The sequence below is a fragment of the Bufo gargarizans genome, chromosome 5 (genome assembly GCF_014858855.1).
Source record: "Bufo gargarizans isolate SCDJY-AF-19 chromosome 5, ASM1485885v1, whole genome shotgun sequence".
NCBI lineage: Eukaryota > Metazoa > Chordata > Amphibia > Anura > Bufonidae > Bufo > Bufo gargarizans.
In genome coordinates this window covers 196,767,183-197,028,210 of record NC_058084.1, presented here as the reverse complement: position 1 = coordinate 197,028,210, position 261,028 = coordinate 196,767,183, and the positions used below count along the sequence as shown (strand labels likewise).

The 261,028-nt window shown below is 46.0% G+C and overlaps 1 protein-coding gene across 2 annotated transcripts; it reads left to right on the top strand.

Annotated features, from left to right (window-relative positions):
* The first annotated feature begins 32,856 nt into the window (after nucleotides 1-32,856).
* On the top strand, nucleotides 32,857-216,721 carry TRANK1 (tetratricopeptide repeat and ankyrin repeat containing 1). Of its 2 annotated transcripts, XM_044292743.1 has the most exons (25): nucleotides 32,882-32,970; nucleotides 35,054-35,080; nucleotides 62,941-63,072; nucleotides 68,675-68,801; nucleotides 81,741-81,891; nucleotides 95,832-95,947; nucleotides 98,728-98,811; nucleotides 99,819-99,957; nucleotides 114,476-114,616; nucleotides 115,433-115,612; nucleotides 119,545-119,694; nucleotides 128,207-128,458; nucleotides 135,355-135,531; nucleotides 138,085-140,853; nucleotides 145,479-145,678; nucleotides 153,488-153,625; nucleotides 154,535-154,678; nucleotides 165,912-166,068; nucleotides 166,682-166,770; nucleotides 183,502-183,605; nucleotides 183,951-184,083; nucleotides 195,839-195,984; nucleotides 196,087-199,001; nucleotides 212,665-212,766; nucleotides 216,232-216,721. In XM_044292743.1, exons 3-25 carry the CDS (start codon nucleotides 62,942-62,944, stop codon nucleotides 216,324-216,326), a joined length of 8,640 nt encoding a protein of 2,879 aa, XP_044148678.1. In that variant the 5' UTR covers nucleotides 32,882-32,970; nucleotides 35,054-35,080; nucleotide 62,941; the 3' UTR covers nucleotides 216,327-216,721. The 2 variants fall into 2 exon arrangements, with proteins under 2 accessions (XP_044148677.1, XP_044148678.1); XM_044292742.1 differs by lacking the exon at nucleotides 35,054-35,080 and having other exon boundaries at nucleotides 32,857-32,970.
* The last annotated feature ends 44,307 nt before the right edge of the window (nucleotides 216,722-261,028 follow it).

Genomic DNA, 261,028 nt, shown 5'->3' with positions numbered 1-261,028 from the left:
TCCCAAGCCGAGTCTACACAATGGGCTGCTGCTGGGGGGCGGTACCCAGGTCGAGACCAATTTGACCTGGTGTTGTTGTCCATGGGGCAATTCTGCTTGTAGTGACCCAGCTGTTTGCACCGGAAGCAGCGTTGTTCATTGCCCTCCTGGCGTGGATAGCGAGGGCTAGATGTCACCGGTCTGTTAGGAGGTTGGTATCTAGCGGCGGGTGGGTATGAGGGCACCGTTGGTCGTGGAGGTTGTACCCGTGGTGTGACCGGGTTCGTCTTGCGAGTATCCGCATATTCATCCGCCAACTTAGCGGCCTCTGGTAGAGTCATGGGCCGGCGATCTCTCACCCAGTCTTTGACATCCGTCTGGATGTGCTCGTAAAATTGTTCCAGGAGCATTAGTTGCAAAATGTCCTCTGCGGTGGTGGCCTGGCTGCTGTTGACCCAGTTAGAGGCCGACAGGGATAACTGGCATGCCCATTCCACGTAAGAGTCTTTCGTGGTTTTGCGTGAGTCCCTGAACTTTTGTCGGTAGGACTCCGGGGTTACTGCATAACGAGCCAGGAGCACTTCTTTAACCCTGGCGTAGCTATGGATCTCCTGCTCTGGCACGGTCCGGAAAGCATCAGAAGCTTTGCCTGACAGTTTGCCTGACAATATTGAGACCCACTCTCCTCTATCTATTCGGTGCAGGTTACATTGTCGCTCAAAATCTGCCAGGTAATTATCAATTTCACTGTCTTTTTCATCAAAAGCTTTAAAAGCGCTAAACGGAATCTTCCTTGTGTCTGCTGTACTGTACTCACTGTTTGGAGAATGTGCGGCTGCTTGTTGGACTGCTGCCAGTTTTAACTGTAGCTCTGCGTCTCTTATTTGTTTAGCCTCCTCCGCTAACAGGTTCATCACTTTCAGCACCACATCCGCCGTTGGGTTCGGACCGAACCATGCTAGCTTCTCTCTCATTGCCTTGTTGGCTGGTGATTCCTCCTCCTGAATCACTGGTGTCCCCATCTCTTGTACTGCTGGCGTTGCTGCAACCAAGTTCTCCTGGTCTAGCTCCATTAATTCTGCTATAATGACCCGCTTGGTTTTGTTGCTAGCAATCCTTCCACGGACTTCCAGTAGTTCTTTCAGTGTATTTCTTTTAAGCAGGGTGTACCAGCCTTCCATTCACTGTTCCCAGTGTCTGCTTGGAATCCTGGTGTAAAGGAAAGTAGAAGGGAAAATCCCGCTGCTGCCAACCAGTTGTGACGGTAGTAGAAAATATCCCCGTCAAGCATTCCCTTCTTCCCATGAAAGAAAGTCACCCAATATTCCACGAGTAGGAATATTCCTGGAATCGCCGAGTAATCCACACATGAGTCAACTTAATGCTGGAAACACGAGACTACTTTACTGGCGCACAGAACTCACAATTTATGCAGCATAAAACTCCTCCTCTGGGCCCGGCTAGATAATTGAGTTTTAACAATACACACGGCTCAATTGTCTGCTGGCCAGAACATTTACAACTTTTAACACTTTCAGAATACACACAGCTCAATTGTCTGCTGGCCAGAACATTTACAACTTTTAACACTTTCAGAAAAGTACTTTCCATCCCACATACAAACATAATTTCAGCCTCCCTGTTCGGTACACGAATACATTCATTCTTGACATTTGGAACCAAACAATATAGACCTTAAAATAGCAGGGAGAGAATTAAACTGAAGCATATAGGCAATTGCATCAAAGTCCTTCACAAACTGGTCTGGTGATCTTACCTCAAAAAATAAATTATGTGCAATTCCATTTTCAGGATCATATGTGTTTGGCCCTAGCCTGGACAAAATTCTTGAAAAAGCCTCAGATAAAAAGATAGGGTTTCCTGAAACAAAAACTAGGAAGACACATTTTTTTCGGAAAAAATTCCAGCCAAAAAACCAAACGTATAAAGATAAGGGAAAGTCACGAAGATGGTCCTATCCTAAAGGGGGTAAGGGCAGAGGATTTCTGCTTAACCCCAACATTTCCCAAGACAAACAATGACGCCAGGCCAGTCGGGGGGAGATTAAGATCCTTTCTCCCAGCATGGAGCCAAATAACTCAGAACCCTTGGGTGCTCCAAATTATTAAAGAGGGATACCAGATAGAATTTATGTCTGTTCCGCAACACAAATTTGTGCTGACAGGGTACGGAGGAGGTACACCTCAGGAAAATCTTTTAAAGGACGTCACAAAATTAAAGAATCTAGGCGCAGTGACTCGCGTCCCTGCGGGTCAGGAAGGCAGGGGCTTCTATTCAAGGTTATTCCTGGTCAAAAAGCCAGATGGTTCATTCAGAACTATAATCAACTTAAAGCCCCTAAACGTCTTCATAAAGTACCATCGTTTCAAGATGGAATCGATAAGATCGACAACACCCCTCATTTCTCAGGGAGCGGTAATGTGCACCTTGGACTTAAAAGATGCATATTACCATGTACCAATACATCCGGACCACCAAAAATTCCTAAGGTTCGCGGTAAGGGAAGCAGGGAAAGTAAACCATTATCAGTTTCAGTGCCTGCCCTTTGGGATATCAACAGCCCCCCGGGTGTTTGCAAAGTTAGTAATAGAGATAGTGGCCTTCCTCAGATTGAAGGGAATAAAGATTGTACCTTATCTAGACGATCTTCTCCTAACCGCAGACTCTGCACCAGTTCTAGCGGCACAAACACAGACAACAATATCCCTCTTACAGGATCTCGGCTGGATCATAAATTGGGAAAAGTCGGACCTAGTACCAGAGACCAGAAAGATCTTCCTGGGAACGCTGCTAGATTCGAACCTACAGAGGTCTTTCCTTCCACCTCAAAAACAGCAGAACCTTGTCAGGAAATTGAAAGCGTTTCAAGGAAAATCTGTGTGCACCATCCGAAACGCCATGAGCATTCTGGGCCTGATGACTTCTTGCATATTTACGGTACCGTGGAGTCACCATCACACGAGGATCCTACAGAAGATGATTCTATCGGTCTGGGACGGGGACCACCGATCCATAGACCGGAAAATCCTTGTAAAGGAGAATGCTCGGAGATCCCTGGATTGGTGGCAGACATCAAGCAACCTATCAAAAGGCGTCTCCTGGAATCTAAATCCATACGTCGTAGTAACTACAGATGCCAGCCAACAGAGTTGGGGTGCAAAGGTTGGAATCTACTACTTCCAAGGAACCTGGAGTCAGACCATAAAAAACAGGTCTTCAAACTTCAGAGAACTTCAGGCCGTTTGGGAGACTCTCAAACAGAGTCAAGATCTTCTGAGCGGACAGAACATACGAATCCTATCAGACAACATGACGGCGGTCTCTTTCCTCAAACATCAGGGAGGTACAAGATACCCTCTTCTCCAGAGTCTAACAAACAAAATTTTTTCCTGGGCAGAGGAGAATGTGCTATCAATCTCAGCAGTACACCTACAGGGTTCAAGAAACCAGTTGGCAGATTTCCTCAGCAGACACCAGAGTCCACTCGTTTGGATCTATAAGAACAGACAGGTGTTTCTAGAATTGACAGCTTCATGGGGGTACCCAGAAATCGACCTCTTTGCTTTAAGAGAGAATGCTCAAACAACCGCCTTCTTCTCCCGGAACCCTGCCGATCACCCCACAGCAGTAGACGCTTTATCCCAGTCCTGGGACATGAAGCTAGCGTATGCGTTTCCTCCTTTCCCCATGATTTCAGTAGCCCTAAGGAAGATAAGCAGGGAATCGTCCAAAGTGATCTTCATAGCTCCCTTTTGGCCGAAACAAGCCTGGTTCCCGGTCCTGTCCTCTCTGAGTCAAGAAGAACCGATACCCCTCCCTCTCAGACCAGACCTGTTGCATCAGGGTCCAATCTGGAATCCGGAAATAAACAAGCTGAAGTTAACAGCGTGGCTTCTGAAAGGGACTTGTTAAAATTACATGGGTTCTCGGACGAAGTAATAGCCACTATTCAGAGAGGCCATAAGCAGGTGACATCGGCGATTTATAATAAGATCTGGAAGAAATTCTGCTTCTGGATGACGCTGAGAGGGAAGAATCCCCTACTCCCGAGTCTGGGAGATATTCTTGATTTCCTCCAAGAAGGATTCAACATGGGTCTTAGGCCCAGTACCCTTAAGGTGCAAACTGCAGCCTTAAGTTGGTTTCTAAATTACTCTCTGTCAAAAAATCGATGGGTAAGCAGGTTCTTAAAGGCAACCACGCAGATTAGACCAACACTAAGGTCTCCGGTCCCACCTTGGGATCTGTCGCTAGTACTTAATGCCTTAACAAAACCACCTTTTGAACCCCTACACGAGAGTAGCTTAAGAAACCTAATCTTAAAAATGATGTTTTTAGTAGCTATCACATCAGCCCGTAGGCTAGGAGAGATCCAGGCCCTCACCATCCGTGAGCCGTACCTTAGAATCTGTGAAGATAGTCATGTTAAGGCTAGACCCGTCCTTTATACCTAAGGTAGTTTTTTCCTTTCATCGGAACCAGGAAATAGTACTACCAACCTTCTACACAGATCCAAAGACCGAAAGGGAGAAGAAGTTCCACCTTCTAGACGTCAGACGTTCTCTCTTTTCCTACTTAGACGTTACCAGTACCTTTAGATTGGACTCAAATCTGTTTATTCAATTTTCAGGCCGCAATAAGGGCAAGAAAGCTTCTAAAGCAACATTAGCAAGATGGATTAAAATAGTCATTAAAGAGGCCTATCAGAGCCAGGAGCTCCCCTGTCCCCAAGAGATTAGGGCTCATTCTACGAGAGCAGTCTCGGCTTCATGGGATATGTAAGGCGGCCACCTGGGCAAGCTCCCAAACCTTTTGCAAGCATTACAGATTAAATGTGTCAGGGAATATTGACCAGTCTTTTGGACGGAAAGTTCTTCAGTACGGCATACATATTAGGACATCGTCAGACATCATCCACAACTCCATCCTCCGTCAGGCAAAACTCCATCAGCCCTCAGACATCAGACAAAACTCCGTCCTCCGTCAGGCAAAACTCCATCAGACATCAGACAAAACTCCGTCCTCCATCAGACAAAACTCCATCAGCCCTCAGACATCAGACAAAACTCCGTTCTCCGTCACCCAAAACTCCATCAGACCTCAGACATCAGACAAAACTCTGTCCTCCATCAGGCAAAACTCCATCAGACCTCAGACATCAGACAAAACTCCGTCCTCCGTCACCCAAAACTCAATCAGACCTCAGACATCAGACAAAACTCTGTCCTCCGTCACCCTAAACTCCATCAGACCTCAGACATCAGACAAAACTCCGTCCTCCATCAGGCAAAACTCCATCAGACCTCAGACATCAGACAAAACTCTGTCCTCCGTCACCCAAAACTCCATCAGACCTCAGACATCAGACAAAACTCCGTCCTCCATCAGGCAAAACTCCATCAGACCTCAGACATCAGACAAAACTCCGTTCTCCGTCAGGCAAAACTCCATCAGACCTCAGACATCAGACAAAACTCCATCCTCCGTCAGGCAAAACTCCATCAGACCTCAGACATCAGACAAAACTCCGTCCTCCGTCAGGCAAAACTCCATCAGACCTCAGACATCAGACAAAACTCCGTCCTCCGTCAGGCAAAACTCCATCAGACCTCAGACATCAGACAAAACTCCATCCTCCGTCAGGCAAAACTCCATCAGACCTCAGACATCAGCTAAAACTCCGTCAGACCTCAGACATCAGCCAAAACTCCATCCTCCCTAACTCAAAATACGCCCTACTACACACACTCTTCACCTGACGGAGCTGCTAGCTGCTGGAGAGGCAAAGGACCTGTGATGACGTCATGACCATGTGACGAGTCACGTGTGTGGGAGGGGTCAGATGTGCACAGCAGCTGGTAGAGTGTACAGAACAGTAGCCATCAAATAGAGCTCTGTACTAGAGATGTGTGTGTAACCTGCATGTAGCAGAGCTGTGTACTGTGTTACAGAGATGTATGTGTAACCTGCATGTAGCAGAGCTGTGTACTGTGTTACAGAGATGTACGTGTAACCTGCAGGTAGCAGAGCTGTGTACTGTGTAGCAGATCTGTATGTGTAACCTGCATGTAGCAGAGCTGTGTACTGTGTAGCAGAGCTGTATGTGTAACCTGCATGTAGCAGAGCTGTGAACTGTGTAGCAGAGCTGTATGTGTAACCTGCATGTAGCAGTGCTGTGTACTGTGTAGCAGAGCTGTATGTGTAAGCTGCATGTAGCAGAGCTGTGTACTGTGTTACAGAGATGTATGTGCAACCTGCAGGTAGCAGAGCTGTGTACTGTGTAGCAGATCTGTATGTGTAACCTGCATGTAGCAGAGCTGTGTACTGTGTTACAGGGATGTATGTGCAACCTGCAGGTAGCAGTGTTGTGTACTGTGTAGCAGAGATGTGTACTGTGTTACAAAGATGTGTGTGTAGCCTGCATGTAGCAGAGCTGTTTACTGTGTATATAGAGCAGTGTGTGTAACAGCATGTAGCAGAGCTGTGTACTGTGTTACAGAGATGTGTGTGTAACCTGCATGTAGAAGTGCTGTGTACTGTGTAGCAGAGCTGTATGTGTAACCTGCATGTAGCAGAGCTGTGTACTGTGTTACAGAGATGTATGTGTAACCTGCATGTAGCAGGCTGTGTACTGTGTTACAGGGATGTATGTGCAACCTGCAGGTAGCAGAGCTGTGTACTGTGTATATAGAGCAGTTTGTCTAACCGCATGTAGCAGAGCTGTGTACTGTGTTACAGAGATGTGTGTGTAACCTGGGAACTATAAAAAAGTGTAAAAAAAAAACATAAATATTCAGATCACCCCCCTTTTCCCAAAATTAAAATAAAAGACACATCATGGGTTTCGCAATGTGTAAAAACGCCCATTGTATAAAAATATATTCCCCATACGGCAAACAGCAAAACAGAAAAAAAAAAGAGTCCAAATGTCCGATTCGCCGTTTTTGGTCACTTCATTTGCTACAAAAATGTAAATAAAAAGTGATCAAAAAGTCTTAAACACCCCAGAATGGTATCAGTAAAAAGTTTAGATTGCCCCGCAAAAAATGAGCCCCCATCCAGCTCTGTACACATAAGTACAAAAAAGTTATGGGGCTCAAAATATGGCGACAAAAAAAATCGGATATTTCTTTTTTTTATCACTATTAAAACGCAAGAAAAACTATACATATAAGGTATTGCCGGATTTGATCTGACCTGTAGAATAAAAGTACCAGTCAGTTTTATCGCACATCGAATGTCGTAAATAAAAATCACGTAAAACTGTGGTGGAATTGCTTTTTTTTTTCAACAGGAAGAATGGGCAGTTTTACCATCTGAGAAAATAAAGAGCCTCATCCATAACTACCACAAAAGACTTCAAGCTGTCATTGATGTTAAAGGGGGCAATACATGGTATTAATAACTGGGGTGTGTAAACTTCTGACCAGGGTCATTTGGGGAGTTTGTGTTGTGATTATGATTTATAAAGAGTAAACACCGTTGTTTGACATAAATGGCTTCAGCCGACCACTAACCATGAGCGAGAGAAAAGTGTCTGTGGTATCAATCATATTCTTTGAACAATGGTTAAAGGGTATTCTCATCTTAATGATCACTGTTACATCTGTTAATGATTTGACAGTGATAATTTTTCTAAATACATTTTTTTACCCAATTCCCATCCCTTTTTAGAAAATAAGTCCCCTCTTACCTGATGTTGTCTTTGGTCTCCCCTGGTCACGGCCACCTCTCCTGTCGAATCCAGCCGGGCCACGCTTGCGCAGAAGACGGAAAATTCTCTCCCGGCTGGGCCGCGCAATGTCCTGAACGCGCATGCCGCTGCGCATGCACCATGATGACTTCTTCCTGGCCAGTATAGTACAGAGCCGCGAATGCGCACGCCGACTCTGTACTATACAGGCCAGGAATAAGTCACCATGGCACATGTGCGGCGCTGTGCGCGTTCAGGACATTGCGCGGCCCGGCCGGGAGAGAATCTTCAGTCTTCTGCGCAAGCGCGGCCCGGCCGGGAGAAGAATACAGGAAGTGAACGTCACGCTCAAGGAAGGTAAGTATGAAAAAGGGAAGATGAGAATACCCCTTTAAGAAATCATAAATTCTGCAAGGGTATGTAAACTTATCAGCACAACTGTAAGTAGCTGTGTGATATAAATCTGTGGAATATGGGAAGCACAAGAGGATGTGCACCTTAAATCCCATCTTTGTAAGGCCTCTTGCACATGGTCGCTGTGTGCCTGTGGTCGAATTGTGGACCACATACGGCGGTTCCGCAATACACAGGGCACCAGCCGTGTGCATCCCGCATCCGTGATGTCGACCCATTCACTTGAACGGAACAGAAACACGGATCGGATCCCCACAGAAGCACTACAGAGTGCTTCCGTGGTGTTTCTGGCCATGCCTCCGCACAGCAAAAAAGTAGAACATATTCACGGACCCATTCAATGTTGAATGGGTCTGGATCTGTCCCGGCTGCTGCACGCACGTTGCCCGTGCATTGGGGACTGCAAATTGCTGTCCCCAATTCACGGAATGGACCAACAACGTTCATGTCCAAGAGGCCTAACACTTGTGATCTGTGTGAAGCGGCATATATGCATTCATGTTGCATGTATTTATTAATTAGGGCTACCAATTCTGAGTAACTCGGAGTGACAGGAGAGTTACAGAATCAGATTTTTTTTTTTTGTCGTCATATTTTGAGCTCTATAACTTTTTTGTAATTATGTGTACGGAGCTGGGTGGGGGCTCATTTTTTGCGGGGCAATCTGAACTTTTCACTGATACCATTCTGGGGTGTTTAAGATTTCTTTTTGATCACTTTTTATTTACATTTTTGTAGCAAATGAAGCGACCAAAAACGGCGAATCGGACATTTGGACTCTTTTTTTTTCTTCTGTTTTGCCGTTTGCCGTATGGGGAATATATTTTTATACAATGGGTGTTTTTACACATTGCGACACCCATGATGTGTATTTTTTAGTTCTTTTATTTTCATTTTGGGAAAAGGGGGGTGATCTGAATTTTTATGTTTTATTTTACACTTTTTTATAGGTCCCAGTTTACACACACATCTCTGTTACACAGTAAAAAGCTCTGCTACATGCGGTTACACACACATCTCTGTAACACAGTACACAGCACTGCTACATGCAGGTTGCACATACATCCCTGTAACACAGTACACAGCCTGCTACATGCAGGTTACACATACAGCTCTGCTACACAGCACACAGCTCTGATACATGCAGATTACACATACAGCTCTGCTACACAGTACACAGCTCTGCTACATTCAGGTTACAAATACAGCTCTGCTACACAGTACACAGCACTGCTACATGCAGGTTACACATACAGCTCTGCTACACAGTACACAGCTCTGCTACATGCAGGTTACACATACAGCTCTGCTACACAGTACACAGCTCTGCTACATGCAGGTTACACATACAGCACTGCTACACAGTACACAGCTGTGCTACATGCAGGTTACACATACAGCTCTGCTACACAGTACACAGCTCTGCTACATGCAGGTTACACATACAGATCTGCTACACAGTACACAGCTCTGCTACCTGCAGGTTACACATACATCTCTGTAACACAGTACACAGCTCTGCTACATGCAGGTTACACATACAGATCTGCTACACAGTACACAGCTCTGCTACCTGCAGGTTACACATACAGATCTGCTACACAGTACACAGCTCTGCTACCTGCAGGTTACACATACATCTCTGTAACACAGTACACAGCTCTGCTACATGCAGGTTACACATACAGATCTACTACACTGTACACAGCTCTGCTACCTGCAGGTTACACATACAGATCTGCTACACAGTACACAGCTCTGCTACCTGCAGGTTACACATACATACAGGTCTGCTACCTGCAGGTTACACATACATCTCTGTAACACAGTACACAGCTCTGCTACATGCAGGTTACACATACATCTCTGTAACACAGTACACAGCTCTGCTACCTGCAGGTTACACATACAGATCTGCTACACAGTACACAGCTCTGCTACATGCAGGTTACACATACAGATCTGCTACCTGCAGGTTACACATACATCTCTGTAACACAGTACACAGCTCTGCTACATGCATGTTACACATACATCTCTGTAACACAGTACACAGCTCTGCTACATGCAGGTTACACACACATCTCTAGTACAGAGCTCTATTTGATGGCTACTGTTCTGTACACTCTACCAGCTGCTGTGCACATCTGACCCCTCCCACACACGTGACTCGTCACATGGTCATGACGTCATCACAGGTCCTTTGCCTCTCCAGCAGCTAGCAGCTCCGTCAGGTGAAGAGTGTGTGTAGTAGGGCGTATTTTGAGTTAGGGAGGACGGAGTTTTGGCTGATGTCTGAGGTCTGATGGAGTTTTACCTGACGGAGGACAGAGTTTTGTCTGATGTCTGAGGTCTGATGGAGTTTTGGGTGACGGAGGACGGAGTTTTGTCTGATGTCTGAGGTCTGATGGAGTTTTGCCTGATGGAGGACGGAGTTTTGTCTGATGTCTGAGGTCTGATGGAGTTTTGGGTGATGGAGGACGGAGTTTTGTCTGATGTCTGAGGGCTGATGGAGTTTTGTCTGACGGAGGACGGAGTTTTGTCTGATGTCTGAGGTCTGATGGAGTTTTGGGTGACGGAGGACAGAGTTTTGTCTGATGTCTGAGGTCTGATGGAGTTTTGCCTGACGGAGGACGGAGTTTTGTCTGATGTCTGAGGTCTGATGGAGTTTTACCTGACGGAGGACAGAGTTTTGTCTGATGTCTGAGGTCTGATGGAGTTTTGGGTGACGGAGGACGGAGTTTTGTCTGATGTCTGAGGTCTGATGGAGTTTTGCCTGATGGAGGACGGAGTTTTGTCTGATGTCTGAGGTCTGATGGAGTTTTGGGTGATGGAGGACGGAGTTTTGTCTGATGTCTGAGGGCTGATGGAGTTTTGTCTGACGGAGGACGGAGTTTTGTCTGATGTCTGAGGTCTGATGGAGTTTTGGGTGACGGAGGACAGAGTTTTGTCTGATGTCTGAGGGCTGATGGAGTTTTGTCTGACGGAGGATGGAGTTGTGGATGATGTCTGATGGAGTTTTGCCGGACGGAGGATGGAGTTGTGGATGATGTCTGACGATGTCCTAATATGTATGCCGTACTTCAGGCTGCGGTCCCTCCCTAGTTATTGGATTAATTTGGTATTCCTACTCCATGTAGTGCTGTCATGGAGGACGTCCTGGAAAGTAAGAATTAGTCTTACCGGTAATGATGTTTCCAGGAGTCCGACATGACAGCACTGGTAGTTCCCTCCCTAATGGTTAGAGTATTTTTTTTATTTTGTACAATGATACCCATTATTGTGTGATAATCTATAAAACACTGGTGGAGGTGGGTGGGGGGGGGGAGCTTTTAACCTCTCTGTTTCCTGTCCCAATAGTGGGCGGGGGAGACAACCTCCATGTAGTGCTGTCATGTCGGACTCCTGGAAACATCATTACCGGTAAGACTAATTCTTACTTTTACGTTAAAAAACACTTTAAATATTTTTCCATGTCATTATATTTAATAAAAAATGTAATCTTGAAATGTCCTCTTCATAACTTCGGCAAATCCACCGCCACATATAGGGGTTATTAAGATTGGCGTCTAAAATGCCGGTCTTTATTAATGACCCCTAGACTTGCCATTTAAAACAAGAGGAAGTAGTAGAGTGGCCTGGCAATTAGCAGTAATCTGCATGTCGATCCTGTAGCTTCGCCTCACCATGTATGGGCACCCTTTAGGCTGTTACTTATCACTCTTGATGCACTTTCTGCGGTAAGTACATAAGTCCACATTTACAAATGTGAGTACACCTAGGTTTAGAGAAATTATCTTTTTCCATATGCCTCCCCAACGGCACTAGCAAGAGGTTACCATGCCTCCCAGGGACAGCAAACAACGTGAACACCTGTCTAGGGCTGAAACGATTATTCGAATAACTCGATTAAATCGAGTCAAAAAATTCATCGTGCAGTTTCCCTGCATCGAGGAATCGTTTAGATCACGGAGCGGGAGTGAAATTAAGCGTCTCACTCACCGCTTCCGTGTCCTCCGGAGGCCAGAGAGGCAGGACTGAGCCGGCCGGCACAGCTGAGGAGGAGGAGGGAGTCTCTCCCTCCCCACTGTGCACGGCTGCCGCTGAAGACCAAGTAGGAGGAGGAGGGGAGGGACTGAGGAGGAGGAGGGGAGGGACTGTGGCCACTGCGCCACCAATGAATGTGCCGGCCATATCCCACAGTGAGCAGAGAGCAGCGCATTATACTCACGTGCGCTGTGGCCGGCGGTCGCTCCTTCTCATAGGTCTGTGCGGCGCATTGCTAATGCTGTAAGCATTAGCAATCCGCCGCACAGACAGAAGAAGGAGCGACCGGCGGCCACAGCGCACGTGAGTATAATGCTGCTCACTAACATACCATGGCGTCCTGGCTGCCATGGTAACCGATCGGAGCCCCAGCATTACACTGCTGGGGCTCCCATCGGAACTGACACTGCCACCAATGATGGGGGGAGGAGGGGGACCCTGTGGCCACTGCCACCAATGATTAATACTGGGGAGGGGGGGGGGGTTGCGTTACCAGAGGGGGCAGGCAGATCAGAGGCTGGGGGGAGGGGGGCAGGCAGATCAGAGGCTGGGGGGGGGAGGCAGATCAGAGGCTGGGGGGGGGGAGGCAGATCAGAGGCTGGGGGGGAGGCAGATCAGAGGCTGGGGGGGGGGAGGCAGATCAGAGGCTGGGGGGGGGGAGGCAGATCAGAGGCTGGGGGGGAGGCAGATCAGAGGCTGGGGGGGAGGCAGATCAGAGGCTGGGGGGGAGGCAGATCAGAGGCTGGGGGGGGGCAGATCAGAGGCTGGGGGGGGGAGGCAGATCAGAGGCTGGGGGGGGGGAGGCAGATCAGAGGCTGGGGGGGAGGCAGATCAGAGGCTGGGGGGGAGGCAGATCAGAGGCTGGGGGGGGAGGCAGATCAGAGGCTGGGGGGGAGGCAGATCAGAGGCTGGGGGGGGAGGCAGATCAGAGGCTGGGGGGGAGGCAGATTAGAGGCTGGGGGGAGGCAGATCAGAGGCTGGGGGGAGGCAGATCAGAGGCTGGGAGGAGGCAGATCAGAGGCTGGGGGGGAGGCAGATCAGAGGCTAGGGGAGGGAGGCAGATCAGAGGCTGGGGGGGAGGCAGATCAGAGGCTGGGGGCAAGCAGATCAGAGGCTGGGGGCAAGCAGATCAGAAGCGAGGGGGAGGCAGATGGAGAGAGAGTGGTTAATGGAGGCTGCAAGCACCACCTTGGCATGTATAAAGTTATTGGTTTAGAGAGGGGTTAATGAAGGCACCTCCAAGGTGCTTTCATTAACCTCTTCAAACCAATAACTTTATACATGCCTAATGCCAAGGTGCTTCCATTAACCCCTCCAAACCCAATGGGCATGTATAAAGTTATTGGTTTGGAGGGGTTAATGGAAGCACCTTGGCATTAGGCATGTATAAAGTTATTAACCCCTTCAAACCAATAACTTTATACATACCTAATTACGTACGTTATTTTAAGTAGCTTTTTCTTATTAGATTACTCGATGAATCGAGAAATATAATCAATAGAATACTCGATTACAAAAATATTCGTTTACTGAAGCTCTACACCTGTCGCTTGGGATGAAGTGGAGATACACGCTGGCAGGTAGAAGAGATGCATTTTTTACTGCACAGCCTTTTGGTTTGTTCTCCCTGACGGTGTTCAGGAGGGCTGCTGTAGAGCATCGGGTTCCGAGACAGTGGGCGTTCCTTCCAATCCCTTAGGATTAAGTCCTGTGGATGTGAGCGGCACCAGGCTTCTCTACAACTCCAGCGGGAGTTTTTCGGTAGGAGGATAGCATCATGGTGCAGCAGGAATCCCTAGTACCAGGATTCCAGCAAGAAAGGACGATACTTCTGGGGTCACATGGCGTACATCCGGAAGTCATGTGGACCCAGAACTACCCATAGCAGAGAGGAGATGGAAAGCACTGTGGCATTTGCTCCAGCTTACATTACTTTTCATCAAGCTCTAGTTCTTCTAAGGCCCTCAGCCTGGTAAGCCTCCTTTATTGAAATGTGTGTACCTGGAGTCTGCACCTATACATGGATAGGGTTCTGTGCTCATGAGATTCCCTGTTGGAGGTTCCCTAACTGGTTCCTATCACTTGAACTAAAGTATTTTTTTATTTTTATTATCTTGTCGGTCAGAGATGCCAGTAAGAGAGGGGAACCTTCACTAAGGAATGAGAAATGTGCCATGTGCAAGAAATAGCTGGCAACAGCTCTGTCCAAAGTGTATAGACCAAGTGATGACTGAGTAATTCCTGTTGCAAATTGACAACTTAAAATCTTATATAAAAGAGAAAGTCAGCTCTGCTATATGCTAATCGATCAATTATGCCCCAGGAACCATCTACATCCAGGGCACAACACCCAGTCCAGGTTTATATAGAGACTGACCAAGACGAGGGAGAAATTTCATCCGACTCAAGAGTCTGTATCTTCAAGCAATGATTCAGGACGCCCGCTCTGTTCTATAGAAGAGACTGAGTTGCTTCTAAAAACTATTAGAGCAACAATTAATATTAAAAGAGTAACTAAATTTTTATGCTAACGTTTAATATGTTGTCCCTAACCCCCTAAAAATTATTTTTCTAATATACTTTTATTAATTCTAATTCTATTTTTACCATACTTTTTCACCCCTAAAGCTCACCATTCACGCGCTAAACCTCAGTTCTCCCTACACCGCTAAGCTGTCAGCTGTGTACAGAGTATTCATTTTTTTTAATGGGGCTGCAGCAGCGCAGGGAGTACGGGCAGGAGTGCTCCTGCCCATGCTCCCTGGACTATTACTAACTGCTGGCATAGCACATGGGTACCATGTACCTATTGTACTATGCCAGGCTAAGCTAAGAGAGCTGACATGCAGGAGCCTGCTCCACACAGCACATCCTGCCAGCAGTTAGTAATAGTCCAGGGAGCACGGCAGGAGCAGCAATATGCACTCCTGCCCGTACTCCCTGCGATGCTGCAGCCCCATTCATAAAATGTGTACTCTGTACACCTCTGACAGCTCAGCGGTGTAGGGAGAACTGAGTTTTAGCGCACCAGTGAATGGTGCGCTTTGGGGGTGAAAAAGTATGGTAAAAATGAGAAAACGAATAAGTAAAGTATATTAGAAAAATATATTTTAGGGGGTTTGGGACAACATATTAAAAGTTTGTATAAAAGTTTAGTTACAGGATCAGATGTTTCAGGGCATGGGAGATAAAGAAAAAAAAAGACCAGTTTTTCCAATGCACCAACATATTAAGAGATTAATATCTAGTGAGTGGAAAGAACCAGAAAAAAAGATCATGGGTGTCAAAAAGTGGTCTCCACCCATAGGTATAAGCCCCCAAAGACTCCATAGCATCGCAGCAACATACACAGCCAGGGCATTTTCTCTTTGGTTGTCTCAGTTAGAAAAACATTTGGTCTCAGGCACACCAAGAGAGAATATTTTGTCCTCCATTCCAGTATTAAAACATGCATCAAATTTCATTGTGGATGCTTCGGCAGACCTAGTGAAGCTGAGACCCTGGTCAGGGGACACAACATAAAAAACACAGGTAGTGTAGGATTCCCTATGAAGGCAATAGATTTTTTGGATCCCTTTTAAATGACATTCTTGACAAAGCTTTGGATAGAAAAAAATTGATTTTCAACTGATTTGCATTATTTTCACCAATGCTGCTCCTTTCGGACCCAGAGACATGCCAGAAGAAGAGAGAAAATCCCTCCAGCTAGCAGTCCACAAAAGGGAAAGGAAGAGCCTTCCTCTTTGACTCGGATAAGTCAGCCACACAATCCAACCAATGATTTCAGATGTTATGTAGGGGAAGACTAAAGAGACTAAAAAGATTCATATCAGCGTGGGAAAGCATATCCACCTCCCCTTGGATCCTGGATGTACTTCAACAAGTATTCAGACTAGAACTCGCGTCTCCCTCTACAATAAGGATTGCAGAGAAACATTCAGCACCTTTTAGAGTCCCAGATCCTCTTACTCATTTAAAAAGAGTTTCTAATCCATATTCTAGAAGGCCAAATTTAAAATCCCTAAACAAGCACATATCCAACAAAAAGTATAAAATAGAGACAGATAAACTATCAATTTACTAAGCAAAATTGCTACATGGTGACCCTAGATCTGGTAGGTGTCCCAATACATAGGGACCATCAAAATATTTGAGAATTGTTTTGATCATAGACAATTGCCTCTTTCACCTACACTTTCAGGTATTACTGTTCACACGACTCCTCTGTGCCAAGGATATTTCTGTATCAGTTTTCATTCACTACCTGGACAAAAGATCTCAGAAACAATCTACAGATAGAGAAATGCTACAATCCTTGGGCTGGATGATAAATTTGGAAAAATCTGATCTCGTTCCAAGAAATCTAAATGTTTTTCTGGGAATAAAATTGGATTCTCATCTCACAACATCTTTTTTTCTAGAACAGAAGAAACAAAACCTAATCAAAAGCATATCTGCCTTTCGTCAACATCAGAAAGCAGCAATCATAGAGATAATGATTTTTATTGACCTCCACTATAGTGGAAGTAAAATGGGTACAAGCACAAATCTATTTTTTTTTTTTTTTTTTTATAGGTATGGGATAAAATCAAATTTGAAAAAATTCAAGAGATCCACTCACCTCTGTTACCCTCAGGGTAGGAGCACCAAACAAAATTTGAGATCACCCCTCAAAAAGTGGTTAAATTGTAGATTGTATATGAATGGGCACTCATATAAGGAGGTATAGGACACAATTTAATAATAAAAATAATAAAAATACAGTTTATACATAAAAATGTTCTATTAAATAACGGACAGTCCTGACTTGTAACTGAGGCTGGCGGTCCAATTGCCCACGTTGTGATAACTGATAGTTAATCCTGATTGCAGAAAAAAGGGGTTATTGGAACAGCCAGCTTCCGTCAAGTCAGGCAGTTTATTTTGCAACAGAATACATATATAAAATGCTTAACACATTTGGCTAAACATGGGATAAAATCAGTTCTCCCTGAACAAAAAAATGGTGAAAATGCCTTTCCATGTGAAAAGATCAAAAACATGTAAATCAAGGGGGTACAGTGGTGCCAGTTGAACTGGATTGTCATCACAACAGATGCAAGTGGTATAGGATGGGAAGCCCATTGCGCCCAACAGATGGTATAGGGAACCAGATCTGCTCTGAGATCCTCCAATGTAAAAGAGCTAACAGCAGTACAGTTGGCCCTCAGAGCTTTTCTTTCAAAAGATCCAGTCTCAAAATGTGAACATCCTCTCGGACAACAGAGCTACGTTGGCCTATATCAACAAACTGGGGGGAACAAGGAGCAGAAGACTTACCCAGATTGCAGCCTTGATGTTCTCTTGGGCAGAAAAACACCTGAACTCAATACCAACAGTTCATTTAAAAGGGGAAGACAACCTCCTAGCCGACCTCCTGAGCAGACAGAACCCGAGTGAGGGGGAATGGAGTCTAAACCGAGAATCTTCTCTCAGATTTTCAGAAAATGGGGTGGGCAGGTTCTAAACCTCTTTGCTTCAGAAGCCAGCAAAATGGTGGATCAATTTTGTTCCCTTTCTTACCAGGACAATCCAGTCTTAGTGGATTAATTTTCAAGTTGTGGATAGAAGGCATGTCCCACAGTCTGTGGCTCTCCATAATTCATTTGCAGCACTTTCAGAGTACAAGAGCAACATGGAGGATGGCTCAAACACAGTGGGTGAGAAACAATCATCTCCCATGCCTAAAGTATGTAAGACTGCAGCCAAAGACAAAAAGGAGAAGGTGAGGATTGTTAGTAAGCAGCTGTTGGTGGGCGATTCCATCATAAGAGGATGTGAAGTTTGAGGAGAATGGTGTTGTGAGATGTCTCCCTGGTGCTACTGCTAGCAGGGATAGACGATGGATCCTTAATATTGTTAGGCAAGCAAAGCAGGAAAGGGAAGTGGATGTTATTCTCCATCTTGGGACAAATGATTTGGCTTGCAATGAGGTTTCAAAGGTGAAATAAGCTTTTCACACACTTGGAAAGGATATACGGGAGGTTGCATCAACTGTTTCATTCTTTGCAGTTTTGCCTGTGCATAACCTTCAGCATGACAGGAAGATGCGCATTAAGGAATTCAATGTATGGCTTGGTGAATGGTGTCTGAACCAAGGGTTTGGCTTTGTGTCTCATGTTAGCTCTTGTTGGAATGGAAAAGAACTGTACAAGAAAGATGGTTTGCATCTTTCTCTCAAGGGAACGAATGTCCTCAGTGAACAGTTCCAAGTATTTGCTAAGAAGCATTTAAACTAGGAAAGGGGGGTCAAAAGAGTGATAATCCAGCAGTCCAACTGCCCCCCAGAACAATGCCAGAAGAGGCCAGTAGTACAAAGGTTAAGAAATGACAAGCTCAGAGTCTTGTCTACAAATGATTGAAGTCTAGGGAATAAGATCAATGAACTTGAGGCTATAATGGCATCTGAGAATATAGATGTAGTGGCTGTTACTGAGACGTGGTTCAAGGGGAGTAATGACTGGGATATATCAATACCAGGGTTCTCTCTATACAGGAAAGACAGAGAAGGCAAGAAGGGGAGAATGGTGGCCCTGTATGTGAAAGATAGCATAAAATCTAATTTGATACAAGTTAGCGAGAACATTTTAGAGTCAGTTTGGGTTACCTTGCAGCTTGATAATCATAAGGTAACTCGTGTAGGTGTGATATATAGACCACCTAGCCAAGTCAAATAATTAGATGATCTACTAGTTGAGGAAATAGCTAAAATGACATTGAAGGGGGAAGTTATCATTATGGGAGACTTCAATCTTCCAGATGTAAACTGGAAAACCAAAATAGCTAGTTCTGCCAGGAGTACAGATATTCTAAATTCCCTACTGGGATTATCTCTACAGCAAGTAGTGGAGGAGCCAACCCGGAAGGAGGCCATTTTAGATTTAGTATTCACAAATGGGAATTTGGTATCTGATATTACTGTAGGGGAAAGCTTGGGATCTAGTGATCACCAGTCAGTGTGGTTTACTATAAGTACAGTGACTGAGTCACACTCCACAAAAACAAAAGTTTTAGATTTTAGAAAAACAGACTTCTAAAATTAGATTAGTGGTATACGAGTTCCTATCAGACTAAAACAGTTTCATTGGAGTCCAGGAGAAATGGGACTACTTAAAAGTGGCACTATTGAAGGCAACAGAAAATTGCATTAGGCTTGTCAGTAAAAGCAAAAAAAGGAAGAGACCACTGTGGTACTCAGCAGAAGTGGCCAAAATCATTAAAAACAAAAAGATAGCATTTAGGAATTATAAAAAAAAACAAAAAAACATGAGGATGACAGACAAATTTATAAGATTAGGCAGAGAGAGGCCAAACAAGTTATAAGAGCTTCTAAAGCACAGGCAGAAGAGAAATTAGCTCAGTCAGTGAAAAAAGGTGATAAGTGGATAAGGCATTCTTCAGATACATAAATGAAAAAAGGAAACTAAAACAAGGAATTACCAAATTAAAAACAAAAGAAGGAAGGTATACGGAAGAAGATAAAGAACTAGCTGACTGCCTCAATGAATACTTCTGTTCAGTTTTTACAAAGGAAAATGAAGGACCTCAGTTAGGAAAGAAGACTAATGAATCTTTTGATGCATGTGTCTTTACAGAGGAAGAGGTCAACTGTCTAAAATTAATACAAATAAGTCACAGGGGCCTGATGGGATACACCCAAAGCTATTAAAAGAGCTCAGCGGTGAACTAGCAAAACCATTAACAGATTTATTTAACCAATCACTGGCAACAGGAGTCGTCCCAGAAGATTGGAAATTAGCAAATATTGTGCCCATTCACAAGAAAGGTAGTAGGGAGGAATCGGGCCAGTAAGCCTGACATCAATAGTGGGGAAATTAATGGAAACCATACTTAAGGAGAGGATTGTGGAACATCTAAAATCCCATGGATTGAAAGATGAAAAACAGCATGGGTTTACTTCAGGGAGATCATCTCAAACTAATATTATTGGTTTTTTGATTGTGTGACTAAAATAATTGATGGAGGAGGTGCAGTAGACATTGCTTATCTAGATTTTAGTAAGGCTTTTGATACTGTCCCACATAGAAGGCTTATCAATAAAGTGCAGTCTTTGGGATTGGACTCCCATATTGTTGAATGGATTAGGCAGTGGCTGAGGAACAGGCAACAGAGGGTTGTAGTCAATGGAGTATATTCAGACCAAGGTCTTGTTACCAGTGGGGTACATCAGGGATCTGTTCTGGGACCCATATTGTTTAATATCTTTATCAGTGAAATTGCAGAAGGCCTCAATGGTAAGGTGTGTCTTTTTGCTGATGACACAAAGATTTGTAACAGGGTTGATGTTCCTGGAGGGATACATCAAATGGAAAAGGACTTAGGAAATCTAGAGGAATGGTCAAAAATCTGGCAACTAAAATTTAATGTTGATAAGTGCAAGATAATGCACCTGGGGCGTAAAAACCCAAGAGCAGAATATAAAATCAGTGATACAGTCCTAACCCCAGTATCTGAGGAAAGGGATTTAGGGGGTTATTATTTCAGAAGACTTAAAGGTAGACAGACAATGTCATAGAGCAGCAGGAAATGCTAGAAAAATGCTTGGGTGTATAGGGAGAGGAATTACCAGTAGAAAGAGGGAGGTGCTCATGCCGCTCTACAGAGCACTAGTGAGACCTCATTTGGAGTATTGTGCGCAGTACTGGAGACCATATCTCCAGAAGGATATTGATACTTTGGAGAGAGTTCAGAGAAGAGCTACTAAACTGGTACATGGATTGCAGGATAAAACTTACCAGGAAAGATTAAAGGACCTTAACATGTATAGCTTGGAAGAAAGACGAGACAGAGGGGATATGATAGAAACTTTTAAATACATAAAGGGAATCAACAAGGTAAAAGAGGAGAGAATATTTAAAAGAAGAAAAACTGCTACAAGAGGACATAGTTTTAAATTATCATCAAGGTCCGATTTCAGGGTAAGAGATCGGAGTAGGGACCTGCGCAGATCTAGATACCTATATGGGTTAGAGGTGATTGATGTATGTATTAGAGAAGCGTCACTGTGAGTGGTGTTCCAAGTGATTACCTGCTTCAAATAGTGATCTATGTATTGAGGAAACGTTACTATGAATAAAATTCCAAGTAATTACCTGCTTCAAATAGCGATCTGTCCAGATATGTTTTTCCTGTTGTTAGATCGGGGTAGGTTCAGGTTCAACCTCGAGTGTGGGTGGCGCTCCGGCCGGTAGCTAATCACTCACACGAGGGAACCCCAGTTGAAGTCCGGGAACTTCGGCGTGTGACGTCACCGCACTGTGTATGGAAGCCTTCAGGGGACACAATCCGACGCGTTTCCGAGCCAGTCGGGCTCCTTCGTCAGGGAGCGCCACCCACACTCGAGGTTGAACCTGAACCTACCCCGATCTAACAACAGGAAAAAACATTTCTGGACAGATCGCTATTTGAAGCAGGTAATTACTTGGAACTTTATTCATAGTAACGTTTCCTCAATACATAGATCGCTATTTGAAGCAGGTAATCACTTGGAACACCACTCACAGTGACGCTTCTCTAATACATACATCAATCACCTCTAACCCATATAGGTATCTAGATCTGCGCAGGTCCCTACTCCGATCTCTTACCCTGAAATCGGACCTTGATGATATTGTAAATTTAACAGTCACAGCAGCAGACTGTGGCAGGGATCCTAGCTGCGATCATCCGACGGATACCGAGTCCTGAGAGTGCCTGGGAGCGCGGGTGGGCTAATATATATATATATATATATATATATATATATATATATATATATTATAGTTTTAAATTAGAGGGGCAAAGGTTTAAAAGTAATATCAGGAAGTATTACTTTACTGAGAGAGTAGTGGATGCATGGAATAGCCTTCCTGCAGAAGTGGTAGCTGCAAATACAGTGGAGGAGTTTAAGCATGCATGGGATAGGCATAAGGCCATCCTTCATATAAGATAGGGCCAGGGGCTATCCATAGTATTTAGTATATTGGGCAGACTAGATCGGCCAAATGGTTCTTATCTGCCGACACATTCTATGTTTGTATGTAAGCCCATGGCTAAAAGGTTTGTTATAGGCCTTCCATCTATTCTCCTTGATACCAAAAACTGTGACAAAGGCGGACAAGAAAGAGCCATCTAATATTAATACCTCTATACTGGCCAAGGAGAGCATGGTTTCTTTTTCAGAATTTTGGCTGCTTCCTCAGATTCCAGACCTACATCAGGGGTTGCCCCGGCATCCAAACGTACTGTATGTATTCAGAATGGACCATTTTGAAATATAAAGGTCTGATCAGATGTGGTTATATCCACAAATAAAAAGCCTATAACATCAAAAATTTACTGCAGATCTTGGAAGGATTTTCTTCAATTCTTGGCTGACTCATGGGATCCCTCCTTGGCTCCAGATGTTAAAAGGGATTATCTAACCCCTGTAATGACACCCTGACCCTCCCCCCTCCATGCCCAGGCCCCTCATATGGATTATACTTACCAGCTCCGTGTCACTCCAGATCCCTGTACGTCCACCACTGCATCTCCTAGCATTGTGTGTGACGCTGGGGAGGCTCGGCCGTACAGAGATTCGGAGCGATGTGGATGCCAGTGAGCAGCTGCGGCCGTATAAGGGAACGAGGGGCCGGATCATTATAGGAGCTGGATAACCCCTTTAAGGTAATACTGTTGTTAGCACCAAATTGCGATCCTCAGTGTCTTTATGGATATGAAGCTGGCAGATTTTGATTTAGATGATTCATTAAAAGGGCAAGTAGAATGCGTCTATCCTAACGCTCCCCTGTTGTCACCACCAGACATCTGAGAAGCTCTGACAGACGTTCTTCAGAACCTCCTCCTTGAGGTTCCTTTTGTTTTGCTTTCGTTTTCTCATCTCGTTAGCCTCTCTCAGCTGTCATGTAGTTGCACATATTGCATCCCTTTAAATCCCTTCCCATACTGCATCACTTTGCGGTTTATACAACTTCCTGGAGTGTGTGCATGCTGGATGCTACTACTGAGTCTTCTACAGATAAGTTTTGTTCATTCTTTTGTGTTTTCCTGTTTGCTGGATCCCAGGTGACCCTGACTCCCTCCGTATCAAGTGTAGGGAGCCGGTGGTCGTGCCCCCTCACTATTATAGGGTGTTCAGGTGTTATACAGTCGAGAAACGCGGATATGCGATCATCTACCATTGAGATTTTTGCATAGGCTGAGCAGTTAGGGAGAGAGCCAGGTCTGTTGCAGGGCTCTCCCTTTGGTTCCTTAGTTTTGGATCCAGTCAGTCGGATCTTCATTTTGTGTCTTCTAGTCTTCTGTACACCTTCCGTGACAACTGTGCCACCATGGGACCTAAATCTTGTTTTGTCTGTACTCATGGAACATCCATTTGAACCAATCTGGGAAATATTTCTCTAGCTGCTTTCTCTGAGAAATGCTTTCTTGAGAAGAATTAGAAGATCAGATCATATGCTGGTCCAATACTTTGGACAAAATAAGGAGCAAGCAGCAAGTAAAGAAACCATATCCTGTTGGATCAAAATGACTATCATCCTTGTGTACAATGCAAGGAGCGTATTTCCTCCATTAGATTTAAAAGTGCATTCAACCAGGGCAATGCCAGCTTCATGGGCCAAGGGAGCTTTAGCATCTTTGGACCAGATTTTGCTCTGCAGTCCTTCTGCCTTCTTCAAGCGCTACAATCTAGATGCCTTGTCTAATAGGGAACAAAGGAAAATACAGACGAACAAGGGAAGAGAAAGAAAATGAGGAGTAGTAGAAAAGAAAAAAAACTAAAGACAATAGACACAACCTAACCGGATCAAATAGATCCAAAGAGACAGTCGCTAGGGATCAACTGACCCCCAGAGGGTGTCTCAAACTATACGGGGGAAGTGACAACCAGAAAAAAGCGAGCCAGCTGCAAACCCTGGCTTGCAACAAGAATAATAATAACCAAGCCTGCTATCAGGAGGGCATGTGAGGGTTAGTTGCGCAATGGCGCCTCACCAGTAATAGAACCGGAGACTTCTCACACGGTCCATCTCAGGAGCCCACATCCACAGGGGACGTAGATCCACCATCATGGGTTGGGGAGCGACGCTGTCCCCGTCTAGGAGGGGCGACTGGGCCGTCCGCGGTGACCCGGTGCGACCAGAGTGTGGCGGGCGGCTCCGTTGTGGAGGTACAGGTTGGAGGATAGAAGGCCAAGGTCCCAGATAAACCTTCGGAAGGTCCAGGAGGCGAAGAAGCTCTGGAAGGTCTGAAGGCTTGCGTAGTATCACAGCACGTCCTTTGGGTCCCGCGTGGAGAGCAAAGGGATAGCCCCACCTGTTGGGGATACTACGCTCCCTGAGAACATCCAAGAGGGGTCGCAGGGCAGCTCTTTGGGCTAATGTATAGCGAGAAAGGTGCTGTAAAAGTTGAAGAGCAGAGCCATCAAATTATAAGGGTGAAGACTGTCGGGCCCTGTTCAGGATTTGTTCCTTGATTATATAGAAATGGATCCGGCAGATGACATCCCTCGGGTTAGAGCCATCCGGGTTGGGGGGTCGAAGGGCCCTGTGCGCTCTATCAATTTCAATGTGGGAGCCCGGTGGGCGACCTAGGATTTTGTTAAACAATCCAGTTATGGTGCAGATTAGTTCAGGGCCCGACACCGATTCTGGAAGGCCCCGGATCCGAATATTGTTGCGACGATTGCGATTCTCGATATCGTCCAGGTTTTGATGCAAAGCGTTAAGCTGGGCCTTGTGAGACTGGACCGTGTCCTGCAGGGCTGAGACCGCGGCCGTGAAAGATGCTTGGTCTTGAACTACAGAGTCAATCACAGCCATCTCAGAGCGGACTTGAGAGAATTCACGTTTGCACTCCTGCAGTATGTTAGTAGCAAAATCAGATAAATCCATTTTAGTGGGCAGAGAGCAAATAAGAGTGCGCAAATCCGCCATCGTGGGTGGCCTGGTGTCATCATCAAACAGGACAACTGAGGCTGAGGGGGCCCCTGCGATGGGAGAAGTGGATGATCGGACCAGATGGGGTCTGGTGGGGTCCACCCCAGGAGGAACCTGAGGACCAGCGCGGTGAGGCCGCCAACGAAGGCCCAGGTGAGAGAGAGGGAGGATGGGAGTAGTCCTGCACAACAGCAGCTCCCCCAGGTTGGGGGGTCTCCCCTAGGGAATGCCGTGCGTCTGCAGGGCTGAGTGCGGGGTCCCCATGGATGGAGGGATCGTCGTCCATATTAGCCAACGTCCCATCAGGCCAGAAAGGGAGGGCATGAGGCTGCAGGGCTGAAGTATGGGCGACAGTGGGGTCCCCAGTCCCTGAACCTGTAGCTGGAGAGCTCTGTGGGGTGCCCCCATGACTAACCTGCAGGCCAACCGCCGCTGGGGAGATCACTGCTGGAGCGGTACATGTCGGCCGGGCCTGAGCACTAGCAGACGCCAGAGGAGAAGAGAGCAGCGGTGAGCGCTGATCTGAGGCAGCCGAAGGGATCCTGTCCCAGACTTGCAGATCCATCGCCGCTGCTGGGGTGGAGGGTCGGGGAGGCAGAGAGGACGATCTGTGCCGGATAGTCGGCACTTCAGCACAGCCGGAGGCATCAGCCGGGATCAGAGGCGGGCGCGTGTCTCCAGCGCCGGCGCCATCTTGGGGAGCCGCATGGGGACCCAACGAACCGAAGCCCGGAGAAGACAGCTGCCGTGCGAAAAGCCAGGGTAAGTGGCCTTGTGAGGGCGCCAGGGGAGCTGGTATTCGGGCTCTACCCTTCCTTGTCGTTTTGCCCATCGTTTGTGGCAGGATGAAGCTGGATAGTGCCAGGGCCGCAGAGGAGCTCAGGGAGAGCATGTCCTCACTCTTCCATGGCTGGCCACCCCCCATGTCTACTTTTTTTTAATACGCTTTAACATAAAAAAGCATTTTTGGAACAAAAAATATCCCGTTTTAGTCTGAGAGCCATGGTTTATTTTATTTTTTTGTTTTTTGGGCCATTGTCTCATGTAGTGGATGAGGTGACTGTTTGGTACTATTTTGGCGTACCTACAACTTTTTTTATCACTTTTATTACCCTTTTTGGGAAGTAAGGTTGGTAAAATTTCAATTTCATCATAGTTTTTTTTATGGCGTTTACCGTGCGGGGAAAGTAACATGACTGTTTTATAGATCGGGTCGTTACGGACGCGGTGATTTCAAACGTGTAGGGAATTTTTTTTATTTATTTTTTTAATCGGTGATAAATGTGTTTTTTAAATTTTTACTTTCACTTTTTTTAAACATTTTTTTCACCCAGACCCACTTGGTTCTTGAAGATCCAGTGGGTCTGATGTCTGTATAATACAATACAGTACACTATATACAGGGAGTGCAGAATTATTAGGCAAGTTGTATTTTTGAGGATTAATTTTATTATTGAACAACAACCATGTTCTCAATGAACCCAAAAAACTCATTAATATCAAAGCTGAATATTTTTGGAAGTAGTTTTTAGTTTGTTTTTAGTTTTAGCTATTTTAGGGGGATATCTGTGTGTGCAGGTGACTATTACTGTACATAATTATTAGGCAACTTAACAAAAAACAAATATATACCCATTTCAATTATTTATTTTTACCAGTGAAACCAATATAACATCTCAACATTCACAAATATACTTTTCTGACATTCAAAAACAAAACAAAAACAAATCAGTGACCAATATAGCCACCTTTATTTGCAAGGACACTCAAAAGCCTGCCATCCATGGATTCTGTCAGTGTTTTGATCTGTTCACCATCAACATTGCGTGCAGCAGCAACCACAGCCTCCCAGACACTGTTCAGAGAGGTGTACTGTTTTCCCTCCTTGTAAATCTCACATTTGATGATGGACCACAGGTTCTCAATGGGGTTCAGATCAGGTGAACAAGGAGGCCATGTCATTAGATTTTCTTCTTTTATACCCTTTCTTGCCAGCCACGTTGTGGAGTACTTGGACGCGTGTGATGGAGCATTGTCCTGCATGAAAATCATGTTTTTCTTACTTTGCAGACTTCTTCCTGTACCACTGCTTGAAGAAGGTGTCTTCCAGAAACTGGCAGTAGGACTGGGAGTTGAGCTTGACTCCATCCTCAACCCGAAAAGGCCCCACAAGCTCATCTTTGATGATACCAGCCCAAACCAGTACTCCACCTCCACCTTGCTGGCGTCTGAGTCGGACTGGAGCTCTCTGCCCTTTACCAATCCAGCCATCTGGCCCATCAAGACTCACTCTCATTTCATCAGTCCATAAAACCTTAGAAAAATCAGTCTTGAGATATTTCTTGGCCCAGTCTTGACGTTTCAGCTTGTGTGTCTTGTTCAGTGGTGGTCGTCTTTCAGCCTTTCTTACCTTGGCCATGTCTCTGAGTATTGCACACCTTGTGCTTTTGGGCACTCCAGTGATGTTGCAGCTCTGAAATATGGCCAAACTGGTGGCAAGTGGCATCTTGGCAGCTGCACGCTTGACTTTTTTCAGTTCATGGGCAGTTATTTTGCGCCTTGGTTTTTCCACACGCTTCTTGCGACCCTGTTGACTATTTTGAATGAAACGCTTGATTGTTCGATGATCACGCTTCAGAAGCTTTGCAATTTTAAGAGTGCTGCATCCCTCTGCAAGATATCTCACTATTTTTGACTTTTCTGAGCCTGTCAAGTCCTTCTTTTGACCCATTTTGCCAAAGGAAAGGAAGTTGCCTAATAATTATGCACACCTGATATAGGGTGTTGATGTCATTAGACCACACCCCTTCTCATTACAGAGATGCACATCACCTAATATGCTTAATTGGTAGTAGGCTTTCGAGCCTATACAGCTTGGAGTAAGGCAACATGCATAAAGAGGATGATGTGGTCAAAATACTCATTTGCCTAATAATTCTGCACGTAGTGTAGTGTACTGTACTGTATTTTCACTTTACTTAGTCTGATCAGACTTCTGCCTTTAGTAGAAGTCTAATCAGCACCATGGACAGCCAGCACCCTGTGAAGGCGCCTGGTTGCCATGGTAACCATCACTCGCTGCCACACCAGAGCAGTGGGTGATGGGGAGGGAGGGGGGGCCTAAATATAATGCAGACGGATCCGATCTGAACGGATACCATAGTTTGCATTTTTGGAGCGGATCCGTCTGTGCAGATACTAGACTGATCCGCTCCGAACGCAAGTGTGAAAGTAGCCTTACTCTCCCCTAATCTCCTGGGAGGAAAGGACTTTTACAAACAAATGTTAAGTATTAGAACTTTCTTTGTTTTGTCCTTTTTATTTTACAATTGTTTGCCATTTATGTATGTCTCTTGTTAATCATTTTTTGTAACCAAGTACTGTCTATTTTTATATATTAAACCAGGGCTTGACAAATTTCCTTGGAATCTAGGAGCCAGCTAAAAAAGTTAGGAGCCAGACGGAGCCGCTCATAAAGCCCCCAGTAGATGCCCCCATAGTGTCCCCCCCCACTTCTCCATAGAGCCCCCCAATAATGCATGCCAGTACATAGGGCCCCCAGTAGATGCCCCCATAGTGCTCCCCCCTACTTCTCCATAGAGCCCCCCAATAATGCACGCCAGTACATAGGGCCACCAGTAGATGGCCCCATAGTGCTCCCCCCTACTTCTCCATAGAGCCCCCCAATAATGCATGCCAGTACGTAGGGCCCCCAGTAGATGCCCCCATAGTGCTCCTTCCCCATAGTGCCCCCTTAATGTGCCAGTATATAGGGCCACCATAGTGCCCCCCATAATGTGCCAGGATATAGGGCCCCCATAGTGCTTCCCCTCTTCTCCATAGTGACGTCATCGCGCCGCCTGCACCGCCCTCTGATGGGCTACAGGCGCTTCCCCCCTCAGCCCATCTTCTTACTTCTTCTCTCGCCGAGATCCTGCGCCTGCGAGCTGAGTCCGTTGGACGGCGCATGCGCACTACGATGTCCATTCCTGGTAATACATCACGGTAATTAATGGGCATGCGTCGGCTAACGCCGAGTTAGCCGGTGCATGTGCATTAATTACTTTGATGCCGTACCAGGAACGGACATCGCAGTGCGCATTGCGCCGGCCGACGGACTCAGCGTGCAGGTGCGGGATCTCGGCGATAGAAGAAGTGAAAGGATGGGCGGGCCGAGAGAAAGACTGGGCGGGGGAAGCGCCTATAAGGAAGAGCTGCCTGGGGACCTACGAGGTTGACGTCGCCCCTGGGCACTTGCGAGCCCTCATTTGCATATCCTACTAAGATGAATTTTGGCAGTTTTATAAGTCCACGATTGCTTATAAAGGTAACGTTTTTATCAACTGTAATGCTGCTAGAAAGCTATGGGAAGGGTTAAAAAGGTGAAACTGATGACAGACTCCCTTTAAGTCTAAAGTCTTGAGTTAATATAAACAAATGACATTTGTCAATGACTTTGTTTGCAAGTGACTCATGAAAGAAACCAGCAATAAAGATAACAGTTGTTTTTTATAAGTTTTGTTTCCTCATCTTTGTTTTCTTGCCACAATGAGTCCTTCTAATGCTAAGTTCACATCTGCATCAAAGGTTCCCTGGACATATCTGTCATGTGACAAATCCATATAGTTGTTTGGGTTTTGTTTCTGTGCTGGAACAGAAAACTGGAGATGTTTGGCACAGATTCGAGTCTAGCCCAACATGTCCTCTAAGTTTCGTTTCTCACATGTGCCATGATTGCAAGTAGGAGTCACTTCCCAGTTTCTGTTTCAAAGAGTGACGTCCAATAACAAACACTTCTGCTTTTGCCTGCTTATGCCACGTAATTCTTTTCTAGTAGATCCAGTGTGGATCAAAGCTAGGAGTGGATCCTAAAGTGTCTAAAGGCATATATAAAAGGCTTTATATTCACTCTTTGTTTTGGTTAAAAAAAATAAAAATAAATGCATAACAAACTACTGTGTGAATCTGGCCATAAAAGGGCAGGAAACAGCCCATGCGAGCCAAAAAGGCAGACTGAAACTAATTTTGTATTGGCATATATGCATCTAACAGAAAACGTAACTCATATAAATAAAAGCACTCCATACCAATAAAAGACAAGTTGGTAACTAATTAAATGATAGTAGAAACAACTGTACACCAAGGGATGACATATCACTAGTATCAAACTATAACAAAGTGCAAATGCTAATAGGATACATAAAGTAATGAATCCATCGTGGAGCAAAGAGTAATGGCAAACTGGTTCAGTACATAGTGTAAGCGTTATACGTGAAAGAGTTTGTCAGCCAAAATTACCCTTGCAGAACTTTAACACCATTGTAGACATAGTTGACATGAAGTCACGTCTCAACATAGCTATGTTGCCATTCATAGCAGTAGCATAACCAAAAAAGCTGATATAATTCATTTTTCAAGTATGAATATTAGCTGGTTCCCTCGTTCGGAAGTGTCATGTCTGTTTGTCACCAATGCCCTCATTATACGTTCAACCTGATTGATGGCTTTGGGCTCATTAACACGAATTTTACATCCGGATGCTGTTCTGGTGTAGAGTGTTCAGCACCTGGACAAAACTGACCCATTAAGTCTCTTTCACACAAGTGATGCAGATTGCATCAGGATCTGTTCAGAAATCAGCGACAAGCATCGCATCTGGATGGAAAACTCATTGGTGTGAAAGAGGCTTTAGGGCTCTTTCACACGAGCGGATGCCATGCGTGTAATCCACTGCATGAAAGATTGCTAAGGCCTCTTTCACACTTGCGTTGTCCGGATCCGTCGTGTACTCCATTTGCTGGAATTACACGCCGGATCAGTAAAAACGCAAGTGAACTGAAAGCATTTGAAGACGGATCGTCTTCAAAATGCGTTCAGTGTTACTATGGCAGCCAGGACGCTATTAAAGTCCTTGTTGCCATAGTAGTAGTGCGGAGCGGGGGAGCAGTATACTTACCGTCCATGCGGCTCCCGGGGCGCTCCAGAATGACGTCAGAGCGCCCCATGCGCATGGATGACGTGTCCATGCGATCACGTCATCCATACGCATGAGGTGCCCTGACGTCACTCTGGAGCGCCCCGGGAGCCGCACGGACGGTAAATATGCTGCTCCCCTGCTCCCCACTACACTTTACCATGGCTGCCAGGACTTTAGCGTCCTGGCAGCCATGGTAACCATTCAGAAAAAGCTAAACGACGGATCCGGTAATGCGCCGAAACAACGTTTAGCTTAAGGCCAGATCCGGATTAATGCCTTTCAATGGGCATTAATTCCGGATCTGGCCTTGCGGCAAGTGTTCCGGATTTTTGGCCGGAGCAAAAAGCGCAGCATGCTGCGGTATTTTCTCCGGCCAAAAAACTTTCCGGTCCGGAACTGAAGACATCCTGATGCATCCTGAACGGATTTCTCTCCATTCAGAATGCATGGGGATAATCCTGATCAGGATTCTTCCGGCATAGAGCCCCGACGACGGAACTCTATGCCGGAACAAAAGAACGCAATGTGATCTTTTACCACAAAATCAAGGTGACAACTTTATCTCACTTTGATTTTGTAGTAAAAAGGTCACAGAGAGGCACGGAGCATTATCAATCATGTTACTGCTCCACGTCTCTGCTGTCCAGGACGGAGCATGGTAATCTTTCATGTGGCGAATTCGATGCATGGCATCCGCTCGTGTGAAAGAGCCCTAAGCCCTCTTTCACACCAATGAGTTTTCCATCCAGATGCGATGCGTGTCGCTGATTTCTGAATAGACCCTGATGCAATCCGCATCACTTGTGTGAAAGAGACTTCATTAAATCCTTAGTGTTCAACAAAACACATTGGTGCACATTTAGTAAGACTGGCTTTTTACACCGGTCTTCGTTTCCCCCTCTGCGCTGCCACTAGATATGTCTAATATATGAGAGGCGTGTGCCTCCTCATAAATTAGGTGCATCTGTGGCAGTCTGTGCACCAGGAGTAAAAAGTTTTTAGCTAACACTTGCACCTGTTTCCAGGCGCAAATGTAAGTTAATTTGCCCAACTGGTGTACAGGACCCAAAAAAACAAATGGACTTGCAACACACTTAGACCTAAAAAGTGTCGTAAGTCCCCTTTTCTGTCCGCCCGTGCGACACAATTTTACATCTAATAGTGTCAGAAATCCATTAGTAAATTAACTTAAGGAAATGGGTGCATAGGAAAATAGATGGCACACTGATGCCATCTGTGTGTGGTGTGTTTATAAACTCTTCCACATTTACCATCTGGAGAGCGAGTTTGCTAGCATTCATCTGAAATCCTTAGCGTTCCCTCAGTTCACCTTCCTTCTGCATGTATTTCACACCATCGCCATAGTAGAGAGCAACGCAGGCGTCCGATCCGGAATACTCGGCACAGAGACAGATTTCTACTCATGACGTGGTCAATTGCCCTGGCAACACCCCCCCAGATTAATATATATGTGTAAAAATATATAAATTTAAATGAAAAGCCTGCACCGACAGCTGTTGGGCGAATGGACTCAAGTGCGCCTGAAACTGCTGCTTTTTACAAATAGTAGTTGAATAGGTATATTTAATATATTCAGTGAACTGAAGGGGTCAGGCATGGGTTAAATGGTGTAATGTTTCTGTTACTCAGGGCGTGTGTGTTGTCAGCTGAGCAGTGGCATTTGTGAGAAATGAAACTGAAAGGTTGTTGTGAATTCCCTGCTCTGACACCAGGAGGCGGACGCTGAAGACCAGGAGTTCTAGGAGTATGCAAACACAGAACTTGTAGTGACTGCTTTGTTGCCGGAAGGAACAGATCGGCTGCTCTTATTCTAGCAGACTCCTTAGTCTCAGGAAAAGGTAATATCCTGCACCTCAAATTAGACAGAAAAGATTGTGATCAGATCCATGCATGTTGTTTTTCACTGCACACATTATTCTAACATTTTTTTAATCTTTTTTTTTTTTTTTTATCAAAATGACAAGAAATTAAATTATATGCAAATGTTTTTTCGCAATGTCTGACACTGATCAAAAATCAGACATTACATGTAGCAATACTACTATGCGCAAACATTGAAAACATGGAGTATTCTGCGATGTGTTATGGCTTTACTTGCGGTACATGAAAATATGCGGCTGTTTTCACGTACAGTATGTGATGCAGTAATGCACTTCTGTATCCACGTCTCCAATATTTGCATGTCTGCGCATAAAGCAGGGTGTTGCTACATGCTGTGTTTGCTTGCTTTTCCATGTCAGCCATGGCAGTATGCACCTGTAAATTAATTTGGTGTTTTTTGGGGGTCCTGCTCTAACCTTTTTTGCATGACGCAGGAATCTGTAATTTCTCGGCTTGTTGTATATGGCAATCCTTTTCTCTTTAACCCCTTCAGGACTCTGCCATTTTTCACCTTAAAGGGGTTTTCCCATCTTAGACAATGAGGGCATATCGCTAGGATATGCCCCCATTGTCAGATAGGTGCGGGGCCCACCACTGGGACCCGCAGCTACAATTAGAACGGAGCCGGGAAATGAACGGAGGGCGCACTATGCATTCGCTTCTATGGGAGCAGCGCTTGGTGGTGGACGGACCGGGTCCCTCAGCCACAGCGCTCCCCGCTTTGTTCACGTTGTAGGTGCTGGTCCCAGCCGCGGAACCCGCACCTATCCGACAATGGGGGCATATCCTAGCGATATGCCCTCATTGTCTGAGATGGGAATACCCCTTTAAGGACCAGGCCATTTTTTTTTGTGGTGATAGCTTTAAAACTCTTTTACTTATCCAGGCCATTCTGAGATTTTCTTGTCACATATTGTACTTCAAGACAGTGGTAAATTTGAGTCAAAATATAACATTTTTATTTATAAAAAAAAATTACCAAATTTACAAAATATTTCGAAAAATTAGCAATTTTCAAAATTCCAATTTCTCTGCTCTTAAAACAGATAGTGATACCTCCTAAAATAGTTATTACTTTATATTCCCCATATGCGTACTTCATGTTTGGATCATTTTGTAATGTACATTTTCTTTTTTGTGACATTTAAAGGGCTTAGAAATTTACCCTAAGTTCACACCTGAGCGTTTTACAGCGCGTTCCCTACGGGAATGGTTCTCACCTGGGCGTTTTACAGCGCGTACGATCGCGCTGTAAAACACCCGACGCTCAAACAAGTTCTTGAGCTTTTTGGGGGCGTTTTGTCGCGCGTTCCCGTACATAGATATTCTGGAACGCGCGACAATGTGTGTTCACCTGTCTCTGTATGCGCGATTGTAAACGCCGGTACAATCGCGCATACAGAGCTCTCCTTTCAGAACGCTCAGGTGTGAACCCAGGGTTAGAAGCAAATCTTGAAATTTTTCAGGAAATTTCCAAAACCCACTTTTAACGACCAGTTCAGGTCTGAAGTCACTTTGTGAGGCTTACATAAAAGAAACCACCCACAAATGACCCCATTTTAGAAACTACACCCCTCAACGTGTTCAAAATTGATTTTACAAACTTTCTTAACTTCTTTTTTCCAGTAACAAAGCAAGGGTTAACAGCCAAACAAAATGTAATATTTATTCTAGTATAGTTAGGCACACCTACATCTGAACACACCATGGATTCAGTAATATTAGTAAAACTTGATTATATTTATTAATATTGTATATTAAAATATCTCCCCAAAAAACTTCATTAAAACATCCTAAAATACACACTAATAACCAATTGTTGATAGCCCACAATGATATAAATAGTAGCGTCTAATGACACAAAATTAAGTTAGCTATGGTTTGCACCTTTATAAATGTGACTCAATGATCTGTATAACATACGGTACAAACCTGCAGACTATAATATCAGCTCATCAATATAGGCAAATAAAAGTTATTGGATGTCACAATTATATATCTTGTGTCGATATTGCTAATTAATATTCATTGGTCTTTCAGCAAAAACACTATTCTGCCACAGAACAGGTAAATATATAACAAGTCTCTTTAGGGGTTTTCACTGAAGCCCGTATATATTGTAATATTATTTCAGAGGACATCAGTCCATGTACTGTTATACTGATCCTGCTGATTATTAGAGGTCACGGTATTGATTGGGTGAATTATCATATATTGCGCAATGAAATTTATTTATTCTCTATATGCTGTACTGGAAATGGTAATTTCAACAATATTGCTTATGGAGATGTTGCCGTTAATAATTCAAGTCTTATAGTTGTGTATATGTATGTGTGTATATATATATATATATATATATATATATATATATATATATATATATATTTGAGCTGTTTTGGATCGCCAATTACTGTTCGCTGGGTTTGGGTTGGGTCCCGTATCTGGCTCGTATTGCGTTCTGGGAAACCCTTACCTCCACCTTCTTTCTTTCGTGAGTATTGTTGCGCTGTGCTTCCTAGTTGTATGGCCGCAGTATCAAGAGAAGCGATGAAAAAAGTGGCTGTATTGGAAATACATTTTAATAGTACAGGCGTTTTCAGATGCATTAATTACCATGATCTTTATATTTTTTATTTATGAATTAAATTTTTTATTGTAAGTAAAGTAGGGTGATTAAAATTTTTATATTTTTTTTATATTTATTATTTTACTTTTTTAATGTTTTTGTAGCCAGTGTAGGAGACTAGAACACTCAATATTTTCATTTATTTTTAAAATATATATATTTTTTATTTAATATATACCATGGTAATATCTGAATCTCTAATTTCTCTTCAGAGAGACCCAGCGTATTAAAGTCAATTGCCGGCATCCCCATTGGCCATACGGGGATACCTGTATTCTGGGTTTTTCAAAGTTTAGATGCCATGATCACACTTGATCACAGCATCTAAAGGCTTTTATCACCACTAGAGATGAGCGACTTTCAGGTTATGAAATTCGTTCACGCTTCATTTACTGGTAAAAAGTGAATTGCATAGTACCTAGTACATAAGGCCGAAAAAAGACATATGTCCATCCAGTTTGACCTGTCATCCTGCAAGTTGCGTTATGTATTCTGTTGCCACGGACCATAATGCAATTCTATGATGAAATGCACAACAAAATGCCTTTAGAGGCATTCTGTTATTCATTCTGTCAGAATAGAAGTCTATGGGCTGCAAAACGGATCCGTCCCGTTTCCGTTATGCAGGAGAGGACTCCCCTGCATAACGGAAACGGAACGGATCCGTTTTGCAGTCCATAGGCTTCTCTTATGACGGAATGAATAACAGAATGCCTTCCGTCATAGAATTGCGTTATGGTCCGTGGTAATTGAATCCATAACGCAATTCACCTTTTACCATTAAATGAAGCATGAACTAGGGCTGCAACAAATTATTGATGTAATCGATGCAAAAAAATCCTCAATGCAGTTTCCCTGCATCGAGAATTTGTTTAAATCACGTGACCACAGAGCATGAGTGAAGTAAAGCCTTTCAATCACTGCTCTGTGTCCTCACGTCAGCACCGCGCTGCAGGGCCTTGCGTGCACACACCGTCAGTGCGTGCTGGCTGACATTGTGTGTGACCTCAGGTCCCTCTCAGTGCATGCTGGGAAGAAGACGCGGTCCGTCTCCTGCGCACTCCATGTCAGCGCACTGCCAGGAAAAGTAAGTATAAAGTTAGCACTAGCAGGGGCCCGAATATGCTGGGGGTGATCTTAGTGATTTGAAGGGGCTGATGGCGCTGGGGGGAGATGGATGGCAATAGTATGGAGGGGCAGATGCTATCTGATGTCCCCCACTCCTCCAGTGTCATGACATGGAGGGGCTTATATCTAATGGGAGTGGGGGCCATGGCATGATCGGATGACACTGGGGGAGTGGGGGCCATGGCAGGAAGGGTCTGATTAAATCTAATGGCACTGAGGGACATGGATGGCAATGGCATGGAGGGGCTGATGATATTTGATGACAGTGGGGGACATGGCATGGAGGGGCTGACGATATCTGATGGCACTGGGGGAGTGGGGGACATGGTATGGAGGGGCTGAGAATATCTGGCACTGGGGGAGTGGGGGACATGGCATGATCTGATGGCAGTGGGGGACATGGAAGGGCTGTTATCTGATGGCACTGGGGGAATGGGGGACATGGCATGACGTATGATATCGGATGGCACTGGGGGAGTAGGGGACATGGCATGGAGGGGCTGATGATATCTGATGGCACTGGGGGACATGGAAGTATCTGATGGCACTGGGGCAGTGGGGGACATGGCATGGAGGGGCTGATCTGATGGCACTGGGGGAGTGGGGGACATGGCATGGAGGGGCTGATCTGATGGCACTGTGGGAGTGGGGAACATGGCATGGAGGGGCTGATCTGATGGCACTGGAGGACATCACATGGCAATGAATGGCAAGGAGGCACCTGGGGAGTGGAGACATGGCAATGGGGGGGGGGGGGGGGGGGGGGTCTGGCTCTGATTGCAGCAAGTGAGGGTCTCATGGTGGCAGCCTGGGGGTCTGATTGTTTTTGTAAAGCAATACGTTATTTTAAGAAGGTTTTTCTTATTATAGTACTCGATTAATTGTTGAAATAATCAATAGATTACTTGATTACTAAAATTATCATTTGCTGCAGCCCTAGCGTGAACGAATTTAAAAATATGAAATTCGCTCATCTCTAATCACCGCGATCGGCATTATGCTGGTCGCAGTCATTAAAGGGATTCTCCCACCATTAAATAGTTTATTTTCTGTTAGCTCATACAGTATTTAAAATTTTCAATTGAGATTATTGAACAAAAATGCTCCCATATTCAGATATTGCTGTTACATACTTATCATGCAGCCCTTATGTTCATTTAATTCCCTTTTGAGAATGTCTTCAGGGTTTATCCCATGACTAATGTAAAAAAATGAAAATCATACAGGACATGACAACCTCTTTCTAATAAAGCTAGAACCAGCCCTGTACCTCACATGGATCCAGAGATCTCCCCATTCTTTGCTCTGCTAGATTTATAAGGGTACTTTCACACTAGTGGTTTTCTTTTCTGGCATAGAGTTCTATACTAGGGGCTCTATACCGGAAAAGAACTGATCAGGCATATCCCCATGCATTCTGAATGGAGAGCAATCCATTCAGGATGCATCAGGATGTCTTCAGTTCAGTCTTTTTGACTGATCAGGACGGAGATAATACAGCAGCATGCTTCGATTTTATCTCCGGCCCAAAAAAAAAACGGAACACTTGCTGGAATGCCGTCCCCGGCATTTTTTTCCATAGGAATGTATTAGTGCCGGATCCGGCATTAAAAATACCAGAATGCCGGATCCGGCATTAAAAATACCAGAATGCCGGATCCGTCCTTAACCACTTCAGCCCCGCTAGGTGAAACCCCCTTCATGACCAGGCCACTTTTTACACTTCGGCACTACACTACTTTCACCGTTTATCGCTCGGTCATGCAACTTACCACCCAAATGAATTTTACCTCCTTTTCTTCTCACTAATGGAGCTTTCATTTGGTGGTATTTTATTGCTGCTGACATTTTTACTTTTTTTGTTATTAATCAAAATGTAACGATTTTTTTGCAAAAAAATGACATTTTTCACTTTCAGCTGTGAAATTTTGCAAAAAAAACGACATCCATATATAAATTTTTCGCTAAATTTATAGTTCTACATGTCTTTGATAAAAAAAAAATGTTTGGGCAAAAAAAAAATGGTTTGGGTAAAAGTTATAGCATTTACAAACTATGGTACAAAAATGTGAATTTCCGCTTTTTGAAACGGCTCTGATTTTCTGAGCACCTGTCATGTTTCCTGAGGTTCTACAATGCCCAAACAGTAGAAAAACCCCACAAATGACCCCATTTCGGAAAGTAGACACCCTAAGGTATTCGCTGATGGGCATAGTGAGTTCATAGAACTTTTTATTTTTTGTCACAAGTTAGCGGAAAATGATGATGATTTTTTATTTTTTTTTTTTCTTACAAAGTCTCATATTCCACTAACTTGCGACAAAAAAAAAAAAATTCTAGGAACTCACCATGCCCCTCACAGAATACCTTGGGGTGTCTTCTTTCCAAAATGGGGTCACTTGTGGGGTAGTTATACTGCCCTGGCAATTTAGGGGCCCAAATGTGTGAGAAGAACTTTGCAATCAAAATGTGTAAGAAATGACCGGTGAAATCCGAAAGGTGCACTTTGGAATATGCGCCCCTTTGCCCACCTTGGCAGCAAAAAAGTGTCACACATGTGGTATCGCCGTACTCAGGAGAAGTTGGGGAATGTGTTTTGGGGTGTCATTTTACATATACCCATGCTGGGTGAGAGAAATATCTTGGCAAAAGACAACTTTTCCCATTTTTTTATACAAAGTTGGCATTTGACCAAGATATTTTTCTCACCCAGCATGGGTATATGTAAAATGACACCCCAAAACACATTGCCCAACTTCTCCTGAGTACGGCGATACCAGATGTGTCACACTTTTTTGCTGCCAAGGTGGGCAAAGGGGCACATATTCCAAAGTGCACCTTTCGGATTTTGCAGGCCATTTTTTACACATTTTGATTGCAAGGTACTTCTCACACATTTGGGCCCCTAAATTGCCAGGGCAGTATAACTACGCCACAAGTGACCCCATTTTGGAAAGAAGACACCCTAAGGTATTCCGTGAGGGGCACTGCGAGTTCCTAGAATTTTTTATTTTTTGTCACAAGTTAGCGGAAAATGATGATTTTTTTTTTTTCTCTTTTTTCCTTACAAAGTCTCATATTCCACTAACTTGCGACAAAAAATAAAAAATTCTAGGAACTCGCCATGCCCCTCACGGAATACCATGGGGTGTCTTCTTTCCAAAATGGGGTCACTTGTGGCGTAGTTATACTGCCCTGGCAATTTAGGGGCCCAAATGTGTGAGAAGTACTTTGCAATCAAAATGTGTAAAAAATGACCGGTGAAATCCGAAAGGTGCACTTTGGAATATGTGCCCCTTTGCCCACCTTGGCATCAAAAAAGTGTCACACATCTGGTATCGCCGTACTCAGGAGAAGTTGGGGAATGTGTTTTGGGCTGTCATTTTACATATACCCATGCTGGGTGAGAGAAATATCTTGGCAAAAGACAACTTTTCCAATTTTTTTATACAAAGTTGGCATTTGACCAAGATATTTTTCTCACCCAGCATGGGTATATGTAAAATGACACCCCAAAACACATTGCCCAACTTCTCCTGAGTACGGCGATACCAGATGTGTCACACTTTTTTGCTGCCAAGGTGGGCAAAGGGGCACATATTCCAAAGTGCACCTTTCGGATTTTGCAGGGCATTTTTTACACATTTTGATTGCAAAGTTCTTCTCACACATTAGGGCCCCTAAATTGCCAGGGCAGTATAACTACGCCACAAGTGACCCCATTTTGGAAAGAAGACACCCCAAGGTATTCCGTGAGGGGCATGGCGAGTTCCTAGAATTTTTTATTTTTTGTCGCAAGTTAGTGGAATATGAGACTTTGTAAGGAAAAAAGAAAAAAAAAAAGAAAAATCATCATTTTCCGCTAAATTGTGACAAAAAATAAAAAATTCTAGGAACTCGCCGTGCCCCCCACGGAATACCTTGGGGTGTCTTCTTTCCAAAATGGGGTCACTTGTGGCGTAGTTATACTGCCCTGGCAATTTAGGGGCCCAAATGTGTAAGAAGTACCTTGAAATCAAAATGTGTAAAAAATGGCCTGCGAAATCTGAAAGGTGCCCCTTTGCCCACCTTGGCTGCAAAAAAGTGTCACACATCTGGTATCGCCAGTACTCAGGAGAAGTTGGGGAATGTGTTTTGGGGTGTCATTTTACATATACCCATGCTGGGTGAGAGAAATATCTTGGCAAAAGACAACTTTTCCCATTTTTTTTATACAAAGTTGGCATTTGACCAAGATATTTCTCTCACCCAGCATGGGTATATGTAAAATGACACCCCAAAACACATTGCCCAACTTCTCCTGAGTACGGCGATACCAGATGTGTGACACTTTTTTGCAGCCTAGATGCGCAAAGGGGCCCAAATTCCTTTTAGGAGGGCATTTTTAGACATTTGGATCCCAGACTTCTTCTCACACTTTCGGGCCCCTAAAAAGCCAGGGCAGTATAAATACCCCACATGTGACCCCACTTTGGAAAGAAGACACCCCGAGGTATTCAATGAGGGGCATGGCGAGTTCCTAGAATTTTTTTTTTTTTGCATAAGTTAGCGGATATTGATTTTTTTTGTTTTTTTTCTCACAAAGTCTCACTTTCCGCTAACTTAGGACAAAAATTTCAATCTTTCATGGACTCAATATGCCCCTCACGGAATACCTTGGGGTGTCTTCTTTCCGAAATGGGGTCACATGTGGGGTATTTATACTGCCCTGGCTTTTTAGGGGCCCTAAAGCGTGAGAAGAAGTCTGGAATATAAATGTCTAAAAATGTTTACGCATTTGGATTCCGTGAGGGGTATGGTGCGTCCATGTGAGATTTTATTTTTTGACACAAGTTAGTGGAATATGAGACTTTGTAAGAAAAAACGAAAACAAAAACAAACAAAAAATTTCCGCTAACTTGTGCCAAAAAAAATGGCTGAATGGAGCCTTACCAGGGGGGGAGTGATCAATGACAGGGGGGTGATCACCCATATAGACTCCCTGATCACCCCCCTGTCATTGATCACCCCCCCTGTAAGGCTCCATTCAGACATCCGCATGATTTTTTACGGATCCATGGATACATGGATCGGATCCACAGAACGCATGCGGACGTCTGAATGGAGCCTTACAGGGGGGTTATCAATGACAGGGGGTGATCAGGGTAATCACCCCCCTGTCACTGATCACCCCCCCTGTAAGGCTCCATTCAGACGTCCGCATGATTTTTACGGATCCATGGATACATGGATCGGATCCACAGAACGCATGCGGACGTCTGAATGGAGCCTTACAGGGGGGTTATCAATGACAGGGGGTGATCAGGGTAATCAGGGTGATCACCCCCCTGTCACTGATCACCCCCCCTGTAAGGCTCCATTCAGACAGTCCGCATGATTTTTTACGGATCCATGGATACATGGATCGGATCCACAGAACGCATGCGGACGTCTGAATGGAGCCTTACAGGGGGGTTATCAATGACAGGGGGTGATCAGGGTAATCAGGGTGATCACCCCCCTGTCACTGATCACCCCCCCTGTAAGGCTCCATTCAGACATCCGCATGATTTTTTACGGATCCATGGATACATGGATCGGATCCACAAAACGCATGCGGACGTCTGAATGGAGCCTTACAGGGGGGTTATCAATGACAGGGGGTGATCAGGGTAATCAGGGTGATCACCCCCCTGTCACTGATCACCCCCCCTGTAAGGCTCCATTCAGACATCCGCATGATTTTTTACGGATCCATGGATACATGGATCGGATCCACAAAACGCATGCGGACGTCTGAATGGAGCCTTACAGGGGGGTTATCAATGACAGGGGGTGATCAGGGTAATCACCCCCCTGTCACTGATCACCCCCCCTGTAAGGCTCCATTCAGACGTCCGCATGATTTTTACGGATCCATGGATACATGGATCGGATCCACAGAACGCATGCGGACGTCTGAATGGAGCCTTACAGGGGGGTTATCAATGACAGGGGGTGATCAGGGTAATCAGGGTGATCACCCCCCTGTCACTGATCACCCCCCCTGTAAGGCTCCATTCAGACATCCGCATGATTTTTTACGGATCCATGGATACATGGATCGGATCCACAAAACGCATGCGGACGTCTGAATGGAGCCTTACAGGGGGGTTATCAATGACAGGGGGTGATCAGGGTAATCACCCCCCTGTCACTGATCACCCCCCCTGTAAGGCTCCATTCAGACGTCCGCATGATTTTTACGGATCCATGGATACATGGATCGGATCCACAGAACGCATGCAGACGTCTGAATGGAGCCTTACAGGGGGGTTATCAATGACAGGGGGTGATCAGGGTAATCAGGGTGATCACCCCCCTGTCACTGATCACCCCCCCTGTAAGGCTCCATTCAGACATCCGCATGATTTTTTACGGATCCATGGATACATGGATCGGATCCACAAAACGCATGCGGACGTCTGAATGGAGCCTTACAGGGGGGTTATCAATGACAGGGGGTGATCAGGGTGATCACCCCCCTGTCACTGATCACCCCCCTGTAAGGCTCCATTCAGACGTCCGCATGATTTTTTACGGATCCATGGATACATGGATCGGATCCACAGAACGCATGCGGACGTCTGAATGGAGCCTTACAGGGGGGTTATCAATGACAGGGGGTGATCAGGGTAATCACCCCCCCTGTAAGGCTCCATTCAGACGTCCGCATGATTTTTTACGGATCCATGGATACATGGATCGGATCCACAGAACGCATGCGGACGTCTGAATGGAGCCTTACAGGGGGGTTATCAATGACAGGGGGTGATCAGGGTAATCAGGGTGATCACCCCCCTGTCACTGATCACCCCCCCTGTAAGGCTCCATTCAGACGTCCGCATGATTTTTACGGATCCATGGATACATGGATCGGATCCGTAAAAATCATGCGGACGTCTGAACGGAGCCTGACAGGGGGGTGATCAATGACAGGGCGGTGATCAATGACAGGGGGGTGATCAGGGAGTTTATATGGGGTGATCAGGGGTTTATAAGGGGTTAATAAGTGACCGGGGGGGGGGGGTGTAGTGTAGTGTAGTGTGGTGTGGTGTTTGGTGGGACTGTACTGACCTACCTGAGTCCTCTGGTGGTCGATCCTAACAAAAGGGACCACCAGAGGACCAGGTAGGAGGTATATTAGACGCTGTTATGAAAACAGCGTCTAATATACCTGTTAGGGGTTAAAAAATTCGGATCTCCAGCCTGCCAGCGAGCGATCGCCGCTGGCAGGCTGGAGATCCACTCGCTTACCTTCCGTTCCTGTGAGCGCGCGCGCCTGTGTGCGCGCGTTCACAGGAAATCTCGCGTCTCGCGAGATGACGCGCCGATGCGTCCAGGAGGAGAAAAGCAACCACCTTCCGGACGCATCGGCGCGTTAGGCGGTCCGGAGGTGGTTAATGCATGCGCAGACCAAAAAAGGTGAAAAAAAAAAAAAGCCGGATCCGTTTTTCCTAACGACACCGGAAAGACTGATCCGGCATTTCAGTGCATTTTTCAGACTGATCAGGATCCTGATTAGTCTTACAAATGCCATCATTTGGCATACGTTTTGCCGGATCACTCACCCGCAAGTGTGAAAGTAGCTCAACGGGAGTGTCTCTTCTGCTGCAGCTAAGGGGGCGTGTCTAGGGTCTCCCTATCCCAGCTCAGGAGCCAGTTGAAGGATGAAAAGGAACAAGCAGCAGGTGGCGCTATACAGATACATTTTATTGGATAACTCAGTGGCTATGCCCAATTTTTATTTACATGCAATTATAAAAGTATTCAGGCTCTGGTTTGAAAACTGTAGAATATTTTTCCTGGGACAACCCCTTTAAGTGCCAGGGAGGAGAAACCTCTTCTGATTGGCTTGCCTGCATAATAGCAGGAAGTACTCCGTCATTCATGTACAAGAGGATTCAACGGGTGGGACTGTGCAACTAATCGTTCTTGACCTATTAGATGGATGGTCTTGATTAACCTTTTCACACATTTGGACGTAACTGTACGTCCAAATTGCAAGTAATTTACTGCATTTGGACGTACAGTCATGTCCAAGTTTCAACCTGTCACTGCCTTGTCAGCCATGGTGACAGGGACAGGATTGCAACTGTCTTTGACAGCTGCCCGGCATAGCACTCTGGCACAGGACCAATCACAGCGCTCCCATGCCGGCGATCGTTGTGATTGGCCAGTCAGTGCAGACTGACCAATCATAGCGTTGAATGCTGTAGTTGCCAGCACTCCAGCTCTGACAAGCTCTGTTCTGTCAAGGAGCTTGTCAGAGAAGGAGATCGCGAGAGCAGAGATTAAGAAGAAGTAAAAAAATTATCTAAAACCCCTCCGTTCTACCCACCCACCACCCTACAAGTCAGCCGTACATCCACCCACCCACCTCCGTGACACTGAGCTCGTCAGAAAGGAGATAAGAGGAGAGCGCAACTGAGGAGCCTTGAAGAGGCTCTGGGCATAAAAGCTGTAAAAAAAAAGTCACCCCCCCTCTGTTCTGCCCATCCCCACCAGTCCTCCACACATCCAGTGACCAACCTTTGTGATGCTTATTGTTGAGATCAGAGGAGATCGCAGCTGCAGAGCCTGTGAAGAAGCTCTGTGTAAGAATAAAAGTTGAAAAATGAATACTGATCACACACTGGGATCTCTGATATAAATCCTCTGATCTGCCCACACACCACCCACCTATACACAAAGTTCTGTGACGCCACAGTCTGACGCTATTATGGCCAGAAGGCATTTTACAGCTGAGGAGGCATACGCAATACTATGCTCTGATACGGACACTGCCCCGCCAGAGAAGATGAAGCACAGTTTTCGTTTTGATCTTCGTCGGAGTCCAGCAACGCTGAATCTTCCCCCCTGCCCCGTCTACACAGTAGAGTTGTAGGTCCTGCTCTGCCTGAGCTGACTTGGGTAGCAGCAGACAATTACAACCCCCAACTGCCTGATTTTAGTTCCACCCCAGGTCTTAAATTTGACACCACAGGATTCGAGGCCATCAACTTTTTTTTACCTTTTTTTTATTTTTTATTTTCCCTAATAAATGCAATGGTAGAGCAGACAAACCTTTATGCTGCTCAGTTTATTGGCCAGAATCCCCGCTCTTTCTATGCTAAAGGCCAACATTGGACCCCCACAAATGCAGCAGAACTTTTGGGGCATATTTCTTAGTTTTGGCATCATAAAAAAGCCAAGTATTTTCAGTTATTGGTTCCCAGAAGGGCTGCAGTAAACTATTATTTTAGAAATCGAGTATTCTATTGATAATTTTTTACGATTAATCGAGTAATCTAATAAGAAAAAATTAATTAATAGACCTTTTTCCTTCAAAAAAACTCATCAGACCCCCCTGTGTCATCAGCTCCACTATCCCCCCGTGCCATCAGCTCCCCCTGTGCCATCAGTTCCGTTCCCCCAGTGCCTTCAGGTCTCCCCCACCCCAGTGCCTTTAGCTCCACTACCCGATTGCCATCAGCTCTCCCCACCCCATTGCCGTCAGCTCTCCCCCACCCCATTGCCATCAGCTCTTCCCCCACCCCATTGCCATCAGCTCTCCCCCCACCCCATTGCCATCAGCTCTCCCCCCACCCCATTGCCATCAGCTCTCCCCCCACCCCATTGCCATCAGCTCTCCCCCCACCCCATTGCCATCAGCTCTCCCCCCACCCCATTGCCATCAGCTCTCCCCCCACCCCATTGCCATCAGCTCTTCCCCCACCCCATGGCCATCAGCGCGTCCCCCACCCCATTGCCATCGCTCTTCCCCCACCCCATTGCCATCTGCTCTTTCCCCCACCCCATTGCCATCAGCGTCTTCCCCCACCGCATTGCCATCAGCTCTTCCCCCACCCCATTGCCATCAGCTCTTCCCCACCCCATTGCCATCAGCTCTTCCCCCACCCCATTGCCATCAGCTCTTCCCCCACCCCATTTGCCATCAGCTCTTCCCCCCCCCCATTGCCATCAGCTCTTCCCCCACCCCCATGGCCTCAGCTTCTTCCCCACCCCATTGCCATCAGCTCTTCCCCACCCCATTGCCATCAGCTCTTCCCCCACCCCATTGCCATCAGCTCTTCCCCCACCCCATTGCCATCAGCTCTTCCCCCACCCAGTGCCATCAGCTCTTGCCCCCCACCCACGTGCCATCAGCTCTTTCCCCCCCCCCCCACCCAGTGCCATAGCTCTTACCCCCCCCCCCCACCCAGTGCCATCAGCTCTTCCCCTCCCCCCCCACCCAGTGCCATTCTCTCCCCCCTCTCCCCCCCCCCCCACCCAGTGCCATCAGCTCTCCCCCCCCCCCCCACCCAGTGCCATCAGCTCTCCCCCCCCCCCACCCAGTGCCATCAGCTCTCCCCCCCCCACCCAGTGCCATCAGCTCTCCCCCCCCCCCCCCCAGTGCCATCAGCTCCCCCCCCCCCCCCCCCCCCCCCCCCCAGTGCCATCAGCTCCCCCCCCCCCACCCCAGTGCCATTAGTGTGTTTTATAGGACTGGGTCCTTATGGGGTCACAAGGAGAAGGCAGAGAACAATTATAAACACTGGCTGTGCTGCTTTAACACTCGCTGTCCTGGTTTGCATAGCACTGCCGGGGTCTCATAGCATTATATTGATTTATGATGCTATGTAACCCTTAGAGGTCTGGAATGTACTGGATAACACTGACCTATTGCGGTCAGTGTTATCCAATACATTCCTGAACTGTAAGGGTTACATAGCATCATAAATCAATATAATGCTATGCGACCCGGCAGTACAGAGCTCCTGCAGACAGACTCCGGTGTGAAACCAGCTGTCAGGAAGCAGGGGGTGTTACCCCTACTCTGGGACCACGGGCACGGCGCAGGGCACGGGTTCCCCTTCAGCTCGGTAGAACACCTGGTGCCCGAGGTGCGGGTGCACGGCGTGTGCGCAGTACACAGGCTGCTCGCACATTTCCGGGTGCATAGAGTTCCTGCATTATCCGGCTGTCAGGTGTGAGCCTTGCTGAGGGAGATTCCCAGTACACACCTTCCACCTTCCTCGCCTGCCATTGGTTCCTGGGGAGGGTGGTTCCTACCTTCCCTGGCTATAAAGACCTGGCCTGAGCTCTGGTTCATTGCTGAGTTATTCCACCTTATGGTGAACACCTAGCCTCCCTGCAGATCCTTCTATTGCCTGTTGTTTCTTTGTATCCTTCCCGGCTACTGACCCCTGGACTGTCTTCCGCCTTGAACCTTCGCTGCCTGCCTCGACCCGGATTGGACATTGACTACCCCTCTTGGATTATCCCTAAACTTGTACCGCATTCTGGGCTGTCAGCTGCTTACTGCTAGTGGGTTCCTCATCCCACTACTGGCTCCCTGGGAGGTTCTGACATAATAACTCAGCCTTCACCATGGAACCCGCAAAAGCAGTGGATCCCATGACGGCCATGACCCAGCAACTTAACCTCATGACGCAGGCCTTTCAGGAGATGCGAGTCATGAGCACCTGCTGCAGAGGGTTGCCACACAGGAGCAGCGCATCGCAGAGCGCACCGCGCTACCACCCTCGCCTCCCCCTACGCCGGCGCGCACCCTGGAAGTGGTCTCTAGCGAGCCGTCAGTCAGCCTCCCTGAGCGGTTTTCAGGAGATCGGAGGAAGTACCGCTCCTTCATCATCTCCTGCGAGCTGTTGTTTTCCCTGAAGCCACGTACATATGCCACGGACTTCGTCAAGGTACGCACGGCAATTTCCTTGCTCTCAGGGCCTCCCCAGACCTGGGCGCACCAACTCCTACTAGCCGATGACCCAGTGCTGGCATCTTGGAAGTCCTTTGCCGCAGCTATGCAAAGACTTTATGATGACCCCCTGCGTTCTTCAACCGCCAGGGGTACCTTGCGCACCCTCCGCCAGGGCAGACGTCCAGTGGAGGATTACATCATGGAATTCCGTGAGGTAGCCCCGGATACGGGCTTGAACGAGGTGGCCTTGATTGACCAATTCCGCATCAGTTTGTCCGAGCAGCTCAAGGATGAGCTCGCCCGCATTGGGGTGCCGGGCTCCTTGGGGGGCCTGATGGACTCAGTAACCCACCTGGATCGCCGCTTCCGGGAAAGACGACAGGAGCGACAACAGACCCCGCCTCTAACGGAGCGCCGGTCGGAACCCTTAAGGCTTCCTGTTCCTGTGGCAGCAGACGGTAACCAGGAGGAGCCGATGCAGATCGGGGCTGTTCGGGGTCCCCTGTCCACAGTGGAGAGAACCAGGAGAAGAACCTTGCATCTGTGTTTATATTGCGCAAAACCGGGCCATTTCCTGAAGGACTGTCCCATCAAACCTCCCGAAGGTAGGCCGGAGACACCCACGGTATGCATTAACCTACCTATGTATAACAACTCGTCTCATCTCACCATCCCTGTTTCCCTGCAGCTGGGCAACAACAATATTGATCTCTCTGCCATCATTGATTCGGGCACAAGCAACTGTTTTATGGACAAGGATCTGGTGTGGGACATCGTGCCTTCCCCCTTGTTTCCAGTCATTTAAGGCATCCCCTGGCTTAGGAGACACAACCCCACGATTAACTGGACCTCTGGCTCCATCACCTTCACGCCCCCCTCCGGTTCTCCTGTTCACGCGTCTCCGGCTCCAAGCCCTCCTGCGGTTCTGGGCACCGTTGAACACAGACTACCTGACAAATATCGGGACTATGCAGACGTTTTTGAAAAAAAAGGAGCAGACGCCTTGCCGCCACACAGGCCTTATGATTGCCCCATTGACCTGCTCCCTGGAGCCCCACTGCCGTACGGGCGCTTGTACAATCTGTCCGAACCCGAGACCAGGGCCCTGAAGGACTACATAGAGGAGAGCCTAGCGAAGGGGTTCATCCGTCCCTCGACCTCTCCAGTTGGGGCCGGCATCTTCTTTGTGGGGAAAAAATATGGGGGTCTCCGGCCCTGTGTCGATTACCGGGCCCTGAACGACATCACCAAGAAAAACCGGTACCCACTCCCTCTCATTCCCGACTTGCTGGACAGAGTCAAGGATGCCCGTTTCTTCACCAAGATCGACCTTCGTGGGGCCTACAATCTGATTCGTGTCAGGGAGGGGGATGAGTGGAAGACAGCATTCCGCTCACGGTTTGGGCACTACGAGTACCTTGTCATGCCCTTCGGGCTCTGTAACGCCCCTGCCACATTTCAGTGCTTCATCAATGACGTCTTCCGTGACCTGTTGGATACCCATGTTGTGGTATATCTGGACGATATCCTTGTCTTCTCCAGATCACTGCCACAACACGAACGGCATGTCAAATCGGTGCTCCAGCGTCTGCGGACCCACAGTCTCTATGGCAAGCTTGAAAAAAGCACCTTCGAAGTTTCGTCCATTGAGTTCCTGGGCTACATCCTATCCCCAGGTCGAGTGGAGATGGACCCCAGGAAGATCCAGGCTGTCCAGAATTGGCCTGTCCCCCGCAATCGGCGGATGGTGCAGCAGTTCATTGGTTTTGCCAATTTTTACCGCCGATTCATTCGGAACTTTTCAGCGATCTGCGCTCCCATCACTGCTCTGACCAGGAGCAACACCCTGTTTGAATGGACCCCGAAGGTCCAACAGGCATTACAGCACCTTAAGAGGCTGTTCACACAGGCACCTATACTAGTACAACCGGACGCCTCTTGCCCGTTTTTTCTGGAGACCGATGCCTCCGAGGGGGCTATCGGGGCTGTTCTCTCCCAGGTCCAAGGGGAGAAGCAGCTTCTCCATCCCGTTGCCTTTTATTCCCGCAAACTCACCGGGGCCGAACGCAACTATGATGTGGGTGAGAGGGAGCTGCTCGCTATCAAGGACGCCCTGGAGGAATGGAGACATTTGCTGGAAGGAGCCGAAAACCCTGTGGTGGTGTACACCGACCATCGCAACCTCGAATATCTCCGCAGTGCCAAGCGACTGCGTCCTCGACAAGCCAGGTGGGCTCTCTTTTTCTCCCATTTTCGCCTCCAGATTACCTATCGACCGGGATCCAAGAACGGCAAGGCTGATGCCTTGTCCCGTATGTGCTCCTCCGAGGCCGATCCTGCACCTCCGGAACCGATCCTGCCAGCCGCATACTTTCTAGCCACCCAACACTCCTTGATCGAGAGGATCCCACGGGCCAGCATGCCAGCTCCAGAGGAGGCAGCCCATCTGCCAATGAAGCAGGGGCTTTGTTACCACCAACAGTGGATCTACGTCCCAGTCTCCCAGCGACTGCCTGTACTACAGCATCACCATGACCACCCCACAGCAGGCCACCGAGGTAGGCGCAACACCATGGAATGCATCCTACGTCAGTTTTGGTGGCCCTCTTTGGCAGCCGACGTACGCTCCTTCATAGAGTCTTGTTCCGTGTGTGCACTCTACAAACGTCCCACCTCAAAACCTGTTGGGTTATTACAGCCTCTGCCAGTGCCAACCCTTCCATGGCGCAACATAGCCATGGATTTCATTGTGGACTTACCGCCTTCACAAGCCTGTACCACCATCATGGTGGTGGTGGACAGATGTACCAAGATGTCCCACTTCATTCCGACCTCCAGTCTCCCGACGGCCCAAAAAACCTCAGAGTTGTTCCTCCAACACGTGTTCCGGTTGCACGGGCTCCCTGATTCCATCGTCTCAGACCGGGGCTCACAATTCACCTCCCGCTTTTGGACCCAGTTTTGCCGTAGCCTTCATATCACTCGCAGCCTGTCTTCTGCCTATCACCCCCAGTCCAATGGGCAGACCGAAAGGACCAACCAAACTCTCGAACAGTTCCTTCGCTGTTACACATCCCATCTACAAGACGACTGGGTGAGCCATCTCCCCTTCGCGGAATTTTCCTTCAACAATCAGCTTCATTCCTCCACCGGGCTCTCACCATTCTATGCCAACTATGGCTATCATCCCGCAACTCTCCCGGATCTCCCCCTTGTCCCAGTGCCTGAAGTGGCTCAACGGCTCCGGCTCCTACGAGAACTGAGGCGGACCCTAACGCAACAACTCCAGGCCGCTCAGCAGCGGCACAAGATGCAGGCAGACCGTAGATGCACAGAATTCCCCAGGTACAAAGACGGGGACAAGGTGTGGCTTTCCACACAGCACCTCAAGCTGTCCTGTCCCTCCCGAAAACTGGGACCCCGTTACATTGGTCCCTTTGAGATCGTGAGTATGGTCAACAACGTTGCAGCCAAGCTCCAGTTGCCTACTTCCCTGGGAATCCACCCGGTATTCCACGTGTCCTTGTTGAAACTACACCGTGCCAACCCATTCCCGGACCGGGCACCTGCTCCACCACCTCCCATCCAGGTGAATAACGATGATGAGTATGAAGTCCAGGAGATCCTGGACTCCCGCCGCCGGCGTGGGGTCCTGGAGTATCTCATCCACTGGAAGGGGTACGGTCCCGAGGAGCGTTCCTGGGAGCCCTTGGGGAATGTCCATGCGGCCGCCAAGGTGCGGGCGTTCCATCGGGCTCACCCCGAGAGGCCTTCCCAGGGTCGCGTCCGGAGGCCGCTCCTTGGTGGGGGGCTCTGTCAGGAAGCAGGGGGTGTTACCCCTACTCTGGGACCACGGGCACGGCGCAGGGCACGGGTTCCCCTTCAGCTCGGTAGAACACCTGGTGCCCGAGGTGCGGGTGCACGGCGTGTGCGCAGTACACAGGCTGCTCGCACATTTCCGGGTGCATAGAGTTCCTGCATTATCCGGCTGTCAGGTGTGAGCCTTGCTGAGGGAGATTCCCAGTACACACCTTCCACCTTCCTCGCCTGCCATTGGTTCCTGGGGAGGGTGGTTCCTACCTTCCCTGGCTATAAAGACCTGGCCTGAGCTCTGGTTCATTGCTGAGTTATTCCACCTTATGGTGAACACCTAGCCTCCCTGCAGATCCTTCTATTGCCTGTTGTTTCTTTGTATCCTTCCCGGCTACTGACCCCTGGACTGTCTTCCGCCTTGAACCTTCGCTGCCTGCCTCGACCCGGATTGGACATTGACTACCCCTCTTGGATTATCCCTAAACTTGTACCGCATTCTGGGCTGTCAGCTGCTTACTGCCAGTGGGTTCCTCATCCCACTACTGGCTCCCTGGGAGGTTCTGACACCAGCGCAATCCTATCAATGCACAGACTAGTAACCATTTCTGATCATAAATCATATAATCTATTCCTCTTATTTCACAAGACCAGTATTCACTTCCACATAGGGAATAGCAATCGGATGTCAACCTTCCCACCAGTCCGTGTTACTGCTGGCAGAATGATGAAACAATGGGCTCCCCAGGCCTAGGGGTTCGCTCAGCAGTCCCAAGGCACACAGATTGACAAGGAGAGATTCCCGCCTATACTGCGCACATTCTAGAAAAGTTCCCGCCTATACTGCGCACGATCTAGAAAAGGACGGCGATGTCCGTGCACGGCTCCTTACTGACACGGGGGTGATGGGCAGAGAGCCCTTAACTGCTCCTTTCTGTGCCAAAGACGTGGTAGAGTTAAAAAGAGGGAAAATGGCACTCAAGCAGCCTATAAGGTGTTAAGCACAGGCTAGTTCAGCTGCCAGAGGAGGTCCCCTAGCTTTCCTACATCTCTGCTTGCTGGCAGTGAATGGAAACCTTTTAAGGTTGACATTCACAGACTGAATGTCCATGTCCAGCCACAGTTACACAGTGAGCAGCACTAGAATATGGGCAATTTTTCCTCAAGAAACAACAGCAAACAAGAGGTTTTCATTCACTGACCGGCAAGCAGAGGGGTTGAGAATAAAGAGTAAAGCTTGTGAAGTATTATATTTTTATATGTTATATTTTTTCTTAATGTAAACAAAAAAAAACAAAAAACTGCCCCACCCCCACTGTAATGCTGGTCCCGTCAACACGTGATGTCCGCTGATGTGGTCACTGGTTGCAGTGGCGACTCTCAAGTGATTGTCTTTTAAGGAGTGCAGTGGGGATGTCACATATAGAATAATACTGGTTTGAAACCCCTTAAAGAAAAATATAAAAATTACTCCTTAAAGGTAGAGTTGAGCGAACACCTTGATGTTCGGGTTCGAGAAGTTCGGCCGAACTTCCCGGAAATGTTCGGGATCCGAACCCGACCCGAACTTCGTCCCGAACCCCATTGAAGTCAATGGGGACCAGAACTTTTCGGCACTAAAAAGGCTGTAAAGCAGCCCAGGAAAGGGCTAGAGGGCTGCAAAAGGCAGCAAAATGTAGTTAAATCCCATGCAAACAAATGTGGATAGGGAAATGAATAAAAATATAAATAAAATAAATAGAAATTAACCAATATCAATTGGAGAGAGGTCCCATAGCAGAGAATCAGTCTTCATGTCATAGCAGAGAATCAGGCTTCACGTCACCCAACACTGGAACAGTCCATTGTCATATATTTAGGCCCCGGCACCCAGACAGAGGAGAGAGGCCGCATAACAGAGATTCGGGGTTCATGTCAGCAGAGAATCAGGCTTCACGTCACCCAACATTGGAACAGTCCATTGTCATATATTTAGGCACCGGCACCCAGACAGGATTGAATGAGGAAGTGCCCTGGAGTACAATAATATATGGTTAAGGGGAGGTAGTTAATGTCTAATCTGCACAAGGGATGGACAGGTCCTGTGGGATCCATGCCTGGTTATGAACGTCAGCTTCTCCACATTGGCTGTAGACAGGCGGCTGCATTTGTCTGTAATGACGCCCCCTGCCGTGCTGAATACAGAAGTTCAGTCAAAACGCCAGCACCTCCAAGGCATAAAAGGCTAGCTCTGGCCACGTGGACAATTTAGAGACCCAGAAGTTGAATGGGTCCGAACCATCAGTCAGTACGTGGAGGGGTGTGCACACGTACTGTTCCACCATGTTAGTGAAATGTTGCCTCCTGCTAACACGTTCCGTATCAGGTGGTGGTGCACTTAGCTGTGGCGTGTTGACAAAACTTTTCCACATCTCTGCCACGCTAACCCTGCCCTCAGAGGAGCTGGCCGTGACACAGCTGCGTTGGTGACCTCTTGCTCCTCCTCTGCCTTCGCCTTGGGCTTCCACTTGTTCCCCTGTGACATTTGGGAATGCTCTCAGTAGCGCGTCTACCAACGTGTGCTTGTACTCGCGCATCTTCCTATCACGCTCCAGTGCAGGAAGTAAGGTGGGCACATTGTGTTTGTACCGTGGATCCAGCAGGGTGGCAACCCAGTAGTCCGCACACGTTAAAATGAGGGCAACTCTGCTGTCGTTGCGCAGGCACTGCAGCATGTAGTCGCTCATGTATGCTAGGCTGCCCAGAGGTAAGGACAAGCTGTCCTCTGTGGGAGGTGTATTGTCATCGTCCTGCGTTTTCCCCCAGCCACGCACCAGTGATGGGCCCGAGCTGCATTGGGTGCCACCCCGCTGTGACCATGCTTCATCCTCGTCCTCCAGTAGTGGGCCCTGGCTGGCCACATTTGTACCTGTCCTCTGCTGTTGCAAAAAAACTCCCTCTGAGTCACTTCTAAGAGACTGGCCTGAAAGTGCTAAAAATGACCCCTCTTCCTCCTCCTCCTCCTCCTCCTCCTGGGCCACCTCCTCTTCCATCATCGCCCTAAGTGTTTTCTCAAGGAGACATAGAAGTGGTATTGTAACGCTGATAACGGCGTCATCGCCACTGGCCATGTTGGTGGAGTACTCGAAACAGCGCACACAGATCTCGCATGGAGGCCCAGTCATTGGTGGTGAAGTGGTGCTGTTCCGCAGTGCGACTGACCCGTGCGTGCTGCAGCTGAAACTCCACTATGGCCTGCTGCTGCTCGCACAGTCTGTCCAGCATGTGCAAGGTGGAGTTCCACCTGGTGGGCACGTCGCATATGAGGCGGTGAGCGGGAAGGCCGAAGTTATGCTGTAGCGCAGACAGACGAGCAGCGGCAAGATGTGAACGCTGAAAGCGCGAACAGACGGCCCGCACTTTATGCAGCAGCTCTGACATGTCGGGGTAGTTGTGAATAAACTTCTGCACCACCAAATTCAGCACATGCGCCAGGCAAGGGATATGCGTCAAACCGGCTAGTCCCAGAGCTGCAACAAGATTTCGCCCTTTATCGTACACCACCAGGCCGGGCTTCAGGCTCACCGGCAGCAACCACTCGTCGGTCTGTTGTTCTATACTCTGCCACAACTCCTGTGCGATGTGGGGCCTGTCCCCCAAACATATGAGTTTCAGAATGGCCTGCTGACGTTTACCCCGGGCTGTGCTGAAGTTAGTGATGAAGGTGTGTGGCTGACTGGATGAGCAGGTGGAAGAAGAGGAGGAGGAAGCCGAGTAGGAGGAGGAGGCAAAGAATGTTGCCCTGCGATCCTTGGCGGCGGAAGGACGTGCGCCAAACAGCTCTCCACCTGGGGCCCAGCCGCCACTACATTTACCCAGTGTGCAGTTAGGGAGATATAGCGTCCCTGGCCGTGCTTACTGGTCCACGTATCTGTGATTAGGTGGACCTTGCCACAGATGGCGTTGCGCAGTGCACACTTGATTTTATCGGATACTTGGTTGTGCAGGGAAGGCACGGCTCTCTTGGAGAAGTAGTGCCGGCTGGGAACAACATACTGTGGGACAGCAAGCGACATGAGCTGTTTGAAGCTGTCTGTGTCCACCAGCCTAAATGACAGCATTTCATAGGCCAGTAGTTTAGAAATGCTGGCATTCAGAGCCAGGGATCAAGGATGGCTAGGTGGGAATTTACGCTTTCTCTCAAATGTTTGTGAGATGGAGAGCTGAACGCTGCCGTGTGACATGGTTGAGATGCTTGGTGACGGAGGTGGTGGTGTTAGTGGTACATCCCCTGTTTGCTGGGCGGCAGGTGCCAACGTTCCTCCAGAGGCGGAGGAAGAGGCCAAGGCGGCAGCAGCAGAAGAGGCCGAGGCGGCAGCAGCAGAAGAGGTAGCAGGGGGAGCCTGAGTGACTTCCTTGGTTTTAAGGTGTTTACTCCACTGCAGTTCATGCTTTGCATGCAGGTGCCTGGTCATGCAGGTTGTGCTAAGGTTCAGAACGTTAATGCCTCGCTTCAGGCTCTGATGGCACAGCGTGCAAACCACTCGGGTCTTGTCGTCAGCACATTGTTTGAAGAAGTGCCATGCCAGGGAACTCCTTGAAGCTGCCTTTGGGGTGCTTGGTCCCAGATGGCGGCGGTCAGTAGCAGGCGGAGTCTCTTGGCGGCGGGTGTTCTGCTTTTGCCCACTGCTCCCTCTTTTGCTACGCTGTTGGCTCGGTCTCACCACTGCCTCTTCCTCCGAACTGTGAAAGTCAGTGGCACGACCTTCATTCCATGTGGGGTCTAGGACCTCATCGTCCCCTGCATCGTCTTCCACCTAGTCTTGATCCCTGACCTCCTGTTCAGTCTGCACACTGCAGAAAGACGCAGCAGTTGGCACCTGTGTTTCGTCATCATCAGAGACGTGCTGAGGTGGTATTCCCATGTCCTCATCATCAGGAAACATAAGTGGTTGTGTGTCAGTGCATTCTATGTCTTCAACCGCTGGGGAAGGGCTAGGTGGATGCCCTTGGGAAACCCTGCCAGCAGAGTCTTCAAACATCATAAGAGATTGCTGCATAACTTGAGGCTCAGACAGTTTCCTTGGTATGCATGGGGGTGATGTGACAGACTGATGGGCTTGGTTTACAGACGCCATCTGTGTGCTTTCTGCAGAAGACTGGGTTGGAGATAATGTGAACGTGCTGGATCCACTGTCGGCCACCCAATTGACTAATGCCTGTACCTGCTCAGGCCTTACCATCCTTTGAACGGCATTGGGCCCCACCAAGTATTGCTGTAAATTCTGGCGGCTACTGGGACCTGAGGTAGTTGGTACACTAGGACGTGTGGCTGTGGCAGAACGGCCACGTCCTCTCCCAGCACCAGAGGGTCCACTAACACCACCACGACCATGTCCGCGTCTCTTACTAGACGTTTTCCTTATTGTTACCGTTCACCACAATAACAAAAATATTATTTGGCCCAATGTATTGAATTCAAATTCAGGCCTTTTTTTTACAGACACCTAACACTATCTGGTTATCTATTTTGATTGACTTTATAAAATAAGGCCACTTTATTCTAGTACCTTTTCCCAATTTTATATGCCTGAGCAAAATATTGCTGTAGTTGAATCCCTTGTTTATTTTAAGGGAAGGATCAAATTTAGGCAACATCTCCCAAATAAAAGGGCCCGGGATTGTATTAAAATCTATAAGATCTGTGAGAGTGCCAACGGGTATACCTACCGTTTCCGAATCTATGAGGGAAAAGCCACTAAACTTGACCCCCCCAGAATGACCCCCATCGCTAGGCGTTAGTGGCAAGATCATATGGGATCTTACACATCCTCTACTAGACAAAGGATATCATTTATATAAAGATAACTTCTATAACAGTGTCACTTTGCTGAAAGCCCTTTTGTCTATATGAAGGGAGAAGAGCTCAACTGCATCATGTGATTGAATTTTAAGGGTATAAGTATTGCACCTTATTCACTTTGTACACTGCTTGAAATGGACCACACTGGTCGAAACGTTGCTGAGAATTGGTGATTAAATGTAGAGTGCCGTGGTATAGCTTCAATACTTAATTTACTTTTTGTCTAGAGCCTCTGCATTCTGTGGCACAATTCGTAAGAATCAGAGGGGTCTCCCCAAAACTTTCTTGGGACTATCAATTAGCGTGGGAGAGAACAGGGCCATCTGCAACGAAAATATGCTGCTTGTGAAATATAGGGATAAGAGAGACGTCCTGATTTTAATCACAATCCATGGTTGCAGCAGTACCCTTGTCCCTGTATGTGGGTCCACCCCTCAAGCCAACAAACCTGTTTGCGTACAGGAGTATAATAATTCATGGGCGGATGTGGACCTTTCAGATCAGGTCATCAAGCCATACAACGTCATGCGCGAAACAAAAATATGGTACAAGAAGTTGGCTCTATCGAACCAAAGTTGCTCTGAACAATGCCTTTGTGCTCTACAGATATGCTGGCAATACAGATACCTTCCTGCAATTTCAGGAAACATTTATCAAATTGCTGATGTTTACTGATCAGGAGGCAGGTCACAGTGCACCAGGTAGTGATGTCTGCGGGATAATTCCTGACCAGCATTTCCCAACAGATATTCCCCCCCCCCCACTGAAAAAAAGGAGGCCCCAAAAAAAAGATGTTGTGTGTGTGCACAAACCGTGGGATTAGAAAGGACATCATCCACCAATGTGAAACATGCCCCCACAAAACCAGGTTTAAAGGATAACTGTCACACTTAGACCCTAATTTCAATTTTCACATATGTAGTTACTAATAACATGATATTCCAGAATCGGTTACTATTAGACTAACTTACCCCATATTTAATAAGATTCAGCCCATAGCAACCGGTCTGCATCAAACTGCAATTTCACTATTCAGTTAAGATGGCCGCCACTGCCCTTACCCTGAGGCTAATCCCGCCTGCCCTCACTAGCCAGTAACAATAGCCCTCCCCCTAAAGGGTTAATCTCCTGCAGCACAAAGGGGTCCTCTTACCACATGTTGCTTTCATTTATACACTGAGCAGATGGCAGATCTCCCTTCCCTGTTGTGCGCTGCTTCAACTCTGCATTCTCCAGTTCTGCTTAGTGAGGGAGCGTCTGCCAAGCGCAGGGACAGGGAGAAGTGCACGCAGCCCTGGCACTGTTATCAGCTGCTGGGGAGGACCTGGCTTTAATCATTTACTTACAGTCCCTGGCTGTCAGTAATCTGACCTTGCACGCAGCCTGCTTCTGCGTCCTCCATCCTTCAACAGATAGACCGATCATGCCTAGCAACCCTATTTTAAGCACAGGTAAAAGTAGGCAGTACAGGGAACAAAACTGTGGAATTTAGGGGTAATTGAATACATAGTGAAAAGTTGAAATAGGGCCACCAAGGAGATATTAATCATCACAATTCAATACTCCCCCAAAAAATATATACGACAGTTATACTTTAAGGAGTGCTTTAAAATTCATCATACTTCCTTGGATTTTTTATTTTTTTATATACTCTATATCTTCCTCTTATGCCACTCATAATGGCCATTTTTTTTTTATTTAACTGACCAGCAGCATAGCAAACAAATTATAATAATATTGCAACCCCAAAAGGAAACCCACAGATATTCCCACAATACTCAGTATACTGTCGGCAACTGTAAAAGTACTAGAGGGAGGGTCTCTTTCACCTTGCTTGCATAGCTGGGTGAGAGTAATGGATATAGTAGAGTTGATTTGCCTCAGCATTTTTTTACGAGGTTTTGATTAGTTTTTTTGGGGCCTTTATTTTATGGAATGGTGGGTAGGTTGGTAGTGGGTCCTGCTATTCCCCCTCCTCCCCCAGTGCGGGATTTCCAGCTTTCCCTCAGTCACCTTACTTTAAAGGGATTCTGTCATCAGAAATTAGCCTTATAAGCTAAACATATGGCGATGTCCCTTGTAAAACACAGAATCCTAAAGTGAGTTTATCTAATGCCCCTGTGGCTCTATATTCATAAAAAAGCGATTTATATCACCGGTCAATCACTTCAAAATGTGTCCAAGGGGACGTCTCCTGGCTGCAGCCATGTCGTTTAGGTGCCCAGCGCCGCCTTCTGTAGTGAAATCGCCGCCCTCCCTTTCATGTGATCCGCCTACCTCACATCATCACTGCTTCTCTAACCACCGCTCGCTTCATCCAGATCCCGCGCGTGCGCACTAGGTTGGATGGCTGTAATGGGCTGTAATAGGGCAGTCAGTGGAGGTTCAAGCGAAGTGCATGCGCACTTCGCTATACGAGGCCTCTGCCAGTAGTCTGCATGGGAGCATCAGTATATAACTAGTGCGCACGCGCGGGATCTGGATGAAGTGAGCGGAGGTTACAGAGGCGGCCACGAACTGAAGTAGGTGGATATAATAAAAGGGAGGGCGGAGATTTCACTTGAGGAGGTGGCGCTGGGCACATAAACGACATGGCTGCAGCTGGGCACCTTTCAGCATGAGACGTCCCCTTGGACACATTTTGAAGTGATTGGCAGGTGATATAAACGTCTTTTTTATGATTATAGAGCCACAGGGGCATTAGATAAACTCACTTTCGGATTCTGTGTTTTACAAGGGACATCGCCATATGTTTAGCTTATAGGGCTCATTTCTGATGACAGAATCCCTTTAAATTCTCACAAGACCCCTAGATTAATATCAAGAAGGATGTCACCTCAGAAACCAAAAATTCTCACTATACCCCTAGACGAATACCATGAGGGGTGTCACTTTCCATAAACTAAAAGTTATTGCTATACCCCTAGATGAATTCCTTCAGGGTGTAGTCTCCAAAATGGGGTCACTTCAGGCTGTTTTTTTTTTTTTTTGGGTTCACCTCAAAGCGTCTGCATTTGTCCAGCAAAATATGCCCTCCAAAATCCTAATAGCTCTCCTTCCCTGCCAAGCCTTGTTGTGTGCCCATAAAGCAGTTTATGACCACATATAGGGTATTGCTGTATTCAGGAGAAAATGTGTTAAACTATTGGGTGCATTGTGTCTTTGAATTCCTTGTGAAACAGCAAAATGTGTGGCTTAAGCTATATTTCGTTGCAAAAAATGTATTGTTTTTAATTTTATTGCTCAATGTTGACAATTTCTGTGAAACACCTGTGGGGCCAAGACAGTCACTGCACCCCTAAATAAATTCCTTGAGGGGTGTAGTTTTGAAAATGGGGTCACTTTTTTGGGGAAGGGGGTTTCACTGTTCAGGTACCTCTGGGTCTCTGCAAATGTGACATGGTGTCCCAAAAGCATTCCATCAAAATCTGCCCTCCAAAATCCTAATAACCCTACTTCCTTTCCAAGCCTTGTTGTGTGCTTATACAGCAATTAATGACCACATATGGGGTATGGCTGAATTCATGAGAAAATGTGTAACAAACCACGCGTTGCTTTGCTTTAAATTCCTTGTGAAACAGCAAATTATGGGGCTAAAGCTACATTTCATTGCAAAAAAATGTAATTTTAAAATTTTATGGCTCAGTGTAGATAAATTCTCTGAAACACCTGTAGGGCCAAAACAATAACTGCACGCCTAAATACATCCTTTGAGGGGTGTCGTTTCCAAAATAGGGTCACTTTTTTTTTTTTCCCACTGTTCAGGTACCTCTGGGTTTCTGCAAATACGACATGGTGTCCCAAAATCATGCCAGCAAAGTCTGCCCTCCAAAAACCACTTGGCGCTCCTTTCATTCTGAGCCCTACCGTGTTCCCATGAAGAGATTTATGACCATATACGAGGTGTTTCTGTAAATTAGGTTAAATTGGAAAATCTGCACAAAAAAGTGAAACTTTAAAATTTCCCATCCATTTTGCTTAAATTCCTGTGGAACACCTAAAGGGTTTACAAAATTTTTAAAACCAGTTTTGAATAATTTGAGGGGTATACTTTCTAAAATGGGGTAATTTATGGGTGGCTTCTACTATGTAAGCCCCACAAAGTGACTTCATAACTGAACTTTCTTAAAAATGTAAACATTTGCTTCTAAAATTCTAAGCCCCAAAAATAAAATGACATTTACAAAATGATGCCAACATAAAGTAAACATATAGTTATGAAGTATCACTATCCATCTTAAAAGCAGAGAAATTCTGCTTTTGAAAATAGTGAATATTTTGACATTTTCTGCAAGTTTTGGATTTGTTTATACATAAAGGTAAAACATATCAACTCAAATTCACCACTAACCTAAAGTACGATGTGTCACGAAAAAATATTCTCAGAATGGCTTTGATAAGTAAAAGCGTTCCAAAATGATTACCACATCAGGTGACACATTTCAGATTTGAAAAATGGGGCTCCAGCATTTGGTCCAAACAGACTGGTCGCTTGCATGAGCCCTTATGCTATAAGTCTCCACATTCAGGTCTGCCATCCAAGGACCGGAGTCTTCTGTCCCCGATAAAGTGATCTATCAGAGATCATCTGGACAGATATTTTTCTTCTGAGAAATCCGAGTCTCACTTCCTTCTGGGATTCGCGTCCCCACCTATCCCTTGGTTAAACTTGATGGACTTATGTCTTTTTTTTTTTAACCGTATTAACTATGTAATTTTAAGTAACCATGCACAGCACAAAAGTAAACTGTATAAAAATGCATGACGACCTTTCAAATATTTTTTTATTTTTTTATTAACAGGATGGATAATTTAGACTATTCATACTGGTTAAAAAATGCTGGAAATGAGCTGTACAAAGCTGGGCATTATATAAAAGCTCTTGAGAAATATCAGAATGCCATAGGTGTTTTAGCTAAAATGTTCTACTTTGGGTAAGTGCAGAATTGAGTATGTGTATGTATTTACTGATCAAGGTGTTTTTTGAATGGACCTACTTATCATATTCTTTCCCTTCTTCATTGAAGATCCCTCAGAAAATATTAACCAAAATACTTATTAATTTACACATAATACTGTGAAGCTCATTGTACAGGTAATGATATTTTCTCGCCCATATTCATTGGTGGCACACAGGAACCGTGGGTATAGCTATGTCCTCTAGCAGGCGTTGACACTAGTAAAAGCTGTTAGCTCCTCCCCTGGCAGCTATACCCCCTCCAACCTGGAGAGAGAGCTCCAGTTTTTTCTAGTGTCATTTGGAGGCAAGACCTGTAGCTCCTGAAGATTTTGTATTTTAGTTAGTTTTTTTTTTCTCTTCTTTTAGATGGGAAACAGTGGTCGCCTCACCTACCTGTTCTCCTGGGGGCAACACGCCAGCGTTGGTTCGCCACGCTGCCTCCTACCCCTACAAGAAGACAAGGTGGACCAGGGCAGCCTCGCTTCCTGCCACTACGGTTCCAGTAGCTGAAGGGGTGACCCTGCTGGAACAAGGGGTAGGGTGAAGATGGCGGCTGGACAGATAAGTAGATGCCATCGATAAACCCCAGCTCGCCTAGCTTAACCTCTTGGCTCAAAAACGACCTGCAAGGATTAATCCATAACAGCAGCAGCAGTTTATTCTCAGTAAAATCAAGCAGGGCCACACAGTGTCTCTCTGGGAAACGATTCACTTAGCGCTGGGGCACAGACATGGGCCGCAATTGGGTGGCGGAGCCTATACTGCGAAGTTCGGGGAAGTTCGTGGGAGATTCACTGCTGTGGCTTGCGGCGATCCTCCTCCCACAACGATCGGGCGGCCGCCTGATGTATGGTGCTGTCTGGGCAGATGGAACAAGGGGTCACAGCGTGGAGCGACCCTAGCCATGCTTGGGTTAGTGGACACGCGTGCATCGCAGCGGCTCTCTGGAGGGATGCAGGACATGAGGGGGCGGGGCTTATTCTTTCCCACCTCAGTGCTCAGCCAGCTCTATCCGGACCTCATTGGTAGGAGCTGTTTCCCTCCTCAGGTCACTGATTTCCCCATGTCTGATCCCTCTGGGTTTCTTCCGCGGCCAATAGGTATTCATTATGCCTGCTCTATATGTGAGGCTAAATTCCCTTGTGGGCAACAGAATTCTGTCTGCACCGCTTGTCAGATGCTCAGGCAGGGTCCCCCCCCCCTTTCAGCCGCTGCTCCCCTGGCCAAAACGCTCTCTCAGGCGGTGGAAAACCTTGCTCAAATCTCCCAATCCACCCTATCTATTGTGGGTCGCTTGGTTGAGCGCAGACTGCACCTCCCCTTATATGCACCCTCCAGACCTTCTAGCTCGTGCGTTACTCTGAAGCATTTCCCTCTCCACCACGTGTGTGCGGTCTCTCTCAGGTTTTTCCTCTCCTGGAGACGTGCCGTCCGACGGTGAGGTTGAGAATCTGGATTTGGATGTGGAGCAGTCTTCTAGGTTGGCCTCCACTGTTAATAGCCTTATTGCTGCCATCCGCGACACCTTCCAGGTGCAGGACGATTCCCCCCCCCTTCCACTGACCAGCAGGGTGTATCTTTCTTCCGTCCAAAACAGGCCTCACAGGTGTTTCCTCGCTATAATGATTTTCTGCCCCCAAAAAACTGAACATCCTATATCCTTTTCCAGCAGACTGCGTTTCCACGTGGACATCCACTCCTAAGGTGGACCCACCAGTAGCACGGCTGGCCAAAAGTACGGCTATTCCCATAGCCGATGGATCCTCCCTTCAGTCCGCTGAAGATCGTTGGATGGAATCCTTGACGAAGTCCCGCTTTGCAGCCACGTGGTCAGCATTTAGGCCCGTGTTCGCTTCCGCGTGGGTGGCTAAAGCAATCTCTGAGTGGGGCAGCCAGCTGGACCAGGACTTGGCATCCGAGGTCCCTGCTCAGGACCTCCAATTCTTGGCGCAGTTGATCATTCAGGCAGGGAAGTTCCTGTGCGAGGCGTCCCTGGACGTTGGCGCCCTCATTGTGCGCTCTTAAGCGCTTGCAGTCACCTTACGCCGCGAGCTTTGGCTGAAGATGTGGGCTGCGGACGCGACTTCCAAGTGTTCTTTAGTCGGTCTCCCCTTTGTCGATGCCAGTCTCTTTGGTTCTCGGCTGGACGAAATTATTTCTGAGGCCACGGGTTGCAAGAGCACCCATCTCCCACAGCCTAGGGCCAAGGTGGCCTCTCACATTAGGTCAGGTTTCTCGCATGGCAGACTTTTTAGTCGATTCGCTAGTTCCCGCCCTTTATCGAGTTCCTCCGCTGGGGGAGACTGCTTTCCTTCCCAGGATCGGCGCAAAAAAAAAAGTCCTTACGGGCACAGCCCTCCTGGCGTCCTAGACCCAGGCCGCTCGACCCCCTGCGGCTAAGCAGGCCTCGGCCTGAAGGTGCCTCCTCCTCTTCCAGGACGTCTGGCGGGTCCACGTGTTCGACGCTTGGGTGCTCGAGATTGTATCCTCGGGATACCTGATCGAGTTTCTATCTCTTCCCCCAGGCAGGTTTTTCAATCCCGTCTTCCACGGGACCCCGAGCGGGCAGCTACCTTCTCCGAGCCCGGGGAGTCATCTCTCCTGTTTCCCCAGCAGAAAGGTTCTAGGGGTTCTATTCAAACCTTTTTTTTGGTCCCCAAAAAGGAGGGCTCTGTGCGTCCCATCCTGGACCTCAAACTGCTAAACACGTTCCTTCGCTTTCAGCTGTTTCGGATGGAATCCCTTTGTTCCGTAATTGCTTCTCTGGAGCAGGGGGAATTCCTTTAGGCCATAGATATTTTAGGATGCATACCTCCATGTCCCCATCGCGCGGAGTCACCAGCGCTTCCTGAGGTTCGTGATAGGAGACTGTCATTACTAGTTTGTCGCCCTCACGTTCGGGCTGGCAACTGCACCTCGGGTCTTCACAAAGATTCTGGCCGACCTCGTTCTTCTTCTGGGAGACGTTCCTTGGTCACTGCCGCTCAGAGACGACCTGCTTTCGCAGGGACCGGTCTTCCATCAGCAATTAAGGTCTCTTCGTTTGACGGCGTGGCCATTGATACCGCTATTCTAAAGCGAACAGGTTTTTCAGTGGAGGTTATCCGCACTATGCTTCAGGCTAGGAAGCCTGCTTCTTCTAGGATCTATTACATGACCTGGAGGTCCTTCCTGGGTTTCTGTAAAAACCGAACCATTCCTCCTCTTCGTTTGTCTCTCCACACGATCCTGTCCTTTCTTCATTCAGGTTTGGACCTTGGTTTCAGCCTTAGCTCTTTGAAGGGTCAGGTCTCGCCGCTTTCTATTTTTTTTTCAGCGCCCTCTGGCCCCCCTCGGGCCTCTAAGGACTTTTCTTCAGGGAGTGGCACATACGGTTCCTCCGTACCGTCCTACGTTGCCGCTTTGCGATCAGAATTTAGTCCTCCTAGCGCTCTAGGCTTCCCCCTTTGAGCCTCTACTGGAGATTTCTCTTCGACTCCTGTCCTGGAAGGTGGTTTTCCTTGTGGCTAACACGTCAATCAGACGGGTGTCTGAGTTGGCGGCCTTTTCTTGTAGAGAACCCTTCCTGGTTCTTCATAAGGATAAAGCTGTTCTCCGGCCACTTCCTTCCTTCCTTTCTTCTGAAGGTGGTCTCCGACTTCGATATCAACGAGGAAATTGTCCTTCCCTCTGTGTTTTCCTCTCCTTCACACCCTAAGGAAAGGGAGTTGCATCACTTGGATGTTGTCAGAGCGCTAAGGATCTATTTAGCATCCTCTGCTCCCTTCCGCCATACAGACTCCCTTTTTGTCATTCTTGGCTACTTGGTCCTCCTTACGTACTTTCAAAAAATTTTACCAGGTGCATACTTATGTATCGGCGGACGCTGCCTTGGCTCGCTTGGTCTTGCAGATGGCAGTTTCCTAGATGCCTGCAGGGACTATGTTTCCACGGGACTGTGGTTTTTCCCTCCCTGTGGACTGCTTGTGGACGTCCCACGGTTCCTGTGTCACAGGACACAGCACCCACCCAGTATTGTTGTTCAACCACAGCTGTGGCTGTTTCTGGTTAGAACCCCATTGGCTTTTTGGCATGGTTGGTGTTCCATATTTTTTTCTTAGTTGGCTTGCTTCTACTACTGCTTGTGCACAAACTGAAGCTCTCTCTCCAGGCTGGAGGGGGTATAGCTGCCAGGGGAGGAACTAACAGCTTTTACTAGTGTCAACGCCTCCTAGAGGACATAGCTATACCTGTGTCCCCCAATGAAGAGCGAGAGAGAGATTTTACTGGTAAGTTATACAAAAATCTCCTTTTCAATGGTATATAATCAGTAATACTGGCTACAACTGAAAATGGGCACATCTTACTGCTTATCGCTGCTATCTATGTCAAAGCAGCGGTGAGCAGGAAGAGAAGACGGGAGACAGTACATTTTTATGGACCCAATTTGAATAAAGAATCCTGGAGGACATGCTGCAGTCTATTCTGCTTGGGACTGTTCTGATGATAGGTCATTAATATTAAAAGCCCAGAGAACCCCTTTAAGCTCAAGCAGCGGGGAGCTGGAATTATGACCATATATATGGTGTAGAAGTAGCAGTTGTTACCAGACCTGCTGCCCCTCTACCACATATAGCTCCACCAACATTAAAATAAAAAGACACATTGTAGGTGGGGAGTCCTGTTACAGATTTTGTGTCAAGGCCCAGGAGCTTCAACTTATTGCTTGATATTTTTTGTGCCCTAATACTTTTTAGCATATATTCTTGTGACTCTGATTATTGATTTGATATGCTTCGGATCCGATGTGAAAGAAAACTTTCATAGATCCATAATGTATCACATTCTTCCTCTTATTGCTTCATGGAAATGTGTGATATTGATGCATTTCAACATTGAGAGACCATTCTGGTAGGTAGAGTTAAATTTCCTGACGGATTTTATCTACTGTGAACATCACATCTCACTTCTTTATTTGTGGTTTCTTTACCCTTTCATTTGTTCACAAGATTTTTTTTGTTTTCCTTTGAGATAATGATCTGTGGGGGAGATTCATCAAGACTGGTGCAAAAGAAAACCAGTCAGATTGGTCCTTTCATTTTCCAAAGAAGCTGTGGAAAATGAAATGTAGACTCTGATTACACAAGCCGGTTTTCCTTTGCACTAGTCTTGATAAATCTCTTGTATGTTTGTACTATGCTAGGGATGGTTAAAAGTGATGCCTGAACATTTTCTAATGAGGCTGATCGTTTCTTCTGGTTATATTGCCTGTACCGTAGTGTAATATTTTTTACCAGAAGACACTGAGATGACATGAGTTCTCTACCAGAACCTTGAGCTTTACAATGTCTGACAGAAGGGCCTTGATTACTTGAGTGACCATAAACTTGAGTTAAAATGAAACAAAATGTATATGTCTTCCAAAGTCTGCTCCAAAGTCTGTTTGGTTGATCCCTTGTATAAAGTGGATGCCATATGTAGAGCATTCTGGACCAGCATTGGGAACTGGCCTGTCTAACTGAATCCTGTACTCTTGTTTGGGTTTAGGAACCAGGACTCGCAATCTTGTAAATTATAATTATTTTTTTTCCGTTCAGAAATTATACAAGAGAAATGGCTGTGCTTTGGAACAACCGTGCAAATGCCCTGTTCAAGCTTCAAAGATGGTCAGAGGCTTTGTATTCCGCAGAGCAAAGTGTACAACTGGATCCATCTTTTGTTAAGGTAAGCTGTACCATGTTGCCTACTGTTTTTGTACTGAACTTTCAAAACACCAAAGTGACTTGTAAAATAATGTGGACGTTAAAGGGATTCTGTCACCTCCCCTAACCCAAAAAACGATTTTAAAGCAGCCATGAAGCACAGCTTACCTTGATTAGGCTGTGCTCTTTTATCTTGTAATCCGTCCAGCAGTTTCTGCAAAAAACGACTTTTATTGATATGCAAATGTGTCCTGAATGTGCCCAGAGGGGCGTTTTGTTCCTCTTAGAGAGCCCAGTACCGCCCCTCTTACCGTGCCCAGCCCGCCTTCCTTGCACTGTCTAACCGTCCCCAGCCTGCCACAGCCTCTCCTCCCCCTCCCTCACGCCGAACGAACTCTCGCACAGGCGCAGTACCCACTGAGGGCTGCGCCTGTGCGATCAGCAGGAGACTGAGGGCAGGAGCTTCATCCTCGTCACTGGGCATGCGCCGAGCCCAGTGACGTCCGATGCTCGCTCTTCCCTCAGTCAGCAGGGAAGAGCGAGCATCGGACGTCACTGGGCTCGGCGCATGCCCAGTGACGAGGATGAAGCTCCTGCCCTCAGTCTCCTGCAGATCGCACAGGCGCAGCCCTCAGTGGGTACTGCGCCTGTGCGAGAGTTCGTTCGGCGAGAGGGAGGAGAGGCTGTGGCAGGCTGGGGGCGGTTAGACAGTGCAAGGAAGGCGGGCTGGGCAAGGTAAGAGGGGCGGTACTGGGCTCTCTAAGAGGAACAAAACGCCCCTCTGGGCACATTCAGGACACATTTGCATATCAATAAAAGTCGTTTTTTGCAGAAACTGCTGGACGGATTACAAGATAAAAGAGCACAGCCTAATCAAGGTAAGCTGTGCTTCATGGCTGCTTTAAAATCGTTTTTTGGGTTAGGGGAGGTGACAGAATCCCTTTAAAGTGTTTGTGTCACTTGGGCAAATAGCATTTATTATGTAGAGAAAGTTAATACAGTCCTGATAAAAAGTTTAAGACTACTTGAAAAATGGCAAAAAATTACATGATTTTCCTAGTTTATGACGTAAAGTCATGATTTTATAAACGACACGGAGGCGAGTATTGCATTACTCAATCTTTACTGAATCCATAGCAGCAAAGAGAAAAAAAAAAAACACATCAAATCCAGTAAACCATCCCACAAGGATAACCCCTCCCATAGTCCAGTCTATAAGTAGAACCTCCCACCGGAAATCTTCCTCTTTCTTTGTCATGAAGAACTCCCAAACAGAATAACCAGATCGGAAACAACCTTCAACTCAGGACCAACGGAAAATTCAACCGAGCCGGGCAGGAACGAAACAGGATCCATCCGGAACACCGCCATAACGAACAATCCTTGGAGGCCGCAGAAAAAACCGCCAGAGGACAAACACTTGACCACAGCACGGTAGGACTTCAACCTAAAAGAGAGAAATAGAAGGGCACATGGTAATCTGCCAGAAACCAAAAGGACACCAGTAGCATAGAATGACCGTAATAAATAAACAAACAATCAATGAGCAAACGTACGGAACATACTTATCAGAGTACGGAACAGAAACCAGAACAAAGCTAAAACATAAAAAGCAACAAACAATAACAATAATAATAATAATAAAAATAATAACCAGCAAACACCAGGGAGGGAACAAAAACTTTATTAATGGAAGTAATAATAATAAAGAGAAGCCAAATCGGGAGGGGCAATACTCGCCTCCGTGTCGTTTATAAAATCATGACTTTACGTCATAAACTAGGAAAATCATGTAATTTTATGTCACGACACGGAGGCTCCTATTGCAAGTTTAAAGCGTAGAAATAATCGACTCAAAAGCGTGAGGAGTTGGATGAAAATAAAACTCCCGGAATGTGGAAGATCTAGACCAGTCCCCCAACCTCATGATATCCTCTAAGCGAGCCCCCGCCATCGCCATAGAAGTAGCAGAGGCCCCTCGAACGGAATGGGCAGAAAACACAGAAGTGTCCACCCCGGATGAGGTAAGGATCCATTTCACCCAACGAGACAGGGTGACACTAGTTACCGGGCGGAACGGTCTACGAAAAGAAATGAATAATTGCGGAGAAGAAGAAGACCGGAGGAAGAAGTGCGAGACAAGTATTCCTTCAGGCAACCCACCGGGCAAAGGGCCGGAGAGTTAGGGAACTCCCGATAAGAGACTGATTTTATGTTAGTTTTCGTACGGCGGGAAATGTTGAAGGAAACTCCATGTGGGGAAAAAGAGAGAGCATTAAAGTCTAGAGCCCTGACGTCCGAAACTCTCTTGCAAGAAACAAGACAGAGCAACGACACAAGCTTGGCAGATAGCTGTCTGAGCGAAAGATCCGCATTGGCAGGCCACTGTGAAAAGAAATCCAGAACCAAACGGACATCCCAAGAAGAGGAGAAACGGGGTTGAGGGGGACGGGAGAGGCGAGAGCCCTTAAGGAGACGACAAACCAGGGGAGTTGGGAATTCCATCGCGACGCGAAGAGGTCTAGGGTAAACGGGCCCCAAAGAGAAGCGATAGAGGCAAACACCGTCGGATCCAACTTCCAATCGCTGAAATCTGAGGTGTACCGAGAACTCCAATCCGCGAAGGTATTGTGGAGACCCGGGATATATTCCGCGACCACCTTGAATCCATTGTCCAGGCAATATGTCCAGAACTCTTTCGCCAGCTGAGTCAGGACTGCCGAGTGAGTACCCCCCATGGCGTTGACGTATCGGACCGCCGATACGTTGTCCATCCGGAGCTTGATGCAAGCCGAGATCCTGTTGCTGGTAAAACTGCGAATGGCGAACGACCCCGCCAAGAGTTCCAGAGCATTTATGTGAAGAAAGGATTCTTCCGTCGCCCACGGACCCCCCGTGGAGACTCCCTCGCAGTGGGCACCCCAGCCGAGAAGGCTGGCATTCGCCTCTATGATGAGATCTGGTTGAGGGCCCACGATGGCTCTGCCGTTCCATGCATCGAGGTTGGAAATCCACCACACCAGCTCGTCTCTGGTCTCCTGATCCAGGGTCACCAAGTCCGCATACGCTGCTCCTGACTGAAGGTGAGCGATCTTCAGCCGCTGAAGGGCCCGATAGTGTAACGGAGCCGGGAGGCTGACAAAAGGCCGATAATTCGAGCCATATGCCAGAGCGAGACTTGGGGAAGTCGCAAAGTATGACGCAACTCCTTGCGGATAGACCTGACTTTGGAACCCGGAAGACAGAGACTCTGGGTGGACGAATCCACCACAAACCCCAAAAATTCCAAGGACCTGGAAGGCTGAAAGGACGACTTCTCGTTGTTGATGATAAATCCCAGGTCCGTGAGCAAGGATACTGCCATCCGCAAGTGAGATCGAAGGATGTCGGGGGATTGGGCCAGAATCAGGCTGTCGTCCAAGTAAATTATTAGACGACCCCCTGGAGGCGGAGCCAAGCTACCACCGGTCCCATCAGCTTGGTGAAGCACCAAGGAGCCGATGACAGACCAAAAGGAAGGCAGGTGAACCGCCAAATCTGACCGTCCCACAGGAAGCGAAGGAGGTCCCTGGAAGTTGGAGCAATGGGGACCGTCAGGTACGCGTCCTTCAAGTCCAACTTCACCATCCAATCGTCCGGAATCAGAAGGTCTCTGAGCAGATGAATACCCTCCATTTTAAAATGGCGGTATCGTACAAAGTGGTTGAGACGTTTGAGGTTTATGACAGGTCGAAACTGTCCTCCTTTCTTCTGCACTAAGAAAACGTCGCTGACGATTCCTCCACCTGGAAGAGGGGCACGCTCTATCGCCCCCTTCAAATGGAGAGACCACAACTCCGTGTCCAGACAATTTAGGGATTGACTGGAAAGCACCCTCGGCCGTGGATAGGGAAGGAATAGAGGGGAAACGGTCAGTTCGATGTGAAACCCCTGGATCGTGGATAGGACCCAAGGGTCGGCCGTGATGCGAGACCAAGCAGCCAAAAAATGCTGGCGTCTGCCCCCTATGCAATGGTCGGAAAAAGACATTAGGTTCAGATGACTTACCGAGGGGACGTCTTGTTCCTGAGAACCCTCTGAAGGATCGGGACCTAACGGAGGAACCTCTGGAAGGGAAGAAGGAGGATTGTGGTCTCTGGTCCTGGAACACCTGCCGCTGGTTGAAGGAGCCTCGACCGCCACGGGTCTGGAAGTGAGCACGGCCGGACAGACGGCCCCTGAAACTGCCGGCCCTGGAAGAGACTCGTCCGTGAAAGACCTTCCGCATGGAGCTTTGAGCCTTATCCAATGCGGTGAAGGCCCCTACAAACTTGCCCAGATCCTTGATGAAAGTATCACCAAATAAGAGGCCCTGAGCCTCTTTGCCCGATTCTGTAAGAGCCATGTTGGACAACTTCGGCTCAATTTTGATGAGGATAGCTTTCCTCCGTTCCATGGAAAGTGAAGCATTCACATTTCCTACCATACAGATGGCGCGCTGAGCTCATCTGAGTCAATGGGGGTGCCGTCAGATCTGGCTGACTCCGCTAATTCGAAAATTTTGGTTAGTGGGCCTAAGCTATCCAATAATTTATCTTGGCAGGCACGAAGCGCTGAGTCAAGTCCTCTACGAGGATTAAAGCCAGTCTTGGCCAAGAATTGGATCATTTTCGGATCCACATTGGGGGTTTCGCAAACCTTATTAGGGACTAAGGGGCGCGGGCACTCAGCTTTTTGCTTACTGCGCGGCTCCTTGGAGAGGGGCTTCCTAACCCTGTCCTCCAAATACTGGGCCACATGTGGTGAGGGCAACCACTCAGCAGACCGCGGATGGTGTAACGTATCCGGGTCGAACAATGGTTCGCCGAGAGGGTCCGTAAGGGCTGTGGATGACCCTAGGGCCTCAGGGGCAGAACTAGTTGATGGACGTGACAAAGGAATCTCCGGATCAAAGTCCTCATCCTCAACCAGTACCTCCTCTAGGTCTGGGTCAGAAGCACAATGGCCGTGACTATACACCTCCTCCTCGGACTCCAACTCTGAGTCTGAACTAGGGACAGGCTGAGCCCGTGCTGATTTCCAGGGGCGCGCTTTTTCTGCCTGGCGCGTGCAGGCTCGTTTGCGTGAACCAAGCACGTGATCCTGTGATAGAACTAAGCTATCAGATTCAATAATTCTGGAGGCAGTAGCAGCAGAGGGAGTAGGGGCAGGGTTCTGAGCCTTTAGTGCCTGAGCAATGGACTGAGATATCACAGAGGACATAGAGCCCATAGCATTATTAATGGCTTCTGTGATGGACTGTTGCAAACTAGCCTGAGGTAAGGCAGGTGAGGGGCATGGTGGTGCAACAGAAGGAGCAGCAGCAGGCAATATGGGGGGGGGGGGGGGTAGGGGTATCAGAAGGTGGCTGCTGAGGCATGGACATGGACGCAAACCTGTGGGGTAAAATGAAGCTGGCTGGCGGCGGTGACCGGAACAAGAAACAAACTCCGCCCCCCAATCGCGCGCGAGAATATCAGACCCGCCTCCGATCCGGCCTAATAGTGAAGCCGGCCGGAGGGAGGCGTAAGATGGCGCCCGCGAATCTCGGGGATAGCCGGGTGCGCAGAGGACGCCGAGATCTCGGGAGCCGAGAGAGGGGGAGCGCACAGCCCGGAGAAAATGGCGCTGGCGCGAAACGAGGTACAGGGGAAGAGGGGGGGGGGGAGGGGTTGGAGAAGGAGGGCTGCAGCTGACCGCAGGAATTAACGGCGCACAGCCTAGGCAAAACGGAGAGAAAAACCACAAGAAGGGGAACACAGTGAACCAAAAAACCTAGGGACAAAACTCAGGATTAAAACAATAACCCCCAAAAAACGGCAGCAGCCGAATAAATGTATATACAGAAAAAACCAACCAACGAAATACAAGGGAAGAAAATATCCAAAAACCTAAATTATGAAAAAACGAATATCAGTCACAAAGAATCACACTTATCTTGCCATGGAAGCAGCAAAGAAAGAGGAAGATTTCCGGTGGGAGGTTCTACTTATGGACTGGACTATGGGAGGAGTTATCCTTGTGGGATGGTTTACTGGATTTGATGTGTTTTTTTTTTTTGTCTTTGCTACTATGGATTCAGTAAAGATTGAGTAATGCAATAGGAGCCTCCGTGTCGTGACATAAAATCATATTTAGCATGGCTGGATCTTAAAAAGGTTCCAAGTAGAGCTTCAACATGCGACAAAACATTTTTTTAACATTCAATTTAATGAAAACAACGAATAAACTGAAACAGGCTGTTTTTCAGCTGATCAAAAGTTTAGGACCACACCTCCAAAAAAAAAAACTAAACTAAATCCAACTTCCAAACATGAACTCAGTAATGAGTAGCTCCGCCGTTATAGGTTATCACTTCCAAAATTCGTTTTGGCATGCTTGATGCAAGCGTTTCCATGAGGTGTGTGGGAACATTTCTCCAAGTGGTGAAGACGGCAGCACGAAGGCAATCTACTGTCTGGAACTGTTGTCTATTTTTGTAAACTTCCCTTGCCATCCATCCCCACAGGTTCTCAATTGGATTTAGATCAGGGAAACACGCAGGATGGGCCAAAAGAGTGATGTTATTCTCCTGGAAGAAGTCCCTTGTCCTGCGGGCATTGTATACTGTAGCGTTATCCTGTTGAAAAACCCAGTTGTTACCACACAGACGAGGGCCCTCATTCATGAGGCATGCTCTCTGCAACATCTGGACATAGCCAGCGGCCATTTGACGCCCCTGCACTTCCTGAAGCTCCATTGTTCCACTGAAGGAAAAAGCATCGCAGACCATTATGGCGCCCCCTCCATTGTGGCGCGTAGAAAACATCTCAGGTGGGATCTGCTTGTCATGCCAGTAACGTTGGAAACCATCAGGACCATCAAGGTAAAAAGAAATTCTCATCAGAGAATAAAACTTTCTTCCACCTTTTGAATGTCCCATGTTTGGTTCTCTCTTGCAAAGTCTAAACAAGCAGTTCTGTGGCGTTAAAGGAAACAAGGTCTTTGAAGACGTTGTTTTTTTTTTTGAAGCTCTTCAGTCTCAGATGCAGTCTGATGGTTATGGGGCTACAGTCAGCACCAGTAAGGGCCTTAATTTGGGTCGAGGATCGTCCAGTGTCTTGATGGACAGCCAATTGGATCCTCCAGCTCAGTGCTGATGAAATTCTTTTGGGTCTTCCACTTGACTTTTTTCCCCATAACCCTCAGGATCATTTAAGAAATTCCAAAGGACTGTCTTACTGCGTCCCACCTCAGCAGCGATGGCGCGCTGTGAGAAACCCTGCTTATGCAGTTCAACAACCCGACCACGTTCAAAAAGGGAGAGTTTTTTTGCCTTTGCCATCACAATGTGTGACTACCTGACAGAAAATGATAATGAATCCACATCTTTGCACAGAGTTGGCCTTTTAAAGGCATGTGGTCCTAAAATTTGCTTCAGCTGAAAAACAGCCGGTTTCAGTTTATTTATTTCCAATTAATTGAATGTTAAAAAAAAGTTTCTCACTCTTATTTCTTCTTGTTGCATGTTGAAGCTAAAATATGATTTTTTGCCATTTTTCAAGTGGTCTTAAACTTTTGATCAGGACTGTACAAGGCACTTCATAATGTATTGTGATTGTCCATATTGCCTCGTTTGCTGGCTACATGAATTTTTCCATCACATTAAACATTGCTCGTTTCCTTGGTTACGACCACCGTGCAATCCATCAGGAGTGGAAAAAGCAGCGTCCTGTGCACGTCCCTGTGAGGAATATGGATTATCATTTATTGGCAGCCCTGATTGTCATTTGATTCAGCTTTTGTCATGTACACAGTCAGTGTACATGCTAAATAAGTTCTTGCCCCCCCAACCATCTGATATCGGCTAGCAAGGGGGGATGCCCCAGGGGTCCAGGCTTCAAGGATAAAGTCACACCTCAACCAGCCAGGTTGGAGGCAAGCTAATCCTGCAGGAAACCCCCTAGCAGGAGGTCTCAGCCCTTGCCCAGGATCAATGATACCTCCCAGACATGTTGGCACCTACATTTCATAAGGAATTAGGAATCGTCCGTCCATCCCAGGCATAATTTGGTTGTCTTTTTCCGATCCTGGGGCAAAGCCGAACATCCACGTGGACCTGACTTGATGCTAGCTTGCCCCGGAGGGGAGATATGGTCCTTCTAAAAAAATTAGCATATTGTGGTAAAGTTCATTATTTTCTGTAATGTACTGATAAACATTAGACTTTCATATATTTTAGATTCATTACACACAACTGAAGTAGTTCAAGCCTTTTATTGTTTTTATATTGATGATTTTGGCATACAGCTCATGAAAACCCAAAATTCCTATCTAAAAAAATTAGCATATCATGATAAGGTTCTCTAAACAAGCTATTAACCTAATCATCTGAATCAACTAATTAACTCTAAACACCTGCAAAAGATTCCTGAGGCTTTTAAAAACTCCCAGCCTGGTTCATTACTCAAAACCGCAATCATGGGTAAGACTGCCGACCTGACTGCTGTCCAGAAGGCCATCATTGACACCCTCAAGCAAGAGGGTAAGACACAGAAAGAAATTTCTGAACGAATAGGCTGTTCCCAGAGTGCTGTATCAAGGCACCTCAGTGGGAAGTCTGTGGGAAGGAAAAAGTGTGGCAGAAAACGCTGCACAACGAGAAGAGGTGACCGGACCCTGAGGAAGATTGTGGAGAAGGACCGATTCCAGACCTTGGGGGAACTGCGGAAACAGTGGACTGAGTCTGGAGTAGAAACATCCAGAGCCACCGTGTACAGGCGTGTGCAGGAAATGGGCTACATGTGCCGCATTCCCCAGGTCAAGCCACTTTTGAACCAGAAACAGCGGCAGAAGCGCCTGACCTGGGCTACAGAGAAGCAGCACTGGACTGTTGCTCAGTGGTCCAAAGTACTTTTTTCGGATGAAAGCAAATTTTGCATGTCATTCGGAAATCAAGGTGCCAGAGTCTGGAGGAAGACTGGGGAGAGGGAAATGCCAAAATGCCTGAAGTCCAGTGTCAAGTACCCACAGTCAGTGATGGTCTGGGGTGCCATGTCAGCTGCTGGTGTTGGTCCACTGTGTTTTATCAAGGGCAGGAGATTTTGGAGCACTTCATGCTTCCATCTGCTGAAAAGCTTTATGGAGATGAAGATTTCATTTTTCAGCACGACCTGGCACCTGCTCACAGTGCCAAAACCACTGGTAAATGGTTTACTGACCATGGTATTACTGTGCTCAATTGGCCTGCCAACTCTCCTGACCTGAACCCCATAGAGAATCTGTGGGATATTGGGAAGAGAAAGTTGAGAGACGCAAGACCCAACACTCTGAATGAGCTTAAGGCCGCTATCGAAGCATCCTGGGCCTCCATAACACCTCAGCAGTGCCACAGGCTGACTGCTTCAATGCGGCGTGGCATGGAGGCAGTCATTTCTGCAAAAGGATTCCCAACCAAGTATTGAGTGCATAACTGAACATAATTATTTGAAGGTTGACTTTTTTTGTATTAAAAACACTTTTCTTTTATTGGTTGGATGAAATATGCTATTTTTTTTACATAGGAATTTTGGGTTTTCATGAGCTGTTTGCCAAAATCATCAATATTAAAACAATAAAAGGCTTGAACTACTTCAGTTGTGTGTAATGAATCTAAAATATATGAAAGTCTAATGTTTATCAGTACATTACAGAAAATAATGAACTTTATCACAATATGCTAATTTTTTTAGAAGGACCTGTACATATCTCCCCACAGAAACCAAATAACGGTACCATGCTTGGACTCTAATTGTAGCCGGAACCCAGGTGGATCAATTGTGCCCGGAACCATCTTCCTGCGACGTTCTGGTCTGGAGCTATGAGCCCTAAGGGGTTTTATAGGACATTTGCTGACAGCACCAGAGAAGGAGGAGTGGACCCTTCCCAGAGGCGAGATGCTGAGCGGCCAGCTACAGGTCATAAGCCCATGCAAGCCAGCGGGCGGTGTCTTTTCTGAAGGGGGTCACATCGTGCCAATGTGTTTGGAGAGACCGGGAAACAGCTGACATTACTTCCCCCACGTGACTGCAGCCAAGGACTATTCAACCATTATCCCCTTAAGGAACTTTCATCTACCCGGTAACTGACTTTTGCTCGGCTTAACCCTGTTGTACCTACATTATTATTATTTATTATTAAAGCGCCATTCATTCCATAGCGCTGTACATATGAGAAGAGGTGCACATACACAATACAAACAATTGCACTAATCATAAACAAGATGAGTTACAAACTGGTACAGGAGAGAGGGCCCTGCCCATGAGGGCTTACAATCTACATGGTATAGGAGAAGGACACAGTAGGTGTGGCTGAGGTTGGTCATGGCGGTATAGAGGCAGCAGGGTCACTGGTTGTAAGCTTGTCTGAAGAGGTGGGTTTTCAAGTTTCTTTTTAAGGATTCCACTGTAGGTGAGAGTCTGATATGCTGGGGTAGCGAGTTCCAGAGTATGGGGGATGCACGGGAGAAATCCCCTGTATCTGTAGCCTCAGACCACTGTAAATATTATCTGTGTATATTGTGTCATCTAGTGTGCCCTTAAGGCAATGAAATATATAATTTAATCTTGTGCTATCTTGTATCTCGATCTCGAATCCCCACGTTTGTGTTTCGGCCTAGTTATAAGCTACCGCGGGTTGGTTTCTCACCCTATATAATCCTGGTAGTGGAACGGGCTTATATCAAACGAGAAGCTGGTGGCAGATTATCCGAGCTGAGCAAGCGCTGTTTTATTGTGGCAGTGAAAAAGGCTCTCTCAGCTGGTTGCCTCTCTGTACCCGCGTGGACAGGTGGTGTCTGTGTAAACTGTACCAAGCTGACCTTACCTGCTCCTCTGGAGGGCATAGCGTCACGCGTTGGTAACAAGTCACCATACTGCATCTCGTGAGCTTGGCGTAGGTGACTTCAAGTGGGCACGAGGCGTGGTATTCGTCACAGCTCCCATGGTCCTGGGCACCAGAGAGGCTGGCACTTTTTCCTATAGTGTGCAAGCACGGCCATTGCTGCTGGATTGCAGGGGTGGTTGTAGCCATGGAAACCAGCAGTGTATAATGGAATGGAAAGATGAATCCAGCAAGCAAAGGAGGCAATATCGGCAATCCCCATTAGAGATGAGCTATGATACTGCACAGTGATTTGTTTCCATACAGTATTATAATGTATGGGCTCTGATGAGCCGAAGGCCTTTATTCATAAAGTCTCACGCGACTTTGTGAATAACTTACTTGAGCTCATCGGAGCCCATACATTATAATACTGTACAGTATTATTTATTTATTTTATGCACATATATAGCGCTACTCTATTCCGCAGCGCTTTACAGACATTAGCATCCAACTGTCCCCAATGGGGCTCACAATCTAAGGTCCCTATCAGTATGTCTTTGGAGTGTGGGAGGAAACCCATGCAAACACGGGGAGAACTTACAAACTATATAAAAAAAATTAGCAAAGTGGTTTCGGATGTAGCATCCGAAGCTCACTTCGCTCATCTCTAATCACAATACATTAGTGAGTGCCTTGTATAAACTTTCTCTACAAGATAAATTCCACTTTCTGAATTGACACAACCCCTTTAATGGTGTTGAATATGCACCATGTCTCAAATTACTATGGAGAGCAAAGGGAGAGATACCTGCTTCCCACCGCTCCAGTCCTCCGCACTACCCCTGCTGCCTCAATCTTCCGGTCCCTTACACCTGGCAGTGCACGGGCATAGTCACATACACTGCTCCAGTCAATAACTGACTTCCGCGTTGAAATGCTGCTTGTGACCACATCACTGCTGAAGCCAGTCATTGGCTGGAGAGGTGCCAGATGTAAACCTCACGGGGACCGTAAGATCGAGGCAGCGGGGGCAGTTCGGCGGACCAGGTAAGTATGAATCTTCTATTTCAGGGGCCATGCTGCAGAAACTTGTTAAAAAATATTTTTTACTGGGAAATCCCTGTTACACTGCACGATATTCAGTGACAACTACTGGGAAGAAGCGTTCATAGGAACGCTTATATCTGGCCGGTATAATTGTGCCGCCGATCAGCTGATAAACAAGAAATCACTAGTTTGCATATTCTATCAGGACAGATTAACGATTAGGCTACTTTCACACTAGCGTTCGATCGGATCCGTTCTGAACGGATCCGATCATATTAATGCAGACGGAGGCTCCGTTCAGAACGGATCCGTCTGCATTAAAATGGCAAAAAAAAGCTAAGTGTGAAAATAGCCTCGGACGGATCCGTCCAGACTTTCAATGTAAAGTCAATGGGGGATGGATCTGCTTGAAGATTGAGCCATATTGTGGCATCTTCAAACGGATCCGTCCCCATTGACTTACATTGTAAGTCTGGACGGATCCGCACGGCCAGGCGGACACCCGAACGCTGCAAGCAGCGTTCAGCTGTCCGCCTGTCCGTGCGGAGGCGAGCGGAGCGGAGGCTGAACGCCGCCAGACTGATGCAGTCTGAGCGGATCTGCTCCATTCAGACTGCATCAGGGCTGGACGGAGGCGTTCGGGTCCGCTCGTGAGCCCCTTCAAACGGAGCTCACGAGCGGACAGCCGAACGCTAGTGTGAAAGCAGCCTTATCACCAGCACATCTCTCTGTGTATTCAGGGATGGGCTACCAATAATCAATAGAATTGAATAAAAGAAGGGATGGCTGTGGTAGTGATGAATACTCCCCAGTCACTTTACATTGGCTTGTCCAATAGGCTGAAGCAAATGAGCGCCAATTGTTTTTTTTTTTCTGCGGCCTCTTGAAATGGAGCGATGTAACAATGCGGCTCTATGACTAAGAAAGGTTAATTTTAAGGGGCTGGCCCATCTGGGACAATGATTATTAGTGATTTATCTGTTTCTCATGCCTTTCAAGCTGCTTGAATTCACAGAGTTTGAACCTCTTGTTATCTTCACTTTGTGTCTTCCAGGCTTACTACCGTTGTGGTGTTTCAGCTCTGAAGTTACATGACATACCTACTGCTTTGAGTATATTTGAAGAAGGCCTTCAAATTCTTAATCCACAAGTGGAAAGCAAAGAAGTAGTAGAATTTCTACATGGAATCTTTATGAGCTTTGAAGGTAATTTCAGAACAGAACAGAACTACTTCACCAGGGTCTACAAATTCAACTCACATCTTCCAAAGTCAGAATCTGTTCTAAAGTACTGTACATTCTATAATAAATCTGTCAACTTATCCTCCTCTCAGTTATAAAGTGATATTTATTAGAGAGAGAACCATAATGATTTCTAGTGTCCAGAGTCCAGTCATCCTGGCCCAGCCTATGTGAAGGAAATGTTCTCTTCCATCAAGGTCTTACCATGTTATTTCCATCTGATGGAACTTTCCCATATACATTGCACCTACCTGCTGGAATTTACATCTGCAGACCAGGTAAAGGTAGAATTAATATTTCAAACCAGGAGAAGGCAGAATAATATCTTAAAATATCCTTTCACTATATTATTGCTACAAGCCATTCTGACGCCTGTTTCTTTTTCTTTTTTCTTTTTTCGTGCTTTCTATACTTGACAAAATTTGTTTAGGGAAAGTAATACACTACACAAATCATTGAAAAAATGCACCAAAATGATACGCCACTGACGATACTAGCTTATTCCTCAAGCCGATGTTAAAAGCTGAGAACTTTGCCAATATCTTCCAGTCAGGAACATATCGGAGCCCCTCATGCACCATGTCACGGTGTCTCAGCACGCATGGGGTCCTACCACTAAACTACCCGTGGTGTGTGAACAGGACCTGAACAGTGCTAGAAACCAACTCACAAACCACTTTATTTTGTTGGTAACATTCTTCTGTGTCACATGGTCTGTGGTGGGTGCGGCTCACCGCTTTATCCTACCTCACAATGCATTGGTGATACCACTATAGAGGAATGTGAGAGTCTGGCTCTGAGTTGGTTCAGACCCTGTTCACACACCACGGGCAGTTGAGTGGTAGGACCCCATGCGTGCTGAGACACCGTGACGTGGTGCATGAGGGGCTGCGATATGTTCCTGACTGGAAGATATGGGCAAATTTCTCAGTTTTTAACATCGGCTTGAGGAATTAGCTAGTATTGTGAGTAGCGTATCATTTTGGTGCATTTTTTGCAGCGATTTGTGTATGTATATATTTTTTCATCTGCACAATGTATCATTTTGTGTAAGATGTCCTTGTGGTGCATGCGGTCTACCCCGGCATCCTCCATTGTATGCATTTTTTGCCGGAGATTGCCGTTATCTAGGGACCTGCCTGCAGAGGAATTGCTCCCCCCATTATAGACACGCTACAGTGTCTGGGTTTGGCGCATTTCCACCCGTTTATTCCTTGAGTTTTAAAGTAATACACTAGACTAATCTATACTAGGACCGGTCAGCTCTGTTTTAGTAACTTCTTGTGTAATAACAATTCTGAAGAATCTTATCTGTATGTTGTGACTTTCTTTTATTATTCCTGCAAATAAATTTATGAATAAATTGCTAAGTGGGTGTTACCATTCCTGCGGTAAAGCGGCATGTTCCTGCAAAGTCTGCCACTGATAGCGTCAGACTGTATAGAGACCCCCCCCCCAATGGTACCACCCAATTGTTAGTTTATTGTATGAACTTTTATTTGGATTAACAGAGGAACAATACAACATACAATCATAAGACAATTACCTACTAAAGCAGACTTGTCAGAAGCGGTTACCAGGTCCTCCTTAAAGAGATTTTCCGAGAGTTTCTTTTTCCAGGACGTCCCTCAATGACAGCACCACTTGAGGATGTCCTATTTATCTTTGTAGGGACAAGAAGCGAGAGAGATTAAAAGACCCACTCCTTGACCCCAATCTCCAGTGTTCTTCCTGTCCGTACAGGGATGTGGAAGCAGAGAGGTCCCTGCTTAAGGATGAAGAAGGAAGCCACCCCTATTGAGGGAAAGGAAAGGGCCGGGGCTGACTTGGGGGTTCGGGCCTCTCCTCTCTCCTCTGGTGGCCCGAGCTATGGGTCCCCTATCTCTCCCCGATACCTGTAGGGTGGTAGGTCATCTGTGAAGCCGTGGTATCGGGGAAGCTGATGCCGCTTCTCCTGAAGGAGCTCTGGGCTCTACTGCGGCTCCTCTAAGCGTGCGTCGGCACGTGTGTCGCTATGGCCGGCCGTATTACGTGGTCCGGAAGTGCGGGGCGGGCATCGGAAGAACATGGTGGCACCCGTCGTTTCAATGCTGGAAGCCTTGGTTTGGCGAGGCCTTGCATTGGGGGTCGACTCTTCCTTTTGCAATTGAGTCCCCCAGCAAGAGGAGGAGGAGGGGCGGTGCGGCAGCAGGGGGCTGACCCATGGGTAAGTCCATTTATATTTTACAGGTGTAGTGTTACATTACCCTACTTCGTGAGATTTCCCTACCTCCTGACTTCCCGTCGCACTGCTAATGACGTGAGGAGGCGTTCCTGAGTTTTGACGATCTGTGCATGCGCAAACCGACAGTTTATGGAAAATCTCAGCGGAGTTCAGCTTCACACCGGGACACTGCACATGCGCCGGCCGGAGTTAGCCACGCTTGCGCACTGGGCCGTAATATTTCCCTACTGAGGCTCTCCTGCGCATGCGCAGTGTCCAGGTGTAAAGCTGAACTCCGCTGAGATGTTCCATAAACTGTCGGTTTGTGCATGCGCAGATCGTCAAAACTCAGGAACGCCTCCTCACGTCATTAGCAGTGCGACAGGAAGTTAGGAGGTAGGGAAATCTCACGAGGTAGGGTAGTATAACGCTACAGTGGCATCAGTGTGGACAACTTGAATTCATCATGGAGGTTCAGACATCTGGGGAGCTAGAAGCTATTACAGACCCCCCTCATTTAAAGGGGACATACAACACTACAGCAGATTTTTCTGAGCCGACACAAGTTCAACCCAGGGGAGTGGATGCTCAACAGGTGGGGCATCCCACAAGTGGATCTATTTGCATCAAGAGAGAATTCTCAGACAGATTATTTCTTCTCTCTAAACCCAAGAGACATTCAGACGGGAGTAGACGCTCTCTCCCAGGAATAGAAAATGGACATGGAGTATGCTTTCCCTCCCTTTCCACTAGTCCCGGCGGTGTTAAGGAAATTAAGAATAAGTTTAGCACCTCTAATCTTAATAGCTCCGGCATGGTCCAAAAGGTGGTGTTCCCAATTCTGAATGACTTGTCTATTGCAGAACCAATGTCCCTACCAAAGAGACAGGATCTCCTTCTACAGGGTCCGCTAAAACACCAAGACCTCGACAGACTGAAGCTGACATGGTGGATCCTGAGAAGCAGACGTTAAAAAGACAAGGTCTCTCAGACAAAGTAATATCGACTTTACAGAACAGTCGTAAGCCAGTAACTTCAGCCATATACAGTAACATATAAAAGAAGTTTCTCATGAAATCTCTTCCCCTTTAATAGGCCAGATTCTGGATTTTCCGCAGATGGGATTTGATATGGGTTTAAAACCTAGTACCCTAAAAGTTCAAATTTCGACATTATCCTTTTGTCTAGATACTCCATTGGCAGAGCATAAGTGGATATGATGAGACCTACTTTGAGACAATCTGTGCCAGCTTGGGATTTAAACCTAGTCCTAAATGCTCTTTGTAATCCACCATTTGAACCGGTAGAGCAGATATGAGAAAAAATGTTGTCCTTCAAAGCCACGTTTCTGGTTGCTATAACTACGGCCCATAGAATAGGAGAGATTCAAGCCTTATCAATTTCTGAACCATACTTGAAGATCTTAGATGACCGTATAATACTTAGACTGTATCCATTTTTTTTTAACCAAAAGTGGTCTCTCCTTTTCATAGGAAGCAGGAAATAATTATATAATAATTTTGTGCCTCCTTCAAAAAGGTTCAGGAGGAGCATTTCCATTGCCTGGACGTCAGAAAAATAAGACTGGAATATCTTCAGAGAACAGAGTCTTCGAGGAATTCTTCTAATCTTTTTGTTCAGTTTGGCAGAAGGAACATAGGCAACAAGGCCTTGAAACAGACCTTGGCTAGATGGATAAAAGAGACAATCAAGGAAGCCTACAGACTTCAGGATGTAGTCTGCTCTTTGACTGTGAGAGACCATTCAACCAGAGTCATGGCTGCTTCATGGGCAGAGAAAGCTGATGCCTCTGGATCAGTCCAACCATTTTTCGTCTGAGGGCCGCACTAGACTTGGTATAAATTTAGCGGGCCGGAACCAGGTAGCTTTGCCAGAAAGAAATGCAAATGCTGTGAGGGGGGCACGTATGAGCATTATTACTGTGAAGAGGGCACATATCTGGGCATAACTACTGTGAGGGGGCACATATCTGGGCATAATTACTGTAAGGGGGCACATATCAGGGCATAACTACTGTGAGGGGGCACATAAGGGCATAACTACTGTGAGGGGGCACATATCTGGGCATAACTACTGTGAGGGGGCACATATCTGGGCATAACTACTGTGAGGGGGCACATATCAGGGCATAACTACTGTGAGGAGGGCACATATAAGGGCATAACTACTGTGAAGAGGGCACATATCTGGGCATAACTACTGTGAGGGGGCACATATCTGGGCATAACTACTGTGAGGTGGCATGTGCGAGCATTACATCTGTGAAGAGGGCACATATTTTGGCATAACTACTGTGAGGGGGGCACATATCAGGGTATAACTACTGCTGAGGGCGGCACATAGGGCATAACTATTGTGAAGAGGGCACATATCAGGGCATAACCACTGTGAGGGGGCACGAGTGATCATTACTACTGTGAAGAGGGCACATATCTGGGCATTATTACTGTGAGGGGGCATGTTTGAGCATTACATCTGTGAAGAGGGCACATAACTTGGCATTATTACTGTGAGGGGGCATGTGATGTATACATGTGTGTAATGTATGTAGTGCAGTATGTGATGATCACACACTGCACTACATACATTACACACATGTATACATCACATACTGCGCTGTCACCTTCTTCTGCAGGTCTACCTTGATGTCTGGTCTTTAGGCTTCAGTCCTATCCTCCACCGCCATACTTGCGGCGTGTGCCCGACACCACCAGGAGCTGGCCCCTCCTCCTTTCATCTCCCGCCGGCTTCTCCTACAGCAGGGCCCTCTATCGCTCCAGTGCCCGCCTAATCTTTCCAATCAGGGGCGTAGCTAAAAATGACTGGGCCCCATAGCAAAAAAAATGACTGACCCCCCCCTCCCACCCCCACATACCTATCGGATCTCCCACCCCTTCCAGAGCTCCCACCCCAACATCCCCACACCCCTCCCTAGAACCCCCTCCCCCCAGTGTCATCCACAGATCCCCCCTCAGTGTCATCCACAGATATCCCCCCCCCACCAGAGCTGCTTCCTAGCTAATTTATTCACTGCACTTGCCTCTTTGAAATTGAAGAGAAGCGCCGTAATTTCACAGAGGCAAGTGCAGTGAATAAATTAGCTAGGAGGCAGCGCTGGGCGGGGAGATTGCAGGCACAGGCAGCATCGCTTTGCTGCCTGTGCCGTTCCCAGCGCGCACTGCGCTGATAAAGTCCGGTCAGTGCGCGGGGCCGCATTTGGCTGGCGGGCCGTAGGTTGGGCATCACTGCTCTAGATCAAATCTGCAAGGCAGTTACGTAGTCAAGCTTTCACACATTTTCCAGACATTATAGGCTATATGTATTACCCAACCAAGACCTGGCATTTGGACAGAAAGTCCTCCAGGCAGTGGTCCCTCCCTAGTTCTGTATAATTTGATAGTTCTCCAGTGGTGCTGTCATGGAGGGACGTCCTGGAAACTAGGATTTAGTCTTACCGGTAAATGGTTTTCCAGGAGTCCGACATGACAGCACCTGGTATTTTACTCTATTTGTGAATGTGATGTTAAACATAGTGAGTACATAATACATAAGTGGCATCAATCCGGTGTAGTAATTTGGAAGACACTGGAGATTGGGGCGGGGAGGGGCCTTTTAATCTGTTTCACTTTCTGTCCCTACCGAGATGATTAGGACATCCTCCAGTGGTGCTGTCATGTCTGACTCCTGGAAAACCATTTACCAGTAAGACTAAATGCTAGTTTTTTTTACTGATTACCTATCTTCTGGGTAGGTCATCAGTATCTAATTACTGGTGGTTCAACACCCGGGACCCCCCATGATCAGCTGTTTAAGAAGGTACCTGTGCCATGGCCTCCTCTCAGCTTACCAAGCACAGCATTGTAGGGGTGCATTCACACGACCGTGTGTAATGCTTTCCGTTTATAGCGGTCCGCATTTTACTTTCGTTAGTGATCCGTATGTCTTCCGTTTTTTACGTTTGGCAAAAAACGGAAGGGAAAAAAAGGGAGAGTGAGAAAAAAATAAATGAATTATTAAGGCCTTTAATAATGCGGAAATGGATCGGCAAAAAAACAGATGACATACTGAAACCGTTTGGTATGTCATCCGCAATTTTCGGATCCATTGACTTGAATGGAGCTGCGGACCAATCTGTGCGAACAATAGTAGTACAAGCTTTATATTTTTGCAGACTAGAAGTGTGGAAACACGGATGAGGAGAACATACTGAACGTTTTCCGCACATTTTATTCACCCATAGGAATGAATGGATCCGCATCTATTCTGCAAACCGCGGAACGGATGTAGATGTAGATCGGACGCGGATAAAATAATGCGGTCGTGTGAATGTACCCTTAGTTGTATAGCGGCTGTGATTAGTATTGCAGCTAAGCCCCATTCACTTCAATGAGCTGCACCTAGGCTACGTGACCAATGAACGTACTGGCACTGGCAAACCTGGAGAAGGCCACAGCGCAGCTGATGGGGAGGGGGGTCCTGCGTGTTGGGTTCCCAATGATCAGATACTCATCAGTTAAAAAGGGAGGGATACTGAGCGCTAAACTGAAGAAGAAATAATTTATTAGGTTAAAAGATCAAACTATGGAACAGTGTAACATGTTTCAAGGAGGACTGGTCTTCCCTCTTCATCAGACCCAGTAAAAAAAAAGAATAGAGCAAAATGTAAAGTTCCGACCTGCATTTCTCTTAGGCACAAGCATTTCAGTGCCCAGGGAGAGTGAGTGGCAGGACAAAATTATATGGAACGCATGTATAGGGTGCTAGATGATACAGTACTTCCTTAATATTGCTAGGGATCACAATTTTCTGCTGAACAGACATCCCAAAAGACACAAATATAAATGTAAGAAGAGCAGCTGCAGTAGCCAGTAACCTTTGCCTTACACTTTATACAACTGTTTTGCTAAATTTTCTTTAATAAAGGGTTTCTACCACTTAGGTGTCACATATTTAGCTGTCAGACACTAGCGATCCGCTAGTGTCTGCTCTGGCCAACCATCCTAATATAATTGCTTTTGGGGTGGTGGTTTGGCTAAAAAAAACTACTTTTATTAATATGCTAATGAGCCTCTAGGTGCTATGGGGGCGTCATTAGCACCTAGAGGCTCCGTCTACCTTCAGAAACTGCCGCCGCCCAGCGCGTCCCTCCAGCCCGCCCATCTCCTCCTGAATGCGATCGTATGTATTCTGCGCATGCGCAGTGAATGTCTGACCGCTTCCTTGCTCAGACATCTCCACTGCGCCTGCGCGATGACGCCATAGTGCTCCGAGGAACAGGCGCAGTGGAGATGTCTGAGCAGGGAAGCTGTCAGACATTTACTGCGCATGCGCCGAATACAGGCGCTCACAAGGAGGATCGCATTCAGGAGGAGATGGGCGGGCTGGAGGGACGCGCTGGGCGGCGGCAGTTTCTGAAGGTAGACGGAGCCTCTAGGTGCTAATGACGCCCCCATAGCACCTAGAGGCTCATTAGCATATTAATAAAAGTAGTTTTTTTAGCCAAACCACCACCCCAAAAGCAATTATATTAGGATGGTTGGCCAGAGCAGACACTAGCGGATCGCTAGTGTCTGACAGCTAAATATGTGACACCTAAGTGGTAGAAACCCTTTAAGCACTTTTTTATCCTGAAAAAATATGCGGATTACACTAGGTAGAACTTGGCATAGTTCATCAGCTGTGTTCATAAGAACTCTTCAATAATGTGCAAGGTCTTGAAATTGTTTTATGCACATTTCTCGTACATTCCATTGGGGGACACAGACCATGGGTATAGCTTAGAGGTATTACTAGGAGGGACACTATGCAAAAACGAAGCTCCTCCTCCTCGGGCTATACCCCCAGACACCTCCAGGAGGACTTCAGTCTTTGCTTAGTGTCTGTCCAAGGAGGTGACGCTTATTCTTCTCCTGTTTGTTACTTTTTTCTGTTTTCAGATGGGGACGCAGGTCAGCATTGCGCTTTCCTGGCCCCCATGGAGTGTCTGCCACAGTCTTTCGACGTGTCCTGACTACCTCCCATCCCCCCACAGAAGAAAAGTGGATCCAGGCTCAACATGTCAGCTCTGGCATCCCACCAGCTGCTGGGACGCCTGCTGCCTACCCTCCTCCAGAGCACTGTTCTCCTGGATTGGAGTCAGAAGTCTGAAGAGGTGCATCCCTGCTGGTCTGGACATCGAGGGAGCATGCTGAGCAGATAAGTATTGCCCAGTCCCTCCCCCTCCCTCTGTGTCTGTTTGTCTGTGGCTACCTGGGTGAGCTTGAAGAAGGATCCTGATGGGGCACTTTCTTCATTTTGGCACTGGAGTACTGGCATCTCTTCCCCCTTAAACTGTGGGCTTCAGCGCTTTCGGGCCTTGGCTGCTGCGCTCTCACAGCGCCCGCCGGCAGGCCTCTCCTTCATGGCCTTGTTAACCCCTGCTGCGCCGCGTGAGGGGAGTCGGGGTGTTTGTTCAAATCGCGCGCGCGCTTATTTTCGTGCGCTTTTTTCTCGCCATGATGACGCGTTCGGGGGTGCGGAGCCTCGGCATGCCGCTCTGACTCTCCTTACACCGGAGACTCTGTTTGCTCACGGCCGTGCAGCTCCTCATCTCTCTACACCGGAGACTTCTGCTAGCGTTGCCTGGGTGGTAGGAGAACAGCTTGCTCTGCTCCTGATCTTTGCAGCAACTGGTAGGAGATCTTTTACTGTGGGGTTCCATCATGCCAAAGCCTGGGGCACTTAAATCTGCCAAGGCCTCCTCTCAGGCTCTTTTGGGGTCATGCAAGGTGTGCCTTCTGCCTTTTTCTGCCTCTGGCACCTGTGACTCGTGCCCTGCTCCTGGACAGGATCAGCCTCCTTCTCTTGCTCAGCCCAGTCCTCCCTCTGCCCCTGCGGAACCGGCGGTACCCGCCTGGGCTTCCGCCATGTCTAGTGCGGCAGCGGATCTGGCCCTAGTTGCCAAGGCAGCCATGTCCTTCATGGAGCGTATGGCAGCTACTACTCCAGTAGCGTCCACCGCTCCATCTCCTCTCAGTGACTCTCACAGGGGGCATCTGACGTCTAAGAGGCAGCGTGAGCGGCAGCATTCCTCGTCGGATGACTCCGCTTCTCCCCCACGCCTTGAGGCATGCCCGGTTGACTCTCCCTCTCGTGGGGAGCGCAAATCCGAAGGGGAATTGTCCGGATCGGACGAGACCACGGAGCGGGAACCCCTGCCTAAGCTTTCCACCATGGTATCCGAATTGGTGGAGGCTGTCCGTGACACTTTTAATATCCAAGGAGATTCCACTCCCTCCACTAGTCGGGAGTTCTCCCTCTTTCCGCCCAAAAGGCCTGAATCTGCGGTGTTTCCCGTTCATGAGGAATTCACAGCGGTCATATCAAAGGCTTGGGATCGACCCAATCAGAAATTTTCGGCCACCAAGCGCATGGATACGCTTTACCCTTTCCCCTCTGACTCGGTGGAAAAGTGGACTTCTTCCCCTAAGGTAGATCCTCCGGTGGCCAGGTTGGCCAAGAACACGGCCTTTCCTGTCCTAGACGGTTCCTCCCTGCAGGATGCGGTGGACAGACGCCTGGATTCACTTTCCAAGTCCATCTTCTCTCTGGCGGGCGCTTCCCTTCGACCGGCTTTTGCGTCAGCTTGCGTCAGAGCCCTTACGGCGTGGTTGCGGCGCCACCACCAGGATCTGACGGAACAGGGCGCCCCTGCAGACACTTTGGAATTTATTCTCCAAATGTCTCAGGCTTCTAATTATCTCTGTGAACCTTCAATGGATATCGGTTCCCTATTTGCCCGTATTTCGGCCCTCTCGGTCATTCAGCGTAGAGAGGTTTGGTTGAAGGTGTGGGATGCTGATGCTTCTTCCAAGCGTTCCCTCGCTAACCTTCCCTTTGAAGGATCTAGACTCTTTGGACCCCAGTTGGACGAATTCATTTCTGCCGCAACGGGGGGCAAGAGTACTCATCTGCCTCAACCCAGATCCAAACGGCCCTTTCGATCTCGGGCTTCAGGGTTCCGGGTCCAGTCCTTTCGTCACTTCTCCACGGCCAGGACGTCTTCGTCCTCGTCGGCTGGGGGATCCCAGGAATCCCGCAAGAAGCCTTTCTTCAAACCCCAGCCCTCTTGGCGACCATGGGCACAGTCAACCCGTCCCCCTGCTCCCAAGCAGCCCTCCGCATGAAGGGGTGCCCCCACTCCTCGTGGTGGGGGGCCGTTTGCTCTCCTTTCAGCAGGTCTGGAGGGCTCACGTTCAGGACGCCTGGGCTCTGGAGATTGTGACGTCCGGTTACAATTTGGAGTTCGCATCCAGCCCGCCTGAACGCTTTTTCCCGTCTCGCGTTCCGGGGGATCCAGCCAGGACCTCGGACCTCCTTTTGGCGGTCTCCTCTCTTCTGGACCGGGGTGTCATTTTTCCCGTTCCCCCGGAGGAACAGGGAACAGGTTTTTACTCAAACCTGTTCGTCGTTCCGAAGAAGGAGGGGTCGGTGCGCCCGATACTGGATCTGAATACTGGATTCTCGCGTCTGTGGACATTCAAGACGCCTACTTACATGTCCCGATTGCGAAGTCTCACCATCGCTTTCTGCGTTTTGCCATCTGGGGTCGTCATTACCAGTTCGTCGCCCTGCCTTTTGGGTTGGCGACCGCCCCTCGCGTTTTCACCAAGGTTTTGGCGCCTCTCATGGCGCTTCTTCGCACCAGGGGCATCTCGTTGTTGCCCTACCTGGACGACATCTTGATAAAAGCCCCGTGTTTTCCACAGGCCGAGGACAGCGTCCGAATCACCATTCAATCTCTAGAACGGTTCGGGTGGCTGATCAATCTACCCAAATCCTCTCTGCACCTTCCCAGAGACTCTCCTTCCTGGGGATGGTTTTGGACACCTCGAGTTCTCGGGTGTTTCTTCCGGATTCCAAGTCCTCTCAGATTCGGAGGGCGGTGTCGCTCCTTCTACAAGCTCCTTGTCCCACCATTCGGGAGTGCATGCGGGTTCTGGGCCTTATGGTCGCCTCCTTCGAGGCGATTCCGTATGCCCAGTTCCACACTCGTCCGTTACAACAGTGGATTCTTGCCCTCTGGGACAAGACCTCTCGGGGTCTGGACGCTCCCGTCCGCCTGTCCCGGCAAGTTCGGTTGTCTCTCCCTTGGTGGCAGGCCTCCCCGAATCTCTCATCAGGGAGGTCCTTCCTTCCGTTCTCCTGGACGATAGTCACCACCGATGCCAGCCTCATCGGTTGGGGAGGCGTTCTCCGGAACCTCACAGTTCAGGGGGTCTGGTCGACGGAGGAATCCCGTCTTCCGATAAACGCTTTGGAACTAAGGGCGATCTTCAACTCCCTCTCCCACTGGACTTCCCTCCTTGCGGCTCGGCCGGTGCGTGTTCAGTCGGACAATGCCACGGCTGTGGCCTACGTCAATCATCAGGGTGGAACGCGCAGTCGGGCAGTGATGCAGGAGGTGGCGAGGATCCTCCTATGGGCGGAGTCTCATGTTCCAGTGTTGTCGGCGGTGTACATTCCGGGCGTCGACAACTGGACGGCGGATTTTCTGAGCCGCACCAAGGTGGATCCGGGAGAGTGGTCCCTACATCCGGAGGTGTTCGAGGACATCTGCCGCCGATGGGGCCGTCCGGACGTGGATTTAATGGCGTCCCGGCTAAACCACAAGGTGCCGGTGTTCCTGGCCCGCGCTCGAGACCCAAGGGCGTGCGGAGTGGACGCGCTGGTGTCTCCTTGGCAGCGATTCGGCCTCCTCTATGTCTTCCCTCCACTTCCTCTGTTGCCGAAGGTGCTGTGCAAGATCGAGGCGGAGGGGATACCGGCCATTCTTATCGCTCCGGATTGGCCTCGCCGTGCCTGGTTCTCCAACGTCGTCCGAATGCTAGCGGACGTTCCGTGGCCATTTCCCGACAGAGGGGATCTTCTATCTCAGGGACCGCTCTTCCACCAGAATTCACGTCAGTTGCGTTTAACGGCGTGGCTATTGAGACCTACATCCTGAGGAAGAGAGGCTTCTCTGATGCAGTGGTGAGAACCATGATCAGAGCTCGAAAGCCGGCTTCTTCGCGGATCTATTATTGCACCTGGAGGGCCTATCTAGCCTTTTGTGAGAAGTCGGGTTTTCCGCCACTTCGTTTCTTTGTTCCGGTGGTGCTGGCCTTTCTACAGTCCGGCCTTGAGGTGGGGCTGTCGCTCAGTTCTTTGAAGGGTCAGGTTTCGGCCTTGGCGGTCTTTTTTCAAAGGTCTATTGCCTTTTTAGGGCCTGTGAGAACCTTCCTGCAAGGGGTGGCGCATTCGGTTCCTCCGTATGTTCCTCCCTTACCCCCCTGGGATCTTAACTTGGTCCTGCGCGCCCTTCAGGAGGCGCCCTTTGAGCCTCTGAGGGAGGTCTCCCTAGTCTTCCTCACCTGGAAGGTGGTTTTTCTGGTGGCCATTACCTCCATCAGGAGGGTTTCGGAGCTGGCCGCGCTTTTCAGGAGCCTTTTCTGGTCTTCCACCAGGATAAGGTGGTGCTACGGACGGTTCCTTCTTTTTTGCCCAAGGTGGTTTCTCCGTTCCACCTTAACGAGGATCTTGTCCTGCCCTCTTTTTGTCCTTCTCCGGCGAACCCCAAGGAACGTGCTCTCCACTCCCTGGACGTCGTCAGGGCCCTGAAGGTGTATCTGGGGGCCACCGCCTCCTTTCGTCGTTCGGACTCCCTCTTTGTGATTCCCGAGGGGTCTCGTAAGGGTCTGGCGGCTTCCAAGGTTACTGTGGCGCGGTGGATCCGTTCCGCTATTGCTGCGGCCTATCGCGCTCGTGGTCAGGTTCCCCCGTCGCGGATTACAGCTCACTCCACAAGGGCAGTGGGAGCTTCCTGGGCCAGACGCAATCGCGCCTCCGCCTCCCAGTTGTGTAAGGCGGCCACTTGGTCATCTTTGCATACGTTCACAAAGTTTTATCAGTTGCACTCGCTGGCCTCGGCTGATGCTGTCCTCGGACGCAGGGTATTGCAGGCCGTGGTGCCCGATTGACGGCTGGACGTTTCTTTTCCTGGCGGTGTTGGATTTTTCCCACCCCATGGACTGCTTTTGGACGTCCCATGGTCTGTCCCCCCCAATGGAATGTACGAGAAAAGGAGATTTTTGTGAAACTCACCTGTAAAATCTTTTTCTCGTCTTTTCCATTGGGGGACACAGCTCCCGTCCGCTTTTTTTGTTTAGTTGGTGTGGTGGTTTCCATTGTGGTTTTTTCAGTTCTCCTTCTCCTACTGCTTTTGAAACGACTGAAGTCCTCCTGGAGATGTCTGGGGGTATAGCCCGAGGAGGAGGAGCTTCGTTTTTGCATAGTGTCCCTCCTAGTAATACCTCTAAGCTATACCCATGGTCTGTGTCCCCCAATGGAAAAGACGAGAAAAAGATTTTACAGGTGAGTTTCACAAAAATCTCATTTTTTTTTTACCAGAGTTGGCTATTGTCAAAATCCTAAACTGCATCCAGAGAGTTCAGTAGAGAGTGGTAGGAATACAGGACTTGTGAAGTCTACTGCCCGTGTACTGTATGGAGAACCATTTCTCAGAAAGCATGTTCCAGACTAAGAGTTTATGACCATACATCATAGGTTCCTGAGAGGCTCCTTATGGATTGTGTTCAGCTCTTTAGTAAAGAGAAACGAATAGGCCAACAAAATACTTCAGTTTTTTTATTTTCATAAACAGTTGCTGGAAGTACCCCCACTTTCGGAAGAATTTTTGAAAGTGTCTGGAGAGAGAGATACACAAAGGCTATCTGGCAGCCACTCATCGTGAAGCTGATGAAAGAAAAGATGTACAAGGTAATATGAGCTTAAACCATAAAAAAGTGAGAATCTTTGAGATCTTATGGCCGATTCTAATTGTCGAGAATGAACTTTAGTACGAATGTTCATTCCCAATAATCGGCCTTTGTATATGTGCTGCCGATTACTGTCCATCTGTGAAATTACCTTTCGTACAACACATTAAATCATCGTCTCTCGGCAGCAGGTTGTGCTGTGTAAAGGCCCCTTTACATTTCTCAATTGAGCAGATGATTGTCGGTGGAGATGACCTCTGAAATTACATGCAGCCATCTCCTCCACAGTGTGAGGAGAAGAGATCACTAATGCCGTCGCTTGTCCCCATACACAATCCTTATTTGCTGGCAGAAAAGTGCTGTGTAGACATTATGATCTGCTGCCGGCAAACAATGATTTAGGTGTCAGCATGACAGGTCCAATTGCCCAATTAAGGCTACTTTCACACTGGCGTTTTTGCTTTCCGTTTGTGAGATCCGTTCAGGGCTCTCCCAAGCGGTCCAAAACGGATCAGTTTTGCCCTAATGCATTCTGAATAGAAAACGATCCGCTCAGAATACATCAGTTTGCCTCCGATCAGTCTCCATTCCGCTCTGGATGCGAACACCAAAGCGCTACCTGCAGCGTTTTGCTGTCCACCTGGCGAAGAAGAGCCAAACGGATCTGTCCTGACACACAATGTAAGTCAACGTGGACGAATCCGTTTTTTCTGGCACAATAGAAAACGGATCCGTCCCCCATTGACTTTCAATGGTGTTTAAGACGGGTCCGTCATGGCTATAGAAGACATAATACAACCGGATCCATTCATGATGGATGCATGCGGTTGTATTATTCCTTTTTTTTTTTTTTTTAAACATTATTTTTATTGTTTTCAGAAGAAAAAGAACAGATAAGTGTTACATACAGAGTACAAAATGTATGTTTTGTCTGTAGTATTGACAATCATTATAAATCTTATTATATACTCTGCATGGTGTCATCATTTTCAACATAGTAATTAACAGAGCAGGTTATATAAACATTACTATAAGTAATATTGGGAGAATAAAGGGAAGGAAATAGAGATAAAGGAGGAGTAAGGAGGGGGGAGGGTAAGTGACAAGGAGTGTTAAGTACATCTGAGCCTTACCTATCTGTTAGGACGTGTTAAATTTGGAGTGAAGTTTATGGCGGAGAGATTGGACTCACCACTGACCCCTTTACTAAATAAATGGGAATCAACATTAAGCTTGAATATTTCCTTAGAACAATGGGAAATTGCATTCTCTATTATACTGGTTTCTTCTAAATGTATAAATCATCTTGAAAACGCCAGGAAAATCCTTTATAGATGGTACTATACACCCTACAGATTATCCAAGATGTACCCTCTATCATGCCATGTTTGCTGGAGATGTTCTGCAGCTAAAGCCGATATGGATCACATATGGTGGGAATGCAGAGATCTCAAACCGGTCTGGAACTCAATTAATCTAATTCTTACTCAAATATGTAATATCCCAATATCACTATCTATAGCTCAGGCCTTACTCTCTGCTGATTTAGACTTATTTCCTCCAACTATTAGTTGTAGTAGTTGTCACTCACGTAATAGTGGCTACTAGAATGAAAATTGCCTCCTATTGGAATAATCCAAACCCTCCTCCACTGACGGAAATTATAAATGCTGTCAACAACAACTGTCTGTATGAAATGTTCAATGCTTCCATATCCAGCAAGTGGTTGTATTATTCTAACGGAAGCGTTTTTGCAGATCCATGACGGATCCGCAAAAAACGCTAGTATGAAAGTAGCCCAACAAGCATTTTGCTCAGTCATCGGTTAACCAGTGGCACCTTTACATTGGATCTGCCCAAAGTACATGGAGTGTAAAGGCCCCTTATACTGCACTCTACTGGCCAGAAACATTGAATCTGTATTATGACTCTTCACCTCCACCTAAGAGGTGATTATTGGATAGGAACACTCCCTTCCCAATAATTGCTCAGACAGTATAAATCCACCTTTAGACTGGTTGGTTGGTTCAGTTGTTAAAATGGTGAAAATATGAAAAACTCTCCTGAGACATTTATAAAGTGTATGGACAGTATGTACGCTGGATTTTTTCCACTGATCAGTGCAATGCTATATTTGTCAGTGGCTCTAATTTTGGGCAGAATTGAAACGCTCTGATATTTTAATGCATAAATTAGACTCCCTGTGTCGTGGCCTTGCAACTCGGTACAAGTGTATCTTCTTTGAGTGTTTTTTTAATACTCCCAGGAATTTACATATGAGAAGACAAGGTTTCACCCAGCTAGCTGCAGTGCACAGGCCTCTCTACTCCGATTCAGGAACAGAGATATGTATGTACCGGCAGACTCTTCAGATGATGGCTACTGAGGGTGCCTGATGGACTCCATTGATAATAGTAGGATTCATTGAGTTTCTGTTACGCATTGGTCAGCAGGCTGCAATGGCGTAGAATGATGTAATATTTTACAGCCATTTGACAGAATCTGCAGAGGCTTTTGACACAACCTCCAACCCAGGTGTTCATTGCCTTAGCTCTTCCAAAATGACAGGGTACCATTGTTACAGATGATGCAGTACTTCCGGTGTACTCATTCTTCATCTCCAGTAGGCTGTCTGTTAGATTTCAGGCTGTTCTACGTGCTTTTTATGATAAGTTTGTCCATCGATTGATTTAAAGCTATAAAGTTTTAATAACTATAGTTATGTTAAGCAGATTTTAATATTTGAGATAAAATTAATATTAAATGTAATTTTTTCCCTAGTCCTGCATTTATTTAATGACACACCGAAGCACCCTGCCATCAGACATTAATGACTTGAAAGTGCCATTGGGGGGCATCTTTGAGGTAAAATGTGTTTGTAATCCTGTATGTAGAAAGTTGAGGGGTGGGCTACAAAGCAAAATGTTACGTATGATTAGGGGAACATTTTTTATTGATCTAGAGCTGGCATGTTCTTGCCCTGCCATTCACTAACATGCCTTTATCAATGCTATTCATACTGTATTCTGTGTAATGTGGTTTATGTGTTTACTTATTGTAAAAAAAAATCTGTTGTTTAAAGCATTTGTAAAAGATTTTTCATTTGTAAAAGAGGAATCACTGAACCCATAATTTGCAGCACAATAATGTACAGCTAGAAAGCTAACCATTTATAAATATGGCAGAAAAAAACATATATGTGAAAATAACCAATATAAAACCCAGTTCTCAATGTACTCATACATTTCTGTGAGGAATAACACTATTCAGAATTTTAAATGAAGATGTTCCACTGTTATTTCATGGGGAATACTAGAATTAGCTAAAACTGAAATATTTGGAGAGCCAAATCTTGTGACAGAAGGAAGAAACCAAAAGGGAATTTATAATTTGATTTGCACAGATTTTCTGCCTTTAAAGGGATCGTCTCATCACAGACAATTGGGGCATATCGCTAGGCTATGCCCCCATTGTCTTATAGGTGCGGGTCCCACAGCTGGGACCCGCACCTATATCGAGAACGGAGCCCCGATAGTGCTGGAGGGCCCACTGTGCATGCGCTGCCGAAAATAGCTGAGCACTGGCTCGGTCTCCGTCGGGCCTATAGAAGGTTTAGAGAGTGGGACTTAGTGGGAGTATCTGAGCTGCTCATGGATCTAACAATTTGCTATAATTTACGCATGAAACTCAAATAAATTAAAGCGCAAATGTATGCCATGGTTTTTTTTATGTTGGAGGACCAGAGACGCACCTCATTTATTAAGAGGTCTGTGCCTGCATCTGAACTGGCATATGAAACAGCAGTCTTTCCCACCTAATCTTCAAATATCACTTATGTTTCTTTAAATGCCGTCCACTATATTGTTTTTCAGAGCTTCATGCGTCCTGCCCCATGCAAAGATATGAAATTTATCAATGGGCTTGTGATTTGGCTTGTAACCATGGGTGCTGATGTGGAAACTATTGGAGAACTTCCTCTCCATGCTGTTATACAACTCTGCATGATGTCAGGTATAAATAAAACTTGTGAAACACCAGTTCGTGTAGTTCACAGCTTAGGCTACTTTCACACTAGCGTTTTGGCTTTCCGTTTGTGAGATCCGTTCAGGGCTCTCACAAGCGGTCCAAAACGGATCAGTTTTGCGCTAATGCATTCTGTATGGATAAGGATCCGCTCAGAATGTATCAGTTTGGCTCTGTTCTGTCTCCATTCCGCTCTGGAGGCGGACATTAAAACTCTGCCTGTAGCGTTTTTCTGTCCGCTTGACGAAACTGAGCCAAACGGATCCGTCCTGGCACACAATGTAAGTCAATAGGGGACAGATCAGTTTTCTCTGACAATCTGGCACAATAGAAAACGGATCAGTCTCCCATTTACTTTCAGTGGAGTTCATGACGGATCTGTCTTGGCTATGTTACAGATAATACAAACGGATCCGTTCACGACGGATGCGTGCGGTTGTATTATTGTTTTTGCAGATACATGACTGATCCGCAAAAAACGCTAGTGTGAAAGTAGCCTTAGTGTTAGAATCTGCAACTTTTGTGTGTATTTTGTGTTTAATTGGAAATAGTTTTACTTTTTAATTTCATGATTTAATTAAATTCAAAGAGAGTGATTAAGATGTACAGTACAGACCAAAAGTTTGGACACACCTTCTCATTCAAAGAGTTTTCTTTATTTTCATGACTATGAAAATTTTAGATTCACACTGAAGGCATCAAAACTATGAATTAACACATGTGGAATTATATACATAACAAAAAAGTGTGAAACAACTGAAAATATGTCATATTCTAGGTTCTTCAAAGTAGCCACCTTTTGCTTTGATTACTGCTTTGCACACTCTTGACATTCTCTTGACATTCTCTTGATGAGCTTCAAGAGGTAGTCACCTGAAATAGTTTACACTTCACAGGTGTGCCCTGTCAGGTTTAATAAGTGGGATTTCCTGCCTTATAAATGGGGTTGGGACCATTAGTTGCGTTGTGGAGAAGTCAGGTGGATACACAGCTGATAGTCCTACTGAATAGACTGTTAGAATTTGTATTATGGCAAGAAAAAAGCAGCTAAGTAAAGAAAAACGAGGGCCATCATTACATTAAGAGATAAAGGTCAGTCAGTCCGAAAAATTGGGAAAACTTTGAAAGTGTCCCCAAGTGCAGTCACAAAAACCATCAAGCGCTACAAAGAAACTGTCTCACATGCAGGCTGCCCCAGGAAAGGAAGACCAAGAGTCCCCTCTGCTGCGTTAGATAAGTTCATCCGAGTCACCAGCCTTATGAAAACGCAGGTTAACAGCAGCTCAGATTAGAGACCAGGTCAATGCCACACATAGTTCTAGCAGCAGACACATCTCTAGAACAACTGTTAAGAGGAGACTGTGTGAATCAGGCCTTCATGGTAAAATATCTGCTAGGAAACCACTGCTAAGGACAGGCAACAAGCAGAAGAGACTTGTTTGGGCTAAAGAACACAAGGAATGGACATTAGACCAGTGGAAATCCTGTGCTTTGGTCTGATGAGTCCAAATTTGAGATCTTTGGTTCCAACCACCGTGTCTTTGTGCGACACAGAAAAGGTGAACGGATGGACTCTACATGCCTGGTTCCCACCGTGAAGCATGGAGGAGGAGGTGTGATGGTGTGGGGGTGCTTTGCTGGTGACACTGTTGGGGATTTATTCAAAATTGAAGGCATACTGAACCAGCATGGCTACCACAGCATCTTGCAGCGGCATGCTATTCCATCCGGTTTGCTTTTAGTTGGACCATCATTTATTTTTCAACAGGACAATGACCCCAAACACACCTCCAGGCTGTGTAAGGGCTATTTGACCATGAAGGAGAGTGATGGGGTGCTGCGCCAGATGACTTGGCCTCCACAGTCACCGGACCTGAACCCAATCGAGATGGTTTGGGGTGAGCTGGACCGCAGAGTGAAGGCAAAAGGGCCAACAAGTGGTAAGCATCTCTGGGAACTCCTTCAAGACTGTTAGAAGACCATTTCAGGTGACTACTTCTTGAAGCTCATCAAGAGAATGCCAAGAGTGTGCAAAGCAGTAATCAAAGCAAAATGTGGCTACTTTGAAGAACCTAGAATATGACATATTTCCAGTTGTTTCACACTTTTTTGTTATGTATATAATTCCACATGTGTTAATTCAGAGTTTTGATGCCTTCAGTGTGAATCTACAATTTTCATAGTTATGAAAAAATAGAAAACTCTTTGAATGAGAAGGTGTCCAAACTTTTGGTCTGTACTGTAATTTTATGCTGACTCCTATACACTAATCCTACTATTGACCTCTGACGTAAAACTACTAACTAAGCGTTTGGTCAATAAATTGATAAAGATGGTTTCTCAGGTGATCCTTGAGGATCTATCTGGATTCATGCCCAATAAATTTACTTCTCAAAATCTGAGAACGCCATATGTCAATCTGCAGATGGGAGGGGTGTCATCTGGTTATAGGACCATCATCTCATTTTACACTGCCAAGGCCTCTGACTGCATCAGGTGGAGATATTTGTGGGCGTTGATGTGCAGGTTGAGGTTTTGTCCCAAGTTTGTGGCATGGGTTCATCTATTATATACACAGTCGGGGCCCCAAATAAGATCTAATGGTGGTTTGTCTCTGAAGTTCCAGTTGGGGAGCACAAATAGACAGTGTTGCCTTCTCCCCAATTGAACACCTTCCATGTTTAACCCCTAAAGGACCACGTACGCCGGCTTTGTTTACTATATAAATAAACAAAAAAGAGGCGCACCATAGGGTGAAAAACGTACATACATGGTTCCAAATAATACCCCAATTGGAGGCTCACCTTAGGATGTTGTGCAAAACTAGGCACAACTTTATTGTAGCCGTGTCGGGAATAGCTTTACGTTCCCCGGAAGCGGTCGGTATGCTGCCACATATGTGAATATCCTCAAGTGGGGTTGCCTGAAGTCTCACGGAGGATTGTTATGCAGATACCAAAAAGATCATCCCTCGGTGCAAATACGGACCGGCCAGTTGTAATTAATAGCAATCTTCCAGGTTTATTGGTTATAAAACACTTTTTACAACGCAGGAAACAACTCCCCTTCTTCAGGTGAAAAACGTGTTATGAAGTGTCTTATAACCAATAAACCTGGAAGATTGCTATTAATTCCAACTAACCCCTAAAGGACGACAGCCGTACATAGACAGTGGAAGTCCAGAGTTTAAACAATGTACCCACTCAGAAGCTGAGAGGCTGCCATAGCTGCCAGGAGCCTGCTGTTTTAAACAGTAGACACCCAGAGGCAATGTTTATTATTGGTGGTATCGCCTATCATTGATATTTAACCCTCAGATTCTGTGGTTGATTGTGACCACAGCACCTGAGTGGTGAAACCCAGGGAGTGTTGCACACCAGCCTAACAACAGCCTAGCTTGCCGTGCTATGCTATTTGAGTGGCTTCCCTCCACTTCAGTGGGACCCAGGGAAACGGCAGAGTGCCTGCTTGCTTGACTATTTCTGTTGGCCTGGCGTTTAGTCCCATCTTACAGTAAAACTCTTTAAGACATTATTCCCAGAAGTGAGTATGGTACAAAGCTTAGAATTGAGTCAATCCATCGCCCACAGATAGCTTCAGATTTTAAAACACACATGTTTCAGGTATACCTCTGTTGAAATGGCAAGAAGAGACAAAGTCTTTCAAAGGGTTTTCTGAGACTTGTATACTGATGACCTATCCTCAGGATAGGTCATCAGTACCTGATCGGTAAGGGTCCAACACCCAGGACCTCCACTGATTAGCTGCTTGAGAAGGACATTGTATAGTGGCTGTGCTTGGTATCGCAGCTCAGCCCCATACATTTCAATGTGGCTGATCTGTACCTAGGCCATGTGACCAATGAACGTGACGTCACTTGGCCTAGGGAAAGCTGAGAGAAGACTACAACGCTACTGTGAGTGCTGATGCCTTCTCAAACAGCTCCTCTGTGTCGGACCCTCACTTAATCAAATACTGATGACTAGAGTTGAGCGAACACCTGGATGTTCGGGTTCGAGAAGTTCGGCCGAACATCCCGGAAATGTTCGGGTTCGGGATCCGAACCCGATCCGAACTTCGTCCCGAACCCGAACCCCATTGAAGTCAATGGGGACCCGAACTTTTCGGCACTAAAACGGCTGTAAAACAGCCCAGGAAAGGGCTAGAGGGCTGCAAAAGGCAGCAACATGTAGGTAAATCCCCTGCAAACAAATGTGGATAGGGAAATTAATTAAAATAAAAATTAAATAAATAAAAATTAACCAAAATCAATTGGAGAGAGGTTCCATAGCAGAGAATCTGGCTTCCCGTCACCCACCACTGGAACAGTCCATTCTCAGATATTTAGGCCCCGGCACCCAGGCAGAGGAGAGAGGTCCCGTAACAGACAATCTGGCTTCATGTCAGCAGAGAATCAGTCTTCATGTCATAGCAGAGAATCAGGCTTCACGTCACCCACCACTGTAAGAGTCCATTTTCATAAATTTAGGCCCAGCACCCAGGCAGAGGAGAGAGGTCCCGTAACAGACAATCTGGCTTCATGTCAGCAGAGAATCAGTCTTCATATCATAGCAGAGAATCTGGCTTCCCGTTACCCACCACTGGAACAGTCCATTCTCAGATATTTAGGCCCCGGCACCCAGGCAGAGGAGAGAGGTCCCGTAACAGACAATCTGGCTTCATGTCAGCAGAGAATCAGTCTTCATATCATAGCAGAGAATCAGGCTTCACGTCAGCCACCACTGCAACAGTCCATTGTCATAAATTCAGGCCCAGCACCCAGGCAGAGGAGAGAGGTCCCGTAACAGACAATCTGGCTTCATGTCAGCAGAGAATCAGTCTGCATGTCATAGCAGAGAATCAGGCTTCACGTCAGCCACCACTGCAACAGTCCATTGTCATAAATTTAGGCCCAGCACCCAGGCAGAGGAGAGAGGTCCCGTAACAGACAATCTGGCTTCATGTCAGCAGAGAATTAGTCTGCATGTCATAGCAGAGAATCAGGCTTCACGTCAGCCACCACTGCAACAATCCATTGGCATATATTTAGGCCTAGCACACAGGCAGAGGAGAGAGGTCCCGTAACAGACAATCTGGCTTCATGTCAGCAGAGAATCAGTCTTCATATCATAGCAGAGAATCAGGCTTCACGTCAGCCACCAATGCAACAGTCCATTGTCAGATATTTAGGCCCAGCACCCAGGCAGAGGAGAGAGGTCCCGTAACAGACAATCTGGCTTCATGTCAGCAGAGAATCAGTCTGCATGTCATAGCAGAGAATGAGGCTTCACGTCACCCACCACTGCAACAGTCCATTTTCATAAATTTAGGCCCAGCACCCAGGCAGAGGAGAGAGGTCCCGCAACAGAGGATCTGGCTTCATGTCAGCAGAGAATCAGTCTGCATGTCATAGCAGAGAATCAGGCTTCACGTCAGCCACCACTGCAACAGTCCATTGTCATAAATTCAGGCCCAGCACCCAGGCAGAGGAGAGAGGTCCCGTAACAGACAATCTGGCTTCATGTCACCAGAGAATCAGTCTGCATGTCATAGCAGAGAATGAGGCTTCACGTCAGCCACCACTGCAACAATCCATTGGCATATATTTAGGCCTAGCACACAGGCAGAGGAGAGGTTCATTCAACTTTGGGTAGCCTTGCAATATAATGGTAAAATGAAAATAAAAATAGGATTGAATGAGGAAGTGCCCTGGAGTCCAATAATATATGGTTATGGGGAGGTAGTTAATGTCTAATCTGGACAAGGGACGGACAGGTCCTGTGGGATCCATGCCTGGTTCATTTTTATGAACGTCAGCTTGTCCACATTGGCTGTAGACAGGCGGCTGCGTTTGTCTGTAATGACGCCCCCTGCCGTGCTGAATACACGTTCAGACAAAACGCTGGCTGCCGGGCAGGCCAGCACCTCCAAGGCATAAAAGGCTAGCTCTGGCCACGTGGACAATTTAGAGACCCAGAAGTTGAATGGGGCCGAACCATCAGTCAGTACGTGGAGGGGTGTGCACACGTACTGTTCCACCATGTTAGTGAAATGTTGCCTCCTGCTAACACGTTGCGTATCAGGTGGTGGTGCAGTTAGCTGTGGCGTGTTGACAAAAGTTTTCCACATCTCTGCCATGCTAACCCTGCCCTCAGAGGAGCTGGCCGTGACACAGCTGCCTTGGCGACCTCTTGCTCCTCCTCTGCCTTGGCCTTGGGCTTCCACTTGTTCCCCTGTGACATTTGGGAATGCTCTCAGTAGCGCGTCTACCAACGTGCGCTTGTACTCGCGCATCTTCCTATCACGCTCCAGTGCAGGAAGTAAGGTGGGCACATTGTCTTTGTAGCGTGGATCCAGCAGGGTGGCAACCCAGTAGTCCGCACAGGTTAAAATGTGGGCAACTCTGCTGTCGTTGCGCAGGCACTGCAGCATGTAGTCGCTCATGTGTGCCAGGCTGCCCAGGGGTAAGGACAAGCTGTCCTCTGTGGGAGGCGTATCGTCATCGTCCTGCCTTTCCCCCCAGCCACGCACCAGTGATGGACCCGAGCTGCGTTGGGTGCCACCCCGCTGTGACCATGCTTCATCCTCATCCTCCTCCACCTCCTCCTCATCCTCGTCCTCCTCGTCCTCCAGTAGTGGGCCCTGGCTGGCCACATTTGTACCTGGCCTCTGCTGTTGCCAAAAACCTCCCTCTGAGTCACTTCGAAGAGACTGGCCTGAAAGTGCTAAAAATGACCCCTCTTCCTCCTCCTCCTCCTCCTCCTCCTGGGCCACCTCCTCTTCCATCATCGCCCTAAGTGTTTTCTCAAGGAGACATAGAAGTGGTATTGTAACGCTGATAACGGTGTCATCGCCACTGGCCATGTTGGTGGAGTACTCGAAACAGCGCAACAGGGCACACAGGTCTCGCATGGAGGCCCAGTCATTGGTGGTGAAGTGGTGCTGTTCTGTAGTGCGACTGACCCGTGCGTGCTGCAGCTGAAACTCCACTATGGCCTGCTGCTGCTCGCACAGTCTGTCCAGCATGTGCAAGGTGGAGTTCCACCTGGTGGGCACGTCGCATATGAGGCGGTGAGCGGGAAGGCCGAAGTTACGCTGTAGCGCAGACAGGCGAGCAGCGGCAGGATGTGAACGCCGGAAGCGCGAACAGACGGCCCGCACTTTATGCAGCAGCTCTGACATGTCGGGGTAGTTGTGAATGAACTTCTGCACCACCAAATTCAGCACATGCGCCAAGCAAGGGATGTGCGTCAAATTGGCTAGTCCCAGAGCTGCAACGAGATTTCGCCCATTATCACACACCACCAGGCCGGGCTTGAGGCTCACCGGCAGCAACCACTCGTCGGTCTGTTGTTCAATACCCCGCCACAACTCCTGTGCGGTGTGGGGCCTGTCCCCCAAACATATGAGTTTCAGAATGGCCTGCTGACGTTTACCCCGGGCTGTGCTGAAGTTGGTGGTGAAGGTGTGTGGCTGACTGGATGAGCAGGTGGAAGAAGAGGAGGAGGAAGCCGAGAAGGAGGAGGTGGCAACAGGAGGCAAAGAATGTTGCCCTGCGATCCTTGGCGGCGGAAGGACGTGCGCCAAACAGCTCTCCGCCTGGGGCCCAGCTGCCACTACATTTACCCAGTGTGCAGTTAGGGAGATATAGCGTCCCTGGCCGTGCTTACTGGTCCACGTATCTGTGGTTAGGTGGACCTTGCTACAGATGGCGTTGCGCAGTGCACACTTGATTTTATCGGATACTTGGTTGTGCAGGGAAGGCACGGCTCTCTTGGAGAAGTAGTGCCGGCTGGGAACAACATACTGTGGGACAGCAAGCGACATGAGCTGTTTGAAGCTGTCTGTGTCCACCAGCCTAAATGACAGCATTTCATAGGCCAGTAGTTTAGAAATGCTGGCATTCAGGGCCAGGGATCGAGGGTGGCTAGGTGGGAATTTACGCTTTCTATCAAATGTTTGTGAGATGGAGAGCTGAACGCTGGCGTGTGACATGGTTGAGACGCTTGGTGACGGAGGTGGTGGTGGTGGTGTTGGTGGTACATCCCCTGTTTGCTGGGCGGCAGGTGCCAACGTTCCTCCAGAGGCGGAGGAAGAGGCCGAGGCGGCAGCAGCAGAATAGGCCGAGGCGGCAGCAGCAGAAGAGGTAGCAGGGGGAGCCTGAGTGACTTCCTTGGTTTTAAGGTGTTTACTCCACTGCAGTTCATGCTTTGCATGCAGGTGCCTGGTCATGCAGGTTGTGCTCAGGTTCAGAACGTTAATGCCTCGCTTCAGGCTCTGATGGCACAGCGTGCAAACCACTCGGGTCTTGTCGTCAGCACATTGTTTGAAGAAGTGCCATGCCAGGGAACTCCTTGAAGCTGCCTTTGGGGTGCTCGGTCCCAGATGGCGGCGGTCAGTAGCAGGCGGAGTCTCTTGGCGGCGGGTGTTCTGCTTTTGCCCACTGCTCCCTCTTTTGCTACGCTGTTGGCTCGGTCTCACCACTGCCTCTTCCTCCGAACTGTGAAAGTCAGTGGCACGACCTTCATTCCATGTGGGGTCTAGGACCTCATCGTCCCCTGCATCGTCTTCCACCCAGTCTTGATCCCTGACCTCCTGTTCAGTCTGCACACTGCAGAAAGACGCAGCAGTTGGCACCTGTGTTTCGTCATCATCAGAGACATGCTGAGGTGGTATTCCCATGTCCTCATCATCAGGAAACATAAGTGGTTGTGCGTCAGTGCATTCTATGTCTTTCACCGCTGGGGAAGGGCTAGGTGGATGCCCTTGGGAAACCCTGCCAGCGGAGTCTTCAAACAGCATAAGAGACTGCTGCATAACTTGAGGCTGAGACAGTTTCCCTGGTATGCATGGGGGTGATGTGACAGACTGATGGGGTTGGTTTTCAGGCGCCATCTGTGCGCTTTCTGCAGAAGACTGGGTGGGAGATAATGTGAACGTGCTGGATCCACTGTCGGCCACCCAATTGACTAATGCCTGTACCTGCTCAGGCCTTACCATCCTTAGAACGGCATTGGGCCCCACCATATATCGCTGTAAATTCTGGCGGCTACTGGGACCTGAGGTAGTTGGTACACTAGGACGTGTGGATGTGGCAGAACGGCCACGTCCTCTCCCAGCACCAGAGGGTCCACTAACACCACCACGACCATGTCCACGTCCGCGTCCCTTACTAGATGTTTTTCTCATTGTTATGGTTCACCACAACAACAAATATATTATTTGGCCCAATGTATTGTATTCAAATTCAGCGGGATATAAATTTGAGGCCTAGTATTTAGGCGCTGGGTGACCGGTATGGATTTAGTGACAGAATTAGACTTGGAAATGCACAGAAGCGTGTGTGTGAAGTTATTCTGAATGACCCTATGTGCACCTTGAATATTATATACCCTTTTTGGGATAGATTTCAAATAGCTCTGATATAGCAGGAACCACTAAATTATGAAATTGCTAAATTGGGAATTGTATTTCAACCCAGAACAAAAAATGTGCTTTGACGGACACTAAATATCTTGCCCAGCAACAACAGTACAGCGGTAACGAGAGATTTAGCAGGATATAAATTTGAGGCCTAGTATTTAGGCGCTGGGTGACAGGTATGGGTTTAGTGACAGAATTAGACTTGGAAATACACAGTAGCGGGTGTGTGTGAAGTTATTCTGAATGACCCAATGTGCACCTTGAATATTATATACCCTTTTAGGGATAGATTTCAAATAGCTCTGATATAGCAGAAACCACTAAATTATGAAATTGCTAAATTGGGAATTGTATTTCAACCCAGAACAAAAAATGTGCTTTGACGGACACTAAATATCTTGCCCAGCAACAACAGTACAGCGGTAACGAGAGATTTAGCAGGATATAAATTTGAGGCCTAGTATTTAGGCGCTGGGTGACAGGTATGGGTTTAGTGACAGAATTAGACTTGGAAATACACAGTAGCGGGTGTGTGTGAAGTTATTCTGAATGACCCAATGTGCACCTTGAATATTATATACCCTTTTAGGGATAGATTTCAAATAGCTCTGATATAGCAGAAACCACTAAATTATGAAATTGCTAAATTGGGAATTGTACTTCAACCCAGAACAAAAAATGTGCTTTGACGGACACTAAATAACTTTCCCAGCTACAACAGGACAGCGGTAACGAGAGATTTAGCGGGATATAAATTTGAGGCCTAGTATTTAGGCGCTGGGTGACAGGTATGGGTTTAGTGACAGAATTAGACTTGGAAATACACAGTAGCGGGTGTGTGTGAAGTTATTCTGAATGACCCTATGTGCACCTTCAATATGATCTACCCTTTTAGGGATAGATTTCAAATAGCTCTGATATAGCAGAAACCACTAAATTATGAAATTGCTAAATTGGGAATTGTATTTCAACCCAGAACAAAAATGTGCTTTGACGGACACTAAATAACTTTCCCAGCTACAACAGGACAGCGGTAACGAGAGATTTAGCAGGATATAAATTTGAGGCCTAGTATTTAGGCGCTGGGTGACAGGTATGGGTTTAGTGACAGAATTAGACTTGAAAATACACAGTAGCGGGTGTGTGTGAAGTTATTCTGAATGACCCAATGTGCACCTTGAATATTATATACCCTTTTAGGGATAGATTTCAAATAGCTCTGATATAGCAGAAACCACTAAATTATGAAATTGCTAAATTGGGAATTGTACTTCAACCCAGAACAAAAAATGTGCTTTGACGGACACTAAATAACTTTCCCAGCTACAACAGGACAGCGGTAACGAGAGATTTAGCAGGATATAAATTTGAGGCCTAGTATTTAGGCGCTGGGTGACAGGTATGGGTTTAGTGACAGAATTAGACTTGAAAATACACAGTAGCGGGTGTGTGTGAAGTTATTCTGAATGACCCAATGTGCACCTTGAATATTATATACCCTTTTAGGGATAGATTTCAAATAGCTCTGATATAGCAGAAACCACTAAATTATGAAATTGCTAAATTGGGAATTGTACTTCAACCCAGAACAAAAAATGTGCTTTGACGGACACTAAATAACTTTCCCAGCTACAACAGGACAGCGGTAACGAGAGATTTAGCGGGATATAAATTTGAGGCCTAGTATTTAGGCGCTGGGTGACAGGTATGGGTTTAGTGACAGAATTAGACTTGAAAATACACAGTAGCGGGTGTGTGTGAAGTTATTCTGAATGACCCAATGTGCACCTTGAATATTATATACCCTTTTAGGGATAGATTTCAAATAGCTCTGATATAGCAGAAACCACTAAATTATGAAATTGCTAAATTGGGAATTGTACTTCAACCCAGAACAAAAAATGTGCTTTGACGGACACTAAATAACTTTCCCAGCTACAACAGGACAGCGGTAACGAGAGATTTAGCGGGATATAAATTTGAGGCCTAGTATTTAGGCGCTGGGTGACCGGTATGGATTTAGTGACAGAATTAGACTGGGATATGGCCAAAAAATAACCACACTATTGCTGGTTAAATGCACTTGGTGACGGGCGCAGCTTGCCCCTGATGTAGTATATGGCCAAAAAATGAACAGACTATTGCTGGTTAAATGCACTTGGTGTCACAGCTTGACCAACCACACTACTGAGGGTTAAATGCACTTGGTGACGGGCGCAGCTTGCCCCTGATGTAGTATATGGCCAAAAAATAAACAGACTATTGCTGGTTAAATGCACTTGGTGTGACAGCTTCACCCTGATGTAAGCTTTAGCCAGAAAACAACCACACCATTGAGGGTTAAATGCACTTGGTGACAGGCGCAGCTTGCCCCTGATTTTGTATATGGCCAAAAAATGAACAGACTATTGCTGGTTAAATGCACTTGGTGTGACAGCTTCACCCTGATGTAGGCTTTAGCCAAAAAACAACCACACCATTGAGGGTTAAATGCACTTGGTGACAGGCGCAGCTTGCCCCTGATTTTGTATATGGCCAAAAAATGAACAGACTATTGCTGGTTAAATGCACTTGGTGTGACAGCTTCACCCTGATGTAGGCTTTAGCCAAAAAACAACCACACCATTGAGGGTTAAATGCACTTGGTGACAGGCGCAGCTTGCCCCTGATTTTGTATATGGCCAAAAAATGAACAGACTATTGCTGGTTAAATGCACTTGGTGTGACAGCTTCACCCTGATGTAGGCTTTAGCCAAAAAACAACCACACCATTGAGGGTTAAATGCACTTGGTGACAGGCGCAGCTTGCCCCTGATTTTGTATATGGCCAAAAAATGAACAGACTATTGCTGGTTAAATGCACTTGGTGTGACAGCTTCACCCTGATGTAGGCTTTAGCCAAAAAACAACCACACCATTGAGGGTTAAATGCACTTGGTCGCAGCTTGTGCTGGCGCACCACAAGACACAAAATGGCCGCCGATCACCCCAGAAAAATGTGACTGACAAACGGTCTGGGCAGCCTAAAAACAGTGAGCAATTGAGGATCAGCAGCTCAATGATCCACAGCTGCAGATCGATCAGTTAATCAAGTCCTTTGGAGGAGTTAATCTGCCTAATCTCGCCCTACTGTCGCAGCCGCAACCTCTCCCTACGCTAATCAGAGCAGAGTGACGGGCGGCGCTATGTGACTCCAGCTTAAATAGAGGCTGGGTCACATGGTGCTCTGGCCAATCACAGCCATGCCAATAGTAGGCATGGCTGTGATGGCCTCTTGGGGCAAGTAGTATGACGCTTGTTGATTGGCTGCTTTGCAGCCTTTCAAAAAGCGCCAAGAAAGCGTCACAAAAGCGCCAAGAAAGCGACGAACACCGAACCCGAACCCGGACTTTTACGAAAATGTCCGGGTTCGGGTCCGTGTCACGGACACCCCAAAATTCGGTACGAACCCGAACTATACAGTTCGAGTTCGCTCATCTCTACTGATGACCTATCCAGAGTTCTTATTCCCATATGGGTTGCTAGAATTTACTACTAGAATTGCTAATCTGTTTAGATGCTTGATATAACACGGATTGTTATAAAAAAAATGGATCTGTATCCTAGGGGTGGGGTTTAAGCCTCCCCCTATACAAACAGCTGATGGCAGGTGATATAGGAGTTGGACCACCAGCGATCAGATATTGATCCCCTAACCCTGAAAACACCTTTAATGAAGAGTGCAGCTTTCAGAGACTAAAGCCTTTATTATCCTGGCCGATTCTCGGCCAAATTATTGTTAACAAGCGTTCACAGGAATGCTCATTAGCAATGATCTGGTAGTCTAATACTGCCCACGATTACCCAATGAATGAGCGAACGCTTGTTTTTAAGCATGCTTAAAAATCATTATTTGCCAGTGGCAAATCGTGCTGCCTAATCATGATCTGCTGCCGGCAAACAACTAGACAACTAGCGATGGCATAACGCTCAATCCTACCCATGCTGTAGAGGAGATTGCTGCATATAATAGCGACGGTCTTCTCCGGTAGCGAGCAGGCGATTGCCGGGAAGGAGTGATTGCCTAATCTTGCTGTCTAATGTGGCCTTAATACACATTCCAAGAAGTGATTTTATAGTACAACTTTATCAGAACTGGTAGCGACATAGACCTTTAGCAGTACAATAGGGCGGCCATCTATAATGAAAGGAATTCTTCAAATTAAGGCAGCAACTGATGATAATGCATATACTGCCCTTATATCCACAGCAACTCCCAACAGTAATGGTCTCTGTTTAACTTGCTGCATTGGTTTAAAAAATAGGACCTGTCATACATTTTACAAATTAAATATAGTCATTGGGGGCAGCATCAGACCAGCCATGCTTATCACTAAGGGGATTGTTCTACCTTGATGTCGCTCTGCAGTTGCATGTCTATGCTATCTTCTTCACCTCTCCCCAACAATGCTTCCACTTAGTCTTTGGTCCTTGCTCTTTATTGTATGAAATGTATTAGATCTTGCAAAATCATGCTGAACTAGGCTGGCGTGATTCTCGCTGGGTAGAGTGCGCTAGCACAAACGAGCCAGCGGGATGGCGAATGAAGCAGACCAGAAGCTGTAGCACTACATCAATGTAAGTACTGTAGATAAAGCCCTTCAGTGATGCATGACCGGTCTGATGCTGTTCAATGATTGGACAGCATCAAGGTGATTATGCAGGCTGCACCTTGGGAGAATTGCAGTGGTTGTCGCCCTGTTGGTAGTACGCAGTGAATGACGAAAAAAGGGGATACACATCTCAGGAACAGAAGGTCTAATCTGAATTAAAAGAAAGAAAGACTACCCAAGGGTAGGGCAGAAATTAAATAAGTCATAAATATTTCATTTGTAAAACTGATCACTAATCTTTTTAAATCTACGGAGCAAAGCTGCAGGAAATGTCAATTTTGTGTGCTTTAATGGCTAATGTGACATCTGAAACATTTTATATTTTTATGGATTTTCACATTTTAAAAAACATTTATAAAAAAACATGATTTCAAGAGTATATCTTTATAGTATTCTGATGATACAATAAAACTCTTTTGTGGTTTTAATAGCCGACAACAACCTTTTCCAACTAATTATAAAGATGAAGCCGGAAATGAAGGAAAACATCAATAAACAAGACAGAGACGGTAACACAGTTCTGCACCTGGTAGCCTGTTTTTCAGCTAATTCACATGGCTATACTCTCATGAGTAAGTAACTGGTTTTGAAAAATGTGTTTGTAACATGGAATTAGATATATCCTATGGATGTTAATGTATGAAACTTACTTCAGTGAATGGTTTAACCCCTTTTTTCTGCCAAGGACATATTTTATGCGTCCTTGCAGGGTGACACTTCAGTAGCCAAGGACATATATCATACATCCTTGCTACTGATAGCTGGATTTCTGGCTGCTGGAAATGGTCCATGTGAGAGCTGCTCATACGGACTCCCTTCCATTCCAAAAGCTATATTTCCTCATGAAGAGCATCTACACCGGAATCTTGGGTTTTGTTTCAAAGCTTAGACTGTCAGACTTTAAACGGAGTTTGTCACCACATTTGGACATTATAGACCGCTTACATAGCATTCTGGCATACCTTTAGATGAATCAAATGGTACCTTTGTTGCGTTCTTCTGCGGTTCACCTGCGGCAAAAACAGGCTTTTATTCATATGTAAATGAGGGCTCGCAAGAGCCCAGGGGCAGCCTCTGCCTGTACTTCTCTTCCCTAGCATACTCCTCCTCTCTTAGCGAAATCCTGCGCTCTGCCTCGCTTGGCCGGGGCATGCACACTGCGATGCCCTTCTCTTCTCCTGTGCGACTGTGTTCCGCCTCCTTGCAGCTGGGTTCGCGCCGTTGGCCAGAGCATGCGCAGTAGCTACAGCGATGCTGTGCCCACAGTGGACATGATCTCAGGATCATGTGGTCATAGAGCTGAAATAGACTAAATGTACTAACCTTCTCTACTTAACACCATCCAAAACAACAATTTCTTGTAAATTTTTTATATATATGTCTCATAGGTCAAGCACAAGATGTAAAGATGCTTCTGGATTTAGGAGTGGACCCATGCATCAGTAACCAGCAGGGCAAGGATGCTGCAACTATACTCAAACGGAATAAAAACTTCAAAGCAGAGGACATCATTAAAAAGCATTTGGCAAGCCAAGTTTCCGCTGCAGCTCCAAAATCCAGCTCAACAAGTAATTGTTCATTTACACTCCTTGCTATGTCAACCTCAATTAGTGTGTGAGTTACAGCTGCTCACATAGTACGAGCATCCGTTTTTCCCTGATTCTGTAGACTGTTCTTCGTACAGCTCACTGAAATCCATCAGAGCTGCTCTGTTGGGTTGATGTTTAGCTCATATCTGCATTTTCCTGACAGCTTATTAACACACATTCAAGCAGATTTCTTATTTGTTTAATAAGAATATAGCTTGAAAGGTGTTATCCCATGATCAGTGTAAAAGATAAAAATCGGACATCATATAGTATATAACAGATGACAGTCTGTTTCTAACAAAGCTAGAACCAGGCCTGTACCGTACATAGATCCAGGAATATTCCTATTCACTGCTCTGCTAGAAGCTGGGGAGTGTCTTTCCTGCTGCAGCTAAGGGTGTGTGTCTAGGGTCTCCCTATCCCAGCTCAGGAGGCAGTTGAAGGATGAAACGGAGCATGTGTGGCCATCTCAGTAGTGAGCAGGTCAAAGAACTAAGAAAAAGAACGAACAGCAGGTGGCGCTATACAGATACATTTTATTGAATAACTCAGTAGCTATGCTAAATTTTTAATTACATGCAATTACAAAAGTATTCAGATACAGGTGCTGGTTTGAAAACGGTAGAATATTTTTATAGGACAACCCCCTTAACACGTTGCCAGTCCTAACTGGCCGGTACTTAACGCACTAGGACGAGCATTCTCGTCCTAGGGTTAACCGGCTACCCCACACGAGCTGCCGCAATCAGCAGCAGGGGTCCAGCTGATACTGACAGCCGAAACTCTGCTGTATCTGCTAGCATCGGTAAAAACACACATGCTGGCTGTTTAACCCACTGTATGCTGCGGTCACGCTGACCGTGGCATACAAGGGGTTTGTGGCAGCTTGTACATCCGCATTGGGCCCCCATGCTGCGGTGACAGGGTCCCTATAGTTGCTATGGCAGCTCAGATGCTCTGAACAGGCAACGGGCTTGCCAGCTACGGAAGCTCAGGAGATCTAGCCCCAGGGCTGGGTCTCCTAGGCAACTGTTAGTGTCTTACAGTGTAAGACACTGACCGCTCAATACAGCACAATACAAATGTATTGTGCTGTATTGAAACAGGGATCAGAGACCCTGAAATGTTGAAGTCCCATAGTGGGACAAAAAAAATAAAGTTAAAAAAAATTAAATTTTCCCAAAATAAAAAAAAAGTTAAAAATAGGGGAAAAAAAAGACAAGTAGACATAATGTATTAGGTATCGCCACGTCCGTATCGATCAGCTCTATAAAAATCTCACATGACCTAACCCCTCAGGTGAACACCGTTAAAAAAATAAAATAAAAACTGTGCTAAGAAAAATATTTCACCTTACATCACTAAAAGTGCAATACCAAGTGATCAAAAAGTCATACGCACCCCAAAATAGTGCCAATCAAACCATCATCTCATCCAGCAAAAACGATCCCCTACCTAAGACAGTTGCCCAAAAAATAAAAAAACGATGGCTCTCAGACTATGGAGACGCTAAAACGACCTGCTCTATAAAAATATCACATGACCTAACCACTCAGGTGAACACCGTAAAAAAAAAAAAAAAAGTCTGCCATTTTTTGTCACTTTACATCACAAAAAGTGTAATAGCAAGCGATCAAAAAGTCATATGCACCTTAAAATATTACCAATCAAACCGTCATCTCATACCAAAAAAAATTAGCCCCTACATAAGTTGCCCAAAAAATTAAAAACTATGGCTTTCATAATATGAAGACACAAAAAAATTATTTTTTTTTCAAAAATGCTTTATTATGTCAAATATTTGGTATTGTCGCGTCCGTAACAACTTGCTCTATAGAAATAGCACATGAACTAACCTGTCAGATGAACATTGTAAATAACAAAAAATAAAACGGTACAAAAAAAACTGCTATTTTTTGGGCACCTTGCCTCACAAAAAGTGTAATCTAGAGCAACCAAAAATCATATGTACCCTAAAATAGTACCAATAAAACTGCCACCTTATCCCGTAGTTTCCAAAATGGGGTAATTTTGGGGGAGTTTCTACTCTAGTGGTGCATGTGGGTCTTCAAATGTGACATGGCAGCTTAAAATTATCCCAGTGAAATCTGCCTTCCAAAAACCATTTGGCGTTCCTTCCCTTCTGCGCCCTGCCGTGTGCCCATACAGCAGTTTACAACCACATATGGGGTGTTTTTGTAAACTACAGAATCAGGGCAATAAATATTGAGTTTTGTTTGGCTGTTAACCCTTGCTTTGTTAGTGGGAAAAAATGGATTAAAATGGAAAATCTGCCAAAAAAGTTAAATTCAGAAATTTCATCTGCATTTCCTTTAATTCTCGTGGAACACCTAAAGGGTTATCAAAGTTTGTAAAAATCAGTTTTGAATAACTTCAGGGGTGTAGTTTCTAAAATGGGGTTATTTTTGGGTGGTTTCTATTATGTATGCCTCACAAAGGGACTTCAGACCTGAACTGGTCCTTACAAAGTGGGTTTTGGAAATTTTCTGAAAATTGTCAAGATTTGCTTCCAAACTTCTCAGCCTTTTCAAAAAATAAAATGCCATTCACAAAATGATCCAAACATGAAGTAGACATATGGGGAATGTAAAGTAATAACTATTTTTAGTTATTACTATCTATTATAAAAGTTGAGAAATTGAAATTTGGAAATGTTGCAAATTTTTCCAAATTTTGGGTAAATTTGGTATTTTTTTATAAATAAAAATGAAATTTTTGGACTCAATTTTACCACTGTTATGAAGTACAATATGTGACGAGAAAACTATCTCAGAATGGCCTGGATAAGTAAAATCATTTTAAAAATATCACCACATGAATTGACACATGTCTGATTTGCTAAAAATTGCCTGGTCCTTAAGGTGAAAAATGGCATTGTCCTTAAGGTGTTAGGGTCCATTCACATGTCCATAGTGTATTGCGGATCCGCAATACACCCGGCCGGCACCCCCATAGAACTGCCTTTTCTTGTCTGCAACTGCAGACAAGAATAGGACATGTTCTATTATTTTCCGGAATCGTGGACCGGAAGATTGGGGGCGTGCTCTGGAAAGGCGGATGCGGACTGCACACTGTGTGCTGTCCTGCCCCATAGAGAATAAATGGGTCCGCAAATTGCGGAACGAATACGGACGTGTGAATGGACCCTAAATTAAGTGTTTGTGAGCTGTCAGGAAACTAGAGATCAGTAGACAGCAGAAACAACTGTCAGAAGAATCAGTGACAACCTGAAGGGTGCAAGCTATTAAACATTCTTTTTAATGCAGACCAAAATTGAGAAATTCTTTTAGCCCACAATATGCACAATGCAATAATAAAGAAAAAATGCCCGAAAGTGTCCATAGGCTTTAAAGAGGTAGCTGTAATTTTGTAATGTATATTTTGTATCACTTCTATCTTCTACTCAGGGCTGCAGTCACATTACAATGTGCATGCAGTTATTTCTTAGTTACTGTGATATCATGTCCATGGACATGTCAAATCAGCAACTGGGACAGTGATAGGGGAGTGTCTATATAACTCGCTAGGAGGGAGGAGCTATAAACTAGTTTGGCGTTGTTAGGGGAGGTGCTGGAGCTGTGGCAGAGAAAGGAGCAGTGCATCATGGGATTGGTTGGATCAGACACAGGAAATGCTACATACATTTTCAGTAACATAAGCACAGTACAGACAGATAAAGGGATGGGTTGCATACATGTTTTTTGGGCTTGTTCTCTGCTAGTCAGGAACATTCACAGTACCTGGAGATGACTGTCTGGCATGTACAAGTCATCTTGTATGATTATAGTTGCAATTAATATTACATTCAGGATTCTTTCTGAAAGATTGATGTTTGTGCATTTCTATATGTACTAACTAAACAAACTCTTGTTTTCTGGCTTTGTGTGTAGAGGTTTGCAGTTTTGCTGAAAACAAGACAATTTCACTTTCTTCTGCACTGGACCAGTTCATAGGCTTCTGCAATCAAGCAGGTCAAGTGAATAAACTTTGCAGGCACAAAACTGTCCAGAATTTTCTGCGTATTCTGTCATCACTGAAAGGTAAACTGTTTACTCTTAAGGATCTAGATCAGGGGTGCACAACCTGCGGCCCAGGGGCCACATGCGGCCCTCGATACCATTCTGTGCGGCCCCCAACCATCTGGTAACAATATGTATTTCTATGTTTTGTGGCTGCTCACATGTATCTTTCATGTATTCTCCCATTAGATGGGAGTACTAGAAGTGTAACTAGACATTTATGATATATACTCTATGTTCAATATGCCAAAAATATAGTATTTCCGTTGGTAGTACCTCTAAGTTTTATTTTCATCCCTTGGAATTTGTTTAGGCTGACTATGTGGCCCCCAACCAGAAAAGGTTGTGCACCCCTGATCTAGATTGTCTAAGCATGTAACAATTTTTACAACAAAAGGTTTATTTGCAATAACTGAACTTTGCACAGCTATATTTCTAGAACTAATTTTCAAACACATGAATATGGCTAATTATATGGAACTTGTAGGCATGCACAGGCCATCTTTTGGGGTGTGCCTCAAAGAGCAGGAGGTAAACGGGAAGTAAACCAAGTGCTACTAGTTTTCCAGGCTTTGCCTCTCCTCTAGCCATGTATCTGAATCCATAAATACAGTAATATCAGCTCTAAGCAGTAGTACTAGCTAATTCCCAGAACCAATAATTGCACCACTACTGCTATGTTTAGTTCCAGAGGAACAGTACCCCTTTTCTCTTGATCGCCAGGGGTCCCAGTGGTCAGACCTCCACCAGCCTAATACTTTGGGGTCATTTAATTAAAAAGACATATGTCTATATTAGTCCTAAAATAGGTCTCAGCATGTTGTAGCTTTGATATTCAGGTGTTTTTCTATCTCCTTCTCTTTGGGGGAAAATAGCCCGAGAAGAAAATTGCCACCCACATATTATATTTGACAAAAATGTTTGCAGCATGGATGAAGATGCATGTGTTTTTAAGCTGTTTTATTTAGTTAGCACAAATGCTGTGCGCCTTTAATGTGCAAGTTTTTTACCCAACAATTGTGGCGTATAGGGCTTGATAAATGTCCCCCAGTTTGTGTTTTCAGAAGCCTTTACTGTAGCAACCTGTGTCAGGCAGCTGCTGCCAAGGCTAATAAGATCATGGAGTATTGTGTACAATTTTGGTCACCAGTGCATGAAAAGTCATGATAGAGCTTGAGCAGGTTTAAAGTCAAGCAACCGTTATAAATGGTATGGTTGAGAGCCTCTGGCGTGTCTACTCAGAACTACGACACTAATAGATGGCTTTAAGAGGGGAGGTATGGAGGAGCATATCTCGTTATATGCAGTTGATATGTTGCTGTATGTGGGGGATTTGGCCTCATCAATAGACCCTATCATATTTCTGATTTTGGCAAGCAATCTGGGTTGCTTATTAAATGGAGTAAGTCATTAATACTACTATTGTCCCCACTTCCACAGTCTGTCTTCTTCATACCAACCTCAAAGTTGTGTCATCCTTTAAATATTTGGGCGTTGAGGTATCTACTAATCCACAAAGGTACATACAAGAAAATGTATTACAACTGCTGGCTAATTTTAAGCTTAAAGCTGCTTCCTGGCATAAGTTGCCAGTGTCTCTAATAGGCAGGGGAAAGCGGATCAAAATGGTGTTAATGCCGCAGCACCTACAAACCGGATTCCAAAAAAGTTGGGACACTAAACAAATTGTGAATAAAAACTGAATGCAATGATGTGGAGATGGCAAATGTCAATATTTTATTTGTAATACAACGTAGATGACAGATCAAACGTTTAATCCGAGTAAATGTATCATTTTAAAGGAAAAATACGTTGATTCAAATTTTCACGGTGTCAACAAATCCCCAAAAAGTTGGGACAAGTAGCAATAAGAGGCTGGAAAAAGTAAATTTGAGCATAACGAAGAGCTGGAAGACCAATTAACACTAATTAGGTCAATTGGCAACATAATTGGGTATAAAAGGAGCTTCTCGGAGTGGCAGTGTCTCTCAGAAGCCAAGATGGGTAGAGGATCACCAATTCCCACAATGTTGCGCAGAAAGATAGTGGAGCAATATCAGAAAGGTGTTACCCAGCGAAAAATTGCAAAGACTTTGCATCTATCCTCATCAACTGTGCATAACATCACCCGAAGATTCAGAGAATCTGGAACAATCTCTGTGCGTAAGGGTCAAGGCCGTAAAACCATACTGGATGCCCGTGATCTCCGGGCCCTTAAACGACACTGCACCACAAACAGGAATGCTACTGTAAAGGAAATCGCAGAATGGGCTCAGGAATACTTCCAGAAACCAAAAAGAAGGCCCAAGACGATTGAACAGTTAGAGGCCTGTATTAGACGAGAATGGGAGAGCATTCCTATTTCTAAACTTGAGAAACTGGTCTCCTCGGTCCCCAGACGTCTGTTGAGTGTTGTAAGAAGAAGGGGAGATGCCACACAATGGTGAAAATGGCCTTGTCCTAACTTTTTTGGGATTTGTTGACACCATGAAATTCTGATTCAACATATTTTTCCCTTAAAATGGTACATTTTCTCAGTTTGAACTTTTATTCCGTGATTTATGTTCTGTTCTGAATAAAATATTAGAAGTTGGCACCTCCACATCATTGCATTCAGTTTTTATTCACGATTTGTATAGTGTCCCAACTTTTTGGGAATCCGGTTTGTACATTGCAAAAGTATTCAAATTAAATTTTTTTTTTTTTGTATTTTGTTACATTACAGCCTTAAGTTCAATGTTTTGTTAATCTGAATTTTATGTGATGGATTACATCACAATAGTCTAAGTTGGTGAAGTTAAATGGGAAAAATGTATAAACAAAAGTGTGGTTTAGAACTAGAAAACAGAAAATTCCTATGTTAGGAAGCCCATAAATGGCTTACCTTCAGAAGTCGCATAATTAGTAAAATGATGTCACCTGTGTGCAATCTAAGTGTCACATGATCTGTCATGACATATACACACCTTTTTTGAAAGACCCCAGAGGCTGCAACACCTAAGCAAGAGGCATCACTAATCAAACACTGCCATGAAGACCAAGGAACTCTCCAAACAAGTAAGGGACAATGTTGTTGAGAAGTACAAGTCAGGGTTAGGTTATAAAAAAATATCCAAATCTTTGATGATCCCCAGGAGCACCATCAAATCTATCATAACCAAATTGAAAGAACATGGTACAACAGCAAACCTGCCAAGAGACGGCCGCCCACCAAAACTCATGGACCGGGCAAGGAGGGCATTAATCAGAGAGGAAGCACAGAGACCTAAGGTAACCCTGGAGGAGCTACACAGTTCCACAGCAGAGACTGGATTACCTGTACATAGGACGACAATAAGCCGTACGCTCCATAGAGCTGGGCTTTATGGCAGAGTGGCCAGAAGAAAGCAAATACTTTCAGCTAAAAACAAAAAGGCACGTTGTGAGTTTGCAAAAAGGCATGTGGGAGACTCCCAAAATGTATGGAGGAAGGTGCTCTGGTGTGATGAGACAAAAATGTCACTTTTTGGCCATCAAAGAAAACGCTATGTCTGGCGCAAACCAAACACATCACATCAACCAAAGAACGCCATCCCCACAGTGAAACATGGTGGTGGCAGCATCATGCTGTGAAGATGGGACTGGGAAACTGGTCAGAGTTGAGGGAAGGATGGATGGTGGTGAATACAGGGATATTCTTGAGCAAAACCTGTACCACTCTGTGAGTGATTTGAGGCTAGGACGAAGGTTCACCTTCCAGAAGGACAATGACCCCAAACACAGGGCCGATCCTACACGGGGTGCAGTGGGTGCCCCGCACCCCAGCGCTGTCACCCGAAAGGCGCCGAGCGCAGGGCCGGACTGGCCTGCCGGGATAGCGGGAAATTTCCCGGTGGGCCGGCAAGCCTAAGTGCCGCAAGGCCGCGGTCCTGGTGACAAGTGGGGGCGGCCGCGGCCGGCGGCAGGGCAAAGCAGGAGATGAGCGCCTCCATTGCGGAAGCGCTCATCTCCATAGTCATCTGTATTGCCGTCCTCAGGACGGCAATACAGATGCCTGTGCTGTGGCAGAGGAGGGAGAGGTGTGTCCCCTCCTGTTCCTCTGATAGGCTGCCGGCTTAGTGCTGGCAGCCTATCAGAGCTCAGGCCGGTGCAGGCGGCGCGATGACGTCATCGCGTCGCCTGAGCCGTATAGCGAGGGACACAGACGGAAGAGGCGGCCTGCATCGCATCGCATTGCTGGAGGTAAGTATAAGTGTATTATTTTTTTATATTTTTTTATATAGGTACAATACTGGGCTGGCACATGATAAGGGGGGCTACTGGGCTGGCACATAAGGGGGGCTACTGGGCTGGCACATAAGGGGGGACTACTGGGCTGGGCTGGCACATGATAAGGGGGGCTACTGGGTTGGCACATGATAAGGGGGGACTACTGGGCTGGCACATAAGGGGGGACTACTGGGCTGGCACATGATAAGGGGGGCTACTGGCACATGATATGGGGGCACTCTGGCTACTGGCACATGATAATGGGGGGGATCTGGCTACTGGCACATGATATGGGGGGGGGCTCTGGCTACTGGCACATGATAAGGGGGGGGCTCTGGCTACTGGCACATGATATGGGGGGCTACTGGCACATGATAAGGGGGGCTACTGGCACATGATAAGGGGGCTACTGGCACATGATAATGGGGCTACTGGCACATGATAAGGGGGGCTACGGGCACATGATAAGGAGGGCTACTGGCACATAGGGGGGCTACTGGCACATAAGGGGGGCTACTGGCACATGATATGGGGGGGCTCTGGCTACTGGCATATGATATGGGGGGCTCTGGCTACTGGCACATGATGGTGGGGGGGCTCTGGCTACTGGCACATGATTGGGGGCACTCTGGCTACTGGCACATGATATGGGGGGCTCTGGCTACTGACACATGATATGGGGGGGGCTCTGGCTACTGACATGATATGGGGGGGCTCTGGCTACTGGCACATGATGGTGGGGGGGCTCTTATTACTGGCACATGATTGGGGGCATCTATGGGGGCACATCTTACTGCAGATTATTGGGGGGCACTATAGGGGCATCTACTGAGGCTAAAAAAGAAGATATTTTATATGGGGGCTCTGTATAGGGGCATTTTATACTGGGACACATTATGGTGGGTACTATGGGGAAGGGGGGGGGCACTATGGGGGTCATCTACGGGGGCACTGAGAAGGGGTATTTTATATTGGCACATTATGGGAACATTAGCTCAACTGGGGGCATTACAAATGTTTTGCATATTATAAGGAGAATTATTACTACTGGGGGGGCATTATGGTGGGCTTTATTACTCCCCCATGGTATGACCCCCTAGTAGCAGCACCAGCCTCTCCCTGCTCTGCTATCCCTCTGCCCCTTCTCCAAATCCTTATTATGAAATCTTTCTCATTAGGTTAAAGCACAACATCAGCTCCGCCGAGCCCCCGGCCAAAGTGTTGAAGTGGCGTCCGAGATCCCCAAGGGCCAAGTCAAGTAACTGTAAGTTTTTATGGGGGTTCTACAAAAGAGCTATCATGGGGCAAAGTTGATATTCGTGTTTACACACGTGTTTTAAAATGAATGCTTTCTCCTATTATAAACAAGTAAATAATGACGCAATGCTGTGGGGCTGGTGTGCAACTTTTTCCAGGGCTGGTTTTTATCCCCAGTCCGGCCCTGGCCGAGCGAGCCGCCGGGACTTTTTTTTTTTTGACATTTTTTTTTTTGACTTTTTTTTTTTTTTAAGCCGAGCCGCCCATTCGTGGGGGCTGAAGTTGTTGCCATAGAAACATTGTAAAGGGGAGGAGTTAGTAAGATAACCACGCCCATGTGGGGGTGCCAGAAATATTTCTGCACCCAGGCGCCTGTGACCCTAGGATCGGCCCTGCCCAAACACACTGCTAAAGCAACACTTGAGTGGTTAGTGTAAATGTGTTGGAATGGCCTAGTCAAAGCCCAGATCTGAATCCAGTAGAAAATATGTGGTCAGACTAAGGGTCCATTCACACGACTGTAATTTGGATCCGCATTAGTTCCGCAATTTGTGGACCCATTCACATTCAGTTGGGGCTGGAACACATGCAAATCCGCATTTTCGGGATCCGTTTTTTCGGGATCCGCAATTCCACTTTCTAAAAAAAATAGAACATGTCCTATTCTTCTCCTCAATTGCGGACCAGAAAAGGCATTTTCTATTATAGTGTCTGTGATGTGCGGTCCACAAATTGCGGATCGCACATTGCAGGTGTCTGTGTTTTGCTGATCCGCAAAACACTTACGGACGTGTGAATGGACCGTTAAAGATTGCTGTTCACAAGCGCAAACCTTTCAACTTGAAGGAGCTGGATCAGTTTTGCAAGGAGGAATGAGCAAAAATCCCAGTGGTAAGATGTGGCAAGGTCATAGAGACTTTTCCAAAGCGACTTGGAGCTGTGATTGCCTCAAAAGGTGGCTATACAAAGTATTGACTTTAGGGGGGTGAATAGTTATGTACATTGACTTTTTCTGTTATTTTGTCCTATTTGTTTGCTCCACAATAAAAATTAAATAAAAAAACATCTTCAAAGTTGTGGGCATGTTCTGTAAATGAAATTATGCAAATCCTCAAACAATCCATGTTAATTCCAGGTTGTGAGGAACCAAAATACGAAAAAAGTCAAGGGGGGTGAATACTTTTGTAATGCACTGTATACTTCATATCTCACCAGTATGGATCCCCCTGCATTATTTTTATAAAAACCCAACAAGTTTTTCATTTTTTGCTGTGGAAGAATAAAGGTGGTAGAATTAGATATGAAACCCTACAAAGAAACAAGGAATAGGGAGGTCTTGCAATGCCCGACCCATTATTATACCTTATATCTGCTCAGCTGCAGCATCTTAATGGATGGAAAACAGCTGGAGGAACGGGAGATGTGGCAGATTAATTGAATGGGCATCGGGACGCTCTCTGCCCCTGGCAGCCTTGGAGGGGGGAATGGATAAAAAATTTTGATCTGCCCCAGCTCTGGTGCTTATGAGGAAGGTGTGGGCCAAGGCTAAAATGCTTCTTGGGGTCTCTGGACTTATTAATATGTTTCCCTTATGGAAAAATCCTGTTGTATCATAACTTTACTAACTGAAGGTATTTTCCCTATGGGAACGAAAGGGGATTTGGAACATCAGGCAGTTGTACTCCCAGGGTCTTCTGAAACTATTTCAGCAATTGTGTTCTGAGATAGATTTACCTTCCAGTCATTTACATAAATACCTACAGTTAAGACATGCATTAGATGCCCAATCTAAAGCAATATTGTTGCAGTATACATCCAATCAGACGCTTGACTTTGTGTGGCGTTGGGGTCTGCGAGCGGAGCTATTTCGAGAATTTACAAATGTTTGCATGGTGAATTTTTGAAGGCCTTCCCTCTCAGTGTAAAAGCACAACGAGAAAAGGATGTTGGGATTATTACGGATTCTCAATGGAAGGAGACTTTGTCACTGAACCCGAGCCTATACCTGAGTGAAGCTGCTAGATTATAGAAAACCCAGTTATTCCTCTTTACAATTGGATATAGGGGAGGCTCCTGTTGCCCAAAATATGGCGAGTGGGTGGTTGACCTGATTAATATGCTGTGGAACTGCTATGCAATAAGGGAATATTGGAGTAAGGTGATTCTGCTAATTTATAAACTGTATAGTGCAAGTTTCCCCCTCAATCCTAAAGATACTTGGGCATCTTTGACTCTGACCAACTGCAGACGCCTATTATCATAGGAATAGGATGGATTCAACCACTGTCTCCTGTTATAGCAGAATATATAGCGCAACTGAATGTTATTAGACTAGATAGGGGGTGTATCTAAAGCGAAACTGTATCTCTAACTTTGAGGCTATATAGGGCCCCTGGATTAACCAATGCGGAGTCTGCAGTCCGTGGTTGCTACTTACAAGGGGACTAATACTTTGATAACTTAGGGTTATTCTGACTATAGGGAGCCTGAAGCTATGAAATTGCTGTACTCACTTGGGACCAGCTAATGGTGTGTGTCGCTGGTTGAGCCTTGCTACAACCCTGAGAGTGGCTTCTTCAGGGAGTGAACTCTGAATTTGTATTTCTCCTCCTCTTTGATTTTTGGTAGCCCAACTGTTACTGTGATTGTCTTGTGGTGGTGGGGGGGGGGGGGGGGAGAGTTAGCGTCGGACTAGAAACCGATCAACACTTATGAGTGTTTTAGACACTGTGAACTTGATGTGCGTTTTGTTTATGGACAAAAATTAATAAAAAGATATCTGATTAATAAATTGTATGGCTGGAGCACTGTGCCCGGAAAGATGATCATAATTAGGGCTTTTTAGTTTAGGAAAAGGATGGCTGTATAAATATAACGAAGGTGAATACAAATATCTCTCATAGTCTCTTTATTTCAAAGACTGGTATATAAGGAAGGTTTCTACATCAGGGGATCACCCTGTGCACATTATGGTCAATTTTGTGTATAATGATTTTTCATTGTATTATGTTATTTCTCTCTTTGTTAGAGATCCCACCCGACTTAAAATGTGACATCCCTGACTCTTTTGCTGAACTCCTCATCACACAGTTAATACAGATGCAAAGGTGGCAAGAGGTTTTACTGCTACTGACGAGAGATGCTGATGGGGAATCTACTCAAGCAGGACTGATTCAACGATGTCCGCTTCCTGATATCAATATTTTCCATTTAATAAACAATCTTAGTCCAAAAATCAAGTTTCGTTTGCCACTAATCAAGTTACTTTTAGAACAAGGAGGTAAATATTTATTTTTATGTCTGTTGTTTGCTTTCCTGTTCGTTGATAACTTTTTTTTTTTCAGAATGTTCATTCCTTGACTGTTCTCCCTGCCGCCTAGGTGGGCAGTGGTGGGCTGCCTTCACTTCAGTGGGCCTGTGCAGCAATCCCCTGCAAATACACAGCCATAAATATACTTCCTAAACTAATGAAAATAGTGAATGGTGAGCTTAAAACTCAATTCTCTGTACATTGCTGACAGCTGTGCGGAGTACGGGCTGTGAAATTTATGATTAGGTTTACAGCGCTGTGACTTCGGGCAGGAGCACACATTGCTGCTCCTGCCCGCTCCTGCCGGAGGATTAATAGTTCCTGGCATAGCACATGGGTGCTCCTGGCCATGCCCTCCAGAGAATTACTAACTCCTGGCATAGCGCATGGGTACCCTGTACCCATGTGCTATGCCAGGATTAACTGAGCGGAGCGTGCTCCTACTTCTGCCTGCTTCGCTAAGCTAAGAGAACAGCATGATGAAAAACAAATCCGGCACAATGGATACTTTGCAGTAAAATCTTCTGTTAGAATAATACAACCACATGCATCCTCTCAGAAGCATCCGCATGCTTCTGAGAGCCCTGAACGGATCTCACAAACGGAAAGCCAAAACGCGAGCGTGAAAGTAGCCTTAGCCAACCGCCTACGTTCAGGGCTTTCAGCCACATTGTGGCCACAGCTCAGTGGTATGGTGCCTGAGCGATGGCTACTACATGGTGTACCATCCCAGTGAGCAGCACTTAGCTCTGGGGAAGCTGCCAGTGGCAATGCACATGAGACCTGCATTCTCGTTTTGGTCCAGGCTCCTTTCTTTTTCTATTGAAAGGATCCATATGAAAGATCATACAGTACGTGTATGTGTAGGTTGAATTATGTTGTACATGATTGTTTGTTTCTCGTACTTTTTTCCATTGGGGGACACAGACCATGGGTATAGCTTAGAGGTATTAGTAGGAGGGACACTATGCAAATGAAAGAGCTCCTCCTCCTCAGGCTATACCCCCCGACTCCACCAGGAGGAACTCAGTCTTTGCTTAGTGTCTGGTGAAGGAGGTTGACGCTCTCTGATTCTACTCCTTTTTGTTATTTTTATTCTAGATGGGGACACAGGTCGGCATGGCGCCTTCCTGGTCCCCCGTGGAGTGCCCGCCGCCGTCTTTGGGACGTTGCCTGGCTGCCTCCATTTCCCCCCAAGAAGATAAGTGGATCCGGGCTCGACCTGTTAGCTCCGGCATCCCACCAGCTGCTGGGACGCCTGCTGCCTACCCTCCTCCAGAGCACTGTTCTCCTGGATTGGAGTCAGAAGTCTGAAGAGGCGCATCCCTGCTGGTCTGGACATCGAGGGAGCATGCTGAGCAGATAAGTATTGCCCAGTCCCTCCCCCTCCCTCTGTGTCTGTTTGTCTGTGGCTACCTGGGTGAGCTTGAAGATGGATCCTGATGGGGCACTTTCTTCATTTTGGCACTGGAGTACTGGCATCTCTTCCCCCTTAAACTGTGGGCTTCAGCGCTTCTCTCGTCAGGCCTTGGCTGCTGCGCTCTCTCAGCGCCCGCCGGCAGGCCGCTCCTCCACGTGGTGTTTGTTCGCGCGTGCGCTTATTTTCGCGCGCGTGCGCTTATTCGCGCGTGCGCTTATTTTCGCGCATATTTTCGCGCGTGCGCTTATTTTCGCGCATATTTTCGCGCGTGCGCTTATTTTCGCGCATATTTTCGCGCGCTTATTTTCGCGCATATTTTTCGCGCGCTTATTTCGCACGCTTTTTTCGCGCCATAATGACGCTTTCGGGGGGGCGGAGCCTCGGCATGCCGCTCTGACTCTCCTTACACCGGAGACTCTGTTTGCTCACGGCCATGCAGCTCCTCATCACTCTACTCCGTTTTGTGCCAGGCAAGCCGGTAGCTCAGTGGTAATGCTGCTGCTGCCCCATGTCCAGGCTTTCTGAGTTCAAAGCCCCTTTCAGCCTTCAATAATTGTTTACATTATTCTAGATGGGGACACAGGTCGGCATGGCGCCTTCCTGGTCCCCCGTGGAATGCCCGCCGCCGTCCTTGGACGCTGCCTGGCTGCCTCCATTGCCCCCCAAAGAAGACAAGTGGATCCGGGCTCGACCTGCAGCTCCGGTATCCCACCAGCTACTGGGTCTCCTGCTGCCACCCTCCACCAGAACACTGCACTCCTGGACAAGGAGTCAGAAGCCTGAAGAGGTGCATCCCTGCTGGTCCTGGAGTAGAGGGAGAAGATCTGCAGGAGCAGATAAGTATTACCTGCATCCCTGCCTTACCCCCCTCCTCCACCCCTCCTCCACGTCCATGGGAGCCTGCGGTCCCCGCTTGGGCATCTGCCATGTCCAGCGCGGCCGCTAAATTGGTCTTAGTCGCCAAGGCAACCATGTCCTTTAATCCTGTGGCGCTAACAACTCCATCTCTCTGTGGTCCCCACAGTGGGTGACTGACTACGAAGAGGCAGCGTGAGTGGCAGCATCCCACCTCGGATATCTCCGTCTCTCCACCCCCCTCACCTCGCCGGTGGCGCTTGCGGACTGCTCTTCCCCCTCCCTAGGGAGAGTAATCCGAAGGGGAATTATCCGGCTCGGACGAGCCAGGTCCTTTTTGGACTATAGGGCATTTTCAAATCCTGTGACGCCAACCACCTCTCTAAGTGGTTTTCCACAGAAGACGCCCGACTACTAACAGGGAGTGTGAGCAGCAGCATCCCTCCTCGGATGGCTCCGGCTCTCCCCCCCCCCCCCCTCGTCTAGAGGCGCGTTCGGGCGACTCTCCCCTCCCTTAGGGAGCGCAAGTCTAAAGGAGAATTTCCGGCTCTGATTAGGTCATGGAGCGGGACCCCTCGCCTAAGCTCTCCACCAGGGTGGCTGACTTAGTGGCGGCTGTCCGAGACGCCTTTATTCTCCAAGGGGATTCTCCTCCTTCCACTGGTCAGGAGTTCCCCCTTTTTCCGTCCAGGCAGTCGGAGACTACCATGTTCCCGGTCCATGAGGGATTTTTCCGCGGTCATGTCCAGGGCCTGGGGTAGTCTTAATAAGGTTCTCGACCACCCAGCGCATGAATATACTTTCCTTTCCCTGCTGACGGCGAGGAGAGGTGTCTCCTCCCCCTAAGGTGGATCCTCCGGTGGCCGGATTAGCCAATTATATGGCCCTTCCTGTCTTAGTCAGTTCCTCTTTCCAGGATGCTGTAGACAGACGCATAGACTCTCTTCCAGGTCCTTTTTTCGCTGGCAGCGCGTCCCTGTGACCTACCTTTCACTCAGCAGGAGTAGCCAGTGCTCTCTCGGTGTGGTTACAGCACCACCACCAGGAACTGGCGGTACGAGATGCGGCTACTAACACACTGGAGTTGGTTCTCCAGATGTCTCAGGCTTCTAAGATTCTTTGCGAAGCTTCTAGGGACATTGTTTCCCTCTTTGCCCGCAGGTTGGCCATCTCTGTCACTCAGCGCGAAGAGATCTGATTGAAGGTGTGGGACGCTGATGCCTCCACCAAGCGTTCCCTTGCTAATCTCCCCTTTGGGGTTTCCAGACCTTATGGGGATCAGCTGGACGAGTTCATCTCTGCATGCCTTTTGCCGTTTCTCATCTGGTAGGCCGTCGCCTGCTTCCTCCGCCGGGGGTCTCAGGTCGCCCGCAAAGAGGCCTTCCTTTGCACCAGCCTTCCCGGCGCTAGAGGGCCCAGTCAGCCCGCCCTGCTGCTCCTAGGTCTATCACATGTCCCGATTGCGGAATCCCACCATCGATTCCTGCGCTTCGCCATTATGAGTCGACACTGTCAGTTTGTCGCCCTTCCTTCGGGTTGGCGACCACCCCGCGGGTCCTTACCACGGTCCTGGACCGCTCATGGCGCTTCTTCGTACCAAGGGCATTACTTTGCTGCCCTATCGGGACGATATCCGGATAGAGGCCCCCCTCTCTACCGCAGACCAAGGACAGCGTCCGGATCACTGTTCAGACTCTGGAACGGTTCGGCTGGCTGGTAACTTTCCCAAACTCCTGCCTCTTCCCGTCCCAGAGGCTCTCCTTCCGGAGGATGATTTTGGACACCTCGGCTGCCAAAGTATTCTACCAGCCTTCAAGTCCTCCCAGATCCAGGGGGCAGTGTCGCATCTGCTGCGCTCCCCGTGCCTCTCCATTCGGGAATACTTGCAGGTCCTGGGTCTTATGGTAGCCTCTTTCGAGGCCTTCCATATGCCCAGTTTCACACTCGCCTGGCGCAACAGGAGATCCTTTACCTTTCAGCGGGTTCGGGCAGCTCTCCCTAGGTGGCTGTTCCCGATGAACCTGAGGTCGGGGAGTTCCTTTCTCGCATTCTCCTGGACGACCGCCACCACCGATGCCAGCATCCTGGGTTGGGGGGGGCGTTTTCCAGTCTCGCACGGTTCAGGGGATTTGGTCGGCGGCAGAGTCTCGCCTTCCAATCAACTTTCTGGAACTGAGGGCGATTTTTTCCGCTCTCTCTCTCCTATTGGACCTCTCTCCTTGCGGGCCTCCCAGTGCGGGTTCAAACGGGCAATGCCGCGGCCGTGGCCTATATCGACCATCAGGGCGGGAACCGCAGCCGGATGGTGATGCAGGAGGTGAAGAGAATTCTGACGTGGGTGGGGACGCACGTTCCGGTGTTGTCAGCAGTTGGCATTCCAGGAGTGGACAACTGGACAGCGGACTTTCTAAGCCACTACACGGTGGATCCAAGCGAGTGGTCTCTGCATCCAGAAGGGTTCGAAGAAGTCTGCCACAGATGGGACCGTCCGGATGTGGACTTAATGGCGTCCGGGTTCAACAACAAGATCCCAGTGGTCCTGGCTCGCGCCCGAGATCCGGAGGCGTACGGATGGATGCGCAGGTGTCTCCGTGGCAGGACTTCAGCCTCCTCTGTTTTCCTCTCCTACCAAAGGGTCTACGCCAGTTCGAGGCGGAAGGGAATCCGACCGTTCTCATCACCCCAGAGTGGCCTCGCCGCGCGTGGTTTTTTGGACGTGGCTCGGTTGCTGACGGACGCCCCATGGCCTCTTCCCGACAGACAGGACCTACTGTCTCAGGGCCCGTTCTTCCACCGGAATTTGCGGTCTCTTCGTTTACCGGCGTGACTGTTGAAACCGCCATCCTGATGAAGATGGGGTTCTCGGATTCAGTGGTTAGGACCATGATCAGTCCGGGGAAGTCTTCTTCCTCCCGGATTTACTATCGTACCTGGATGGCCTTCCTGTCCTTTTGTGAGGGTTCGGGGTTCCCTCCCCTTCGGTTTTCCATCTTGATGGTACTGTCTTTTCTTCAGTCTGGGCTTGTGCAGGGACTGTCGCTTAGTTCCCTGTAAGGTCAGGTTTCGGCGCGGGCCGTCAGAGGTCCCTTGCTCTTAAGGGTCCGGTGGTGGCCTTTCTTCGGGGGTGGCGCATTCGGTTCCCCGTATGTTCCCCCTTTGTCTCCTTGGGATCTCAATTTGGTTCTGCGCGCTCTGCAGTCGGCCCCCTTCGAGCCTTTGAGGAGGGTCTCTCTGACTGTTCTCATCTGGACTTCCTTGTGACCATAGCTTCTGATACAGCTACATAGCGTAGTGATTAAAGTTCTGGGCTATTATGCAGTGGCTGTGAGTTCACATCCCATCACGAGCTTTTAAGTCAGACTGGTGTCGAAGCTGGCCGCTCTTTCCTGTCAGGAGCCTTTCTGGTTTTCCACCAGGATTAAGTTGTGCTCCGTCCAGTCCCCTTCTTTTTGCCCAGGGTGGTCTCTCCCTTCCACCTTGATGAGGATCTTGTCCTGCCTTCCTTTTGTCCTTCTCCGGCTAACCCCAAGGAACGCACTCTGCATTCCCTGGATGTTGTACGGGTCCTGAAGGTGTATCTCGCGACTACTGCTTCCGTCCGCCGTTCTTGGCGCTCTGGATCTGCTTGGCTATTTCCGCGGCTTGTCGCGCTTGTGGTGGAGTTCCCCCGGCTAGGATTGCCGCTCGCTCCACTAGGGCGGTGGGGGCTTCCTGGGCAAGACGCAATCGTGCCTCTGCGTCTCAGCTGTGTACGGCGGCCACCTGGTCGTCCTTGCATACCTTTGCAAATTTTTGTCAGTTGCATTCACTGGCTTCGGCTGATGCGGCTTTGGCCGCAGGGTTTTGCAGGCTGTGGTTCCTGTTTGACCGTTGGGCGTTCCTCCTGGCGGTGCTGATATTTTTTCCCACCCCATGGACTGCTTTTGGACGTCCCATGGTCTGTGTCCCCCAATGGAAAAAAGTACGAGAAAAGGAGATTTTTGTGAAACTCACCTGTAAAATCTTTTTCTCGTCTTTTCCATTGGGGGACACAGCTCCCACCCATTATTCCTGTTGCAGGAGGGGTCTTTAGTTCAGTTTTTCTGTTTCTGGTTGGACCTTATGGCTTGGTCCGATGGTTTCCATGATTTTTTTCTTGCTCCTTCTCCTACTGCTTGTGCAACGCCTGAGTTCCTCCTGGTGGAGTCGGGGGGTATAGCCTGAGGAGGAGGAGCTCTTTCATTTGCATAGTGTCCCTCCTACTAATACCTCTAAGCTATACCCATGGTCTGTGTCCCCCAATGGAAAAGACGAGAAAAAGATTTTACAGGTGAGTTTCACAAAAATCTCCTTTTTTCACTTGTCTACAAGCATTTGCACTTACACTGACATTTTTATTGCTTATTTATGCTGGGTATTAGGTATGTTTTACTGGTATTTATGGTATTGTTATTTATGGGACTTGTGCCAAACTGTAGACCCATATAATTGTTTTATGTGGACCAATGGTAGGGGGTAATCTTATTTGTATATTTTCTTGCACTTGTTTGTAATACAGAAATAGGAAAACATTTTAATTTATGTATTATTTTTGGGTTTTTTTCCACCATAGTTTCTCCTGATGGCATTGGAGCCAACTCGAAACCCCCAATTCAACTATGCTTCAAGAAAAGTGATTTTGCTTTGGCTTATTTGCTGCTTTCTAATGGGGGAGATCCAAAGAGTGTATCGCTCACAGAAGGGGACACACCTCTGCATGCTGCAGTTTCTATTGCTTTAAATAACAAAAGTGAGTCCACCCTATATAATCATATTGTACATCACTAGGGATTCAAATGTGTGATTTTCTCTGAAAAAAAAAAAAAAAAAAAAGAAAATCTGACATTTCTTACAAGCGTTTTTTCTTAGTGTTCTTTTTTCTCATTTGGGTCATTGCATTGAGCACACAGCAAAGACCTTGGGTATAGCGTTAAAAAGTGTTAACTTCTCCCACCAGATATGTCCCGCCTACGGACACCGCTAATCAGTTTTAGCTTTTTGTCTGTAGAAGTCAGACATCTGTAGAGCTTGCTTTTTTTCTCGTACTCGGACCCAGGGTGAAATTATCCCCTGGTTACCTACCTGGCAGCACAGCGGGATGCCTCCAAACAACCCAGTGGCCAGGACAGAAGCAAACGTGGTGTGGAAGAATACTAAATCCTGCACGGCCCACCGGCTTCATGTCTTCTCTACCTATGGCACAGGTCCTCCCCCACCAAAGGGAGCGACCTGGGAGGCAGAAGGACCTTGCTGGATCTAAGGCTGGACTTCAGGGATTGGGAGTCATGTAAGTATAGGGACAATGGTCCCCATCATGTCCGACCCTAGATGGGAAACGCCCAGACAGGGGTCCACAATTGCTTCCTATTTGCTACCCTTTATTTATGCCCACTGTAGTACCAAATTTCAGTGCGGTCAATCTGATCGGTCAGCCGATCCTTGGTCATAGGGTGCTACAAATGGATGTCAATGCATTGACTGCACTCACACCACTTCAGTTGATTGTCTCCTCACCCATGGGGACTGCTGTAGAACGTCACAAGGTCTTTGCTGTGTCCTTCAAGGACACGGACAAAATGTTTTAGATTTTTTGTTACTCACTGTAAAATCCCTTTCTCGTCTCATTCATAGGGGAACGCAGCACCCACCCCTCTTGCATACTTTTTTTTGATCGGGCACATTATTGGTTCATAGGTTCATTTTTATTATTGCTCATGTTTAGTCTCCTACGGCTACCATACAAACTGATTAGCTCAGTGTCTGCAGGAGGGATATAGCTGGTGGAAGGAGTTAACACTTTTTGCTTAGTGCACCTCCTAGTGGCAGCAGCTATACCCAAGGAATTTGCTGTGTCCCCCAGAAAGGGATTTTATGGTGAGTAACAAAAAATCCAATATTTCAAGTGTTTATTTTTATTTAATAGAGAAGTCTATGGGAATATGCCTAAAAGAAAACACCACTCTGGTATATAAAGGGGTTTTCAGGGAATGATGCCCTATACTCAGGATAGGTCGTAGATATCCTATTGTTGTGTGTGCAATAGCCACCATTCATCCATTTTTGAGCCAGAAGCACAAGGTTCCATTCACCTTGTGGCCATGCCACACCCAGAGCATACTACTTTGTTAAAATAAAATGCCATTGACCCTAAAAATACACATCAACTTTGAAAGAAAACACCACTTTGGTATTTAAAGGGGTTTTCAGGGAATTATTTAAAATGGCTGCTAGCAACCTGTCCTAGAATGTGAGCAGGACTGGTTGCCGGGGATGGGGGGGGGGGGGTTACTACACAGCTCTATAATAGATGGTAATGCTGCGATCCTGCCTACAATATGCCTTCATGGCTGAGCAGCCTGACAGAAATACTCACTAACATGTAGTGTATTAAAGTGCCAGAACATAGTATGTACACTCCTACAGGCAGCTCTGCAAGTGGAGGCAACCTCTGCTGACATTCTAGGACAGGTTGCTTATGGCTATTTTAAATCAGTCCTGGAGGTCCTCTTTAATATTTCCCCTAGACATCTATGGGAAGCTGTTGTTTTTTTTCCTAAAAACTGCCAATCACCAGCAACCGCTAAATCCCACAGAAACATGTAACACAATCCTTAGACAATATAGGATTTGGTATTGGTAATTATACTGAAGGCTTTTTTACCTTGTATAATAACTACTACGCAAATATTTTCCTGTGCTGTATACTTTTGTAGTGGTAGAATTTTGGCATGATCCCTATACAAAGGGATCTCTCTCCTTCTTCCCTGTGTTGCTTTAAATGTGGAAATTTCCGCTTGGGTTATGGACTGCCAAACTAAGAAACAGTACACATGATGTGTGCAATGAACAATCGTCTGAGCAAAAACTGCCAGAAGTTCTTTATTCTTTTAGTAAGAATTCCAAATCAAACAATATTATTGTGCCACACAGATCTATGTCTTCAAAACATGCCGTCTGGAAGGATTCAGCTTAAAGATGCTGGAAGCCAAAGGTTTCCTGTTGCCATCTAGCTTCAATATGAAATATGGGTACTGCATCTCCGTCTCGGGAAACTACACAGTGGATGGGGCCTTCCATCAGCTGTATAGTTTCTAGTGCTGGTGGCTGCCTGAAACTTCTTATTGGTGGTAGTGCTGGGGGTTGGACCCCCACAGATCTGATATTAATGACTTATTCTCAGGATAGGCCATCAGTATCTGAGTCCTGGAAAATCCCTTTAGGTTAAATTTGAGTATAAATTTACTTTTGTACTATATAATGCATAATTACATTTTTCTGTAAATTCTCCCCTTTTTCCCCCCAGATGATAATGGTGTGCTCATGGTAAAATACCTTTTGGACCTGTATTCTTCTGAACCTCAGAAGTATTCTTATCTGGAACCCAACATCCAGGACCGAAATGGAGACACAGTCATGCATTTGGTTTTTCAGAGCAATAATTCAAAATATTATCGTAAATTAATGGATGCACTGGCAAGATTTGACATTAAGTTAACAATAACCAATCACCAGGGAAAAGATGCAAAATTCAAGATTAAGAACTCAGATCAGCGCTTCATTGCTTGGAGTGAATATAGGAAGAAATACCAGCAAAATCAACCAGCCTCAGTTCCCAAGTCTATTAAGACGCACACAAATGGAAATGTAATGCAGCGAAAGACCCATGCAAAGTCACACTTTCCTGCTCCTCCACAGCTTAAATCTGTGATTGAAGATCAAACTGGTGAATACACATCTGTGGAACTCCTGGGAGAAGCTGCAATGAGCACAAATAAAGTGTTGACTCCCAGAGAAAGTATCCTGCAAATCATAAGAGAATTAATAAAATGTAAGGAACTTAATAAAGCACAACCAGTCTTTGATAGTTTAAGGCCATCTATCACTGTACAAACTAAAGAAGCAGGGATCCATGAGACACCTGTTGTCTATGAAAATGGAGTAAATCCATCTGATGAGTCCTTCATGGAGAATAATGAATGTGCTGCAAATAGTTTGCCAGTGCCCAACAATATTAAACATGATGTTGAGCCACTGGAAGAGGACGTTGATCTTTCCAGTATAGATTTCAATAATATGACCTGGGAAGTTGAGTGTTCACCTGAAGCCCTGAAGAAACTGGGAAGCAAGTCAGTGCCACAGTACATAAAAAATAAAATAATTGTTTCTATTCAAAGTCTTGGAAATGGGGAATGGACACGCAGTCTTCAAAAAAAGCTGAAAGTGAACAGTAACATCAAACTTTATGAAGTCAAGCTAGATAAAGGGGCCAGGATGCTGTGGGAACTTGCAATTGACTTTTCACCACGATGTAGTGAGGAGCCAGAAAAAATCCTCTCTTCTGAATCGTCAACTGTAAAAACAGGCAGAATTTACACCGAGATAATACGGATTTGGGATATTATTCTTGACCATGGGAAGCTCGGGCATGCTATTGAAAGCATATGCAGTGCTTACAATAGAGGTTTAACCTGTATACTCAGAAAAAAACTCAAGGGCATATCCAAGGCTACTACTTCCTCAAACGCATCAAAGCGTATTCCAAAATATTTTATGGAAGATACAGAGTTGGAACTTGATATGGAACTTGTTGTTCCAGATTACTTCCCCCCTGCCAGTGCAGGAGAAACGGAATACAATATAATGAAATTCCACAGCTTTAGCACAGACATGGCACTCAATGTATTAAGCAACATGAACTCCAGAATTGAGTATCCATTCCGAGTTGGTGAGTTGGAATATGCCGTGATTGATCTAAATCCCAAACCGTTGGAAACCATCATATTAATCGGTAGAAGTGGGACAGGAAAAACAACTTGTTGTTTATATCGACTCTGGAAAAAGTTTGATGCTTACTGGGCGAAAGCAGTATCAATTGGCCCATGGCTAGCAAAACAGACTTGGCAACGGAGAAAATATTGTGAAAATTTTGATGTTTTTGACTCGGATGAGGAGGAGATTTCTGAAGGGGAGTTGTCCGATAATAAAGATGAAGAGCAAAGCCTGCCAGAACTAGAGAACATGGATGCAGAAGACCAATTGTCATATGATGTAATGGAAGATCCTTTTGAAAATCCTGTTGAATTGGAACATTATCATCCAATTTTTATTACAAAAAACCATGTTCTTTGTCAAGAGGTGCAAAGAAACTTTCTTGAGCTAAGCAAATCTACAAAGGCAACAAGCAGTTATGAGCCACCTGAGCCAAACGTTTATAAATTACAAGATCTAAAAGATGAGAATTATCCTTTATTCATAACTTCCCAGCAGCTACTGGTACTTCTGGATGCTTCCATGCCTGATCCATTCTTCCCCAGAAATGAAGATGGAAGTCTCAAAAGGAGCATTGCTGGATGGTCTACTTTGGATAATATTGATGTGCTCGACTTGTTGAGTGACGACTATGAAATAGAGTCTGACCCTGAAAATGAGGAAGAAGAAAATCATTGTGAGCAAGTAGAGTCTGATCCTCGCATTTTTGTGACCTTTGAGGTATTTTCCAACTCTTTATGGCCTAAGATGAAAAAGGGAAAGTCGCTGTACAATGCTGCACTTGTTTGGAAAGAGATCAAATCATTTTTGAAAGGATCATTTGAAGCATTAAGCTGCCCTCAAGGTAGACTTGCGGAACAAGAGTACCTTCAACTTGGAAAGAAAAGAGCACCAAACTTTCAGGGGGATCGGAAGGAAATCTATCGCCTTTTCTGCTTGTATGAACAAATCAAATCTCAGCTTGGTTACTTTGATGAAGAAGATGTCTTGTACAATTTATCTTGCAGATTGTCAAAGCTTGATGAGTTAACATGGTCTATCCATGAACTTTATGGGGATGAGATTCAAGACTTTACACAGGCTGAGCTTTTTTTACTCATGCGATGCATTAATGATCCCAATTCTATGTTTCTTACTGGAGACACAGCACAAAGCATAATGAAAGGGGTTTCATTCCGTTTCAGTGACCTCAGATCCTTGTTTTACTTTGCAAACAAAAGCTGCTCAGGTAACCAAAAGAACTGCATCGTCCGCAGACCAAAACAAGTGTACCAACTAGTTCAGAACTATAGATCTCATTCCGGTGAGTTACTTATTAACCTTTTTTTTTTTTTGCATTCTCACAGTTGCCTGGCATTTTATCATTTTTTCGAGTGAATGGTCGAGTGAATGGGATTGAGCTGTAATAAGCCCTATAATTATAATAAACACAGCCACTACAAAATGTTGAGTTGTTCTTGGATCGATGGGAGTGCCCATCAATCGGTAGAATCCCAAATGATCTTGAATGACCTATCCTAAGGATTTCAATATTCAATGGGATTGCAACCCTCAAATGAAAATTAATTACTACTAGGATAGTGTGTATGAAAGAAATAAAAAAGAAAGCCACTCTCCTCTGGAAAACAGTTCTGTTCCAGTGTTGAAGGTCCTGTCTAGGGCTGCAGTAAACGAATATTTTTGTAATCGAGTATTCTATCGATTATATTTCTCGAATCATCGAGTAATCTAATAAGAAAAAGCTACTTAAAATAACGTACGTAATTAGGTATGTATAAAGTTATTGGTTTGAAGGGGTTAATAACTTTATACATGCCTAATGCCAAGGTGCTTCCATTAACCCCTCCAAACCAATAACTTTATACATGCCCATTGGGTTTGGAGGGGTTAATGGAAGCACCTTGGCATTAGGCATCTATAAAGTTATTGGTTTGAAGAGGTTAATGAAAGCACCTTGGAGGTGCCTTCATTAACCCCTCTCTAAGCCAATAACTTTATACATGCCAAGGTGGTGCTTGCAGCCTCCATTAACCACTCTCTCTCCATCTGCCTCCCCCCAGCCTCTGATCTGCTTGCCCCCCAGCCTCTGATCTGCCTCCCCCCCAGCCTCTGATCTGCCTCCCCCCCAGCCTCTGATCTGCCTCCCCCCCCAGCCTCTGATCTGCCTCCCCCCCAGCCTCTGATCTGCCTCCCCCCCAGCCTCTGATCTGCCTCCCCCCCAGCCTCTGATCTGCCTCCCCCCCAGCCTCTGATCTGCCTCCCCCCAGCCTCTGATCTGCCTCCCCCCCAGCCTCTGATCTGCTTCCCCCCCAGCCTCTGATCTGCTCCCCCCAGCCTCTGATCTGCTCCCCCCAGCCTCTGATCTGCCTCCCCCCTCCCCCCAGCCTCTGATCTGCCTGCCCCCAGCCTCTGATCTGCCTCCCCCCTCCCCCCAGCCTCTGATCTGCTCCCCCCAGCCTCTGATCTGCCTCCCCCCCAGCCTCTGATCTGCCTCCCCCCCAGCCTCTGATCTGCTTCCCCCCCCAGCCTCTGATCTGCTTCCCCCCCAGCCTCTAATCTGCTCCCCCCCAGCCTCTGATCTGCTCCCCCCCAGCCTCTGATCTGCCTCCCCCCAGCCTCTGATCTGCCTGCCCCCAGCCTCTGATCTGCCTCCCCCCTCCCCCCAGCCTCTGATCTGCTCCCCCCCAGCCTCTGATCTGCGCCCCCCCAGCCTCTGATCTGCTCCCCCCCAGCCTCTGATCTGCCTCCCCCCCTCCCCCCAGCCTCTGATCTGCCTCCCCCCAGCCTCTGATCTGCCTCCCCCCCCAGCCTCTGATCTGCCTCCCCCCCAGCCTCTGATCTGCCTCCCCCCCCAGCCTCTGATCTGCCTCCCCCCCCAGCCTCTGATCTGCCTCCCCCCCAGCCTCTGATCTGCTTCCCCCCCAGCCTCTGATCTGCTTCCCCCCCAGCCTCTGATCTGCTTCCCCCCCAGCCTCTGATCTGCTTCCCCCCCAGCCTCTGATCTGCTTCCCCCCCCAGCCTCTGATCTGCTCCCCCCCCAGCCTCTGATCTGCTCCCCCCCCAGCCTCTGATCTGCTCCCCCCCCAGCCTCTGATCTGCTCCCCCCCAGCCTCTGATCTGCCTCCCCCCTCCCCCAGCCTCTGATCTGCCTCCCCCCAGCCTCTGATCTGCCCCCCCTCCCCCCAGCCTCTGATCTGCCCCCCTCCCCCCAGCCTCTGATCTGCCCCCCCCCTCCCCCCAGCCTCTGATCTGCCTCCCCCCCCCCTCCCATCTGCCTCCCCCCACCCCCAGCCTCTGATCTGCCCCCCCCCTCCCCCCAGCCTCTGATCTGCCTCCCCCCAGCCTCTGATCTGCCTGCCCCCTCTGGTAACGCAACCCCCCCCCCCTCCCCACCCTCCCCCCCCCAGTATTAATCATTGGTGGCAGTGGCCACAGGGTCCCCCTCCTCCCCCCCATCATTGGTGGCAATGTCAGTTCCGATCGGAGCCCTAGCAGTGTAATGCTGGGGCTCCGATCGGTTACCATGGCAGCCAGGAGTCACGCTACTGAAGCCCTGGCTGCCATGGTATGTTAGTGAGCAGAGAGCAGCGCATTATACTCACGTGCGCTGTGGCCGCCGGTCGCTCCTTCTTCTGTCTGTGCGGCGGATTGCTAATGCTTACAGCATTAGCAATGCGCCGCACAGACCTATGAGAAGGAGCGACCGCCGGCCACAGCGTCCTGGCTGCCATGGTAACCGATCGGAGCCCCAGCATTACACTGCTGGGGCTCCGATCGGAACTGACACTGCCACCAATGATGGGGGGGAGGAGGGGGACCCTGTGGGATATGGCCGGCACATTCATTGGTGGCGCAGTGGCCACAGTCCCTCCCCTCCTCCTCCTACTCAGTCCCTCCCCTCCTCCTCCTACTTGGTCTTCAGCGGCAGCCGCGCACAGTGGGGAGGAAGAGACTCCCCCCTCCTCCTCCGTGCCGGCCGGCTCAGTCCTGCCTCTCTGGCCTCCGGAGGACACGGAAGCGGTGAGTGAGACACTTAGGCCCCATGCACACGGCCGTGTTTCACAGCCGTTTGCGGGCCGTGGAACCGCGGCCTGGATCCCTCCTGAGAGCAGGAGCGCACGGCGTCACTGGTTGCTATGACGCCGTGCGCTCCCTGCTGCCGCCGCAATACAGTAATACACTGGTATGATCTATACCAGTGTATTACTGTACTGTGCCAGCAGCAGGGAGCGCACGGCGTCATAGCAACCAGTGACGCCGTTCGCTCCTGCTCTCAGGAGGGATCCAGGCTGCGGTTCCACGGCCCGTACACAGCTGTGAAACACGGCCGTGTGCATGGGGCCTTAATTTCACTCCCGCTCCGTGATCACGTGATCTAAACGATTCCTCGATGCAGGGAAACTGCATCGATGAATTTTTTGACTCGATTTAATCGAGTTATTCGAATAATCGTTTCAGCCCTAGTCCTGTCCCCACTGCTTTGGTAAATATAACATTCCATCCATGCTCACAGACATTCACTCGCAACAGCAGTGATGTGTCCTCAAGAGGTAAATGACTCCTGAGCCACTGCAACCATGTGCTGCTCGAAGACATTTTGCCTCTGAGGCCAGTGAATGGCTGGACGGGACGTCGCACTTCAGTGTGCCAGGGAAGTGGCCCTTGGTGCTTGAACAGAGCTGTTTGAGTGGATTTTTTCATACTCATTCCTGGCGTTAATTATTAGTTTTAGTAAGTCTTGGTAAACCTCTTACGGGTTGTGAGGGAAAACCTATGTTATAACTAATGGCTGCAGCCTGCCTTTTTAGTTGAAATATTCAAATACATCTGCTCCCTGCTGCTCGGGTCCGGCATGCTGGCTCCTTTAAGTCTATATTCCAGTCTGCAGCTTGTTTACGTCTTACCCCGCATGGGCAAGATCACCTGCTCTGCTTTAGCCAACCACCGTCTTCAGTGGTGACATGTCCACAAGTGACACGCGGAAGCCAGCGAGCGCAAATGGAGCTGCAAGAAGCAGGTATGAATCCTTCAATAGCAGAGGCAGGCTTCAGTTAAAACTTAGATATTCACAGACAAGCCCTTTAAAGCATTTAAGTGTTATAGTGTTTTGTTGTAAGCTATAACATGAGTATTGACAGTAAAATAGCAGTAAATGAAATTCATTCAGCTTAAGAACAACTAAAAGTTTATATGAAGTGAGTTTTGTAAGGAATATAGAGTGCAGCATTAAAGGGCTGTCTGGCTTCAGCAAATGGCATAATCATTTATAGGCACTTATTAATGTATTGTTATTGTCCATATTGCTTCCTTTGCTGGCTTCATTCATTTTTCCATCACATTATACACTGCTGGTATCCAGGGTTTATGACCACTCTGCAATCCAGCAGTGGTGGCTGTGCTTGCACACTATAGGAAAAAGGGCCAGCCTCTCTGGTGGCTAGGATCTGGTTACAGCAGCTCCCGTCTCAGTCACCTCGTATCTGTGCTGCAGCGGTGGCCATAACCCCTGGTTATGAATGAAGCCAGCAAAGGAATCAATATGGACAATCACAATACATTAGTAAGTGCCTTGTATTAAGTTTGTCTACATGTTAAATGCTATTTGCTGAAGTGAGACAATCGCTTTAAGGCTGAAATCCTGTATGATGTCCAACATCTACAGTATGCCTGTAATGTGTAATAAAATGGGTTCTCAAGCTAGGCATTGATTATATAGCATTGGATATAAACTGAGTGAAAATGAACTGGAGATCTCGTCTCCATAATAATGTCTGCACACTGCTGCCCTTTACCTCAGAGGAGGCAGATGTTCACTTAGGGTAGTCTGTCCTGAGTGACAGATTTCCTCAGATCAATTCATAATGTTACAGATGTCCTGGCTACGTTTGAAATTAATATCCAATTGATCACTATTTTTTCTTGTCATAGGTATTCTTCATTTGGCGTCCGGCGTTGTAGACCTGCTGCAGTACTTCTTCCCAGAGTCATTTGATCGATTGCCACGTGACTGTGGTTTATTTGATGGTCCAAAGCCAACGGTCCTTGACTCATGTTGTGTTAGTGACCTGGCAATATTATTACGCGGCAACAAAAGGAAGACACAGCCTATTGAATTTGGAGCACATCAGGTTATACATTTATAATTATTCTTCAGTTCACAAATCACGCCTAGAAAGTGTCATCTCCAATGGTACCATTTCAGGCCTAATACCCATTATTGTACTAATTTTAAGCTATGTCCACATCTGCAATCAGAATCTAAAATAAAAAAGTGAATTAACTTTTCCAAAAGTTTTTTAATAAAAATTCTACTATCATTTTGTTTCTGTAGCTTGTATGCAGACTTATACCTCACCATAGTAACAGACAAGAAACAAGCCCTGTGTAGTCTGATTATGCAGTCGTTTATTTTTCCATCTCTTCCCAACTGTATGGTAATAGCATGCATTTGGTATTAGCAAGAAGTAGTGGACAAATGGAAGGACGTTGGACAGCGAGATCAGTCTGCATAAGGGCTGTTTCTATAACCATGGCAACATAGTATATAGTTCTGCATAGGAGCTGTAGAAAGAAAACCATTGTCTTGATTACAAAAAATTGTGCCGTTGCATTGAGACAATAAAGTATAGCCTTCCACAAATCAAGAAATTAAAAGGATTGCCTAAGACATATAAAAATCTCGGAGAAGAAAGGGGATGCAATAAAATAGGAAAATAAATATTACTCAATTTATTTATTTTACTCACTTGCATACTTCTGACATATTCCGCAATGCTTTACAGACATCACCATCACTCACAATCTATCCTCTTTGGAGTACCTAGCAGAAACCCACACAAGCACAGGGAGAACATACAAACTCCATGCAGATGTTGTCCATGGTCGGATTTGAACCTAGAACCCTGGTGTTGCAAGGCACCACTGCTAACCACCGAGCCACCGTGCTGCTCACCAGAACAATCCCCCTCCACTCCATCGTTGCTGCTGCTGTGCATTTGTCTGTTGCTTTTCTTTAGGGGTGAAATTGTGACCACCCACGTGTCATCGCTGCAGCCAATAAGTGACTTCTCTGAGGTTTTTAAATGTCCTGGACAACCCCTTTAACTACTCTACCTTATTATATACCATTTCTCGTTAATGTCATTGCGGTAAACAGCACCATGGGTATACCACTAAGAGGCGACACTAGATATGAAAAAGGTTGGCTCCGCCCTGGTGGGCTATACCCTCTCCACAGACACTAGGTTAATCCGTTTTAGTCTAGTGTCTGTAGGAGGCACTCTTCTCCTGCTGGTCTTGCTGCTACTTTTTTTTCTTATTTTTTTTTTTTTTTTTCTCTTCACTTTACAGGTGCAGGTTTTATCCTGCAGCAGGGGGTCTTCATCGTAGAAGTCCACTTTAGTAGCACCCCCTGCGGGCGCGTACACGTACCTGTGTGTCTCATTTTCTCTCTATATGGGGGTTGCTATGACCCCCCCCCCCCCCCTTCCATCTCCCCTCAGGGCATTCCTTCTTCCCCTCCCCAGGTACCGCAGTGTCCCCCTCTTAGGGTGCTTCATTTTCGGCTGCAGCATCTACTTTAGTCCCCGGCTCCGGCTGTGACAAGGCCGCATCTGTTTTCCTATTTTTCCCTGCCATCCAGGGGTTCTATTGGATAATTTTTCTCACCAATGGGAGTCGCTCTGATCCCCTTTTCATGCCTACCCTTTTTTGTAGCCTTTTGGAGCTTTTTTTTTAGCTTAGCTGTTCGGTGGTTCATATTGTGGCAGGTCCCCTTGCCCTCCATCTATCCCCCTAGGTTGCATCTGCTCTTGCAGTGGCTGGGGGTTGCTGTGCTATTGGCCTGGCTGGCCTGCATGTGGTGACTGGATCCTGGGCTCAGTCGGGTAACCCTAAACTCTGTTCAGGGGTCACCTTCTCCCCACCGTAGCCTGCGCCCATTCTCAGCTATGATGATATTGTGGCGCTCTTCCCTGCCCTCCTGCGGCAGTATCCCCCCCCCCCCCCTCGGTCCATATTCCAGGGGCCTAGGGTCTCCCATCATAGGTCCCGCTCATCCCCTGCATCCTGGTTTCCTCCCCGGACGATACTAGCACTGAGGAAAGCACCTCAGGTTTCTTCTGCCTCATCAGGGGACTCCTCTGCACCGATTCTGACTCAGAACATAAGTAGCATCAGGCGGTCTTCCACCATGCAGAATCTCTCTGGGTGGTCAAAGACAAATGTCCACCTCTCCTCTCCAGGGTTGGTATCCCCTTTAGTGGATTTTAAGATGGCACTCTCCTAGTTGCACAGGTAATTATCCACACAGGTAAGTCAGTTTGCCGCCTCTCCAGTAGGTGGTGCTTTACCCGTCACCGTGTTTAGAACGCCGGCACACCAATGTGGTGTCCCAGGTATGTATGCCTTCACAACCCTACGTCATCCCTCACATGACCCCTCTTACCTGATCGCTCTACACCTATCACAAACCACACCTCCTTCGATAGAAGGTACTTACTACAACTAACATCATTTGTCTCATACCAGGCACGGCTTTAGATCAAATTCCACGTTCATATCCTTTGGTTGCAACGTATCCATGGTAAAGATCCATTCGACTTCTCGCTTATTAATTTGCAATATTGTGTTTCCCCCCGCACCAATATGGCTTTACCGCTTCCACTCCCATAAATTGCAAACCACTTGGATCCTTCTGATGTACCTTTTTAAAGTGCATTGAGACACTATGTGTCTCCAATCCCTTTTAATGTTCCTGATGTGTTCCTGGATCCTTGTCTTAAGATTTCTCATTGAGGAGGCCGCACGGGCACTCCAAAATGTAGACAACTCCAACGCTCTCACATGTAATTTGCCCTTTAATCTTAAAATTTGTGTTTCTCTTATTCGAATGTACACTCTGTATGTCCCTTTTTCTGTTCTCTTTTCTCCTATTTTTACATGGGAGGCAAAAGCCACACCATGTGAACTTATTCCCTCTTTTCTTTACAGTCTTGTCAGGAATAGCGCTATGGACCAGATGTGTGCGACGATTAGGAGCTTTTTTTGTATACCATATCAGGTTGTTCTTGGATCTCCTTAACCAAAATGGGGTCATTTTTTTTGCACTGCCCAATACTTCCTTATAGCATTATTAATCAAACCCACATGAATATTATATTGGGTTAGGAAATTAAACGAAAATCCTTCTCTTTTTTTTTTTTTTTTTTTTTTTAAACTGTCCCTCTTTATTGTTCCCTGCTCTTCTATTTCTTTACTGCAACCTTTTCCTGAAACCGCTAATTTATAACTCTCCTGTATATTCTTTTGATTTGCCCTTTCGGTATATTTTTCAACCAGGGGCTATAGTGGCAACTGTTTGTATGTATATAGCCATTTACATCAGTCTCTTTAAAAAAGGTTTTGGTTTTGAACATATTATCCTCAATAAATATTGTCAAATCAAGAAAATTAATGGAAATATCACTAATGGTGCTGGTAAATGAAAGATTCCAATTATTGTTTAATTCGCTAATAAATTCTACAAGACCCTGTTTCTCCCCTTTCCATATGAGCAGGCAGTCATCGATGTACCTACGCAATGTTGTTAACTCTCCATACTGTGTCATTTTATTCAGGGCCAGCTGAATGGTTTCCCTCTCCCAGAGGCCCATACATAAATTAGCGAAACTGGGGGCGAATTTCACCCCCATCGCCGTCCCAGTTCGCTGTAGGTAATAATTATTTTCGAACCAAAAATACTTGTGGCAGAGGCAGAAGTCGACACACTCAAGAACGAACTTCCTGTGTTCCTCAGACATCGACGGATCATTATTCAACTCTTCCTCATTAGCTCTAAGTCCCAGATTCTTCGGGATAACCATTACAAGGATGCCACGTCTAATGTGGCCAACCAGGTTTTTTCATGACAACTGCCAAGGTTTTTCATTAGATTGATAACCCTGCCGGAATCTCTCAAATAAGATGGCACAGAGCTCACATATTTCTGGAGAAAATGATCTACATATCAGCCTGCTAGTAAGTGAGTTGATCCCGGACACTATCGTTCTTCCGGGGGGGGGGCTTTTATACACCTTAGGCAGAAAGTATATGACAGGTTTAACTGGAAACCTATTATATTCAAACTCCTTTTTAGTAACAATCCCATCCTTAAAGCCTCTTTGGAGCAATTTGTCTAATTCCAATTTATAATCCAGTGTTGGATTCTTTTTAAGCACCAAATATGTATCCTCATCTGACAGCAATCTGAAGATCTCCGCCTCGAAATTTATCCACGTCCATGACTACTATTACCCCCACCCTTATCTGCCGGTTTGATAACAATTTGATTATTATTTTCCAAATTTTTTAGTGCTACTCTTTCCTCCGTTGTTAAATTCTGCGTTCTGGGTCTTTTCTCTATTTTTTTCAATCTCTGTTAGTACTCCCATCTTGAACGCCTCTATACATTCATTTTCTTTATTTTTGGGAAAAAAATGGATTTCTACTGCAACTGTGTATGTATCATCACACTCTCCTGTTCACGATTCCTCAAAGCGGCCCCTGACGAAGCTTGGAGCGAAACCCGGGTCGGGTGTTTGATCTCTGTATACACTGCTTTTATTCTATTGAAACATTGTGAGTTTAATAAACCCCTTTTGTATTTGACCCTGGGTGACAGTGCATGACTATTGCTGTGACCTTTGGTTCTCCACAGAAGCATGTAAAGAGTGAAGGAGGCTTCGGGTGGCTTTCGATATTTACCCATGTCCATCAGTTCGAACGGCTCTGACTTGAATTTTCTTCTGGGACTTTCTGAGGCAGAGCAGTCCAACCAAAAACGCAACTAGACTGTATGTGAATACTTACCCACTTCACAATTTTGTACCTGCGACGCTAAATATCATATACAACGTACAAGGGGCCGTTTTTACTATTTTTACTTCATAATGTGCATCATGCAGCCACATTACTCCTATTCTCAGGCGGAGTATTTATAGTATCTCCAAGTGCTGTGCCCTATTGGTACAATCTGTGGCCCATATGGCTCCTGCATTGCCCTTTCCTGGCTCTTATGTGTGATAGGCAATCATGTGGCCCTTCTTCATGCGGAGTGAATGGTACCATCCCCAGGCACTATATTCTTCACTCTTTTCTGGTTCTAGTATGCATCTGGCACCCCATTACCCTCGTCCTCGGTGGTGTACTTGTACTTTCTCAAGGTCCTGTATCCAACAAACCATCATGGTTGTAGCATGTAACTGGTAACCATTGGTTCCCCCCTTTCTTGGGCAGAATAGAGTTGCAATTGTTAGATCCAGTATATGGCTGGCCTATTCAGATCTGACACCCGGTGCAGTACCTCTTAAACCAGGCCCTCTGAGTGCACTGAGTCTTCTCATTGCCCCTGTACTAGGCATGATTTTTACTTTATTGCTTGATGCACTACTTAACAGGACTTCTCAGTCCTGTTATGCACCAGACAGCCACATTCCCTCTGCCATGGGCAGGCTGTTGGCTATCATGCTAGGTTTGTTCTTTGGCAACCCTATAAAGTACTACTGTATTCTGCACAGCCATGTTACCCCATTTCATGGATGGAGTAATCGCGTTGTTGTTACTGCCTCTCTGCTTTGTTTTCAGAGTTACATGGCACAGTCCTGGCAGGGATATGCTGCATTGTGAGCACCAGCCACTACTGCAGTTTTGGGTCATCGCTGGATGTCCTCTCTGATATGGCTGTGACAAGACTAGTGAGTGCCACACACCTACTTGGTGGGTGGAATTTTCCTCTGCTCACTCTAGTATCGGACATGGTCCCTTAGTTCTTCCATGGTCCAGGCGTTCTTGGTACTCCCTTATGTTCTCTAATTAGTTGTGCTACATGACAGAAGTGCCATTCGCTTGGGCCATGTTTTTTTTTTCCCCCCTATGGTTGCTACAATTTTTTTTTTTTCCCTTGATAATCTGGCTATTATTTTCCTCATGTGGTGCAGTTCTGTGGACCCTACTTGAGCCTCTAACTGGGTAATCCTGCTTGGAGTCTCTGCCCCAATGATTCTTAGACCATCTAGCTGGCCATTTTCCCGCTGGGGAAGCTACTCATGGCATCTCTGACCGCTGCTTCTTTGGGCCGGTTTGGTTCTTTTCCCTCCTGGGTCCGCAAAGGCTTGTTTCCCTCTTACGATTCTAACCCCTCTTCCAGTCTCCCCAGGTTCAGGTCCTGGTGCCTGGGAGTTTGTTGCTCCGGTTTTCAATTTACATTCATATTGGCCACTTCTGGGATGGAGATTTCCTTCGATTTGAGAACTGCTCCTCCTTAGGCTGTTTAAAGTCCTTTCTCTTCTAATCCAATATCTCTCAGACAAGTGTGTCCCCACTTGTAATACCAGGGCCTGTGACTGGTTCCTTTCCAGTGCTATTTTGTTCCAGTTTTTCTGAGGCTCGATTCTCGCATTCTTTGTGTGGGGACCATGTCTTTACGTTACCTTCTCCTGGCCGTTACCAAGGACCCTTTTCTCCCCCAGAAGTTGGCTGCTTTCTCTGCCAGGATGGGGTTTCTACCTTCTCTAAGGGTGTTTCTCTTTTCCCACCTTCCTTGCAGTGGAAGAAGGCTCGCTTTCCTTCCCATGGTGAGTCTTTGCTATTCTTTCTATTAATTGTTAAGCCTCCAGTGCTTCCTTGTTTTCTCTCTACCCTGGCCTTCACATGGTGTTTGCCACTGACAGGCCATGTTTTTGGTCTGAGACAATTTAGAGTTTTTTCCTTGCCAGATCCTCTTAATGGTCGTGTTCCTTTCTTTCCAGGCCTTATGGAATTGCCTTTCTTTTGTCGAGGGGTGGTCCACAGGGTCTTCCTTTAGTTTGTCTCCAGGAAGTTTTTTTTCCTTGGTTCAGGACTGCTGCTGTCCTTTTGCCAGGTATTTCCTCTCCTTCCAGGTTCCCTCATGGTCAAATTTTTCTTGTTGGGTCTGTCCTCTTATAGAACCTCCTCCTGGAGCACCCTTCTATATGCAGAGCACTAGGCCATTACCAACAGATGCCTTCCAGTTGTGCTGCTCTCCTGTTTCTTCAGGGGAAGCCCTGGTTCTTCCAGATCATTCCTCTGGCTCTCTAGTGCACACTTGTTTAACTCTCGGTTCTTGCGCAGGACATCTAGCCCTGCTCCCTATCCTCTAGCTTCTTTATTTTTCCCACCTTGGGTGGTGCAGGGTGTTTCCCTTTGTTCCTTTCTTGCATATGGCCTTTTTTCCCGGTCTCCCACAAATTTTTTTTCTTTGGACTCTTCCTGGTCCTGGAGCCTCTCGGCTCACTTTCTTAGTTTTCTATCTACCATTTCATGCTATGGCCTCTCCTGGTCCTGTTCGGTCACATGGTTCTCCTGCATCTGTGCGCCCAACTTTTTGCATGAGATTTCCTTCCCACCCTTGGGACTGCTTTGGGACGTCCCATGGTGCTGTGTCCCCCAATGACATTAACGAGAAAATAGATTTTTGTACTTACCGTAAAATCCGTTTCTCATTCGATTCATTGGGGGACACAGATCCCACCCTTTGTTTTCATTTGTCAACGGGCTGCTGTTCTTCCTTCCCTGGTCCAGGACATGTTGGTTCTTTGCTTTTGTTTCTCTCTCCTACTGCTATTGGTACAAACCAATTAGCCTAGTGTCTGTGGAGAGGGTATAGCCTACCTGGGTGGAACCAACCTTTTTCATAACTTGTGTTGCCTCCTAGTGGTAGCTGGGCATATACACATGGTGCTGTGTCCCCCAATGAATCGAACGAGAAACAGATTTTACGGTAAGTACAAAAATCCAAAAGTTTCCAAATAATCACATTATTATAATTTAAAAAAAGGTCAAAGCTAAATTTATATGTACCATTGTAATGTTTTAACAGTGACCAGATGAGATCTGGTAAGTTGACGCTTAACTTAAGTGCTTATAATTTATTTTTTTAGGTGATTTTGGTAGTAAATGAAAATGCTAAAGAGAATATCCCAGAAGAATTGAGTCTCGCCCTGGTCCTGACTATTTATGAGGCAAAAGGCCTAGAATTTGATGACGTGCTTCTTTACAATTTCTTCACGGACTCTGAGGTATCCATGCTGTCATTTATTACACTACTGAAACATATGAAAACACATGGCCCTTCACAGTGTGAACCGTTGAAACTAATTGACACCTGGTCAGATGGATAATATTCACCAGATGGAGTTTTACAAAGTCTGATGCAACTCGGTGTAGTGCTTGGTAACTATCCACTGGGACTGCAGCACCTCTGCTTGCCGATTCACAAGGAATCCCACGCAATCATCAGGAAGACGCATGTTACAAGGGAAATTTATTGGTTTTTATCTGAGGATGGAGTCAGACCTCCTCTGAAATGCATTATACATGTTCTTATCTTAGAAACATAGAATGTGTCGGCAGATAAGAACCATTTGGCCCATCTAGTCTGCCCAATATACTGAATACTATGAATAGCCCCTGGCCCTATGTTATATGAAGGATGGCCTTATGCCTATCCCATGCATGCTTAAACTCCTTCACTGTATTTGCAGCTACCACTGCAGGAAGGCTATTCCATGCATCCACTACTCTCTCAGTAAAGTAATACTTCCTTATATTACTTTTAAACCTTTGCCTCTCTAATTTAAAACTATGTCCTCTTGTAGCAGTTTTTCTTCTTTTAAATATTCTCTCCTCTTTTACCTTGTTGATTCCTTTTATGTATTTAAAAGTTGCTATCATATCCCCTTAGCCTTTTATTTTGTTTCAAATAAATGTTTCTTTATTTTTGTTTCAAAGGACTACACCTTTTGTGACCTTCTTCTCCTCTTCTTGATGATTTAATATACTGCACCACTAACATATGCTGAATTTCACCAGTGTTTCAGCTCAATATATAATGGAAATGTGTATCATAATGCAAACAGAATTTCTAGATTATATTCCTAGACTGTTTTATTCAGTGGTCCACGCACACAACTTTGTGTTCTTCTTAGGCTTCCAAGGAGTGGAGAATAATTTCGTCTTTCAATCCAGCCCCTGAAAAGAATCAGGAAAATCAGCCTCTTGTAGAAGTTCCTTTTGAGAGCGCTTGTAATTCAGCTCATAGACCTTTTGTTCTAGATCCAGAAATGCACAAGGTACTGTAAATGATTTGTGTTTTACACCTTTACTTTTCTTTATAGTGTTTAGAAATTTAGGTGAAGGTAGAAGAGGAGCTCAGGGTGTGCTGCTGGTCAGCTCCACCTGAATTTCCAAAAATACCCTTAACACATCATTTGTTTGACAGAGGTATCCCATAAGGTACCTAGAAGCTAACGGCTAGCATCCTCACTTGACAGTTGTACCTTGTCTATTGGTGCCTTTAATATATATAATGTAAGTGTACATCAATGGTTATAAAGGGAATAACTTCTCATGTGGAAATAATATAAACCTCAATCATCCTTATGAAATTTATATACAATTCTAGCAGTTCATTCATAAACTTCTGTTAGGAATAATAGGAGAATGGCACAACAAACAGGGATAAGATGAGATGCAAGTTGTTACTAAAACTTAAATGTCAGGAGCGGTGACAGGTCCTCTTTACATATCAGATAAAGAGATGAAATAAAAGGGAGCTGTACTGAGGAGGGAGAAAGTGTGGGCAAAGTTTGGTGAGTTTGGAGACAGGGCGATGCATGTGTCCTTTTTCGAAAAGTGAAATGGCTCAGGTGGCAGCGTGTCATAGGTAATGATGCAACCAAGGATCAGTTATGTAACCGGTGGGCTACCAACTATCTTTTGTCCTAGGCAGGGGCGGACTGAGAACCCTCAGGGCCCCCGGGCAAAATAGATCAAGGGTCCCCTTCCAGGCCCCACCCATGTAACGCCTCCAGCCACGCCCATGTTCAACCTTCAGCCACCCTCCTATCCCGCCTCCACCCCCCCGGTCGCACCTCGATCGTTACGCCCCTGATCCCATCACTACAGAAATACAGCGCCACATATTACTTACATTCAGCGACGTCTCCTTTGATGTAGATGTTCTCTGTCCTCGTCTTCTCCTTTCAGACCAGACCACCATTTTGTCGCCATTTTCCATCTCTGCAGTTTGACAACAACAAAAAAATCTTAGTTTACTACTATACCATCATCCTCCCATCTTCTGCATAAATCATCCTACTACCCCCAATACTGTGCCGCTGTGCAACCCAATACTATAATGCAGAAACAGATAATACCCCTGATAATACTAATACCACACAGAGCCCTCCATATAAAATGCCTCTTCTTTGTGGCCTCAGTAGAAGCCTCTATAGTGCCCCATAATAATGTGCCAGTAACAAGTGCCTCCAAAAGATACCCCCCAATCATGTGCTAGTAACAAGTGCCTCTCCATGCCCCCCATGTGCCAGTAACAAGTGCCTCTCTTCCCCCCGTGTGCCAGTAACAAGTGCCTCTCCCCCCATGTGCCAGTAACAAGTGCCTCTCCCCATGTGCAAGTAACAAGTGCCTCTCCCCCCCCCCCCCATATTCCAGTAACAAGTGCCTCCCCCCCATATGCCAGTAACAAGTGCTTCTCTCCACCCCATGTGCCAGTAACAAGTGTCTCTCCCCCCATGTGCCAGTAACAAGTGCCTCCCCCCCCCCCATATGCCAGTTACAAGTGCCCCCCCCCCCCACCCTTCCATGTGCCAGTAACAAGTGCCTCTCTCCTTCCCCCTATGTATAATATGGAATAAGGCCAAATGCACACGGCCGTGAGCGGTCCGTGGTAACAGAGGCTGGATTCCTGCTGAGAGCAGGAGTGCACGGCGTCATTGGTTGCTATGACGCTGTGCGGTTCCTGCTGCCGCCGCACTACAGTGATACACTGGTATGATCTATACCAGTGTATTACTGTACTGCGACGGCAGCAGGAAGTGCATGGCGTTATAGCAACCAATGACGCCGTGCGCTCCTGCTCTCAGCAGGAATCCAGCCCGTGTTACCACGGACCGCTAGCGGCCCTGTGCATTCGGCCTAAGACTAGGAAAATGGGAAGTCCATTGAGGAGTGATTGTAATGGAGTTCCCATGTGTCCATTACAGCATCTACCCCTATCATTCATTATTAAGGGGGTTTTCCTTAGGAAGAATTTTTTTTTAAGTGGAAGAATTTTTATTTTATTTTTTAATGAAGCATTATTCACCTGTCCCCTACTGCTGGTGTTATGACATTTACAAAGTTCTCGCTAGTTTATGCTTTTTGGTCCTGGCTTGACACACAGGAAATGGCAAAAAATACTTGCTCAGCCAGTGGTTGCCTACCTTTGTTGCCATTTCTTGTGTGTCTCAGTGACCTGGTTAGTGTTGAAGTGTTAGTGGGGTATCGAAGGTGGGTAATATCTCTTTTATTTTGTATTTTCTAAACCAATCTGTCCATTTTAAAAATAATTTATTCCACTGATACCCTTTTGATATCTTACATCTCTGCTGAGATATGATCGACTAAAGTTGGACAGATCAGTCGTTTACAGCTGGGCTACCATTACAATATCTGGAACCATAGCTAGCCAATTAACCAGTATATGCCACAGTCAGTAGTAACTGAGGTATCTAAACTGTTAGACAGAGGAAATGGGCTGCATTTGTCACAGCATCGGCACCCCTGCAAGGCACTTGCGGTGTATTAATGGTTGCCAGGAGGCCTAACAGTGGCCTCTGAGTCTGCCAAATTTGAGAGCCTACCAGGCAGTCATCAGAGGCAGGTTATAAGTAACTGACAGAAAGACATAATACAATGCATCATCTAAGTGGCGTAGTGTATTATATAAGTAAGGATGGGATTAAATTTTCAAGAAAAAACTCCCTACATGGTAACGGCCTCCCCAAAAAATGCAAATAAAAGTGGTCAAAACTTTGCATTTCTGAAAAAATGGTAGCAATAAAAATGACTAGAGTTCTCACAAACAATGGACCCTCATACACGGACACCATAGTCTGAGTTACAGCTCACAGAATATGGCAAAATGAAAACATTTTTTTAAAGTTTATTGTGCAGAAGTAGTAAAACAATGATACCATGTGTAAATTTGGTATCATTGTAGTCATACTGAAGTACAATAAGGGCTCTTTCACACCTGCGTTCTTTTCTTCCGGCATAGAGTTCCGTCGTCGGGGCTCTATGCCGGAAGAATCCTGATCAGTTTTATCCTAATGCATTCTGAATGGCGTGAAATCTGTTCAGGATGCATCAGGATGTCTTCAGTTCCGGAACGGAACGTTTTTTGGCCGGAGAAAATACCGCAGCATGCTGCGCTTTTTGCTCCGGCCAAAAACCATGAAGACTTGCCGCAAGGCCGGATCCGGAATTAATGCCCATTGAAGGCATTGATCCGGATCCGGCCTTAAGCTAAACGTCGTTTCGGCGCATTGCCGGATCCGACGTTTAGCTTTTTCTGAATGGTTACCATGGCTGCCGGGATGCTAAAGTCCTGGCAGCCATGGTAAAGTGTAGCTGGGGAGCAGCATACTTACCGTCCGTGCGGCTCCCGGGGAGCTCCAGAGTGACGTCGGGGCGCCCCACGCGCATGGATGACGTGATCGCATGGCACGTCATTTATGCGCATGGGGCGCTCTGACGTCACTCTGGAGCGCCCCGGGAGCCGCGCGGACTGTAAGTATACCGCTCCCCCGCTCCTACTATGGCAACCAGGACTTTAATAGCGTCCTGGCTGCCATAGTAACACTGAAAGCATTTTGAAGACGGATCCATCTTCAAATGCTTTCAGTACACTTGCGTTTTTCCGGATCCGGCGTGTAATTCCGGCAAATGGAGTACACGCTGGATCCGGACAACGCAAGTGTGAAAGAGGCCATATGTTCTGCTCCTTTTTTGGACAAGTTGCCATATTTCAACAATGTTACACATCCACAATGTCGTCTGTGGGATGTGGATATTTTATGCAGATGATCAGTCTGCTTCTCAAGTGTACATTGGATTCTCTGAGAATTTGAAATTCTCAATGCACACGATGCAGGTTTTTTCCACACGGATTTTGACCTGCAGTGCGGATTTTAAAATCCACAGCATGTCAATTTATTTTATTTTTCCTGACCGGATTTTCTTCACTTAGTAAAATCTGCATGCAGAAAATCTGCACCAATTGATGCGGATTGACCGCACAGATTTGCCTCCGCACATGAATCCTGAACTAAAAGTAACATGCGGAATTGCTGGGGGGTTTTCACGACCAAAAAATAGGGTATTAGGCGTTCCCAATCTATATGAAATTACTGCCAAGGAGAAATGGTAAAAAGAAAATTAAGAAAAATCTTTATTGATTTGTTTACATTAAAAGTCCCAGGGTAGGGAAGTTGCAAAATTTAGCCTAGTGTAATTGAAGCAGAATGTGCCTGCCGTACACTAGTGTCAAGCAATTTTTTTCTATTTCCCCCAGAAATGCCAAAATGGTGTAAATGAAAACTGCAAATCCAGGAAAAAAATAAGCCCAGCTACATTGAAATTAAAAGGTTATAGACCTTGGAATGGAATGGAAAAACTAAAAATACATTCCCTCATCCTAAAAGACTAAAATAGGTTTGGTTCAAAGACAAAAGGGCTAGTTTCACACTAGCAGTAAGATTGTGCAGCGTTTTTTGTCTGCCGAATCTTGGCATATTTGCCAGGTTCTGGCTGGATCTCCGCTGGTCCACATTATAGCTAATGGAGCCGGCAAGCATTCATGTCACGTCCGGCAATGCTGGATCCAGAAGCTCTGGCAGGGAAGGCTGTTCCCTCCCAGATCTCTTATCTCTAGTGTGAAACTAGCCTAAATTGGCAAATATTTATCCCCTAATAACCAGCAAATGTTTTCAGTTTTTATCTCTACATTCAGGCTACATTCACACAACCGTGATAGAAAACAGCTGTTAAAAAAGGACACCCTCTCTTTCATGCCCATTTTTTAACCATTTGTGCATCCGTTTTCTGTCCGTCTGTTCATTTTTAGCATCAGTTGGTAACGGCCATTAAAGGGCTTATCTCATGATTAATGTAAAAAATGAAAAGTAGACATCTTATAGGACATGATAGTCTCTCAAAGCTAGAACCAGCCATGCACCTCACATGGATCCAGTTGGCAGATCAAGGGGAGTGTCTTTCTTCTGTAGCTCAGGAGGCGTGTCTCAGCTCTCCCTATCACAGTGTGGAGGCAGTTGAAGGATGAAACTGAGCATGTGCGGCCTTCTCAGTGAGCAGGGCAAAGAAATAGAAAAAGAGCAGGTGGAGCTATAGATAAACATTTTATTGAAAAACTCAGTGGCTATACAAAATTTTTTAATGACATGCAATTACAAAAGTATTCAGATTCAGGTGCTGGCTTAAAAACTGTAGAATAGATTTTTGTGGAACAAACTCCTTAAAAACAGATGAATTTCGTTTTTTAGTTCACATTCTCAACCCCTGTAGTACCCTCTATATATAATGTCCCCATTGTGCCCCCCCAGTATTAAGAATGGCCCACTTTCTTGCCCCCTGATTTTAGTGAGATTAAAAAAAGTAATACAAAATTTTTAAAAAGCACACATAAAAGAAAGCAAATATTTTGTATAAAATATCTTTTATTGGGCATACTGTATGTAAAAGCAAAAAAACACTTAGGTACCCACATGGCCAAAATAATCTGAGAAATTCATTTAACAGGTTTTTCAGTGTGAAATAAAGAATTTACTGTGTAAACAATGAAGTAAAAAAAAAAAGGCTGCCTTTTCTATATTTACAATGCAACAAAAAGTCATATAAATGGTATTTAATATTAATTTATATTTACCCTCAAACAGCACAAAAATATACATTATCTGTTGCATAAAACTAGGGCTTATACTGCCATATCAATGAGAAAACTAAACAGTTATGGCTGCTAAACATTTTGTAACGGCCATCTTTAGAAGCAATTAATGTCTATGGGGCTATTTACATGGACATTTTTTTGAGGCCAGTGAGTAGCAACTGTAAAAAAATAGGACATATCCTATTTTTGGCCATTTTCAAATCCAAACGGACAACACTTAAATGAATGATGAACCATTTTTAACTGCCATTTAACCCATAGAGGACCCGCGCCGTACATGTACGGCGCAGATGTCCGTGACTTGAGGACCAACGCAGTACATGTACGGCGCTGTGATTGGGCGGGTGCAGGAGATACACACGCCTGATCCGCGAGCCGGAATCCTGCTGCATGCGCCAGCATCAGTGAAATCACCGATGTCTGCGCATTAACCCTTGATGTGCCGCGGCACATGCGATGTCCTCACGGGTATCAGAGCTTCCATCGGGTCCCCGTGCTGCTGTGAGGGCATGGAAGCCAGCCCTATGTCTTCCTTAGGCGTCGTGGCTGCCTTCCGGGAGAGCCTGTGAGATCCAGCCCCCTGGATCTCACAGGCAGGAAGCTGTAAGTGTATTACACTATGTAATACACTTACAGCCAATGCATGACAATAAAGAAGTATTGCCATGCATTGTAAAGGGGATCAGACTCCCAAAAGTTGGGAGTGGGACGAAAAAAAAAGTAAAAAAAATTTAGTTTTCCCAAAAAATAATTTTAATTTCCAAGTAAAAAAAAAAATATCCTTTTGCCAAAATAAAGGGAAATTTTTAAAAGAAAAAATATCGCCGAGTCCGTATGTCACCCCAAAAGTCATATGCACCCCAAAATAGTGCCAATCAAACAGTAATCCCATCCTGCAAAAATCATACCCTACCTAAGACAATCGCCCCAAAACTGAAAAAGCTATGGCTCTCATACTATGGAGACACTAAAACATGATTTATTTTTTCAAAAATGAAATCATTGTGTAAAACTTACATACATAAAAAAAAGTAGACATATTGGGTTTCCCCGCATCCGTAATAACCTGCTGTATAAAAATATCACATGACCTTAACCCCTCAGGTGAATACAGTGGAAAAAATAAAAACTTGTAAAAAGAGCCATTTTTTGGTCACCTTACATCACAAAAAGTGTAATAGCAAGCGATCAAAAAGTCATATGCACCCTATAATAGTACCAATCCAATCAGACCGTCATCTCCTCCTGAAAAAAAATGAGCCCCTACACAAGACAGTCACCCAAAAAAAAAAAAAAAACTACGGCATTCAGAATGTGGAGACACAAAAAAAATTTGTTTTCAAAAATGCTTTGTTATGTAAAACTGAAACAAACAACCCCAACATTTTTTGGGTATTGTCTCGTCCGTAACAACCTGCTCTATAAAAATACCACATGATCTAACCTGTCAGATTAATGTTGTAAATAACAAAAAATGAAAACAGTGCCAAAACAGCTATTTCTTAGATAGTTACCTTGCCTGACAAAAAGTGTAATATAGAGCAACTAAAAATCATATGTACCCTAATATAGTACCAATAAAACTGCCACCTTATACCGTAGTTTCCAAAATAGGGTAATTTTTTTGGGAGTTGTTACTCTAGAGCTCTAGAGGGGCTTCAAATGGGACATGGTGTAAAAAAAACAGTCCAGCAAAATCTGCCTTCCAAAAATCGTATGGTGTTCCTTTCCTTCTGCGCCCTGCCGTGTGCCCGCACAGCAGTTTACGACCACATAAAGGGTGTTTCTGTAAACTACAGAAATACGGCCATAAATATAAAATTTAGTTTGACTGTTAACCCTTGCTTTGTAACTGGTAAAAATTGATTAAAATGGAAAATCTGGCAAAAAAGTGAAATTTCATCTAAAGAGTAAACGAAATTTGTAAAATCAGTTTTGAATACCTTGAGGGGTGTAGTTTCAAAAAAGGGGTCATTTTTGGGTGGTTTCTATTATGTAAGCCTGACAAAGTGACTTCAGACCTGAATTGGTCCTTAACCTGTTGGTACGTACCGGTACGTCATGATGTCCCGCAGGACGTGTAGGCGGTGATCGGAACTGGGTGCCTGCTGAAATCAATCAGCAGGCACCCTGGGACAATGCCGATAGGGGTTCTCTGACCCCCCGTATCAGCGATCGCTGCAAACCGCAGGTCAATTCAGACCTGTGGTTTGCAGCGCTGTCAGTAGTTTCTGATCCGCGGGGATCAGAAACTTCAAAATTGCCTACATTTTCATTTTTAACTACCCTGCTACATTGCTGACACTCTGCTTGAAACGGCTGACATCTGTGCTGTGATGTCAGCCGTTTAACCCCTTCCATGCCGTGGCCCGTAGGGACCGCTGTATGGAAGAGGTAAACGGGGAGGGAGCTCCCTCCCTCTCCCATCGGGGGCTGCTGTGCTGTTTCAGCCGCCCGATTCTTCACGGGATAACAGGGGGGGGGGGGCTCCCCATCACCTGCTGCTCTGTTGTGGCAGCGAGTGATGGTTACCATGGCAACTGAACAGCTTCACAGGCTTCTGGCTGTCCATGGTGCTGATCAGACTTTGTAAAGTGAAAATACAGTACAGTACACCTGCTCTATAAAAATATCACATGACCTAACTCCTCATTTGGATACCGTTGAAAAAAAGTGTAAAAAAAGCTATTTTTTGTCACCTTACATCACAAAAAGTGTAATAGCAAGCGATCAAAAAGTCATACGCACCCCAAAATAGTGCCAATCAAACCGTGTTCTCATCCCGCAAAAATCATATCCTACCCAAGATAATTGCCCAAAAACTGAAAAAACTATGGCTCTCGGACTATAGAGACACTAAAACATGATTTATTTTTTTGTTTTAAAAATGAAATAATTGTGTAAAACTTACATTAAAAAAAGTTGACATTAGGTATCGCTGCGTCTGTAATTACCTGGTCTATAAAAATAGCACATGATCTAACCTGTCAGATGAATGTTGTAAATAACAAAAAATAAAAACTGTGCCAAAACAGCTATTTCTTGTTACCTTGCCTCAAAAAAAGTGTAATATAGAGCAACCGAAAATCATATGTACCCTAAAATAGTACCAACAAAACTGCCACCCTATCCCGTAGTTTCCAAAATGGGGTCACTTTTTTGGAGTTTCTACTCTAGGGGTGCATCAGGGGGGCTTCAACTGGGATATGGTGTAAAAAAAAAAACAGTCCAGCAAAATCTGTCTTCCAAAAACCGTATGGCATTCCTTTCCTTCTGCAGTTTACGACCACATATGGGTCTGTTTCTGTAAACTACAGAATCAGAGCCATAAATATTGAGTTTTGTCTGGCTGTTAACCCTTGCTTTGTAACTGGAAAAAAAATTATTCAAATGGAAAATCTGCCAAAAAAGTGAAACTTTTTAATTTTATCTCTATTTTCCATTAATTCTTGTGGAACACCTACAAAGTTTGTAAAATCAGTTTTGAATACCTTGAGGGGTGTAGTTTGTAAAATTGAGTTATTTTTGGGTGGTTTCTATTATGTAAGCCTCACATAGTGATTTCGGACCTGAACTGGTCCTGAAAAAATGGGATTTAGAAATTTTCTGAAAAATTTCAAGATTTGCTTCTAAACTTTGTAACACCCCCAAAAAATAAATGGCATTTCCAAAATGATCCAAACATAAAGTAGACATATGGGGAATGTAAATTAATAACTATTTTTGGAGGTATTGCTATGTATTTTAGAAGTAGAGAAAATGAAACTTGGAAATTAGCAAATTTTTCTAATTTTTTGCTAAATTTGGTATTTTTTTTATATAAATAAAAATGATTTTTTTTTACTCTTACCAGTGTCATAAAGTACAATATGTGACGAAAAAACGATCTCAGAATGGCCTGGATAAGTAAAAGCGTTTCAAAGTTCACTCATAAAGTGACACTGGTCAGATTTGCAAAAAAAAAATGGTCTGGTCCTAAGGTGAAATATGTCCATGTCTTAAGAAGTTAAAAAGTGGGTTTTGGAAATTTTCTGCAAAATTTCAAGATTTACTTCTAAGTCTTCTAACGTCCCCAAAAATAAAATGGCATTCGCAAAATAATCCAAACATGAAGTTGACATATTGTGAATGTAAAGTAATAACTATTTTTGGAGGTATTACTATCTATTATAAAAGTAGAGAAATTAAAATGTGGAAATTTTGCAAATTTTTTCCAAATTTTGGTTAAATTTTGAATTTTTATAAATAATAGAATCTTTTTTTGGACGGCCTGGGTAAGTAAAAGCGTTTTAAAGTTAAAGTTATCACCATATAAAGTGACACATGTCAGATTTGCAAAAAATAGCCTGATCCTTAAAAGGTTTCTATCATCAGAAATTATGTTATGTAGCTGACTGACATTAGTGATGTGCTAGTGTCAGCAGTACATTAAAGTGTTCTTTCTACTTTTGTCCTTGACACCGTTCTCCTAAAAACCACACTTTTAAAATATGCTAATGAACCTTTAGGTGCTATGAGGGCGTTGATTCTAGAGGCTCGGTATACTAACCATTTATCCCGCCCAGGTCCTCTGTTTAGCCCGCCCCGCTCCTTGAGTGACGTCCGAGTTAGCTGGATCGCTGAAGAAATCCTGCACCTGCGCCGTCCACTTCTGTATTTGGCGCAGTGAGTGAAGGATGCGCTCCTGGTGCCGACTTCCTCAATGCGCTTGCGCCGACTATGTCACAGTGAGGAAGCCGGCACCAAGAGCATGTCCTTCACTCACTGCGCCGTATACAGAAGTGGACGGTGCGGGATTTCTTCAGTGATCCAGCTAACTCGGACGTCAGTCAAGAGGAGCGGGATGGGCTAAACGGAGGACCTGGGCGGGATAAATGGTTAGTTGACCGAGCCTCTAGGTGCTGAATCAACGCCCTCATAGCACCTAGAGGCTCATTAGCATATTTTAAAAGTGTGTTTTTTAGGAGAACGGCGTCAGGGACCAAAGTAGAAAGAACACTTTTATGTACTGCTGACCTTATCGCATCGTTAATATCAGTCAGCTACATAACAGAATTTCTGATGATAGAAACCCTTTAAGGTGAAAATGGCAGGGTCCTGAAGAGGTTAAACAGCAGTGCACTTGTCTAACAGCCGTTAAAAAAAAACTAGATACTGTGTTAAAAAACAAAACAAAACTATGGGGTTAAAAAAAAAAAAAAAAAAAAAACTCATCCTGTTGCACATGCTCTGACACCCGCTCCTCACTGCAGGCTTTAGGACTTGATGCTGAGGAGCAGGTTTTCTTTACTAGTAAATAAATGCTCAGTATTCATGTCGTTAGTAAAGGGTTTGTTTTTGTTGATCGCTCAGCAGCCTATAGGTTCATGCAGTTTAATGAAAAGGGAAAATCTTGATTTGCATAATTTGTGATCAGTTAAGTTGACAGTAATTTTAATATTGCCTTTGTAATGCTTTCTAATTCCCCTCTGTTTTTACATTTCCATTTTGTTTTGTAATTTTCTTATTTATTTTTCATTGCACATGGTAACGGACATTTCCTTCTTCTAACCAAGATGCTAAATGGAGAACTGAAACAACTGTACACAGCTATAACTAGAGCCAGGGTAAACCTGTGGATATTTGATGAGAACCACGAGAAGCGAGCACCAGCATTCGAGTACTTTGAAAAACGGAAATTAGTTAACAAGGTCCACACAGATAAAAATAAAGGTAATGCAGATATTGTTTATTATGCTTCGTAGATAAAGAGATGTGTAATAATTGCTTTGGAATCCATTTTTATTTCATTAAGGGGCCCACTCACACGACCATATTTATCTGTCTGCATCCGTTCTGCAATTTTACATATTGGATACAGACCTATTAATTTCAATGGGGCTGCAAATTTGCTGGCAGCACATTGTGTGCTGTCTGCATCCATATATCCATTCTGTGGCCTCGCTAAAAAGATAGAACATGTCCTATTCTTGTAGGCATTTGTGGACACTAATAGGCATTTCTATCACAGAGACAGATGTTCCATTCCGCGAAAGGCACACTGCCGGCATCCGTGTTTTGCCGATATGCAAAAACTGATCTGGTCGTGTGAATGAGCCGTAACATTTCGTTACAGAAGGCCAGAAGCTTTCTCTTCCTTTTTTTTCAGACGTTACAGTTAAATAGTAGGTACACGCTCTCTATAGATTTTCTTATTTATACAGATGGCACAGATGTGAAAATAGGCTTTCATTGTGTACCTTAAAATGCAGGAGAAGAGCAATAAATAATAAGAAAATCACCAATCCTTATTGTAGTAGTGATCTTATATCTCTTTTTCACCCAGATCTGGATGATAACATGTTCGTGAAAGCATCAACTAAAGAGGAATGGATCTCTCAAGGAGATTACTATGCAAGACACCAGTGTTGGAAGGTAGTCCTTTTAGAAAAGCAGCAGCTACTAAGTGACCGTTTTGTAGCTAATAGAGGTAGAAATGTGCCGATTCATTTACATTTGATGTGAAGTATCCAATCAGTTCTGTACAATGCAGATTGAATACAAAGGTTCACCTATGGTAAACCTTCTGCACCTGCAAAGGGTGCTTTGTACTGTATATTTACCCTTTCACACATTTGGACGTGTCACAGCCCCAGAGTCTCCGCTCTCCTGGAGAGAAGAGACACCGGGGAAGCTGGCAAGGGACCAATCAGAGTGGTTCCTTGCTGGCAAGCGCTCTGATTGCAGACTAACCAATCGGAGTGCTTCATTGAGAAAAATTCTGGTTTTCCGATCAAAGCCGGAAATCGGGCATGACTGCCACCTTCCCCCCAGAGCCCCAGATACATTTAAGTGACCCCCACATGTGGCCATTGCACCCAGCCCCCCCCTGAGGGTCTGATCAGCCTTAGTGCAAGTGTAGCACTGATTATATATAGCCATCAGGCCCACTGGATCTTCAAAATCCAGATGGGTCTTGATAAATAAATTAAAGTGTAAAAAAAAAATTAAATTTGGATTTCTTTTTTAAATAAAAATGGTCTTCTCATATCAGTTCATTTTTGTCATTAAAAAAATTAAATAAAAAAACTACACATAATTGGTATCGCCGTGTCCGTAACAACCTGATCTATGAAAGTATCTGTAAAAAAGAATGCAGAAAAAATGACAAAATTGCTGTTTTTTTCACCTCACGTCCACAAAAAAATAAACCACAAGTGATCAAAAAACATATGTACCCCAAAATGATACCAATAAAAACTACAGCCCATCACGCAAAAAACAAGCCCCCAAACATCTACGTTGGTGAAAAAATAAAAAGTTATAGACTTTAGTATATGGTGATGCAAAATATTATTTATTTTTAACAGAAAAGTGATTTTATAGCTAAAAAATTTTTAAAACATAAAAAACTACATCAATTTGGTATCGCCATAACCATATCAACCCACAGAACAAAATAATCATATAATATTTACCACAAGAGGAACACCATAAAAATAAAAAACACTGACAGAATTGCCATTTTTGTCCACTTCACCTCCACAAAAAAATACCGGTAGTATAAGGGTACATGCACATGTTCAGGATTCATGTGCGGAGAATCCGCAGGTGTTCGCAGGCAAATCTGTGCGATCAATCCACATTAATTGGTGCGGATTTGCATGCGGATTTTCGGCATGCGGATTTCACTAAGTGAATGAAGAAAATCCAGTCAGGAAAAAATCCACATCGTGTGCATTGAGAATTTCAAATTCTCATAGAATACAATGTACATGACTACGGTGCGGATTTTCCGCACGCAAAATCCGCACACAATCCTGATCGTGTGCAGGGGGCCTAAAAAGTGATCAAAAAGACATATGTACCCCAAAATGATACCAATGAAACTACGGGCTATCCTGCAAAAAACAACCCCCCAAACAGCTACATTGGTGAAAACATACAAATATTATGGGCCCTAAACTAATATTAGGAAATTACATATTAGAAAATCCTGATGCTGCTTTTACCCTTCTGAATGCTGACATGCCCCCAAACAGCGGTTTCTAACCACGTATGAGGTGTTGCCGTATTCAGGAAAAAATGCATAACTAATACATTTTGGGGTACATACATTTTTTCATTTTTTTTTTCAAAAATGAAAAATTTGGGGCTAAAGCAACTTTATATTGGAAATCAAAGTGAAATTTTTCATTTTCACAGCCATGTGTTTCTAAATTCTATGAAACGCTTATTGGGTCAAAGCATTCACATAACCAATAGATTTATTCCTTGAGGGGGGTACTTTCCAAAATGGGAGGCTTTTGGGGTTTTCTTTCTAGGGTTACCCCAGGGTCTCTTCATGGCACCTACAAATTTCCCCTCCATTTGTAAAATCAGTTTTGAATAACTTGAGGGGTGTTATTTCTAAAATGTGATCATTTATGGGTGATTTCTACTGTGTAAGCCCCACAAAGTGACTTCATAACTGAAATGGTCAAAAAGTGGGTTTTGGAATATTTCTTAAAACTTAAAAAATGTGCTTCTAAACTTCTAAGCCTTCTAACATCCTAAAAAAATAAAATGACCACTACAAAATGATGCCAACATAAAGTAGACATGTGGGGAATGTAAAGTGATAACTACTTTATAAATGCATCACTATCTGTCTTAAGAGCAAAGAAATTCCGGCGGGGGGGCGTGGCTTGCGGCCAGTGGAGAGGACGACTCCCTGGTGAGCTCTCTGACAACGGAGCTCATCAAGTGCCATCAGAGCCGATCCAGACATACTTTGAACCCAGCCTACCTACCATTAGGTTCAGCGTATCATCCGCTATAAAATTAGACTTCTCCGAGGCTCAACTGACCTCCGGCACCCAAGTAAAGGCCGAGGCCTAGTGAGGCCTACTAATCTCTGGCCTCGATTTTCGGGGCACGAGAACACCGAGAATCGGAGTAAAAGAGCGGTGGCCTGCGCACACAGAAGACAGGACCTACCATACCAAGAGGTCCCCCGCTTACTTGGCACCACTCATCGGGTCAATCCCAGCCTGTCCTGCGCTCATAACACGGCCCTTCAACATCAGCCAGCTATTTCAGGAGACTCCCCCTCCACATTCAGGACTTTGAATCTACACTGCAAGAGCTGCCAATCTCTCCTAGGAGGTGATTCACTTTTTCTGGGACTGTGGCCTCCTTACTGGCGCGGCCTCTGACCCTCCTTCAACCAACCCGCGAACCTGAACCCTTCCGTTGTAAGCCAACAACAGACCTGGTTTAACTAAGAAACACCATCTCTGCTACTTTGGTAGGACGAAAAACCTTCCATCCGCCATAAAGCCGGAACAGAGGGTCGCCTGATCGGTGGCAGCAGCCTATCAGACCACTCGCCAGACTGTGCCATACTTACCATCATCTATCGGCTGGATACCATATTTAACCCCTTAAGGACTCAGCCCTATTTCACCTTAAGGACTTGGCCATTTTTTGCAAATCTGACCAGTGTCCCTTTAAGTGCTCATAACTTTAAAACACTTTGACTTATCCAGGCCATTCTGAGATTGTTTTTTCGTCACATATTGTACTTCATGACACTGGTAAAATGAAGTAAAAAAAATATTTTTTTTGCATAAAAAAATACCTAATTTACAAAAAATTTGGAAAAATTTGCAAATTTCAAAGTTTCAGTTTCTCTACTTCTGTAATACATAGTAATACCCCCAAAAATTGTGATGACTTTACATTCCCCATATGTCTACTTCAGGTTGGAATTATTTTGGGAATGATATTTTATTTTTTGGGGATGTTACAAGGTTTAGAACTTTAGAAGCAAATATTGAAATTTTTCAGAAATTTACAAAAACCCAATTTTTAGGGACCACTACAGCTCTGAAGTCACTTTGCGAGGCTTACATAATAGAAACCACCCAAAAATGACCCCATTCTATAAACTACACCCCTCAAGGTATTCAAAACTGATTTTACAAACTTTGTTAACCCTTTAGGTGTTGCACAAGAGTTATTGGCAAATGGGGATGAAATTTGAGAATTTCATTTTTTTGCCTAATTTTCCATTTTAACCCATTTTTTCCACTAACAAAGCAAGGGTTAACAGCCAAACAAGGCTGTATCTTTATTGCCCTGACTCTGCCGTTTACAGAAACACCCCATATGTGGCCGTAAACTACTGTACGGCCACACAGCAGAGCGTAGAGTGAAAGGTGTGCCGTTTGGTTTTTGGAAGCCAAATTTTGCTGGACTGGTTTTTTGACACCATGTCCCATTTGAAGCCCCCTGATGCACCCCTAGAGTAGAAACTCCATAAAAGTGACCCCATCTAAGAAACTACACCCCTCAAGGTATTCAAAACTGATTTTAAAAACTTTGTTAACCCTTTAGGTGTTGCACAAGATATAATGGAAAATAGAGATACAATTTCAAAATTTCACTTTTTTGGCAGATTTTCCATTTTAATATATTTTTTCAAGTAACAAAGCAAGGGTTAACAGCCAAACAAAACTCATTATTTATGGCCCTAATTCTGTAGTTTACAGAAACACCCCATATGTGGTCGTAAACTGCTGTACGGGCACACGGCAGGGCGCAGAAGGAAAGGAATGCCATACGGTTTTTGGAAGGCAGATTTTGCTGGACTGGTTTTTTTACACCATGTCCCATTTGAAGCCCCCCTGATGCACCCCTAGAGTAGAAACTCCAAAAAAGTGACCCCATTTTAGAAACTACGGGATAAGGTGGCAGTTTTCTTTGTACTAGTTTAGGGTACATATGATTTTTGGTTGCTCTATATTACACTTTTTGTGCGGCAAGGTAACAAGAAATAGCTTTTTTGGCACCGTTTTTTTTTTTTATTTACAACATTCATCTGAAAGGTTAGATCATGTGGTAATTTTATAGAGCAGGTTCTCACGGACGCGGCGATACCTAATATGTATACTTTTTTTTTATTTATGTAAGTTTTACACAATGATTTCATTGTTAAAACAAAAAAAGTTTTAGTTTCTCCATAGTCTAAGAGCCATAGTTTTTTCAGTTTTTGGGCGATTATCTTATGTAGGGTCTCATTTTTTGCGGGATGAGATGGCTGTCTTATTGGCACTATTTTGGGGTGCATATGACTTTTTGATCGCTTGCTATTGCACTTTTTGTGACGTAAGATGACAAAAAATTGCTTTTTTTAAACCGTTTTTATTTTTATTTTTTTACGGTGGTCACCTGAGGGGTTAACTCATGTGATATTTTTATAGAGCCGGTCGATACGGACGCGGAGATACCTAATATGTATACTTTTTTTTATTTATGTAAGTTTTACACAATGATTTAATTTTTGAAACAAAAAAAATGATGTTTTAGTGTTTCCATAGTCTAAGAGCCATAGTTTTTTCAGTTTTTGGGCGATAATCTTGGGTAGGGTCTCATTTTTTGCGGGATGAGATGCCGGTTTGATTGGCACTATTTTGGCGTACATGCGACTTTTTTGATCACTTTTATTACCTTTTTTGGGAAGTAAGGTGGGCAAAATTTAAATTTTCTCATAGTTTTTATTTTTTTATTTTTATGGCGTTCACCGTGCGGGGAAAGTAACATGACCGTTTTATAGATCAGGTCGTTACGGACGCGGCGATACCAAACATGTGTAGGGAATTTTATTTTTTTCATTTTTAATTAGTGATAAATGTGTTTTTTGATTTTCACTTTTTTTTCACTTTTTCTTACTTTTTTTTTGACCCAGACCCACTTGGTTCTTGAAGATCCAGTGGGTCTGGTGTCTGCATAATACAGTACAGAACCTATATATGTTTCTGTACTGTATTTTACTTACACTGAACAGATCTATGCTTTCAGCACAGATCTGTTCAGCACCATGGACAGCAGGACGCCTGAGCAGGCGTCCTGTTGCCATGGGAACCTTCCCCGTCTGCCACAACTTCGCAGACGGGGAAGGGTAAGGACTGGGGCTTCGGGGGGCTGTCTGGGGGCTCTCTCCCTCTCCCATCGGGGGGCTGCAAAGGCACAGCAGCCCCCCGATGGGAGAGGGAGGGAGCCGCATCTTACTGTTAACTCTTTCCATACAGCGGTCCGTACGGACCGCTGTATGGAAAGGGTTAAACGGCTGACATCCATTCACAGATGTCAGCCGTTTATACCAGGGTGCCAGCAATGTGCTGGCACCCTGGTATACCCACTAGAAGCCAACGATTATTCGGCGGGAGGCGGGCGGGGGATCGCGATCCCGCCTGCCGCACCGCCCGCCTCCCGCACCGCCCACACCGCCCGCAAGACCCCCCCTGCACCTCCCACTAGGCTAAAATCATGCAGGGGTGCAGGGGGGGTGATCACTATAGATTTGTGCCACACTAAAGTTTCTGATCGCCGCGGTCAGGGACCGCGGCGATCAGAAACAGCAGAAATAGCAACAAACCGCAGGTCTGAATTGACCTGCGGTTTGCTGCGATCGCCGATACGGGGGGGGTCATATGACCCCCCCAGGCGTTGTGACAGGATGCCGGCTGAATGATTTCAGCCGGCATCCTGTGCGGATTAACCCCTGGGGCGCCACAATCTCAATTTAAACTCATGACGTACCGGTACGTCATGGGTCCTTAAGGACTCGGGAAACATGCCGTACCGGTACGTCATGGGTCCCTAAGGGGTTAAGAGGTCTGTAACGCTAATTACTAGAGGCACCAGACCACAAACCCCACCTCCCCCGCTGCTCCCTGTTTCTTCTTGGAGAAATGGATACATGCATAAAAAAGAAAATCTCCAATTCACCTACTCAAAAAACTAACACACCGTCCAAAGCCTCCTGACCTGTGGCTCAAGTAGACACTGGAGAGGATACAGACAGCAAGACAGATAATCCACCTCACCAAGATTCTATTCCAATTTCTCGCTCCTTCCTACAAAAATCCCTGGAAAAAACACTGCCCAAAGCGCTCGACCCTCTTTCAAGGGACCTACAAGAAATGAAATATATTGGCACCCAAGTGGAACAACTCGAAAATGCACAAAAGGCTATATGTAGCTACAGTACTGCCGTTACTGAAAGTATGTCCACCTGCTAAAACTTTCTTAACGCCGCTTTTGATGCTCTGGAAGATCAAGAGAACAGAGGCCGAAGGAACAACTTGCGAATAAAAGGCCTCCCAGAAACGGTAGCTCTTGCAGCCATACAAGAAACACTGATAACAATCTTTAAATCTATCCTGAAAGATGCCTGCTTAGAAGACATAGTCATAGAGCGACCCCCTCAGAGCACTATGGAGAAAACCCAAAGACTCTGAACCGCCACATGATGTAATTTTCCATCTTCTAAATTACAGAGTGAAGGAAGAAATATTGCAACATACAAGGCTAACTGAGCATATTGAATATGAAAGTGCACAAATCCAAATCTTCCAAGATCTATCTCCACAAACCCTACAAAAAAGAAGAACTCTCAAACCACTAAAAGCGGCCCTCAAATCCAAAGAACTCCAATACAGCTGAAAATTCCCTTTTGGACTTACATTTTCCTTTCAAAGGAAGAGGTTCCTGGTTCATTCAATGTCTGACCTCCCTGAAGTCTACGCTGCTCTAAAGCTTCCAGACCTTCAGATTCCCGACTGGTCAACTGTGACAGGCCTTGCTAATCTACCCCATTTAATGCCACCTACTCCTTGGGAAGAAGTTTCCTAGAGTCGCAACACAAGATCCAAGAAAAAAAGCAGGAAAACTGATGCCCAAAAACCTCATTGCTGACAGCATCTAAAAAGCTCCAGTGTTCGCTGGGACTATAATGCATTTTCTATTTCATCAGCACTGGTGGTAAATTATCTCTCGCCCTCCCCTATTCCTCCTAACCCCCCCCCCCTTTCATTCCCCCCTCAAACCCCCCTTTAATTTAGCTTAATATCGCTGTCAACCCTTCCACCCTCCCTCGCGTCCCCACCTCCCTCGCATCCCCATCCAACCCTCCCTCCCACTACCGAGAGATTATAGTTAACTCATTCAAGGTATAAATGTTCCTACAATTTATACACCAAACAGTATCAAAGTTCACTCTATTCTACCTTTGGGATATCTTTCCCCGCATTACTAACCTTTCTCCACTTTATCAAATATAAAATCGCTATCCCAACCTACACCACATCCTTCTTCATCGCTGCGGTTCTCCTACAGTATTTAGGACATGCCTACAACAATCCAACTCTCCAAAGTTAAAACTTTACTGGAAGAGACTAAAGGGATCTTCTTGGTTTCCGAAACTCTGCCCATAATGCACATCATTTATCTACCTTCTAATTCCTAAATCTCCGTTGCTTTCTTGCAACAACTTTAAGCTTCCATCTTTGCTATCCTCTGCTTTCACCCCTTTTTCTTCTATCTTTACCTACTTCACCATATCATTAAGATAGTTGGGTCTCTCAGACTATGGTGTCAGAGACCACAATTCTCATTTTCCTCCATACATCTTCAAGGCAAACTGAGGGCGGTCACTGTTATGGGTATATTAGAGGTTGTCCGGTGCCCAAAATCAAAATTATTTTTGTGTTCCTAACACCCCTCACCAGCCATACATACAGTACAAGAAAAAGTATGTGAACTCTTTGGAATGATATGGATTTCTGCACAAATTGGTCATAAAATGTGATCTGATCTTCATCTAAGTCACAACAATAGACAACCACAGTCTGTTTAAGCTAATAACACACAAATAATTAAATATTACCATGTTTTTATTAAACACCATGTAAACATTCACAGTGCAGGTGGAAAAAGTATGTGAACCCTTGGATTTAATAACTGGTTGAACCTCCTTTGGCAGCAATAACTTCAACCAAACGTTTCCTGTAGTTGCAGATCGGACATGCACAACGGTCAGGAGTAATTCTTGACCATTCCTCTTTACAGAACTGTTTCAGTTCAGCAATATTCTTGGGATGTCTGGTGTGAATCGCTTTCTTGAGGTCATGCCACAGCATCTCAATTGGGTTGAGGTCAGGACTTCTATGCTTTGGGTCGTTGTCCTGTTGCAACACCCATCTTCTGTTGAGGTTCAGCTGGTGGACAGATGGCCCTAAGTTCTCCTGCAAAATGTCTTGATAAACTTGGGAATTAATTTTTCCTTCAATGATAGCCATCCGTCCAAGCCCTGACGCAGCAACGCAGCCCCAAACCATGATGCCCCCACCACCATACTTCACAGTTGGGATGAGGTTTTGATGTTGGTGTGATGTGCCTCTTTTTCTCCACACATAGTGTTGTGTGTTTCTTCCAAACAACTAAACTTTGGTTTCATCTGTCCACAGAATATTTTGACAGTACTGCTGTGGAATATCCAGGTGCTCTTTTGCAAACTATAAATGTGCAGCAATGTTTTTTTCTCGTACATTCCATTGGGGGACACAGACCATGGGTATAGCTTAGAGGTATTACTAGGAGGGACACTATGCAAAAACGAAGCTCCTCTTCCTCGGGCTATACCCCCAGACACCTCCAGGAGGACTTCAGTCTTTGGTTAGTGTGTGTCCAAGGAGGTGACGCTTATTCTTCTCCTGTTTGTTATTTTTTTCTGTTTTCAGATGGGGACGCAGGTCAGCATTGCGCTTTCCTGGCCCCCGTGCAGTGTCTGCCACCGTCTTTCGACGTGTCCTGGCTACCTCCCATCCCCCCACAGAAGAAAAGTGGATCCAGGCTCAACATGTCAGCTCTGGCATCCCACCAGCTGCTGGGACGCCTGCTGCCTACCCTCCTCCAGAGCACTGTTCTCCTGGATTGGAGTCAGAAGTCTGAAGAGGTGCATCCCTGCTGGTCTGGACATCGAGGGAGCATGCTGAGCAGATAAGTATTGCCCAGTCCCTCCCCCTCCCTCTGTGTCTGTTTGTCTGTGGCTACCTGGGTGAGCTTGAAGAAGGATCCTGATGGGGCACTTTCTTCATTTTGGCACTGGAGTACTGGCATCTCTTCCCCCTTAAATTGTGGGCTTCAGCGCTTTCGGGCCTTGGCTGCTGCGCTCTCACAGCGCCCGCCGGCAGGCCTCTCCTTCATGGCCTCGTTAACCCCTGCTGCGCCGCGTGAGGGGAGTCGGGGTATTTGTTCAAATCGCGCGCGCGCTTATTTTCCCTCTCGTGGGGAGCGCAAATCCGAAGGGGAATTGTCCGGATCGGACGAGACCAAGGAGCGGGAACCCCTGCCTAAGCTTTCTACCATGGTATCCGAATTGGCGAATTGGTGGAGGCTGTCCGTGACACTTTTAATATCCGAGGAGATTCCACTCCCTCCACTAGTCGGGAGTTCTCCCTCTTTCCGCCCAAAAGGCCAGAATCCGCGGTGTTTCCCGTTCATGAGGAATTCACAGCGGTCATATCAAAGGCTTGGGACCGACCCAATCAGAAATTTTCGGCCACCAAGCATGGATACGCTTTACCCTTTCCCCTCTGACTCGGTGGAAAAGTGGACTTCTTCCCCTAAGGTAGATCCTCCGGTGGCCAGGTTGGCCAAGAACACGGCCCTTCCTGTCCTAGACGGTTCCTCCCTGCAGGATGCGGTGGACAGACGCCTGGATTCACTTTCCAAGTCCATCTTCTCTCTGGCGGATGCTTCCCTGCGACCGGCTTTTGCGTCGGCTTGGGTTGCCAGAGCCCTTACGGCGTGGTTGCGGCGCCACCACCAGGATCTGACGGAACAGGGCGCCCCTGCAGACACTTTGGAATTTATTCTCCAAATGTCTCAGGCTTCTAGATATCTCTGTGAGGCTTCAATGGATATCGGTTCCCTATTTGCCCGTATTTCGGCCCTCTCGGTCATTCAGCGTAGAAAGGTTTGGTTGAAGGTGTGGGATGCTGATGCTTCTTCCAAGCGTTCCCTCGCTAACCTTCCCTTTGAAGGATCTAGACTCTTTGGAGTCCAGTTGGACGAATTCATTTCTGCCGCAACGGGGGGCAAGAGTACTCATCTGCCTCAACCCAGATCCAAACGGCCCTTTAGATCTCTGGCTTCAGGGTTCCGGGGCCAGTCCTTTCGTCGCTTCTCCACGGCCAGGACGTCTTCGTCGGCTGGGGGATCCCAGGAATCCCGCAAGAAGCCTTTCTTCAAACCCCAGCCCTCTTGGCGACCACGGGCACAGTCAACCCGTCCCCCTGCTCCCAAGCAGCCCTCCGCATTAAAGGGTACCCCCACCTCTCGTGGTGGGGGGCTGTTTGCTTTCCTTTCAGCAGGTCTGGAGGGCCCACGTTCAGAACACCTGGGCTCTGGAGATTGTGACGTCCAGTTACAAATTGGAGTTCGCGTCCAGCCCGCCGGAACACTTTTTCCCGTCTCGCGTTCCGGGGGATCCAGCCAGGGCCTCGGACCTCCTTTTGGCGGTCTCCTCTCTTCTGGACCGGGGTGTCATTTTTCCCGTTCCCCCGGAGGAACAGGTTTTTACTCAAACCTGTTCGTCGTTCCGAAGAAGGAGGGGTCGGTGCGCCCGATACTGGATCTGATGCTTCTGAACAAGTTTCTAAGGGTGCGGAAGTTTCGCATGGAGTCCCTTCGCTCCGTTATTGCTTCTCTGCTTCCAGGGGAATTTCTCGCGTTTGTGGACATTCAAGACGCCTACTTACACGTCCTGATTGCGAAGTCTCACCATCGCTTTCTGCGTTTTGCCATCTGGGGTCGTCATTACCAGTTCGTCGCCCTGCCTTTTGGGTTGGCGACCGCCCCTCGCGTTTTCACCAAGGTTTTGGCACCTCTCATTGCGCTTCTTCGCACCAGGGGCATCTCGTTGTTGCTAGCGGACGTTCCTGTGGCCTCTTCCCGACAGAGGGGATCTTCTGTCTCAGGGACCGCTCTTCCACCAGAATTCACGTCAGTTGCGTTTAACGGCGTGGCTATTGAGACCTACATCCTGAGGAAGAGAGGCTTCTCTGATGCAGTGGTGAGAACCATGATCAGAGCTCGAAAACCGGCTTCTTCGCGGATCTATTATCGCACCTGGAGGGCCTGTCTGACCTTTTGTGAGAAGTCGGGTTTTCCGCCGCTGTGCTGTGTATCTAATCCCATTTTGTATGATCCTGCCTGCTGAGCTGTGTATCTAATCCTATTTTGTATGATACAGCCTGCTGAGCTGTGTATCTAAACCCTTATGCACACTATCCATTTATCCGCTAAATAAGGATACTATCCGTGTGTGACCCACATTTATTTTTTTTTGCAGTCCCATTGATTTCTATGGGTTTTAGATCTGCATTATGAGGACCAGAATGTTATTTGTTTTTTTGCAGAACTGACATACGTATGTGGAAAACACATGGACTTCATCAGTGTGCTTTCCACATCTGTATATTAGTACAGCAAAAGATAGAACATGTCTTATTCTGGTCCTCATAATGCAGACCTAAAACCCATAGAACTCGATGGCTCTGGAAAGAAATGCACATCTCACACAGGCAGTATTGTTATTTAGCAGATCTGCTACTTGGAGAAAGCAGAACGGATACGGTCCTGTGCATGAGGCCTAATTTAATCTTTTTTGGTCCTGACTGCTGAAGGGTTTATCTTAGGTCAATATGTGTGATACTGGAAATTGTGGCTGACACATGGACTGAGGCATGGATTCCTAGGCCGATCACAGTGTCCCCGTGGCGGTGGCATCCACAGTGTCCCCGTGGCGGTGACATCCACAGTGTCCCCGTGGCGGTGACATCCACAGTGTCCCCGTGGCGGTGACATCCACAGTGTCCCCGTGGCGGTGACATCCACAGTGTCCCCGTGGCGGTGACATCCACAGTGTCCCCGTGGCGGTGACATCCACAGTGTCCCCGTGGCGGTGACATCCACAGTGTCCCCGTGGCGGTGACATCCACAGTGTCCCCGTGGCGGTGACATCCACAGTGTCCCCGTGGCGGTGACATCCACAGTGTCCCCGTGGCGGTGACATCCACAGTGTCCCCGTGGCGGTGACATCCACAGTGTCCCCGTGGCGGTGACAATGTTATGGGAGCACTGTGGATATCACTGTTAAGGGGTCATTCTAGATGTTATATGCAGTTCCCCACAACATTGCCATCCACAGTGCCCCAATGACTTCCACGGTATCACCAAAGTGCTCCCATGTGCCATCCACAGTGCCCAAGTGCCATCCGTAGTGCCCCATATGACATCCACATTGCCCACAAAAGCACCTATGTCCCATCCAAAATGCCCCCATGTGCCATCCATAGTGCCCCTAATGACATCCACAGTGCCTCTGTGGCTGATCGCTGTGCTGTCACTCATGTACAGCGGTTACATCGCGCTATACATGAGTCAGTATAGGCTTCACATAGAAGCCTGTACACTCAGAAGACCGCCGGCGGTCCCGGCGCATGTGCAGTTGTGTGCAAGCGACGGTCCCGAGGAAGGCCAGCAGGATGCGGTGACATTAGTGATGACGTTCAGTCTCCTGCCTCAGGCAGGAAAAGAAGAAGACGGCGCTGGATCGGAAGTCTTGAAAATGCTTCAGGAGCTCTCCTCTAGCTGGGTCCTCCTCTAGCTGGCACTGTCTGCGTTCTAAATCTCGCACCTGCGCCGTACCGGTCTTCAGTCGGCGCAGGCGCACTGAGAGGAGGACCTCGCTCGGCTGCTCCTTCCTCAGTGCGCCTGCGCCGATGACGTCACATCTACACCCGGCGCAGGCACACTGAGGAAGGAGCGGCCGAGTGAGCGTCCTCCTCTCAGTGCGCCTGCGCCGACTGAAGACCAGTACAGCACAGGCGCGAGATTTAGAACGCAGACAGGGCCAGCCAGAGGAGGAGAGCGCTCGCTGGCCCTGTCAATCAACAGGAGTAGGGGGCGTTTTTTATAAAGGAGGATGCGGCGGCTACCAGCAGGTAACCGCCCAACTTGCTGGTAGCCACGTAATTAACATATTATAAAAGTGTGTTTTTTCAAAGAAACTAGACAACAGAAAAGGGTAAGAGCACTATAAGGATTTTAATTAGCCCAAAAATGACTTTTGGAGGGTGACAGAAGCCCTTTAACAGCTCTACGGGTGGAATTGAAAAACGCTCTTAATCTGCACTTGGCTAAAGCCTACCTATATGCACTATGCCCACGGAGAAAAACCAACTAGGTTTATGCTAGCCCAGATTAAGGTTGGAGATATATGATTTGGTTCTCCTGTTCTTAAAGACTCCTTCAGCAATTCCCTACATAAAACAGAAAAAATAGCACGAGAATTCAGCAATTACTACACCCAACTATACAACTTCTCACAAGATACAGGTACGTCACTACCTAAAAAAGAGCTGACATCCCACTTCCTATCCTTCTTTACCCTACCTTACCTTTGAAATTGTAATCCCTCTTCGCTCAACAGAAACCACCTAAAAAGGTGTTATCAACCATTAATAAGGAACTACTATCACCACCAGTAGATTTAAACTACTCTATCATCCAGGCATGGGAATATGACTTAGGTCGGAAATTCACACCTGAGGAACTTCAGTGCCTCTTTTTAGCACCTAAACAAGCCTCCAAATGTGTAAGAATACAGGAAAATAGTTATAAGATATTAGTCAGATGGCACTTTACCCCAGTATTACTACATAAATACAATCCTAATTACGATCCCTGCTGTTGGAGATGCGGCCAACATACAGTATGGGAACGTCCTTCCATTTACTCTGGTCTTGTCCTTTTATTAAACCATACTGGTCCTCTATTTTAGAACAAATCAACCAAAGCACTGGACTAACTCTCCCTCTTATTTCAGAAATTTGTTTACTACACCTCTTTCCAGATAAAATCTCTAAAAATACTCTCGTATTAACGAGACAGCTTCTTGCCACAGCTAGAATTTTAATTCCTACGTTATGGAAAGTTCGTACACCTCCAACCCTAGCACAATGGACCGAAAAATTAGACTCCTTATACCGATTAGAAGAAGTGGTTAGTTGGGAAAATATGTCATTCTTTATACAAATCCTTCTGGAACCCTTGGGCTCAATATAGACACTTCACTTAACACCCCTTCCCCCCCGGTCCCCTTTCTTCTCCATACTAATCATATTGTTTTTTTCATCTCCATACCCTCTCGTATGTCCTATCTTCTACAACATGAACTCTCGCATCTAACTTTACCCAACATGGCTTCTTATTTATATTATTATCACAGGAGTCGATCCATTGACCTTTCAAGGACCACTCAGCCATTAATGTTTGTTCCAGTTCGACCACATGTGACATATCTGGTCACATCTTTATATACATGACTGAGCAGGCCAGATGTAACCTTAGGCGACGTGTGCTATAGTACATGTAAACCATTTCAACAGGATATTCTATGAAGTGTTGTCTCACTGTTATACAACTGTTTATGCCTTTTAATCCTACATGAGGTGTCTAAATGCAATACAGATACATTGTAATGTATTATTGATTAAACTAATAAAAAGAGTTTTGAAAGAAAGAAATCCACTACAAAAAAAGCTGAGAAATTCTAATTTTGAAAATAGTGAATTTTTTTATGCATAAAGGTAAAACATATCAACTCAAATTCACCACTAACATAAAGTACGATGTGTCACGAGAAAACATTCTCAGAATGGCTTGGATAAGTAAAAGCGTTCCAAAGTTATTACCACATAAAGTGACACATGTCAGATTTGAAAAATGGGGCTCCGGCATTTGGTCCAAACTGTTGCTTGAAGGGGTTACAAGTCTGCAGAAACAATAGACGTGCTGTGGCTTTCAAAATCAGCACTGCAGGTCAATTTCTGCACGAAAACGGTATTCAATTTGAAAATCTCATTTACACTTTGCATTCACTTTCCTGGTACTGTATAACGCTGCAATTTTCCTGCGTGAAAACCAGTGTGCAAAAAACGCACGTAATCCACAATGTGTGCGGGTAGCCTAATAGGCAGATTATTTGAGGGAAATAATAGAGCACAAGAGCAGAAAAATACAATCCTAGCGGCTGAGATTTGGAATGTCCGCAAAATACCAGTGCCGTTTCTGGCCTTGGATTTTGTTAGAGAAAGCATGGGCTGTCACAGTGCGCTAAAGACCACCAGACCACTCGCCCTTCAACTTCACTGCGATTCTGTCACATCTGCTTCTCACAAATATTCATCAAAGGCTTCCCTTCGCCTTGCCATCCTAACTTTACAGGTGATACTCGAAAAATTTAAATATTGCGCAAAGTTCATTTAGTTCAGTAATGCAACTTAAAAGGTGAAACTAACATATGAGATAGACTCATTACATGCAAAGTGAGATAATGCAAGCCTTTACTTGTTATAATCTGGATGATTATGGCTTACAGCTTATGAACCCCCAAAGTCACAATTTTGAGGTACCCTTTGCTCAGGGGATATGGATTAATTAGCTGACTAGAGTGTGACACTTTGAGCCTAGAATATTGAACCTTTTCACAAAATTCTAATCTTAAGCTGCATTAATGCAATTCCTTTTAAGTTGCATTACTGAAATAAATGGACTTTTGCACGATATTCAAATTTTTCGAGTTTCACCTGTGTATTTTGAAAGAGCTGACCCTACAGATAAGATAGAAGTTGGTCAAACTGACCGATATCTGCAAGGTTAACCAACTTTTATCTTATTGTTGGCCTAACCCCTTGTATTTGGCTCCTGAAGCTTGTATTAGACCAGCAGATGTCTTGTACTGTAGATAAAGATTATAGATAGAAGATTTTGCTTCTAATGTGCTTATTACATAGAATGATGTTCGTTAGTACTTTTGCTCGTTAATCGTTTGCTACAAAGTACTTTGTAGTACCACGCCTTTATGCGATCTGTAAGCGAGTAGACAACTCCATATTATATGAACGGATCCGGATCTGGGACCGAGGAACAATAATTTTTTAGCAGGATGAAAGATCAAAATTGGCGAGAAACAAGCGTCATTTAATCGCATTAACAACATTAGGAACGATATTCACTCGGTCTAATATAGGCTTAACTCGCCCTTAACAGATAATATTGGGGGTGAGACTGATTGGGTTTATTAACGACAGGTGGGCTACTGTATTTCTGAAAGAAAGCAACCGTGTTTTTTTAAATCCAGGATAACCCCTTCAAATGTAATAGTTCTCAGAGGACGTATATGGTAACATTGGTAATGGAAAAACCTGGTGACAGATCTTTTAACCGGTTTATCTCCATGCACTTTATAAGAGAAATTTTGCTTATTTTCAGGTGGCTGCAAAGTGTTACCAGAAAGGTGGTGCTATAGAAAAAGAGAAGCTTGCGTTTGCCAATGAAGAAGTATTAAGTCTGCAGACAAGGAAAGGAAATGCAAAGTAGGCACAAATATATTCTGTTTCATAAAGATACGGGGGGGTTCACACCCTGCACTACAGAATTCTGTCTTCAAAAAGTCACAAAATAAGGCTTATGTGACTTTTATAAATCACTTTCGCATTGCATTTTTACACCACTTACTCCAGTTTTGAAAGGTAGGTGGGAAAGTGGTTGTGGTTAGTTATGTAACTGAAATGTAAATTTGGCTCAAAGTACACCAACGTAGACTCAAGCAAAACTGACTTCATTTATAACCCTGTTGATACATTCCACCAATAGACTGCTTTTCTGGTTATTTAGCAATTTAAATGTCATCTTACACAACTTTTGTTTCGGACTCGCAGAGTAAAACCATTGGAGTACTTACAGCTTGCCAAGACTTACCTGGAATGCAGGGAACCAAAACTGGCCATTAAATGTCTGATAAAGGCCAAAGAATTTACCCTCTGTGCAGAGCTTTGCAAGCAGCTGGAAAAGGTACAACAGTTTTCTTGTTGTTAGAAGGATACATATATCTGTAGAACAATTTTAGTGTAATGTATTAACCCCTTAGTGACCACCCATACGCCTTTTGACGGCGGTCACTAAGGGGCCTTAGGCTGGGCCGCCGTGCTTTTACGGCGGCCCAGTCTAAGCGCTGCACGGGAGCCAGGGCCCTGCTCTAACAGCCCTGACCGGCAGAAGTGCCGATCCGGGCTGTTTAACCCTTTACATGCCGCAATGGCGCCCGCTGCTTGTAAAGTGGTGACATGCATGTAAAGTGGTGACAGAGGGAGCGGACTCCCTCGGTCTCCCATCAGCACCCCGAAAATGCGATCGTGGGGTGCTGATGTGTTGTGAAGCTTACCTCGCTTCAGATCAGGGCCCCAAGCCTGTCTTCCGTTATCTCCAGCAGGCCGTGCCTCTATGGCACAGCCTGCTGGTCAATGTTTGAATAGCATTCCTATTGAAATGTAATGCATTATAGAGATAATGCATTACATTTTAAAAGCAACCAAAATGCTGTATATTATAGTCCCCTTGTGGGACTTTTAAGTAGTACAAAAAAATAGAAAAGAAATACACATTTATTAAATAAAAAAATTCCATAAAATAAAAAAAATATGCTTTTTTTCTATTGAAAATACACTTTTCAATGAAAAAAATTGCAAAAAGAAAATATCCCCCATATGTTTGGTATTGCCACGTCCGTAACGACCCGGACTACATAAATATTACATAAATTATCCCCTATGGTGAACGCCGAAAAAAAAAAAAAAAAAAAAGACAGAATTTCTAATTTATTCTTAGTTTCCACCAAAAGAAACGTAATAACAAGTGATCAAAAAGCGGCATTTACTCCAAAATGATACTGATGAAAAATACAAGTTGTCCCTCAAAAATGAAGCCTTCATACAACTCCATAGAAAAAAAAAAAAAGTTATGGGTCTTGTGAAGTGGCAATGCAAAATCATTTTTTGGTTAATAAAAGGGGTTTTATTGGAAAAAAAAAGTAGTAAAACAAACAAAACAAAAAATTATAAGTATTTAGTATCACTGTAATTGTACTGACCAAGAGAATAAAGATATTATGTTATTTGTACCGAAAAATGAATGCCGTAAAATTTATAATGTAAAAACGCAGTGGCATTATTGCTATTTTTCCCCAACTCCCTCCCAGAAAGAGTTAATAAAAGTTAATCCTAAAGTTATGTGTACCCCAAAATGGTGCTGTTAAAAACTACAACTCGTCCCGTAAAAAACAAGCCCTCATAAAGCTATATAGACTAAAAAATTAAAAAGTTATAGCTCTTGGAACGAGACCATGAAAAAAGGAAGAAAAACGCTTGGTCATAAAGGCCCAAACAGGCTTGGTCACTAAGGGGTTAAAAGGTTTCTGTCATCAGAATGAACCGTATTAAACTAGCTGAGATTAGCGATGTGCTAATGTCAGGTGAACCTAACTAGCCTATTCTTACTTTTATCTATGCCCCAGTTACTCCAGAAATATAACTTTTATAATATGCTAATTAGCCTCTAGGAGCAGGGGGGGGGGGGGGGGGGACGACACGTTTCCACATATGGTTTTTTGACACCATGTCACATTTGAAGTCCCCCTGATGTACCCCTAGAGTAAAAACTCCCAAAAAGTGACCCCATATTAGAAACAACGGTATAGGGTGGCAGTATTGTTGGTACTAGTTTAGGGTACATATGAGTTTTGGGTTGCTCTATATTACGCTTTTTGTGAGGCAATGTAACAAGAAATAGATGTTTTGGCACAGTTTTTATTTTTATGTTATTTACAACATTCATCTGACAGGTTAGATCATGTAATATTTTTATAGAGCAGGTTGTCACGGACTCTGCGATACCTAATATGTATACTATTTTTTTATTTATGTAAGTTTTACACAATGATTTCATTTTTGAAACAAAAAAAAAAATCATGTTTTAGTGTCTCCATAGTATGAGAGCCATAGTTTTTTCAGTTTTTGGGCAAATATCTTGGGTAGGGTATGATTTTTGCGGGATGAGATGACGGTTTGATTGGCACTATTTTGGGGTGCGTATGACTTTTTGATCGCTTGCTATTACACTTTTTTATACCTTACGGTATTCACCTGAGGGGTTAGGTCATGGGATATTTTTATAGAGAAGATTATTACGGACGCGGCGATACCTAATATGTATGCTTTTTTTTTTTATTTATGTAAGTTTTACACAATTATTTCATTTTTGAAACCAAAAAAATATCATATTTTAGTGTCTCCATATTCTGATGGGGTATGAGGTGATGAGGTGACTGTTTGATTGGTACTATTTTGGCGTACATACGACTTTTTTGATTACTTTTATTACCTTATTTGGGAAGTAAGGTGGGCAAAATTTCAATTTCATCATAGTTTTTTATTAATTTTTTTATGGCGTTCACTGTGCGGTTAAAGACACATGACCGTTTTATAGATCAGGTCGTTACGGACGCGGTGATATCAAACATGTGTAGGGAATTTTTATTTTTTTTCATTTTTAATCAGTTATAAATGTGTTTTTTTTTTTTTTTTACTTTTTTTCACTTTTTTTTCAAAAAAATTTTGACCCAGACCCACTTGATTCTTGAAGCTACAGTGGGTCTATTGTCTGTGTAATACAGTACAGTACACTATATAGTGTACTGTACTGTATTTTCACTTTACAAAGTCTGATTAGACTGCTGCCTTTAGCAGAAGTCTAATCAGCACCATGGACAGCCTCTGATCAGTACCATGGACGTCCGGTTGCCATGGTAACTATCACTCGCTGCCACAGCAGAGCAGTGGGTGATGGGGAGGGAGGGGGCTCAAAAGGCACAGCAGCCTACGATGGGAGAGGGAGGGAGCTCCCTCCCTCTTAACCTCTTCCATACAGCGGTCCCTATGGACCGCGGCATGGAAGAGGTTAAACGCCTGACATCTGTGCCAGCACAGATTTTAGGCGTTTCAAGCAGAGTGTAAGCTATGTTCTGACACTCTGCAAACCACTCGGCTATCCTGAGAGAGGGGGCGGGCGGATGATCGCATGCCTGCCCGCACCGCCCTCCCTGCACCCCCCCTTCCCCCTCGCTGCGCCCGCCGGCAGATAACTAAGAGGGCAGCAGGAGAGGGTTAAACATTAAAATAAAGAATTCACCTGCGGTTTGCCGCGATCACCGACATGGGGGGGGTCACAGGGGCGCCGGTGATCGGAACTATACATGACGTATCGGTACGTCATGTGTCCTGAAGAGGTTAAAGGCGTTGTGCAGTGCTACATTATATGACCTATCCTCAAAATACAGTTTAAAGGGGTCGTGGCGTTCTTTTTCTTCCCTCCCTTGGTCTCCCTTTTCCTCCCTGGCCACCCATGCCTCTCCCCCCGGCCTGCCTTTCTACTTTAGTCCCCGGATTCTGCCGGGACTAGGCCGCATCTTCTCTCGCCTGTCGTCGGGTCCCAAGTGCACCTTTTGGATCGTTTTTCCCCTCCCTGGGTGTCGCTTCCTCTCACAAGCTCCCCCCATTTGCTTTTTCTTTCCCGAAGGGCCCCTGGTTTCCTGTGGTTACTATCCTCCGATGGCGCACCTTTCCCATCCGCTTCATTAATCGAGGCCCTGGATTTTTCCTCACCTAGGCCCTATCCTCTCCCGCCACCCCCCTTGCTTCCCGGGCTTTTTTCTTGGCCCCTCCCCCCTTCACTCGGCTCTTGGGATGGATCTCCCCCCCTCCTATACCAGTTAAAGAGGACCTTTCACCTGGAAAAACATTGTGAACTAAGTATCCTGACATATACAGCGGCGCCCAGGGATCTCACTGCACTTACTATTATTCCTGGGCGCCGCTCCGTTCTTCCATTATGTTTTCCGGTATCTTCGCTCAGTAACTTATAGTAGACGGAGACTGCCCTTGTTCTGCTAGGCATCTCCTCCTCCTAGGCTGTAGCGCTGGCCAATCCCAGCGCACAGCTCAAAGCCTGGGAGCAGGAGACGCCCAGCAGAACAAGGCCAGACTCCGCCTACTATAACTTACTGAGCGAAGATACCGGAGGACATAACGGGAGAATGGAGTGGCGCCCAGGGATAATAGTAAGTGCAGTGAGATCCCTGGGCACCGCTGTATAGGTCAGGATACTTAGTTCACAATGTTTTTCCTGGTGATAGGTCCTCTTTAACCACCTCAGCTCCCCTAGCTTAAACACCCTTAATGACCAGATCACTTTTTACAATTCTGCACTACACTACTTTCACCGTTTATTGCTCGGTCATGCAACTTACCACCCAAATGAATTTTACCTCCTTTTCTTCTCACTAATAGAGCTTTCATTTGGTGGTATTTCATTGCTGCTGACCTTTTTACTTTTTTTGTTATTAATCGAAATTAATGACATATTTTATTTTTTTTAAATGACATTTTTCACTTTCAGTTGTAAATTTCTTTTTAAAAAACTAAATTTCTATATAAATTTTTCTCTAAATTTTTTGTTCTACATGTCTTTGATAAAAAAAAAAAATGTTTGCCCCTCATTGAATACCTTGGGGTGTCTTCTTTCCAAAATGGGGTCACATGTGGGGTATTTATACTGCCCTGGCATTTTAGGGGCCCTAATGTGTGAGAAGAAGTCTGGAATATAAATGTCAAAAAAAATGTACGCATTTGGATATCGTGAGGGGTATGGTGAGTTTATGTGAGATGTTATTTTTTTGTCACAAGTTAGTGGAATATGAGACTTTGTAAGAAAAAAAAATAAAAAATCTATTTCCGCTAACTTGTGCCCCAAAAAATTCTGAATGGAGCCTTACAGGGGGGTGATCAATGACAGGGGGGTGATCACCCTGTCATTGAGGATCAATGGAGCAGAAGCGTGGACGACGCCTGGGTTCTGGAGGTAGTTTTTTCCGGATACAATTTAGAATTCTCTGCCCTTCCCACAGGTTGCTTCTTCCAATCGTCGCCACCCAGGTGTCCTCCCGGGCGGCCGCTTTTTTTAATGCCTTTCATTACCTTCACGCACATGGAGTAATTGTTCCTTTCCTGACCTCGAAACGTTTTCAGGGGTTTTACTCAAACCTCTTCACTGTTCGCCCCACTTTGGATCTGAAGGCGCTCAATAATTTTGTCCGTGTCGTCACTTTCGCATGGAATCCCTCAGGTCTGTGGTCGATTTCTGTCGACGATCGACATCCGGGATGCTTATCTGCATGTCCTCCCCCTTAGCTCTGTATTATCAGAGGAACCTTCGCCCTTGTTCCCAGTCAGAGGATGGATTTCCTGGGCATGGTCCTCGACACTCGCCTTGGATGAGTGTTCCTTCCCCAGGACAAGGTAGTTGCTCTCCAGTCAAGGGTGGCTTGCCAGGGTGTGCATGCACGTTCTGGGCCGGATGGTTGCTGCCTTCCATGCAATTCCTTATGCCCAATTCCACACCCGTTCCCTTCAGCTGTCAATTCTTGCCCGGTGGAACAAGCCTCCGTCAGGCCTCGATCGCCTGATCCGCCTTTCCCCTCAGGTCCGCCAGGACTTGCGTTGGAGGCTAAACCCCCGAACCATCTCCCATGGCAGATCCTTACTTCCCCTCCATCGGCATGTGATCTCCACCGATGCCAGCCTGGTAGGTTGGGGGGCAGACTTCGGGTCTCTCACAGCCCAGGGTCAGTGGTCGATACGGGAGAGCTCCCTGCAGATCAATATCCTGGAGCTCATGGCCTTTTAAATAGCTCTGTCCTGTTGGACTCACCTGCTCTGTGGTCATCCTGTCCTGATTCAGACGGACAACTCCACTGCGGTGGCTTATTTGAACCACCATGGGGGCTCCAGAAGTGTGGTAAGGAAGCCTCTCGCATCCTGCGGTGGGCAGAGGGACACGTTCCCGCTTTCTCTGCCTTCTACATCCCTGGAGTCGACAATTGGGCAGCCGACTTCCTCAGCCGCCAATGTCTCGACCCGGGCGAGTGGTCTCTCCATCCAGAGGTGTTTCAACAGCTCTGTCAGCGTTGGGGAATCCCAGACATGGATCTTTTCTCCTCCCGTCTGAATCACCAACTTCTGCTTTACGTCGCCAGGTCTCCGGATCCTCAGGCTCTTGCGGTAGACGCCTTGGTGCTCCCGTGGTCCCAATTTAGTCTCCTGTATTTCTTCCCTCCTCTTCCGCTTTTTCCTCGGGTACTCAAACGCCTCAAACTGATGATATTGGTGGCTCCGGACTTGCACCACAGGGCGTGGTACGTATATCTCGTCTTCCTGCTTGCCGACACCCCATGGCGGCTACCACTGCCTCCCGACCTCCTTTTGCCAGGTCCCCTGTTCCAACCGAGTTTACCTCAGCTTCATTTAATGGCATGGCTGGTCAAGCCGTGGTCCTGAGGTTCCGCGGCCTCTCCGAGTCAGTCATCCAGACCATGCTTAATGCATGTAAACCCCAGTCGGCCAGAATTTGCCATCGTAACTTCAAGGCTTATTGTGCCTGCTGTGAATTTGGTGAGGTTCACCCTCTCCTTTTTTCAGCCCTAGGATTCTTGCCTTTTTTTCAGGCTGGCCTTGAGAAAGGTCTCCGCCTGGCCTCCCTCAAAGGTCAGGTCTCTGCCTTATCTGTTCTTTTCCCAAAGCCCTTGGCTTCTCGTTCCCAAGTGAAAACCTTCCTTCCGGGGGTGGCTCATCGTGTCCCTCCTTTCTGTTCTTCGGTGGAACCATGGGATTTGAATCTGGTCTTAGATGCAGTAATCGCCAGTTCGCAGTGTTCGCCAACGAACACATGCGGGCTGCCATCTTGACTCACAAGTCCGGCGATGCACAGGTAAGCCCTTACCTGTGCCGCGAGCCGGTCTGAAATCAAATGCGGTCACCGGGAGCAGACAGTTCCGAGAACAGCCGCCGGGGGCCTTCATCGGGCTGTTCTCGGAACTGCCTGCTCCCAGTGACCGCATTTGTTTTAGACCGGAACAGGTAAGGACTTACCTGTACATCACCGGACTTGTGAGTCAAGATGGCAGCCTGCATGTGTTCCTTGGCGAACACTGCAAACTGGCCATCACTGCTCAGATGCCCTTCAGTCCTCTCCCTTCGAGAGCTTGAAGGAGTTATCCCTTTCTTATGCCTCTTTTAAGGTTGCCTTTTTAGTCGCGATTACCTCCATTCGCAGAGTCTCTGAGCTGGCGGCACTCTCTTGCCGGTCTCCCTTTTTGTTTTTTCACCAGGACAATGTTGTTCTTCGCCCATTTCCCTCCTTTTTTCCCAAGGTGGTTTATTTCTTCCACATTAATGAGGAGATTGTCCTGCCTTTATTCTGTCCCAACCCCTCTCATCCCAGAGAGCGGTCTCTCCACCGTCTGGATGTAGTTCGCGCGCTCCGGCTGTGTCTCCAGTTAATGGTGTCCTTCCGTCGTTCTGACTCTCTCTTTTTCGTCCCTGAGGGCTCAAGTAAGGGTTTAGGGTAAGGGTCGTGATCCCCCTTTCTGGTTGACCGCTCACTCCACTAGGGCATCCTGGGCGGTCTGGCCTTTGCCTCCCAGGTCTGCAAGGTCGTCACCGGGGCCTCAGTTCACATTTTATTCAGTTTTTACCACATCCATTCCTTGGCCTCTGCTGATGCCAGTTTGGGTCGCAAGGCTCTGCAAGCGGCTGTGTGCTATGTTTTTGGCATGGCGTTTTTTTTCCCACCCTCGGGGACTGCTTTGGGACATACCATGGTGCTGTGTCCCTAATGCCATTTACGAGAAAAATTGATTTCTGTACTTACCGTAAAATCCTTTTCTCGTTGGATGCATTGGGGGACGCAGATCCCACCCTTGTTGTTTTTTCTCTTCGTTAGGTTTACCGGGTTTCCTGGGACTCTTCAATATTGGTCCTCTTTCTGGTTTAGGACATTTTGGCTTCACTTTTCGCTCTGTTTTTTTTGTGCTCCTACTGCTTTTGTATTAACTGCTTAATTTAGTGTATTTGCAGAGGGTATAGCCTATCTGCGTGGAGCCAACACTTTTCCTTTCTAGTGTCAGCCTCCTAGTGGCATCTGGGCATATAACCATGGTGCTGTACCCCCAATGTTTCCAACGAGAAAAGGATTTTATGGTTAGTACAAAAATCAATTTATTCACTTGAATTGGACGAATAGTTGTAATTACACTGCACCACGGCTACAAACTAGACATAGCGCAGTTAAACAGTGAATAAGCCACAGCTCTCGGACAAATGCTGCAACCTCTACAAACAGCTGATCAGCGATGATTCCAGGACCCCCACTGATCTGATATTAATTACCTATCTTTAGGATAGGTCATCAGTATCGTAGTACTGGAATAACCTATTGGTTTTAAAACGAGTTAGAGTTCCTAGTTCCTCAGAACCAAAGCAGAGTTTGATTTCAAGTTTTAAAGTGGTTTTCTACTTATCTACTGAAGTTGTTCAACGAAGTCACATGCGACTTTGTGAATAAATAACTTCAGCTCATCGGAGCCCATAATTCTAATACTGTAAGGAGAAGAATCTCTATACAGTATTATTCCGAAGTTTTGAACGAAGCAACTTCGGATTAAGGCTCACTAGAAATTTCCTTTTGTGCGGTTAATATGGTGCATGTAGCGTTGTCTAGAAGATTATCCACCCTTTAAGGCAATTTTTTATTTTTCAAAAGCTTTCATCTTTTCCCCCCATTGACATAGCTGTATGAGGGCATGTTGTGTAAGGTGCAAGTTGTTTTTTTTAATGGCGCCATTTTGGAGTACATTAGGTGAATTGTTTTTAGAGCTTTGTGTTTACAGTGTTCAGTTTGGTAATAATGCCATTTGAACGTGGATCAGTTCTATCACACCAATTACAAATTGATATATATATATATATATATATATTTTACTATGTTTTACTTTTTTGTGCTTTGTGTGCGTTTTCTGAGAGCCGTAACTTTTTTATTTTTCTGCCAACTGAGCTACTTGAGGGTTCATTCTTTTTCCGGAGACTTTTTGATCCTTTTTTCATTGGGGTTTTGAGGTGATCAAAAAAGATGATGCTGGTATATTATTATTATTTTTTATGGTGTTTACAGTTGGGTTAAATAGTATGGGATATTTTATTAGATTAAGTAATTGCATGGGGTTAACGTGTGAGTATTTTTTTATTTTTACTTTTTGCAAAGTATCAATTGCCCATTAATGTGAGGAGGTACTTGATGGGCTCACTTACTATTAATGCGAAGCAAATAGAGGTCTAAATTGATAAAGCCATGTGCCTCATATTAATAGTAACACCAGCAAGTATTTCCTGACATATTGGACATTGGGCAGCATGGGATTAATGTGTGGGTTGGTGTTGGGTACTACAGTATGATAAGGTTACTGGCTATTATGGGCATGAGTGTTCAGAACTTTTACTATGACACTTGAAATTTAGATCTAGGGACCTCCCATTTCTCTTGATCTTCTTTGAGGTGTTTTAACACTATGATTGGAGTCAACCTCCATGATTGCACATGATTTGGAAATAAGAAATGCATGAGGAGGAAAGCTCTTGACAGAGCTTAAGAGGACGACAGAGCTTAAGAGGACCTGCTGAGAAGAATTGCAGAAAATCCCCAAATCCAGATGTTCAAACCTTGTGGCATCATACCAAAGAAGACTGGAGGCTGTAATAGCTGAGAAAGATGCTTCAACTGAGTTTTTCCTTTTCAATAAATTAGCAAGATTTTTTAACATTCTGTTTTCACTTTGTCATTATGAGGTATTGACCTCAGACTGGGCAGAAGGTTCACCTTCCAACAAGACAATAACCCTAAGCACATGGCCAAGACAACACAGGAGTGGCCAAGGGACACTGTGAATGTCCTTGAGTGACCCAGCCAGAGCCCTGAGTTGAACCCAATTGAACATCTCTGGAGATACCTGAAAATGGCTGTCCATTGACGAGCCCCAGCCAACCTGACAGAGCTAAATAGGCTCTGCAGAGAAGAATGACAGAAAATCCCTGAATACAAGTGTGCAAATCTTGTGGTATCATTCCCAAGAAGACTGGAGGCTGTAATCGCTGCCAAAGGTGCTTAAACTAAGTACTGAGTAAAGGATCTGAATACTTATTGTCATTGTTACTTATGTCAAAATTTTCGTTTTTCCTTTTCAATAAATTAGCAAAGATTTCTGTATTGCCGTTATGGAGCATTGAGGGCAGAATGATGGGGAAAACCTTTTTTTTTTTTTTTTTTTTTTTTTTTTTTCAGCACAAGGCTGCAGCATAACAAATGTAAAAAAAAAAAGTGAAAGGGTCTGAAGACTTTCGGAATGCATTATAATATAGCTCCTAAGCCCATCCCATCATCAAGACATACTTTTATGGCACAGAGCATCAAGTACCATTGATCTGTGATGTAATAGTACATCACAGAACGTTAGTGGGTTAAAAGATTTGTCAGACAAGTAATTAATACATTTCTCTATTAAATCATTTTTCATTTAAAATGATTTTTAAAACCTGCTTATGTGTCTAAATATATTTTTGTTACATACTTGTTGTGGCGCCTCCTGTGGTACTTCTTTGTTCCCTCTCAGAACATCCACCTAATAAGAGGAATTTATCAAAGACCAGCATCGTACGCTGGTCTATGTCATCCCCTGCTCATCCAGAAGTTTCACATATTTATATTGAGGTGCATGCCTCTTCATAAATTAGGTGCATCCTCCAGCAGTCCGTGCGTTTGGCTGGTATAGATTTTAGTCTTTTTTTACGCCATAAAATTGGTGTAAAAGAGAAGTATGCCATGCGCACTGGCTCCTCTCTTGCCATTCTACTTTTCAGGAAAGTGGCAAGGGCAGTGGAGAAATGCCAATTGGGACAAAATTTGTCGCCAGTGGTGTTAAAAAAAAAAAAAGTCAAACACAAAATCAAAAAAACACCAGGAAGCACCAGAAGAAATATGTGATAGCAATTTGTGTTTAGTAAATTATTATAATTAAAAACATATGTTTTACGTAGTCTAACAGTAAATTAACCCTTTCAGGAAGAGATCCAAGAACAGAAGGACACAGGGAGCCCCTTCATTTGTAACTGCCCAGATGACAGTGTCACTACTGACTGCAGCATCTAAGGGTTAAACTTGGTGGGTGTCTGCTGTATGAGACTGAATATCCCTTGTGGCACTGCTAGGTCAGTCCTAAAACAGTTCCTTCCCGACAATCTCCTGCTCGCCAGTGGAAGAGGAAGCTGCATTTACATGCAGCGATCTACTTCATAGTATAGAGAGGAGTGATCCCTAATAGTTTGCTCTTTTGCAGAATCATTGTTTGCTGGCAGCAGAGTGTTTGGTAATAAAATGAGCATAAGGTGCTGTAAAGACTGCTTGATCTGTTGCTGGCAAACGATTTAGATCTCCGCATGAACAATCTTGTTGCCCATTGAACAAGCGTTTTGTCGCACCTTTACACAGCAAATTATCGCTAATGAGCGTTCATACAAATGCTCATTAGCGATAATCTGTCTAAAGGGGCCTTAAAAATCACAATACATGGCTGCAAATGTCTCCTTGACATTTTGGATGCTATTATTTTAACCCTGGTGTTTGTTACTGGATTTTTGCAGTTGAAAACCTTATTGCAACTAAAATTGAATGTTGTTTAAAAAAATTAAAACGTTGGAAACTGTATTGGGGACATAAAATTAATTTCTATGCAACTTTCCATGTGAATGTTTTATTCATTTTCCCTAGACCTTACCACTTTTGAGCAGCTGACGCAATATTTTGAACTAAACACATTTTTTGTATGTTGCAGACCAAGGATGCAGCAGTCTTTTACAAAAAAGCACAAAACAATAAAGCTGCTGCTCAACTGTATGAACAGATTGGAGAATTTGATGCAGCACTGAACTTGTATTACCGGGACAAGATGTTTGAAGAAGCTGCTGATGCTATGCAGAGGTGCCAAGTTAATTTAATTTAATGTTTGACTTCATTGTAAATATCATTTTGCATTACAGTGTTTTTATTACCTCTAACTGTTGCTATATTCTGTGTTTTCAGGTATCGACAGATGCATCCTAATGCACCATTACAAATCAGGGAAAGGCAGTTCTATTTAGAAGCTGCTGCAGATTGCTTCAAACAAAATAAACTTAAGAAAATGAATGAAATGCTTTCCAAACTAGATGTTGAAGACCAGTTGGTTTTCCTTAAGAATCGGAAATGTTGGATGGAGGCAGCTGAATTACTTAAGAGTAAAGGTAGAAGTGAAGAGGCAGCATCTCTACTAAGAAAACATGGCATGTTGTTAGAAGCAGCAGACCTGACAACAAAGAAAAAATTTCGAGCATCGTGCCTGCTTGCAGCAGCTCGTCGCCACATAGCAAATGACGAAGACCCTGGTAAAGTTCTTTCAGACGCACTGCAACTTTTACTTGAAACAAACCAAGATGTTGATGCTGCAGAAGCCACACTGCTACAAGGAATTTTGGAAGGAGATTTTGAAAAAATCAAAAGCGCATTCTTTGACTTTAAGAAATCTTCTCACCATGCTGGTGTTGTGGAGGCATTGTTTCAAGCTTCAATCTGTGATGACTCTAACCCATCACTGCTGACTTTGGCATCTTATGGTATAGCGTCTCTGATAACATTGATAAAAGCTCTTGAGGAGACTAAAAACAATGCGGACCGGGAGGCAGTGAAAACTTGTCTCGAGTTCTATGGCGTTGTACAAACTGATGAACAAAATTGCTCTATTCTTCAGCATGAGGGGCCCAGGTTTTCTATTATACAAACAGAAGAGATTAAGATTGACACAGAGCTCAAATGTGTGAAATTGCTGCTGCAAGAACATTTTCTAAAGTGGTTGCTTGAGATTTGTGAAAAGATTGTTGTAAATTCTTATCCAGAAATATGCTCTCGCTACATTGCAGGATTAGAATGTACAGATGATAAGTGCCAAGATTTGCATCAGCCTTTACAACACTCTGATTTATGGAAAATTTTGAGGACCAAAAAAAAATTAGTAACCATTTGTGGATTGTTACTTGAAGCAAAAGACCTTTCAAAAGAATATTCTCAAGAGCTTAATGAAATTGTAAATCTTCATGGCTACAACTACTGCAATTCCCTTTTAAGCTTAGTTTTCTCTAAACATTTTCATCTTCGGATTCTTTCAGAAAACCCTAAATTATGCCAAGAAGTACTGCTCAGATTTCCATTTGCAGGGAAGACTATGCTTAATGCTTTTCTTAGATCACTTTTGAAAGAGGATAACGTACATAGAAGGGAATCTACTGACCTTTGGCTAAAAATAATGCAGATCTGTAGCATAGCATCTAGTTTTCCCGATGGTCTACAGCGTTTCCTCGAAGAAGAGGAGAGACAATTTGAGAAGGAGTATGAAATCCAGAAGATTAATGATTCACGTGGAGAGGGAAGCCGGAAAAAATTTATAGAGGGCAGATATGGTATGCTGAAGCCTGATACAACGTGTCCCTTCCCAAAAATGACTCACATCCATTTCTTTCGCCTTCTACAAACTTCATTACAGCAGCTCTATCAATACAGAAACCCAGAGAGTTGCGCAAGATATTTTTTCAGGTTCATGAATTTGCTGGTCAAGAAATGTGTTATGCCACTGATTCCAAACATTGGAAACACCATGATGATGTTTGAATTCCAGTTTATGCTGTGTTGTGCTGTACTCATGAGGTTTGGAAAAGAAACCAGAGTTGTGCTTCCAAAAAGCTACATTTCCATCCTCCAATATTGGGAATACATGTTTGGAAAGAAAACGAGCATGAAAGATACATACTCCATCTTGTTTGAATATAAAACAAAAGATGTTTGGCAACTTACCAAATACTTCAGACGTCATATTTCCTATCTTGCCAAAGTTCTTTCTGGTGATGAGAAAGAAGAGTTCAATGTCTTTGTAGATGCATTTAGTGATGTCGCTTACATTTCTTCAGGAGAAGCTGAAAGAACACTGGTATTTTGGTTAGTGATGATGGTAAATCTTAATGGTGTCCTTCCTGAATGGGCAAAACCTATGCTTACAAGGCATATTCCAGAGATCCAAAGTAAGTTGAACTCTATAAGAGATGAGTTCCCATCAAAAGTACCGCATAGGCTAGTTTATGTTGTCAGTAAGCTTAACACAGCTGATAAAACTGAAGATCTAGTTTCCTTGCTTCAGGATCTGCTAGAACATCGTGATGCCGAACGCTTGGTAGAGTGCTCATGGAGATGGGATATTATCTATGGCAAAGGACAAGTAAGAGGAATCTTTTTTGATGACAAATTCCGATTTAAAAAGCTTTCTTATGTTCCTCACAGTGTGCATGATAATAAAGCCAGTTCCATAGTAAATGAGCAAGAGGACTTTGAGGAAGAGAAGGTTGATTTGGTGGCAGCTGTTGCAGCTGATGTACACAAGCAAAAGGCTGTACGCCAGGCCGTATATACAATATTCCTTGTCGTATGGATAAGTATGAAATGGAAAAAGGCTTACAGACGTATGCTAAAATGTGAGACTGAAGAATCCATTCCAGATCACTTCAAAATTGCAAATGTCGACAGAACTCAGTGTGACTTGTGTGGGGTGAAATTTTTACAAACTAGAACCCTCACTCATCAAGTTGAAATTGAAGAAGACCTGGGAGATGTTTCAAGTCCAGCTGTGGAAATTCCAAGCCTACCAGGGATTAATGAAGTGTATGAAAATCACATTGTTCTAGAGAAACATAAACATCAAATGAATGACTACAATGCATACCTTCAATTTTTCAAACTGGAAGTGGTTTCCACAATCTGCCAAGGAAAGTCTCTTATAGAGACCATGGGACAGACTTCAGGAAAGAAACTGACATCAAGAGAGGAACTCCACTTGGAACAAACTAAAATCGAGAACAACATAAAAGTAATTGTTGATTTGATTGAAGACATCTATGAGAAAAAGATCTGGTCTGAGGGTAAAGTGCCACTATATATTTTTAACCTTTTTTATATTCGTGAATGTGTACCAAATGTTTACTGTCATTAACCCTTTCACTACCAGTGCCAAACATGGTGCCCGCTCGCACATGCAGCAGGCGTCATGGTCTGCAGTTCTCTGCTGTTTCAAGTGACAGAGACCTGCCTCTAATTACCGCGTAATTAAAGGCTTTAGATGCCTTGATCAAGTGAGATCACGGCATCTAAAGTGTCAAAAACCTATGGCCAATTCGGTAATTGTTTTCAATGCTCTGAGTTTCACTGACATAAGAAATGAACAATAGACAGTAATAAACTAATTTTAAAAATACATCATTGTTCAAAATGAAAAGAAAAAAAAACAGATTTTATAGGCTCATATATCAGCTTCAAAATCATTACAAAAAATAAATAAAAACTGAGTGAAAATATAAAAATTTTAATCAGCTCCCTTTCCTTATAATAAAAAAATATATACCTAAATAACAAAAAATATAAACATCATGGGTATCACCGCAACCGAAAATGCCTGTACTATTAAAATATAAAAATATTTTTCCAATACGGTGAATGGCATAACGGAAAAAAGGGTAAAAATTGCCAATTTGCAATTTTTTTTCATTGCTTCTCTTACCCCCAAAAATGTGATAAAAACACACTCCAAAATGGTAAAAATAAAAACTACAGATTGTCCCGCAAAAAATGAGCTCTCACACAGCTAAGTAGATATAGCTTGTAAGGGATCAGCTTTTTTTTCAGGGGTCATTCTCACAATTATGTCCGGATCGCAGGTCCAAATGTCAGGTTTATTTTCACAACAGCCAAACAAAAATAACAAAACAAACCCCTTGCCCGTCTGGGCTCTAACTATACAGGAATAATCCTACCTCACTTATAGCACCGTTCACACACGATACCAACATGCAGCTTTCTTAGCCAGTACTACAGCACTTCCAGGCTGTAACAAAGTCCAGTACCTTTAGGGGATTGCGGCCCAGAGGTCTGCCTGACTCTGGCCTAGCGACCGTCGATTCCCAGACCTCAGCGGAGTCCCCCAAAGTTCAGGCTAACACCTAGTCCCATGGCCCCTCAGCCAGCCCGGCTGAGACCACCCTTCCAGAGCCTCTAGCAGGGCCTCTGTTGCACTTAGACTCTCTCTCTTGACTGACAGTCTGGACTGGGCTCTTATCCCAGACCGATTGCGACACCTGGTGCTGGTTCAGAATTGATAACTGACGGGGAAGACATGGAAACTCCTGCCATGAATCTCCCCTAGCAGCCATGAGGCTGTCACTACCTCACAAGCTATAAAAAAGTTATAGGGGACAGAATATGGTGATGTAAAGAAAAGTTTTTTTTTTTTTTTTAAAGTTTAAATGTATTTTCTCGCCCATATTCATTGGGGACACAGGAACCGTGTGTATAGCTATGTCCTCTAGGAGGCGTTGACATTGGTTAAAGCTCCTCCCCTGGCAGCTATACCCCCTCCAGCCTGGAGAGAGAGCTTCAGTTTTTTTCTAAGGAGGCGAGACCTCCCTGCTCTGCTGGGAAGCTCCTGAAGATTTTTTTATTTTAGTTTATTTTTTTTCAGATGGGGAAAACAGTGGTCGCCTCGCCTCCCTGTTCTCCCGGGGTCGAGTTGCGCCAGTGCCGGTCACCCGCACTGCTGCCTCCCCCACAGAAGACAAGGTGGACCAGGGCAGTCTCGCTCCCCTGCATCCCGCCAGCCAAGGGGTCACCCATCCAAGCCCCCCCTTTTCCAGCGTCCTGCAACTTCGGTGCCAGTAGCTGAAGGGGTGAACCTGCTGGACCAGAGGAGGGGTGAAGATGGCGGCAGGAAAGAGAAGAGAGGCGAGTACACGGGACTAGGTGAGTATTTAACCCTCTGGGTTGGTCTCCCCCTCCCTCATGGTAGCAATAGTCTAGCTTTGTTATAGAATTAGAGGGGTCTCTGCCTCAGGATATGGGGTCGACTTGCTGCTGTTCATGGGGCCTCTCTAGGTTCTGCCAAGTATGACAGCAGACAGGATCTAAGGGCCCTCAGTTATTAGATTTCAGCAGATCTGCGCCACACTATGTTGTTGTGGCACCAGGACCCCCTTTCGCTTCCCTTCTAGGCCGCTGGCTACGCGGCCACTTAGGGGGTTAATAACATCCTCGCAACGCTGCTGTCTCGGCCGGCCACGGTCATACTCCGTAGTGTCCCTGCTGGTCCCGCAGCTACCACCATCTACCCTCTCGGGGACCGGCACCAACAAGCGCCACTCCAGAAGGGTTGATGCCGGCTGCCACAAGGATTTTCAGCCCGCAATCTTTCCAGTCAGGGGTGACATCCCCCGGCCGGTGGGCGAATGTGGCCACTTCCGCTCTCGGTCCCTCTACGCCCCGGCTGACCGACAGATCCCGGTCGGCCATGCACTGCATCCGCTGCAGCCCGGGACCATGCTTTGGTCGACAAGCAAGGAAGGGAGCGGAGGAGGTCCCCCACTCCCCTATATGCAATCCACTTGTGTCTGGGCACTTCGGGGGTTAATCGCATCTCTGGACAGGGGGTGGGGGTGCGCTGTGGCGCAAATTCTTCCCGCCTCACTTCCCTCTCTCGCAAGTCGCTAGTCCCCGCCCCCGGTCTTCAGACAGCTTAACCCTCTCTGGCCAGCCACCTCTGGAACCGGCACCAGATTATCTGTGATCTTATCTCCAGTACAATGTTCCTTAAATGTTAATACAGTTAACCCCTTCCTGCCTCTGCCCACTTGGGCATCCTAGTTTCATAATTAAAAAAAGAGTAAAATGTGCATTAATACGGCCCCCCTCATCAACGCAGGACCACCCTGTCTGTGTGGTACCAGGCTGGGCCCGTGTCCTATAGTGGACAAAGGAGGACATCTAATTGTTCCCAATCCGCCCTCCTGAGTCGTTAGTTGATATTCCTCCACCTGCTCAGATCCAGGGAGGACAGCTGGAGTATTCCCAATCCACCCTCTGGGTCGTGTGGTTGATAGTTCTCAAACACAGGACCTCTGGAAGTTCCCAATCCGTCCTCCGGGGCCATTTGGTTGATAATTATCCAGCGCACTCCAGTACAGGACCTCTGGATTCCCAATCCGTCCTCCGGGGCCGTTTGGTTGATAATTCTCCACCTGCACGATCCAATGGAGAACCTCTGGAAGTTCCCACTCCACCCTCCAGGGTCGTTTGGTTGATAAGCTCCACCTACGCAATCCGGTGGATGGACCTTTAGATTCCCACTCCACCCTCTGGGTCGTTGGTTGATTATATCCCCACTGGTGTGGCCTACTCTGCCACGGGCAGTCTCTGAGAGGTAGAACTGTGCGCTAGCGGGCCAGAGCAGAACATTTCTCCTCGGTCACCTGCACACCCCCAAGGGTCCCACTCAGACACGCCCTTCCATCCCTTGAGAGGGGATCAGTGATTTGGGCTCTAACTCGAATCCCTTGCAATCTTCCTAGATTGCGTCCACAGTACCCAGCAGTTCTTATAGTCTTCATTATCCCCTTTCATAAGGTGGAGTATTTGCACCATTGCTGCATACCATACCTACCTTAGGCATTATAACTGCTAGAGCGCTGTTTTCAGTGACGCCCGTAGGCGTTTCCCCTTCCAGAGGGGACAAAATTACATTTCCACTACGTACCGTATGCATTAGCCTTTTCCATATGTGGCGTTATGGCATTATAACCAGTTCGATGGTTACCGTAGGCATTACCTATTCCTTAGGTGGAATAATTGCACATCGCATATGCGTGCCCTTCCATAAATGGCGTAATCTCTCTACCATTGCATTCAGTTCCTGCTGTATGCATGACCACTTCCGCTAGCAGTACTCTTTGTATGCATTACCCCTTCCATAGGTGAGTAATTGCACTACTACGGTTACAGTACTTGCCTTATATATTGTCCCCTGCAGTAGGTGGACTAAGTACAATTACACAGTTTTTAGTGTCGGATGTATGCATCCCCCCTTCGGTAAGTGGCAGCATTGCATCTCCACTAGGTTCTGTTCCTGCCATATGCATCACCGTGCTTCTGTCACGGCGGACAGGACATCAGATACACAGAAAAATAAACAAACAAGTATCTAGGCAAGAAGCTGGGGATCAGGGTCCCCTCCTGACACTTCCCTACCAGCTCTCCCTATACTTCTATGCCCACATTCAGACCCTTAAGGTGGGAATAACGTGTCCTCGTGCCTGGGCTGCAAATACCCTAAAATCCGTAAGATGGTGAAGGGGAATAGAGCCAGCCTGCTCCCTCAGAACCTGGAGGGGACAGGCGTCTCTCTAACAGCCTAGGCAGCAAACAAGAAGAAAACAATAACTAACTTATCTTTTCTGAGCAGGAAAAGCCAATCCTTCCTTCCTTACTTCCACAGAGCCAGACAGAAGCTATAACCCGCACGGAACACTGGGAGTGGGTGTAACTTAAACCAACAACCCCACCCAGTGCACCTGAAGGGAGGCGGATCTAGCTTGACTCCAAAACAAAAGACTAGACACGTGCTGCTAATCTGGCAGACCTCCACACGTAGCCCGATCAGGGCATGACAGCTTCCTCTTGCGTTCCCCTTCCACTAGTGATCCGCTTACAGTGGAATACCTAAGCATCTTGTGCTGCAGTTGAACTATGCCACGGGTGCTGGTGCTCTGCCTATGGATAGCTGTTTCCACATGAACTCCTTATCTTTCAGTGCTGGTTTGGTGCATGGTTGTGACATCCTCTGTCTTCGCAGAGGGGTTGCCTAGCAACACTTATGTGTCGAGTTGAGGGTTCACTGGCTCTGTAGTCCCCCTCAGCTGGGGGTTCTACCCTCACGCTAGCATTGCTGTTGCTCCTGTTCAGAGCCCTTCCGAGGTAAAGTGTTTAAGGCTAGCTCTACTTAACTGGGGCAGTATAGTGCCATGACTTCTATGGGATAGCCTCACGCCCCCTCTCAGTTTTGTGCCGACGGGGCAGGCGCTGGCTACTTCTGGGGGTGTGGTATTTGCATTACCACTGCATACTATGGTTCTTACTGCTCAGCTCCTTCGTCAGGTGGTGGATTCCACTGGCGATACAGTTGTGGCTCCCCTTGCTTGACTTCCTCCTCTGGCAGAGTTTTGGCACAGTCGCTAAACGCCTGGTTTCATCGGCATTTGCACAGAGTGTTCCTTTGTGGCCTTCTATTTCAGAGTTCCAGCCCCGGCTGGTGGGTTGTGGCGCACTCCACATCTTTCCTTCTACAGGTGAATCCTTCCCACTGGTCCTGGGTGTGCTACTTGTATCTACATTACCTTCCTTAAGACATGACTAATGTCTAGGTCACGTCAGCCCTCTGGTGGTCATACTTTCCACCGCCCATTCCGTGGGTTGGCTACGAGACTCCCCACACCAGACGCAGCGGAACGCCCTTCTGTTTGTTCTTCCTCCTCGGACAGAATGGCTACGAGCCTCTCCCTTCTGTATTCCGGGACTGCGGAAGGTGTTGGAGGCGATCTGTCTGCGTTGGGGTCACCCGGACATGGACTTGTTGGCTTCAAGACTGATTCGGAAGCTTTCCTCTCCTACCCAGAGTTCTACGGAAGATCAGGATGGAGGGTATTCCGACTATTCTAGTCGCCCTGGGGATTGGCCGTCACACGTGGTACGTCGACCTCCTTCTCCTTCTAGGAGACGTCCTTGGTCACTGCCACTCAGAGATGGCCTTCTTTCGCAGATTCCAGTCTTCCATTAGTATTTTAGGTCTCTTCGTTTGGTGGCGTGGCTATTTAGACCGCAATTCTACGCAAAGAGGTTTTTCGACGGATGTCATCCGCCAGCCTGCATCGTTCAGGACCTGAAGGTCCTTCCTGGGTTTGTGTGGAAGTTGAAATGTTCCGCCACTTCGTTTTTTTTCTCCCCCCACGATCCTTTTCTTTCTACAATCGGGGTTGGACCTTGGTCTAGCCTTAGTTCTTGAAGGGTCAGGTGTCGGCGCTTCTATTCTTTTTCAGCGCCCTCTTGCCCCCCTGGGGCCGGTAAGGACCTTTCTTCAGGCACATACGGTTCCTCCGTACTGTCCTCCTTTACCGCCTTGGAACCTGAATTTAGTCCTCTCAACACTCCAGGCTTCTCCTGGAGCCCTGGCGGGAGATTCTCTCCTACTTCTGTCCTGGAAGGTAGTTCTTTCTGGTCGCGATCACTTTCATCAGACTGTGTCGATGGCTGCGCTCTCTATTCATAGGGACAAGGTGGTTCGTCAGCCTGTCCCTTCCTTTCTTCCAAAGGTGGTCTCTGACTTCCATTTTAACGAGAAACTTGTCCTTCCTCACTGTGCCCATCTCCTCACACCCTAAGGAAAAGGAGTTACACCATTTGGACGTTGTCAGAGCCTTGAAGCTCTATTTAGCAGCCTCCGGTTTCTTCCGCCGTACGGATCCCCTTTTTGTCATTCCGAAGGGTCCTCGAAAGGGGTGGGCGGCCTCCAAGGTTGCAATTGCACGATAGTTTTGATCTGCAAAGGCTGAACCATACCGCACCCGAAGCAGGGTTCTGCCCTTAGGTGTCACAGCTCGCTCCACTAGAGTGGTGGGCGCTTCTTGGGCTCGGAGGAATCGTGCTTCGGCCTTACAGTTGTGTAAGGCGGCTGCTACACACATTCACAAAATCTTACCAGGTGCATATGTATGCATCGGTGGACGCTGCCCTGGGCCGCATGATCTCACAGGCGGCAATTTCTTAGATGCCAGCAGGGACACTTTCTTCCATGGGTCTGTGGTTTTTCCCTCCCCGTGGACTGCTTTCGGACGTCTCACGGTTCCTGTGTCCCCCAATGAATATGGGCGAGAAAAGGAGATTTTTGTATAACTTACCAGTAAAATCTCTTTCTCGCTCTTCATTGGGGGACACAGCACCCACCCAGTATTGTTGTTCAGCCACAGTTATTGCAGTTGCTGGTTTGAACCCCGTTGGGTCCTTCGGCATGGTTGGTGTTTCATGTTTTTTCTTGGTTGGCTTTCTTCTCCTACTGCGTGTACACAAACTGAAGCTCTCTCTCCAGGCTGGAGGGGGTATAGCTGCCAGGGGAGGCGCTAACAGCTTTTAATAATGTCAACACCTCCTAGAGGACATGGCTATACCCACGGTTCTTGTGTCCCCCAAAGAAGAGCAAGAAAGAGATTTTACTGGCAAGTTATACAAAAATCTCCTTTTCTCGTACATTCCATTGGGGGACACAGACCATGGGTATAGCTTAGAGGTATTACTAGGAGGGACACTATGCAAAACGAAACTCCTCCTCCTCGTGCTATACCCCCAGACACCTCCAGGAGGACTTCAGTCTTTGCTTAGTGTCTGTCCAAGGAGGTGACGCTTACTCTTCTCCTGTTTGTTATTTTTTTCTGTTTTCAGATGGGGACGCAGGTCAGCATTGCGCTTTCCTGGCCCCCGTGGAGTGTCTGCCACCGTCTTTCGACGTGCCTGGCTACCTCCCATCCCCCCACAGAAGAAAAGTGGATCCAGGCTCAACATGTCAGCTCTGGCATCCCACCAGCTGCTGGGACGCCTGCTGCCTACCCTCCTCCAGAGCACTGTTCTCCTGGATTGGAGTCAGAAGTCTGAAGAGGCGCATCCCTGCTGGTCTGGACATCGAGGGAGCATGCTGAGCAGATAAGTATTGCCCAGTCCCTCCCCCTCCCTCTGTGTCTGTTTGTCTGTGGCTACCTGGGTGAGTTTGAAGAAGGATCCTGAACTGGAGTACTGGCATCTCTTGTTTTCGCGCTTATTTTCGCGCATATTTTCGCGCGCTTTTTTCGCGCCATAATGACACGTTCGGGGGGCGGAGCCTCGGCATGCCGCTCTGACTCTCCGGAGACTCTGTTTGCTCACGGCCGTGCAGCTCCTCATCTCTCTACACCGGAGACTTCTGCTAGCGTTGCCTGGGTGGTAGGAGAACAGCTTGCTCTGCTCCTGATCTTTGCAGCAACTGGTAGGAGATCTTTTACTGTGGGGTTCCATCATGCCAAAGCCTGGGGCACTTAAATCTGCCAAGGCCTCCTCTCAGGCTCTTTTGGGGTCATGCAAGGTGTGCCTTCTGCCTTTTTGTGCCTCTGGCACCTGTGACTCGTGCCCTGCTCCTGGACAGGATCAGCCTCCTTCTCTTGCTCAGCCCAGTCCTCCCTCTGCCCCGGCGGTACCCGCCTGGGCTTCCGCCATGTCTAGTGCGGCAGCCGATCTGGCCCTAGTTGCCAAGGCAGCCATGTCCTTCATGGAGCGTATGGCAGCTACTACTCCAGTGGCGTCCACCGCTCCATCTCCTCTCAGTGATTCTCACAGGGGGCGTCTGACGTCTAAGAGGCAGCGTGAGCGGCAGCATTCCTCATCGGATGACTCCGCTTCTCCCCCACGCCTTGAGGCATGCCCGGTTGACTCTCCCTCTCGTGGGGAGCGCAAATCCGAAGGGGAATTGTCCGGATCGGACGAGGCCACGGAGCGGGAACCCCTGCCTAAGCTTTCCACCATGGTATCCGAATTGGTGGAGGCTGTCCGTGACACTTTTAATATCCACGGAGATTCCACTCCCTCCACTAGTCGGGAGTTCTCCCTCTTTCCGCCCAAAAGGCCCGAATCCGCGGTGTTCCCCGTTCATGAGGAATTCACAGCGGTCATATCAAAGGCTTGGGACCGACCCAATCAGAAATTTTCGGCCACCAAGCGCATGGATACGCTTTACCCTTTCCCCTCTGACTCGGTGGAAAAGTGGACTTCTTCCCCTAAGGTAGATCCTCCGGTGGCCAGGTTGGCCAAGAACACGGCCCTTCCTGTCCTAGACGGTTCCTCCCTGCAGGATGCGGTGGACAGACGCCTGGATTCACTTTCCAAGTCCATCTTCTCTCTTGCGGGCGCTTCCCTGCGACCGGCTTTTGCGTCGGCTTGGGTTGCCAGAGCCCTTACGGCGTGGTTGCGGCGCCACCACCAGGATCTGACGGAACAGGGCGCCCCTGCAGACACTTTGGAATTTATTCTCCAAATGTCTCAGGCTTCTAAATATCTCTGTGAGGCTTCAATGGATATCGGTTCCCTATTTGCCCGTATTTCGGCCCTCTCGGTCATTCAGCGTAGAGAGGTTTGGTTGAAGGTGTGGGATGCTGATGCTTCTTCCATGCGTTCCATCGCTAACCTTCCCTTTGCAGGATCTAGACTCTTTGGAGCCCAGTTGGACGAATTCATTTCTGCCGCAACGGGGGGCAAGAGTACTCATCTGTCTCAACCCAGATCCAAACGGCCCTTTCGATCTCGGGCTTCAGGGTTCCGGGGCCAGTCCTTTCGTCGCTTTTCCACAGCCAGGACGTCTTCGTCCTCGTCGGCTGGGGGATCCCAGGAATCCCGCAAGAAGCCTTTCTTCAAACCCCAGCCCTCTTGGCGACCACGGGCACAGTCAACCCGTCCCCCTGCTCCCAAGCAGCCCTCCGCATGAAGGGGTGCCCCCACCCCTCGTGGTGGGGGGCCGTTTGCACTCCTTTCAGCAGGTCTGGAGGGCTCACGTTCAGGACACCTGGGCTCTGGAGATTGTGACGTCCGCTTACAAATTGGAGTTCGCGTCCAGCCCGCCGGAACGCTTTTTCCCGTCTCGCGTTCCGGGGGATCCAGCCAGGGTCTCGGACCTCCTTTTGGCGGTCTCCTCTCTTCTGGACCGGGGTGTCATTTTTCCCGTTCCCCCGGAGGAACAGGGAACAGGTTTTTACTCAAACCTGTACATCGTTCCGAAGAAGGAGGGGTCGGTGCGCCCGATACTGGATCTGAAGCTTCTGAACAAGTTTCTAAGGGTGCGGAAGTTTCGCATGGAGTCCCTTCGCTCTGTTATTGCTTCTCTGCTTCCGGGGGATTTTCTCGCGTCTGGACATTCAAGACGCCTACTTACACGTCCCGATTGCGAAGTCTCGCCGTCGCTTTCTGCGTTTTGCCATCTGGGGTCGTCATTACCAGTTCGTCGCCCTGCCTTTTGGGTTGGCGACCGCCCCTCGCGTTTTCACCAAGGTTTTGGCGCCTCTCATGGCGCTTCTTCGCACCAGGGGCATCTCGTTGTTGCCCTACCTGGACGACATCTTGATAAAAGCCCCGTCTCTTCCACAGGCCGAGGACAGCGTCCGAATTACCGTTCAATCTCTAGAACGGTTCGGGTGGCTGATCAATCTACCAAAATCCTCTCTGCACCCTTTCCAGAGACTCTCCTTCCTGGGGATGATTTTGGACACCTCGAGTTCTCGGGTGTTTCTTCCGGATTCCAAGTCCTCTCAGATTCGGAGGGCGGTGTCGCTGCTTCTACAAGTTCCTCGTCCCACCATTCGGGAGTGCATGCGGGTTCTGGGCCTTATGGTCGCCTCCTTCGAGGCGATTCCGTATGCCCAGTTCCACACTCGACCGTTACAACAGTGGATTCTTGCCCTATGGGACAAGACCTCTCGGGGTCTGGACGCTCCCGTCCGCCTGTCCCGGCACGTTCGGTTGTCTCTCCCCTGGTGGCAGGCCTCCCCGAATCTCTCATCAGGGAGGTCCTTCCTTCCGTTCTCCTGGACGATAGTCACCACCGATGCCAGCCTCATCGGTTGGGGAGGCGTTCTCCGGAACCTCACAGTTCAGGGCGGAACGCGCAGTCGGGCAGTGATGCAGGAGGTGGCGAGGATCCTCCTATGGGCGGAGTCTCATGTTCCAGTGTTGTCGGCGGTGTACATTCCGGGCGTCGACAACTGGCCGGCGGATTTTCTGAGCCGCACCAAGGTGGATCCGGGAGAGTGGTCCCTACATCCGGAGGTGTTCGAGGACATCTGCCGCCGATGGGGCCGTCCGGACGTGGATTTAATGGCGTCCCGGCTAAACAACAAGGTGCCGGTGTTCCTGGCCCGTGCTCGGGACCCAAGGGCGTGCGGAGTCTGGTGTCTCCTTGGCAGCGATTCGACCTCCTCTATGTCTTCCCTCCACTTCCTCTGTTGCCGAAGGTGCTGCGCAAGATCGAGGCGGAGGGGATACCGGCCATTCTTATCGCTCCGGATTGGCCTCGCCGTGCCTGGTTCTCCAACGTCGTCCGAATGCTAGCGGACGTTCCGTGGCCTCTTCCCGACAGAGGGGATCTTCTATCTCAGGGACCGCTCTTCCACCAGAATTCACGTCAGTTGCGTTTAACGGCGTGGCTATTGAGACCTACATCCTGAGGAAGAGAGGCTTCTCTGATGCAGTGGTGAGAACCATGATCAGAGCTCAGAAGCCGGCTTCTTCGCGGATCTATTATCGCACCTGGAGGGCCTATCTAACCTTTTGTGAGAAGTCGAGTTTTCCGCCGCTTCGTTTCTCTGTTCCGGTGGTGCGGGCCTTTCTACAGTCCGGCGTTGAGGTGGGGCTGTCGCTCAGTTCTTTGAAGGGTCAAGTTTCGGCCTTGGCGGGTTTTTTTCAACGGTCTATTGCCTTTTTGGGGCCTGTGAGAACCTTCCTGCAGGGGGTGGCGCATTCGGTTCCTCCGTATGTTCCTCCCTTACCCCCCTGGGATCTTAACCTGGTCCTGCGCGCCCTTACGGAGGCACCTTTTGAGCCTCTGAGGGAGGTCTCCCTAGTCTTCCTCACCTGGAAGGTGGTTTTTCTGGTGGCTATTACCTCCATCAGGAGGGTTTCGGAGCTGGCCGCGCTTTCCTGTCAGGAGCCTTTTCTGGTCTTCCACCAGGATAAGGTGGTGCTACGGCCGGTTCCTTCTTTTTTGCCCAAGGTGGTTTCCCCGTTCCACCTTAACGAGGATCTTGTCCTGCCCTCTTTTTGTCCTTCTCCGGCGAACCCCAAGGAACGTGCTCTCCACTCCCTGGACGTCGTCAGGGCCCTGAAAGTGTATCTGGGGGCCACCGCCTCCTTTCGTCGTTCGGACTTCCTCTTTGTGGTTCCTGAGGGGTCTCGTAAGGGTCTGGTGGCTTCCAAGGTTACTGTGGCACGGTGGATCCGTTCCGCTATTGCTGCGGCCTATCGCGCTCGTGGTCAGGTTCCCCCGTCGCGGATTACCGCTCACTCCACAAGGGCAGTGGGAGCTTCCTGGGCCAGACGCAATCGCGCCTACGCCTCCCAGTTGTGTAAGGCTGCCACTTGGTCGTCCTTGCATACGTTCACAAAGTTTTATCAGTTGCACTCGCTGGCCTCGGCTGATGCTGTCCTCGGGCGCAGGGTATTGCAGGCCGTGGTGCCCGTTTAACGGTTGTACGTTTTTTCTCCTGGCCGTGTTGGTTTTTCCCACCCCATGGACTGCTTTTGGACGTCCCATGGTCTGTGTCCCCAATGGAATGTACGAGAAAAGGAGATTTTTGTGAAACTCACCTGTAAAATCTTTTTCTCGTCTTTTCCATTGGGGGACACAGCTCCCGTCCACTTTTTTCGTTTATGCTCAGGGTGTGTTGGTGTGATGGTTTCCACTGTGGTTTTTTTCAGTTCTCCTTCTCCTACTGCTTTTGCAACGACTGAAGTCCTCCTGGAGGTGTCTGGGGGTATAGCCCGAGGAGGAGGAGTTTCGTTTTGCATAGTGTCCCTCCTAGTAATACCTCTAAGCTATACCCATGGTCTGTGTCCCCCAATGGAAAAGACGAGAAAAAGATTTTACAGGTGAGTTTCACAAAAATCTCCTTTTTACATTATTTAGACCTAAAAAACCTATACATATGGGGTATCATTGTAATCATACTGACCCAGAGAATGAAGGGCATGGTTTAGTTCTGCCACAAACGAAACGCCATTGGAACAAAACCTGTAAAACGGTGGAGGAATATTATTTTTTTCCAATTCCACCCCTTTTGGAATTATTTTACCACTTCCCACTACATTGTATGCCATAATTAGTGGTGGCATTATAAATTACAACTTGTCCCGCAAAAAATAAACCCTCATACAGCTATGTTAACAGAAATATGAAAAAGTTAGGGCTCAAGGAAGACTGGGAAGAAAAATTCTAATGCAAAAACGAAAAAATAAATAATCTAGTAGTAAAAGTGTTACGATATCTGATGTTATTATAAAATTATATCCAACCCTATTTATATCTTTAGGCTGGACAAATCTAAGTAGCAAGCCATCCGCTGTGCCTAGATATTTGCTGGCAACTGGCTCCTAATGTCTATTTTAAAGAGATTGTCCGAGATGTGATAACAAAATGCCCCCCAATGCAGCAATTGTGATTTAAAAAAAAATGTGTTCTCACCTATTTCATGCGGTTCCTGTATGCTCTAGACACTGCTGCAATCATTCACTGACCTGTGGCAGTTTATGGCACATGATTGGCTGCAGCGGTTACATGGAGTATACAGTTATGTCATTGCACAACCAAAGCCTGGCAAGAGGATCGAAGTGGCAGCTGGGGATGAAATACATTTGTATTCAGTTTTTATCTCAATTTCAGTTTTGGGGGTTGTTACCTGATAATTTTTCTACACATGGCGGATGGATGCAACATTTTAAAAGTCCAGCTTCCATGTAATGTTAGCCACACAAATATGTGGCAGAACTGTCCATACCATGTTCAGTAGTTTTTTGTAAGCTCTGTCATTTGAAGGTCCAAGATTCTGAACACTGAAAATATCTTTCTCACAGTGTTCAGTTCTCCATAACATATAAAATAATGTTAATGTGTGCAAGTTACTTATTTATTGTTGCATTACTTTTCTTCAGCTGAATGCTTAATGAGAAAAGCAGTGGATTGCCTGACAGCCAGCATTTCTGAAAGCCTCAAGTTACTGGAGAAATCGATCCAACCTGCCACAAAAGCAGAAGGTAGGTGTTTGTAGTATGATTTTTCACTTAATTGGGTTATGTCATGATTGGTGTAAAAAATCTGACATCATATAGTGCATGACAATACATTTCTAACAAGGCTAGAACCAGCCCTGTACCTCACATGGATTCAGAGATCTCCCCAGAAGAAGGGATGCACATGAGCTCTCAGCAAGCTCTGCCTCTGATGCCACCAGATGCTGTGCAGTGACACACCCCCAGCTGGTGACACCCATCTGTATCATTACTGAAAGCTGCTGGCAATTCATTGAAATAACAAAGGAATGGCACAACATAGAGCCATAAGAATAGATGCTCCAGAAATGTTATTAAATGGGGCATACAATTAGTTATGAAACAGACATGTGTGGAGAGGTGACAGATCCTCTTTAAACTATAATTTCATGATTTAGCAAAGTAAATCTATAGATTACATTTCCAAAGTGCGTTGTATAAAATCCCAACCCAAGCATACAATCTCTAAATGTAGCTGCTCACCATGGGTAACCAAATTTGTATAGACATCTGACCAGAACACCTATATGAATTTATTGGATGTTCAGTTCCAAAACCATTAATATGCAGTCGGACCCCCTTTTGCAGCTTTAAAGGGATTCTGTCACCAAGTTTTAGCCTATAGAGATACGGACATGCATGGCTAGATTGCCGCTAGCATGTCCGCAATATACCTGTCCTATAGGGCTGTGTGCTTTTATTTTGTTTAAAAAAGGATTTTAGAGATATGTAAATTAGTCTTGTAAGGTGCCCAAGGGGCTGTACAAACCTTCCTGGTGCCCAGAGATTACGGCAATCTATCGGTGACGAAAGTAGGAGATTCGGATGACATAGGCGGTGCTGGGCTCCGTCACAGGGGGGCGTGGCTGGGCATCAGGAAGGTTCGTACAGCCCCTTGGGCACCTTACAAGACTCATTTACATATATCTAAAATCCTTTTTTAGCCGTGCATGTCCGTATCTCTATAGGCTAAAACTTGGTGACAGAATCCCTTTAAGAGCCTCCACTCTTCTGGGAAAGATTTTGTAGTATTTCTGTTGGAATTTTTGCCCATTCATTTAGCAGAGCTTTTGTGAGTGTCATCGTCTGATGTTGGATGATAGGATATAGCTTGAATTTGGCATTCCATTTCATCCCAGAGGTGTTCGACGGGGTTGAGGTCAGAGCTCAGTGTTGTGTCTCTAATTTCACCACATCCTATGTGTCAGTCCACATCTTTACGGACCTCACTTTCTTCATATGGGTACGGTCATGATGCAACAGCAAGGAACCTATTCCATACTGCTGCCACAACTTTGGAAGCATACAATTGTGTAAACTGTGTTTTGTATGTTGTAACGTTAACATTACATTATGTGAAAAAAGGGTTGGAACCCTGAAAAGCTGCTGTGTACCATTAGTTCTCTTCCACAAAATGATACACAAGGGACCAGAAGAAGACGTGGCTCGCACATACTTATGGCTTGCATTGATCTATTTCCATTAGCTTTAATTTATATACATGAACACCATGCGCTTTGTATGCATTTTGATCTCTCATAACGTGACAGTGGCCTCTTTCGATTGGGTCCCTACAGTAATTTGGCAAAACACCACATAGCTTCTGCAATAAAGCACCTGTAGTGGGTAAGACCTAGAAGCTACCCTGCAGTCAAGCTAAGCACCCTTGTCACTGGGCCACCCTAACCCACAGGCACAAGACTACAACAGTCAGCATGCCTCACTTCACAATATGAACAGATCTCAACAACTCACCCTTCCATGTGGTTTTAGAAATCGTACGGAGACGTGCCGTGATGAATAGGTGGACTGAGACGTGCCGTGATGAATAGGTGGACTGAGACGTGCCGTGATGAATAGGTGGACTGAGACGTGCCGCGATGAATAGGTGGACTGAGACGTGCCACGATGAATAGGTGGACTGAGACGTGCCGCGATGAATAGGTGGACTGAGACGTGCCGCGATGAATAGGTGGACTGAGACGTGCCGCGATGAATAGGTGGACTGAGACGTGCCGCGATGAATAGGTGGACTGAGACGTGCCGCGATGAATAGGTGGACTGAGACGTGCCGCGATGAATAGGTGGACTGAGACGTGCCGCGATGAATAGGTGGACTGAGACGTGCCGCGATGAATAGGTGGACTGAGACGTGCCGCGATGAATAGGTGGACTGAGACGTGCCGCGATGAATAGGTGGACTGAGACGTGCCGCGATGAATAAGGGGACTGAGACGTGCCGCGATGAATAAGGGAACTGAGACGTGCCGCGATGAATAAGGGAACTGAGACGTGCCGCGATGAATAAGGGGACTGAGACGTGCCGCCACGAATAGGCGGACTGAGACGTGCCGGTGCCACGAATAGGCGGACTGAGACGTGCCGGTGCCACGAATAGGCGGACTGAGACGTGCCGGGGCCACGAATAGGCGGACTGAGACGTGCCGGGGCCACGAATAGGCGGACTGAGACGTGCCGGTGCCACGAATAGGCGGACTGAGGCGTGCCGGTGCCACGAATAGGCGGACTGAGGCGTGCCGGTGCCACGAATAGGCGGACTGAGGCGTGATGGTGCCACGAATAGGCGGACTGAGGCGTGATGGTGCCACGAATAGGCGGACTGAGGCATGCTGGTGCCATGAAAAAGCAAAAATGAGTGTCCGGAATGCAAATATGCCAAACTAGAAAAAAAAATCACACATTTGCGTTCTATGCATTAATACATTGCTGCTAAGCATAATATGAACACAAGGCATTTTGTAGGCATTTTGCATAGTGCCATTAATCATATAATTATACATGATTGTTCTATCACTCTTTAAGGCCCCTGCTTATCAAAAACAGTGATAAGTAGCATGGCTGTCTTATTGGGGTCAGTTTTGGGTATTTGGAGTTTGAGTTAGGGCTCATGCACACGACTATAAGGGCTCCGTGCCGTGGAATGCAAATAGTGGTCTGCAATGCGCGGGCACCGGCCATGTGAATCCCATATTGCGGTGTGGACCCATTGACTTGAATGGGTCCGTGATTCGCAAATATGGCAAAAGATAGGACATGTCCTATCTTCTGCGGTGCAGAAGGACGGACCCAAAAGCCCACAGAGGTGCTTCCGAGTGTTACCATGGGCAAGTCAATTTGTGGACACGGAGCCCTTACGGTCGTGTGAATGGGCCCTTAGAACGTTGAAAGTTTGGTTTACCTGGTAGGCACAGGGAAACTCAGTATAGTATTGGTCTTTTTTACTGATCTTACATCTTTCATGGAATTTAATGTATAAGTGTAGATTACCAGTCTAAAGTTGAAGGCTTGGAGAAAACGTGTTACTGTCAAATATCGCTCACTGATACTTTGTAAGGAGCTCAGTTGCTATGTGAGCAGGACATAGGCAGTCCCTATTATAATATTAGTAAACTATATTTAAAGATACTCATCTGTCCATTGATCTTTCAGGATTTCAAGAGGACTATGAAGTAGACTATGGAGATTTTGATGAACTTTGCCAAAAAAAAAAAAAAAAAGGCAAAAGGAAGACAAAGCGACACTGAGTCCTCAAAAAGACAGACATGCTACAAAAAGTTATGCTGGTACTATGGGTTCATAAGTGCATATGTTTTGCTTCTTTAGTTGCATTTACTTTGATATCTTTGATCACTTGCTTTAAAAAAAAATATCTCAAGATTTTTTCCACTGTGAAACCAAACACATGACCTCTTCTGCCCAATGTGTAGTCTACAGAGAAACAAAAGGAGATCATGGTGATGCAAGATTTAATTTATTTCTTCTTTTTTTTTTTTTTCTTCTCTCTAAAGAATTGCACTAACAGTTATAAATAGAACTGGTTTTCTTAGGCTACTTTCACACTAGCGTTCGTCGGTCCGCTCGTGAGCTCCGTTTGAAGGAGCTCACGAGCGGACCCGAACGCAGCCGTCCAGCCCTGATGCAGTCTGAATGGAGCGGATCCGCTCAGACTGCATCAGTCTGGCGGCGTTCAGCCTCCGCTCCGCTCGCTTCCGCACGGACAGGCGGACAGCTGAACGCTGCTTGCAGCGTTCGGGTGTCCGCCTGGCCGTGCGGAGGCGTGCGGATCCGTTCAGACTTACAATGTAAGTCAATGGGAACGGATCCGCTTGAAGATGTCACCAATTGACTCAATCTTCAAGCGGATCCGTCCCCCATTGACTTTACATTGAAAGTCTGAACGGATCCGCGCAGGCTACTTGCGCACTTGCGAATTTTTTTAAAGTTATTAATGCAGACGGATCCGTACTGAACGGAGCCTCCGTCTGCATTAATATGAGCGGATCCGTTCAGAACGCATCCGCCCGAACGCTAGTGTGAAAGTAGCCTTAGTTCGATTCGTGTTACTCCACTCTTGCACTTATTTTTACATGGTTTTTTTTTATGGCCTGTTAGTTCATATCTGGATCAGGTTTGTAATATGTAAAATGCATTTTTTTTTTCCTTTTCTAATATAGAACTTTTGAAAGTTGTAAACATCTGATATGACAGTTTTGACAGTAAAATCATATAATTGACTGGTGTTTGTTGCATTTTATGTTCATGATGCGCACAAAACTCGGTCATAGCGGGATTTGGCACTTAAAGGGACTCTGTCACCTCTCCCTTGCACTAATAAAGAGGACCTTTTACCTCTCCTGACATGCCTGTTTTAATAGCTTCATGTATTCCCCATGTAATAACCATTCTGGAACATCTATTCTTATGACTAATTGTTATTAGCCGTCAGTAAGGGTACAGATGGGGGTAACCAGTTTGGGGTGTGTATCTGTGCAGTCTGAAAATGGCAGCACTGGTTGGATAGAGTGAGTCTGTGCAGGGACACACCCCTAACTGGTTACCTCCCCTCTGTACCCTTACTGCAGACTGTTAGCAATTCAACCCTAACTTCTAGTCGAAATAATAAAGGAATGGTACATCATAGATTCATAAGAATAGATGCTCCACAATTTTTATTACATGGGGAATGCATAAAGCTATTAAAACGTGCATGTGAGGAGTAGTGCAAGGTCCTCTTTAAGTGCAGCACTACATGCTACATAAGTAATAACGTTTCTGTTTAAAGGATATTAGTGTATTGTTCATATAATGTTCTTTTTATATCAAGATTCACATGTGATTTATAGTTTGATTTACAAATTTGTGAACTGATCAGTTTGTCAGAATTTTTTATGTTAATTTTTTACTTTCGAGCATACAGTCAGGTTGCACCTTTACATAAAAAGTGTGATTTGTTGAAGTATTTTAGTTACTTTGAGTATTGCTGTATTATTGCTTTGAGATGTTTGTGTTGTATTACTGTTTCATGTATACCATATTTTGTTTAATACTGTTTTCTACTTTCTACTTTTAAAATACAAATGTTTCTGTTTTAAAAGATGTTTGTGTTTTGTTTTCACTCACAAATTAAAGGGATTGTCCTGCCTAGGAGTGAACAACCCCTTGGGTCCTAACTTGTGTCCCTGGACATAACAAACCCCACTCACCTGTCCGCAGTCCTATCTCTGCTCTGTTTCCGGCTGCTTCCAGTCTAGCCAGGACCAGGAAGCTGCTTGCATGGTACATCACTGCTGTGACGTAGCATTCAAGCAGCGGTAAGCCGCTTCCTGATCCTGCAGGTACCGGAAGCAGATCAGTGAGGTGTTTTATGTTTAGGGACACAGGTTTGGACCCCAGGAGTTGTCTGCTCCAAGGCTGGACAGCCCCATTAAATGAATCAATGGACATTGGTAGACCATTGCAAATATACTATGTGTACCCAACATTTCTAGTATAAAATATCTATAGCACTCTGGTTGTATATATATTTTGTAGTAGACATTAGTATTGCAAATACATGCAAACTTATAATTGTACTACAACATCAAAATGCCAAGTCAGTTAATGGTTTTAACTGTGGCCTTTTCCCACTGGCGCCATGTGAATTAGCAGGCTAATGGCTCAATCCCTTTGCTACTGCCCTGTTAATTTACATTGCATTCTGTCAGTATACCAGGGATCAGCAACCTTTGGCACTCTAGCTGCTGTGAAACTACAACTCCCAGCCTGCACACTTACTCAGCTGTTCTTGTAACTATCATAAAAGTATTCTGGGAGTTGTAGTTTCAGAACAGCTGGAGTGCCGGAGGTTGATGATCCATGCACTATACCCTCCTGCAGGTGACTGGACAGGGAAGGGAAACTATATAACATTTGCCCATAACAAACAAATCAGAGCTGTTAGTTTCAGCACCAGATGCTAGTGAAAAACCAAAGTGATATGCTGCTAGTTTCAGTTCTGTAAGGAGGTGACAAGACCACTTTAACAGTTGCTTTTATTGAGTCCATAAGTAGCAAGACCATATGAGGCTATAAAGCAAGACACTAAGGAGATATACAAATTGGTTTTATTTAATTCAGTATTTTATGTTAGGCTTCTTTCACACTCGCGTTTTGGACTGATCTGTTCAGATAATACAACTGTCTGCATCCGTTAAAAACGGATCCGTTTGTATTATCTTTAACATAGCCAATACGGATCTATCTTGAACACCATTGAAAGTCAATGGAGGACGGATCCGTTTTCGATTGTGCCAGATTGTGTCAGTGAAAACGGATCCGTCCCCATTGACTTGCATTGTGTGTCAGGACAGATCAGTTTGGCTCAGTTTCATCAGAGGGACACCAAAGCACTGCAAGCAGCGTTTTGGTGTCTGTCTCCAAAGCGGAATGGAGACTGAACTGATGCATTCTGAGCGGATCCTTTTCCATTCAGAATGCAAACTGATCCGTTTTGGAACGCTTGTGAGAGCCCTGAACGGATCTCACAAACGGAAAGCCAAAATGCCAGTGTGAAAGTAGACTAAGAAAGAAGCCCTTAAAAAAAGTACTTGGCACCTCTGAGGCTTGGATGAATTGCTGTGTATTAACCTATAATAATTGAAAAAAACAAAAACCTACACAGACAACCTATGAGGGCCACCTATATTGATTAAATCATAACCTATAACACTATGTGCACATCCAGATCACCAAAGAGAAAGCGACCACATGCAAGCAAAAAAAGATATACTTTATTAGAACAACACCATAAAACACATATAATGGAGTCTTACATCATTGGGTGGAGTAAAACAGGTATAAAAGAGGGACACAGGGGGGAGGGGACCGATAAATGTGAATACATATAGGGGAAGCAACAAATGTAATTAAATAAATACACAAGTGTACATGTGGCCCCAAGTTAGTAACAGAAAATGAAGGAAATAAATACTACAGCAGGTTTCCATACACAGGCAAAGAGCCTAGTAAAGTACATAGCAATAATGCCTCAGGTAGACCACATATAATGGCTCATTTTAATTGTAAACAAACATATTAACGGTCACGTCACCCATCCAGTGTCCCTCACGTACCTACTTACTTACTTATACCTGTTTTACTCCACCCAATTATGTAAGACTCCATTATATGTGCTATAAAAATTGAAGTCAGGCAGTTCTTTGCTTGAATCATAGAACACTGAATAAATATTAGGGCATTACTTGGACCAACAGTATGTTGATGTTAGTAGCATTTGAATAGTCGAAAAATCTTCTAGTGGGTGTCGTGACTAAATAGTGGACCAGGATCAGAGCAGTATATAAATTCTATCATAAATATACTATATGGAGAAAACTATTTGGACACGTATCTTGATATTGAATGTACAGTATGTGTGTCTATCAGTGCCATTGCCACAGGTGTATAAAATCCATCCCCTCTAGCCATGCAGTCTACCCTTGTAATCATTTGTGGAAGAATGGGTCATTCTAAAGAGCATAATGAATTTCAGTGTGATACAGTAGGGTGCCAACGTTGCAACAAGTCAGTTTTTGAAAGTTCTTCCCTTCTAGATATTCCACGATCAACTGTGAGGGGTATTATTGCAAAATGAAAGTGTTTAGAAACCACAGCAACACAGCCACAAAGTGGCAAGCCACATAAAGTTAACACGCTTCCCTTTCTTGCAGTCTGATGGACGAGTCTGGATTTGATGATTTCAAGAACGTTACCTGCCTGACTTGCATTGTGGCAACTGTAAAGTTTGGAGATGTAGGGATATTGCTATGGGGTTGATTTTCAGGGGTTAATATACTGTAGGCCTTTTATTTCCAGTGCAGAGAAATTTTAATGTCTCAGCATACCAAGACATTTTGGACAACTGTGCATTTCCAACTTTGTGGGAGCAGTTTAGGGAAGAAGCTGTTTCAGCATGACTGTCCCCCAGTGCACAAAGTAAGGTCCATAAAAGCATGGTTTGGTGTGGAAGAACGTGATCTCAATCCTATCAAACATCTTTGGGATGAACTAGAATAGAGATTGCGAGCCAGGCCTCCTCATTCAACATCAGTGTCTGATCTCCCATATGCTCTTCTGGATGAAAAGGTAAAAATTCAAAATACACTAAAATCTTGTGCAAAGCCTTCCCAGAAGAGTGCAAGCAGCGTTTTGGTGTCCACCTCCAAAGCGGAATGGAGGCAAACTGATGCATTCTGAGTGGATTCTTTTCCATTCAGAATGCATTAGGGCAAAACTGATCTGTTTTGGACCGCTTGTGAGAGCCCTGAATGGATCTTACAAACGAAAAGCCAAAATGCCAGTGTGAAAGTAGCCTAAGCTGCAACTGGGGTACCAAGACCACATCAGTGCCTATGGATTTAGAGTGGGATGTCATAAAAGCTCCTGTGTAGGTATCCAAATAATCTAGAATTTGGAAAATAGTCCCCAAAATAGATTAAACAGTCATCAAATTAGAAGAATGCCTCCATGAAGAGAAATAGTGTCATCAATGTGATAAGTATTCAGCTACAATTAAGTGATACCCCTCTAGATAGTCCAAAAGGAGCGTCAGAGAAGTAATCTTGCCAGGTCCGTGCAATGAGCTCTACTTTTGCATATGTGTAGCGATGAAATTAGGAGAAACTAATAATAACTTTTAAGAGTTGTAAATCAGGATTCCATCGGTCAGTATCAATACAATGATCCCAAATAAGTTCATAACTATACTTTGTCTCATTGGCCAGATGGGTTTTTGCCTAGCAGAGTTAATTTTTTTTATTGGTACTATTTTGGGGTACATATATATTTTTTTTGTGGTGGAAGGATTCAAGATGAGCCTTCAGTTTCATTTTATTTGTATTTATCTGTTCAAAGTGCAATTTAAAAATAGAAAAATTACCGGTAACTTTATTCCATGGGTTGTTACGATTGTGCAGTGTCAATATTAGGATATCCTCAGATGTTATTGTCAAATATCGGGATAACTGACACTTAACTCTGATTGTGATGTACCAAATATTCTTATGTTTTTACAGTAAACTTTTGGAGGGGCTTTTTTTTATATTAAACTTTTTAACTTTTTTTCTTATTTTTTTCCACACAATGATGGTAAATCTGTTGGGGGAGGCCACGCTCCATCCTGCTAAGCCCCACCCACTTTTCTCACTAGAATTTAAAATATGCTAATTATTGCATAAATATGGCATGCACCCTATTATGCAATTTCTTGCCAGTATGGTGTGCAGAGAGGCTGCAAAAAAAAAAAGTTTACACTTATTCTACCCAAAGCCAAATTCACGTGTGTGGGTGCGTGTACACAGTGTGGATTACGTGTGCTTTTTCTGTGCGATTCAACGTAATACAGTACCAGCAAAGAGAATGAGACTAGTCAAATCTCATACATTTTGCTTATTTTTTATTTATTTTTATCCATATGGAAATTGACCTGTTGTGTGGATTTTAAAATCTGCAGCATGTCAATCGTTTGTGTGATTCTGCACCTTCTGTAGATCGATTTTTTTCCCCCATAGACTTCAGTGGAGCTAACATTAACATAAAATCTACACCAAAAACTAGATAAAAAGTGCAGACTTTTTATTTATTTTTTGCACGGTTTTGGTGCAGATTTATTGTAGATTTTCAGCACATAAAATTGCACTATGTGCAGCCACCCGATTTTGTTCTACTAGGGGTTTGAACCAGCAATTTCTGTAATGCATATTATTTCAAAGCATTATTGCCTGTACTAATAGGCAAATTATTAGGCCATGCCTTTGATAGCCCCTGCAATCACATTGCACGGGGCTGATGAGTGATAGAAGGAATCCCCTCCCTCTGTCAGATGGCATAGATAGTAACATCGGCTCAGTAGATTCGATAGATAGCAGCTCAGCGGGTCAGCTTCGAAATGCGTCTGGCCTATTGTGTTATCCCTGAAGAAACCGCACTACACTATGCAAGCTCTGTGACCAAGTCTAGTACTAGCCGGCAATAGCGCGCTAAAAGGATTTGAATTCCGGCTCACACACTGATCACGTGGGATGCCACGTGACCCGCCGGCTTACATGTGACCTACTACGCGGAAGTAACTCACAGTCTGCGAGACAAGCCTCAGGCTGAGACAGTGAATACCGCCCCAGCACGCCAACCCATGACGGTAGAGGAAGACGCCGGGGATACGGTAAATCGAAACTAACACCTTGTGGGACAAGGAGAAACATTTGTTGAAGAGTAAATTTTTTAAATGCTAACAGATCCAGTAAGGTACATTGGATCACAGGAGATGTAACAGACCTATTAACACAATATTTCTCCCTATCTCCCACAGTTATACACTAGTGACTGGACATATAGGAGATCTATTGGGGTATAATAGAAGAATTGAACTTTATCTACACCTTTTGCCAGGAGTCCGCAAGTCTACATAACCCTGTAGTCCCATTTGAACTATTTTACATCTAATGCTCATTAATTTTTCACTCATTTTTTATCCTTATTTTTTAACTTTTACCTCTATTTTGTGATATCTACCTTGAATATATTTGTTTTATCCAAATAGACCTATTTGCTGCTCCCATTGACTCAGCTCTTTTGAAAAGTGTATGTTGGGTTACCAACTTTTTGTTTGATGTTAGCCTCATGTGGTATACATACTTTTAATAATAAATGTTTTTTAATACATATATGTTTCAGTGCACAATCTATTGAAGCCTCTCAACCTTTTAACCTTTATATGCAACCCAATACCAACATTCCATTTAACAGTTCCAGGTGATAGAGTCCATTATACACATAGTAACATAGTTTATAAGGCCAAAAAATGCATCTGTCCATCCAGTTCGGCCTGTTATCTTGCAAGTTGATCCAGAGGAAAGCAAAAAAAAAAAAAAAACTGAGTTAGAAGCCAATTTTCTCCACTTAAGGGGAAACAAAACTCCTTCCCAACTCCAATCAGATAACTCCCCGGATCAACGACCCCTCTCTAGTAGCTATAGCCTGTAATATTATTACACTCCAGAAATACATCCAGGCCCCTCTTGAACTCTATTATTGTACTCACCATCACCACCTCCTCAGGCAGAGAGTTCCATAGTCTCACTGCTCTTACCGTAAAGAATCCTCTTCTATGTTTGTGTACAAACCTTCTTTCCTCCAGACGCAGAGGATGTCCCCTTGTCACAGTCCTGGGGATAAATAGTTGATGGGAGAGATTGATATATTTATACATAGTTATTAGATCCTCCCCTCAGTCGTCTTTTTTCTAAAGTGAATAACCCCAAATTTGATAATCTATCAGGGTACTGTAGTCCATCCATTCCAGTTATTACTTTAGTTGCCCTCCTCTAAACCCTCTCCAGCTCTGCTATGTCTGCCTTGTTTACAGGAGCCCAGAATTGTACACAGTACTCCATGTGTACTCTGACTAATGATTTGTAGAGTGGTAGCACTATGTTCTCATTGTGGGCATCTCTGCCCATTTTGATGCAACCCATTATCTAATTGGCCTTGGCAGCAGCTGCCTGACACTGGTTTCTACAGCTTAGTTTGCTGTTCATCAAAAGTCCTAGGTCCTTTTCCATGTAAGTGTTAGCCAGTGTTTAACCATTTAGTATGTATTGGTGAATTGCATTATTCCTTCCCATGTGCATAACCTTACATTTGTCAGTGTTAAACCTCATCTGCCACTTATCTGCCCGAGCCTCTAATCTATCCAGATCCATCAGTAGCAGTAAACTGTCCTCTTCCATGTCAATTACTTTACACAGTTTGATATTTTACTGTGCAAGCCTTCTACAAGATAGATCATTAATAAATATATTAAAGAGAATAGGGCCCAATACTGACACCTGAGGTACTTCACTATTGACAGTGACCCAATCTGAGTGTGTACCATTAATAACCACCCCTGTCTAAGCATTCTTATTTTATATACTAACCTTTTATGCGGTACAGTGTCAAATGCTTTGGAGAAGTCCAGATATACGACATCCATTAATTCGATGCTATCAAGTCTAGAACTTACCTCCTCACAGAAACTGATTAAATTAGTTTGACATGACCGATCCCCCATAAAGCCATGCTGATATGGCATTATTTGTTTATTTTCATTGAGGTACCCCAAGATAACATCTCTTAGAAAACCTTCAAATAGTTTACCCACAACAGATGTTAAACTTACTGGCCTATAGTTTCCAGGCTCTGTTTTTGGACCCTTTTTAAATATTGGCACCACGTTTGCTCTGCACCAATCCTGTAGAACACTCCCTGTCAGTATAGAATCCTTAAATATCAGAAATAAGGGTCTGGCTATGACATTACTTAATTTTCTTAGGATACGGGGGTGTATGCCATCTGGTCCTGGTGATTTGTCTATTTTTATCTTTTTAAGACGCCGCTGTACTTCTTCCTGGGTCAGACAGGGCACTTTTAATGGGGAATTTACTTTTACATTCTGCATTTCATCTGACAGTTTATTTTCTTCAGTGAATACAGTGGAGAAAAAAATATTTAATAGCTTTGCTTTCTCCTCATTGCTCTCTGCAACTCCCCCCTCATTACTCTGTAAAGGGCCGACACCTTCAGATTTAGACTTTTTACAATTTACCGTATTTTTTGCCCCATAAGACGCATTTTTTTCCACCAAAAGTCAGAGAAAAATGTCCCTGCGTCTTATGGGGGTGAATATTAATGATCGCTTCCCCTATGGAAGCGCTCATTAGTACCGGAGGACCAGGAAGCGGTGAAGGCTCTGTACTCACCGCTTCCTGGTCCTCGGCTGTCGGCTGTGAAGGCTGCGCACAGCACGAGGGTGCTCTGTGACCTCGCGCTGTGCGCACCAGTTCACAGAATAGCCGACAGCAGGAGGAAGAAGATTGCGGGCGGTGAGGAGCGGCAGCGTCTAGGAACAGGAGAGGAAAGTGTTTTTTTTCTTTTTGTGTTCTGTGACTGGGGAGAGTCATGGGGACTGAAATATGGCAATGGAGGCTGATATGGGGGCTTACATATGGCCATGGGGGGCTGATATAGGGGGTTAAATATGGCCATGGGGGCTGATATAAGGGCTGAAATATGGCAATGGTGGCTGATATGGGGGCTCATGAGAGGCATGGGGCTCTTATCTAAGGTCTTAGTGGGGGTCATTCACATGGGGGTCTGAGCTGAGGTCTGATTGCGAGTGTAATCTGAGGTCTTATTGGAGTCCTAATAACATTGGGGGTCTGATTAAGGTTGTCATCTGAAGTCTGATTAAGATTGGGGGTCTGACTGGTGGTCTGACCTGAGGTTTAATGAAAAAAAAAATTCTTATTGTTCTCTTCTAAAACCTATGTGCATCTTATGGGCCGGTGCGTCTTATAGGGCGAACAATACGGTATATAATTGAAGAACATTTTAGGGTTAGTTTTGCTCTCTGGCAATTAATCTCTCAGTCTCTAGTTCGGCTGCTTTTATTTATTACATATTTTATTTTTTTCCTTATATTTTTTCAGCGCTTCCTTGCTACCCTCCTGTTTTAAAGATTTAAATGCTTTCTTTTTGTCATGTATTGCTTTCTTTACTTTTCTATTTATCCACATTAGTTTTTTCTTGTTCCTTAATCTTTTATTCCCATAAGGTATGTACCTCTCACAATTAGATTTTATGATGCTTTTAAAAATATCTCATTTTGTGGCTGTATCTTTATTTTTGAGGACTTTGTCCCTGTTATTTAGGCCTATGGCCTCTTAGTTGGCTTAATTTAGCTTTTTTGAAGTTTGGTATTTTTGTTCCTCCCTGAAGAAACACTCTTTTGAATGACAATTGGAAGGTTATTACTTTATGGTCACTATTTCCCAGGTGTCCCCCGAACTGCACATCTGTTGTTCTGTCAGATCTATTGGTTAAAACTAAGTCCAGTATGGCCGTCCCTCTAGTTGTGTCCTGAACCAGTTGGGAGAGGTAATTGTCTTTGTTTATTGCCAAGAACCTGTTTCCTTCATGGGATGTACAGCTTTCAGTTTCCCAGTCTATATCTGGGTAGTTAAAGTCCCCCATAATAACCACCTCATTATGATCTGCCGCCTCATGTACTGTATCTCGTTTAGTAGTAGATTTTCTGTGGACTCTGATATATTTGGTGGTTTATAATAAACTCCTATTAGTATTTTATTATTGTTTTTGCCTCCATGTATTTCTACCCACAGTAACTCCACATGTTCATGTCCCTCACTTTAGACAGGTTTACATAAAGGCCCCTTTCCCTCTCTGGTTTTGGCGATCCTTTCTAAACAGACTGTAACCCTGTACATTAACCGCCTATTCATAGTTATCATCCAGCCATGTCTCAGTTATTCCTACTATGTCCTAGTCCTCCTCACACATCAATAATTCCAGTTTTCTTAGTCATGCTTCTGGCATTAGTATATGTAACGGACCGTTTCAGCAGACAAGGGGTTAAAATCCGTTTAGGCGATATGCCCCTTTCTGAGAGACAGGCACAGCTACTGCAGAACACCAACCTCCCGAACTGGATACAAAATAGCACTCCAAACTGGAACCTCGCAAATAGCTGTCAGTCAGACGAACAGGAAAAGCGTATCAGTCAGCTTACACTCCTGGCAATCAGTCTCCAACAGCATACAGGGAATCCCCCCAATAACGAGACAAGGCTCCGTCTTGAGGGTCAAGCAGTGCTCTGATGTGCTGGCACACCCAGCCTGGTTTTTATTACAGTTTTGCAAATACCGAATAGATACAACACATCCCCACAATGCATCATGGGTTCTTCCCCTCTGTCCCGGAGACGACCGAAGACAATCCAATTATCTCTCAGGACAAAGGGGAGATCGCCAATACACATGTGGAGACAACAGGACAGACATCACCATTTAAACACACAATGGGACAATAGAAACACACCCACACAAAATCCTCCCCTCTGCCGATGATGATCATTGAACACAAGGGCGAATATAATTATCAAAGGCAGAGAAATACAGTTTTATAAAACATATCACAGGAACCCCAAAACATGCAATAACCCCATAACCAATATATCCTCGCAACTGGGGGATCTGGGTGAACCACATGTCCAAAATTCACCCACATCCGTTCAGTAGTTTGGAAGATACAGTTTTATGCCAGTTACACTGAAAATATACAAGTTATACAGAAAATAGTCACTAATAAATGTGTCCCCTGTTGGTAGTTTCAAACTACTGAATGATGTCTCTGTGCACCAAATACAGGCAAGATAGCACCGTGTTGAAAAGTCAGAACAGTGTCTGTGAGCTAAAATGGCCGCTATCTATTGTTCTCACCATGTGCTTCATCCAAGCAAGTAAGGCAAATGATGCAATCCAGGGACAGAGGGCTCCGTCCCAAGTGCCTTAAGACCCAATAACTTAAGGGACCATAATCCCAGGGCAGGAGGCTGGTAAACAGCCCCCTCCAAAACACCGTGGCGAGGTTGGTTTCGCCACAGTATACATACAATTAAGAGGTTTATGTATATTTTTTTACCCTACACCTTTCCTTCTGAACTGTTCTAGTCCCTCACCCCTGGTCTCTATCTGCACTATCTTCCCATCCTATAACGTAATTACCCCCCCCCCCCCCCCAGTCCCTAGTTAAAACACTCCTCCAACCTTCTAGCCATCTTCTCCCCCAAAACAACTGCCCCTTCCCCATTGGGGTGCAGCCCATTCCTACGATAGAGCCTGTAGCTGAATGAGAAGTCGGCCCAGTACTCCAGGAACCCAAACCCCTCCTTCCTACACTAGTACTTGAGCCACTTGTTAACCTCCCTAAATCTCCCGCTGCCTTTCCTGTGTGGCTCTTGGTACAGGTAGTATTTCGGAAAACACTACCTTTGAGGTTCTTGCCCTAAGCTTTTGACCTAAATCCCTAAAATCTTTTTTAAGAACGCTCCACCTACCTCTAACTTTGTCATTGGTTCCGATATGGACCATGACTACTGGATCTACTCCAGTATTTAAGGGATTTACTTTTTTGGTTTCTGATCAGTGGCCTGTGGCTATTAACAACAGCACCTGGATTGAAAAATGCATAGCATAAAAAGACTGTGGCAGTTGTTAAGAGGTTAATAAAGTATTCAGTTTGCATTCTGAAATTAGTAGACTGGTCCTTGTTTACATACCTGAATTGCCCATTGTGAATATACAGAAGACAGTTGTCAAGTATTTAACACTAAGACCCCTTTTTCACACTGGTGAGTTTTCCGCGTGGGTACAATGCGTGACGTGAACTAATTGCACCCGCACTAAATCCTGACCTATTCATTTCAATGGGGCTGTGTACATGAGCGATGTTTTATACGCATCACTTGTGTGTTAATGCAAGTGCGGATGCAATGTGATTTTCAAGGATGGTTGCTAAGTAGATGATAATAAATAAGGATGAGCCCCGGGACCCCATTAAAGTCCATTTACTTATTATTTTCCATTATAACATGGTTATAATTGAAAATAATAGCATTCTTTAATACAGAATGCTAAGTAAAATCTTCATTGAGGGTTAAAAAATAATAATAAAAAAATACTTACCTCATCCACTTGATCGCGCAGCCGTTATTTTCTTCTTTCTTCTTCTTGCAGGACCTGCAAAAGGACCTGCGCTGACGTCGCCGTGCTCCCCATGTGGTGAGCGTGATGGTGTCAGCGCAAGTCCTTTTGCAGATCCTGCAAGAAGAAGAAAGAAGACGATAACGGCTGCGCGATCAAGTGGATGAGGTGAGTAATTTTTCTATTGTTTTTTAACCCTCAATGGACATTTTACTTAGCATTCTGTATTAAAGAATGCTATTGTTTTTCATTATAACCATGTTATAATGGAAAATACTAAAATCTACAGAACACTGAACCTAAACCCGAACTTCAGTGAAGAAGTCCGGGTTCGGGTCTGGGTACCAACATTCAGTTTTTTATCATGTCGTGCAAAACGCATTAAAATACTTTGCACTCACGCGGAAAAAAAAAATGAACAACGCAATCGCAGACAAATTGTGTGCAAACTCACGCGGGTTTCCCTGAACTTGCCCGCAACGCATCCGGACTGAGTCCGGCACGCTTGTCTTCAAGGGGCTTAACTGTCCAGGATGTCTCTGTACAAAGGTTTATGTTCCACTTTTATGAATGCTTTCTGATGTCCATGTTAAAGCAGCATTTATATTACTATATATTCTCATTAAATGAGTTTTTCAGAGACAGCACACCATTGTAGTTTGCAATTCAATCTTTATTTTACCAGTGGTATATTCTCAAGTTATTTCATGACATTTATTGCTGTTTGCAACGTTTCGGGCCCATTCGGTGCCCTTTGTCAAGCTGATTGACCGGTCCTCATGTTTCCACGGCGTGCGAAACATGAGGACCGGTCAATCAGCTTGACAAAGGGCACCGAATGGGCCCGAAACGTTGCAAACAGCAATAAATGTCATGAAATAACTTGAGAATATACCACTGGTAAAATAAAGATTGAATTGCAAACTACATTGGTGTGCTGTCTCTGAAAAACTCATTTAAAGCCATAATCTCACTCCGCGGGTGGAAGGAGGCACCAGGAGACGAGCACCCACAAAAGCCACTCAAGACGTGTGCTGAGGTGTCAGTATAACTATATATTCTCATATTACTAGCTTACCATCCAAAATTCTGGCACTGTAATTTATTTGACCCCAACTCGATTGCATCCATACTTTTTGAACCTTTTAATTATGGGCAGCTGTGTTGTGATTCCAGTCTTGTCTCTAGTCCAGAGCTTGCTCTCCTGTGTAGTCAAAAGGTCAATCTCTCCTGTGTGGCTGACTTCTTTTGAACTACAGGATTATACTACCATCCATAAAATCCCTCCTGACAGCTCTCAGGCACCTCTCTTCTCCACCAAACTATGCGCTTTTTCTTTGGCCTCATTCACATCTCCAGCCTGCAGAGCAGCCTGCCAAATTATCTACTTCACCACTAGATACCCATTGACTGCAATCAATCTGGCCAATTTCCGGCATAAGTACCGGGTTTTGTCAGGACAAAAACTGCTGAAACAAAGATGTGAACGCAGCTGAAATCTATTTGTCCTCTCACGCACAGTGTGCTGTGGAAAATGTAATTTACAGTATAGCCTATTTAAAGTGAACCTGTTGCATTGAACATTTTGGCCCTGATTTATCATGCATTCACTCCAGAATTCTAGCTTCAAAAAGTCGCTAAATGGGGCTTTTTTGACATTTTGGACCTCATTGCGACTTTTTCCAATTTTACACTACTCTCTCCAGTTTTGAAATTTAGGTGGGAAAGTGGATGAAGTTAGCTACGTAAATGAGTTTCACTCCAGATTTATCCTTGAGACTTTTCTCACTCCAGTAGGAGAGTAGAATAGGAAAACATGGAGTAGCTTTCTAGACAAAACTGTTAGGACTCAAAACTGAGAATATTATTAAGAAGGAGCTGAGCAGTTTGATATGTATAGGAAAAGATTCAGTAAATCTTGCATTTTATTCATATAAATCCCTGCTTTTTCTATACTTAGAATCCATGTGGGCATTCCATTGTAGAGATTGAAGGCCTTCTCTTAACCCCATAAAGACGACTTAAGTCCAGGCTTTAAAGATGACACCCGGCTCCGTATCAACTGGGACAAGTCTATTCTCTTACCGTTAGATGACTCTGCTGTGAATCTCGTCCCCAGATCCAGTCCGCTGCAAATTGCGCATCAGGTCAAGTATTTGGGGATAATAGTTACAGCAAATCCTAACGGCTATATTAAACTTAATATAGAGCCGCTCTTAATCACAATGTTGGATAAAATTAAGGCTTGGTGCAAGTTGCCGTTATCTGAAATTGGGAGGAGCAATCTTCTTAAAATGATTCTCATGCCCAAGCTCATGTATCTATTGCATAATTCCCCAGTATGGATTCCTCGTAGGATATTTATAAAAATTGATAGGTTATTTAGGGATCTGATTTGTCACCATGAAAAAGCACGGATTAAACTAGATACTCTGCAAAGAGGAAAAGAGGAGGGAGGGCTAGCAGTACCGAATGCATGGCTCTACTACATTTCAGCACAGTTGCAACAGTTGAGGGGATGGGGGAGGACTCCTGGAGACGTTGCCTCAGCCAGATTGGTGGCGCACATAGGGTTGGACGATATCAAAAATATTCAGACGATAACGATATTAAAAAATTTATCGCGATAACGATATATATCGCGATAAATACCCGTTTAAAAGAAAAAAAAACACAAGGAGACGTTATACTGTATGGGGGGCCACAAGGAGGCGTTATACTGTATGGGGGGCCACAAGGAGACGTTATACTGTATGGGGGGCCACAAGGAGACGTTGCACTGTATGGGGGCCACAAGGAGGCGTTGCACTGTATAGGGGGCCACAAGGAGGCGTTGCACTGTATAGGGGGCCACAAGGAGGCGTTGCATTGTATGGGGGCCACAAGGAGGCGTTACACTGTATGGGGGGCCACAAGGAGACGTTATACTGTATGGGGGGCCACAAGGAGACGTTATACTGTATGGGGGGCCACAAGGAGACGTTATACTGTATGGGGGGCCACAAGGAGACGTTATACTGTATGGGGGGCCACAAGGAGACGTTATACTGTATGGGGGGCCACAAGGAGACGTTATACTGTATGGGGGGCCACAAGGAGACGTTGCACTGTATGGGGGCAGCCACAAGGAGACGTTATACTGTATGGGGGCAGCCACAAGGAGACGTTATACTGTATGGGGGGCCACAAGGAGGCGTTATACTGTATGGGGGGCCACAAGGAGACGTTATACTGTATGGGGGGCCACAAGGAGACGTTGCACTGTATGGGGGCCACAAGGAGGCGTTGCACTGTATAGGGGGCCACAAGGAGGCGTTACACTGTATAGGGGGCCACAAGGAGGCGTTGCATTGTATGGGGGCCACAAGGAGGCATTACACTGTATGGGGGGCCACAAGGAGGCGTTACACTGTATGGGGGGCCACAAGGAGGCGTTAAACTGTATGGGGGGCCACAAGGAGGCGTTACACTGTATGGGGGGCCACAAGGAGGCGTTGCACTGTATGGGGGGCCACAAGGAGGCGTTGCACTGTATGGGGGGCCACAAGGAGGCGTTGCACTGTATGGGGGGCCACAAGGTGGCGTTGCACTGTATGGGGGGCCACAAGAAGGCGTTGCACTGTATGGGGTGCCACAAGGAGGCGTTGCACTGTATGGGGGCAGCCACAAGGAGACGTTATACTGTATGGGGGCAGCCACAAGGAGACGTTATACTGTATGGGGGGCCACAAGGAGGCGTTATACTGTATGGGGGGCCACAAGGAGACGTTATACTGTATGGGGGGCCACAAGGAGACGTTGCACTGTATGGGGGCCACAAGGAGGCGTTGCACTGTATAGGGGGCCACAAGGAGGCGTTACACTGTATAGGGGGCCACAAGGAGGCGTTGCATTGTATGGGGGCCACAAGGAGGCATTACACTGTATGGGGGGCCACAAGGAGGCGTTACACTGTATGGGGGGCCACAAGGAGGCGTTACACTGTATGGGGGGCCACAAGGAGGCGTTACACTGTATGGGGGGCCACAAGGAGGCGTTGCACTGTATGGGGGGCCACAAGGAGGCGTTGCACTGTATGGGGGGCCACAAGGAGGCGTTGCACTGTATGGGGGCCACAAGGTGGCGTTGCACTGTATGGGGGGCCACAAGAAAGCGTTGCACTGTATGGGGTGCCACAAGGAGGCGTTGCACTGTATGGGGGGCCACAAGGAGGCGTTGCACTGTATGGGGGGCCACAAGGAGGCGTTGCACTGTATGGGGTGCCACAAGGAGGAGTTGCACTGTATGGGGGGCCACAAGGAGGCGTTGCACTGTATGGGGGGACCACAAGGAGCGTTATAATAAGGTCTTATGGGAGCGAGGAGGAGGGAGAGCCGGGGCGGCCGCTGCGGGAAGTAGTAAGTTTATAACTTTGTCATCAGACAGAACGCACTAGTGAAGCAGCCGCAGGAAAAGTCTCTCCAGAGACAGTACTCACACGGCGCCCGGCACTGGTGGGTGACGACGGTGATTATGTCAGATGGTGGGTGGAGACTTGACTAAGGGAGGCGGAGCAAGAAGGAGGCAGGCCAGGAGCGAGAGGAAGAGCAAGGTGCAGGGGCGGGCGGTAAGTGATCAGTCAGTTCCTGAAGGCGAGTTGGTAGAAGCGGGCGGACGCACGTTTAGAAGAGGTCAGCGCTCAATGTGCGCTGACCTCTTTGATGACGTCACAAAATACCGCGGTATTTAGGAAACGGCGATATCGCCATATCGCCGTTTTTTTAATACCGCGGTATATCGTGATACCGGTATATCGCCCAACCCTAGGCGCACATTATCGGTCACGACTCACCGGTGGTTTTGTTGGAAAATAACGGAATTGTTGGTAGGCTGCCAGGGCATCCTACACTTTCCATGATATACAAAGTTTGGCAGAAATGTCGGGCGCTGTTATCAGTAAAAGGATTTACACAGTTTTCCCCTATCTGGAGGAATCCGCATCTTCCTGAACTATTCCAATTAGATGGCTTTTCACCTTGGGAGCGCAAAGGAGTGAGGTATCTACGTCAACTACAAAATGCTGATGTTTTTAAGCCCTTTGAGCAGTTGAGAACTGAATTTGGTCTCCCAAATACGGCCTTCTATCAATTTTTGCAACTACGGTATGCCTTTCAGAAACAGGCTAGCTCTATATCATTGAAATGTACTACGGTCCCATTGTTTCAGCAACTTCTTACTAACAGTTCCTCGTGCGGTTTAATATCATCTACCTACAGGAACTTATATGTGAAGTCAATTAAACAAGAGGTTTTGGCAGTTAAATCTAAATGGGAAAGCGAGGTTGGGCCGATTTCAGAAGAGCAGTGGAAGATGATCCTAGCACTCACCCCGCAACTGTCAGTTTGTGAGGGGCAGCGCATGTCCTAGTTGTTTTTATTACACCAGGTGTATAGGACGCCAGAGTTTTTATGTCGGATAGGTGTTCGGGGGGATGCGGATTGTCCTAGATGTGGCTTGAGCCCTGCTACCTTAATGCACATGTTCTGGGATTGTGCGGAGCTCCGGAATTTCTGGTCCTCAGTTCTGGCCTTAATAAAAGACACATTTAATATCACGGTTCCGCCTGGTCCGAGAACATGTATAGTAGGAATATTAGACATCAAAAATCGCCATCACCGTTTGGGAGTGCAGCGTCTGTTATTCCAGGCTAGGAAATTGATAGCCAGATTCTGGCTTAGACCTCAACCACCGTCTAGGGGAGAATTCCTTAGTAGGATGTCAAAGGTAATACGCCTAGAAAAAGGTGTATATGTTAACCACTTCAGCCCCGCTAGGTGAAACCCCCTTCATGACCAGAGCACTTTTTACACTTCGGCACTACACTCCTTTCACCGTTTATCGCTCGGTCATGCAACTTACCACCCAAATGAATTTTACCTCCTTTTCTTCTCACTAATGGAGCTTTCATTTGGTGGTATTTTATTGCTGCTGACATTTTTACTTTTTTTGTTATTAATCAAAATGTAACGATTTTTTTGCAAAAAAATGACATTTTTCACTTTCAGCTGTAAAATTTTGCAAAAAAAACGACATCCATATATAAATTTTTCGCCAAATTTATTGTTCTACATGTCTTTGATAAAAAAAAAATTTGGGGCAAAAAAAAAAATGGTTTGGGTAAAAGTTATAGCATTTACAAACTATGGTACAAAAATGTGAATTTCCGCTTTTTGAAACAGCTCTGACTTTCTGAGCACCTGTCATGTTTCCTGAGGATCTACAATGCCCAGACAGTAGAAAACCCCCACAAATGACCCCATTTCGGAAAGTAGACACCCTAAGGTATTCGCTGATGGGCATAGTGAGTTCATAGAACTTTTTATTTTTTGTCACAAGTTAGCGGAAAATGATGATGATTTTTATTTTTTTTATTTTTCTTACAAAGTCTCATAAAATATCTTGGCAAAAGACAACTTTTCCCATTTTTTTATACAAAGTTGGCATTTGACCAAGATATTTTTCTCACCCAGCATGGGTATATGTAAAATGACACCCCAAAACACATTCCCCAACTTCTCCTGAGTACGGCGATACCAGATGTGTCACACTTTTTTGCTGCCAAGGTGGGCAAAGGGGCACATATTCCAAAGTGCACCTTTCGGATTTCACCGGTCATTTTTTACACATTTTGATTGCAAAGTTCTTCTCACACATTTGGGCCCCTAAATTGCCAGGGCAGTATAACTACGCCACAAGTGACCCCATTTTGGAAAGAAGACACCCCAAGGTTTTCTGTGAGGGGCATGGCGAGTTCCTAGAATTTTTTTTTTTTTGTCGCAAGTTAGTGGAATATGAGACTTTGTAAGGAAAAAAGAAAAAAAAAGAAAAATCATCATTTTCCGCTAACTTGTGACAAAAAATAAAAAATTCTAGGAACTCGCCATGCCCCTCACGGAATACCTTGGGGTGTCTTCTTTCCAAAATGGGGTCACTTGTGGCGTAGTTATACTGCCCTGGCAATTTAGGGGCCCAAATGTGTAAGAAGTACCTTGCAATCAAAATCTGTAAAAAATGGTCTGTGAAATCCGAAAGGTGCACTTTGGAATGTGTGCCCCTTTGCCCACCTTGGCTGCAAAAAAGTGTCACACATCTGGTATCGCCGTACTCAGGAGAAGTTGGGGAATGTGTTTTGGGGTGCCATTTTACATATAACCATGCTGGGTGAGAGAAATATCTTGGCAAAAGACAACTTTTCCTATTTTTTTATACAAAGTTGGCATTTGACCAAGATATTTTTCTCACCCAGCATGGGTATATGTAAAATGACACCCCAAAACACATTCCCCAACTTCTCCTGAGTACGGCGATACCAGATGTGTGACACTTTTTTGCAGCCTAGATGCGCAAAGGGGCCCAAATTCCTTTTAGGAAGGCATTTTTAGACATTTGGATCCCAGACTTCTTCTCACACTTTCGGGCCCCTAAAAAGCCAGGGCAGTATAAATACCCCACATGTGACCCCACTTTGGAAAGAAGACACCCCAAGGTATTCAATGAGGGGCCTGGCGAGTTCCTAGAAATTTTTTATTTTTTGCATAAGTTAGCGGAAATTGATTTTTTTGGTTTTTTTCTCACAAAGTCACTTTCCGCTAACTTAGGACAAAAATTTCAATCTTTCATGGACTCAATATGCCCCTCAGCGAATACCTTGGGGTGTCTTCTTTCCGAAATGGGGTCACATGTGGGGTATTTATACTGCCCTGGCTTTTTAGGGGCCCTAAAGCGTGAGAAGAAGTCTGGAATATAAATGTCTAAAAATGTTTATGCATTTGGATTCCGTGAGGGGTATGGTGAGTTCATGGGAGATTTTATTTTTTGACACAAGTTAGTAGAATATGAGACTTAGTAAGAAAAAACAAAAACAAAAAAAAAAATTCCGCTAACTTGTGCCAAAAAAAATGTCTGAATGGAGCCTTACAGGGGGGGGTGATCAATGACAGGGGGGGTGATCAATGACAGGGGGGTGATCAATGACAGGGGGGTAATCACCCATATAGACTCCCGGATCACCCCCCTGTCATTGATCACCCCCCTGGTAAGGCTCCATTCAGACGTCCGTATAATTTTTACGGATCCATGGATCGGATCCGCAAAACACATGCGGACGTCTGAATGGAGCCTTACAGGGGGGTTATCAATGACAGGGGGTGATCAGGGTGATCACCCCCCTGTCACTGATCACCCCCCCTGTAAGGCTCCATTCAGACATCCGCATGATTTTTTACGGATCCATGGATACATGGATCGGATCCACAAAAAACATGCGGACGTCTGAATGGAGCCTTACAGGGGGGTTATCAATGACAGGGGGTGATCAGGGTGATCAGGGTGATCACCCCCCTGTCACTGATCACCCCCCCTGTAAGGCTCCATTCAGACATCCGCATGATTTTTTACGGATCCATGGATACATGGATCGGATCCACAAAAAACATGCGGACGTCTGAATGGAGCCTTACAGGGGGTTATCAATGACAGGGGGTGATCAGGGTGATCACCCCCCTGTCACTGATCACCCCCCCTGTAAGAATCCATTCAGACATCCGCATGATTTTTTACGGATCCATGGATACATGGATCGGATCCACAAAAAACATGCGGACGTCTGAATGGAGCCTTACAGGGGGGTTATCAATGACAGGGGGTGATCAGGGTGATCACCCCCCTGTCACTGATCACCCCCCCTGTAAGAATCCATTCAGACATCCGCATGATTTTTTACGGATCCATGGATACATGGATCGGATCCACAAAAAACATGCGGACGTCTGAATGGAGCCTTACAGGGGGGTTATCAATGACAGGGGGTGATCAGGGTGATCACCCCCCTGTCACTGATCACCCCCCCTGTAAGGCTCCATTCAGACATCCGCATGATTTTTTACGGATCCATGGATACATGGATCGGATCCACAAAAAACATGCGGACGTCTGAATGGAGCCTTACAGGGGGGTTATCAATGACAGGGGGTGATCAGGGTGATCACCCCCCTGTCACTGATCACCCCCCCTGTAAGAATCCATTCAGACATCCGCATGATTTTTTACGGATACATGGATACATGGATCGGATCCACAAAAAACATGCGGACGTCTGAATGGAGCCTTACAGGGGGGTTATCAATGACAGGGGGTGATCAGGGTGATCAGGGTGATCACCCCCCTGTCACTGATCACCCCCCCTGTAAGGCTCCATTCAGACATCCGCATGATTTTTTACGGATCCATGGATACATGGATCGGATCCACAAAAAACATGCGGACGTCTGAATGGAGCCTTTCAGGGGGGTTATCAATGACAGGGGGTGATCAGGGTGATCAGGGTGATCACCCCCCTGTCACTGATCACCCCCCCTGTAAGAATCCATTCAGACATCCGCATGATTTTTTACGGATCCATGGATACATGGATCGGATCCACAAAAAACATGCGGACGTCTGAATGGAGCCTTACAGGGGGGTTATCAATGACAGGGGGTGATCAGGGTGATCACCCCCCTGTCACTGATCACCCCCCCTGTAAGGCTCCATTCAGACATCCGCATGATTTTTTACGGATCCATGGATACATGGATCGGATCCACAAAAAACATGCGGACGTCTGAATGGAGCCTTACAGGGGGGTGATCAATGACAGGGGGGTGATCAGGGAGTGTATATGGGTGATCACCCGCCTGTCATTGATCACCCCCTGTAAGGCTCCATTCAGACGTCCGCATGTGTTTTGCGGATCCGATCCATGGATCCGTAAAAATCATGCGGACGTCTGAATGGAGCCTTACAGGGGGGTGATCAATGACAGGGGGTGATCAGGGAGTGTATATGGGTGATCACCCCCCTGTAAGGCTCCATTCAGACGTCCGCATGTGTTTTGCGGATCCGATCCATGTATCCATGGATCCGTAAAAATCATGCGGACGTCTGAATGGAGCCTTACAGGGGGGTGATCAATGACAGGGGGGTGATCAATGACAGGGGGTGATCAGGGAGTGTATATGGGTGATCACCCGCCTGTCATTGATCACCCCCCTGTAAGGCTCCATTTAGACGTCCGTATGCGTTTTGCGGATCCGATCCATGTATCCGTAAAAATCATACGGACGTCTGAACGGAGCCTGACAGGGGGGTGATCAATGACAGGGCGGTGATCAATGACAGGGGGGTGATCAGGGAGTTTATATGGGGTGATCATGGGTGATCAGGGGTTTATAAGGGGTTAATAAGTGACGGGGGGGGGGGGTGTAGTGTAGTTTGGTGCGACTGTACTGACCTACCTGAGTCCTCTGGTGGTCGATCCTAACAAAAGGGACCACCAGAGGACCAGGTAGGAGGTATATTAGACGCTGTTATGAAAACAGCGTCTAATATACCTGTTAGGGGTTAAAAAATTCGGATCTCCAGCCTGCCAGCGAACGATCGCCGCTGGCATGCTGGAGATCCACTCGCTTACCTTCCGTTCCTGTGAGCGCGCGCGCCTGTGTGCGCGCGTTCACAGGAAATCTCGCGTATCGCGAGATGACGCGTATATGCGTGACTGTGCGCCAGCCTGCCACCTCCGGAACGCACATGTGCGTTAGGCGGTCCGGAGGTGGTTAAAAGGCAATGTGTAACGAAATTTACCAAAATATGGGATAAGTGGGAGGAATTTCGGATACAGTGTCCGGATTAGCCTCTCATCTTAGTTGAAATATGAGACAGTAGAGGCACAGTCCCTGATTTCTTTTGTTCTTCAGCTTAATCAGCTATAGACGTATGATGTATGAAAGTGATTAGCATTACACAGGATGGGTGTCGAGATGAATATTAAACAGATAGGAGAAGTACACCAAAGGCTATGTTTAAGATACATTAATAAAATAGCTGATGTTGGAGTTCGGATCCGTTCCATCGCTCGGGTAAGGGGAGGGGGGGGGGGGATTGGGTTATAGTTGGGCAGGGAGGGTTGATCTTTTGTTCATTAATTACAATGGATGGAAAGGTGGTTTGTACATGGTATACTGTGTAACTAGATTACTTGATCTTAGGTGCATCTCATGATATGCTTGTTGCCATATTACATACTCATGGAAGTGACTCTTTGGCGATCATGTACTACTATGATACTATTATTATCAACTGATGCATGTATAATGTGCAGGCCAATTTCTTTCTTTGTATTTTTGTAATTTTCACAAAATTCCAAATAAAAATTATCTGATTTAAAGATGACACCCACTCAGAGCAAGTACACCCCTCAGATGCCTTGGTCAATTGCAAACATGGCATCTGGTTGATGAAACTAATCACAGGGCAAGAAAGGTTCCTCTGTGCTGAGAAAGCCTTTTTGGTTCCTGTAGCAGCCTTGGGCCCTCTGGAAAGGGATCCATCAGAAAGTATTGAATGTCCCAATGGTAATTAATTGCACTCCATGGGACAACCAATGTAACGATCATGTGTTAAAGTCCCCTAGGGCAGTGATGGCTAACCTCCGGCACTCCAGGTGTGGTGAAACTATGACTCCCAGCATGCTCCATTCATTTCTATGAAGTTCTGAGAACAGCCAAGCAAGTGTACATCTTGGGAGCCGTAGGTTTTACACAGCTGGAGTGCCGGAGAATAGCCATCACAGCCCTAGAGGGACTTACCGTTAAGTGGGGGGGGGGGGGGGGGGAAACAAATATATAAAAAAAAATCAAATACCCTTTTTAAAATAAAGAATAAAAAAAAAACTTTATTGCCATCACCATGTCTCAAAATGCCCCTAAAATCTAAAAATATTTATTTCATATGGTGAACGCCGGAATGAAAAAAAATCTGACTAGCCAAATTGCTTTTTTTGCGTCTCACAAAAAATTTAATAAAAAGTGATGAAATAGTCATAAAAACTCCAAAATAATATAAAAAAAACTACAGACCGCCCTGTAAAATGAGCAGTCACACAGCTGCTGGGGGTCAGAATATGGTGATGCAAATAAAAATTCAGTTTTTTCAAAATTATGTAGTAAGTGAAAATAAAAAATGGAAAATCTGAAGGTCCTGGAGGGGTTATAACTGTTTGGCCACATAGGCCCAACCTCCTTCAGCCCATGGTTCGCCTACTTTTGTTTAAAATGGTAAGCGTGGTGTAAGTGGCTAAAAAGTTGCAAATTTTTCCACAAAAGGGGGCTTGCACCAAAATGTAAGCTTTTCTATGGCAGAAAACTGGTGGTGTAGAACCTTTAATTAATGGCACCCCAAAGTATTCCTAGAACTTTTCGTTTATACAGTAAATAAGATTTATTGACATAAAAATGAAACTCCTTTAAATGAATTTGAAGTTTGCTTTGTAATATGAAGTTACAACTTATTACATACAATAAATGTTCATAATGACTACATCACAGATGTGTAGTCAAAGTAATACGGTGGCTTATCAAATAGATAGCTGCAACATTAGAATATATCACTTTGTTTGGAACAGTTTTATAATGGCTGACACACTTGTTCAATTCATTGTTAAATGAGTATCCTACAGAGATGGTTGCCTAGTTGCATAGCTTACTCTAGTGACACTGGTCAAATGCATAAGGGAAATTGAGAAAATGAAAAAGATAATGTTTGCTGAGAAACTTGGAACTTATTTAGGCAAGACGTTTCTTAATGTCATTGTGTAAAATAAGATGTGAGGTCATCAGAGGACATCTAGCAGAGCTTCCAGCTGGCCATCCTTTCAGAAAAAAAAATCTCCTCTTAAATCCTATTATCATCATATAACTTACTAATGCTACATGTCAGGTGTGACGAGTCCAGCATCTAATATCGCAAACCTTTATTTCTAGGTGTATTACTATTATTTATTTGGAAGTACCATTAATTCTATGGCGCTGTACATCTAGAGATGTAAAATATAAAAAATAACAAATATGATAAACATGAAACTATTAGACTGGTACAGAGTGGGGGGGCTGCCTGTGAGAGCCTAAAGTCTGCATGGGAAGGGGGGAAAACATAGTAGGTGGGGGGTAAAAGCTGCTCATCAGGCTGTGTAGTGGCAGCATGCTCATTGTAGGTGGTAGGCTTTCTTGAAGAGGTGAGTTTTCAGGTTACTTTTGAAGGTTTGAATGTTGGTGGAGAGTATGATGTGCTGGGGTAGCGAGTTCCAGCGTATAAGGAATGCACGCGAGAAATCTTGTAGACAATTGTGTGCACAACAGGCGAGAAGAAAGAAGAAGGTCTTGAGAGGATCTTTGATTTGTGTGGAGATGTATCGGGAAAGGAGGTCAGCAATGTAGGGAGTGGACAGATTGTGGACGGCCTTACAGTATACAGTATTTTAAAATGAATTCACTAGGTAATGGGGAGCTAGTGAAGGGATTTGCAGAGGGGAGAGGCAGAGGAGAAACGAGGGGAGAGGTGGATTAACCGGGCAGCAGAGTTGAGAATAGATTGGAGGGGTGCGAGCGTAATAGATAGGAGGCCTTAGAGGAGAATGTTGCAGTAGTCCAGGAGTAAGATGATAAAGGGCATGCACTAGCATTTTAGTTAAATCAGGAGTGAGTAAAGAGTGAATACAAGAGATATTCACACTATGCTGCTTCTCCAGGAGTTAAGGCAGTGGTGAACTTTTTCTGCTTTGCTGTTTTGTGCAGCTCCCATTTACTATATTTGGAGTTTCAGTAAGGGCTGTTTCACACGAGCGGATGCCGTGCGTGACATCCGCTGCGTGAATGACAGCCAAGACCTGATGCGGACAGCAGAAGCACGGAGCATTAACCTCACTGTTAATGCTCCGTGCCTCTCTGTGATCTCTTTACTACAAAATCACAGTGAGATAAAGTTGTCACTGTGATTTCGTAGTAAAGAGATCACAGAGAGGCACGGAGCATTAACAATCATGTTAATGCTCCGTGCTTCTGCTGTCCGCATCGGGTCTTGGCACTCTTTCACGCAGCGGATGTCATATACAAAGAAGGAATTATATGAAAAGCTTTTTGGGTCTGAGGGAAAAAATAGAAGATTGTTCTACTTGAAAGAGCCACAAAACTATAACTATAATAATTTATTATAACTAAAGGAGGCCTTTAGTTATAATAAATTATTATAGTTATAGTTTTGTGGCTCTTTCAAGTAGAACAATCTTCTATTTTTTCCCTCAGACCCAATGCTTGCTACGCAGCCAATAAACATGCAGGTAAGTACTGCCCTCACTGTAATGCCGTAGACATGTTGGTTACTGGCATTACAGTGATTGGCTGGCCGGAACGCATCATCGGGTGCTATATAGACAGAGAGTGTAAAGAGTGATATAGGAATATTTTTATTAGAAAAACTTAGCAGAGAACCAAAAGTCCTTCTTAGGGCTATTGTGTGTAGCAGCAGCAATATATATTTTTTGCGCAACCTGCGCTAAATTGCTAAAACGTTACAGACCCAAAATTCCTTTTAAGGACTATTGTGCGTGGCAGCAAAATATATTTTTAGCACCTCCTGCGCTAAATAGCATGCAATAGTTAGGCTGCTGCAGACAGCGACATTAGCTGCGCCACATCTCCTGTGTAAAGTGTGCACATCCCAAAAATATCTGTGACATCCAGTGTACTTTTTCCGTAGACTGTGTCCACTGTGGACAGTGACATTAGCTGCTCCATATCTCCTGTGTAAAGTGTGCGCATCCCAAAAATATCTGTGACATCCAGTGTACTTTTTCCGTAGACGGTGTCTGCTGCGGACAGTAACATTACCAGTACCAGTGTAACGTGTGCGCTTAAAAAATTTATCTGTGACATACAGTGTACTTTTTCAATAGACGGTTTCCACTTCTAACAGTGAAATTACCAGGGCCACATCTCCAGTGTAACGTGTGCGCATCCAAAAAATATCAGTGACATCCAGTGTACTTTTTCCGACGATGCTGCGGACAGTGACATTACCGGTGGTACCTCGCCTGTATAACGTTTCCTCATCCCAAATACCTGTGACATTCCCTGTAATATTTTTATTAGCCGCTGGTGACAGCATTGACATTATCTGCGGGATATCTCCTGTGTGACATTTCCACATTCCAAATACCTTTTTAAATTTGTTTGCACATACTGTACGCTACTGTATGTGTGACATAATTTCAAGCATATTTAACATTTAATATGAAGAAGGTGAGCAGTAAGGGATGGGGTAGTGGCCGTGATGGTGCATTCAGAGGCCATGTTGAAACTGTCAGAAAAAACTAAGAGGGGCAGTAAACTAAATAAAAAGTAAAACTTTATTGATTATAGGGAGATAAAACCAGCCCCTACAGACAAACAACATGTACAGAATGCACACAAAGGTACACTGATAGGACGACGGGTACAAAAATGTACCAGTCACGTCTAGGTGTACTGTGTATAGTGGGCTGGACCACTGGCGGTAGGCCAGGCGCGGCTATGTCGAAGAAGGTAAACTAGCCCTGTTGCCTCCCTACTTGGCCTGGTCCGCCCTACTTGATAATCCACGGGACGGGGTCCAAAAAACCCTGCAAGGGGTGGCCCCGACTGGAACTCTCGTCCTGTGTATATGACCCTAACGAGGCCCTAGACACAGGGAAAGCACAAGCTGTCCGAGATAACTGACGGCATACACCATAGAAATATAAAGTATACACAATGTTAAAAAATATAACCCCACCACCAAAAACCTGATTGAGGAGTAGAGTGATGGTGGTGCTAATACGTCCCGACGCGTTTCCTCCCAGGGAAACTCAGGATTCATCAGGGGACACTGCAGGCAGATTGACTGAGTCTACAGATAACAAAAACATACAGAGTGTACAGTAAATGGCGTGACATAACAAAGATAAGCCCCCATAGTGTCTGTCCCCATAGGGTATGGAAGGCTAGTCACTTACATATATGAGTGGCAACGGTCGGCGTATGGCTCCAGGGACCACCAACAAGCTAGGACCCAGGGTGGTGGTATCCGCTGTGGTGGGGTGACCGGCAGTTGCTGGGGCGTGTAATGCCCCTTTATACAGGCTGTAGGGCCGAGTGTGATGCTCCAGACGTCATCCGGCGCCTCCGGATGACGTAACCAGTGGAGAAGGTAATCCGGTCACGTGACCGGAGAAAGCGCGCATGTGCAGATGCACCCCAGTGCGCTCCAGGGTGGAACGCACAGACGTGCCTCCGCCTTGTAACCAGTGGAGAAGGTAGTCCGGTCACATGACCGGAGAAAGCGTGCATGCGCAGATGCACACCAGTGCGCTCCAGGGTGGAACGCACAGACGTGCCTCCGCCTTGTAGATAGACTAAATAATCCGGCCACATGAACGGAACACTTGCGCATGCGCATACGCATACGCGTATTCCTGCGCTATAAGGGCCCAGATGGGGAGCACAAACGTACTGCCACACCAGGTGACCAGTACGCTGCGCCCACAATAGGATAAAAAACTATCACGGGGGCCACTTCTTGCGTGACCAGAGCAATAGGCACTGGCCCACCCCTAATGGCGAGGTGGGCCAGATAAGGCCATTTGGTCAGGCGGTACGGCATCACACAGGAGCATGAACAGCCACTCCCACGGGCTGCATCCTCCCTTCTACTACCCGCCCCCCACCCATATCGGGGTGATGGGGGCGGGGGGAGAGAATAGCCTCCAAATGATAAGGAGTGTCAATTATAGTCAGGGGTATGGGGAGGGGAGCAGAAAGCACTGCTCTTGGGTCCGGTAGGAGCCCACCCAACCCGTCCCTCATAAATACGGGGAAGGTGGCAGTATGTGCCTACCGTTCCCCTATTGGACCACAAATCCACAGGGGTTAAATGTCTGGAAGCCCCTATACTGGGACAAGAAAGAGGAACAAAGGGCATTCAGAGAAAGCAACTGAAATTGAGTTGCTCATTAAGGCCATGGGGGGCAACGGTGTTCAGGGTAAAAATCCACCAACACTCCCTTTGTAGCAGGAGCCTATTCCAGTCTCCCCCCCGCATGGGTTTGGGCACCCGTTCTATGGCCATAAAACAGATGGCTGAAGTACGTCCGTCATGGAATGTCTGCACATGATGTGCTATGGGGGTATCTTTATTATTTCGAATGTCCCCGAAATGTTCCCCCATGCGTTTGCGCAAATGTGCCTATCTATCTTGGAGGATGGGACGGAGTATGAAATTCTTACCAGTAACCCCACCCCCAACCTACAGGGGATCCTGAAGGACATTCTGGTTAAAGCAAAGGGAGCCTCTTTGATCAGTAGCGAGGAGTATGACTTTTTGTACCCTCTCCACCCGGTCACGGCTAGCTTTATTGCTTACCCAAAGTGCATAAAGAGACCACCCCTATGAGGGGACGCCCGATTGTGTCAGGGGTGGGGAGTCTGTCCCAAAATTGCGGGATTTATGTGGACAAAATACTGCGCCCTTTTGTAACATCTTTGCCGTCCTACATCAGGGATACTGGAGACCTACTGGGGAAACTTGAAGATCTGTGTATTGAACCACACTGGTTCTTGGCCTCTGTGGATGTGGAGGCTCTTTACTCCTCCATTCCACACGAGCAGGGTCTCGCAGCAAGTAATCATTTCCTCAAGACTAGGGGCCTACAATTTAGGCAACACAACACCTTCACTCTCGAACTGCTAAGGTTTATCTTGGTGAGTAACTTCTTTCAGTTTGACGGACGTATCTACCACCAGCTCAGGGGCACCGCGATGGGCAGCTCTTGTGCGCCATCATAGGCTAACCTGCTCCTGGGCTGGTGGGAGGAGTCTGTGGTGTTTTCCGAACCGCCACCATGGTTTGCCGGCATGATCGCTCTCTGGTCACGCTACATCGACGATATTTTCGTGCTGTGGAGCGGACCAGAGAGCGATTTTGAGATCTTTGTCTCTGAATTGAACGCCAACAGCTTTGGCTTGAGGTTTACCTCACTGATTGTTGAGGATCGCCTCCCGTTCCTGGATATTGTCATCTATAGGGACGGGAAGGGCGGGCTCAGCACCTCGATATACCGCAAACCCACCTCTACTAACTCCCTCCTTAGGTGGGAGAGTTGCCACCCTGTGCCTCTCAAAAGGGGTATTCCAACCGGACAGTACTTGAGACTGAAACGCAACTGTTCCGAATCCAGCGATTTCAGACGCCACGCAAAGGATCTGAGATCGAGATTCCGGGAGAGGGGGTACCCTGATAGCACCCTAAGAGTGGCGTATGAAAAAACGAAATTGCGTACGCAGACTGAACTCCTCCACCCGTCAACTAGTGGAGTGAAGGAATCTCAAAGTACTGTCCGGTTGATTGGAACCTTTGACACAGCGGCCACCCAGGTAAGGTGGATTTTAACACGACACTGGGGGACACTCTTGATGGACCCAGACCTCTCGGAGGTGTTGAACCCTAGTGTCTCACTGACCTTCCGGAGAGGCAGGAACCTCCGTGACAGACTAGCGCACAGCCACTTCTCTCCATCAACAAAACCGCCGACGTGGCTGAACACCTCTGTGGCTGGGTGCCACAGATGTGGACACTGTAGTTTTTGTGGTAGTCTCTCACAGGGAAGGTCTTTTGTTGGTGAACCATCAAACACCGTCTATCAGATTAAGGGCTTCATGAACTGCCGCACTACAGGCGTGATCTATCTGGCCACCTGCGTATGCGGACTTCGTTATGTGGGCAAAACCTTTAGGGAATTGCGCAAACGCATGGGGGAACATTTCGGGGACATTCGAAATAATAAAGATACCCCCATAGCACATCATATGCAGACATTCCATGACGGACGTACTTCAGCCATCTGTTTTATGGCCATAGAACGGGTGCCCAAACCCATGCGGGGGGGAGACTGGAATAGGCTCCTGCTACAAAGGGAGTGTTGGTGGATTTTTACCCTGAACACCGTTGCCCCCCATGGCCTTAATGAGCAACTCAATTTCAGTTGCTTTCTCTGAATGCCCTTTGTTCCTCTTTCTTGTCCCAGTATAGGGGCTTCCAGACATTTAACCCCTGTGGATTTGTGGTCCAATAGGGGAACGGTAGGCACATACTGCCACCTTCCCCGTATTTATGAGGGACGGGTTGGGTGGGCTCCTACCGGACCCAAGAGCAGTGCTTTCTGCTCCCCTCCCCATACCCCTGACTATAATTGACACTCCTTATCATTTGGAGGCTATTCTCTCCCCCCGCCCCCATCACCCCGATATGGTAGTAGAAGGGAGGATGCAGCCCGTGGGAGTGGCTGTTCATGCTCCTGTGTGATGCCGTACCGCCTGACCAAATGGCCTTATCTGGCCCACCTCGCCATTAGGGGTGGGCCAGTGTATATTGCTCTGGTCACGCAAGAAGTGGCCCCCGTGATAGTTTTTTATCCTATTGTGGGCGCAGCGTACTGGTCACCTGGTGTGGCAGTACGTTTGTGCTCCCCATCTGGGCCCTTATAGCGCAGGAATACGCGTATGCGCATGCGCAAGTGTTCCGTTCATGTGGCCGGATTATTTAGTCTATCTACAAGGCGGAGGCACGTCTGTGCGTTCCACCCTGGAGCGCACTGGTGTGCATCTGCGCATGCACGCTTTCTCCGGTCATGTGACCGGACTACCTTCTCCACTGGTTACAAGGCGGAGGCACGTCTGTGCGTTCCACCCTGGAGCGCACTGGGGTGCATCTGCACATGCGCGCTTTCTCCGGTCACGTGACCGGATTACCTTCTCCACTGGTTACGTCATCCGGAGGCGCCGGATGACGTCTGGAGCATCACACTCGGCCCTACAGCCTGTATAAAGGGGCATTACACGCCCCAGCAACTGCCGGTCACCCCACCACAGCGGATACCACCACCCTGGGTCCTAGCTTGTTGGTGGTCCCTGGAGCCATACGCCGACCGTTGCCACTCATATATGTAAGTGACTAGCCTTCCATACCCTATGGGGACAGACACTATGGGGGCTTATCTTTGTTATGTCACGCCATTTACTGTACACTCTGTATGTTTTTGTTATCTGTAGACTCAGTCAATCTGCCTGCAGTGTCCCCTGATGAATCCTGGGTTTTCCTGGGAGGAAACGCGTCGGGACGTATTAGCACCACCATCACTCTACTCCTCAATCAGGTTTTTGGTGGTGGGGTTATATTTTTTAACATTGTGTATTTTTATATTTCTTTGGTGTATGCCGTCAGTTATCTCGGACAGCTTGTGCTTTCCCTGTGTCTAGGGCCTCGTTAGGGTCATATACACAGGACGAGAGTTCCAGTCGGGGCCACCCCTTGCAGGGTTTTTTGGACCCCGTCCCGTGGATTATCAGGTAGGGCGGACCAGGCCAAGTAGGGAGGCAACAGGGCTAGTTTACCTTCTTCGACATAGCCGCGCCTGGCCTACCGCCAGTGGTCCAGCCCACTATACACAGTACACCTAGACGTGACTGGTACATTTTTGTACCCGTCGTCCTATCAGTGTACCTTTGTGTGCATTCTGTACATGTTGTTTGTCTGTAGGGGCTGGTTTTATCTCCCTATAATCAATAAAGTTTTACTTTTTATTTAGTTTACTGCCCCTCTTAGTTTTTTCTGATTGTTTTTTGAGCAGTACTCAGGGAGGCACTATTGCCTGCTCCTGTCTGACCATCGTCGTTTTTGTCATGTTGAAACTGTGCCTGCTCCCAGAGCACAAGAAAAACAAACATCCACGATACCGAGCTTCATGTCCCAGTTTGGAGGGCGGCGCAGGACACCACTCTTGAAGTCAGACCAGTGCGACTAGATGGTCGGTTGGATTGCAGAAGATAATGCTTTCAGTCGGTTAAGCATCACCCTGTCTTCCACCAAGTCCAGTCTCAGTAACCAAGAGTCTGCTCAACACAATCCTCATGCTGATCGTCCTTCCTCCCATCATGCAGTGTCTGGGCAAACAAGTGATCCCACATTCTGATATTCCGAGGCGCTTGATTTGGCCATCTCGCTAAGCACGCTTGAAGAGGGACAGATCTTGTGCCCTGATTCCCAAACTCTTGAGCATCCACAGTCACAAGAAGATGACGGGGAACGGCAATTACTGTTTAATGAGGTGGATGATGATGAGACACAGTTGCCAATAAGTCAACGGCAATCACTGTCTCAAGAGGTTGATGAATTGGATGAGACACAGTTGTCAATCACTGAGGTTGTGGTTAGGTCAACAAGTCAGGAGGATGAGCAGAGTAAGGAAATGGAAGAGGAAGTGGTGGACGAATAAGTCATTGACCCAACCTGGGAAGGTGGAAAGCCGAACGAGGACAGCAGTACAGAGGGGGAGGGATCTGAAGCACTGCAACAGGCCAGAAGAGGCAGTGGGGTGGCAAAAGAGAGAAGGCGGGCCACACCAAACAGGCCCGCAACTGTTCCACGGAGCACCCCCTTGCGGAAATCTCCTTTGCCAAGGGGTAGGTGTTGTGCAGTATGGCGCTATTTTGTGGAAAGTGCGGACAAGAAAAGAATAGTAGTTAGTAACCTGTGCCGTACCCAAATGAGCCGGGTGTGAACACGAGCAACCTCCCCACCACCAGCATGATCGACCATATGGAATCCAAGCACCGTAATCAGTGGGACGAATGCCTGGGTCCACAATCTGTGTCTGCGGGTCACACCACTGCCTCCTCTTCCCCTGTGTTATGTGCTGGCCAATCCCTTGTCGAAGGCGCAAGCCCGGATGCCTCCCGTCCTGCGACTGGACCTTCACAAGAACCATCAGTGGCCACATCCACTTCCGTGTCCCAGCGCAGAGTCCAAATGTCCTTACTCCAGGCCTTTGAACACATGCGCAAATACCCAGCCACCCACCCACAGGCCATAGCACTAAATGTGCAGCTTTCTAAATTACTGGCCCTAGAAATGTTGCCATTTAGGCTTGTGGACACTGAGGCCTTCCGCAGCCTGATGTCGGCGGCCATCCCGCATTACGCAGTCCCCAGTTGCCACTATTTTTGAAGGTGTGCTGTGCCCGCCTTACACTAACATGTGTCCCGTAACATCACACATGCCCTGACCAACGCAGTTACTGGGAAGGTCCACTTAACCACGGACACATGGACAAGTGAATTTGGCCAGGGACGCTACATTTCCCTGACGGTACACTTGGTGAACGTTGTGGAGGCCTGGAGCGAGTCGTACTCTGGGATGGCACAGGTGCTACAGACGCCAAGGATTGCCGGCCCTAGGTTGATCAGGGTTTCCGCCAGCAGCCAAGTTAGTGGCTCCAACCCCCACTTCTACTCCGCCTCCTCCTCCACGTCCAACTCTGAATTATCCACGTGCAGCACCAGTCAGCCATCAGTCGGTAGCTGAAGGCAGTGTAGCACTGCAGTGGGGTAGCAACAACAGGCCCGCTGATGCTGATATCCTTAGGGGACAAACAGCACACTGCCGCAGAGCTGTGACAGGAGATGAGACCAGACTGTGCTGTGGCTCTCGCCACTTAACCTAGAACCAGGCATGGTTGTGTCTGATAATGGCCGTAACTTGGTAGCAGCTTTAGAGCTCGGCAAGCTAACACACATCCCATGCCTAGCCCACTTCTTAAACTTAGTGGTTCAGCGGTTTCTCAAAACCTACTCCAATTTGCCTGAGCTACTGGTGAAGGTGTGCCGTGTGTGTGCACATTTCTGCAAGTTATCGCCAGCTTCAGCAGGTCTGTCAACGCTGCAGCAGCGCTGGAAATTGCCAGCTCACCTGCTGTTGTGCGACGTGAGCACACGCTGGAACTCAACGTTCCAAATGTTGGCCAGGCTTTGTGAGCAGCAGAGGGCAGTAATGGAATACCAGCTGCAACATGGTTGTCTCCTTTCCAGTCAGCTTCCACTATTCACAAGCCAGGAGTGGGCATGGATGTCTGACCTCTGTGAGGTTTAAAGAAACTTTAAGGAATCAACATATTACACAAGGTGATAGCCAGACCACCCTCAGTTCGTCTTCTCAGCTCAAATTGGACCATGAAGAGGAGGAGGAGCAGTAGATGGTTGCCTCCGCTAAAGAGGGTTGTACAATGGAAGTTGAATTTCATCTGTTCTGTGTGGGTGGGTAGAAGAGGATGAGGAGATTAAGAGTCATCCTCCTGATGATGACAGCGAAGTCTTGCCTGTTGGTACGCTGGCACACATGGCTGATTTCATGTTAGGCTGCCTTTCCTGCGACCTGCGCGTTATACGCATTTTAGACAACACGGATTACTGGTTGTTCACCCTTCTCGGCCCCCGCTACAAAGAGAAATTCTCATCTCTCATTCCCCTGGTAGAGAGGATGAGCAAATGGTGCAATACCAGAAGGTCCTTGTTGAAAAATTGCTCCAAAGATTTCCATCTGTCAACGCTGGCGGAAGAGTCCGTAGTTCCTTGGGCAACCGAGGAGGGGAGACAAGGGGAACAAACAGTAGTTCGAACAGAGGCAGGGCAACACTCTCCAAAGCCTGGGACAGTTTCATGACACCCCGCCAGCACCCTCACCCTGATGCGCGGCCTACTGTCACAAGGAGGGAAAAATTTTGGAAGATGCTGAAGGAGTACATAGCAGACTGTGTCAGCGTCCCCAATGATCCCTCAGTACCTTACAACTCCTGGGTGTCCAAGCTGGATGTGTGGCATGAACTGGCGCTCTATGCCTTGGAGGCGCTGGCCTGCCCTGCCCCTAGCGTTTTGTCTGAGCAGGTATTTAGTGCTGCTGGTGGCATTATAATACATAATTGTATCCGCCTGTCAACTGAAAATGCTGACAGGTTGTCTCTTATAAAAATTAACAAGGCCTGGACTGAACCTGACTTCTCGACTCCACCAGAGGAAAGCTGATGAACATAAAGACACTTAAATGTGTTGTTTATAATCTACTTAATGCACTGTATTCCCATGCACCCCTTCCACCACAAAAATGGGTATATGGTTTAATCTTCCTTTTCTCATCCTCCTCCTCTTCCATCATATCAGCATGCTAATTTGTTGCATATAATGTTTTACAGGGTCAGGTCACCTGCAGTGCCTCTCATATAATGTTTTAAAGGGTCAGCTCACCTGCAGGCCCTCACCTACAATCTTTTACAGGGTCAGCTCACCTGCAGGCCTTCTCATATAATGTTTTACAGGGTCAGTTCACCAGAAGGCCCTCACCTACAATCGCTTAGTGCATAGGCTTTATGAGTGTAGGAGTCCCACTACCTGAACAATTGTACCACAATGTCAATGAGGTCCTCCTTTATGTGATATACAGGTTGTATCGGAGTGCCTCTTCCTTGTCATTTTTGGCAGCACTTGCACTTTATATACAAGTAAATATACAGGAACGAATGTTTCCTAACAATTTTTCCTCTAAAATCGATTTTATCTTTGGTTTGGTGCGTATTATTGTGAGTCTGTAAAAGTGGCGTACTACTCTGACAACATTGTTGTCCAAGATGCATCCAGACATCCTCCCCGTGCTTTTCCCGAACCATTTCAGTGGTGTTTCCATCAATTTCTGACCTTTTCCTATGAACCAGACACCCTCCCCTCTTCAGAGCAGGGGGTGCCTGGTTTAATGCTCGGGTTCTCCCATTGACTTCCATTGTGCTTTGGTGCTCAGTAGAGCACCCGAGCATCCCGAGGTGTTCTACTCCAGCATCCGAGCACTTTGGTGCTCGGTCAACACTAGTGACTATCCTGTGGGTGGTTTTAGGGGGTTGGGGTCTGATGAAATTCATCAGTTTGTTTAATGGCCGTTAAAAATGGTAGGTGAATTGATGACAAAAAGCTGTTAAAAACTGTTAGTTGGGAAATTGATTTTAAAAAAAATTGTGACACACGGATGCAAAAGTGCCTTGAAAATCACACAACAAGCCTTAAATAACTTTTTAACCCTTTAAGGGGCAGCAAATCTTGGCCTTGTGGAACAGACACATTTAGCTTTTTGCCTCCACTTTTCTAACCAGGGCTGAACACATTAGTGGGTCCATTGCCAAAACCTATTGAGTAACCCCCCCCCCCCCCCTCCATACATTCCACCAGCTACATGTCAATTGACCCTTATTCCCTCCTCCAGTTCATGCTTTTACATAGGATTTTGCTGACCGTGTGGTCACGTGCAGTTTTGCCATGTTTTTTGTTTTATATGGTTTTAACTGCACAGCCTGTACAGGTGAAGCTCATTATTTCAATGTGGTCAAAAACATCTCATGTAAATATCTGTAAAGAATAAATCAAGGCAACTGGACTTAATGTCGATTTCTTAAAAATGTTTCACTCGTTCTTCCAACGAGCTTTCTCAATTCTGAGTGACTGTACAAGAATTCTCTGGGACAAAATATGTAACTGAATCAACATCTGGTAATTATACCCAGCATGGGGTCAAAGGTGTTGATACCATTATCCTAATTGGAGTCAGTAGGTCACAATGACCTTCCAGAAAAAGGTGTCAAGACAGCATTGTATGTGGCAGACAATACCCCCCCCTCCGCCTCTATTCTAGCTTGGCTTCTCCATTTTTACGTAGATGGCCTCCTTCACACCTCGTTTGTACCAGTCGGCCTCCTTATCCAAAACACGTACTTGACTGTCTTCAAAGGTGTGACCTGTTTCTTTTAGATGTAAGTACACGGCTGAATCTTGACCAGAGGTTTTGGCTCTTCTATGCTGAGCCATATGCTAATGTACTTGTTTTGTTTAGCCGATTTACAGTTCTGAGAATTCCTTGTTTGAGAAAGCTCCTTGGAAGAACGAGTGAAATGTTTTCAAGAAACCTACAGTAAGTCCAGTTGCCTTGATTTATTCTTTACAGATATACCATGACCTAGATAAATGAGAAGCTTTACAGACATCCCATGTAAATGAACGCTAAAATTTCCAGCCATCGCAGGATTAATGTGTCAATTTCTACAATATTACTTGGGGACCCTAACTGCTTTGACAAAATTTAAGGGGTGTTCTTGTTGTTATGTTATCCCCTATTCACAGGATGGGTGATAACTACTGTATTAGATTGATAGGGGCTCACTGCTGGGATCCCAACCGATCATGAAAACAGGTTCCTAGTCCCCCTTGGAGCCCCCCAACTGAACAGAGTGGCAGATCTATCATCCGCACTAGTGCTCCATTTAGGGAGTTCCGGTGACAGCCAAGTACAGCACTCAGCTATTTCTGAAACTCCCGTAGAGATAAATGGATCAGCAGTATCTGATCAGTAGGGGTATGAATGCCAGCACCCCCACCTATCAACTGTTTCCTAGACCAGTTACATAGGTCATATTGCGTAGTATTAGCTCATTCCCATTCAATTAAATAGGGCTGAGCTGCAATACCATGCACAGTTGCCTGGATGACACTGAGGATAGGTCACCAGTATTATAAATACTTTAATAGTAACAACTAAAAGACATGGAATGGGTGGACTACAGTACTGTACCTTGAAAGATTATCAAAATTAGGGTTATTCACTTTAGAAAAAAGACGACTGAGGGGAGATCTAATAACTATGTATAAATATATCAGGGGTCAGTACAGAGATCTCTCCCATCATCTATTTATCCCTGGGACTGTGACAAGGGGGCATCCTCTGCGTATGGAGGAAAGAAGGTTTATACACAAACATAGAAGAGGATTCTTTACGTTAAGAGCAGTGAGACTATGGAACTCTCTGCCTGAGGAGGTGGTGATGGTGAGTTCACTATAAGAGTTAAAAAGGGGCCTGGATGTATTTCTGGAGTGTAATAATATTACAGGCTATAGCTACTAGAGATGTGTCGTTGATCCAGGGAATTATTCTGATTGCCTGATTGGAGTCGGGAAGGAATGTTTTCCCCTTAAGTGGGAAAAATTGGCTTCTATCTCACTTTTTTTTTTTTCCTTCCTCTGGATCAACTTGCAGGATAATAGGCCGAACTGGATGGACAGATGTCTTTTTTCGGCCTTATAAACTATGTTACTATGTTACAAACTGACTCTTTAATGAGTCTGCTGTTAGACCCGGTTCTAATTTTTAGATTTTTATCTAAATAGGTTGTCCGTATATTACATGGATGGTTATATATCTGAATGGTTGCCATGCAATACTACATGTCCCCTGCAAACGCTGCTGCAGAGGAAGTTAGTGGCTAGACACAGCTTCAGATATTTACTGGGGTTGCTGGGTATGTGGCATGTCAACCTGATCGTCCCAATAGCCACATTTTAAAATAAGTTTTTGTTTTAAACTGTAACTGTCATTTTTACATTTTTTCAATATTATGATAAAGACGATTAGTATAACCTTAGTGGCCATCTTCAAATATTATATTAATTCTTCCTAAACCATTAAAATCATTAAATTTGTCCCCCATAGCGCCTACTCGTACCTTACCCTAAAACTGCGTTGCTAGGAGAGGTCCGTCTATCTGCTGGAGGACGGGAGACGCACGAGCAGGCTGCCCTGCTACGTGCGTGCGCGTTCATGATATTCTAACCCCCAGGCGTTCCCATGGTGACGGGGACGCTTGCCTGGGGGTTAGAATATACAGGGCCCTGCAGCTCAAAGGATTATACATTTATTAACTGTAATCTGTAAGTCTCACGATTAACCCCCACCGGTCCACACCAGTAGCTATACACAAGCCATCCCCAGTCACAGCCATCACCTACCCCCGGACGACAAACCGGTAGGTAATAACATGCATACAGCACCTTGTACATCAGGTCGTAGATGGAGCTCTGGCAGCGGCTCATTTTTGGGCGGGTGAGCGGACAACTCGCCGTTCAGCATCTCTGACATCTTACCGGGTGACAGCCAAACACTAACCAGGAACTGGGCTGAGACTGCGCCCGTACTCCAATAGAGTGGGCATGGTTTCGGGAGACTGCGCCCGCCTCCTTAGTATGCGCCGCCCACATTCTTACCACTAGTCGCCGGTTGCTTTACCATGCCCCGCCCGCTTTATAATTAGGCCCGCCCATTAGGCGCTTCTGCGCAAGCGGCTCCGCTTCATGTGTGTATCCGCTTCAGACGCTGCGGTTTTACCGCGGTTCCTTAAGTAACAAAGCTGAAGCTCATTAAAATAGTAGCAATTCGTATAAAACTGTGTGCAAGTGCTGAGTGTCAGAAGGTGCCTGCCAGAAATGCCAGCTGCAGGCTCTCATTAGGGTGTATACAGATGGTGTGGTTAAATCGGCACTGAAAAAAGCATGCTGCGTTTTTTGCCCAGTATTTGATGCAGTTGCGTTATTTTAAATTTACTCATTTAATCATCGTTCATCTCTTTCCTTGGATACATTACTCTCAGCTCCGGTAACAGCAGGCAGTGCAGGTGGCGCTCACTCACTGATGTCACGCGCCTGGGCCGCCTAGTGGGCAGAGCAGGCACGTGACATCAGTGAGTGAGCGCTGCCCGCACTGCCTGCTGTTACCGGAGCCGAGAGTAAGGTATCCAAGTAAACAGATGAGCAATGATTAAAGTTAAAGTTACGGATTCCAGTTTATAAATGTACTCCTGTGAGCGTCAGGGAGGGGGATGTGTGGATGGCACTTTTTAGGGGGGAATCTGTGGATGGCACTGTTTAGGGGAGGGGGATGTTCCTAAAGTGTATGTGATAGCAGGAGGCGGTGTGGAGAGCACCTATTGGTTGAGATGCAGAAGCTGGTGCACGAGGAGCTCAATGCATTGTGGGTAGTGAGAGCAGGCTGGATTAGCTTAAGGATGAGTCATCAGGGGCTTTCTTAACCACTTCAGCCCCGCTAGGTGAAACCCCCTTCATGACCAGAGCACTTTTTACACTTCGGCACTACACTCCTTTCACCGTTTATCGCTCGTTCATGCAACTTACCACCCAAATGAATTTTACCTCCTTTTCTTCTCACTAATGGAGCTTTCATTTGGTGGTATTTTATTGCTGCTGACATTTTTACTTTTTTTGTTATTAATCGAAATGTAACGATTTTTTTGCAAAAAAATGACATTTTTCACTTTCAGCTGTAAAATTTTGCAAAAAAAACGACATCCATATATAAATTTTTCACTAAATTTATAGTTCTACATGTCTTTGATAAAAAAAAAAATGTTTGGGCAAAAAAAAAAATGGTTTGGGTAAAAGTTATAGCATTTACAAACTGTGGTACAAAAATGTGAATTTCCGCTTTTTGAAACAGCTCTGACTTTCTGAGCACCTGTCATGATTCCTGAGGTTCTACAATGCCCAAACAGTAGAAAACCCCCACAAATGACCCCATTTCGGAAAGTAGACACCCTAAGGTATTCGCTGATGGGCATAGTGAGTTCATAGAACTTTTTATTTTTTGTCACAAGTTAGCGGAAAATGATGATGATTTTATTTTTTTTATTTTTTCTTACAAAGTCTCATATTCCACTAACTTGCGACAAAAAATAAAAAATTCTAGGAACTCACCATGCCCCTCACAGAATACCTTGGGGTGTCTTCTTTCCAAAATGGGGTCACTTGTGGGGTAGTTATACTGCCCTGGCAATTTAGGGGCCCAAATGTGTGAGAAGAACTTTGCAATCAAAATGTGTAAAAAATGACCGGTGAAATCCAAAAGGTGCACTTTGGAATGTGGGTCCTTTTGCCCACCTAGGCTGCAAAAAAGTGTGACACATCTGGTATCGCCGTACTCAGGAGAAGTTGGGGAATGTGTTTTGGGGTGTCATTTTACATATACCCATGCTGGGTGAGAAAAATATCTTGGTCAAATGCCAACTTTGTATAAAAAAATGGGAAAAGTTGTCTTTTGCCAAGATATTTCTCTCATCCAGCATGGGTATATGTAAAATGACACCCCAAAACACATTCCCCAACTTCTCCTGAGTACGGCGATACCAGATGTGTCACACTTTTTTGCTGCCAAGGTGGGCAAAGGGGCACATATTCCAAAGTGCACCTTTCAGATTTTGCAGGCCATTTTTTACACATTTTGATTGCAAGGTACTTCTCACACATTTGGGCCCCTAAATTGCCAGGGCAGTATAACTACGCCACAAGTGACCCCATTTTGGAAAGAAGACACCCCAAGGTATTCCGTGAGGGGCATGGCGAGTTCCTAGAATTTTTTATTTTTTGTCACAAGTTAGCGGAAAATGATGATTTTTTTTTTTTTCTCTTTTTTCCTTACAAAGTCTCATATTCCACTAACTTGCGACAAAAAATAAAAATTCTAGGAACTCGCCATGCCCCTCACGGAATACCTTGGGGTGTCTTCTTTTCAAAATGGGGTCACTTGTGGCGTAGTTATACTGCCCTGGCAATTTAGGGGCCCAAATGTGTGAGAAGTACTTTGCAATCAAAATCTGTAAAAAATGACCGGTGAAATCCGAAAGGTGCACTTTGGAATATGTGCCCCTTTGCCCACCTTGGCATCAAAAAAGTGTCACACATCTGGTATCGCCGTACTCAGGAGAAGTTGGGGAATGTGTTTTGGGGTGTCATTTTACATATACCCATGCTGGGTGAGAGAAATATCTTGGCAAAAGACAACTTTTCCCATTTTTTTTATACAAAGTTGGCATTTGACCAAGATATTTTTCTCAGCCAGCATGGATATATGTAAAATGACACCCCAAAACACATTGCCCAACTTCTCTTGAGTACGGCGATACCAGATGTGTCACACTTTTTTGCTGCCAAGGTGGGCAAAGGGGCACATATTCCAAAGTGCACCTTTCGGATTTTGCAGGGCATTTTTTACACATTTTGATTGCAAAGTTCTTCTCACACATTTGGGCCCCTAAATTGCCAGGGCAGTATAACTACCCCACAAGTGACCCCATTTTGGAAAGAAGACACCCCAAGGTATTCCGTGAGGGGCATGGCGAGTTCCTAGAATTTTTTATTTTTTGTCGCAAGTTAGTGGAATATGAGACTTTGTAAGGAAAAAAGAGAAAAAAAAAAATCATCATTTTCCACTAACTTGTGACAAAAAATAAAAAATTCTAGGAACTCGCCGTGCCCCTCACGGAATACCTTGGGGTGTCTTCTTTCCACAATGGGGTCACTTGTGGCGTAGTTATACTGCCCTGGCAATTTAGGGGCCCAAATGTGTGAGAAGTACCTTGCAATCAAAATGTGTAAAAAATGGCCTGCGAAATCCGAAAGGTGCCCCTTTGCCCACCTTGGCTGCAAAAAAGTGTCACACATGTGGTATCGCCGTACTCAGGAGAAGTTGGGCAATGTGTTTTGGGGGGTCATTTTACATATACCCATGCTGGGTGAGAGAAATATCTTGGCAAAAGACAACTTTTCCCATTTTTTTATACAAAGTTGGCATTTGACCAAGATATTTTTCTCACCCAGCATGGGTATATGTAAAATGACACCCCAAAACACATTCCCCAACTTCTCCTGAGTACGGCGATACCACATGTGTGACACTTTTTTGCAGCGTAGATGCGCAAAGGGGCCCAAATTCCTTTTAGGAGGGCATTTTTAGACATTTGGATC

Excerpts from the sequence above, each read along its gene's own strand:
- TRANK1 (XM_044292742.1), top strand. The coding sequence starts at position 62,942 with ATGGATAATTTAGACTATTCATACTGGTTAAAAAATGCTGGAAATGAG. Across the intron at positions 115,613-119,544 it reads TCCAAAATCCAGCTCAACAA|AGGTTTGCAGTTTTGCTGAA; the intron begins GTAATTGTTCAT and ends CTTTGTGTGTAG. Across the intron at positions 166,069-166,681 it reads CCACACAGATAAAAATAAAG|ATCTGGATGATAACATGTTC; the intron begins GTAATGCAGATA and ends TTTTTCACCCAG.